The 287,744-nt window shown below is 42.1% G+C and overlaps 16 protein-coding genes and 1 long non-coding RNA gene across 35 annotated transcripts in view; 12 read left to right on the forward strand and 5 right to left on the reverse strand.

Moving 5' to 3' along the window:
- The window catches only part of LOC147253619 (F-actin-uncapping protein LRRC16A-like), a 63,481-nt gene extending 45,881 nt beyond the window's left edge, over positions 1–17,600 (reverse strand). For all 5 annotated transcript variants that reach the window (XM_086218877.1, XM_086218875.1, XM_086218876.1 and 2 more), the window contains exons 1-2: positions 17,217–17,600; positions 12,419–12,516 (exon numbers count right to left, since the gene is read on the reverse strand). In XM_086218877.1, the coding sequence (XP_086075003.1) occupies positions 12,419–12,516; positions 17,217–17,256 (138 nt within the window). In that variant the 5' untranslated portion in view covers positions 17,257–17,600. The remainder of the gene's footprint in view (positions 1–12,418; positions 12,517–17,216) is intronic.
- Positions 17,601–18,352: 752 nt separating this feature from the next.
- Positions 18,353–21,043, reverse strand: LOC147253620 (tumor necrosis factor receptor superfamily member 6B-like). 2 transcript variants are annotated; one of them, XM_086218884.1, is made up of 5 exons: positions 20,973–21,043; positions 19,525–19,915; positions 19,066–19,245; positions 18,895–18,976; positions 18,353–18,755 (listed from the first exon to the last, which is right to left on the reverse strand). In XM_086218884.1, exons 1-5 carry the CDS (start codon positions 20,979–20,981, stop codon positions 18,530–18,532), a joined length of 888 nt encoding a protein of 295 aa, XP_086075010.1. In that variant the 5' UTR covers positions 20,982–21,043; the 3' UTR covers positions 18,353–18,529. The 2 variants fall into 2 exon arrangements, with proteins under 2 accessions (XP_086075010.1, XP_086075011.1); XM_086218885.1 differs by lacking the exon at positions 20,973–21,043 and adding an exon at positions 20,116–20,223.
- On the forward strand, positions 19,172–26,699 carry LOC147253621 (uncharacterized). The gene is made up of 4 exons (XR_015118570.1): positions 19,172–19,254; positions 20,402–20,457; positions 24,314–24,537; positions 25,945–26,699. It is a non-coding gene; the product is annotated as an uncharacterized LOC147253621 (long non-coding RNA).
- On the reverse strand, positions 22,935–42,300 carry LOC147253622 (tumor necrosis factor receptor superfamily member 11B-like). Its single transcript, XM_086218883.1, has 6 exons — positions 42,174–42,300; positions 32,683–32,910; positions 31,704–31,848; positions 26,204–26,401; positions 24,264–24,488; positions 22,935–24,181 (listed from the first exon to the last, which is right to left on the reverse strand). Exons 1-6 carry the CDS (start codon positions 42,219–42,221, stop codon positions 23,787–23,789), a joined length of 1,239 nt encoding a protein of 412 aa, XP_086075009.1. The 5' UTR covers positions 42,222–42,300; the 3' UTR covers positions 22,935–23,786.
- A 43,077-nt stretch (positions 42,301–85,377) lies between these two features.
- On the forward strand, positions 85,378–98,013 carry colec10 (collectin sub-family member 10 (C-type lectin)). 2 transcript variants are annotated; one of them, XM_086217316.1, is made up of 7 exons: positions 85,378–85,625; positions 88,392–88,463; positions 93,432–93,503; positions 95,663–95,716; positions 96,398–96,493; positions 96,856–97,067; positions 97,219–98,013. In XM_086217316.1, the coding sequence occupies exons 1-7, from the start codon at positions 85,511–85,513 to the stop codon at positions 97,447–97,449; spliced, it is 852 nt and encodes a 283-aa protein (XP_086073442.1). In that variant the 5' UTR covers positions 85,378–85,510; the 3' UTR covers positions 97,450–98,013. The 2 variants fall into 2 exon arrangements, with proteins under 2 accessions (XP_086073442.1, XP_086073443.1); XM_086217317.1 differs by lacking the exon at positions 88,392–88,463.
- A 1,157-nt stretch (positions 98,014–99,170) lies between these two features.
- LOC147253624 (uncharacterized) lies at positions 99,171–101,459 on the forward strand. The gene is made up of 4 exons (XM_086217318.1): positions 99,171–99,361; positions 99,499–99,582; positions 99,722–100,036; positions 100,494–101,459. The coding sequence occupies exons 1-4, from the start codon at positions 99,256–99,258 to the stop codon at positions 100,871–100,873; spliced, it is 885 nt and encodes a 294-aa protein (XP_086073444.1). The 5' UTR covers positions 99,171–99,255; the 3' UTR covers positions 100,874–101,459.
- Positions 101,460–102,734: 1,275 nt separating this feature from the next.
- Positions 102,735–109,075, forward strand: mal2 (mal, T cell differentiation protein 2). Its single transcript, XM_086218886.1, has 4 exons — positions 102,735–102,945; positions 103,988–104,158; positions 106,532–106,732; positions 108,188–109,075. Exons 1-4 carry the CDS (start codon positions 102,829–102,831, stop codon positions 108,257–108,259), a joined length of 561 nt encoding a protein of 186 aa, XP_086075012.1. The 5' UTR covers positions 102,735–102,828; the 3' UTR covers positions 108,260–109,075.
- Positions 109,076–111,009: 1,934 nt separating this feature from the next.
- LOC147253626 (protein MTSS 1-like) lies at positions 111,010–157,617 on the forward strand. 5 transcript variants are annotated; one of them, XM_086218888.1, is made up of 16 exons: positions 111,010–111,629; positions 113,889–113,950; positions 119,634–119,707; positions 140,734–140,818; positions 141,994–142,085; positions 142,215–142,289; positions 148,154–148,311; positions 148,490–148,597; positions 148,721–148,818; positions 150,403–150,664; positions 151,678–151,791; positions 152,226–152,471; positions 152,698–152,925; positions 153,124–153,283; positions 153,397–153,672; positions 153,867–157,617. In XM_086218888.1, the coding sequence occupies exons 1-16, from the start codon at positions 111,558–111,560 to the stop codon at positions 154,394–154,396; spliced, it is 2,640 nt and encodes an 879-aa protein (XP_086075014.1). In that variant the 5' UTR covers positions 111,010–111,557; the 3' UTR covers positions 154,397–157,617. The 5 variants fall into 5 exon arrangements, with proteins under 5 accessions (XP_086075014.1, XP_086075013.1, XP_086075017.1 ...); XM_086218887.1 differs by having other exon boundaries at positions 150,400–150,664; positions 153,867–157,616; XM_086218890.1 differs by having other exon boundaries at positions 111,014–111,629; positions 150,535–150,664; positions 153,867–157,616.
- A 3,066-nt stretch (positions 157,618–160,683) lies between these two features.
- LOC147253627 (uncharacterized) lies at positions 160,684–165,798 on the forward strand. The gene is made up of 6 exons (XM_086218892.1): positions 160,684–160,799; positions 160,895–161,032; positions 161,140–161,220; positions 161,310–161,440; positions 161,532–161,781; positions 161,948–165,798. Exons 1-6 carry the CDS (start codon positions 160,710–160,712, stop codon positions 163,433–163,435), a joined length of 2,178 nt encoding a protein of 725 aa, XP_086075018.1. The 5' UTR covers positions 160,684–160,709; the 3' UTR covers positions 163,436–165,798.
- A 3,761-nt stretch (positions 165,799–169,559) lies between these two features.
- Positions 169,560–175,063, forward strand: LOC147253628 (uncharacterized). The gene is made up of 6 exons (XM_086218893.1): positions 169,560–169,699; positions 169,795–169,932; positions 170,040–170,120; positions 170,210–170,340; positions 170,432–170,681; positions 170,848–175,063. The coding sequence occupies exons 1-6, from the start codon at positions 169,610–169,612 to the stop codon at positions 172,333–172,335; spliced, it is 2,178 nt and encodes a 725-aa protein (XP_086075019.1). The 5' UTR covers positions 169,560–169,609; the 3' UTR covers positions 172,336–175,063.
- A 1,599-nt stretch (positions 175,064–176,662) lies between these two features.
- On the forward strand, positions 176,663–186,827 carry LOC147253629 (uncharacterized). 3 transcript variants are annotated; one of them, XM_086218896.1, is made up of 8 exons: positions 176,663–176,864; positions 177,116–177,420; positions 178,614–178,794; positions 184,001–184,138; positions 184,246–184,326; positions 184,416–184,546; positions 184,637–184,886; positions 185,053–186,827. In XM_086218896.1, the coding sequence occupies exons 5-8, from the start codon at positions 184,258–184,260 to the stop codon at positions 186,721–186,723; spliced, it is 2,121 nt and encodes a 706-aa protein (XP_086075022.1). In that variant the 5' UTR covers positions 176,663–176,864; positions 177,116–177,420; positions 178,614–178,794; positions 184,001–184,138; positions 184,246–184,257; the 3' UTR covers positions 186,724–186,827. The 3 variants fall into 3 exon arrangements, with proteins under 3 accessions (XP_086075022.1, XP_086075021.1, XP_086075020.1); XM_086218895.1 differs by lacking the exons at positions 176,663–176,864; positions 177,116–177,420; positions 178,614–178,794 and adding an exon at positions 183,792–183,907; XM_086218894.1 differs by lacking the exons at positions 176,663–176,864; positions 177,116–177,420; positions 178,614–178,794 and having other exon boundaries at positions 183,792–184,138.
- Positions 179,638–180,411, reverse strand: LOC147253630 (heterogeneous nuclear ribonucleoprotein H2-like). Its single transcript, XM_086218866.1, has one exon. The coding sequence runs from the start codon at positions 180,409–180,411 to the stop codon at positions 179,638–179,640; it is 774 nt and encodes a 257-aa protein (XP_086074992.1).
- A 49-nt stretch (positions 186,828–186,876) lies between the features above and the next one.
- Positions 186,877–191,986, forward strand: LOC147253631 (protein MTSS 1-like). Its single transcript, XM_086218897.1, has 2 exons — positions 186,877–189,112; positions 189,306–191,986. The coding sequence occupies exons 1-2, from the start codon at positions 188,848–188,850 to the stop codon at positions 189,767–189,769; spliced, it is 729 nt and encodes a 242-aa protein (XP_086075023.1). The 5' UTR covers positions 186,877–188,847; the 3' UTR covers positions 189,770–191,986.
- A 933-nt stretch (positions 191,987–192,919) lies between these two features.
- On the forward strand, positions 192,920–231,539 carry LOC147253632 (transmembrane protein 65-like). Of its 2 annotated transcripts, none has more exons than XM_086218899.1 (8): positions 192,920–193,161; positions 193,413–193,720; positions 209,398–209,442; positions 213,368–213,435; positions 214,446–214,500; positions 220,760–220,802; positions 227,839–227,944; positions 228,465–231,538. In XM_086218899.1, the coding sequence occupies exons 2-8, from the start codon at positions 193,447–193,449 to the stop codon at positions 228,606–228,608; spliced, it is 735 nt and encodes a 244-aa protein (XP_086075025.1). In that variant the 5' UTR covers positions 192,920–193,161; positions 193,413–193,446; the 3' UTR covers positions 228,609–231,538. The 2 variants fall into 2 exon arrangements, with proteins under 2 accessions (XP_086075025.1, XP_086075026.1); XM_086218900.1 differs by lacking the exon at positions 192,920–193,161 and adding an exon at positions 193,178–193,298 and having other exon boundaries at positions 228,465–231,539.
- A 402-nt stretch (positions 231,540–231,941) lies between these two features.
- Positions 231,942–243,523, reverse strand: mboat1 (membrane bound O-acyltransferase domain containing 1). 2 transcript variants are annotated; one of them, XR_015118571.1, is made up of 14 exons: positions 243,257–243,523; positions 242,017–242,162; positions 241,604–241,681; positions 239,724–239,819; positions 237,332–237,387; positions 237,121–237,175; positions 235,614–235,809; positions 235,130–235,322; positions 234,897–235,000; positions 234,750–234,814; positions 234,515–234,647; positions 233,987–234,138; positions 233,190–233,811; positions 231,942–233,071 (listed from the first exon to the last, which is right to left on the reverse strand). XR_015118571.1 is itself a non-coding variant. In XM_086218898.1 (13 exons), exons 1-13 carry the CDS (start codon positions 243,344–243,346, stop codon positions 233,610–233,612), a joined length of 1,566 nt encoding a protein of 521 aa, XP_086075024.1. In that variant the 5' UTR covers positions 243,347–243,523; the 3' UTR covers positions 231,942–233,609. The 2 variants fall into 2 exon arrangements, 1 of the variants encoding a protein (XP_086075024.1); XM_086218898.1 differs by having other exon boundaries at positions 231,942–233,811.
- Positions 243,524–247,259: 3,736 nt separating this feature from the next.
- On the forward strand, positions 247,260–255,809 carry LOC147253634 (transcription factor E2F3-like). 2 transcript variants are annotated; one of them, XM_086218901.1, is made up of 8 exons: positions 247,260–247,779; positions 249,859–249,979; positions 251,449–251,579; positions 251,689–251,777; positions 251,952–252,110; positions 253,602–253,716; positions 254,572–254,713; positions 255,389–255,809. In XM_086218901.1, the coding sequence occupies exons 1-8, from the start codon at positions 247,498–247,500 to the stop codon at positions 255,682–255,684; spliced, it is 1,335 nt and encodes a 444-aa protein (XP_086075027.1). In that variant the 5' UTR covers positions 247,260–247,497; the 3' UTR covers positions 255,685–255,809. The 2 variants fall into 2 exon arrangements, with proteins under 2 accessions (XP_086075027.1, XP_086075028.1); XM_086218902.1 differs by lacking the exon at positions 247,260–247,779 and adding an exon at positions 247,921–248,129.
- A 3,558-nt stretch (positions 255,810–259,367) lies between these two features.
- Positions 259,368–287,744, forward strand: part of cdkal1 (CDK5 regulatory subunit associated protein 1-like 1) — a 228,870-nt gene continuing 200,493 nt past the window's right edge. For 3 of the 4 annotated variants that reach the window (XR_015118417.1, XM_086217319.1, XM_086217321.1), the window contains exons 1-3: positions 259,368–259,509; positions 260,747–260,927; positions 262,531–262,643. Coding sequence is in view for 3 of the 4 variants with exons in the window: in XM_086217319.1 (XP_086073445.1) it covers positions 259,419–259,509; positions 260,747–260,927; positions 262,531–262,643 (385 nt within the window). In the remaining variant the exon portion in view is untranslated. The remainder of the gene's footprint in view (positions 259,510–260,746; positions 260,928–262,530; positions 262,644–287,744) is intronic. The other variant, XM_086217320.1, reaches the window with a different exon arrangement.

The raw sequence follows: 287,744 nt of genomic DNA on the forward strand, positions 1-287,744 counted from the left end.
TTCGCCATACATGCAGCAAAGCACAGACAAGGTCAGCGTCTCTAGGTTAAATCCATTTCACCTCTACCAGATTCACACATCACACATCGAATCTGTCAAAACATCCTGAGAGTGTTGAACATACAATCCTTGTGTGGTCCACCGTTTCAGCAGCAGAGGAAACGCGCTCATGTGCGTTTTCCTACTACACGCCTGGAAGGGGAATTGGCTCCGAAGATGAAGATAGTTATTAACCACTTTTCTTTACTCGGAGAAGGAATACTCAGAACTGAATGCGGTCTGAGAAAAACAAGATGCTGACAGTGCAGCTCAAGTCTAATCGAATAATGTCTGCAGCCTCACGCTGAGCCAAAAACCACAGCGCAATGTGAGTATCTAGTCTCTCATAGTCGTGCGTGGGTTCAGAGACGGAGCAGTTAACAACATCACAGTGGTGCTCTGCTGTCTACACAATAGAAAACATGTTGCAATAGAGGCACCCTACCTAGCCAGCTGCAGCATTATCATACAGCTCCGACTGTGAGAATATGGGATAGACTGATTAAAGGAATGACCAGAAATTTAAAAAAACAAACAGATATCCTTTAATCCTTTAGGTTGCGTAACATTCCAACAATTTATTTGCAGATATTTGCTTGGCAAGGCAACAGTCTAGCTCCAAATGATATATATGGCTCATTTCGGACTGCAACAGCTCTATCACCCCCCCCACCCACACACGCACGCGCACACACACACACGGAGAGCATTAAAAGAGAGACATCAATTTCATTTTATCACTGCTCTGTTCATCATTATGCATTTCACTGCTGAGGACATGAGCTTGGTGGAGGAACAAAGGAGGCTGACAGCGCTACTTCCTGAACACAAGTGATTGGCTGCTCTCATCAGACCACAGCTGCTGTAGAGCTACACGGCACTAATAAAAACGGGGTGTGGGATTATCTTACGTTTCATGCTCGAATGCTGATTTTTTTTTCAATGCTACTGTTACTGGTTTTGATTTTAGTCTTGATGCAAAATGTCAGAAAATTGAATGATGCATTTGAAACGTAAATGAGACACAAAAAAAATCTGAAATGATATTGCAGGCAATTAAACATCTTCTCGTTGAAAATGGACCTGAAGGCCAACATCAGTGTTAGCGCATGTATTATCTTTGTCGCCTGTGCAGCTGCTTTTCGATTAGTAAATTAGTCACTGCAACACTGGATATCATATGTTTTTAGGAACTGGATGCTGTCAGAGGAGATACGGGGATGGTTCCTCTAGGGCCCACCCCCATGTGTGTGTTAAGGATACATAGATAAGGAATAATCACAAGGTTTCATTCATTCATCGACATACAAGCCAGACAGAGGGGTGAGGAGGTTGTGTGATGGTGTGTGAGCAGCTATGTGACGCTGAGCCAAAGGTGTCTGGATAAATAGGATATCGCTACAGACCACAGGGATGCCAGAGAGAGAGAGAGAGAGGCAGAGAGAGAGAGAGAGAGAAAGAGAGAGAGAGAGGGAGAGAGGCAGAGAGAGAGAAAGAGAGAGAGAGAGAGGCAGAGAGAGAGAGGCAAAGAGAGAGAGGGAGAGAGGCAGAGAGAGAGAGAGGCAAAGAGAGAGAGGCAGAGAGCACAAACAAAAGAAAAGCAGAGGAGAGCCAGTCCAAATTGGAGTACAGTGCTTTGTGGAGGAGTGAGAGAGAGAGAGAGAGAGGGAGAGAGAGGGAGGTATGACGGTGAGAGAGAGCAAGAGAGAAGAAAGGAATGACAGAGACAAAGGCAGAGCGGGAAACAGGAGGAGAAGGGGGGATTTATCTTTGGGCTGGTGTTGGCATAACCCTCTGTTTCTCTGAGGAGAGGAGAGATAACATCAGTCGACACCGATACACAAACATGTTCTGCTATCTTTGTGAGGGCATAAGATACTAAATTTAACCAACAAAAATGCTGAAGCCAAACCTTTAATCTAAACTCAGAAGCTAAAACCAGCCTTCATAAAATGCCATATCTCAGAGGGCAAATTTTCCCTCTCCAGTGATTTAAAGCTCAAATTAGTTCTCGCAAGGATCCAGTCACATGCAAGAAACAAACAGATCTCTAACAGCTGCTTTAAATGACAAAACCGATTAGTAGGGATTCTATCAAGAGTGGTATTTGCCTCAAAATGAAGATTAAAAATCAGATTGACGTGGTAAAAGTCATCGAAATAAGATGAAGATGATGTAACACTGATAATGGTTTTGCTGAAAGAACAAGAAGATTATAAAACTAGAGCTGCTAAAAAAAAAAAAAAAGTCTCTAAAAATGCCTTAAAATGTGGGCTTGGTATCTACAGGGGGTTTAATTGGTCATTATTCAAATCACTCAAAAGGAAAATTACGAGAGTTGTAATTGAATTTTTTGTTTCATTACACTTCTGGCAAAAATCAGGCAATAATTAAATATAAATACCAAAAAACAACTTGAAAAATATAGAATAAAAGTTGCCTAAGCGCTGATTTCAACCAGACACGGCTGCCTCACATCATGGCTGCCTATTGTCCATCCACCACAAGGCTGCCGTTCTCATCAGACGGGCTGCACCGCCCCGTTCTCCTCGCCCAGCTTTGTTAACTTGCTCAGATTCTGCTGATTTGGTCGTAGTCTCTTGGTTTATGTGTTTCTATCACATGCGCTTAGAGCACCTGGCTATGTTTACGTGATCAGGAGTTTGCTCGTAGTGTTTTATTTTGAAAATAGACCGGATTCACTATGCAGTTTGTGTGGGGACTTCCTCCTTGGATTGATTGGCTTTGTTCAGATTAATGCGCCTTGTGTCAAAACTTGACTCGCCATGTGTTCTTTGGGGAGCAGAGCGCCGAGCCCCTTTTTGGAAATATCTGAAACATTGTAATGTGTCACAGCCGAGTCTGGAGGGGCTTAGCATCCACAGGAAGTTGTGCTGTACTTCCACTGGCAACTACTGTTTGAAGGCCTTGAAGCATTGATTGTGACATTAGTCAACCAAATTAGCAAAATATTAGAAATGTAGTACTGCAATTTAAAATCCAATAATCCGATAAAACAGAGACGGGTTGAAAAGAGAGGCCTGTCAAAATAGGTGATGCCACATGGTTCTACAGCGTTCAATCAAAAAAGCGGCTCAAACTATGGGCTCCACATTCACACTTCTGATCCTCAAACTAAGATGGGGGCACGGACACTTAAATGACCAGGATGGACAAAAGAGTGGAAACTTTGACTGTGTCCACTGAAGCTTTAGAGGAAAAAAGGCCTGATGGTCTGTGGACCTCATAAAATCCGTCCGTGCAGCGAAAGTAGCCGACTTAACAACAAATTGTCCAAGTTTGCTCACATTTGTGTAATTTAACACTTTAAAATGAAAAAAAAAAGACATAAGAATTTAAAAGAATGATTAAAAAATACAGGCTAAAGCAAATCCTGACGATTCCGGTAAATCTTCCTCCTAATTTTTCCACTTGGGTTTCAGTGTTTTGACAGAAAACGTCACACTAATAGGACATGAGAGCTTGGCTATGACATTGTGTTCAAATGTCATTATCACCCAATCAATGCTGACTGTTGCTGTGACCTACAAACCTCAATTCAATCACAGCCGATGACAGCGAACGGTCACTGTACCGACAGAGCCGCCGTTTCATCCTGATGCCCAAAAACACAAAATCTCGCACAGGGTTTTTTTTATATGAAACCAGTACAACAGAAGACAGATGAGTAAACGGGTAGACTTGTGAGACTAAACCAACCAAAACTGACCTGAGGCATTATGTCACCAAGAGTGTGTGAATGACAATGATCCTGACCTATGAGATAAGGAAGATGAATGAGTGTGGGCGGGGCTTGGATCAGGCCAGGCACTGTAGCTGCTTAATTTCCCTCCAGGGAGGTTTTATAAGGGCATTGTGGGCTTGGAACATGCTCCCGTGCAGTAAAAACGGCCCATATTCAGCTTAATACTACAACACGGAGGCTGATAGATAGTAAAATGTGACAGTGAGGGAACAGACTGTAAGACATAATGAGCATGTTGAAGCTTATTCTGGGAGCAGCCACGCTGGGAGTGCTTGCTTCTCCCACACTCAGACCAACCCAAGCTTAGAGAACTCCCAGTATATAAAATGTGCATATCGGATGGTTGCGTATATTCAATAGAAACAACACCATCACACACACACACCCACACCCACACGTCTCCCTAATTAACCGGTTCAGTCAGCTGAGACAGTGCCAGCTTTTTACAGAACCAGACTCTAAAAAGAACTACGTGCTAGAGTGGTGGTGGTGGTGAGGAGGAGGAGTAGGAGGATGCAGAGTGCTAAAATTAGGCCCCCTGACTAACTACTGCTAGCATCTGCAGTCAGCCAGTTCTTGAAGGCTGCACTGGTTGAATTGGTCACAGTCTGACACGGCAAATCATCTTCAACTTGAGTGGAATCATCCACTTCAGTTTCGTCCCCCCCCCCCCCCCCACGCAATTAAAACGTGGGAGGAGATAACACACTGCAGTGTTTAATGAGAAGCAAAGAAGTGTACCTAATGAGATTTTTCAGGCCCCGGACACTCGATGTGTACTACGTCCATATTTTGATCTGCGTGAGGGAGCAACCTGAACTATATTTGACACGGTCACCTCCCTGCAACACGGTCGCTGTCTGTGTTGCGTTTCCTGTTTCCTTACTGGAAACACTAAATCCTTCATAGAAGTCAGCGCATTCGAAAAGATAACTTTAGATTATTAAAAGAACTGGGAGAATTAGCCCATTCATCCACAACAATATGTCATTTTTCAGGGACAAATTCCTGCCTGTTCGATTTTACTGTCTATTCCATTCATTAACCCACTGGAAAACAATTCTTATGGTATGGACCGGTGGCTAAGGGATCTGCAAGGTGGCTGCTATAAGAGGGTAGTAGCTTCATAGCTGAAGGAATGAAGGACCTTTTTGTTGTTTGTGCAGATGCATGATAGCATCAGGTTGGCAGCCTTAACAAAGAATTCTCTTAATGGTACCATGTTGTGTTGACTCATTACTCCTTCTGCTTTCTGGACAACTCACTTCTTCCAAAGAGAGCAAAGGAGATCTCAGAGCAGACATCAATTATGTTCTTTAAAATGTCTTTATTTTTCCACAGACAAGCCACTGGACCAGGACACAAATAGAAAAGTTCAAATACTCTCCATACATAAATATTTGATATTATTTTAAGATTCCATCTTCTCCATTTTGCAGATTGACTTGTCCTCTTCTTCCTTTGATTTATCTCATTTTCAGCTCTATATCTTTGATTCTTGGCTGGACAAATCCCGACTTCAATTTTTGAGAAATCTTATTATCGTTTGACAAAAAGAAACCTAAGAATAATTCAAAGCTATGCTCATTAATATTGAGACATTTTGCACTGACATTCCTAAAAATTGGACCACAAAATATTAAACTATTTCCTTTCAAAGTATCAAATAAATACAAATACCATGTAATTTGAAGATACAGTCGACTAGTCTGTTTCCTTCTTTGGTTTTGGAACTTCTCTCACTAGTTTTAAAATATAATGCAGCACACTAGATCTGGTTGGTTTGATAAGAATACTATTTCTGTCCTATTCACTCTAACTCACACCACTAACTGAATTGGCCTGTTATTTCAAACCCTTAAAGACTAGAAGATAACACCTCAAGAGCAAAGACAGGTTGGGTTCTCATCAAAGAGAATTTCAAACGTTCAAAGGTTCTTCTCCTGCAGCCTTCAAGGAAAGGTTTTAGAGCCACTAACACGGGTTCCCAGGAGGGGACAGGTGATCATCTGGGCTTAAAGAATTGGGTCACTTCCATAATAACAGGCCTCCGGCTCAAAGAGAAGGAGAGAGGGATGATGGGAAAGACAAGTTGGACTAGACTGGAAGCTCTGGTCTTCACTCAGATATAGCATTTACCATTTTCTACCTTGGGGCTGAATGAAATAAGTCCTGCTGAGGCGACCAGGATTACATCATAATGGCCTCTATCTTTTCAGAGATAAAGATGAAACCAAACCATTCTTCAGTAAGATACGGTCTAGACCATCCGATGCTTTCGCTGACCGAAGACTGACAAATATGTGAAATTGTGAGTGACAAAAACCACCAGGAAGATGTATCTGTACCTTTATAGTGTATTCAAAAAGGAAAAATTGAACTATTAGTGAATCAAGTGTAAGTTGAGTGTGAGCTAAAAAGCCTGATTAGTTCCACTAAACCTGATTGGTTGGTGCATAAATTTGTGTTGTTTGTTTTTATGCAACCAACATGCTTTGATGCACCATTTCTTCAGTAATGAGTTAAGACGATTGATTATATATGAATGATTATAACTGAACCATGTTTCCTATATTTACGTGACCTGAGACAATAATTCTGCTGATTTTCTGTGTTGTGTTAACAATGTGATGTGGACAACCTGAACACACATCGGTTGCAGTTTATGTAAGACATCTGCGGCGCCAGGTTGTTGGCGAATGGCGCCTGTATCAGTGCGCCCTGTATTTGGGGCGTGTTCAGCCTCATTTTGGTATAAAGACCTGAATATTCCTAGGTATTTCAGGTGTGACATCAATCAAACCAATCAGAGCCTCCTGTCACTCCTTTTAAAGCCCAGGTTGCACCAGGACTTGGCGTGTTGCTATTTCAGTGGTGCACACGTGTCAACTGGGGAGAAATGAGCGTTTCTTGTGCGCCAGGTGAAGGTGGGTGAGCGGGTCTTTGTTTATATAGAGGAACAGAATGAATCCACCAAAGCTATCACAGATGAAGGAGGCCTGAGAGGAAGTGCTAGCCAATGTTTCCACATTTGCTTAAAATAGGGTCCTGTGTGTTTCAGCGGTGGGAAACACTCTACATTTACAACCCATATATTCCTGGAGTAAGATAATGGTGTGATTGACTGTGGGACAAGCTGCTACATCCTCTTAAAAGCTTTAAAGAAAGAGTAAATACATGGAGACGTCTCATCGGCGTGGATTGAGTGTACAGTAACATCACGGCTCAATGAGATTCACGTCTGTTGATTTTCTGCAGAGCAGCTTGGTTTTATCAGTTCTGAGTTACAGTAACTCCTACAAATCAATCACCGAGATGTAATAAAGCTGCTACATTATCAGTGACACCAACAAACATACACACACACACACACACACACACACACACACACATAATTTCATTTATTCAGAGCAGGAGACCAACAGGACTCCTACGATGCCACCAGCTGAAACGGTGGCTAAGGAATACCACACGTTTACCCAAACAGAAAAAATACCACTAAAAAGTCAGTGCATGTGCAGTTATTGAGTCATCTCATTGTGTCACAGAATTTGACAAACGAGATGAAACAATTCCAAACAACTGAAGAGTGCAATAAATCTAATCAAGCTAAATAATGACAGGGGGACCAGGACTGCTCAGGAACTGGCTGAGTGTGAACTACCATGTTGATTGATGTGTGACGTCGCTGCCAAGTACATTTTATATGAATATTGTAACACAAGACGAACTAGTACCATGATATATTATGGTATTTTGTTGAACCTCTACTGAGTAGTCAGCTACTAAAATGAAACACTGCATAGAACAAGCTAAAATATTATTTAAGAAAAGTCTCTGTATCAGTATCTATCGGCCAGCAGGGACACTGATACTTACATATTCAGTGTTGGACAAAGTACTCAACCCTTGTACTTGAGTCTAGATTCTCCATGTCAAGTTTTACTCCTCTACAAGTTAAAGTTTCACATACTTTTTACTTGAGTTAAGGCACTGGGTACTTGCTTTTAAAATTACTCAAAAATACATTCTATTTTTATTTCCAGAGCATTGCTCTACTGCATTTTTTAGGATAATACATTCTCAGAACCTCGTGGGTCAACATTTTTCCTCAGGTTGGAGTATTTGAAGGTAGACATAGAGTTTATTGTGTGGTAAACACAGTAAACATTCAGAAAAAAATCGGAATTGTTTCAATTCATTTTTTCTTTATTTGCTTTATTTTACTCAAACCCACTTCAAAGCGGGTACTGTGATTGTTTCTCCTTCTCTGACAGCTTGTGGCTAATCATATTTAAAAAAGAATAACACTCAAGTAAAGTACAGATACAGTACTTAAGTACTGTACTGAAGTAAATGTACATGTCACAGTCCGCCACTGGGGGATAATAAAACTGAGAGGGGGCTTTGTTCCGGGCTTATCACCAGACAAGAGGACCATATTGATTCTGTCTAACAATACCAGGGCATGACAGTAATATATGGTTAGAGGAAAACTGCTGACCTGGCTCTGTCCGCGCGTATGCTAAGCTAAGCTAAACACCTGCTAGCTGTCCTCCCCGGATTGGCCTTTTCAGCTTTACACCAGGAATTTCTGCTTGTCACAAAAATATTACAGTACGTAGCACTTTTTTCTTTGAGTCCTCTCCCCAGGTTTATGGACTGATGTTATTATCTCTCCCTCCTATATCCCTCCGTCTTCAAAGGAGGGAAACGACTAACTATCCAGCTTTAGTGTGCTGAAGAGACACCTCAGGCACTCTGTTACTCCACTCCCAGCTTAGCAGGGAAAAAGGAGGAAAGCCTCGGGTGTATTTGACAGATACGCAAATTGATAGTAGAAAATACCATATTCCTCCCGTCATTATCTGTGTACTCTGCAGAGACATCCGCGTTGTCTCAAGTAAATCATTCTTTGTGGCTGTATTAAGCGGGCAAAGAGAGTTCAATAAATGTGTGTCTCAGAGGAGGAGTGTTTAACATCTCGGCTGATTTATTCTTATCAGGCAGCTACGTGCATTATAATGGTAAACAGGCACTCACTGTAGATCAGAAAGTGATTTAAGATGTAGTTTTGTAGGCCAACCTGGAGTTTAGCATCGCTATGGGTAAAAGCCAGAGTGATTCTTATATAGGGTGTTAGATTACAGTCAAAATATGTTCTGCTTATGAAACTTGGGCTATTTATTTAATAATTTTCAAAAACGAGCACCACTTTTAGGATTTTTAATCGCAACTGACGCAAGTTCAAAGCCAACGCTACGAATGACCCTTCGTCTGTGTGCACATTCACAAGTGCGGCATTTATTGACGGGTATGTGGAATGAAATGTGAAAATATTTTCGGCTTGTTGTGAATCACGGACCTTTTGTAAACTCAGAGCCCATTAAAACACACACACACACACACTGACTGTTCTAAATCTCCTGTGTTCGTACTGTCTGAGGGTCACTGCTGTCAGACGGACCCTCCTCCTCAAGAGAACAGGGTCAGGTAGGAAGTCAACTACATTCGTCATGTTCTCAGTCCCACGGACACCACAAATTCAATCACTACCTGACTGCGTTTAACTCTACTCAAGTAACTAAAACTACAAAATCCTTGATGCATTTTTTTTTAATCTGACGGCTTCTTAAAGATCCGTTCCTGATCAGTAAACACCCATGTGATCCAAATCAATTGAGGTATATAGGTTTGATAAAAGAAAATCCAGGTTGAGATAACACCTTTGTCTGTATAAAAATCCCCAAAAGCCAGAGAAAATATTAAACAACTGCAAAAACATTATGAAATATGAAAATGGTTTAAATGGCCCTTTAACATTGTGCTGCATTCGGATCAGCAGTCTCTCAGAAATACTTGAGACTCTGGTTCGTTGGATAGCAACAGCTGACCCTGCAACATTCTGTTCAAATATTGTTCTTTCACCAACATCAGCGGACTCGCAGGCTACAACCTCATGACATGATTGTTTTCTCTCGCCGCCACTCTCTATGTTATCCGTTTCTCTAACTCTGTTTTCAGCAGCAGCAACTGACACAGGTTTATTTGCTCAGCGCTCAAGCAGAACCTTGATACCAACTCAGCGAGTCATTCTCAAGCTCTGTCTCTATAGAAAATACCAGAACCACTCCAATGGAATGCCTCACTTCCCAATACTCACTCCCACGTTTCTGCATTGTTTCGAGTGTGGTCATGTGATCTACAGCTCCCACACATGGAAAACTGTCATAAACACGCCAAAATATCCTTGATTGGATTTTCTGAGTGGTTTTCTGTGTAGTTGTGGAAAGAGGTGCTTCTTACCACTGAAATTTAACTCAATTTTCCCCCCATGATGGACAAGTTAGCTTAATCACAAGGTTCAGACTGCTGGACAACAAAGAGCCTGCTGATAATAAAACAGTAAGACTACCAAAGCTGCGGCTAACTGGGCTCACCGCTGCGTTACAGTGTTCAGCATCCAACGAGTACACACTGATTCAATACCTCGGCTGCTACCCTCACAGTTCACCACCCACTTAGTTGATCAAAGAAGCACGTAAAATGAGAAGAATATAAAATATGGTGTAATGTCAGTGTAATCGGCAATTGCTGGTATTGTGCGCTTACAAAGGAACAGTTAGTTCCCTCAACTGAAAACTGACGTCTTACTAATCAATTTTAAAATGTGAGAAACCTATAAAATGAATTTCACAGTCACGTTTAATACATATCCTTAGACTTGAGATCATATAAAACTAGAAAACCAGCTTTAACTCACAACTGGAAGATAAAAACCAGCAGTTTGTGGTCATGTTTCAAATCGAGCTTTCACATGGCCATGTTCAACGCTCATATTTCTCTCTGATGAAACACAGACTGACTCCATATTCCAACAGAAGCGGGTTTATAATTAATGAGTACATCTCTATCAACCGGCACGCGTGGTTTCCTGCTCGCTAACTTGTTTTGTCTCCTGCTGCTTCTCACCCCAGAGAAGTCCCCGATCATTTATCAAACACCAGAGAGGTGAGAGCCGAGCTCGTCACGTCCGTCTCTCACCTCTCTCCCTGCTTGTGTCCCTGGATGACTCCCATATGCCACTGTAGGTTCCAGCAGAGTACATGCAAGTATGGTAAGATACCAGAGTCCCAGAGAAGGCTGGATAATAGTTCTGTCAACGTCACACAGAATCACATCCAGCAGTGTGTGAACCTTTTCACAGCTTTTGAACCGTCGTCTTCATCTTCGTTCCTTTGTCTCTTCCAGTCGGCGCTCTATCATGAGAAGCCTTCCATTTCAGTCCGCGTTGCGGCTGGCGTTTCTACCAAGAGCCATTCATAGTAAGTGCTGTGCAGGTCTGATTCGGGACGTCAACATGTACGACGCCTGATTTAACTGATGTAACTTCACTATCTTCAGCTTTTCTTTTTTTTTTGGGCCACATCCTGTCGGAACGAACTGATATGCATCACAAATTATGCTAGAAGGTATGAATTATTTAAGCCAGTTGTACTGCTCTGTGGTCAATCATTCACAGTCCGAGCAGAGATTTCTATCAGACTACCAGACACAGGGATAGCAGATGTTGAGGGGGGAAAAAAAAACGCAGTAAAAGCTGTGAATAAATGGATAGATGGATGGATGATGACCTCAGGATTTGGGTCACTGGGCCACGTTCGCGGTTTGCAACACAATTATTCACAGTTCGCAAAATTATTGATTATGGAAATTTAAATACTTATGTTTTATTAGAGTTTCAATTCCAATAATGTTGAATAATTGTTTAGGATTGAATAAAATGTCATGATTCACCACCAACAATCGCGCGATGCAACGGCCAACATCTCTCATGTTTGCTCGCGACATGTGGCTTGACCCGCCACCGCCACCATGGATCGGGCACTCGATTAAGGTGTATAATTCACGATCCCTGATGCGAGCATTAGTAATGTTTACTTGAATTTTTGGGACTCACATTTCAACATAAACCCTTCTTTGTCCCGCTACCATTTGGGTGTTCCATGCATGTCGTTCCTGTTGTTGTTGTTTTTTTAAATCCACAACTGACGCTAGCAAACACAACATCTGGTCTGCTGTTTACTTCCTGCAGCTGTTTCTAAACTTCAGAGCTACTGAAGATTTTTCTTGTGAACTTCTGTGTGAGATTTCTGAGTCCAAAGAAACCTGGAACCAGACGAGGCCCTTTTTATGGGCGGGTAGCAGGATATTTACATGCTGATTAAGAATTAATCATGAAATGAATTGAGCTGACGCCATTATTGTTTTGAATGATTTTGGATGAAGATGAAAACTTCACTCCTGCAGTCAAAATACTCGCGATCACTATCTGAACAAGCTGCAGTGGTCTTTTATTCACCCAAACTGTAACAAATAAAAATAATTCCGCCTCAAATCAAAGCCTCAAAGGGAGAGCGACGGTGAAGTGCTCCGAAAGTTAGAGAGAACCTCTTTCAAGCACCGAAAACCAGGGAGAGAGAAGCAGTCAGGTTTTGATGTTCCTAATTGGCAAGTGTGCTTCTGGAGAGCCGGGGAAGACAGATGAAGATGTGATGTTAATGAACAAGTGGCTCAAAAGCAGCAGCAGCAGGAGCAGCAGATTTGACTCACCAAGACGCGGTTCTCCGTCTTGTCTCCTTTGATCTCCAGTTTGACTCTCTTCCTCAGAGACAGCTTCACCTTCCTCCCCACCGCATCCCTCACGCTCTCTACACAGGGACAAGAAGACGTTCCAAACTCAGGTTAGGAGGAATTTTACATTTCCGTGCATTCAAAAGTCTGAAGGCCATTATTCCAAATACAGAGATACGAGAGGAAAATGAATGATAGATTTTATCTCTGCTTTGTACTTTTTGTACTTTACTTTCAACATCTTGATTTCCTCAGCAGAGATCAGTTACAGCCCATTTTACTGATAAGAAAACTATGTGTTCGATAATAAAATGGATCAGGTCAAATTTTTCAAAACATCAAAAGCAGAAGGTGTTTTTTATTTCCCCCCAGTTTTGGTGTGATTTGCATGTCATGCGTCACGCTGAGTGTTAGATTGTCTGTGGTGGGATCTGCATGCTCGTCTACACGATACTGAGTCTGCTTTATAAAAGATTACGCCACTGTTTCAGCCCATCAGTCACTAAAAAGACGGAAAGGGGTAACATTTGTTAAATCAGTTCATCATCACAGTTGAAGATGAACTGTGATGATTTGCTTCCCTTCCATGTTCTCATTGTTTAATCATTTCATATGCCAGCATCAGCATTTTAACCATCGTCAGGAGACGTCGCCGGCCCATCTCTTTACTCTCAAATACCTCAAGTCACAATCGTAGAAATGTGGTACTTTGCCAGGTGTGTGAATCAACATTGTTGAAGGCAAGGTATTGTATCAGAAAGGGGCGTGTCTTCAGTGTCTACATCACAGCTGTTCAGTGATAGACAGAATGTCTCCTAAATCTTTCCAAAATTAACTCTCTCTCTCTCACTCACACACACACACACACACACACACACGGCCTTCATGCATGATAACTGTGTGTCATCACCCACAATTCCACAAGTGGACCTGCTGCTGCACCTGCACACTCCACGTGTTGATGTTGTTGTTGTCCAGCATCTTTTTGGTATTTTGTTGTCTTTATTTATTTATTTATTTTTTTAGGTACGAGGACTGCACAATCAATCCACACTAACAGCAAATCACAATATGACTTGCTGCATTTTCCAAATAGCAGGAAGATGCAATATCTGTCAAAGGTTAATCATGCGTCAAAATCTCTTTTTCATTCATTATAGTACTGCTCATGGATATCCTGTATTTCTGTGTGATACACATCAGTAAAAAAAAAAAATCCCACCATTATCGTGTGAATAGTTCTTTTCCAACAAGGTTACAATTTTTATTATAAATTTTTGCAATGGTGAAAAACGAACAGGGCTGTACGGTGGTGCAGTGGTCAGCACTGTTGCCTCACAGCAAGAAGGTTCCAGGTTCCAGTCCCGGCTCCAGCACAGAATCTTTCTGTGTGGAGTCTCCATGTTCTCCCTGTTCCTGTGTGGGTTCTCTCTGGTACTCCAGCTTCCTCCCACAGTCCAAAGACATCAAGAGGGGACGAGGCTGATTGATACTCTAAATTGACCGTAGGTGTGACTGTGAGTGTGAATGGTTGTCTGTCTCTATGTGTTGGTCCTGTGATGGACTATCAAGGAGCACAGATAACATTTAATTTTTACACATCTTTTTAGCTTCAATTTAGTAAAAAGGTCCTACAGAAATCAATAGACTCCAGTATAAAAAAGTCTATTTTTATGTGACTTTTCATCAAGTGCCAACAAGATATTTACATTTTTGTGATTTTTTCATAGACAGACAGACAGATAGACAGACAGACAGATAGATAGTTCAATTACAAGAATTATTGGATAAATGGTCATGAAGGTCAGTACAGAGGACCCAGAGGACTGTAGACCCTCTGATTTCTTCTCTCACACCACCAACAGGTCAAAGTCTCAACTTCAAACATCTCAACATCTCCTGCTCTATCGTCTAAAAACTGACAAAACAGCATCAGATTTTAAATCTTAGTTTCTGATATTTTATGAATTAAATTCAAAATAGTCACTTGATAAAGGAGCTGGTAGTTAGGTAAAGCTCCAATCTATAATACACGTGCTAAAATACCTGGTAAACACCCCTCCCCTCCCCTGCCCTCCACACACACACACACACACACACACACACACACACACACACGATGCAGTATGTTCCCCCGCTTATATTGATTGTTCACACCCAGTAGGAGCCTCCACAGCCAGAGAACTGGCTTAGAGAGCAGAAGTGGGTCAGCCGCCTCGTCGTACACCCACCGCACAGCCACTAATACAGTCTGTGTGCACATGTGTCTGAGACAGAGCCTCTGAGTGAGTGTGTGTGTGTACATCTTATGCTGGCATGCATATCCTTGCCTGCAGGCTTCCTAAAACCATCATCACATCAAAGGGAAACAAATAAGTTGGAAAAGTGCAGAAACAGTTCATCTGGTTAAATAAGTTCCTTTGAACACCAGCGCGATTTCCTACAGTAGCCTTCCAAAACTGTTCCGGCACCCAATAAGTCACAGAGATGTTTCAAGTGAGCAACATGAGACCGAGTGGGTAGATTTTAATGAGCTGGAGCAGAGTTGGTCCAGAGAACAAAGAAAGAGCTCCTGACATGTTTACACTTTTATACATCGTTTTCCTGCTTGTTCCAATTTTCCTTGCTAATTCGTCTACGACAGCGATGATCATTTCCCTGGCCAGCATCTCCGTGGGAGGCATTAAAGCATGTGCACCGCATCTCACTGGGATGAACATCAGCAGGGGGTAGGTGGGCTCTCTCCAACTGACTGGATCCTGAACAGATCCAGATCAATCTCAAGAGAATCAGCATAAACCTTCTGACTGTTGTCTAAAGACAACAAGAGCGTCTGTTTATCCAGACATCTTCCTCCTTTGCTCTCACACTTCCACAGGAAGTCACGTGACTGACGTTTGATTCTGAACACAGCACCCAGCTAGTCAAGCTCTCGGGCGCAGTCATGACATCAATAATGATCAGAATAACATCAAGAATATTCAAGACTATTTTTTTTAATGTTATAAAAGCGTGTAAAGAATATGCACCCCCAGATAATAAGCTCTAAATTGAATGGAACTGAGCCAATATTTGGTGACCTAAAGTTGCAATCAGTGAGTTTGGCTTGGCAAGGATCTATTTTTAGAAGTGGAGGAGAAAGTTTAATGGTCTGATTTTGATGATACGATGTTCACATTCTGTATCCATGTAGCCTCCTCAGGAATCTCCTGTGATTGTTTTCTTGTAACAAATTGATCTACCGCATCTATTTGCTCTGAATAAGGGATCCAGTTTTTCTCCCTTAAATTACTTTTTCTTTTTCAAATGCAATTGTGCAAACTGAAGCACCGGCAGGAAGGCAACTGAGACATAGTTATGGATCGACTTGTTACATCACACTCTTCAAAAAAAAAATGCGTTGGTCTCTAAATGTGCAGCCCCTATGCAGTAATCATCACCTAATCCTAATCTGGTTGTTACAAATTTCAGCAGATGAAAAGGCTAAATTATTCAATAACTTCTCCCATGAACCAGCCTTGACAAAGGATCTCACCTGGAACGGCTGGTTCATGTCCACAGTGTTATCCTGGCATTCCTTGTAAGTGCAGGATGTCAAAAGTGATCGTGCGTGACGCTGAATCACCGGCTCCAAAACAATAGCCGGTTATAAGATCATCCAGACATCACATGACTGGCGATCATGACAAACCTAATTCTTCACGGTCATCAGGAATGAGATCAGGTGCATATTTAGTTCACAATTTCATTATCTTCTGACACACTGGGGTTATCGAAGCTTTCTCCTTATCCAGGAGGTGTAGTATTTGCTGAAGGCAAACTGTGTCAAAATACACGTCCACACGAAATGTTCAAGTACTGCAGAGATGTTCCAGCCCGCTGATCCTATTTTACTGATTCGGGAGGATCTTGGCTCAATCACAGCTGACATCTCACCCTAGTTGTTGCTATTGACACAATAATTCTAAAACTGTAAATCGTATTGTCACTGCAGTCAAAATATCACAATGTGTACTTTTTGCACATTATTCAACCCTCATGTCATGGGACAGTGGATATACTATGCATTTAGAAAAACATCTTTGGTATGAATATTACACACACACACACACACACAATAAGCAATGATGATATTCATCACACAAACTTAAGGGGAAAGAAAAGGCTCATTATTGGACTGAAGAGGTAAAGGACCAATATAACCATAAGATCAAGATCATGGGATACTAAATGACTCATCTGTATTATGACTGTGTGTGTCTGTGTGTGTCTGACACATGAAGAGTGAGTTTGTGCTTACTAAACATTGCACCACAGTGTCACATACTGGCTAGTTTAGACAAACAACTAAACAAACTTCAAGGTTCGTCCAAAATTGGGACAAAGAAGTCATGAAAGGCGGAGGGGGGGGGGGGGGGGGGGGCAACTGGTGCATTAATAAAAACTCCAGACTCCAGATGCAGGAGTGGAAAATGGTCAGAGGAGAGGGACTCAGTCATGACAAGCTCCCCACTCACATCTAAACTATTTGGCTTTTCTTCCTAACACACTACATGCAGAGAGCAGAGCTCACCGAGTGTGAACAAGTTTATTCACCATACAGGGGATGTGATACTCTAATAGTTGCATGTAGAGGTTCTGAGACAATAAGACTATTGTCTGCTACCTCAGCACAATGAGTGCATCTGTGCTGAGTGGACAGAAAATAATATCTACGGCGACACAACATGTGCAGTCTGGACACATGGCTGATAAGAAAGAATCCGTCTTTTCTTACCCAGAAGCTCTTTGGGGACCTCTGACACCTCCTCGCTCATACTGAAGACTTGAATTATCCAAAACGACGAGGAGGGTTCAGTCAACACACAGAGACGAAGCTCTGAATGTGAGGATACGAAGAGCCAGAGAGACAAGTGTCAGGTGGTGCCGCCGCCGCCGGTTACATGCTCCCCTCGCCCCGCGAGCTCCGCACAATGTGTCGGCGTGTGCCTGCGAGCATCTCTCTGCGGTGTGAACTGGTCGAGCGCTGAACACTAGTCTCTTAATATCATGTTGAAACCAAACAGACTCTGAGCTTCACGGGCATGAGAAGATCTCCGCTGACGGACATCCTCAAGCGTAAAGCTGTCGGTGGAACAGTACCAGCCAATAGTGGGACCCGGGGCCCCTCCCCGCTCCGTGATGCGACAGCCAGAGAGCCGCTGCGATGCAGAAGCGGCGTGGCGTGGCAGGAGGGGGCGGTGGTGTTGGTGGTGTCAGCCAGATATTAATGAGCGAGCTGCACCAGCTGCCCCCCACGCCGGGAGCTGAGGGACTCTAGCGGTGGAAGCCCGCAGTAGCGCCCTTGTGTTGAAGCCGGATACAATAAAGGCACATGAGGTCACGATTTAAACGCAGTCATGTCATGGGAATAATATTGCACGGGGTGGATCCCCTTCACTATCATCTATTTTAAGAAAATAACAAAGAAAATGGAAAATAAAGCTGTAAAGAGTAGTTAGGATTTTCATAAAGAGGACCTTGGTCCACTCCATCTCTTTTATATATATTTGTTTGTCTGTTTGAAAAATTTGAACCGAGTCAATAAGGTCACAAACGGTAATTTGTAAAAATGATGTTGAAATTTAAAAAAAGAGGAAAGTGCGACACCTTGAGGATATTTAATTAAATTGCAGCCAAATATCCTCAAAGCTCCATGTATGTCGATTCACGTGCGGTAAAGCACGTCTTTCAATGACTTTCTGCACGTTCTCCAACTCTGATTAGATAAATAGCTAAACGGGAAGGACGTGATGAGTATGTCTGATTGTACGCCATTGAAACAGACTTGTGTGCAGCCTGTCACGTCCTCTCTGAAACCCAGCTCACGGTCAAGATTCAGATTCAGATTCAGAAAACTTTATTTATCCCCGTGGAGGGCAATTAAGGGGGCAGAGAGCGGTACAGTTGGTTACACAACAACAACACAACAACATAAATTAGGTGAATTGAAACACAATTAATAAACAAAATCACCTTTGCCTGAATGCTTCTAAGGATAGAAGTTGGGTACTGTATCTCTGGCAGGTTTGTAACAGTCCCCTTTGTACATTAAGAAGTTAAGGTACAATTCAAGCCTTTAACCTCCTCCAGTTTCTTCTCCAGCTTCACAGCCATGTTGGTGAGTTGTGCATCGTTCAGCATCTGTGGCACCTTCTGCAGCTGCTCCTCTGGGACCTCAGCCAGCCAGTTTCTAATGTGATGCAGGAGTGGATCTCTCTTTTTGGGCACAGTTATTCTTTTGGCCTGTCCTTCCTTGTTTGCTCTATGAATGTACCTGTTAGATTGAGATGGTGTTAATGTCTTGGGTGGCGTTAGGGAATTGGAAAAAGGAGGAATTATGAATGATAATGATTGAGAATGAATGTATACCAGCAAGGAAGCACTGGGCAATGAGGTTTAAATCATTGGCTCACCTGGAAACAAATCTCCTTAATTCACACACACCTATCCTGTGCATGCTGAAGAATCCTGAGAGGAAAGACCTGAGCCACCCATCTGGAGAGGAAAACCTTGTCAGTTTACCCTTGTGCTGATTGTGGATTTCACATTCTCTCAGAAATACTCTTGGAAAAAAAAAGACTTACCTCCATTTGCGAGATCCTCACAGGAGCCACACACTTTATCATAGTAAACTGAGCCATTGAGGAACGTCACCTGACCCGTGACGCATTCCTTGTGTTTTACGCACGAGTCAAGTGCGGAGGATGAACTAGAGAAGTAGCCAGGAGAGCACTTTTGACACACTGTGTTCGTTTGTGACGTACCTAGAGATGGTAAGAGGACATTCAGAGGTTTCATAAATTTGTTGTTGCTGCTGCTCGTGAAAACTCAGTATTGCTGCATCGGGTATTCAAGCTGGAACACGATTGTTATATTCGTTCAAACGTCGAGAAAATGTCTGAGGCTGACTTACACTTTAGCTGCATTTGTTGTTAAACCGATCTCAAATATGAATTTCGGGGATTATCTTTTGATATGTGCCACAGTGATGGGCGCAAATGTATGATCGAAACTTCAACAACAACGACAACAAAAAAAGTCACCTTTTGTTTGAACGCCGTAGCCGAGCGCGCAAACCGCGTGTATCATACAAAAGCCATCGGTCACGTAGAAGCCCTCTTTACACCGACAGACTCTGTTGCTGATCGGGGAACACTCTGATTCCACCTCCTGGTTTCTTCCGCAGAAATTATTGCAGTAAAGGCACTTGGGCAGGTAGTTCCACAGCTCGGTGAAATGGTCCGCGCCGCACGGCGTGCACGCAGTCGGCGCGCTGGCTGTGCAGTGCGTCGTCATGTGCGTCCCCGGCGGACATTTGGCGCAGGTGAGGGTTTCTCCTGTGAGCCTGTCCACATGCTTGTAAGTGGGAGGGGGCTCGTCCGCCGAGGCCCGGCAGAGCACACCGACGAACAGGAGTAGGGATGGGATGAGCAGCTGAGGAGAAGAAGAGTCATTTTAGTGCGAGACCATCTCTCCACCGATCCGTGGACCGAATGTTAAACATTATCACTGCTCCATCACACCTAAACAAGATGAACCAGGCATGTCATTTCACGTTCTGAAAATACAGTTGAATAAAATGAACCACAACAATATTATGATTGCAGCATTACAAGCTTGGTTACAAAACTTACCCAGCCTCTGCGATCCAGAAGAAAGAGGAGACAGGTTGTAAATACTAGTGGGGAAAACTACTTAAAATATTGTACAAGTAACCACTGCTAACTGGTGGCTGTAGTGCCTACAGTTGCAGGAGAGCAGGAGGTCTGACTTCAGTAAGAGGAGAGATGAGATGTCTGTATACAGAGGTGGAGGGAGCAAGGAGGAGGTTACATCAATAGAAAGGCGAGTGCAGGGCAGGAGTGTCCTGTTGCTCATCTGAGGGTTGCTGCTGTTTGATGGAATTGCTGTCATTGACAGGATGTGGACACCATGCAGCTGCGGTGGGATCCGGCTTTTGCTTTATGACACCAGTGGTGAGTGTTGTCTACCTTTTTGGTCAAAACGGTGTTCATTTTAACCCAGATCATTATCTTTTCCTCAACCTAGCCAAATGACTGACATTATTTGGCTTCATCACAAGGAGAGTAGGTGTCCAGTCAAAGGACAGCTTGTCACAGAGCCCTTGAGTAAAATACTGAACCCCTAATTGCTCCTGATGAGAGGGTTGGAGTGTTGAGGCAGCCTCCACCAACTGTAGCCACATCACATGATCAAATGAGACATTTTATTAATACTTCCATCTGTAAAAAGAACTGGTAAAAAAAAAAGGATCAATTGAAATAAAGTGCTGATAAAAGGAGCGTCTGCTTTGATTTCTGATTTCCTTAACTCTTTATATATATATATATATATATATATATGTATGTATATATATATATTCAAATATAGTCAACATATCATAATTGATGTGTATTTACTGCTATCCAACTCTGTCTAAAACATCATTATCGTCACATCGGTCTCTGCTCTTTGTAATCTCTGTACTCACCTCATGCATGTCGTCACCTCAGTTGAAGATGCTTTGGGCTGGATGACACGCAGCTTTATACTCTGACACGGAGGAACTACTACTAATTGGGTGGTGTCATTCAAGTGAAGTTGATTACAAGGTTAAAAAAATTCTGTACCATGAGTCAAGGTGCATTCTTTTGTGAAATCTGGGCAGTCATGTGGGAATATATGAGTGTGTAAAAAAAAGGATTTGAAATAAGTCACCATCTGTGCTGGGAATGAGTCTCTTTGTAACAAAAAAGCTTTTGCTTTTGCAGTTTGTTCAGGGTTCATGAAACTTACCTTTCAATTGTCCTCAAGCCTTAAATGAATAGTACACAGACCAGACACCAGACAGATAAGTGACTCCCAAATCATCAGCTCTGTTAAAGGTAAGTAATTATTTTATTCTCATCTAACCATGTGTTTTCTTTAGATTACACATCATAGCGTTCAGTGCAAGATTATTTTTCCAGGGATCTTTGAATCATCCATCCATCCATTTTCTACCTCTTATCCTGTTAAGGGTGCGGGGGGGGGGGGGGGCTGGAGCCTATCCCAGCAGCCTTCAGGTGAGAGGCAGGGTTCACCCTGGACAGGTCACCAGTCCATCACAGGACCAACACATAGAGACAGACAACCATTAACACTCACAGTCACACCTACGGTCAATTTAGAGTATCAATCAGCCTCATCCCCTCTTGATATCTTTGGACTGTGGGAGGAAGCTGGAGTACCAGAGAGAACCCACACAGGAACAGGGACAACATGCAGACTCCACACAGAAAGATCCTGTGCTGGAGCCGGGACTCGAACCCTGAACCTTCTTGCTGTGAGGCGACAGTGCTGACCACTGCACCACAGTGCTGCCCCTTTGTTTGACACAAAATCACAAGTCATAACCAGTCTCTTATCTTTCCTTTGTCTTATCTAATATGTAATTTATTATTATATTGATTGTAATAAACCTCTATTATGATTTAAGGCAACGGAAATTATCCGGTCACAAGCTTTTCTAAGTTTTTTCATTGATGCAGGTATAAGCTCAGAAAATTTAGCAGGTATTTTTGAGATACTTTTGCAGTACTTTATAGTCAGGATGAGTGAACCGTTCTTCATCTGATATTATAGAGGTAGTACTGGGAAGAGAAGAAGGTGGTCAAAATGTAATGTGATACCCAACCACACACCAGTTCAGCTGTTGTTTCAGAGTCAGACAGTCTTGTTCCTATAATCAGTCTTAACTGATTTTTGTGTCATCAAGGCAAATATTAGGAGTTCTGTACTCGATGACCTAACCTTCAGCTTCATCTTGTTAAGGTTTAACCGATGTTGAAATATCTGAAAAAACATCTTTGGTTGATGGTAGAAATGATCTCTTTGTCATCGCTCTTCATGATTTATACAGGTGTCGCTCTCAGGTTGCTGGGAAGTTTTTGCAAATCATAAATCCCGACTTTTTAATGGTTATATTGAATGTTTATAGGGTTACCTCTGGAAACCCTTTCTTGATCATTTGTCGGATGAGCGTGATGGAAACTCACAAGTACATAAAAACTACTAACGTATACTACAGGACATAATGTATACTATACATATATATTCTACATAATGTGAGTATATATATATATATATATATATATATATATATATATATATATATATGTATATATACACACACACACACACATTTGCGCAAGTGTTAACATGAAATACTGCCAGCCAACCTGGAATTATCTTCAGACGACTAACCAGATACTCCAAGTTCAATAAACCTGCACCAAAATGACTGAAGCACATTTTAAAATAACGATTACTTTCATCAGCAACTCCTGAAAATATCACACACAAATATGTTTTAATAAGTGGAAGCAGTGATGTCTGCTGACAGCTGGATGGAAAAATGGACAAAGTTAGTTAAGTCGTACAGTTTTTGATTTCCGTAATCACAGCAAAGGAGAAAAAAAAAAAGCCATTCATCTGTTTGGGGTTTTTTTTATGAAGAATTTTTACAAACTGATTTTAATCAGATCATTTGACATCAGTGTTACACAAGCTTAAAGAGGACCAGTCAGGCATATATATACAATAAAGGTCATACGTTTCATAATATAAAAGTGATACAACAAAATATAAAACACACATCACTTCATGAACTTGCAGCATTTGGAATCCAGTATTTCTGATAAAGTCATAAACACGAGCCTTTACATATTCAGAAAGTAACATTATTACTTTTTTTTTAAATAGAAAACAATTGCACTCCTTTGTACATTCATAAAGCTGACAAGTTTTGAAAAAAAAAAATGAAATGAGCTTCACTTGCCAGCAGTCCAGAACAATCCAACAAACAAAGGAAAACTAGAAAATACATGTATTTCATTGTGAAAACGAATCCTTCCTCTCAAACAGCGAGAAAGAAAAAAAAATCTGCCATCCCGTCTTCCATAAAATATTGTGCTATTTACATCTTAAATAGTTTCTTTATTTTTTCACAGACTCCGGTCAAAAAGTTCCCATGACGTGTTAGTTTAGGATTCCCTGGAATGCACAGATGTGTGATTTTTTTTCATCCGAGGCTTATTAGAGTCATTGCTGAAGACTGAGGGTAGGAAGTTATTATCGTCACTTATTACCTATAAAACGTCCTGATTGTAGCACTGTCACACCTATAGCTTGGTAACATCATCAATAAGTTATGGTGGGACCTGTGTCTCCTCCCTTTTCACATACACGTTTCCCCCCTGCTCACTTTGAGTTCACGATGTGACGATGCTGTCGTGTGTATTCCTATTAACGATGCTTCATTTTCTTATTCATTTAATGGTTTGTGGTTTTTAAAACACAACTCATCCTGAAGCATACTAACAAACATCTTTTCATACATCTTACGTGTTGAGGTGGTTTCTATGATGCGGCTGATCTTCTTCAGGCCTTTCAGAAGGTAGCGCGGCGCCCCTTTGCTGCGTAGAACCCTCAGGCTGTGAGACAGACCTTTGGCAAGATCCAGATCAGAGTTTGCTGTCTTCCAGAGGTGAAGGAGTTCTAGGATGTACTGTCTGGGCATGCAAGTAGAAACCACAGCCTGGATATCCTCCAGATGAACTTTAACCCCTGGCAAGCTGTTTGTGACCTTCAGGAGGTCATCCAGGGTCAGGTTCTTTAGGCCGTTGCAACGAGAGACCTTTCTCTCGCAGTGGTTCACACCTGGAGGGATGTGGTATCATATTAATACTGAAAAACTTAAAATATGAAAGCTCAATAGAACCAACAGGTCTCCTATCAGTACCTTGTATGATGCCGTACAGCTTGTCCTGGTCTTTGTTCTGCTCCCTCCAGAGCCGTAGCAGCTGGAGGACCTGCTGCTGTGGAGAACAAGCCCTCTTCAGCCTCTCCAGGCTCTTATGATCCACTCTCCGCCCCGGAAGACTCTCCAACAGCCTCTCCAGGGGGACAGAGGACAGGCGCAGTGAGGCTAGCGACTGGAAAACTGCCTCCTCGCACAGTGTCACATCTGGAATGAAGAAAGAAAAAAAAGATGGTTAAAGTTTTATTTTCCAGAGGTGCGAAGTCAGTCTTAATCACAACACTCACATGCCCACATGGACGACAGTGACTGACTACTAACTGTCTAAAATGTCAGCCTGTATAATCCATTTATATTTTGGTGTAGTTGAAAGGCAAAATACATTTTTTGGGATGATGCATTGCTTTTCTCAGCAGTTATTATCAATTCGGCGTACATACCGGCACGTCATAGTCAGACATGCACCATCTGAGGTACACATGAGACTGTGAATATAGTCGAGGCTATTGTCATACTGCGCTGAATGAACACTTGGACTCAATCAGCTGGATTACAGAGGCTTTATTCATGTTTGCCCTCTGATTGCTCTTTTCACTCCAGTAAGAATTGCATCAATCTGGATTTGTTTATATGTGTTTGTGTTAAAAGTGCTGGCTTATAATTGGACCGCAGGGGAAACAAAGGTTTCTTCTCCTTCTGTTCTCCCTTGACAGCACCATTCCAACTGACACCAGTTTAGCAGGCCAAGCCAAACCCAGCCCATGTGTGCTGCAGCCAGAACTGCACAGTCGGCTGAAGCGAATCGGTGAACTCTGCCCATATTATTTCATCATTGCATGCCATGGTTTTTTTGCAAGTTAAGTTCTACTGATGACCACGCAAAGCATTCCTTATAAGGAAAAAGTGTTTTTGTGAAGAAAATGTTTTTTTGTTCGACATCCAAGGACATTACAACATAACGAGCTATGATGTTAATGTGTCCTGAAATTAAATATTTCGATGTGAATGTGTGATTGACCTGCAGAGCGTCTGTCAGCGAGGCACACCAGGAAATCTAGGCTGGTGCAGTGTGAGTGAGAGTAATGTGAAGAGGATATTAGGCTCGTTTCTCTTATGTAGGCATAGTTCAAGTGATGCTCGGCCTGTAAAATTGACATCGACATCCTGTGATGGTTTCTCCGAATCATGTAACAACTCACATATTCCCAACAGCTATCAATTTCACATTTTTTCTTTAAAAAAAACTTCCTTGGATTTGCTACAGACAATCTGTGGTTTAGTGGTCTGCAAGAAGACAATTTGTGAATGAACATTTGCGGCAAGCATCACTCTCCCGGAGGGGGAATAGCTCTGTGTGTTTTCCTCTACGTGCGCATGAGTGTGTGTTCATCTGTATGTGTGTGTTCTTTGACTGTGGTTTCTCAGGCTCAGGGAATTCAGTGTCATATTTGAGGCTTCTCCTGCAGAATTAATTGACAGTATCTGTCGTAGTTTAAGTCTGAGTAACAAAGACCGTCCAGCTCGCTTTTGCTTGACTCAGTTTCCTCTGTTATTATAGTTTGAGGACGAGACGGTTAAAAGCGTAATGGAACCATTATGGGTCATTATGATAGCAGTACCATAAACCCAGCTCTTTGTCTTTTCCTTCTTGTTTGGTTTTCAGACATGTGAGAATCTGGTGAAAAATGAAATCCGGACAAGGAACATGACCAAGGAAATCCCCTGCCTTCAGGAATGAAAATGACCACATGCTTGAAATAATTCCGTCTTGACTGATTTTAACTTGTTGACAACTGAGGTTTGCTTGAAAATCATCATCACATGTGTGCTGTGTAAATACTTCTTCTGCGACTTCTAAAACCCTCCATATGCTTCCTATTAGTAATTAAGCTCCTCTGCTGTTGTGAGTTATATGGTCTCACCAGTGTGGCACAAAGTGTGATGCTGAGAACACTCCGTTATCACACACAGGCTGTCTGAGGTGGATGAACCCCATCGCAGCGTCTTCAGGCCCAAATCTGTGCAGTTTGTGTGAGGCTGGCACGGTTCTGTGGAGGAGCCACCGGTAGAGAAATGACCAGCAGGACAGCGCTCGCAAACGGTGTCGCTCACTGGTGTGCCTGGGGGAGGGGGAGAGAGAGAGTTGATGTGTGTGCTTTTCCTACTTGTGTGCAATTGCATTTTAACAATTTTTGCAAAACACATTTTAAAACATCTTTGTCAGCATGTGAGTGCACATCCTTCACTATCAACGCTCACGGCTCATCAGGAGATGTGATTCTAAGAACAGCGACCGCATGTGACAACCAATAAGGACGACAGATGACTGTTCAATTCTGAGAATGACTCATCTGTGGTGCTCACTCTTCTGTTTTTATGTCTATGTGGGGGTTTTCGCACACAAAAAAATACCGCCTGTCTCAGCTCAAATAAAACCAAAAATATAAGAACTAACAGTTTCTTTTCCATCATTACATTACGTCATTTTACCTTGTCTCCAAAATTGGTTTCATGTCCTAACTACGTATGTGGAGTCTAACACTGTTACCTATTTATTTTATACAGCTGATTATAACTCATTTAAAGCTGCATGTTCTATATTTGCCATAACATATTAGAGTTCACCATTGGAACTTTTGATGTTTGACTTCAAGCATGTAACTTTACAGCAGATGTTTCATTCACATCCTCATTCTAATTTTAATCTCTAGCGTTGAAATGAAAGCGTGTAGGAAGACAGGCGTATACTGCAACTCTGACCTGACCTTTAAACTTTGCATCGCCGTGAAGGGGGTTTCTTCTCTAGAAAATGTTAAATGTCTTACTGTTGAAACAAAACCATGGGACGGCATGACTCAGAGGTAGAGTGGCTGTCTCGGAAATGAAGGGTCACCGGTTCGATCCTCACTTCCCCTGGTGACCATGTCCAAGTACCCTTGAGCAAGATACTGAACCCCTAATTACTCCTGACGGCCCTGTGACGGACTGGTGACCCATCCAGGGTGAACCCCACCTCTCATTCAATGTCAGCTGCTTGGTATTGAATTACACAACACTGGAATTAACTTTATGTAATTTACTGCATATGAAATGAACACATTGGGGTTTTTTTTTGCAGAAAATTAGCTATTAAATCATATTATCTAGACATATTATTAAAAGAAGTAAACAACTGATTGATCAATGAAATAACCAAATTCAATGGTAACGGCTAGAGGTAGAGGTAAACATTATTATTATTCTCACTACAGTGCAGCCAGTGTCTCCAGAAATCACATTCACTCAGAGCAGTTAAGAATTACAAAAAGCAGAAAATAGAAATCTGGATACCAAAAGGAGAGAAATTGAGTCATAAAGGCCTGTGTCAAGAGACTGAACTGTGGGTTTTTCTGACATCCTGCAGTTTTAAGGTCTAAACCACAACTCGAAGAATTATATAATGAGTCCTTAGGCTTCAGGAAGGGGAATCCCTAGAATTGCTGTCTCATGTCTGTGAAACGTCAGTGGAGGATGGATCAATGTTGAGAAATGTAAGGAAAAGGTCTCATACGTCAGTGGAGTCAGTATTCGATGGGGGGATAATAAGCTTCTGTGTGCTAATGAATGCATGGAAATGGCGTGTCATGCTAGCTGCAGTTGGTTTTAGGTCTAAAAATATCCTGAAATTGCCGTTTACTGTCACTGCAGACGCACACGTACACTATTCATACGTTTCACTTTAAGTCTTTAAAGGACTTTCTAGACTCTAGAAAGTCCTTTAAAGACAAAGTGTCTATTTGAATTGTCTAGATTCTAGACAATTCAAATAGAATTCAGCGGAAGAGAAAAAAGTAGAAATGCCGCATCTCTCTGATGGTTTCGCATAACAAACGTCCTCCCGTCAAAGGGTTTAACAGGTGCATAATCCTAAATCCTTAAGGTCAACATGATGCAGCAGATTCTACGTGAGTCTGTCAGCATTCCAGTAAAGTCTGAGAGAAAATTGTAATTCTGGAAAGTAGGGGAAATGTCTCACCACTTTACCAGCTGACAACCCTGATCAAAGCTTCCTCTTCCTCAGGGTTGTCAGCCAGAATATGCTGATAGTTGATGACGTGTGAAGAGGAACAAGTGGTAATCCAGAAACCATAACATCGACTGACTGCAGATGAGTAAACATTAGACATTTTTGCTGTTCTTGAAATGTCAGTGGAACCAACAGCAGCTGATACGATCAGTAAATTGAGATCACATGTTGTGGACTGAGCTGGACTTTCAAGATTGCCATGAGAAAATGTTTGAAGGTCACATTTGCGGAGGCTTTTGTTTGGTTGTACGTCAGCAGGAATACACACACACACACACACACACACACACACACACACACACACACACACACACACACACAAAAAGAAAGGATTTTCCCAAAGTTAGTTGAGGGGTTGTAGTATGAGCCAAGAAAGAATCCATTAAATTTTGGGGCGGATTAGTTACAGAATCCTGCTCCCGCTAGCGGGTCAATCAGACCCATCTCAAATCCGAAATGCCATAAAATGTGGGTGGTGGGTGACAGAACAGGTAATCATTGGCATTGGTCTCCACACGGTCGGATCTGATGGTGATGCCTGCGCGTCACCGTGATAGTTCTGTCGCCTCCTCCTTAGCCTGCTCCATCGTTACTGCTGCAGTTTTTTGCTTTTTGCATCCCAGACAGTCTCTGATTCATGAATCATTTCACAATTTGATTCATTTTTGGACAGTTTTGCCACTGTTTGTAGTTGATGGCTATGGGGCAACGTTAGCTTTAAACTAAACGTATGTGTCTGGCTATTTTTGCATTCTGGAGTCACAAAGAAGTGATGCAGTGGTGAAAAATGTCCCGTGAGCTCAAGACACCTTCTTGTGAGTACTTGAAAGGCAAAAAAAAAAACAAAAAACATTTGACACATAGCCAGTGCAAACCTCTTTCAAGAGACATGTCATATTTTTTATGAAGATGAACGCTGTTTGAATGACATATCTACCACATTTATTCTTGTCTGTGTCACTACATACAGTATTTTTGAGGAACAGGTTGTATAATTTAGGGAAGTTCGGCCACGACAACTACCACGGTGAAAACTTGTCATTACACATTTTACGCAGACTGAATAAATGGTACTGACAGTAAACTATGACAACGCCATCACATTCATCACAGAAAAAAAACTGCACCATAATACACAGCATTTGTGCCACGCTCCAAAAACATGACCTAGATAAGACGCGCAAACGGATGTACCGGTATTTGTCGTTATTGAGCAGAAAGAAAACATGAAATGAGGCTTTAACACACTGAATCCTGAGTACATTCAGTAAATTACATTTTAGAACTTAAATTTAATTTCTATAGTTTGATTTAATTCTAACCCTGGAACTTTAATCAGGTTCTATGCCATGCAATATCACAAATAGAAGAAATGTCTATGCTCAGAAATGAAAGAGTTGAGAAACATATGTCAACTGTCCTAAGTTTTGATCCAACTGGAACCGGCAACTGTAAGAGTTTCATTGCCTTACTTCAACATTTCTCTGCCAGACTCGGGTACGATGTAGCCTCTTCCTGGTGATATTTTCCAAACATTCAAGATCAGGGAACTTGCAGAGAAGAGTTACGAAGGTTTTGTTGTTTTTTTGTTGTTTCTGTCAGTTCTACAAGAAGAGACATTTGTATCTGGAACAGATCTGATTCACAGATCCAGAGGAAGAACGTGGGAAAGATGGCTTCCAGTCACACAAGAGTGTAGACATGTTGATGTGTAAGTGTGTTTCTGCTTTGGCAGCGTCACAGTTTCTTTCTGACGTGCCATCAAAGGATATCTGGGATTGAATTGATTTCAGATTAGGTTAGACAGTGCAGAGCAAGGCACAGTATGTCAAGATGAAAGGAAAGTGTCGTGATGAGGTTGAAAAACTATGTGCACACAATCAATCGCACAACTGCACAAATTGCGCTCTCAGATTTACCAAATAACATTTGAGGAGAGATAATTTTACTCTAGAAAAGCCAAAACTGATCATTTTCTCACTGAAATCTCAAACAGTCCTTTGCGATTTTTGGAAGACTTTTGAAACCTGAGCTTGAACTCGAGTTTCCTCCAAGCATTGTTAAATTCTCTCGTTAGACCGGAACGCTCAGTTGATTTCATGGGCATTTCATTCCCTCTGGTTCCCTATTTGAATCTCTGAAAACTTTTCAGTTTGCTGTGATGGTCACAGTTCGAACGGTCAATTCTGATAATCCTGATCATCTGGAGTCGTACTGAAGCTGGCAGCTGGTTCGACTGCGTCAGATTTGATACATCTTTTAAATCTTGTTTTATTTTCATGCATTCTTCATGTTTCCTGTCTCGTGCTTTTATTTTGGTTCTCACCTGTTGTTGTCTCTCTTCCTGCCCTCACCTGGCCCCGCCCTCATGTGTTGCCCTGTGTCTGCTGGTTCTCTACTAGTGCCAGATGGATTATGTGTGTACTGACTGGACCGGTGTTGATTTACCTGTTATAAGGACGACTCCCAAAAAATCAGTAGATGGATTTTGATGAAATTTTATAGGATGGTAGAACTAAAGCTGAGGGACAATCAGATCTGATGATGTCGTATTGGGGGAGGTACTTCCTCCTGTGTTTAAGGAATGTCTAGTAGCGTATATTGTAGTTTTTACTGTAGTTGATTACAGTTTCTGTTATTTATTGCTCTGTACTTCTTATGCTACTACTTCTCTGTTTCTGCTGCTGTAACAGTGCCAGTTTCCCCACTGAGGAACGGATAAAGGTTCATCTTATCTTATCTTGTCTCTTCTGGTTAAACTACTCGGATCCATTGTGGGTGAACAACATCCAAATTTCAGTCGGATTTTGGGAAAAAGACAGCAAAACTACAGCGGCTTTAAAAATTGGAATTATCTTTAAACAACAACATTGTGCAGCTCTTATTGTTGAATGCAATTTGGAAACAAATACTTCAGAACGTTAGAATAGGATTCCCACTGTAACTCCACATGACTTGCAGGCTGCCAGATCTGGCTGCAGATACTTTGAGTGATTCCTTTTCCCCGTCTTGTATGGCTGTGACCCTGTCGTCAACCCTATTGTGCTTCTGTCTGTCTTGGCCAGGATGCTGTTTGTAAAGAAGAATTTTAAACTCTTTCCTGATGAAATAACAGTTTGAAAAATATTATGGAATTTTTTTTATCCTGACTGGATAGACAGAAAACCCACACAATAATTGAGCGTCTTGTTTATAAAATACTGAATGTAAAAGAAGGCAGTTCGCCAGTAAAATTTACCGGTATCACGCTGTTAGACCTAAATCCACACGCAGAGCCGAGTACATTTAACGTGTCACACATTTTAAGACATAAAGAGTTGCATATTTGATCAAATAACCAGCTCAATAATTCTTACCCAAAGCTGCCACTCCGTAGCCAGGTGGACAGGTACTGTGTGTGATGCAGAATTCAACCACTAGGTGGAAACCTGGAGCGCACTCACACAACTGGTCATGGGTGCTGTTGCACACCTGTTTCACTAATTGTCTCTCCTTGCACACCTAAACACAACAAACACAAAGAGGCAGAATTAAGGTGATGCTGATCCTTATGTGTGTGGGGACATAACATATCCCAGACCAACTGATCTGTATCTATGAACAGAAAACACAAATGTCATAGTGATTGTATACAGCTGTTGCTTATATATATATATATATATATATATATATATATATATGTATGTATGTATGTATGTATATGTATAAGTAAATATATATAATTACTATGTTAGCAGGATACCCTCCGCTCCACTCATATATGTCTTTGCAAGGTGCTGCAGAAGTCAGTGAGACCAAACTTGATGAAAAACATCTCCGCACACAAACATTTATGCAGATTCCACTTTATTTTCTGTGCTCTCTGTCTACCAAACCTTCATCAGAGCATACTTTTACAAATCATCATAAAAGAAAAGAGGAATATGGTGTCGACCAGAGCTGGCCAGAGGTCATATTACATAATTTATCCCGAGAAGCAAAGGGGAAACATCTAAACTGAGAGGGATGATTTTACCACAAAGCGCACATTCAAACTTTATTTGTAGTAACAATAACAAAAGTGGAAACACTGGGTTAAGATAATTACAGATGCTGTGCCAAAATCTAAACAAACAGTATGGTCACGCACGTAAGGAAAAGATGTGAGGCAAACCACAATAGAGTGACAAAAAGGACAAGCCGGTGGATCAAAACATTAAGGCAATATTGAACTGACACAAATGAACAGACTTTGTGTGTGTGTGTGTGTGTGTGTGTGTGTGTGTGTGTGTGTGTGTGTGTGTGTGTGTGTGTGTGTGTGTGTGTGCGTGTATGTGTGTTCAGTCTCCTACATACCGAAGTGCAGTACTGGCATGAATCCCCCCAGTGCCAATTCTCAGCAAAATGCCTCTCAGGACAAGGTTGACACTCCGTGGGTGTGTCAGCAGTGCAGTGTTGTTTCACGGCTGTGCCGGGAGGACACTGGTCGCACAGTAGGAGGTCAGATGTCACGGGGTCACGGTACTGGTACTTTGGTGGTACAGCCTGCTGCTGGAAGGCCCAGGAGAGAGAAGCTGTGAAGAGCTGTAGCAGAGTAGAAAGTAGCAAGTGAGTCAACAACAGTGACAAAATCTATAATGAAATCCATCTCTTGCACATCTCCTCTTTGGCTGAAGCTTCAAATATTTTTAGATGTTGGAGCTCTCGCCTGCCCAACCCTTCCAGGAAGAAAGAGTTGAAAGAAAGGTCAGAGCTCTAAAGTTGTAGCTCCTGGTGGATATACAGCCCTAAAGTGACTTCCTTTGCTTTATAGTGTACAGCTCTGGGAGCCTGAGGAGAAAATTCATCAGAATATCATTGTATGTTCTCACTCGTACAGGAGCCAATATCTTCCCCTTTGTAAACAAATCATGATGATTATTTTTGCAGAGAGCATATCATAACTATTGCTCTGGATTAAGTGATCATATTAATACATTGGCTTCTTTTCTTCACATGTTAACTGTTTTCCCAAACTGTAGATGTTTAAGTGGGTTCAGATGTTTTAGTCGAGCCAATATTCTGCAGATATTCATGGAAATATAAGTGTATGTCACAAGGGTTTTTAGTCATCCAAACGCCTCAGGCAAGGACCGAAGAGAAAAAAAAACCCTCTTTATGATGCTAACACAATCATAGCTCGTCAACAAAAACTATAAGGAGGCTGTTAACGTGAGCCTGCTCAGCTGCTTCAGTGCTAAAACAAGTTTTATCTTTAGCTACTTGCTGCTTCTCTGTTGGTCTATTAAATGTCATCATTTTCAACTTATTTTTCTTCTCAAAGCCACTTTTAAAATGCTTCATGCAAACAAAAGCAGGAACCATCTGTTTGTGATGGGAAATTCATTTGATTAGCTGCAAATGCTGCACGCAAAGATACAAGACGGTCAAAGCGCAATAAAATAGAACAAACTATAAGTAAACAGTACAGAGATAGACCCTCATTTATTTTATACAGATACATACACATATATTTGGATGGAGCTGTTATTATCTGCTTTAGATTTTTATTGATTTGGAAAGGCAACCAAAAAAACAAATGCTTAAAAAAAGAATCGCAAGAAGAGAAGCCCCAAAGATGCAGACCTTAGTTGTGCAACCCTGTATTCTCCAACTTCACCAACAATCCCAAGTCTGTTTTGCAGCTAAAAATCATAAAAACAATTCAAGGTTGATGTGCCACCCCGTACCAAGAGCAAACCACACCCATAGATGTCCCCGCTAAAAGCAACTCATCTACTGTAACGTGGGCGGCTGCTATTGTGAGCCTGTAACAGCTATCTGGCCCCCGCCTCAAAAGCGAGACTGTGTAGCGTTGCGTGAAAAGACACTGAAAAACTCTGGGCAGACCTTAAAATCTAAGATATCAGTTTGAGAGGCTGTTTGACCTGCAGCCATGCAGCTGCTCACAGCCACATGCAGACCAGATGTCACACAGCAGGCTCCTCAGCTACAGCACTGGCTCTGTGGACTTCCCCACTACTTCCTTTGCATTGTGTGATATTCGGCCCTGTGTGTATGTGTATTGTCAACTTCGAATGAATTCATACTGCAAAACATCCATATATGTGCATGCTGGAATATGTGTGTGTGTGTGTGTGTGTGTGTGTGTGTGTGTGTGTGTGTGTGTGTGTGTGTGTGTGTGTGTTACAGTGTGTGTACATGCTTGTTGGTGTTTATGGCAAATTACTGTCTTCCTCAGTGTTGGTCTGTGTGGTTGCCGCTCCTGGCTGCTGTTCATGAAGAGAACTGTTGGAGGTTACTGGGCTTTCCCCATTCACCACCAGAGTACAAAACACTCTGTCCTGTAGTTTACCCGCCACACACCACTGATCTCTGTCCTGCGTGTGTATTTGTTCTCAAGTATATACTGTAACTTGCAACCACATAACCAAATCTATGTATGTGTGTGTGAAACAAAAGGAAATGAGCATTACTTTTTGAGAATTCCTCATACACATAACAAATGTTTTGCCTATTTCATAACAAATGCATGCGTATTCATATCTATGTGTAGAATAGATCCGACATATGCTACCATACTGATTTGTTCATGTGTACCATACGTACACTTGCATTTGTGCAGTATCTCCTGTTTTATTGTAGTTGGAGATTTTCCATCTGGAAATGATGCACTAAAAATGAATATGTGTACATCACATTCCTCTATTTCTGTTCATTTTTGCAATGAGGGGCATTGAAAAAGATAGTAAAAATAGATGAATGGGTTTTACACACCAAAATACAAACCTAGGCTTCAAACAGCCTGGCTAGCATGGTGGTTTTCCCGGCAAAAACCTATCGACCTCCGAGTGCAACATTTGGTAGAAAGCTTTCATCCATAACGACTTTCTGAGCAATACCATGACTGCACGAGTTTGTTTGTAGCATGGGTGGCCCCACCGGGAATCAAACCCATAATCATAGTCCCGCTCCTCAAATTAAGAAGTGTATATACACACTATTAAGCCTCGAGACCACATCCAATCACTTTAGAAACATCGGGAGGGTGGAGTATGCCAAAGCACTGGCAGAAGGTCACCTGGGTTTTGCAAATGTGGGTACAGTTACACTTGTCGATTTGACTTTACTCGTCGTTTCAAGTCCTGATGAGTTCACTGGCAGGATAGGAGAATCCTGATGAGCCTGAACACATGTGGAAGTGGTCAGGAGCATTTTGTTTTTCATATCCTTCATACAGTGCAGTAGTTTGGCCCAACTCCAGCTGTAATAGAGGGATGAAGGCAGCACAGATTCATAGTAAGTTGCTTCATGGTAACAAATCTTGAGAGATGAGATCTGAGAAAATCTCGTTGAAACAATTACAAAACACATCACGGTTCAGCGCACCATCACAATGCTCAGCTTTTTTGCCTTTGTTATTCCTTCCTGTATTTTTTCCAATTTCATGCATCGTTTCGTCTGCGAAAGAAAGTAAATGAAGTGGACTTTTAAAGCAGAATATGAAGTACACAAGCACATAGAGTTATCATAGCCTGCATTCAATTAGCCACTATCATTGACACCACATCTAAAGATGAATCTTTAGACTGCTTCTTTTGGCCACCTGGGGGCAAGCACATTTAAATGTGGCAGTTAAATTACCATTCAGTGGGTACTGCGTTTCTCCCCACCTGGTAATGAGTCCAATATCCACTCCCCATTAGTTCTGTTGCGTGTCTCTATCAACTCTTGAGCAGCTAAGTGCTTCATTTAACCACATGAATATGTAATTTATGGCCGCTTTCCCACACATGGCTCTAAATTCCTGATATAAAAAAAAGACCAAAAATTACAAAGCTTCTTTTTTAGACTCCTGAAAGGGGCTTTTATTTGAATAATAGCTGATATGTTTGCTTTGTCCTTCCTAGAAAACCCTAATATGCTCAGATTATCATCATCGTGGTCATGAAACACATCATTCAGAGGCACACACACTAAGCAGCCAATACAGGAGCTCTCTTCTACAGCAGAAAATATAAACTCTCAAATTAAGTTATGGGGTAGATGCCATGTACTGGGTATGAGTGGATCTGTCTATCAGCAGCTAAAAGAGATATTGAACTCTTAACCCTCCTTGTCGCCTTAGAAGCTGCCATCTGATGACATCATGGCCGATCACTGGAAACCCAAATTATACAGCAGCTAGGGACCACTGACAGGCATAATTATAACTGTGAGTATCATCAGAGTGAAGCCCAGCAAGAGTCATATCCAGCATGGATCCCAGCCAGCTTGGAGGAAAGGATGGATGAGGATATAAAGCCTAACAGGGCAAGATACAAATAGAGGAAGTGAGTAAATAAAAAAATAAAAAAAAAAACTAGGGAAGGTGTGTTGATGTAATAATGTTGAAACAGTGAATTATTTCGAAAAAAGAACATAACAAAAGCAATTTCTATCATTTACACCAACAGACTTAGGCCACCCTGTCTTGAATTCATAAAACAAACAACACTTTCACCAATTAAATCAGCTTCATCTGATATAGTTTTCTTATGCAGTCTATGCCAGTAATCTCATTTGAATTTGGTTAGAGAGAAAGCCTCGTGTTTATGCAGGGTAAAGATGATTTTGTCCCATTCCCTAACAGGGAACATGTGGCATTTAACAGATGTTATCCTGCTGAATGAAATACACAACAGTGCAAGTGTATTTCACTCTAAAGGGTGTTGATACACAAGCCCTTGCTGGATGTAGGAGAAGGACCACAGTTCCCACAACAGGCAACATAACCAAGACGCTGAGAGAAATCCAGTCACGTATACAGGAGATGAAGTGATGTTGATTTGATCTCTGCTCTCCTTTTTTATTTGTTATTTTGACTGGTATTATAAGTATTACCTTTGATTTTGGTTTGGCTGGATGTGCTTTTGGGTTCCTACAAACTTAAAACCAAAAATGATGTGTAATGATGACGGACAACTTGGGACAGAACTTTGAGGCATTCAAACTGATGGCTTCTGCTGATACAAGCAGGTGTTTTTCCAACCTCCCTCAATGCTATGATGGTAAAATCAATATCCTGCAAGGACATGTTGATCATTCAGTCCTCAGCAATTTTTGACCAGTTTCTAGTCTTCATAAATGTTGTGAATCAGTGAAGACAGGATACAAATTACTGTAGTCTTGTTGCAATTGCAGTATTTTATGCAGTTGACCACAATTTTCTTATAAACAGAATACATCATGTGGGACTATGTGGCACAGTTCTTAATTCACAGTTCAAAAATGTTTGGTTGCCCTCCAATAGTCCTCCAAGAAATATAATAAACTGTGGCATACCACAAGGCTCAATCCTTGGTCCTCTCCTGTTTTCACATTTATGCTTCCCGTGTGCTGTCTCATTAGCTGATGTGGCATGACAGTTTTTACAGATGTGTCAACAATGCCAAACTTTACATGTCTCTTGATGGAACAAACCCTATCTATTATATTTAAGATAATATAATGCATACATTGTATTGTAGATCATCGAAAACAAAGGAGCAGATGCACAGTGACTGTGACTAAATTGCAGGCTGCAGGTGAAAATCTGTATCAAATCCCAACATCCTGCTTGTGCCCAAATCTGCCTTTTACCACTTGAAAAATATTACCAGAGTGCACCCTTTTGTCTTCCAGGCTAATATTGAAAAGCTGTCATCACGAGTTGGCTGGATTATCACAATGCGAAATCAGCACATCAGCTGAAACGCATTCAAAAAACAAGTGCTAATAATTTTTTGTTGTATAAATCAAGAAAACAGCCTTTCTGCTGACTACCAGTCTGACTCAGTTTTAAAATGTACACCTCCTCTGGACCACTAGTTATCTTTGTCAGGGCCTTGTCAATGACTTCAGAGCCAGGCTGCTTTCGCCACTATGGCCCCAGCCTGAGAGCTGCAGAGAGTGTTGGTATTTTGACAATCAATATTTTAATTTTATTTTTTGTTTTTACTACTTCATGCTGAAAAATGTTTTCTTTAGTTTTATTTCTTTCCTTTCCTCTAAATGCTCTTTTTAAAAAAAATGTGATTAATATTTTATCAAATATTTCTGAATAGATAGCACATTGTAAATATACAATTATCAGTTATATATATATATGTATATATATATATTAAGAATACAATTATTAATAATACAACATTCAGGTAAGAATGCAAAAAGTTAGTATTCTGCACAAAATGCACAATTTTTAAAGATACAAATATTCCAAAGACTTTTTATTTAAAAAGACAAATAGGATTCCAGAGCTATTTGACACCATATCCAAGGAAAAAATACTGAGTAAATCTGTTCATTGAAGAGTCAACTGATCCGACTACGCTAAACTGTTGCTGGTCATGTTAAGACTGCTTTTTTTGAGTCCACCACCTTTACGCAGCTGCACCATGTTTAGATAGGATTAGATAAGCGCTATATTGAAATAAAAGAATTACTTTGTTTGCCTTGCTGGCCTGGGGTCAGCTTTAAATTCATGGCATGTAGAAAAGAACCATGGCAAAAAGGATCCAAACCACACAGCACCAGCTTATCCACCAAGCACATGGCTTCAGTTAACAGCAGAGGGCAGGTGGGCTGGAGGGGGATTCCAGCTCTTGAATATGTACTGTATATGTGTGTGTGTGTGTGTGTGTGTGTGTGTGTGTTTTTCTGTTTGAATGTAAAATCAGCCTTTTATCAATCGTAAGAGGAATAGGGTACAGAGACACACAAAGAAACAAACACTTCCCTTTTGCAGTGAACGACATCCTTGACTGTTTTAGTAGTGCAAGTGACCATCATGCCATAGCTCACCAGAGGGACATGCTGATTAAAATCTTGGCATATGTGCCCAAAAAAGTGAGCACTTGTTGAACATGTCAAGAGGTAACCGAGTCCAGAAGGTGTACGGCTGTACTGACGAATCTGTTATACATTTTTTAATTCCAGCTGTCTTCATCAATCACAATCATTTACATAAATGTGGAAATGCCAAAACCTCAATGGTTTCAGTTAGACTGATTATGGTTTTCTAATATATTATACTAAACTTCATTCAGACAAAAAAAGATTTTATCTTGGACTTTGGAAAACTGTGATTTTTTTTTCTAATGGTTTCTGTATAGTCAGTGTGAGGAATCAAATTATTTTGTTGCACAAGATAAGAAGTTAAAGATGAAGAAGTAGGAAGATATGTTATCGTTACATATATTTATAGTAAAATAAACTTTGACAAAATTTGCATTGTATCAGTCCTGCTGCTTTTAATATAACTTGCACAGTAGCACAGGATGATGAACTGTGTGTGACCGTGACACAAATACAACAGCTGGATCTTTTTTGCATACTTCCTTGTAATCCTTTGTCTCTTAATCAAGTATAAACATACCCAGGATCAATATCTCCATCCCAACTGTGTCACTCTCTCTCTCTCTCTCTCACACACACACACACACACACACACACACACACACTTATGCTATCAGAGCTTAAAAGGGGAAGTTAGGTGTGCAGATGTAACTTTTACTGGTTGCTCTCTGAATAAACATCTGTACCTGTTTGTTTAAAACATGTTGATCCTGTACCTTCACACTCTGTTTCTATGACTCCCTCCCTGTCTGTCTGTCTGTCTGTCTCTCTCTCTCTCTCTCTCTCAAACACACACACACACACACACACACTCACTCTACTGTTTGCAACACTATGGTCACCCATGGTGACTCTGGCGAGGTTACCTCTTCATTTGTTCTCCTGTCTCTGCGTGTGACACTGCTGCTACATGTGTGGGTTTAGGGAAGTTTGTGTAGCTAACATCAACGGCCACCATAGCGACCAAAGGAGCCATGGTGTAAAGATAAAGAGGGTACAGATAATAGATAATACACATGGAGATACTGTATGTTCCTGCATGCCTGGATTAAAGGTGCGTGGATGGAAGCTGCAACAACTTGTTGACCCCAGAGACAAATATGTTTCTGCTAAAGCGTGTTGGCCCTCATTCTTCTACCAAATTTTCTCATAATATTCTCAGGACTGAATATATTAGCTCAGTTGTTTTATTACATCATTTTGGGCCAGGAACCAAACAAAAAATGTGTTTGAAGACAGAACACAACCACATGTGTAAGGAATACGAGTACACAGGTGGTTGTGGTGCATTTACAGCCTGAAACCTAAACAGTGTTTTTTGGATAAAATTACAGAGCATTTCTTTAAAAAAAGAATATATATACTGACAGACTAAGTGGTTGGCGGGTGCACATAAGCAGGCGGAGAGGTATGAGGGATCCAGACGGTGTAGATTGACTAATTGGCTTGATGTTGACAGTGGAAACTGACTGAGTGGTTGCACGACTGACTTGTTCGTTGGCTGAAATAGAAGCTTGTCTGGCTTCCCAAATGACTGACAGAATGATGCTTGAATACAAGAAAATGATGTCACGAAAAGGTATTTAGCTATTTTAGGTAAGAGTGCAGACATGAGTAAAAGGAACCACTAAGTGGCTGACAGAACAAAACGCGTTCATCTGTATTCACCTGCCTACGTTACACACAAAGAAACGGAACACGTTACAAATGACTGACCGCACGCTGCTCCAGATGAGACCTTTATCTTTAACTCAAACACACACACACACACACACACACACACACACACACACACACACACACACACACACACACACACAAGTGTACACAAGGATACAGGGTCCAGTGTTTTGTAGCTGCTTTCTGCCCTGATACACATCTGAACCTGAACATATGCAAAAACTGACAGCACAGCATGCAAATTACACCAAAGGAAGTAACGGCTCTCAGCCCCGGGCCTGGAGGCACACATCTATAAAACCTTTCAACTGTAGCAGGAGATCCGAGTCAAAATATCAGGGACTGGCAACATTCCACAGGATGTTCTCCAGTGCGTAAAATACCACTCGTGTCAAACATGCCATTGTAGCAGTGATGATATCTGACCTGATTTAACCTTTCATTCATTGACAAAAAAAAAAATTGCAAATATTGTGTCAGGGTAATGTTGTTGATAGCGAGTCCTGACAGAAATAATGTGAACAAGAGTTTCACCAAGGTTACTGATGGAAATTCCTACGCCTCTACTTTCAAAGATTAAAAAAGACTGCATTTTTAACGGGTCATTAAATTTGACATCCGCAAAATCTACAGACGTATCTTAATAAAATACCATCCAATACAACCTCTCACAGCCTCACTATCACCTGACAGACTCAAGAAAACACATTGCAACACAGCTGCACATGACGCCATCACATTATTAGCAGTTTGTCTTATTTCTATCCACATCTTGTGTTTGAAAAGTATTGATTTCTCTCTTTAAAGGATAATATTGTTTGTATTTCTCCTTCATTATGATGATGTTGCAGAAGAAAATCTACCGCACGGTGAAGATACCAGCAAATGTATTGCACGAATGTCGCACCCCGATATAACGGATGCTTTTTTTTTTTTTTTAAAGAGTTGCCAGGCTTAATATGACAAAGATAAATAAAGCATATCGATATGGTACCAAGATGAAGTGTAACACAGAATTTAGCAACAGGTCAAATCTGCCCCAAAGGGGCAGACGCGTCTGACATAGAAACCTTAAATCACAACACTGCCATAAATGTAGAGAGACAGACGCATCATTTATCCGTTATTTGGCCTGGAAATGATCTACGTCATAGTATTACCTGCGCAGACGCATTAACCAAGATTTCAAAAAATGTTAATCCTCGAGTTAAAAAAAAATAGAAGAAGAAAGTGTCTCTCCAAAATCAGTGAGCAACGTCGGCTACCAGACATTCAAGCTGCAGAAAACTCACCACTATTATTTTCATGGCCGGGTTGGATCTCGCTATCCGAGCGCTCATCTCCGCTGCGTAAATGAAAACTGCGGTATGAAGGGGTCTCCATCACGGTTCTGTACTTATACAGTACACAGGGAGAGGGAGCGAAAGAGAGGGGAGGAAGAGAAAGGGAGAGAGAGAGAGAGAGAGAGAGAGAGAGAGAGAGAGAGAGAGAGAGGTGCCCACCCACATCGCTATTTCCAGCGCTCTGCCCCCTCTGTCTGTGCGTCTTCCCCTCAATACCTAAAAATAAGTGTTGCGATTACTCGAAGTCGCGAGCGGTGTTGGCGACTTGAAGGGTCTCCAGGCGCAGAATCTAATGATGCGAGGGCAAGTTCATCAAACGCCAGGCCACCTCGGACTGCTGCAACTCCATCTTATTTTGGAGGGTGAGTGAGTTTTCCTGTGTGAAAGGAAGACGGTCGGAAGATGAAATAACTTGTAGTCATAGTGCAGTTTCAAACAGACTCCGTATTTGATGAATGAATGAACTCGTATTTTGCAGCTGTGTAAATGTTGTTTTTTTATGTCAAACTTTATTTGACAGTTTGCAAATATGATGATTTATAAGTGTTTGTTTGAAGCAGTCAAAAATGACTTAGTAAGCATAATTTGAATATGCATTGGAATTCTGGGAAGTGTTTTCACCTACAACGGTTTAGGGCGTCTGAGCCTGGAGCTGAACAGCTTTTAGTGAACCTAAAGATAGAAAATACTTTTAGGAAGCTACTTTTTTGTAGTAATTCTAGCTTTATTCACTCTTAAAATGTTTAGTCGATAGAAAATAGATTCATACAGACCAGAATCCAAAATCCGGATGGTCAAGTGTTGTAGCTCTATGAATTTAGCATCGCCCTCTAAGAGCTGCTGCTGCTGCTGGGTTCAATCAGAAAGACATTGGAATGCACCTGCAGCCAGTTACGACCCCTAATTTGGGAACAACTATAACCAAGAGTTCGATTACCGCCGCTGTTGACATTCACGGAGCCGCGTTCCCTGTTGGCATTGTTTTTTCCACTGTGAGCCCTCCACCGTAGGAAGGGGAGCCAGGGGCCAAGCTTCCATACTGGCTCCCAACGCAACCGTTGTCAGTCGGGGTGAAACCCTTGGAACCAGGTGTACTGCATCAGTGTGCAGCACAAATCAATGCTGCGCCACTGCACTCCTCCACGACCACAAGTTATATCGACTAACATTTTTTCTTAAAAATACAGTCTGTGAAAGTCTTCAGAAAGAAAGACAAAGGAGAAAACTGAATGTATGCGTTGTGACCCAAAATATTTTTGTTTCCTACTCGGTAATCGACGGGCCATTCCAGGGACATTTAGCAGCGAAGTTTGTGGGTTTGAAACTTATTCAAACGTCAGTCTTCTTTCTTACCACTCCTCTCTTTAATATCTTTAAGTGTTCCAAAAACATTGACACTAGTTTAGAATTAGTTGATCAAGTTTCAACCAAAAAGAAAACGCCCACATATAAGTAAAACTATATGACAAGCAATGGACAGCTAATCCACAAGAGCCTTTCCTCTCTGCAATCTGGACGCCGAGGCTCTGACGTCAAAGGTCCCCCTAAAAAAATCGACTTGTCCTTTTGTCTTCAAATAGACACACAAGACAAAATGTCAGTCTGCTGACGTAGAGGACCAGGGTCTCGATGTAATAAAAATACGCAAGCTCAACCACCTACGAGTCTCAGGGGCTTGTGAGTGAAATCTTAGTGGTGAGGTCACAGCTCACCACAGAATGACTGAAGCCACACACACAAACACACACACACACACACACACACACACACACATGCACACAGGAAGAACTACAAAAACACAAATTTCACAGAAATTTCACACACATCTTTCAGCATAGAGGTTAGGATACGCCTCAACAATGGTGTCGCAGAAGCTGGACACAAGTACACACACACACACACACACACACACACAGGTTAACATATAACCATAAAGAGCTTTCTTGACGTGTTCCCTAGTTGTGACCTCATTTGCTTACGAGCAGAGCAAATGTGAGGTGAACCAGACGATCCTACAGCACGGCTGTTAAATCAGAAACACACACGTACACACCAGTGTTTATGTCATGTTCTGACCTTGAGGCAAATACAATGCATCCTTTCCTATTCCGTCAAATTACAAAGTGCTCTTCCTGTCAACCATCCGTCTTCATCATACCAAGCAAAAAATATCTCTTGAAATGTTTTATTAAGCTTTGAGGATGTTAAAGTTAGTTCTTTAAAGAGCTCTTCCAGTCTTATATTTGCATGCAACAAGCAAATCGCTGTCGCCTCTCTCAATCCATCTGAGTCTCATTGATTTCCATAACAAATTTCGTCAACGAATACACGAAAAAGGGAAGTGACGTTTTTGTGATGATCTACAACAGTCAAAAACAAAGCGAGCATGTTTTCTCCTTTTGTAGCTCTCTTTAAAACATTCATGCAAATTAGCATACATACAGTTGAACGTCTGCGAGCGAGGAGGACGTGAGGTCATGGTCATGTCTTCTTAGACGCCGGAGGCGGCAAATCCTACAGTTATTACTGATAGGGATAATAAATGTAAGATCCAATTCAAAAATCCTGCATTTTAAAGACTCATTCTTGTCAGTTTGACTTTTTTGAACGGGAGTTTTGACTATTTTACAGCAGTTAAAAGTAGAAAACATCTTCCTTCATTCTATATTTCTACAGATGTAAAAAGCCTATTTTGTTTGTTACTTTGAGAAGTTCTTACGAATGCAAATTCAGGCCTTGATAAAATTGTAATTTTATAGTAGTGTAACTCAAAAATCATTCAAATCGAGAATGATGATTACTCTCGACTTGCTATAATCTCATGCAGCCGTACTTTCCATCAAGTGTATAGAAACTCAGAGAACATATCATACTGAAGCCACAATATCTTAGAACGTGTTTAGAACTTCACTGCAGCGTTAGAACTCTCTCTTTAAACCTACACTGTGTCTTTATATAGAGAACATTTTTGCATCTTTTTCGTCAAATGAGTATGCATATATTAACTGAGCTCCGTCCCAAAAGCCTGAATACCATCGAATCTTTTATTTTTTTTGTCTTAAATTCATACACACACACACACACACACACACACTCAAAACAAGTACTGCATACTGAAGTCATTCTTCCATTATGCACAGATAATGACCTCAACAGTGACTAGATTGAAAGTTTGTTTCAATAAGGTCTGTGGTGTTTTGACATACAACAGACATCATTTGGAATAAACCCTGCTCTCCATGTGCTCTTTACTTAAGGTTAGTTCACTTCTCTTGTAAGTCAAATGGTCAAGATGACCTTAATGTAAAAGGTTGGGTTATTTTTTTTCCGGAAACTCAGGCCACATCACTTCAAACTCTGTTGTTGTACAGACAAAGAAGAGGCATGTTACCCTGTTAAGGTTCTTGACCTTCTCATATTCTCCTCTCCGCCTTCCTGCGGTCCACCTCAGAGTTCTTGTTTCAGGATATTTTATACCTCTCAGTGCCCGGGCCCCTCCGATGGAAATCACAGTGGACAAGTCTTTATTTTACTAAGTGATGAAAAAGCCTTGACAGGATACAGAAATGATCAATAGGAGAAAATAAAGATGCAGACAGTAGGGAGTGGGGGGTGAATCAGAGTGAGTGTTCAGTTAAGGCCTGCGTGCAACACACAGAGAGACTGTGAGGATCGTGAAAGAGAAGCAGTAGCGGAGCGAAAGCTTGGAGCAACACAGAGACACAAGCATGAAAGAGAGATGAGCGTTCCAGCGGAGCTTGTGCCCGCCGTTGGAAGTCTTGCCAATCAAAGCAGTGAGTCACATGTGGCCTTGAGAGAAGAAACAACACCAGAGGGATCCCTGGACTTCCACGGCAGCTGATGTGGTCACCTTGTTTTCCTTCGTGAGGTTTTTAAAAAAATGATTTAGGGGAAACTCTTCTGAGCTTATAAAGAGAAGTCGTACCGGGAGTGACACATGCAGCCAGGCTCATTCTGCAGGCCTGTCTGATTGAGAAGTGTCACTTTAAACTAGTGAGAGGTATCGGGCGGTAATGCATTACTAGTTACGTAATCAGCAGTGTGTTGTGTGTGTTGTGATTTCCTGATACAGTTTCAGTGATATTATGGTCCATCCCCACAAAAAAAAAAAACAAAGTAATTTACTTTTGCTGTCAACTCTACTATTTAGAATCTAATTAAAACAATCAATTCATTCTCATACTGTAATTGTTGCACTTGTATGTCACCTAACATCTGGAGAACAAGACAAATATTCAGCAGCTGGAAATATTTCTAATACTTTGTAGAAAGGAAAAGTGATGGGAGCAAAGGAAATCATGTACATCTGGTAGTACTGTGACTCTTACTACTGAAGAAACACATGCTATGACGAATGGTGAGTTTACAACATAGGTCTATTGTATTTTCTAAAATTTGGTCTATATGAAGTAAATATTTCTTTTCTGCCGTATCAGCAGCTGGAGAGGTTGTGGGGTTTACAATTCTACAATTTCATTTTGTCCAAAGCGACAAACACCACAAGCAAGAATGTAGACACGGGGGGAAAAAACCTCAGTAAGTACGACAAAGTGCTTCAAGTTCGATTGGCCGCAGGTGCTGCCATCTAGTGGCAGAAGTGCCAGTTTTTGTTGCGGTTGCTTTTTTTTAATATAATTAAACCACAACTGACCACAACCCATAATTCAACGTCAGCAGTATCTTTCAACATTCAACACATTCAGGATTCAACATTGTCAGTTGCTAAGTATTCACTAAGAGCTGGATCTTAAACCTTTTGACTCATTTTACCCCTGAGGACAAAGAGGAGAAGGGTCAGATTTAAGTGCCTTGGTGTTCCCTAAACATTTGAGTCTTCAAATGTCTCTTAAAAGTAGAGAGGGACTGTGGATTGTATGGAGTTTGGGAGTTCATTCCACCATTTTGGAACAACAGAGGAGAAGAGTCCAGCTAGAGCTAAATGCTAATGTCAGCTTACAAAAATCCTCAGACTAACAAAACCAATATGTTCATACTTTTAATATAGCGAAGTTCTAATATTTCCTAATTAGAACCAAACAGCTACTGCTATGAGGAATTATTTCATCTTTAACCACTATTTGACAAACTAGAGCTCTGGCCTGTCATCAGGGACAGCCAGGGCATTTGCATTTGACTTATTTCTTAACTCTATTCCCCTTTTCTACGCTGAAGGCTGCCGCAAAACGTATCAAATCATCCTTTGTGTGTGTGTCAGGATTTGCTAGTGAAGTCTTGCTATCTTGTAGTCAATTCCACAACTATGACTCATCAAATCAAACATTAGCTCAGGGAAATGTGAGACAAAGTCACAACAGTCAGTGCTTTGATGTCGTCAGAGGTTCACGATTATTTACAATTATAATCATGAGTGTCATTGATGTAAAAGCGTAGGCAAGACATAAAATACTGAAAGAAATAGATGAGCTCAACACAACCGTTCACTACCTTTGATCGTTGATTTTGAGTGCGAAGACTAAGACACTTGCAGAAGCTTTTTACTGAAAGCTTCATGGGAATCGTACATTCAAGTGAGACAACTTCAGTGTTTCTCCAGTGAGCCGACCTTGACATTCCCTGGCTTGTTCTGGCTTCCTTAATTCAAAATAAGTAATAATTTTGTATTCCTGCCCCTGGCTGACAAGCAAATAATTGCTTTCTGGCAGTGGGATTTATTAAACAATTTCAGGGCCAAAAATCAAGAGATTGTATAATTAACAGTCACTGATATTGGCATTGCTTAAACAACACGTGTATTATTTTGAATGGAAAATGTCTCATTGCATCTCTTGGCCATGATAAACGCTGCTGTGAAGTAGACCATGGACTATGCACCGAGACAAATCTAAAACTCGAGTCCAAAGCTGCAGGAGTATTTATGAACTCTCTTCAATCAGGTGGACTGCAGCATCACAGGTCTCAGCTGATAGACACTTGATTCAGTTGAAAGAATGAATGAGCTTTTCTATGAGCAATTCTTTGCTGGGAATCTGGATCTCAAACGAGCTCACAGATGAACATTTTAATTATTTTGCCGCCAGCCGGGGAAGAAAAGTCAACAGACAAGGAAAAGCAGCCCACTTCCCAGTTTGTCTAATTCCTTTCATGAGACGAGGCTTGAATGTGTGTATTTGTGCCTGATGTTTACCATCTAAAAACGAGCGTGTGGCAAAGAAGGTCTTACTCACTGGCCACAAACTGCAGGGGCGCTGAACCAATGTAAAGATGGTCTCACTGTGCAGCTACTGTACTTACACTGTAAACTGGAGCCTCACCCCTAGCGACCTCAGCTACACCTCCATTAAATAACCAAAATAACACATATCGTAAAGAAAGAGGAAGTATGTTTTGGCTGCAGGCCTCTAACAGGAGAAATCATTTCTGGAATATTTCTGTATGGATCTAATACCACAGCCAAGCAGAAATTCATTAAATGGGAATGTTGTGATAAGCCCAGAGCTACTGGGGTCAGATAAGTCACACAGTCCAGCAATCACTTCGACGTTATTCCCAAAGCATCCTGAGAGGTATGTAGTCAGTTGCCTGCAGACACAATCCAACAAGGGCAACATGGTTGCCACAGGATGTGAGTATTTCAGATCCTACATTCCTGATATTATGAACCCCCCTCCTCTTCTTATCGAACAGTTGGCCAAAACATTGAGGCGATCCAAAATGAAGCACCCAAAAATGAAAGAAGTTCAGCTGTGTTGGTATCGAAAACGTGTCGATTTCCTGAGAATTCGTTTAAGCAGCAGGGGATGAGATGGCGGCTACAGAGGCCCAAACACCCTCTGCCAAATCAAACATTTTCTCAGTGGAGGGCAATTTATGAAATATGATGTCAAAGTGAACAGGATTGTAATGATAATAATATGATATGGCTACCGCAGAGGATTAGAACAGTGAAATTATTCTCCTGTTGCAGTAGAGACATGAACAGCAGTGGCAGTAAATTGGGTGGTGGCGGCGGTTACAAATCTTCGTATATTGATGTACCCTCAAATTGATGTAAAAAAAAAAACTGCCATTGTAAGCTAAAGATGCTGCATAATGTTGCTTTAATGTTCAGTATATTTATTCCAAAATGACATAATCAAGAGTAGACAACGGGGTTTCCACTTGAGTTGGGCATTTTTTGCTTTGTTTTCTTTTTCCATCATTATCTTTGTGAGTATTTTCCACTGGGCTAATCTCCTGCCGTCTCTGGTTACCTTGGAAAAGATGACAAACAGGCCAGCAGCCTCTGAAACAGCAGCATGTTTCCTGTTCTCTCACCAGGATGCCACTGGCATGCAGGCCACTAGGCTTTCCCAGCATAGGGCACTTAGCGCTTCTCAGAGGAATGGCTGGCCTGTCTATGTGAATGTGTGTGATGGAGAGTGTGTGGGTGGGCGTGTGTGTTTTTGCAGTCAGTGGGTAAGAGAGGATAAAGAGTATTGAGGGGGAGTGTGTGTGTGTACCTTAAAGTGTTTGTGGAGTGGAAATAAAATGTTAGAGCTAATTAGTAACATGACTTTTAACTTTGGGAAGCTAGCTTGATAACTAACAAGCTGGTTAAAGTACCATAACTGAAGTATTCCCATGCCAGACGAGGTCACCTTTACAAATATTGCAGTTCACAACCTTTATAGTCAAGTACTCCCAACTTGGGTCCAGAAGACGTTAGAGTTCGGTGTCATACCAGAGTTCTGTGTTCCCCAGACTTCTACTCTTCAAGGCATAAAGGGAGACTGACAATGGGCCTTATGTCACCAGGGCCTACATTTCTCCTCTGTAAAAGGAACATAGGTGTCTAGAAGGTCAGGGTTAAAACCTACAGGGCCCTGAGAATCAGAGATAGGAGTACCAAATGCTACGAGAAAATACCCAAAAGTGTTCTGTATGAGCGTCAGGGTTGTTGGGCAAACTGGACCCAAATGCAGACCAAAGCCAAGGGGAGTGTAGCAAAACTTATTTCAAAGGGCAAACACAACCCCGGGGGTTCAACGTCCAACAGAAGGAAAACACAGAGTTGCAGCTGAAGGGGTCAACAGGCCTGAATCCTGAACAAGTTCAAAGTACCAACAAACATGAGTTCAACACAAAACTGACTACCAAGGACTTACAGGAAATATGAAGAAGCAGGGAACACGACATGGAGGGTGACCATGACAAAGACAGGGATGGTGAACCGACAAGAGACATTGGGAAATACGGAGGTTAAACACAGCAGGAAACGAGACACAGGCGGTGCAATCTTACACAGGTGAGACATACAGTATGAGGGGAGCACAGCAGGGCGCAGACAGGAAAACAAGACCTGAACTTCCAAAATAAAACAGGAACAAAAGACAGACCAAGACAAAAGGAAGCACACAGGAAAACAGAACACTGACTCCAAAATAAAACAGGAAATCAAGACACTGACCATGACAAAGAGAGGATCTTGTGAGACTTACCTCATGTGTTTGTGCCAAAAGACATTTAACCAAAATCAGGGCCCACCTTACTGTACGCCTGGTGCTAAGATTAGATCACAAGTGAACAGCTGGAAGTACACGAGTTCACACTTGGGTTTGAAATGTGTCCGACAATATCAGTGCTACAGCTGATGATATACAAGAACAGCAATCCAGCAGCAAATGTCTGATTCATTCGTTACACTGGTAACAGCCTCCCAGCAAGTCACACACTTATTTTAGTGTTCATAAGAAATGAGTTTGACTTTTGTGACACGACACATTCCATGGAAATGTTTCACCCTATGTTGCATTAAGAATTTAAAACAAAAGCAAAAGAGGTGAATCATAGGGCAAAATTAAAACTTTGGGAAATTTTGTATGTATTTCAGCTATTCCAGCTGATGTCATTGGAATCATTTATTTTAAGCCCTGAGTTTACCAGAATGCATGACTGTATTTCATGATTACAAACACATTGTGTATTGATGACATGTCAACAACACCTAGAGATCCTGGATTTGGTGAATCATTCTCTTCTGCATGACAATGGGATGTTTCTGTGCAAAAAAAAAAAATGAAGACTCAATAACATATATGAAAACCTGTAAGCGTTGGTAAGAAAAGGTGGCTAATTTGTGTGTATCGTTTATTCAGGATAACGAACGAGACGACAGGCTAGTCTTCCTGGGGTCATCTTAAAGTAATAATGATATACATGAACAGTTACAATGATAAAATAGCAAATCTAAAAATTAAAAACAAAACAATAAAAGTAATAAAATAAATAAAAGCAACTGTCAAGACAGAAAAAGTGACTTTACGCGTCTTTGAAATGCTTCCTGTACCAATCTGGCTTGACGCAGGAGGAACTTAGGGAAAGAGGTGATCACACGTACATTTTTCTGGGACTGCACCAAAACAGAAATAATAACTAAAGACCCCCCATTGTTCATACCCAGAGAATGAGGTGATGCAGATCAGAGATACATTTTATGGATACTTATTTTAATTGCCAAAACAATAAGAAAAATGTACTGGAAAGATGGAAAACCACCGACAGTAATGGAATGTGTAACAGGAATTGTGGGTTCTTCAATGCAGAAAAAAATGGCTGGAGTCGCTAAAGCAGATTGAGGTGTTTTATTTTACAAAAAGTGTGTGGGAAAAAAAAACTAGGATAGCCAAAAATAAAGAAGCAGGTGAAAAAAACTAGATATAAGAAATAGAGCTGGGCATATGCCTTCTCGGGCCTGCAGCTACCCCAGACTGAACTACCTGAGCCTTTGTGGCCAGTGGCTTTTAAGCGCCAAGTCCCTCCCTCTGGACCAAACCATAATGACCTGGCAGATAACAAAAGTACATAATAAAGGGGAAACGACACATAATAGGCCATCTACAAAAGACCTTATAAACAAGAACAAACTCATACAAAACCCTACCAGTCGCACAAAAGAAATAAACTCCAAAATCATAACAAAAGACAACTAATTGCCTAATTACTTGGCTTCTCACATGGTATGCCCACCATTTGCACACCTGTGCAGAGGAAGTGCAGACGGCTACTTCCTGTTGCCTATATAACCCCGCCCCTTTGAGCAGCTCTGGTTCAGACCCAGTGACTGTGGAGGTGAGAGACAGCAGTTAATCTCAGCAAACAATTAAGGGATTGCGAGTGAATAAATAACCTGACTTTGCCTTAACAGTAGTGGTGTGTTTGCTTGACTCTATGACTGTAAGGGAAGGTGGAAATGGTCGATTGTGATTGTATTGTGGTGCGTGCACTCACCACAATGGCAGAGGGGAATATGGAAAGTGACCTGGTTTGTAACTGAGTGCCATGTGCTGCTGTCTCCTCAGTGACGGGCCGTCGTCACATTACCACCCTCCTCTCCTGCAGCAGCGACGTTTGGCAATCTTGACAGGAAGTCTGCTGTCACATTCTCCTTACCTGCTTTATGTCGCACACAGAACTTGAAGGGTTGAAGTGGCTTCAAGCCTCGAACAGGTTTATATAATGGAACCTGCTGGTCTAGAAACCTGCCAGTCTACAACTTCAAAGGGACACTGTCATGCAAAGGTGGTCTTGTCAGACTGTTTGTTCAATTTTAGTAAGCTGGCTGTGGTTTACTTTGATGGAGTAAAAATACTGCCATTTCTATATTAAAAATAATGTAAGCAGTAAAGAAAGCACTGTCAAGTTGAGCAGATTTACTGTCTTATTTTTGTTTGACCAAAGATTGATGCTTATTAAGTTATTATTGAGTTACTTTTTCTTTAACTTGAAAGGGTGAATGTGCACACACACACACACTTACATGTACATAAACTCATTTGCATAGATTTGTACTTTATTACCACTTTAACTTTGGTCATATGTCAGGGAATGTTTGTCTTTGTATGACAATAAAAAGTAAGTTTATAACAAAGGCCTCCTCGACTACACTTGTCCCATCCCCTGCAGGGCTCTTCATAGCATCAGTTCCAGGCGTGTTCCAAGTGCTTGAGTTGAGGTTCTGGTACTGTACTGATGAGTATCAGAACATATTTGACAATAGTATAGATAAGGTTTCTTATAAATGACATTGAACTGAGGGGGCGGCATGGCTCAGAGGTAGAGTGGCCGTCTAGCAACCGAAGGGTTACTGGTTCGATCCTCACTTCCCCCAGTTACCATGTCCAAGTGTCCTTGAGCAAGATACTGAACCCCTGATTGCTCCTGATGGCCCTGAGATGGACTGGTGACCCGTCCAGGGTGAACCCCGCCTCTCACCCAATGTCAGCTGGGATTGACTCCAGCCCCACACGACCCTGAACAGGAGAAGCAGTATAGAAAATGGATGGAATATTAAACTGATTAATAACCTCAGACATATGAATATCAAGTCTGGCTGTTCCATTTAGTGCAGTCGGTCATTTCCTAAATTCATTCTTAAGAATCCAAATAACAGAACATAATCTGAATTCCTAGAGATGAAATCCAAAGTTATCTGAATTGGTTCCAATATTTGTTGTTAAAGTCCTTGTTCAAATAACTACACGACATAAAACTACGATACATGAGGCCATTTGTTTTATTCATCACCTCATTGCCTGAAACCTTGCTGCTACATAGACATTAAAGACATGAAGAATTGTGCTTCGATCAAATCTGTGTTGGCTCTCGTTGTACGTCACTTCTCTTGCAAAAGAAGACAAGTTGTAGCTACTGCTGGAGCCGCTGGATGGGAGCCTCAGAGTCCTATCAGATCGGACTTTCCTGAAGAGAGTCTGGATTAGAGAAATGACATGAAAGATTAATGTTTGAAATCATCACAGGGGAAGTCCACAGGAGAACAGAGCTGATGCCTTCACGCTGAGATTTTCTGATGTGTTACTGATGTTTTTTATTACTGAAACTTCACTCAAAGCTCAGCTTAAAAAAAAAAAAAAAAGAAGAAGAAAAACACCCTTCAGAAATGTGATTCTTTAATGGACTCCAGACTGGAGTTCTGATCTGTCATGACAGCTGAAAAACAAACGTCATGTCCCACTTCAAGTGAAAGAATTGTAAACATTCCTTTTGAGAAGGTAATTGAGAACAGGTCACTACTTGCCCCCAAGGACAGCTCCCGCTGATTCATTTTGCGAGAGAAGCATCCACTGGGAAACTTCACCACTTGTACTAACTTGATCACTTTTTACTTTATCCCAAAACTCATACTGTTCCAAAGAAAAACTGCCCACGAAAAGAGAAACCATTTTGGCAGATTGTCTGCCTTAGTCACTCACCAATACATTAACATTAGGAAAACCATATTTATAAAGGGATATTTCATTACCCCCCCCCCTACTCATCCTTATTCTGTTTTTCCTGTCGTTCAAAATAATAATAACAACAATAATAGTGATAATAATAATAATTATCCAAGCCCAGGGTAACAACTTCAAAAAACTGTGTCCAGGCAGCAAGAACAGAAGGTCAAGAGGTTGCTCTGTAAAATCAAACAATAGGAAATTTGGACAATTGTGGGAAATTAATTTGGTTTTCTTTCCCTTCAACCGTCTGATTTTCTGTCCGCATGTGTTGCTTGACCCCCCTCCCCCCCCATCCCTGTCCCCCCCCCCCCCCCATATCTATACACAAACCTAATTTACAAACACTTTTCTTTGGCTCTCCTTTTGTATGGAGATAATGAGCTGGGGTCCCTATTTAGACCACTAGAAACACACAGCCTGACGAATAGACACACATATGCTTTCTTTGTATTTTCCCTTTTTTGTTGTTAAATGAGCAGCTAACAAGAAGTGTGAGCTAAATCCACTGATGGGTTCATTGCCAGTAAAAGGGCGTTGAAAACTATATTGGTCAGAGCCGGGGTCTGACTGACTGGAAACGGCACAGAGGAAACCGTTGAATCCTTCTGAAGACAGAAATTGATAGGTGTGCAGTGATGGAGAAATGCCACAGAAATGAGAGCAGGGCAAAAGAGAAAGGCAGGAGAGGAACATAAGGAAAATAAATAAAAGAAGCAAACGTAATCTACAGATCTTAACTTGAATCTGACAAATAAGGGAAATAAGATCAGCCGAGATAAATAAATATTACTGAAATCGTTCCTCCGGGCCTTTCAACACACTGCTCTCTATTTATTTAACAGACGTTGTCAAGGGGAGAATTTTGTTAATCATCACTTCATCTATCTATAGGTGGTTCTCTTTTCAGCAAGGTCTCCCTTCTGACCACAGTAGCGGTCTGATGACGGTTACGCCGCGGCCAAAACCTTCGGGATTCTCGACTTTCTTGACAGCGTCATCGCAACCACATGAGGAGAAAGGAGGGAATACCATACCGTTGTGTTTAAAAAGACCAGGACATGTAAGCGTGCGTGCAGCTGCAGGCTCACAGGAAACATTTACACACACTCAAAAAACCTGAACAGACAGATGAACAGGGATATTTACCAGAAAACCTCTCGTCCAGGAATTGTAGGACCAGAGTGAGAGTACACGTGAAAGAGAGATGCGATCTTGTCTGTCTATTGCAACTGTGTCTATTTTCATCATTTTGAGAGCTGTAGGTCGGTTCAGTGGATAATCAGTGACGGCAGCTGTGCACTCGTACTTGTTTTCATGTGGATCACTTGGACGGAGAACAAAGAAGTGATTCATATTAACCTTTGTGAATAAGACAGAGGACATAAACGGAAATAGGTTGATTGTCCAGACCAAAGTTGGGGAGTCATGACAGATGGAGTCAGAATGGGTTTTTTGGCAACAAGGTCCACATCGAGCCTCACTCACCCTCAGTGTGCTGTGTATGTTGAACACAACTTGCTCTGTTCGTGAAAGTAACTTCTACTGTTTTACTTTTTTCAAATGGCGTGTTTCTACGTCAGTGCAGTCATCCGTTTAATCCTGATACGGACACTCACCCTCACTTTCCCTTCCCAACCTTTAGGATCCTTATGGGAGGCATCACCTGAATACCTGCCTTCATCCAGGCTTCCGCCGCAGTACAATTAATTGAACCCTTCAACGAATTCCACCTCATTTACAAAAAATGTAGCACTCTAGCACTTCCTTCCTGTGTCATCATTTGTTTGACATTCTTGTCGTCTCATTTTTTTCAGTGACTCACCCGTGTCTCATCTGTCAATTAATCATCGTCAGTCACGGCCCTGCTCCTTGTGTCTCTTATCCATCCAGCTCCTTCTCTGCCCTCTTTTTTTTGTCTTATTTGTTTAGTTTTCCAGTCTAGTTTTTATTTCTTTTGTTAAAAACACGAAAGTTCCTCACCTCTCCCTGCCTCCCCCTTCCTCCTCACTCCTGACAGAACGTGTGTAGAGCGAAGCCTGGCCAGCGTCGTCCGATCCCACTGAAGGGCTACTGTGTTATCATAGTTACAAACTTCTGACAACAGTTACTTCTGGTTCTGAGCTTGCAGCTTTATATCACATCACATTGTAGAGGATATATTAACAGCATGTTCAGCTCAGTGTTAAAACGCCCTGAAGACTCCCATATTCCTACGTGTCAGCTTTCATTGGCTAAAGTCACATTTGAGACCTTTCAACCATTCCTTTCACCTTGCGTGAAACTGTGCTTGAACCTCTATGATATTTACTCCTGGAAATCTGCAACGAGTCCTGTGACCTGAAAAAAAGTTCTTTCAACTGCGTAACAATGTGTTAAACTACATTTGGAACTAGTTACCGGCATAATTAGACTGTTGTAAAAAAGAATGATGTGTTATTCGGTTGACGTTTCTGCATTGTTGATTTTCAAACCTCCAGACAGGCTACTTAAACCTATTTATTTGATTTAAGGACATGTGCTTTTGATTATTTGTCACAAAGTTCAAACTTGAAATAACGTGAAACACGTGTTTTTGGTGAATCAGGGCACCGTAATCTTAGAACGCTCAAGCTTTAAACTTTGGGACAAGAGTTCTTAGAGGACCGGTAGATTTCTGGGGGGACTTTTATGAGATGCAAGGTCTAAAATCTTGAAGCAACGTCCTCTGCTTTGGTGACTGTCAATAATCCCCTTGTTATAGGTTCATATTCATTCAACGTCAAGTTGAAACATAGAGACAGATTCGAGAGGAATTAAAGAAAAATTAGTTCAATGGGCATTTTAGTCTTAAGATGACACTATCAAATGTCCAGACTGGCTAAAATTCAATTGTCGAAATGAGCTAATGCTCCTTAGTGATCATCTTCAAAATGGAAACAGGGATTGAACACAGGTGTCCGTGGTTTTTTTCTTGCCATACTGTGTGTCTTTTTCTCACCATTTCTTAATTTCCTGTGGTCTTAAGTACTTCTACCCCTCGATGGAATCTGTCATTTCCAGTGAATGACTATTCACACTCAGAAACAGAGGCACAAGAGCAGGTTGGTCCATACAGCAGCACTAGGAATTTGTGTCTGCTGAAGACAGAATCAATTTGAATTTCATGAAGGAACTGCTTTTATTTTTCAGGTAATAAAAGAGTTGTCATTCCATAATCAACTTGATATTATACTTTAGCTCACAGTGCGGTGTTGAAAAGGTGATTTGATATGGTGGAAGTCATTTGTTGTCACTTCAGTTTAACTAACATTCCTCTCTTCAGGTTCGGGTTGTTATGAAGGCCTTGAATTACAGACAACTATTCAGCTACTTTGCCGCTCTGGTCTTAAACAAATAATTACCAATCTGAGCGAGACAGAGGCAGTGTCAACACCCTTGTGCATCAGAGCAATTGAGTTTTTCCAAGGAATTTCAGTTGTAGAAAAATCAGTGTGATCCTGTTGTTTAACAACCTATCCCGTCTTGTATGAAATATCCCTCTTTGCCTTTGTAGCCAAATTACCGTCTGAACTTGAGTTTATGACTGGATTAACCCTAATGCTACTTAAGCCGGCTCTTTGTTACCCAGAAGTGATGCTCAGACTGAAGTGATAACTGACTGAGAACATTCCCTTCAGGATTCATCATATTCAGACATCCTGTCAAAGAAAATAGTTGCGGTATAAACAGCTTTCTGTGAAAAAAAGCAGCCTTGGAGGCCGTAATCAGCAACGCTCTGCTGATGCCTCTAAAAACATTTAGTGAGTCCCTGGTAGGAAACTATTTATTTCCCCAATTCAGAGGCAATAGGAAACATAAATGGATGTTTCCCTGGTGGAATCACACAGTGGCTCGGTGCTGGGAAGACAGTGTGAGCCACTGGTGTGTGTGTGTGTGTGTGTGTGTGTGTGTGTGTGGGGCCAGCCAAGAGCTCTGCTGGTAATGCTACGCAATGGGTGGTGGAGTGTTGGTAGCATTTATAAGTCAGCGGTGAATAAACAATGAGCTCTTCTGTTGTAATGGTTTCACTTTTATTAACTCAGCTGCATCGTCAGTCTAGATCAGATTACTTTTGTCATCGGTGAAGAATGTGTTGTTAGCCCTCTGGTTAACTTGCGCTTCGTGACTCTCAATAACTACCAGCTGAAATATTGACCCCCTGAATTTTGTCCCTTACACCTGACCCAGATCTGCCATCAGATCGGCCCCAGCAGTCCCCATCTACCCAGCTGCCTCCTCCCAGTGCAATCCTATGGTCTTCCCACAATCTGAGTCACTGCACTTCTCTCCGCACTGGCCACATTTTGCCATGTTTGTGTGACTTTGTAGGGTTGGATTTAGGAAAACTAGAAGGAAAGACGCTTGTTGTTTTCTATTTCCACGAACAGGTCTCCATGCTGAGTTTATGATCCTAATTGCATACGAGGCTTTCTCTGTGAAGGCGCTGCCTGCTGCCATGCATGGATAGTCTACCAGAGTGAAGTGTAATCCACTGAAATTCCATTTTATTGTTTCAGTTCAGCCATTCAGTTGAAGATTCCTCAGGATTAAGATCAAGAATGTGCACATTTGAGAGAAAAGTTTGCTGCTCAGTGCGTGAGCAACACCTGTCCTGCTTTTCTGTTGAAGCCACTTGAGCTCATCTACTTTGCTACAATTAAACCAGATTGAAATAGAAAGTGGTTCTGGGCCTGTTTTCGCTGTGGTACGTCATTTCTAACATCAGCATTTGAAATCTCCAGAAAAAAACTAAGCTTAAATACATCCCGCCAAGCTCGAACCATTCCATCACTGCTGTGACAAATACGGGTCAGCAGTTAAATATTTAATGAAGGTGATGTGGTGACAGGGAGTGGTGTGTATCCCCGCTGTGACCAAAATGATCATATTATAGTTGAGAAAAGCCCAGAGCACTTGTGTAAGGGTGTAGTCCTCACAGGGTGTGAAAGCACAAATACAAGCTGACTAAAGCCACTGATGTGAAAGTGTCTACAACCCAGAGCAGCGGGACGTCCGGGGTGCATGACTGGACGGACAGGCCACATATTCATGAGGTGAATCACTGTGGTTGAGCATTTTCACACAGTGATGTTATGCTGTTCATTCTGTATTTCCCACATGTTGTTGTGTGAACAAGATTTGGGGTTTTAGCTTGATTTACTGATACTTTTTAGTATTCTTTTTACCGAATTTGACGTCAGGACTTTTTATTTCTGTTGTACCAAAAAAAAAAACAAGAAATATTTCAACCTTATTAGATTTGTTGCTGCAGATGATGTTCGCCCAATCAAAGAGGAGAGGTGAAAACGTCAATTTGTCCTCTAAATGTGAACTACATGAGGTTTTTCAACATTATATTTTTTACAAATTAATTTCGCTGCTTTTTTTAAATGCTAACATTTTTGATGTAATACATTGTAAAGGATCTACCAAACTTATTTCTCTGCTCAGTAGAACAAAAGCGGTTGCACTGAAAATATAACCTCTTCGGTGGAAGCGGCTGGACGGCCTCCTACGTTTCACCTACGTGTGCAAGAACTGGCAGATCATGTTAGGAGTGTTCGGCTAAAAGGGACAGGACATACAGTACATGTCATTGTTTACAGCTTCTAAAGGAGCATGTTTTGGTAAATGCCGACACAATAGTCAAGGTTTGGTGAAAGCATCACGGCTGGGTTGAAATTATATGGCCCTGCAACCCTCTGTGCATCCTGTCATGTAGTCTCGTGTGGGTTCCACCTCACCACCCAACCAAGATGACTCACTACACACAAACGTCATCTCATTTGCGCTGGTCATTATTACTTGTCTCTCAAATTTATCACTTCGGCCATACACACAACAGCTGACTAAACAGCAGCGTAGCTCCAGTTGCCTGGCGTCAGTTGAATTAGCTCGATGGGTAGCTTTTGTAGAATCCATCAAACTACAAACCAACAGAAATGGGTGAAAAGATGACCTCCCTGGCAGAGGTTATTGCGGAGGTTTTCACGCAAGGTGTTTTCTACCACCTATGATTTGGATCAGTCTTTATAAGAAAACACACATTCACCATTTCTGAAGCTTCAATTGTTTCCATTTTTAATGGGGTTGGGGATTTGAATCCAAGGAAGGGGCATTCCCTGCTTTTTCTACCACCGTTGCAACCTGCAGCACTATAAAGAGCTCGGCTCCAACCATCAGCCAGCTGCACGGGGCCTCTGAAGGCAACATCAGAGAGCAGAATGTGGCCACTGGTGGCTAACCAGTAACCATATTATGAGCTGAGCCCCTAAGTCTCTCTCTAAACCTACCAGAGGTTCAAAGCAGCGGTGAGGTTTGAGGAGAAGGCAACTCTGTCATGCTCCCATTCAGATGGCTGAGTATTGTGGTGCAGGGTGAGCAGATTGGCCAACCGGTTTATCAATGAACATCTGGGTCTGTGTATGTGGATGTAGGTTCAAATGGTCAACAATGGACACAAATCATCCATCAATCCCTGTGTACAATAAAAAAAAAACCTTTGATGTGAATTTATCAGAAGTTGGAATGACATAAAAAAGAATTGGACAACTTTGTTCTGCTGAGCAACATCATGTCAGTATATCACCTCACACCAATAACTAAAGCAAACTGTCCAGCTTTGGTAGGTATGGTGGATAAATCAGCTGAGACCCGAGAGCAAGGTGTTTGACACGTGTGGTACATGTTGAAGGTTGAGTTGAAGGTTCAATTTCCAGGCAGCACCAGCATTGTTTAGAAAAACTCCCCTCTGGGTTCCCTTCTCTTATCCTACAATCCGGTCAGTGACTCTACAATAAAACAGTGAAAAGACTGATTACTTAAAAATCTTCACAGGGAACGATTTAAACATAACAAATTATCCCTGTGTTATTGAGAAGAGATACTACTTTCAATTTCTGTGTGTGTGTGTGTGAGTGTGTGTGTGTGTGTGTGTGTGTGTGTGTGTGTGTGTGTGTGTGTGTGTAAAACTCCTTCATGGTCAGCGCTGTCTTTAAACATCACACAATCCTTGAACATTTAAAGGATACTTTCAAAGCATTTCAAGGTCAGCCAGAACTCCTCCCTGACTCTTTCATGTCATTTTTCTTCTTTTTAATTCTCAAGCCGAGACGGTAATAATCATATAATCATCCTGTTAGGAGTTCTTATTGACAATACAGTTTCTGGTAAATGTAGGACACACACTTCATAGAACATGAAATGCCTGTGTATGCGATCATGTGTATATTCTTCCCATGTGCAGGACATACGAGCACCATGTGTCTTTCTTTGGGGTTTTCTGCAAATGTTATGGTTTCTGTGTGTATGCAGGCTTGTGTGTCCATGTGTTTATCGGTGTATCTGCTAACAGAATACTCCTGTCCCTCCTAAACTGTGGTTTACATGTTCCTGATTCCTGCCACCGGGTAACGTCTTTCCAAGTTTCTGTTTTAGTGATTAACTCTTCTCCTCTGAGGCAACCTAGTCTGATTAAAATAGCTCAAGAGAGACTTAATTTAGACAGTATCTGTGTATATTCTCAGAAGTTAAGATGGTTGATGTGGGTTTGTGATCCGTCATGCTAGTTTCTTGTCATGACCGTGCCTGCTGACTTTAAAATATCATAAAAAAAGACTTGAATAGCTGTGTGATACATTGTGGAACTCCAGCAGTATGGCTACCTATCCTCTATCAGCTCGAACGATTTCTCTCCCGATGGTTACATGGATTCCAGTTAAATGACAGCTGCTCCACGTCTTACAATTTAACAGGATTTAGTGGTAAGAAAACTCTTGCCAATACTATTTCAAAAATGCGAGGATTTTCATTCTTCGAATTCTGGAGAGGAGCTCAGAATACCGGTGAAAGACAAACCGCGACAGAGAAAGTGAATAGAGACGAGACGAGCGGGAAATCACATTCCTCCATAACTCCTCCCTGAGTGGGACACACCCCAGCCACCCTGTGCCCTGCTGGAGCAGCTGGCCAGGTCGCTTGCGAAAGAAATACAGCCAAAACCCCCTTTTGTTTTTCTGGCTTTCCCCTTCTCTTTAGTGGGGCACATTAAAACCATCTATGGTCTTTCTGTGGTCACACGCTGTTCCAATCTCCCCTCCTCTCCCTTCCTCTCTTCTCCTCTCCTCTCCTCTCCTACTCGGTGCTCTTCTGTCACATAGAGGAGCCACCAAATACAAAGGCCTAAGCCTTTATCCAGTTTAAAAGCTAATCAGACATATTAATGCCTGGCGGAGAAGCCTTAATAAGCAGGACTGCCACATTTTTTGTCACCGTAAGGAAAGAAAGACTTTTTAGGAGGAGAACATCAGAACTCAGCTATTCTTGATGATGATAAAGATTCAGGGAGGATTCTGTTTGTTGATTTTCTAATTCTATTTCTTAGGTCACTGAATGAACCAGGAGATCGGCTTCTTCAAGCGATTTCTGATCGAAGATGTTGATGTTTTATTACCTTTCCCCAGGTAACGTGATCACTCACATGCATCTGATTGTCAGTACAATTTCGAAAGCAAAAGAATGGATTTTAATTTCGTTGCATCTGACCATACAATGACAATAAAGGCATTCTGTTCTATTTTAGTGGAAGGATAGGTAATGTTAAAATGAAGCAATCTGGAACAAATTGTTGCTCTTGGACCCTGAAGACTGTTCTCGGTCACTGGCGGGATATTAGATTAGTTGTATTTTTCTAGACGTGGAGATGAATTTCGATTAAATTCCTAAAGTTCATGTGAAATGGTTGATTGTGTCTGTTTCTTGAAATTATTTGATCATGTTATGGATTTGGGATCCAGAAGGGCCTATTTTTGATATAATGGTCAACGGCTCCACAGACAGTTGAGCAAAAATATTACGATGGAGTTCTTAAAGACAGATATTCACATCAAGATCATGACTTGGATACGTGACCCAAAAGATCTATTTTTAATGTTTTTGAGGAAGGATTTATGAACAAATTCATAATCTGTACAATCCACATAGCCTTTTTGGCAGACATATGCAGTCTGTGAGGGCTTCCTGTTTTATGTTATTATTTATGTCAATGACAGGGCAGAGTCAGTTCAAAAAAACTTCATAGGCGTGTAGAAGTATAGTTCAGTACACAGATCAGAGTTGGTGTCATCCTCCCAGCTTCCAAACACTAAAGTGTAGTGCTTTTTACATTTGAACGATGGTTTTTAACCAATGTAAGTAAACATTTCCTGGACCTATCCTACTGAGCACTAAATTTAAAGATATGTTTTTCTAAGAAAAGAAATGAAGACCTTCACTGACGGATGATTTACAGCCTCTTATTCATTTTAAATTGCAGTTAATATTCCCTTACAAAGTGTTTGCAAAGTGTAAAATCCCACCACACCCATAAAAATACAAAAACACACAACATGAGAGTTTGCCAAAGAAATGGCGGGCCTCTGATTTAGATGGCGTGAAAAACGACCCATATTATTAAATGAGGCTTTGAATGTCAGACAAGGAAAACTCAGCAGATTTAGTGAAGCTGCAAATTTCTTTAAGTATATAAAATCTGACAGAGCCTTTTAGCAGGCCAAAATTTTTCAGTGGTGTTTTGACTTATACAGTAGTGCCCATGTATGTCAGTGTGTGCGCATGACCATGAGTGTGTGTGTTTGGCTGTGACGGGGGAGTTTCCAGACTAACACAAACCCTGATGAATGGGTCACTGTATGTCCACAAATTCTCTCATCGATGCAACATATTCTCCACCTCAAAATTCTCATCTTTTCTCTCATTCACTTCACCATCCAACACACGCGCACACACACACACACACACACACACACACACACACACACACACACACACAGAGGAAAGTTCACTACTGGATGTTGCACTGCCTCCCCCGTGTGATTCACCCGGGCTTGTTATTTCACCTGCCAGATGCCTCTCTCCTCCTGTCATACCCTGGATCATTTCTTTAACCAGAGCATCCTCAAACACCGGCCTATTTGGTGACTCACAACCACCGTGGAGTGGCAATCTGCTCAGCCTCCAGACACGCGACTATGACTAAATGTCAACATGCTTCCAAGCTACTGTGGCTACCTGGATTAACAGGCTAAGAAACCCTAAAACACAGTCAAACATGATGCGTTGGGGTTGAATATTACCGCAGGGATTTCTCCCTAAAGCGGTATTCTAAATGAAGACCCCAAACAGACGACCAAAACCCGGTTCAGCTGCTGAGCCGCAGAGATCTATTTGTTCCACAAGTGTGGCCAGATTTCATTAATCTACTGTAGTTCAACATATGAAAGTGGTCAGTGAACCATCTCCCTTATATTTGAAGGCTTTGCTTTGTGGAATCACTTTATTCCCTGAATACTGGAAACAGCCGTGGATATGAGCTGCAGTCCTTCAACATCTTTAACTCTTCCAGTAAATGTTTGTTCTTTTTTAACAAATGCTACCAGGCGTACAGATGAGAGAGAGGGAAGGAAGAGAGAGTGACAGAGAATGAAAGCACAGGACATGATTCAATCATGAAGAAATCATCCGAATCAGACGGAGGAGCAGAACGAAAGAGGAACTGATCAGAGTTCAAAGAGAGTCAGTCGTCACTGATAACCTCTGAATCAGTCATTGCTTCATGTTCAATGTTACACAACAGAAGGTTTGTGTTGTTGAAACAAAGTCTGCGTCAGACAACACGTCAGCTCAGGTGCCAGCCCATGGACGTTCGAGCCCCAGTTGGAACAACATGATGCACATATGCACATTCACCTAATGATGCTTTTTCAACAGCAGGGTGGCACAGTGGTACACTGTTAGCAATTGTTAGCCCTGCTGCCTCACAGAGGGTTGCGGGTTTGAATCCGCGGGCTTATCAAGGCCTCTTTGTGTGCACGTCCTTTCTTGGTTCTCTGGCTTCCTTCCACACACCAAAAACATGCTTGTTTGGTCAAGATAGCCGAATATGAGTCCGTCTCTATATGTGAGCCCTCTGTTGGGTGTTCCTTGCCTCCGTCACGATGACAGCTGGGATAGGCTTCATCCCCCAGGACCCTGAACAAGATAAGCGGTTGAGAGATGAATGGCTTGAGAGTGGCAGACTCACAGGCTGAGACAAAATAGGAAGAGGCAACTGGGTGGTTCAAAAAGGGTTTTAATGAACGCAGACTTTATAGCAGACTGATGAGGGAGCAGAAGTCCAAGGGGAATGTAGACAGGAACAGACTAGATGACGACTGACAGGGTGTCTGAGTCAACAATCTGGCGAGAGCTGAACTGAGTTTAAGTAGAAACCATGCAATTGTGATGAGGTGCGGCTGCGCAGATCAGCTGGCGACACGGCCACCTGACTCCAGCTCTGCAATCACAGAGCACAACGAGGGCAGGAGGCAGAGGGCGTGACAGCGGCAGTGAATAACAACAACTTTTTCTTTTCTTAACATTTTTCATTTTAAAACAACATGCACCCAAAGCACTGCTCTGTTGAACTGTCACCCAATTATCTTAACTGGCTTCCTGCTAGCTTGTCATTTTAGCAGAAGTCATGCCACCACATAATTAATGTTAAGAAGTTCTTTCTACGAAAGCAGGTTGAAATACCGTACATCCTTACAGGTTTGTTTCGATCTTGGTTAAAACTTCAATAAGCAGACAGAGGTGCAGTCTGTTATTGTGGTTGGGTGTGAAAAATTAGTCCTAACTCACAGCTAATGGTGGTCATTTGATCTTTATTCAGTAAAATGGCTTCCATTTCAGAAGCCACTCAGGCAGTTGATCACGTTGAAGGCTGAAGTCGTTGGGTCTTGAGAGTCTTCCAAATGTTTTATTTCTGACCTGGTGAATTGCGACTCAGATCATGGAGCGACATGAAGAGCGCTGTGGTTACAGGACCAGAGTTACAAGAAGCTTTAGCATATCGTAGGACGAACACTGCATGGAGTCTACTGAAGCTACCCACCAATGCGCAGATTTTAACATAGCAAGACTTTAAGGGTTCACTCGTATGACAAAGCTGGAAACCAAACTCAGTCGTGTAATAAGTCTCGCATGTTAATTTCTGCAAAGGGAAAGACAGCTTGTTCTTGTGTTCTCCTCTGTAGAACTCCACAGCAGATGGCAGCTGGATCTCAGACGGTTACCACTTTCTCCAAGAAAAGAAAAAAAACCCATCCTGTTTGCAGAATTGGTGGCACAATTGTGGTTTATATTTCCTCGCAGTGACAGTTTTCAGTGTATCTTTAAAGGAACAGCGTGTAGGATTTATTGACATCTAGTGGCTGCAGACTGTAAATGTCAGATCAGATGTTAGATCCTACAATGGTCAGAATTTGGGTCCTAAAACTCACATCACAAACCAGTACCAGCAACTACTTACTCAGAATCGGGAAAAAAAAATGGAATTATTAAGCAGAGAGGGAAGTTGAACAGCGCCATTGTGACCAGTATGGCACCATCTGTTGTTAATAACAGGGCTAAACCCGTCACCTCTTTTCTTTCCACTCACAAATTTATTCCCGTCCACCCAAAATGCATGAGATCCGTCCCCACTAGTGATGGGGTGTATCTTCCTGTATCCATGTGTCTGTGAACACATAACATTGCACTCACAGATGTCCCTCAGATTCACATCCAGAAACCCAGAAGTCCAGAAATCTCACACTGCCCATAATAACAGAGCAAGACCCAGCTTAAATCTCCTTTTCAGCATCAGTCTCTGTTGTGTGGTTTCTTTGTCGCTTTGTCCCATATTTACATCCTTTCTCCGCTTCACAATACATGCGGGAATGTCCAGTGTTGTGGTCACCATGAAGGCCGGCCAGGTTCAGCATGATGGTCCGTTCTCTGGTGTACACAAAAAGACCGTTGCTGCTCAAAGGAAATGGGAGACAAACATGACAACCAGGGTGATAAAAGAGAGCAAAACTCTCACGTTTAGAAAGAGCACCATTGGGAAAAATGCTGACAAAGACACAAGTTAGTAGTTTCAGGTGATTATACACCAATGTCAACATTGTTCGGAATACTGTATACCATTTATAATCCGTTCTCAATTCTATGGACTGGATCTTTTTTTGAACAGCTTGTATTATTGATCACCTTGTTTCATCTTTGGTGAGAAACTTCCAAATCCCTCCTGTGTTTTTCCGTTTTTCCTGGAGCGAGTTTGTGTTTGTCCCCGAGCATCCCGGGTGCATTTTGACTGACCTTTCTACTCTGCTTTGACAACGTAATGTTTTCTTCCTCAAGTCCCAGTTCTCCCAGACAACCTCACTGTAGTGCTGCCAGAGCTCTGTCTGCTCCTCTCATCAGACCCAGTGAGACCAGAAAACAGTCACCCTCTGTCCTCCTGCTTTTACTTCGCTCTTCTGTTTATTTCTGTTGCAGGACAGTGACACATTTACACCATCAGACAAGGAGAGAGTGACTACAGCAGCGGAAACTAAAATAAGTGTCACAGAAAGAAGGTGGAAGGAGAATAAAACAATAAAGACTGAAAGAACAACTGAAAGGAGGGTTATTCTAACTCCTGCAACTCTAATTTGTCAACTTCCTGAGAGGCTTTAACAGTTTTTTTTGCCAGTTCAAATGGACTGACTAACCACTTTGTGTGTTTCTGGGACTCTGATGAGGATGATGTCAGTGGGTCCCAGTCAGTCAAAGCCAATTAACAAAAGCAGCGTCTCCACCACGAAAATGAGGAAATCTATCGGACATATGACATTAAAAATGTTAGAAAGGGAGCTGAATTATCATCCTTTGCGTATTAAAAAAAAAGTAGCCCGCAATGTTCACAGATCCTGTCCAAGCGAAGTCCTTCCTCTTTTTTTTTTCTTTCTCCCGTAATTTCCTGTCATTGCTCTTCTGTTGGATCTCTCTAATGAAACCGTAATAAATCAGAGAAACTAGCCTGAAGACTTGACGCGCGTAATAAAGCAAACTGGTAAGCTGCAGAGTGACGAGAGGAGAGTTAATAAAGGAGTAAACATGTCGACATAACGGAGAATTATCATTTTAATTTAGAATAGAAAAAAAGTCCATTAAAACTGTCTGGAGCATGTAGAGCATTTGAAGTCATTAGAAGGTCACGTTATTGTATCCAGTCGACTGCCTTTGGCCTACGTATTAATCAAAATGTCAACACGTCTGGGGTTTGAGCGGATGAAGGGAAACCTGTTGTGAAATACTCAAATGTAAACTAAAGATCAACCGTATGGAACATTTTTACAGATGCTGAGCCAGAGTCAGTGTTGGCTTCACATGTCCTAAGTTGGTGAGAACTTTCAGCACAGCAAAGATTTTTATAACACAGTCCCACATGCGATGAAAAGCATCTCAAGATGTTCAGGTTTTTGTGTAAAATATGACGTATGTTTGGTAACATGTTGCCGTTGGGACGTTTTTTTGTCACATTCTAGATTTATTCACAGTGTGTGTTCATATTTATTCCACTAAAAACTCTTTATTATAGTCAAAACTCACCACATCTCGGTGCAGTTGCTGCCAGACTTCTGATTTAGCCTTTCACAGTTGCCCAGGCAAATAAAGCAAGCTGGTTACCAGTAGACTGGTTTTAATCAGAGGAACAGTGAGTATTACAGAGGTGCAAACTGGTCCAGGATCCTAAACGACAGCAGTGGAATCCCAAACCCAGAGCTGACAGCATGAATGAGCATTTATGTGACGACTCCAATGTTCCACAAAATCAATCAGCCATCACAATCTGCTTTTCATCTAGCCTCTCCTCCCCCTCCCTTGCTGCCAGTTACCATATCATGTGTTCCACCATGGGCCCCGTGGGAGAGAGGATATACGCAAACTTTCATTTGTAAGTGACATTCTGTCATCACTGTTTGGGTGGAGGGAGAATGCAGAAGGACAGAAAGATGGAAAGAGTCAGAATTGAGTGAAATAGGTGTGTGTGGTGAGAAACATGCAGATGCTGAGCCAAATATGCCCAGAAAGATGAGAATGGAGCACTTACATGGAGGCTTACATGGGTGTGCATTCCTGTTATAATCCAAGTTTTTTTTATCATTATTAACTTTTATACAAACAGAGAAAACTTTTCTGAGAGCACTTTAGTGCATTGAGGTCACAATCTTGAACCCAAAGATTAGCACAAGCGGACGTTCCAGTGTGTTAATCGCAGTCAGCACGATGATGGAAAGAAGACGGCAAAGATCAGAAGAGTGAAAGACAATAATTATCCAAGTTGTCTGTGAGGACTCAAGCTCATCAGATCTGTGGAGAAAAGTTGATTCATCATCATGTCTCCAAGCCAGGAAAACAAAACACTGCAGTACCCTGAGCTGTAGCACTGAAGCCCCGCCGGGGCTGCATAGTGGCATGATGACCACTTGCCTCCTCTAGCATCAGAGGAAATTATTACTCTTTTATCAAATATTTTCAGCTTCAGGAGGAGAAGAACAGAGGCAGTAATTGTAACAAGGCTAATATCAACAGAAACTTCAGTCTGACACCAATTTCTATAAGGAAAGGGGTTTGATTGAAATAGTCACTAAAAACCATCGTGTCTGCCTCAGACTAGCGTCATATCAACTCAGCGCTAATGCATCACCATGACAACACGCTAGTTTTGAACCAATTTTAACAAGGAGGAAGAGCACAAAAAAATTGCTGTGGGGTTTGACAAGGCATGATGTTGGCTTGGAGTCGATTGATTTACCATTTGGTCTAAAGTTTTTCAGAAACAAACAAAGAAAAAAAAACATTGTCCCATATCAAGATCTTTCCAAAATACATGTGAATTTCATATGAACACACTTACAGCACATGCAGATATGTGAGAGATGTGCTTTCTCTCTCTCTCTCTCTCTCTCACACACACACACACACACACACAGATTTGGAATGTTTATCATGATGTGATGTGAGAAGTGTATGAAAATTTCAGTCCCATAGCAACAGCCGTCTGAAATGTGGGATTAAATCCAAATTTCACAGCGTATCCACTGAACAGGAAACAGAAACCGACCCAAACTCTCAATTCACAGGTACAGCTATGCTGTAGAAAGTCTTTCACTTCAGCATAACTGAAGTTTGCTCTCTCAAAGTTAGTTTACGTTATATTTTGATAAATCGTGTCAGATGAATGCATAACCTCCTTATGTTCTTTCATTAATCGACCTACTTTGTCTACTCCCTACAGCATCGGTCGTTAATCTTCTGTTTCCCTCACGTAATCCACGTAACCAACTTTTATATACAGAGACATTTGTTATGTATTTAGTTATAACATATGGTACCATTTTTCCTACATGTGATCACATGTGTTCACACACATTGACAAGGAGATGCATGTGGAATGTTGGTCTGGTTCCAGAAGTGAAGAAAAAGGACTTGTGTGTCAGGCCATGATGCAACAAAACCAGAACCAGCAGCTAGCTAACATGAGCTAGCAGCTGCTAGTTGGAGCAGCTAAAACACCTGCAGCTACAGAAAAAAAAGGTTTGACTTAGTTAACTTATTTAGACTTGTTTAAAGTGTGTGTGTTCAGCGCAGAAGTTCCAATGTAGCGTAGGTGTTCCAGTACTGCATATCAGCGAGTACCAACCTATTGCGAGCACAATTCGAGCAACAATTCTGAAAAGACGGTCATGATTTTACACAACAATTCCCCCAACAAAGTTTAAGGATGAATACAGCAAAAACTGTGAACTGGTTAAAGAGAGGTTTTAATCTTAATTAAACATTTATTCACAGTGGAAAAGAAACATATTAGCATGACTTTAACACTGAGCAACAGAACTGAAGTAAAAATTTCAAAGCACTCATATTCAAAACTTTCCACCTCACTATTTTGACTGTCGAACTGCAGCTGTGTCCTGTTGTGCCTTAAGTAGGGCTGGAAGGGTTTATTTTCTCACCTCACGTCAAAAACACTAATATTTTGATTTTTTTTTTTTTTTTGTCATGAGGCACATTTCATGAAATTTCAGGAGAGCAGTAACAGTCGGGAAAGAGGCATGGAAAAATAGGGAGGGAAAGAGACGGGGTAAAAAACATGATGAGTTAGTGCATGTTTGTGGATGGTTTTTGGCTTTAATTGGTTTTGTCAGGTTCTTAACACCCCTCTTCAATACAAGCAATGATATATTTTTTTTAAGTTTCAGCTGTCAAATGTGTATTTTGGAGAAAGGGCACACTTGAAGTCAACTGTACATGAATAGTCGTCTACACAGTTTGTTGAATTTGCTCTTTTGTATGTTTGTATGTGTCTTTGTATGAGGTTCTGTTTCTTTTCTGACACATGAGTTGTCTCTATTTCTGCCCTAGAATGTTTTCCCACCTGATCAGGGAGGGAAGCATGAGGGAGACCAGAGCAAAAACAAAAAAAAAGAAAAGGGAAGAAAGATTTATTAGTCAAAAGAAAAATTAAGTTTGGAGCAGTAGCAAAGGGGACAAAAAGGAAAACAGGATTAGTGTTATCTGACCGTAAAAAAAGATTATCCAAACAGTTCTTTGCTGTCAGGAATAGAAGCAGATACGAGCCAGTACTGAAATCACTGACCTGCAAACATAATGGACAGGAAATCTTCCAAACCAAAAGAAAACACCATAAGTGGTTCCTTTTTGACAGGTGAGTTTGAAACAAATTGTCCTCCCTGGGGAGACATGTACTTTTACTCAATGTTTCCCAAGGCTCCTTTTTTGAAAGACTTTATTGCTTCTCAAAATTGCAGCGGAAATATACTTGGAAATGTAAATGTGGTGTAGAAATCGATCTCACACACACACACACACACACACACACACACACACACACAAAGAGTTTTAATATTTCTACAAAATTTCTTCCCCAATACCCAAATATTAAAAAAAAAATTGTATTACCAAGCTAAAAAGCCTCTGCTAAAGCATTTAAATCGTGGTTATAAACATACACACACTGACATTCCATGCAAGCGAATTCTACAAATCTGTCTGTATTCCCATTTATTTTGACAGCACTGTTTAAAGAAAGAACTGACAAACAGAAGAGAGATGAGTCATGTGACATTCATGAATGATAAACATTAAATTATTTATTAAAGCAGCCACTATGAACTTTTAGTTTGTGTTGGCTTTGGCGGCCCCTCTGGCCAAAAACAGCACTGTTTACCAAAATGAGCAGGACCAACTCATCATGGCCAGCTAGAACACACACATCTGTTTTAGACTGGTAAGCTTTGACACTAGGTTGAACTGGAGTGATGTGTGTGTGTGTGTGTGTGTGTGTGTGTGTGTGTGTGTGTGTGTGTGTGTGGGCGGGGGGGGGGGAGCATTTTCTCATCAACTTAGTGTATTTCAGTATTTCAGTTGTTATCTTGCCACTGAATCACGTTGTGCTCCGGCATTTCCTGAGTGGTTAGCTGTAATATCACAACACTACATGAGAGGGCGTGCTTTTCTGTCATTACTTTCATTTAATTGATGCTGACTAAACTCTGCAAACACATTAACTGCTGCATTTTTTGTGACAATAATGACATGAAGCACCACCATGCCATGCAACACTGCTTAAGTAACAGCTCAGCTTCTGCTGCTCAGTAAATGTACATTCCAACTGATTTCATGGGGAAAGTGACAAAAGCCTTAAGAGGCGATCTGGTGAAATGTCAATTCCACTGGGGGATGGTCTCATTAACCCATGAAGGTCATTTAAAAGCATCACTATTGATTTGACGTGACTAAGCAGTGAAAAAAAAGCTCTAGTAGCTGCTTTTAATACAGAATTGGCCTTTGAATATGTAAGGTTTTTCAATGGTTTTAGGAAAGAAGTTGCTTTTACCAAGACTGTCATGTAAACTACCCATACACCCCTCTTACAATCTTCCAGACCATCTCTGTTATTTGCCAAAGACCGAGTGAAACCTGCAGGCACAAGGAAAAAGTTACAGATCTGTTTGGATGTTTTTCATCTTTTGTCCCTGCACTGTGTAAAACTGCTGGTTTGAATGCTTTTCTGTGGCTTGAATTTGCAGCATCAATTTGTTTTCCTCATTTCCTAATTGGAATCAATTAGTTCCAGCCACACAGCACCGACATTTGACCTCAGTGCCCTCTTTCTCGTTAGGAATCTACCAAATATGGAGATTTATTGGGTGAATTTGAGAGCATGGAGTAGGTCTCTCTCTGGAAAACTATCACCTATATAGACTCAGGTCTTAACCACACATTAGTTTTAACCCACACATCATGATCCTGGCCCACACATCACGCTACAAATGGGAATACCGTCTGCTCCTTGCCCTGCCAGCCTACAGCCAGCGCAGAGAAGCCTTCAGTACAGCAGAGGGGAACAAATCTGTAGCCATGAAAGAAAAGAACATGACAGCTATTGCACCTTTTGCCAGATTCCAAACAGAGAGTATAACATGCTTTTAAGCAACACACACACACACACATACATGCAGAACTAGCCATGCCTAAAGCAACATGAGTGGCTCGATCTTCAAACACCACTCCATTCTTTCTGTTGTCATTCCATAAGTCATCCACCACAAATTAAATTTTTGCTGTCAGTGATTTATGCCGTGGAGAAAAAGCCATAGAAGTAAAGATCTCAGTTTGACTTCATGGACTTTTTCATTTTCAGAAAGCAGAGAACAACATTAGTCACTGAGCATTCTGGGACATTTTCCTAATGTCATTTTAAAAACTTATATTATGGGAAAACAGGAAAAGTCTGTTTTTGCAACCTGGGTCTTGATGTTCCATCATTTTGTATTATTTTTTTTTATTGACGTTACGACGCTGGCTGAGTAAAATGAAGACAACAGAGTCATCAATCACATTAAAAGACAACATTAAAATTCACATTTTATTGCTGGGCAATATTGCAAGTTTACAAACTGAGGAATGTTAATATTATGGCATGTCATCACATTGGTAAACTTGAACATTTTGACAGGCTACTTGGTCACTTTATCAATGGATCTAAAAGGAAAAGCATCGAAATTTGCACATTCATCATCAGAAACTGGACATGAGAATTCCTGCAAAAAAAAATTGAGTATATATTTGCTCATTTTCAATGTTGTAAAAACAGCTCATACCTGAGTCTGTGTGTGTGTGTGTGTGTGTGTGTGTGTGTGTGTGTGTGTGTGTCATTGAGTCCCCCTCCAAAGACTCAGTGTGAGACAAACAGGCAGTTCTGCCAAGAGACTACCGGGAAGCTTTAAAACTGCAACCACTTTCATAACGTTTTCAAGCGAGCGAGGGGAATTCTCCACAAGACTAATTTGTCCACAGTGACATGAAAGCCCTCTTAAAGGGTTTCCATCATCTTATTTTCTGTTTATTCCATCAAGCTATTGTGGACTGTGTTTAACGGACTGTTAAAATGACCAAAATGACTACTTGGCTGAATCAAATAACCAAAAGAACCATTATGATGGATGCCGTAGTTGCTAAACAAAAAGTTGCATTCTTTTTTCTTTAATCGTTACAATATTCTTAAACGTGTTCTTTCACTAACTGCACCTAAAAAAGGATCAACACGTACATGCTCACACAGGAAGCAGGAAAGACGCAGTCTGTTCTTGTAATCACCTTTATCCACTTACTGACAAGATGATTGGCATCGAAATGCTGCTGTGTGTCTGGAAGCATGTTTAGTCTGGTATGCGTGCTCGTACTTAAGGTTTATTGTTTTAATAAAAGTGAGACTAAGGCCATAGGTATGTTACCTACGCTACTATTATGACAAAAGTATATGACGAATGTATAAATGATAATCACACAGATTTAAGCAAAGTCAATACAAATTGACTGAATATTTTTCATGTTAGAAACATACGTTGAAAAGATCGCAGTACTTAACGGTGTTGACGAGACGTGCCTCTGGATCTCCAGGAGACAATTAAGTGGCGATTAGATGACCACATGTACACATCATCACATGACCCAACTAAAGTCACAAGAGTGGAAGGAAACGGGTCACTCGTGCACAGAAGTGGATCGATCTGTCTTCAACGTCTAAGCCTAGAACTACTTTTGTCTCTCCAGCTCAGTCTGTTTCACTTTGCTTAGTTTTGTAACGTTATCTTGAGATCTCAAGCTAACAAATATGTTACCTTCAAATAGATAAGCTTGTATTGTCTTGATAACAGCTTGGTTATCCAGAGTTAACTTGAGAAAACGTAAGAGGATGGAAAAAGAAAAGCGGTTTACTCACAAGTAAGAATTGCTCGATTCATTATCACAGTAAAGACAGGTTAGTTTGTACAGTTACGTTGAGAGCAGAGATTAATTATGCGTAATCTGGATCAAAAAAACTGTCTTTTACCTACATCCACATTAGTTATCTCACTACGAATGCAATGGTGAACCCGTGATCTTAAATGATTGGTATTAAATAAGTAGTTTACAAGCGCGGCCGTTCTAAGACTCCATTTGTTTTAAACACCCAGACTTAAAAATAAATCATCAATTCAGTCATTTATGCTCAGAACGCTTTTGTAACGAATTAAAGCTGGCATGTCATGCAACTGTCACCAACTGCTTTAATCTGCATTTGCTGGATATTAAGGAATTATTACACTAGAATAATTTCAAAGTGTGATATTTGAACTGAGTCCCCTGCTGTAATGCAAAGCTTCTTTCCAAACTTTTAGGTGTAGTTCAGATCCACACTTGGAAGAATTCAGGCTTGAGCCAGGAAGGATTTTTAATATTAAAGTACAACCACACGTCTGGATGAAGTCTAATATCAAAACACAGGAGCATCCAAAGCTGGGAGGTGGAGGCGTGAGAAACGGTGAGGTGGTTTTTCACCCATCTGACTCACATTATTTAACATTACCAGCTTCATGTAGTCAACAATTTGCGGCTTATTGCTCCCTATACCTAATCCTGAGATCTTTACTCCAAATAGTGCTGTAAATCCTGAGAGTTTAGAGAGGTGTTTCATCTCACTTAGTTGAGTATTTGATTTCTACATAGGATAAGCGCAGTCTGTGTACGCTTGCTTATGGTCTTAGACATCGCTGTTTATCGTCAAGGAGGAGGAAATTATCAATGATATATTTGATTCATCGGGTTTTCGATTGCGTTGGTGCTCTCACCTCATAAATAATAAACTGTTTCGATCATATTTTTCTGACAATTCTCAATAAAGATACAACACTTTTAAGACTCTGTAATTCTGTTGATGTTGTTTGATGCGTGACGAGAAAGCTAATTCATGCACTGAGACCTCACTTGTTTATCAGTTTCTATGTACGTCCAACATATTTATTTGTCTACCTGAAGTTCTGTTTCCTTCCACTCCGACTGTCTCTCTACCATGAATGTGCAGCGTTATTCTGTCTCACAATCATTAAACTCTTGACAAATTCAAACTTCTGCCCACTCTCCTCTAAATACAGATGGTTACTCTAAATATATTCCCCTTCATTTGCTTATTTAGAGGATTCAGGGAAACTGCTGAGACATTCCCACTAGTCCAAAAGTCAAGTTCTCTGTCATAATGATTTGAACACCGCCCACTGATGCACAGGCTGACACAAACATCTTACTGCCTTCATATACTCTGAATTTCCCCTCACAGATGTATCAAATTTAAGATAAAACAGCCTAAAGGCATCAAATAAAAGTCAAAAGGCAGAAAAACAAAAATAAATCCATCCTCTTCAGTTGAAACTGTTTAGTCAAGAAATGAGCCCCATATGTATGGATTTACTTCCATCCATCCATCTATTTTCCTCCGCTTTTTCCTGTTAAGGGTCGCGGGTGGCTGGAGTCTACCCCAGCAGCCTTCAGGTGAGAGGCGGGGTTCACCCTGGACAGGTCACCAGTCCATCACAGGACCAACACATAGAGACAGACAACCATTCACACTCACAGTCACACCTACAGTCAATTTAGAGTATCAATCAGCCTCGTCCCCTCTTGATGTCTTTGGACTGTGGGAGGAAGCTGGAGTACCAGAGAGAACCCACACAGGAACAGGAGAACATGGAGACTCACAGAAAGATCCTGTGCCCGACACGGGGCTCGAACCCTGAACCTTCTAATGCTGATCACTGCACCTCGTGCCACCCTGGATTATCTAATGTATTTTTATTTTGCAACCAAACAGAAAAAGTTTCCTTAAGTTGCCTTAAAAACCAGGATTGTGGAACAAAAGTAATTCAGTGTGTGTGTGTGTGTGTGTGTGTGTGTGTGTGTGCGCGTTTGCATCTTTTTTTGTGGTCTGCGATCTTCAGCCCTCACTGGATCGGCTGCAGGTCAGACTGAGGACCTTGCAGCTTTCAGTCCCCAGGATATGTAGCAACCATAGCTGTGTTATGTAATGTGTAACATCTGTCATGCAGCTGGGGTCGTCCCAGGTGACACCAGATCTTCTTCTTTCCCCAAAGTGCTGACATGTGCCATCTGTGTGTTTTGTATATGTTACAAAAATAATGGATTTGTCAACAAATATTTCGATATGAATATTTGCATTCACATATTTTTTTTGTTCCGCGTATTCATTCATTTGCAGTTCTAATAACTGCGTTCAGTTTTACATCAAAAACCTACTGTTTGATTGAACAATAATGATAAGAAACAAACCCCAAACACATGCAATGAAACGTGTAATGAACACTCCACTTGTTTGTTTATTTGAGCAGCTTTTCAACATCTTACAGCCAACGTGATTATACACCGATGCACGTGTGTCGACCACAGTGGAGTCCAGATTGTGAGATGACAACTTAAGCATGTACCGAATACGGTGATGAATTTCACCTACTGTTGAAGGAGAGACAGGAGAAAACATCTGTCGTGAAGGCTGATGCTACAGCAACAGGCCAAGAATTAAAATTTAGCAACAAAGCAAAGTGTGTACACTTGAGGGAAGTCACCTTTATGGTCAAACAAGACCAACTTTTCCCTTTAAATGAAAACTTCCCTTAGTACAACACTTCCTGGAAGAGCTGGATCTTGAACCAAAGTCAGCAGAGTTGCAGGGAGATGTAAATACCCATCCATCACAGTGACCACAACACAATTACTTTGCGTCATACTGTTTCCATGTTGAACAAATAGCTGCTTTTGCTTACAAAAATATTGTCTATTAATGGGAAAGAAAGTAATGCTGTTGGGCAGATATTAATTTACGCGTAAGACGAGGCTTGTCTGTGGGGATGCTGACAGAGATGTCACAAAAGCAAATGTGCTGGAGGTCAGAATCTCAACTGAAGTGAAGTTGCAGTTGTAGAAAGTCACTACCTGTTTGACTTTGAGAAGTTTGATCTTTCTTGGACTCGGCCAATTGCCTGCAGACCTTCAGTTCTCTGCAGGAAAAAAAACCCAAAAGCCTTCCCTTACTGTACGTTGAGGATTTGTTAGAGCTGTTTGACTCTGAATACATAGCCTATTCTGGTATTTTCTTTGCTCCCTTACTCTTAACTCAAGCAGGATGAGGGACTCCCGGCAATGGAAACATAGTACGCCATCTAATTGAGAACAAGAAAAAGGATTTGTTGTGACCTAAGCATTACTTTCGCAAATAACATCAACAACAGCATCATTGTTGCATTTTGGACACATTTTCTTGTGCTTTACACGATACGTTTGGCCCCCGGCATCTAAGCAGTGGTTAACATTTTCCTTTAAGTCATTAATTGATAACAATGAAGATAAGACAAATACAGACTGAAACAATAACCAGCTATTTGACTCCATGCCAGGCTACTCTTTCCATGCAAACCTCTGATCGAAGGCTAACTCTGTTTACTGATGTTACAGATATGAAAATTGCTTTCTTGGTAGTTTCCAGAGTAACGTGCGTCTTCTCCTCTCAGGGAAGAACATCCAAATTTTCCCTCAGACTCGATAAGATTAAACCACTCCCTGTAAAATGTTGTCGTTTAACAGTTTTCCTCAACACGCTATTAACTGCCCATAACTGAGTCCTCAACACTGAGTCTCAGTTCCACCTTCCTTTCCTCGAACCATTCACGATCTAAAATGTTCTTGATCAAACAGAGAAGTGGTGGACAGTTGTGACGCGCCACCAACCAGTCTGACACACACAGGAGGCCTGTTCCTGGTGTGTGGATTCAGTGACTTGCTTGCTATATTGTCGCTGGTCAAGCTGTTTATACTGGACTGTTTATTGAGGGACAAAAAGACCCCCAGGCCACCAGGAAATGTCCCAGTGCTTGGATGGACAAGTCACTGGCTTTCTAAATTAAATAAGCTGATTGCGTTTGCATCATCGTCAACAATCCCTTTGGTCTTATTGTCTTAGTTGGCTTTAAAAATGGGTTCCTCATCAGCCTGATCTTAATTTGAGTGGTGTATGATGAGGTAAAAGCTTCCTCCTGAGGGTTTTTGGCGTTCACTCTTGATCCTCTTAAAGTTCATCGTGTCCTTGGATGGTCAAACAGAACATATTGACATCATTTTGGAAGAACTGTTAACCGTCATTCAAGGTTTCCACCTTTAGATCAGCCGCTCTGACGCGCAGTGCAAGAACTTGTTTCCTCTCAGCCATAAGTGGTCTTGATACATCATGATAAAGGACTAACCCCACAAATGATATATGATCTAAGGCGGACTTTTTGGTTTAAATATTTTGCAACCCTTTTTTTTTTGTTGTTGTTAAAGTGTGACTGGCCTGCTGGTTTAAGTTTCGTTTACAACCGTTTAACACCGACACGCAGAGATCGTGTGCTGCGACTCCGATTTCCCATATAATCATTGTGTTATCACTTTCTTCTTTTATTTTCATCCGTCTCTCTTTTTGTTGTTTTCTTTTTGTGGAAGAATGCAGTCTTAACACTTCAAGAGTTGTGAAACCCTCACAGTGTTAAATCACCAGCAGATTCACAAGAGTCTTTGTGGTGTGTCTTTGTACACCCACTTCTGTTCAATGAAGTGTATCTGCCAGTATTTGTGTGGATTTACCTTCCATTTCTCGTCATGTGTTCTTCCTAACAGTTGTATAGTCATCTGTTTGAGTCATTTTTATAGACTAAAAAGTTCCCGTCTACTGAAAAGGAATTATGATTTTGGTTTGGACATATGGGCCCAGTGATGCAGTTCACACTCTGGTCAGGCATAAAGTTGTTCCGGCAACTACCAAATATGAGAGTGAGTAAAAAGAGAAAATCAGTCTGTGGGAAGAAAAATATTTCACAGCATTTCATGGGAAAAGACAAAAGGATGAGTTTTGTGATGGGCGATGGGAAGAGATTGTGTTTTTGTGACCACACTAAGAGGGTCTTTCCATTGTTAGTTTGTAGAGGAGTCTGACGCGTCTGGTTGGCTCCAGGCCTGCAAACAGGAGGCGTACATATCCGTCAGTCTCTTTCTGCTGAGTCCCATCACATGAAGCGGTATTCATGCCTTTAAGAAGAGACTGAACAAACCCAAAAAGGCTCTCATAACACACACAAGTCAGTTTGGATTATATTTATTAAGCTAAAGCATCATTTCTAAAACGTGATGTATTCTGGGGCTTTTCTGCGTGCGTGGAGTTTGCTCGACTTCCTCCCTCATGCCCAAAACATGCAGGTCTCGTCCGAGGTCAGCTGGGACAGAATCCAGCTGGATAGATTTGATTTGACTCTGATGCCCAGAAGTGAAAGCTTTTTCATATTCTGCTTTCTAAAATATCACAATATAAACCCATTCACCTTGCATTTAAATTCATCTCAATCAATACGTTGTGAAGACTGACGCAATTGCAGCGTCCGTTTAGTTTTGGCCGTCCAAAATATCGAAAAACCTTTGAGGGTAAGAAACATAATAACAACCCATTTGCATGCTGCAGGTCCTCATTTGTAAGGAAATTCAGCCGAGCCAAGAAAAACCGAGTTGAAAAACTTCAGTTGAATTACCCAAATGATTTTTATCAATATTAGTTTTGGAGTTAACTTGCCAATAAGTTACCAATGTCACTATTTCCAAAGTTTGAAACAAATGTTACTTATGTAATTTTGCAATTAAAGACCTTATTTTAGACGTTTCATTATGACTACAGAGACCACCAGTGTTTGTGTGTGTGACTTGCTCGGGAAGTCAGCAGGAGATTGAAGAAGATTAAGTGCTGAACTCAAACACGACTTTAATTGATTCCCGGTGAAGATTGTTCAGTGTTGGTGAAAATCATCTGACTCATATCCTCAGAAAGTGAAATCATCAAAACAAACAGTTCATTCAGAGTGTGACTTTGGCTGTCGCTACACTCTATATTGCTCCTTTCCCGAGAAGAGTCTTTGTCAAAACCCAACATGAATACCAGGAAACTCGGGCCGTCGCGGTAATCACCGGGCTAATTACCACACTCAGCAGAAGTGAGGTAAACGTTTTATATGCTGAAGTTGCTGCTGAGCGATTTGTCACCGACACACGTTTGCTGTTTTAAAATATAAATGGTATACTTCCAGGGCTGTAAACGGCTTTTTGAGCGAGAGAGAGAGAACACGGCTGTTTTGTGGTGTTGTTACCACTGTAGAGTCACCCCTCCATCTAGGAGTGTGAATCACGTACTTAATTAGAGAATGCAATCGAAACCACATGTAAACAATTAGCCTTCAGGATAGCAGGGTTGTTGCTATGTGTGTGTTTGTATGTATCTGTGTGTGTGTGTGTGTGTGTGTATCACTCAGCCAACAGCGTAACGTAGTTCAGCCGTTGACATACAGGAATGGATGGTGTTTTCTCAAACATACGTCCACATTCGTTATAACCTCCGCCAAGAGGGTTTTTCTTTTTTCCTCTTTTTTTGTTAGGATTACGTAAATAACCGATTTTCACCAAACTTGGTAAAAGAGTGAAGGATGAGCTAAGGAACAACCCATTAAATTTTGGAGCAATCTATTTAACATTGCAACAAAATTGCCTTATTTGTTAGATCGGGTTTGGCTGAAGACTTCAATCTCCGAGCTCCTGTCTGTCAGCAAAAATACTTATGTGTCTCATGCTCTGTTCTTTATGTGATATTTCAGTTCAAAAAACAAACCACTCGTTACTGTTTTATATCTTTAGAGGTCAATCAAACATGAAACGTTTGGCCGTATTAATGACAACTATACTCACCAACTGTCGAGCATGACGTTAGCTCTGGTCGCGCCAGCTAGCCAGCTTTTTGTCAGCATTACATAAAAGTGCTCTTGAACCACAACACACAGCTTTGAAAATCTGCACATTCCTCCATTTAAAAAAAAAAAAACAAGACGATAAACTGTAGACTTTCAAATGTAGGGCAAACACTGATGATGCCAAAAAAAACTTCAAGTCAGACTCCATCATTGACATCAAGTGTCTGAAGCCTGACATGAGTTTTAACTAAAACCAAAAGAAATAAACTTTACAATCAGGAAGAAGAACTGATGAAGGATCTAACTTCTGCAGCAGTGTAAAAGGCCGACATCATTTCCTTTGAAGAGTTACAGAAGTTTGAAATAAGATGTTACTTCATTGCAAGCGCAAAAAAAAAAAAAGTGTTGTCATATCTCAGCCAAGATGGGTGTACTTGAAAGTTTTTGTCAGCAAAGGCAAATAACATTAATGAAAGCCAACCGCAACACAGGGAAGGAAACAGTGAACTCTCTTCCAAAATGCTGCTTTTCAAAGTCATCACTCGCCAACTAAGTTCCTGGAGGCACAACAGCCAAAGTCTGACTAAGATGGATCTGTCTGTTTTCTTCAATTAATAGTCTCTTGATAATATCAGCCCCTCCCTGTACCTCAAAGACCAGAGCACACAAACGCCCCTGATGACTTATCTTACTGATGGAGAGCTGAAGACATCCCAGGAAGCATAACTCTTGAATAAGGAAATCCCTCTTTGTGCCAAGACATGTGGCTCTGACCACACTGTCTCCTACGTTGTGATCCTCTTTGTTCCTCTCTCTCTCTCTCTCTCTCTCTTGTCTTTCTGCGTCTTCTTCTGTAATTATGTTTCATTCTTTCTCATTATCTGTGCATCTACTTTTTTTCTTCTGTCCCTCTGAGGCCTCCAAACCCTCTAATCTCTGCATGTTTGCGTCACATACTGACAAACCAGAGGATTGGAGAGTCTGCGTATGCATACTTTCCCTTGTGTGTGTGTGTGTGTGTGCGTGTGTGTGTTTCTACATTCAGGCGTAAACCTCTGTGCTTCAATGGCTTGTGGTGAGAAAGATGGTGGGAGGAGGAGTGAAAGATCAGAGGAGTGAAAACCTGGAGACATGGAGGTGTTACTCCCTTGTTGTTGATAAGAAATCAGCTCGGCCATGTGGTGGTTCGGGGTTGTTTAACACTCGGCCCATCCAAGCCCACTCTGATCCGATGTCTTATAAAAACGTGTTATGATTTGAAGCTGCAGAAGAGCAGCTATATTTTCTATATTAATGGCAATATTTAATGTCAGGCTTCAGTTGTAGTTTTGAACCCGAAGAGAACTACAACAGACAGTAGTATGTTGTCAGGAAGAACAGCTCTGATATCCCTCTGCTCTGCATTTAACAGCTGGCATCCAGCTGCTGAACACAGTGGGGCGTTCAGAAACTAAAGAGCATCACACACCCATAAATGACAAGAATGAATTCACCTGGTGCACGAATACACAGCTCCAGGTAAAGGATCGTGCTTCTCTGTAACTGCTGGATGTGCTCATGCGCAGTGTCATGGACGTTTCTGTCATCATAGATGAAGAAATAAATGTGAAAACATCTGTTGAAATATAACTCAGACAAAATTAAGAAAGAAAATTCAAAGGTATGTATTAAAACAAATTAAAGCTACTGCACAACAATGGCTCAGGACCAGACATTTTCATTTACACAAAAATGCAATTTGAAGGGGAAGAAAGAGGAAGAGGAGAAAAAGAATTGAAAAATAGAGGAGGGTCCATCAGCACAACTGCCCAAATCAAAACGATCATTGAACCTTGAAGTTGAATCACGTCTGCATCACCCATCACAAAGACTGGACTTGTGAATTGATGTCAATGTGGGGATTCATTCAAAAACCAACAATGATAAATAACTGGCAATGATCAAGAAAACTGACATCATTTAGGAAACGCACATCCTCAGAAGAATGAGTGCTGAAAGAATGAAAGCCGATTCATTGTGATCCCTGAGGAGGCCGACCCTCTCCGGGTCGACCAGGTGACATGAACCCTGGAGGAGCCGAGGTTCGAGCCAGGGACTTTCTGTTTACCAAACAGCAGCAGCTCTACCTCCTGTACAAAAACGTCATCCTCACTGAGTGTGAACATTCCATCTAATCAAGCAAATGCCTTTTGTGAACAGCTGGAAATGGAAAGAATGTTCAATTTGAGAGTGAATTTTCATTAAAAATCATATCTATTTAGTGAGTATTTCAAGTTACTGTTTACACTACAACATTTTGATTAACTGTGGGCTCAATTTCTGATATATCAAAGTCCGCCTGGATTTTTTTTTTGTGGAGGACAGTGTGAAGATGCGGTTGAGCAATATCAACGTAGGAAAAATGTGGGAGTGAGATAAGCTTCATAAATGGTACAGTTTTTTCAGAAAAAAAAGGTTAAAGCAATTCATTTTTCAAGTTGTAAACCTTAGCCGGTTGCTGTTGTGCCATCTTCAAGACCGTGAGCTCGTTCTGGACCACTGTGCAGAATTTCCTCTGTTTGCATGCCTGGAAACGCAGGAGCTCATTAAAAAAAGAATAAGAAGGATCAGGGAAAAAAGAGGGACCACATTACAGAGCATTCTACTATAAATTCACTGACACTACTATTCCTTAATTGGTCTAATGATTGAATTCCACATGTAATTAATCACAGTTACAAGTTCCTAACAAAGGAGACATTCAGAGGAATGCAGTACTCTGTTTAGTGTTAGTTGATGTTATGACACGGACCCGATAGGGCTTCTGTAAACAAACTCATAGCTGTGCTCTCCCTCTGAGAAGGTCTGCTCATTAGTGCTAAGGACCCTCTGTCCAGTCTGGCAGTACACACATCTTAGCGCAGGGGATGACTCATATGGTCAGTGCTTCGGCCTCAGCACCCATCTGTTAAAATACGACACCTTCCTCGGTGGTCAGTGGTGGTTGAGCGAGAGGATGGCGGGAGGAAGCAGCACAGGACTGTGGTTACTGTGTGGTGTTGCAGCTGTGCTCTATTACATCTCTGCCTCTTCTGAAGTCTGCACCAACTCCCTCATACCTGGACCTAAAGGTAACATGTAGCATCTGTCATGATATTTGTGTCGTGTGTGTGTGTGTGTGTGTGTGTGCGCGTGTGTGTGCGAGCGAGAATGTTAGTGCATTAACCTGACCGGGCAGCACTAAAACAGATGTAGCAAATTAGTAACAATATTCCAAAAATACTTGGAATCGTAAAAGTTGCATGGGAGAAGAAATACATTTTCAGAAATGATGGTGCCAGTTGGCCTCTTGGTGTGTACACTTTATCATTTTTGTGCTACTGTTGGAAATACAACCATTTAAGCTTAAAAATGATAAATGTGAATGTTAATTTACTGCCAATATATTGTCCAATAAAAGAGTCAGAGTGGAAAATTCTGAGGAAACACCCCCTTACGTGTTTCTGGTTTTCAGAGCTGATGATAAAGGTAGCAAGCATGTAAAGTCCTGTAGTTTAATAGCTAATGGTCTGCTTCCCCATAGTCTTTTAGAGGGAATGCCTCCCCTTCGTGTGTTTTCCATTTTACGACATCCAGTAGCTTATTCCCCTGCTGATACAGACAGACAGACCTCATAAAACAGTAAACGGAGCACCATTTCTTTCCCCCCCTGATTTTTGTTTTGGCCCAAAAGAAAAACTAATGAAATGCTCACTAAAGAGTTTGAATCTGGTGCTCTGTTCAAGAAGTTCATTGTGTGTGTGCGTGCGTGCGTGCGTGTGTGTGGCCCAACGCACATCATGTGCAGTAACTTTATATGATCCTCAGGAAAGAGCTGGTGTCCTAAGCAGCTACCCTAACATAAAGCAGCTCATCCCTAGGATTGTTGCCAGGTCTGGAATAAGAATCAAGTATAAGAGTTCAGTTGAGGGATTTCATGTTTGTAGTGAAGGAAGCTGAACACAGAGAACCAGAGGCAGCCAGGATCCAATAGATGAATAACTGTTTGTTTAATAATCCAAATAAAAACTCAAGCAGAACTGAACACCAAAAAAAAAAAAGGGAAGGTTAACAACAGGCACAATGAATGCAAGGACAAACACATCTGAACAGACATTCCAGCTACGACTGGCCAAAGACCCGAACAAAAATACAAACTGAACTAATTACACTATAAGAAACAGGTGTGAGAGCAACCCTAACCCTGATGGCAGGAAACAGTGGGAACAAGACTGGGCCTGGCAGGACGAATTACCAGACAAGATACAGGTGATTCACCAAAAATAGACAGGAAAACTGACAAAAACAGGAATTACAGCAAACCTGGTTACCAGAGGAAAGTGATTACAAAATTAAAAAGGTACTAGCGACAACATGCAAAATCCATCCATCCATTTTCTATACAGCCTATTTGTTCAGGGTCACAGGGGGTTGGAGCCTATCCCAACTGACATTGGGCGAGAGGTGGGGTTCACCAGTCCATCGCAGGGCCATCAGGGACAATAAGGGGTTCGGTGTCTTGCTCAAGGATGCTTAGACATGGTCACTAGGGGAAGCAAAGATCAAACAAGCAACCCCACGGTTGCAAGACAGCCACGCTACCTCCAAGCCATACCGCCCCAAAATGGAAAATAGGAAACTGAAAACAAAGTAATAGAAACTGAGTCCATGAAGATACACACTTAAAGAGTGTAAAACTAACAGGGTTAAGGGTCAGGATTAGGCAAGCTCTCAGGAAATGAATGACATAAAGACCCCAAATTAACTTAATTATATGTGTGTGTGTGTGTGTGTGTGTGTGTGCGCGCGCGTGTGTGTGTTAGTTTTCCACTGTGTTTTCTATGCATGTTAGAAAGTCCCTGTGTTACAGTGTGTATTTAGACAGCTGCCACTAAACTGAACTGATTATTTGAAAGACACTCAACGCAGATACGACTGACCACAAAGCCTGTGAGTACGCTCAGATCTGTGTACTCAACTGGCTGTCAGATGTGTATTTTCCTGTGTTTAAACCACTAAAAAATTCCAAACAACTGTCCTTTTCTATTTGAACTTCTTTCAACCGACATTCTTGAAATGAATTCACTGGCACTTTGACTTTAAAATAGACGTAGATGCAGCACTGATCAAAAGAGTCCTGATATCACTCACCTATGCCACACGTTTCTTATGCTACTTGACGAAACATCCTCATTCTTCTAAGGCTTCTCAATCCCAGCTGGCAGCTGTATCTAATGGAAATCGTAACACGATTTGATCTAAATCACACAAGTGAGTTATGTGAGTAATTTCGCTGTCTATGGTTTCACTTCAGGAATCTACAAAGAAAAAGAAAAGGAATTGAACACTAATAGAGTTGCGTTATTAGATAATGTCTACACAGCCTGCAGAAGTGACATATTAATTTCCCTAAGTACTTCTCCAGACTCCTAGAGGGGCTGGTTACAATCCCGTGCTCAAGGAGGTATAAAGTGCCGCTGGCAGCGGTAACACACACTCAGAAACCTCTCCCAGTTTCTTGGGAAAGGTTTCATCATCTGTGCTTTTAACTCCAAAAAGTACTTAAATATTTATATGGAACTGGTGATTATATTAGTTTGGCACATTTATTAAAATGAACACAGGGAGTCAAAAGTCACTTCTAAACATCCACATTTGATTAACCTCGCAGCAGAGCTCTCACACGAACAGGATTTTATTCACAAACGCTCAGTTTGGATAATGTATAATTTTCTTGTAATTGTATTGATGCTCCACCCATATATCAGCAAGGAGTGCATACACAAGCACTTTATATTCTAAACACTCTCTCCCACTGCTGTACTGATTGCACACATGTTAACTCTCTCTCTGTCAAGGAGACCAAGGTGAGATTGGAGAGGTGGGAGACCAGGGGAAACTGGGGAAGAATGGACCACCAGGGCCTCCAGGTAGAATATCTAGAACTTCTGTCTATATTTCATAAATCATTTACTCTGTCTTTCATTGTGGGAGCAAACAGGCATCTGGTTGAGCCAATCCCCAGTTTTAGATGTATTTCATTTTGATTATATGTTCATTTTACCCACTCATTTATCTTTGTGAGATGCAGGACTGAGAGTCCCACAGTTGGTAGATCTATTAGCATGTGTCACAAAGGCCAAAGACCACAGACATAATGACTGGGAGGGCTTTTATATTTAACAAAGAGGCTTAAGTTTGACTACATGAAGTTCACAGTGGGGGTGTAACACGGTTTCTGTGCTGGTGAGAGTCTCAATACCTGGTAGCATTCTTGACAAGTTAAAGACAGACAGACAGACAGACAGACCTCCCACCCTGCCTCACTGCAGGCAGACCTGCCAAACTAACTACAGACCTACCAAATAACTACAGACCTACCAAACTAACTACAGACCTACCAAATAACTACAGACCCAACAACCTGCCTAACTACACACAGACCTACCAAATAACTACAGACCCAACAACCTGCCTAACTGCTTACAGACCTACCAAACTAACTACAGACCTACCAAACTAACTACAGACCTACCAAATAACTACAGACCTAACAACCTGCCTAACTACTTACAGACCTACCAAACTAACTACAGACCTACCAAATAACTACAGACCTAACAACCTGCCTAACTACTTACACACCTACCAAACTAACTACAGACCTATCAACCTGCCTAACTACACACAGACCAACCAACCTAACTACAGAAAGAACAACTTAACTAATCAGACACTTAACAACCTACCTGTAGACAAACATACCTACATAACTACATACAGAACAACTTACCAACCTCCCTTACAACAACCAGACCTACCTACCTACCTACAGACACGCTTAACAATGACAGACAGTCCCACCTGCCTACCTACCTACCTTACAGCCAGCCAAACCTACCTACCTAACTACAGATAGACATATACACCCAACTAAATATCTATGGATATACATATGTACCTACCTTCAGAACTGCAGACAGACCTACCTACCAACAAACAGACAGAGTTGAAAGGAGGGTAGATCTGTCTGCTGGTTTATTTGTCTTTAAGCGCTATTTGGATATTCTTTCAAATGCATTAAAAACACTAAATATCTGATGCAGATAAAGAAAATATAATTGTGCATGCAGAGAAAACCAACACATTGTGTTTTATATTATCAAGCTACCTCTTAAATAACAAGGCTCAAGCATGGTCATATTATGGGTAAAAATTATAATTAGCAATTGAATTAGTGGATCTGAAATGTAAAATATATATCACGTAAAGGAGTGGCCTGAGCCATGAGGCACGCCACAATTTATAGCCTGCTCGCAAGTCAGTATAAACAGATTCTTGTAGATTGTTCTTTCAGATAAGTGGGATTGAACCCAGTAGCCAAGAGGGCAGTTTTTGCAACCCATAAGTAAACCACTTTTTCAGTAATATACCATGACATGACCTCAAACGCTGCACTAAAATCCAAATATAATACATCAACTGACTTTCCTGAATCAGCCATTGATCTGTCATTTTGATAAGAACGACCCCTGAAGACTGGTGCTTGCTGATCAACAGAGAGGAAATTCCAGGAAGTTTCCATGTATGACCAACCATAACAGTATCCTGTACACTAATTATACTTTGCAATATTTTGCCAGGGCAAAAAGCTCAACTGGTCTCCTGTGAGAAAAGTTCTTTTTCTATTTTTTTAAAATTTATTCATTTTTGTTGTTTTTTTACTTGAAACTAGCTTGCGGCCGTACGTTCGATAACTACCCCATTTCAATCAACCAATAATAGAAACACTACACGGGGGCAGCAAACTGAGGAGCAGCACCCTCAAAAAATGTTCTCCTTTAAATCCCAAATTGGAGCTTTTCCATCAGGAGGCGATTCTCCGAATTTCTTTAGCTCTTCTGCTCTTACTGAGGACGGGAAAATGAAAACAATTCATTTAGCATGACGTTGCTGTAAATCAGATTCTCTCTGAGTTGGATGAAACATTCATTTTGTGTCACTATGATCTGTATCATCAGGTTGTTTTGGTTGCTCGGGTCCTGTCACACTGGTGCAGCTGCATGGGCACACAGATATATGTGAACCCTATTCAACTTTGGGGTGCTTTTTTGACTGTAAAGCGAAGCCAGTTATTATGGTTTTTCTGAAGAACGGAGGCAGGTTCTTTCAGTGATTTACAACAGCAGCATTTCAGCAGCTCAACAGATGACGCATGTATTCCCTGTCCTAATTTAGGACATTTTTACAGGAAATAGCTGCTTTTAGTTTTGGAACGTTAAAAAGGGAATATATGACAGTTAATACCCTGGTAACAAAAACGATTTATTACTGTGAGCAGGATTGTGAAGGATTTTTCTTTCCGTTAATTGTTTGTCAAACTGATAACCAGTGGACAGGTGGCCAGGGTACTATTTATATTATTGAAGCAAAGAACAGAGTTTGCCGTTACATAATGTTGATGATTCTTGTAATGAACCTGTTGGCACAGCTAGCGGTGAAGTACATGTAGAACAAATGTAAAATCTGGCTCACTCCATTTGTTTCGTGTGATCGAGCTCTCTCTCCACTAAACTAAACAGCAGAAATTCTAGTTTTGATATTTGCTCGTTTTTGAGCAAACAATGTATGAATGAGCTGAGATTTGCTTAGGATTACATCCTGTCATTCCATATAGCACAGTACAAGTTTGGGTTTTTTTTTTTGTAAAAGTCTTGTGCTCCTTGATTGCAGAGACACTGTGGCCTTCACTCTCTTCCAGCAGCTGCATGGGGAGTCCAGACGTTAAACCGGTTAGAGGGGTTGGCCATTATAAAGAGCAACTGCAGTGATAGGAAGCACTGTTATCTGAAAGTTTAGCCAGACGGTTTAACTGGCAAGTGTGTGCACTGCAAAAACAACATTAATCAACTTTAAACGGAAGGAATAACAAGAGTCCCAATGATTAAATTTCTTCACAAAGTAGAAAACACCTAATCTCACAACTGATTCTCAGGTCAGTACTGTTAAAATATTTTCTTTGCAATAATGATTCTCAGGCATTCGTGCAGAAAATTACCACAAAACTGCACGCAAATTATAGTGAAATATTGAAGTTTCCCCAACAGCGGCTAGAGCCTCAGACATTACCAGACCTCACACCTATCGCCAACACGTCCCTCAAATCATCAAGTAGAAAATCAACTCAAGACAGGAGGAAATAGGAAATAGCAGTGGATAGCTGGCTGTCCGTGTGTGTGTGTGTGTGTGTGTGTGTGTGTGTGTGTGTGTTTGTTGAACTCTTCTAACACAGCAACAATCCGCTCCAGTGTGTCACTTAGAATTTCAAACACCATTAATATCCAATTGAATAGTTTCCTGAGGAAATACTCAGCACTGGCTTGAAGCCCTGATCTCTGCTCCCCAGCTTTTCCAAAAACACCCCCCCACACACACACACACACACTTTCTCGTTTTTTTACTACATTAGTGAGGGCCTAGGCGGCACGGTGGTGCAGCACTGTCGCATCACAGCAAGAAGGTTCTGGGTTCGAGTCCCAGCTCAGGAGTCTCCATGTTCTCCCTGTTCCTGTGTGGGTTCTCTCTGGTACTCCAGCTTCCTCCCACAGTCCAAAGACATCAAGAGAGGACGAGGCTGATTGATACTCTAAATTGACTGTAGGTGTGACTGTGAGTGTGAATGGTTGTCTGTCTCTATGTGTTGGTCCTGTGATGGACTGGTGACCTGTCCAGGGTGAACCCCGCCTCTCGCCCGAAAGCCCCCCCGTGACCCTTAATCAGGATAAGCGGAAGAAATGGGTGGATGGATGGATAGTGAGGGCCTTTCATTGATATATGGCATCCCATGGACCCTTTCCCTGACCATAACCAACAAGCTGAAAGCCTAAAACCAAACTGTAAACTTTACAGAGCCATTATAATGTTCTGGTCCTCACAAAGCATGTTTTAGCACTACAGTTGAAATGGCCTCAGCATTTTCAGACCCCCACTGTGAAACTAGACCACACACAATCTCTCTCTCTCTCTCTCTCTCTCTCTCTCTCTCTCTTTCTCTCTCTCACTCTCTCTCTCCTCATCAGAATGCTGCCTTCAACTGTCCAGTATCTCTCATTTCAGAAATTGTAGTAGAAAGTAATCCTGTCATTGTGATGATAACTATCAAGTTGTAGAAAACAAAAATCTTCTCTGCGGTGGATGTGATGATGTGATACACCAGCACTTTTAAGGTTACGGTAATCATCAAGATAAATGATGAAAAAATGAATTCCCAAGTTGCGCTTTGGGTATTACAACACTGTTGATAACACACTCAATCAAGAGGAACCCAAATAATAAGATTACATAGATAGATGTGTTGACTCTGAAATGCTTCCACTTGATGTAAACCCTAGCCTGCGGCTATGCACACTACAGCCTTCCACACACCGCAAACAGCCCCTCAACACAGACTGCTGTTGTTAGTGACTGAACTGGATCAGCAGTTCTGCCTCCAGCAAAATTACGAGTATAATAATAATAATAACAGTATCAATTTAGGAACCAAATTATGCAGCAGGGATTGTTGGAAACAACCTCAGGGTTCAGATAATCTAAAGGATGAGATGGCAGCATACAATTACAAAATGATGAATAGGTTTGGAAGCAACAAAATAATTAAAAAAATGGAAAACGATGACTGCCATGAGAAATAGTAATTATAAAAATATCCCAAATAAAAAAGCAGAAGCAGAGGATCTATATTGAACAATGAAGGATCTTTATAACAATCACTTCTTATTTCTAGATCTGTAAAGTATGGTTGACCCCACCTTTTCTAAATATTATCTGATCGATTAGAGCCATTGTGTCTTGACCGTGTCTCAAGTATCTCTTCCACCTTTCTTCCTCTTCTCCCTCAGGAGCGCCAGGAGAGGCGGGGCTTAAAGGAGAGGTTGGTCACATCGGAAAGATGGGGCCTAATGGAGACAAAGGTAGAACAAAAAGAAAATTTTGAAAACTTCATGTACAGTGTATATTATGTTGTTTTACTCGATGAATATCCGTTTTCATGAACATTACTAATTCACTTACTGTGTACAGCATGGGAGAAAGAAGAGCAGCTCTTATCTGTCGACTATGTAAATGTGTCCTTGTTCTGGTGCCATTCAACTTTTCAACCCTCAGAAAACAGACTTCATTTGTCAAAACCATGCTCCAAAAAATTGCAAACATGGAGCTGTGGGGGTTTCTGCAGGACCTTGATGGCTTTATAAAAGAAGAAATAATATTTCCTGAACCCCTCCTGCACCTGGACAGCTGCGCTATATTGACTGACACCAAATGGTGAAATAACCGGAACAGACATTTCTATAACATATAAAAACGCAACAGAAACAAATACACACACAAAATACTTGTTGGTGAGTGGTTTTGGGGGGAAATGCCAATTTTTTGTGAAATATGAGGACTGTCTGTCCTCCTCAGAGCCAGACAAGAAGCTAACAGACTCTTGTCTCCTCTATGCTGCATTAGAGAGCTGAGACCTACAGAGACCGACTGGGCACCAGTTAGCTTTGTGCAATGAATGAAAACAAATGGGCAGGTTAGCATAAATTTGTTTTGTCTGATCAGACTCCAAATCCTGGTGTTCCTTCTCTGTGTATTCTGGTTCAAATTGATCAGGTTCTTAATTTGTCCAGCTGTAATCCTGATAATAGCAGCAGTTACTCTTCTAGTCACGAACAAAAGTTTTGTTTTGTTGGCCAAAGTCCTGTGGCGCAATGCCAAACTGATCCCATCTCACAATTTTAAATAGTTATTTCATAGAGAATGATATATAAATTGCAGCTCTGTTACTAAAGGCATAAACCATTTTGTTGTTTGGTGACTTTAGACAGAGGTATGCTAACTCAACTATCCACTCTCGCTCATTGTGCTAAGCTAACAAGCAGCCAACAAGCACACGCAGGGTTGTTACACTGTTTTATGAGCATGTTTCCTTGCTTCTCTGAGCAATCACTTTCTCAGTATTTATTATGTTTAATATGCTTACAGGAAAGTGGCTTTGTATCACAGTCAAGCACTGAGGTCACACGTTCGGATTTTACTTGGTTCAGAACACTCATAAACCACCTGAAAAAAAATGCACATTTTCAGGATTTTGTTCGCCTCTTGGGAATAACAAATAAAACAAACCAAAATAACAAACTGAAATTCTGTAACACTTTTATAGAATTTTTTGTCGTGTCCAAGTTACACACAAGAAATGGTTCAATTTAGATGTCTGTGTCAGCAAAACTGGTCATTTATTAAACAGAAATCGAGATATACATGTATAGTATTCTAATATTGCCTTTCTGTAATGCCATACGACCGTCAGCTTGTTGTGTGCAACCTGGCAAATGAACAACACACACATAGCTCACCTAACAAAGAGCATTTATCTAAGGCTATGAAGAATATAATTATGTGTTATTCAAATGGAATCATTTTGAGAGGATTATATGAACCCGACTTTAACTTAACACTCTAATAATGACTTCTAGAAGCAGGGTACGACATGTGGATATTTGTTTTTGTTTGAGTGGCATACTGTCTGTGGTTCCGTGTACTCTGAATGTCCAAATCTGCTTTTGCTGCTTGTTCCTTTATAATCACAAAAAAAAAAAAACACAGACACACACACACACACACACACACACACACACACACACACACACACACACACACACTCAGGCAAGTGATTTTATCACATACAATGTTCCACTGTTTACTAGCTCTTCCTCAAATAAAACCTGCCTATCAGCATGTTTGTACTGCAGCCCACTTCCCCAAAAACGGCAACTGTCAGTGGAGTTAATTCACACATTAAAGCTGTAGATATCATGAGGAAAACATGTCAAATGGGTTCACTTAGTAAAGTGGCTTTTTAATGACATTCTGTAACATTAATTATGTCATTTTGGATTTAATTCAACTCTGTGGTGATGTAGCATTGTGTGACATTACCATCTAGTGGTTTCTGTGTGTAACTACAATGCAATATCACCCATTATCAGTTTCTATTTTCAGCTATTTGACATAAGGTAAATATCTAACCAGGATATCCAGTTAAAATTTTGCCTCAAATTTACTTTCTATTTGTCTGTAGGTGACAAAGGGGATAAAGGATTTGATGGACCCTCTGGCTTGAAAGGGAAACCAGGTGAGATTATAACACATGACAGCATGGTTCTGTATTTCACATTGAATGGATAGAAATGGACTGTTGTTACAACATGGACATGAAAAAAGTAACTATAAAGTCATAAACATTCTTGGAGATGATCTCTAGTCTTCTACTGTGATAATAGAGTTCACATAGTGATGTTTTCCGTTGTTTTGGCCCAATCAGCTCATACTACTAAAGTTGATTTGCTAACTTTAGAGTGTTTTGAGAGGGTTTAAAACCTAATTGGCTAAATAGTTTCATTGGACTTGTTACTGTTGTTCCCTAATTTTATGACAGGATAGCAGGGTGCTGGGCATCACTCACGAAACGTTGTTACGCAAACAGTTGTTCTATTACACACAAGAATTTGGCAATGACCAAGGCTAGCGAAGAATGGAGGCAAACAATAGATGTCAGAAGTAAGGCATTGCATATAGCCATCAGGCTCTGCTTCTTGCCGGTATGTCTAAAATGTCTTTTAGTATGTAAGAACAAATTTATGCATAAGAACATTTTATGACGAATAAATTATCCCTCAATGGTTGAACGGCCCAAGGCCATGCAACACCACGATACATGTCTGCTCACTGTCGGCGCGTACCAGGCTCTTCAAAGACAGTTTGAGATTTATGCCTGAACACTGTGAAATCTCATGTAACTCGTTCCATCTATCAGGCACAACGTGTGACTGCGGCAGGTACAGGAAGGTGGTTGAACAGTTGGATGTCAGTGTTGGAAAGCTAAGGAATGCTGTCAAGTTTGTGAAGCATGGTGAGTCAGGATGGTATTGTATACCATATATGGTACGAGGCAAATAATAACCCTCTAAAGATAAAAGGTGTCTGCTCATGTAAAATATTCACAAATTATAAAAGTGGTGTCTAAGTGCATTTTCCATCATGTGTCTTTCCTTTGATGTATGGAAAACATATTCTCTATTCTTTCTACATTCTACTGTTTCCCTCTAAAATATACATGTTTAGGTTGACACCAAACTGGGCAAGAAACAGTATAATGAACATTGATGATTTTTTTATTCATATTTACAGTGACTCTGCTCATTTTTCCTAAGAATGTGACTGTAGATGATAGTCATTCATCATGGGAAACACTTAAAATCTTTCCTTGTCCAGTCATCTTGGGGCTAACGGAAACAGAGGAGAGCTACTACCTCCTGGTGAAGGAGGCTAAGAGGTTCCGAGAGGCCTTGATGAACTGTAAGTTAAGAGGCGGCGCCCTCGCCATGCCAAAGACCACCAATACCAACCGCCTCATGGCTGATTATGTCAGTCAGGCAGGACTCAACAGAGTTTATATTGGTGTGCAGGCTCAAAACAGAGACACAGTAAGTGCATGTGCATGTACACACACATCTGTGCACACACACTCCCTCTGAGTATTAATGAGTATGCAGAGCAACAATAAAAACCTTCAGTGCCACATTGTCTCATCTATGTCCCGCAGTAAGAAAGACTGAAATACCTTTGTTTCATCAGAACGGAACAGCCGGATACCTTTATGCAGACGCCAGTCCTCTGCAGGGGTTTACTGGCTGGAGTCAAGAAGTGGAGCTCAGTCCACCCACCACAAACACAAGCTGCGTTGAGCTGCACAGCACTGGGACGTGGGGTCATGTGGAGTGTGAAGCCGCCATGTTTTTCATCTGTGAGTTCCAAAAAAGCAGGGGAAGAGGAGGAAGAGTGATGTCAAACATGGCGTCCTCGTGAGTCAGTTTTGTGGTTGTGTGCCTCTGCACCATGCACCAGCGACAGCCAGGCATTATGTTCTTGGGTTGCTCTCGGCCATCAAAAACAAGATTTCAGGAACACTTAAAGGGAATTTCCTCAACCATGGCACCGACATCCTCTTGAACTTTATATGAACTTGAACCTCACAAAACAGGCCATAATTGAGGCCATAATTCATGAAATCATCTGCTGATTTGGATGGAGAATGTCTAATAAGAAGAAAAGATGATGTGACGGTATATCCAAAAGGTCAAAGGTGAACCTCAGTGCGCTATCGTGACAAGCTTGAGGGTGAGTTCATACATGGTGCTTCATGATACCCGCAGGAGACTCATTATCAGCTGGAGCTGCTAAATTCCATGTAAAATTTCTGCTTTCTTAATCGTTATATTCTATTCCTATAAAGTCGTTTTAATTGTTGTATCATTTCTACGGATAAACTTTGCCAGTTCATGAGCAATATGGCGGAGCGGGCAGGGTTTTAACAGGCCATGTTGAGAGAACTGTGCCACTTCATGTACTGTGTTCATTACGAGGCAATAAACAGCAGAAATCAACACCCACCTCCTGTATTTCGTTCTTTTTAACCTTCAACACAAAGCGCAGTTTTACTTTGTTTGGATGTGATTGGTGACATCACATCTGTTATGGTTTATATATCAAACTGCAGCAGCATTGCGAGAGAAATTCTGATTTTGCTTAAGTTTACTGTTTTATATAAGGCAGTAATAATTTGACGCGTGTTTCACCATCATTTCTGAATGTTAAGCAGATTTTGGTCTTTCAGGTCATCTTAAAATCCCAAAATTCAGAGGGAAAGTTTACTGTTTCAAGTCTGCACAGTGTTCCGTTGAAGTAAGTGATGTGCGCTAAAAATTCAAAATATATCAGCCAGGTGATTGTAACTGAATTTTTACAATTACATATTAAGTTGTTAGCTAACGTGGTAGCCAAACTGCTTTTATATAAGTCATGTACATTTGTATCATAGTACATGTATGTCAGGCTGTCAGTCTTCTTGTTGTAGCAGTGTGCCCCCAAACGGCCAAAAGTTGAATTACATCATCAGAATCAGAAGTATTTTATTAATATGTCTGTCCAGGGGGAACCCAGGCCCTCAGTGATGTCGGCTCCCAACCATGACAACCACATTGTGAATGAATTTTCCACGTTTGCCTTTTAGCTGTACATTCACTGTCTGTATTTTCACATGATATTCTGTCTCTTATCAGAGAGAGGATTGTGCACTGGGCCTTTAAAGATGGCACCATTACAGGAGAGTCAGCAAAACTCTGTTCCCTGTGTGAAATAACAGGATGTCAGTGAGCGACTGTGTGGAACAAAATCGAATCAATCACTCAACTCATCGTGGCTGTAGTCGTACAAGAGCACTGGCCCAGATATCCGATGTCAAAGGTGCATATCACAACTTAAGACAGACAATCATTCACATTTTGATTTAGAACTTCTTGTTTACTAAACTTCCATGTTTTCAGATGAGGGCAGCAGGTTTGAAACTATATATTGTAATTTTAGTTTTAGTTTTTTTTTCTCCACAAAATGGAAAATGAATGTATTATACACTGTATCTACTGACGTAAGAGACTAAAAAATTTATGCAATCCAAGGAACTGTTTGTCTCAGGAAAAACTGATATCTGGTTTTGGTTTTGCTTTGTCAGCAGGTCCCTCAGGCTTAATAGGAACTGTTTGACACATCACTTGTTAAATCAGTGCCAGGTTGAGAAGCAACAGGGTGAATAAACACTGACTGCAGTTTTGACAGATGTCAGTGGTGTTCAACAGCAAGTTGGGGGCTATCAGAGGAGACGGTTGGAGCCTGATGGACACTGAGGATAGATCCAAATATGGCCAGAGATCAAAATGTTCAGGTTGGAATGAACACTTTATTCTTATAGCATGAGGTTCTTACAAATGTCTCCAGGTTGTTGTGTAACTGAACTAGTGCTCATCTGCATTCTTTTATTTGTGTTTGTCTTTTTCTTAATGCGTTAACTGTGTGACTCAGTACGGTGCATTGTAGCTGCTGCAGTGTGTTTGGGACTGCTGTATCTTCTTCTGCTGGCTGTGATTTTAGGCATAGTGGCCCAGAGTGAGTATACCACCTCAACAGTTACAATAAATTCAATGAAATTATGGGAGTGCAGACATCAGATTATTATGATTATTATGAGCTCTGTATCTGGAAGCCGTCCTCTGTGGTCACTTTCACGCTCTTGCTCTTGTTGCAGATACGAAGGCTGTCAATCCTAAGGAAATTGACCAAATGCATATTGTTGAGTCCAGATGTGAAAACCTGACTTCTCAGTGGATCCAGTTACAGATGAACTACAACACAATAGTGGAAAGCAGAAACCAGTTACAGACTTTGGCTAGTTCTCTGACTGAGGAGAGAGACGTCCTCAGATATGAGCGAGACTGGCTGAGAGTAGAAGCAAACAACATGACTAACGCTATGGAGCGGCTGCAAGCACGACTCAACGTGATGACAGCTTCTCGAGATGAGCTGCAGGTGGAGGTCGATAGGATGAATCTCAACAGAACAAGTAAGACCTGCACACAAGCGGCACGCTGAGGAGGAGACTTCATTTAATGGAGCAAGCTCCAGCGTGTAAAGTAACAATATCAAAGATCACAAAACGTGGGTCAGTGATAGATACGAGGCTCGCTCATTGATGAACCCTAGTGTACAATCAGTTAATGTTACACTGAGGTTGTAAAAATGATTTCTATCCAAAAGTGAAGATTTAATCTGAACTGTCATATTTTGATGATCTAAGGTATTCTGCATCGTTGTATGGGTATCATTCATGGAACATAAGGAAATGCTCTGATGTTGCTCAATAGTTTCAGTTCTGTCTGCTTCATGATACGCTGATATATTGTTAAGCACATCACAAAATCATGGAGCTCAGTTGCAAAACCTACATTTACTTTCCAGATATCTTCCATGATAACCCCTAACTCTGGTTTGTGGTAACTTTTGTATGTATTTTCCTCCAGAAAGATCTTGCAAAGCGAATTGGATCAACTTTAACAACAAATGTTACTATGTCTCTGAAAAGGGACAGACTAAAAGCTGGAGATCCAGCAAAAAAGACTGTGAGGACAAAGGAGCCACCCTGGTGATTATGAACACAAGAATCGAGCAAGATTTCATCTCCGGATTTTATGACCGAGTCTGGATCGGTCTGTCCGACACAGACAGAGAGGGCAAGTGGAAGTGGGTGAACGGGGAGGAATTGGTGGGCGACGGATTCTGGCAAGAGGGAGAGCCTAATAACGCTGATTATGGCGAAGACTGTGCAGAAGTGTCCCGCTCAGGAAGAGGATGGAATGACATAGAGTGTAGGACGACTTTATCGTGGATTTGTGAGATATGAGCCGGCAGCCATGTGTGTGTGCGTGTGTGTGTGTGTGTGTGTGTGTGTGTGCATGTGTGTGTATGTGTGTATATGTGTGTGTGCAAGGGAGCATGTTCAATAATAAATAAATATGTTAATGAACTTTTATTCTCTACAGAATCCCAGCCTGGCTATAAAGTTAAAGAAAAAATATTTGGAATTAAGATTTAACTTTGCATACAATTTGATTAATTAGTAATTAATTTCAAAATGGAAACAAAGTTATATCCTGTGGCCAAGAATCAATCATAGCATGGGAATAAGTTATATTATGTCTAATTAGAATTATATCTTGTGGCCACATAGTATGTCTCTCAATGATCGCTCTGGGACTTCGCGTTTCTATGATTTCTTTCATGAAATAAAAAAAAAATTGTAACTGTAGAGGAGTGAAAGGAAAGCCAATAATTAGTCATTCAGACAGTATGTTTACATGAGTATACATGATATGACAAATTATTATGGGAAGAGTTGCTATTTTTACGTTGAGTTTGAACTGCACTCATTTGTATGAAAGTTGCTGTACATGTTCCATTCTTCCACTACTAATAAAAATAGAAAATTAAAGTGCATTGACCTTTCTTTTTCTTTTTTTTTAATATTTCACAATTCCATGATTAGCACTGATAGTTGCTAAGCCATTTTTAATTTCTGATTGCTTGATGCTCTGTAAACAGAAGTGAGGTCACCCCTGTGCCAAAGGTCTTCTGATGGACAAATATATGCTTCTCACAACTTGTCCTTTACAACTCATTTCCTTTTCACTTGGAAAACATCAGGCATGACAAAGATTTGCAGCCCAGAACTGTTGGACTGATAAACAATGACCTTTTGCATGCAACAGGATGCACGGTCTTATCATCCTTTCATTGTGTCGAACTACCCGCCACCTTAAAGTGAGCTAAGAATGTCCTGTCAGAGGTTAAGTCAATATTGGTTTGCATAATCAAAATCCTGGCTAAACATTAACTGCAACTTCAACTGCTCTGACCAACCGATGGAAGCAACATTGAAGAGGAAAGAAAAAGTCTTCCAACAGGGATTTAAAGCGGAGTTGGTGTCACTGGTCTTTTTTTTAAAAAAAATTTTTCAAAATCCTCTCAGTTAAACTTCTTGGCTTCTTTCTCAGTGAATGTTAATCAGGACACACACAAGTGATTCTTAGCTTTCATTTCTTCTCAAACAAAAGCAGTGGACTTCCCTTCCCTCTGTGTCTGAGCTGCTGGTGGCTGTTCACACACTGGAATGTGAAGTGTATTGATAGACTGATAAAGTGAGAGTAAAATTGCTGCCTTCAGTGACTGGAAGAATAAAGAAAACCAGTCATGAAAATACTTGTTTAGTATGATTTGCGGAGTCATCGAGGAGTGAGGGTGTGGAGGGACAAAAAAACGAAACAAAAACTGGTTCTATTACTCAACCTGGGAAACACACAGAGCCAACTAATCATAATGTCATGAAGATGAATCGACATGCTCATGAGGATTGACATGAAGAAATTAAAGTGGTTTGTACTATGAACTGACATCTCTGTTGTATTTCTAATGGAGGACTAATACACGACTCCTAAGACTTGGCACGTATAATTTAGAATTGTGATTATGTAGTCACGTTGTATTTGTATCCACTCTTTGAACAGATCATTGAAACATGCTAGCCACTGAAGTTTATATCTTTTAATGGCAAGATATTTAGACGTGGTGTTCTTAACGTAAGGCCCGTGAATGCAGCATCGGTTGGTTACCAGGGAGTGGCCCCTGCACCTGTCCGACCTGTTGGGGGACACATGACTCCAGAGGAATTTTCCTTCTCTGCTCCCGTCCTTTGTTTCGTGGAGTACAACGCGTGAGAGTCAGAGGAGAGTGAAAGACAGACAGAGGAGAGAGAGAGAGAGAGAGAGAGAGAGAGAGAGAGAGAGAGAGAGAGAGAGAGAGATGTCGGAACCAGCCACTAACCCCGATGTCACCTCGTTCCCTGCTCCAAATATCTCTCTACCTTTGGGATTGGAAGTGTTGAGGACTTACTCTGGAGTTCTTGTCTGTATAGAGATAGTAAGTGTTGCTTCTGCGTGATTTACTCTCGATCAGCACCTGCATAATGTCAGATGTATCAGTGGCGTACGCTGTTTTCCCACACTCATGAGAGGCGTTTACTTATATGCATTCTAGTGACCCAGTCCTTGTCTTTTGGAGGTTTGTGGCTGAGAGAGCAAATTCGTATGCCGCCTCAAGTTGTTTCGGTTTGGATGGACCCCGAGGGTCAAAACACCTGCTCAGAAAAACAGATCAGATAAGAAGTCAATGTACCGCAGGTCTCTGCTTAGTAGCAGTTTACCTCTCGCTCTCTCAATGACCTTTAACCCTGCATGGGGATCTACACAGTTCCTACTCATAGTTTAAATAAAGTTGACAATTTATGTCCTAGTCTTTTCTCATGGATAGACCTTTTCTAACAGGTTAGAACTATCATATACTACAGTTTAAAGGATGTGTACCACAGTTAAAATTCCTTTTTCTGTTGAATGCTGCTGTCAAGGTTAAGATGCGCATGTTCGTCTGAAACAAACCGTAAAGATAGTCCAGCGCTTAGTCTGTAACCAAGCTAAGCAAAATTGGTATCAGAGTAGCACTGCTGCCGGAGAGGTGAGTGACACAGGTTTAAAACTCTGGCACATCTGGTATTTGTTTGTGGTAACAATATGATAATAGTACCATAAAACCCTATCTCTTTGGCTGCAGGATTCATAATCTAACCACAAGATGAACAAATTGTAGATGTTGTAAAAACTTCTGCATGTGTAAATAATGTTTGAATTGTGTAAATATACCTATGGGAGCATGATACTGATACTATGAAAAATCCATATCATGAGGATTTGTAACGCTAAGGACTGTATGATACGATACAACCTTACCCTGGTGCAACAGGCTGTCATTATCAGGAAACAAATGAATAAATCTACAACATTTTATAATGTTTAAAATATTCCAAATATATATATATATATATATATATATATATATATATATATATATATATATATATATATGACCAGTCAGTATTTGTCACCAATGTTTATGTATATGTACACAGCTCTTTGGTGGTTTAGTATGGATCCTGGTGGCTTCCTCCAATGTGCCTGTGCCTCTGCTGCAAGGCTGGGTGATGTTTGTCTCCGTCACTGCCTTCTTCCTCTCATCCGCCTATCTCCTGCTCCTCATCACCGGCCTGGCGGACCGCATACAATCTGACTGGAACTTCTTAGTGAGTTATACATTAATTAGTTGATAAGCTAGCCTTCTTTGCATTCATCGAGCTATCTACATGTTGCCCTCACGATCTCTTTGGCTATGCAGGATATTGTAATTCATTAATTTTCTGGAAATTCCAATCCGTCTTCCATCATTTATTGTGCACAAAATCCTCATGCGGGCTGTCAAAGATGAACACTCAGTTATGGTACTGCTAGATTTTAACCTAAGCATTTGACACCAGCGATCACTCCATGCTAATAGAAGAGTTAAAACAAGTGGATCAATATTTCTGGTCTGAACTCATTGATTCTAATCCTACCGAAACAAAAAAGCAAAGGTTTTAGGTCATCACTTATATCCTTGTTTCCTGAACTACTCTGGTAACACATGGAGTGCCACAGGGTTCAATCCTTGGTCCAATTCTTTTTTTCCATTTTTATATGTTACCACTGAGCAACTTGATTAACATTCAGCACTATTTATCAATCTAGCCCAAGACATAGATAATGCCGATACTCTCCATGCTTCTCTGGTTTAAATTAAGGTATGGATGTCACTTTATGTCCTCCAGCTACGCTCAAACAAAATTGAGGTTCTAAAATAAACTGGCATCTGATGTAAAATCTTGTATCTGTGTTCTTTCTGCCAATGTTAAGCCCTCTTCTTGACAGAATTTTGAACTGAAAATTTCATATAAAAGCAGTCATTTAAACTTGCTTTCTTGAAATAAGGAACCTTGCTACGCTGTCATCCGGAGTCCTGGCACTACTCATCCATACACTAATAATCTTGCATCTGGGCAACTGTAATGCACTTTACTCCACTTAGATCCAAGCAGCCCTGTCCTGCCTGCAACATGTAAAAAATGCTGCTGTAGAGCTCATATCTATTCTGTTGCTCCAAGAGTTCCGAATGGACAACAACATGCTACCGATCACCCACAGAGGTCTTATTAGTATTGTTTCACAATAAATCTCAGGAATCCTGCACCCCTACTTCACAGCTATCTCTCAGACCGACCAAACTTTGCCACCTACTTGTTCCCTGCAACTTCTGCAAATCTAAGGGTGGCTCGTTGTTTGGAGCAGTTGCTGGGCACTGTGTACTAAGACAACAGTGTCACGTGGAATCATGTCATCATAGAGGAAGATTAGTAGATTGGTTCAGTGCATCTGTGTGACCGCAAGCACTGTTACTCAACAATTTATGAAAGTTGACAAAATCAACATTTTCACTTCTAAAAAGGTTAAACCACAATTAGGCAGCTGAACCAAACCAGAGTGGCTCCTGTTCTGACTGATCGGATGGGAGTGTAGCGTGTCGACCGTCATCCATAGCTACATTTTCATCACTATGTTAAATGTATCTCAAATAGGGATTCAGAAAAAGATGCACTAAAAGATCAACACAGTTGTTGGGGTTTTTTTTGTCTTCATTAGTCATAAACCAGAGCGATAGTGGTCAGGATTAATTCCAGGAACTGAGAATTAATACTGCTACGAAATGTATAAAAGCAGAGGGAAATGTCATAGCTGATGTTAGAAAAGCAGCACAACAGTGCCTCCATTTCGGTGGGAAGAAGAAAGGGTGTTTTCTGAAGCTTTTTTTGTTATTGTACATACATTCAGAGAGAGATTTCTCTTGTAAATTAGATGTAATAAAAAAGCTTAAGAGCCAAACCTGCTTCACATTTTCTGTAGAGACAGTGCATGTAGTACAAGATCATATTCTTACGTATTGTAGTATGTTTTTTCAGCTCTGTTAGGACAAATAACAAGGACAAATATGTCCATGATTGAAGAAACATTAACCTGTGCTGTCCTGTGTCTGGGCTCCCTGACAGGGCCAGTCATGTCCTCAGGCTTCAAGCCTCTCTCCCAGGAGTAAGCCGATCGTGTGGTGTTGTTTGTTTTCGGCAGAACAATGAGTGGCATGGATGATGAGCTCACACCAAAATATAACAAAGGCTTGCCTGTTGTCCCACCAGGCTCACAGAAACAGCTTTGCCCACTGTCATGCCCTGGCTCTCGCTTCTCCGTGTTTTGAATTTCTTTGTCCGTATTTGAGCTTTTCTCTATAATGCTTTTACTTTCTAACCTCTCTTATTTTCACATGTTTGTGGTATACCATGTTATTCTTTGCAGTACATTCTTTTAAATAATTAATTATTAGCCCATGTGTGCAGCAGCCACATGGTATTCAGTAGTTTGACCATCAAACAACAGCAAGGAGGACAAAGTCTACTTTTTCCAGGAAGGTTTATAAAAAAAACAACAACAACAGTTTTCAAGGTTCTCTTTTCTCGAGGTATTTACACTTGAATCGTGAAACTCTCACACTTTTTCATTCCTAATGCACCGTCTCTTCTTCTTCGCCTTCACAGGATGTGTTTTACCATTTCTTAGCTTTGCTTTTCTACTTTGCTGCCTTTGTGTTGGAAGCGGCAACTACAGCAGCTAATGGAGGAGCCAACATCACGCTGCATCCGAACAGCTCCGATGTTGTCATGTGTATAACCTACCCCCGGGGCAACATATTCACAGTACTGAGCTACAACCAGTACAGTATTAATGTGGCAGCCACGGTGAGTGACAGCTCTTTAAACTGTAACATTGTGTACAGTGTCCTGTCATTCATCTCATCAGTTCACCCACAGTTTTATTTTAATGAACTCATTCTAATATATCAGGCCGTATTAAAAAAAACAAAACAATGTAGTTGACACAATTTCTGACTGATATTGTGACATTTTATTTATTTTTGATGTGATGTAATCAGAAACATTTACCAGCTTTTCTTTCTGATAGAAATATAGCAGGTTGTGCATGGAGCCCTGGAGTGGCCTTTTTTTGCATAGAGAGATAGAACTTCGGCTAATGTAAATAATTTGATGTGGAACTTGTTCCCCTAAATTTATTTATTGTATACTTTTGAGCAAGTTATGAAAAAGAATGAAGGGCTTCATAAATGTGGTTATTATGTGTCATTAAAAAGCGTACCTTAAATTCTGGGCCAGCTCAATCCCAGGAACTTGAGCAAATATCTTTATGTTAAAATAGATACAATGTTGTGTCAATTGAAACACGTTAAAAACAGTTGAAATGAGCTCCATAAATCGGAGGAATACGGGTACGCACCGCTGTGGGATTCACTGTACATCCGCTGGTGTTTACAAATGTTTTGGTTTGCCACAAGTAGTCTGTGTGAGAGAAAAGCTCTGATATGTGCCAGCCAGTTATTTGAATCAAATATTTGCTCAGCTTGTATCGCTCTCCTGCGTCATGTTCATTTTAACGATAAGCTTTGATGGACACACTTTAACGCTATTATATTGGTGTGATTGATTTGACCAAACAATAATAACCAAAATTTTTAAAAAAAAAAAAGAAGAAGTATATCCATCCATCGTCGTCTTCCGCTTATTCCTTACTAGTAAGGGTCGCGGGGGAGCTGGAGCCTATCCCAGCGTCTACGGGCGAGAGGCGGGGTTCACCCTGGACAGGTCACCAGTCCATCGCAGGGCCAACACACACTCACATTCATACCTACGGTCAATTTAGAGAATCCAATCAGCCTAGTCCCCAAATTGCATGTCTTTGGACTGTGGGAGGAAGCCGGAGTACCCGGAGAGAACCCACACAAGAACAGGGAGAACATGCAGACTCACACAGAAAGATCCCGCGCCCGAGCCGGGACTTGAACCCTCTTGCTGTGAGGCCACAGTGCTGACCACTGCACCACCGTACAGCCCCGAATAAGAATATGTGATGATTTATTTTGGGGTTTGAGCCCCAGGTGTCCCAGGTCTTAACTTTGTATCGTTTGCATGTTGTCACCACGTGTAAAAAGAAGTGGAGTTGATACCTTGAAGTCAGTCGAGTGACGACCACGATGTATATTCTTCTTTGTATTAGAAGATTGTTTAAAAAAATAACTCATCAAAATGCTCCCTGCCTCACCTGAGTAAATGGTGAGGTCTCCGAGCTACAGGACGCCGTTGATATTCTTACCATTTTCTCTGTTTTGTCCTTCATCCTAGATATTTTCCTTTATTGTGACGCTCTGCTACGCCTGCAGTTTGGTGATGGGCTTCAGGAGGTGGAGGATGTAACCTGCAACGCAAACTCGTTGAACAGCTTCTTCATAACATCATTAAACGACCAACTACAGTAAAACCCAGAGGACCGCTGTTCAGTTCAGGATAGGAAACTCGTATCAGCAAACAATCACATGCGCACCACACTGCTGCCTCAGTCCAAGTTTACGCTGAGGTTTTTGGTCAGTTATAACCAGACAGGGTGTTTCAGCTGAATTTAGCATCCATGAACTGAAAGGAGCAGTTTCAAGTGAGTCTGTGTTGTTGAAGAGATTTAACAAGACTCCAGTAGTTTTAGTCGCTGTGCAGTTAACACCGTCGGGATCAGATTCATTCCTGAGTAATCAACCATTTTCTAAATGTCATTGACCTCTTCAACACAAAAATATGTTGGAAGTGAGGGAAAGTGTTAAAGGCAGGGTGAGGCAACATTTTGCAATATGCTTGTAATGTTTGTGACAGTTATGATTTTGTTTTGCAACCGATCATGAATATAGTTCCTCATTTCTAGAGTCACATCCTCATTGAAGGGTGTATTTCTAATTTGCAGCACCACAAGATCCCACCTTTTTTTATGCTTCCTTAAGTCACGTAATTTTTGTTGCACAGTTTTGTGGAAAGCCCTCAAAACGCAGCGTGCTCATTCTCACTGTCCACCAGTCGGTGCTAAAACTCATTTTACATTCAACATGACTATTATAATATTTCAAATGGTCATTATTTGAAATGTGAGATGATGTGATATTTGAATTTCAAAGTTGTCTTGTGTTGAGCACTTTCAGTCAAATTTATCAGCATAGACAACATCCCCCCCCCAAAAAAAATGTTTTTCCACAATATTGTAACTGTTGTACGTGACTAGTTTAAGCACATCAGCGAGTAACTTACGAATAATATTTGATCAACTTCAGAAGAAAACTGTATCTGTAATTTTGTCGGATTCTACTACTAATAATAATAATTTGATTTAACCACTTGATTAAAAACCACTTGATTAAAAAATACTATTGTTAGCCACTACAACTGTTTCCTTCTGATCTGTATTTCTTAACAAATCATTTAATGTGTATTATTTTGGTATCACTCTTTGTGTCTGTGTTGATGTTTGATTAAATTTCCCAAACAAATAACTGTCTTCCTTACTACGTTATTTACTAGTGATAACAACTGTATATTTCTTTGTATTAGGATATTAAGTTATGTTATTATTAATTTAAAGTAGTTTTTTATGTTTGTGTCATGGATTTTTCGTATGTGCCGTTGTTGGAATTTTAGAACTAAACAAATAAATGTTTTCAAGAAAAAAAAAAACAAGCTTTCTGCTTTGCAACGGTTGTCCTCTTTGATGCTAAAAGATGCTGAAGTTCTGCATATTCAAATCTTTCTCACTGGGCTCTATGACAGCATCCTCTCTAGATGTGTAAAGGCACAACGTCTCTCAGGGCAGTTCATGCTCCCACATCAGGTTCTTTACAGCACATAACTGAATGTGAAGAGTTCCTTTGCATGCATGTGAAAGGGTAAATAAATAAATGGTCACAAATTAAATGTAAATGATGACATAAATCATTGCTGACTTCCATATATATTTGTCTTCTTCAGGATCTTCATGAATGTGGACTCACAATCACTATCATGGCTCAGTGGGACACTTAATTAGACCTGTGCAGTTCGCACAAGTATTACAAATGCATATAGTAACACTTTCATAGGAATATTGTGCAATTCTTTTCAAAGCAAAAGTTTTTATCAGCTGCAGGTCTGTTTACGAACTGAATTTCATACAAGTTGTGTCTGCATGTTCACTCTTTGTGCACCAGATTAATTAAAAAAAAAACACAACACCGTACATCATTATTCATTTGGCAAATTTCCATTCTGCTTAATGCTTTAATGAATTAAAAGTTCATTTAACACGTGGATGAATTGCTGCCCATTTGCTCCACACGAAACATTTCTAGAAATAGTAAAAAGGAGGAGACTTTTTTTCAGTAATTACATCAGCCTACCTCTTGACATAAACCATTGGAACTTGAATAGTCTGCCAATCCGTCATTATATCGATTTTAAACGCTTAAATAATTCAGCCACTAGATGTCGCTCGTTTTTAACAATTAATCAGCATTGTTTTGAGTTCCTATTCATCGTCTGATTCTATGTTTATAGGTAAATAAGCTAAATGTTTGGTATCAACAATAAAAAGAACAAAATGGAGGCCTTTAATAATATTGTGTTTGTTTCGTTGACTCCTTCTGACAAAGAAATAAAGAAGAAAAGCGTTGTTACCCCGTATTCTGTAATAATGTGACTGGATATTGCAATTTTTCTCGTGTTGTTTGCATCGTGAAACCACAGTGAATTAATAATATGCGCTCCTCTCCCTATGACTAATGTAATCCAGACTAACACCAGAAGCAGGTATTAATTATATACCTTCAAAATAAAAGCATCACATCTCTTCCAAAAATAAATCAAATGTTAAAACAGTTTCTTCGAAAGTAATCGTTGGAAAACGTGGTTTTGTGTGAATTAAATCATACCAAATCAGGAATATTTGAAAAACGCGTGCTTTCATTTCCTGACTTAAAATGGAGGTGAATGTAGCATATATGTGGATGTTTTGATCAAATTCGATAAATATGTTCCTTTTTTTTTTAATTGTAAACTAAATTCAGCCCTAAGCAGATTTATAGTGCATGTCCTCTGTCGGCTTCTAGAATGTCATATCACTAAATTGTTTTGTTTTTTTTTATTTTTTCGCGCACGTGTTTACCGGAAACGCTTCGCTGGTTCAAAGTCCTGGTTCAGGCGAGCTTGATGTATCCCTCCGGTCGTTGTCTTCTCCCTCTCAGTCGGTGTGTGAGAGCAGAGGACACCCTCCGTGTCGGTATTTCTGTTGTTGCCTGTCAAAATACGGGAAGACGTTACTTACCGAACGTCGTGGATTATCTTTAGTTTCGAAGACTAAACGAAAGATGATGTTGGAGCCACGGGTCTGCGCCGGGCGGCGTGGAGGGGACGGGGGGATTTAAATTTCACTTTTGTCCCGACAGCTTCTTTTGATTTGAAGTGAACGGTGCACCGGAGTAGAACCGAGCGCTCTCGTTAAACACTGAAGCGAAAGTTGTTGTGCGTCGAGTTCACAACGATATAGCTCGTTATATTCAGGTGTGTTTTAGTAATTTATTTTATTTTTTTTTTAAATTTTTTGACGAGTTTTTGTTTATTCTCTTGGAGAGCGGGGGGGTAGCGGAGGGAGAGGGAGAGCGGCTCCTCGCCGAGTCGGGACTGACCACTGGAGGTGGTCCTGAAAATGGAGGCTGTTATCGACAAGGAATGCAGCGCGCTTGGTGGACTCTTCCAAACTCTTATCGGAGACATGAAAGTAAGGCCAAATGAACTTTGCAACACATATTATACTACAGGGCAAATGAACGACACGAAGTCAGGCGTACGTGAACTTTCCGACACCAGCTCCGTGTATATTTGTTTACGTTTCCCAGACACATGCTAGTTTAACCGGACATTTCACGTTAGCATACCTTAATCATAGTACTTCTGAGTTTATCTCCTTGAACCGTCTTGAATGTTCACTAAGAAGTCTAAAACCATCATTCAGTTTTGAGCCTGGAGGAAACATGTTACCTTTCAGAGTCATAATCTTACTAGCTTCAGGTTCTTTAAAGTTAACAGCTTTATCCTTCTACAAATCTGACCTTTACGTTATTCTCCTCAACCCCATTGTTATTATTTTTTTAAATTTTTTTTTTTTTTTTACATCCATTTGCTCCAGTTTGTAGCTACCAAACTTGGAAGGAGGCTAAATAGGACACCCATCAGTGCCAGAACTGGGGCATCTTATTTTTGACGTTATTTTTGACAGAGCCTGGTGGTTGATGAGACAATTAGCAGATTTCCCAGCTGCTGTAGTTGCCCGGAGGAATGCAGGGAATGTAGCTGTCAGCCTGGAGAATTTTCCGCGGGGTCTGAAGGCTTTGACATGTGTAGGTCAAATGGGCAGCCATCGGGTCTGCTGGAGTCAAGGCAGTTTGTTATGAATACTGCTCAGACATTCAGCACCTACCAGCTTCCCATGTCTCACTCGACTTGCTAGTAATTCATGACCTCCCTGCCTCTGAACTGTCAAGTAACTATGCTGTCACACAACACTAGTGGAAAATATGCAAATGACTTCTTTAGTCTTTATATAGAACGCGTCCAATGATGTCATTTTATTCTATGGCGTGCTTTTAAAGCGGCAGCTCATCTTGACCCTCTATTTAAACCATCATCTATCAACAACACAGAGCCATGAGATGATGGGACCAAATCAGCAGGGGAACTGGACTTCTATTTATAGGGAGGCCAAGGCTACTTCAGGGGAGCCGCATCCTATTTCACCTTGGAACCCAGACGTTGTAACTGGGCAAGTAGCAGAAGTGGGGACATTTGAAAAAAAAAAGACAACACTTTGTTTACATCTCAGCAGTTTAAATTGTGACTTCCAAGTCCAACTGGAAGGCAGCATACTAACACCCAATTACTCCGTTCTGTCACTTCGGCCCAGTGCAATCAATGCACACATGCATAAAAAAACATAATAAAAAAACTGCCCAAGCTGGCAATTCTGGGGGTTTGAAAAAGATGCCAATTAATGAGACACTTGCCATTTAAAAAAGGACATTGGGGGACACTTGGAGTGGCCTTTCAGATGTAAGGGGTAACCAGTCTCACCCTGGACATCCATTTGTTACCGCTCATAGACAAAATGCAAACATGGCTGAAATATCGAAGTGTTTAAACTGACAAACACGAGGGGATGAATGGCTGAAATAGAAAAGCATGAACAAAAGGTGATGTAAGGGAACAAAGAAAGAGCCTAGAGAGAAGAGATTGTTGTTGGGTGTAATGTTTGACAGCATAACACGACATTCCTCAGGCCAGTGACAGTAGTAGCGCGTCACCGACAAACATTTGGTCACGCTAGGTTCATCACTTTGTCTCATCTCAGTCGCTGACCGGCTCTTCTCATTACCATTGTGCTCTGTGAGAGTTCCAATTAAAAGGCTCTTAAGTTATTTTAAGGCCAAGACCTGATTTAAGCAAATTCCCATCTGAAACCAGGCTCATTATAACACATTAGTGATTTTGTTGTAAGGGGATTTTTCTAAAAAAAAAAAGAAAGAAGAAGAAGAAGAAGAGCGAGAGAGAGAAAAAAGAAGTCAATGACCCATTTTGCTGCTTGATACAAAATCTGACATGATGTCTCATGCATGATGTAGAAACTGGAAATCAAAGTGAAAGCACAGCTGTTTGCAAATTTTGGAAAGTAACTTGTTATTACAACTTTCTGAATTCAGAGTCCGGTTATTCACTGGCATAAAACCCTGCTTAACTCTTCATCCTGTGGCCAGATTCCCTCAGGTCGACTGACAATAAGATGGCCAAGGTTTCTGTTTTTTTGACACGAGGTTCTATGTATGGGAAAGGCTTGTGAAGTTCGTTATAGCCCTGCAGGTGAGGTGAGGCTCAACTGTGCCCTCATGTTGATTTAGAAATTATGTAACTGTGTGAATCGTGAAATCTGTTTTGATGATGTGTTTTTCACGAGTGTGTTTCTATGTTGTTGTTGTTTTCCCCATAGAGCAGCTACCCAATTTGGGAGGACTTTATCACCAAGGCTGGCAAACTGCAGTCACAGCTCAGGTAGGAGTCCGCTTGTGCTGGAAATTGTTTAGTTCTTTGTATTGAGTAATTTACTGGATCTTGACATTTTTATTAACTTAATTGAAGCTGGTGTTCATTTAGAAGTACACACGTGCTGTCTTTATAAATTAGGCGACATTTGTAATTGTTGCATCATGCAAGTCATGCCAATGACCCTTGTACTGTCAGCTGATTTTTTGTTGCTGTTTTTTTGTACTTAAACTTGACTTTTTCAGCAGATGTCAGTGTCAATTCTCCTTCCAAAAAATTGACTTGGTAACATTTTCTCAGACTAACAAGCAATGACAGTTTACATAAAAGCCCCGTGGAACAAAACTGTTCAGTGGTTGTTGTTTTTGGCCATCCTGCCATTTTAGCCTTTTTTAAAGCCTGATTTAATTTGTCTGATGTTGTTAATTTACACACACCTCCTGCCAGTCTCCTGCTAACAATCAATGCCAGGACAAGCCACCTCTCCTAGTTGGCTTTAAGTGGCCACGTGTCAGGAGACAAACAACTTATGACAGCTAAAATAAAAGCTTATTCTCCTGCAAGTACTGTAACTATGGGTGTCCTGTGGTGTAAATTATTCTTTGATTAATAATGCATGGCAGGTTTCTTACCATTTAAATGTCCACGTGTTGTCAGACTGACTAATACTGACAGATGTATAAAGGCTTGGGGAGTTAACAATACTTTCTGGAGGCCACTCAGTGTCCCATTCTTGTATTTTCTCAGTATTAGGGCTGATTAATGGTGATATGTTATTCAAGCAGGCCCATCATTTAGGGGTTAAATATGTGACCTTGTCATGCTAAAGCTCAGGGGAGTATTTGTGGTTTGGTTGCTAATGACTGGCTGTTTGGCAGCAAGGTGTCTGTGGGTCTGGACACTGGGGCAATGATAAAAGAACATATCTACCACGTGCTGATCTGGTGAAAAGGTGATTTGAACCAATGTACCTGAGTCATTTTTATTATGCTGGACAAGCTAATGGGCTCATAAAAATGTGGATTATTTGTCTAAGCATATCTGCCCTGTGAACATTGAAAAGAGAAGACCTTGTAAATTGCACATATACCTGTTTTCCTGAATTATTACTTCCCTTTTATTTGGGGAAAATAGACACAAATAAACTCAGGAATCAGTTGATGTCTCACGTCATTGTGGTCAGCTTGTGTCACGTATTCAACAGGAAGCCAATCCTTCAACCACATGAGTCAGTTCTGAGCACCTGCTGTGGGAAGTATTCACACCCCTGATGTGGAGCCTGGATGAGTCAGTCATTTCACAGTTTGCACAATACCCTGATGAATATCTCAGCAAGGCCTTCTGGCAGTCTCAGTAGGTCTCTTCTAACTCACCTTCACCTGTCTTTGTGAAGGTGCATTGCAGACAAAATCCCCAGCAGTTGATTTTCACGGGCTGGTCACTTGTCTCATGGCAGGAGGGGAGGGTAATACGGCCAGATTCTTCTTTCACAGTAATACTATCATAATGCAGTTGTTCAACATATTCAATATTGGGGTTTAAAAGAACCAAATCAGTCTTCCTTTTGTTGGAATGTCCTTACATAATTAAAACAAGGTCTTCTCCATCATCCTGGGCTGGTTGTAACACCTCCTGCTCTGTATTTACAGTTCATTCTCTTTGTTTGTACCTGCCCAACTCATGTTACCTTGCAAGCTGGATTTGCAAGATTATGCCCCAATGTAGCGCCCACGGTAGAAACAGTGCTGACAGATCTCCATGCAGAGTCGTGTCATCCGATCCTACGTCACGAGGGCTTACTAAACCTGATTTTATCAATCCACATGATGCAATTGTGTACAGCAAGCATATGTGGTAAATTACAGTACTGCACTGTTTCACAGATGTTTTTCTTTTTTGCTTCTTGACATAGCTGGCTGCTGTGTAGCTTGTCATATGAGCGGACAAATATTTTTGTGTTTTATTTAGGCTAGCTATGACCGGATTGAACTGGGCCTACACCCTACTCTGGGCTGCTGTGGTTGTGGGATATGCCTGTAATGATGCCCTTTCTGCTGGAGTGCTAATAAGAGTGTACCATCTATCCTAATGGTGACCTACAAAGAAGGTCTTTTTGGTCTGCTCTGGAGCTTGTCTCTAGCCACTTCAAATTTGGCCTAAGTAGCTGTTTCCCCCCACCCAAGTAACTCTGTAATCTGTTTGGGACTGGGCTCCATAGTGGGGGACACAGAGTAAAACATGACACACCCAGCCCCCTGCCTTGGCCTGGATAAGTGACTAGCCAGCAGTGGTAGCAGCATACGTCTCTGTGTAATGGCGTCCCAAGGCTACTGCTCTGTAATTTAGCCCCTCTGCACCCCTCTTACAAAGCAACTAGGAAATCAGCCAATTACAGTGTTCGGTCTTCTGTCATTTTTTTGGTCCAAATATGGTGGGTTTTTTTTTCCCTGTATGTTATGGTTTAAGAAGCGTCACAGAAACACACACACACACACACACACACACACACACACACACACACACACCATATGTATATGTATATGAGTAAAACAGGCTGATTTCTAATCACAGTCTCCTTTTAACTCGTAAATGTTTGGTCTGTTTGCTGGGTCATGGTCAATGGAGCTGCGTTTTAGAGATAGGGTTACACAAGTGCCTCTCATTCTGGTTTTGGGTTATTTTATGAAGAAATGGACCGCCTCAAAAGATCAAAATGGTTACCATTGGTGTGGTTATAAGACTGAGTTCTTAAATATTTCAAAGGAACATGTAGACAGACACATATATATATATATATATATATATATATATATATATATATATATACACAGTACTCTCATATATGCACTGCTTATAGTACACTCACTCTCTCTTTCTCTCTCTCATAATCAATGGAGTTTTTTGTACTGAATAAGTGGGAGTAAGGGCAGGGCAGTGTCGCTCAGAGGTAACATGGCCGTCTCAACCGAAGAGTCGCTAGTTCAATCCTTGTCTCCCCCAGTGACCATGTCCAAGTATCCTTGAGCAAGATATTGAACCCCTATTGCTCCTGATGGCCCTGCAACAGACTGGCGATCCGTCCAGGGTGAACCCTGCCACTCACCCAATGTCAGATGGCATGGGCTCCAGCCCCCTTGCAACCCTTAACGGATAAGTGGAATAGAAAATGGATGGATAAGTGGAGGTAAACACAACCTCTCTCTGTGATTCAGATTTACTAGAGCCACATTCTAGTTCTGTTGAACTAATAATAGACGGTGGGCAGCACAACTAAATGTATCATTGTCAGAAAAAGTACTCCGTTGTGCAGAGCTGAGTCTATGGGGAGCTGAGATTGGTTTGGCCAAGGCTTTGTGAAATAGATTGGTAAAATCATTTATCTCGAGAACAAGACGGGACCGGGGCATTTGCAGATTTTAAGGCCAATGGCACCGTTTTTGCAGCAATGAGCAGAGCCAAGGACTTGAAGCTTACAGTCGCAGGAATCTTGTGGCATTTTAGCTGTCAGAAGTGAAATTAAATTAAAGTTGTTTATTCTGTCTTTGCAGTGTAGAAAGTTGCACAATTTTATAATTGACTGAGCAATAAAATGTTGAAACGATGAGAAAATTTAAATTTGTTTACTGCTGTCTTCAGCATTTCCCATTGGAGTTTAAAAAGTAGGATTCTCATTCTAATGGTGATAGTTCTGTGTCGGGAGAGAGTTTATAGTCATACTGTTTGACTTTATCTGGTAATATTACAGACAAGATTACATAGACGACCCTGAGTTGTAACTCTAAACCTCTACACATATTGCTTGAGTGTCCCTGTTACTAAAAACAGGCGCTATGTATCGGACAAGCCTGTTTAGGATTAATTAATTAAACTTGACTGAAAAGACTTTGTGAGTGCATGATGAGTCCTGTGTGTGTGGTATAAATCAGCAGGGCCAGCTATCAGTTGGAAGTTGCTCTTGTGCCCGCGTTGGGCTTTAAATAGAAAGGCATCTGTGTGTATGTTTCTTTTTCCATTTGCAGGACACACCCTTGGATCTTCTGGTCAGCTCTACCACAACACTGCAGTTATTAGCCAATATTACATTACTCGTTGGAGTAAGACAGAAAGTCTTTGTTCCATCTTTGACTGATAGATAAGACTAGCCAGATGTAGAAGAATATTTAGGTCTGTAACTCAGTTCTGGATCAGAGTTACATATCAGTTGATCTGTTGTGTTCTGTTTTCCCTCTCTCAGGCTTGCAGGAGGCCCCCTTTGAGATGTCGACAGTAATTTGATGAAATGACTAATAAACATTAGAGTCTTGAGACAGCAGTGATTAAAAAAAAAATCTAAACAGCACATGTCAGCATTGGGACTATACTGTGTACACGATAAACCTCAGTATATATTGAATATTTTTGCACGCGCAGTGGCTCTGGGATTTGCTCTGGCCTTCTGTCTTTTCCTGTGTAAGTTGAACCTTGGGTTGAATTTTTAAAAAAATCTGTGAAGAAACATTTTTAATAGATCGTTTGAATGATGAAAGATTAAAAACACAAGATAAACCAAAGCAGACCCCACTACTTCTTTACCCATTAGTGGAAGCTACCTGTCTGTAGTGTTTACGGAAATTTCCAGGTTGTTCTTTGAAGGTTTTCTGCTGGCCTGTGGAAGCTAACAAGTGTTTGCAAATTCAGGTACTCCAAGCTAGAACAAACAAGCTTTTGTAGCTGAAGGCACCTTGGAAAATTTCTGGACAATTGCATTTGTTTTTGTTGAGCGCATGACTGACAGTGATAAGTCACTCTCATGTCTCTGTTGAGGATCAGATATCTGATAGGCACACGTGTGCACACAAGGATCCTTTCATCTCCATACCTGTGATCTTAATCATCACAGCCTGTTGTGTCTGAGGGAGGCCAGCCATTGTTGGCTGGTTAACCAGTCAGTAGGCCCGCCTGTGTGGCAGCCTGCTGCCAGCCAGTCAGACAGCCAGGTGGGATACTAGCAAGTCACAAAGGGATTGAAGCCCTTTCCAAAATCTCCTTCAGGTTAACAGTATTATACAGTTTATAACAGAAGCAGGTATAAAATGTAATTTGGCCACAGACCCCCTTTTCTCTTCGATCTGGAACCTAGCACACCTAGCACAAGAACTGCTCTGCTGAGCTGGACAGATTCCAGTGGTCACTAAGTAATCACATAGACATTCCTCACACACCAGACCTATAAAGGTTGAAATGTACACACCAGCGCACAGTACACACAGACACTCACTATCATGCACACTTTCAATTTTCATGTTTTAAACTGGATGTTATTCCCATAAATGTACTACTAAAGCACGATTGCACATCTCTCCTAAAGAGGATCTTGCGTGGTTCTATGGTTCTGCATCAGCCATGGCCAAGGATGTTCTAATTTCAGGTTATCTGTCCTACATTGGTGAAAACAGTAGTTCCGGAAGGCCAGTGGGGAATTCCCTCAAATTTGACACAAACATTCATTTGTTCTCGAGGATGACCTGATTAAATTTTAGTGATCAAAGAGGTGAAGGTCAGCAAACATAATGCAAGAATTAACACGTTCAATTTGATAAAATTTCACACAAATGAAATGAAGAGATGGCTTTCGACATACAAAGGTGTGACAAGAACAGCCTCTGCTCTTGCTTCTGTTGATATTAAAACTTGTCGTCTTCTTTGCCTCTAGGGCGACAGTGGTTGCTGTGGCCGCCTTCTTGGATGCCTTTCAGAAAGTGGCTGACCTGGCCACCAACTCACGAGGTAGGAATATGTTCACAGACGTCAGCTTCAGTTGACTAATGTGGTCTTCACTCATCTGGTAAAGTCAGTGTGTTTGTCTCAGTGGATCTTGTGTCTAGGTCTTGTCCAGTCACCCTGCTGTGCAGAGAAGTTCTCCGGGTTGTTTGTTTTACCGAATGGGTTGTAAATTCACCAGTATGCTAGCTGAAGCCCCCCTGTTGGCTTTGTCTCCAAATTTTACCCTCTTTCCCCTGCTCTGTACCCCACCCCCACATATCTTCCACCTCTGCTGCATCTGGACTCTCTGACAGGGTCTACTTAAACTGTGTGTGTGTGTGTGTGTGTGTGTGTGTGTGTGTGTGTGTGTGTGTGTGTGTGCGTGTGTGTGTGAGAGAGAGAGACAGAGAGAGAGAGAGAGAGAGAGTTCAACCCTTCGTACTTCGAGGCTTTGACACCTCCAGGCTTGCTTCATACTATTAATAGGAGCTGAGACAGACACACACATTCATCACCTTACTCACTGCAGAGAGAGAGAGAGAGAGAGAGAGAGAATAACACAAGAGAGAGGTATGGGGGGAATACAGGGAGTCATTAGTCTTTCTCAGTGTCTCTACACGTACGGTGTAAATGTTTGCAAAGAGGGAGTCACTTTCAGTCAGCTGAAGGGTATTGCGTCACCCTTTGGCTCCTCGTCACTTTCTCTCCTCATTCTGTCCACATTTTCTATTGTCAGTATCACTGTCACATTTTGTTTGCGGCATTTCTTAGGCTCAATCGTACACCTGAGGTCTGCAGCATAGAAGCAAGCTTGGACAAGGGATTGTAATGTTTGGCATGGTGCTGTCTGCATCACAGGTAGCTCACCTGTCCGTATGATAATTACAGCAGGGTGTATATACTGAGTCTTGATTATGAGGATTACATATGTATTTCGCTATAGGAGCTGAGTCCCATGGGTTGTGTTGCTCCAAATGTATTACTGATATACTTGCAGTGGTGAAGCAGACAAATACGACTTTATTTCTGTCACTATGAAATAACAAAATCATGTTATTGTTTTACTTATTTAAAATTTTGAGGTATTGATCAAGTGTACGAAACATTTAACCCAATGTGATCAAAAGTTAAATAATGTAGACGTGAAATAATTTACCAGTCACTCATTTGTCACCAAGCCATCCAGCTCTGATGGCAACTACTGTATCTGTATCACATGTAACTCTAAAGTATGTACACCCGTAGAAGTGCTCGGGGTAATAGCTGTTCTAGGAGGTTTCAACTTACTGTATTGTTCATCTTCAAAGCTCAAGTGTGAAGTATAATTTCAAAAGAGATCACAGCTCTTGTGTGTGCGCGTGTGTGTGCATGCCTGCATGCATGCAGGTGTACGTGAGCTTGCTACTGTCTTTTAAATGTAAGAGCACACCTGCATGGGTTTTGCATCTGTACAATCAGGTTCATTACAGACACACGGTATTTTCCGTTTGGTCATCATTGTTGGCTAGAAACTGCAATGATCCCTCTGTATGCAATGCACCAATGATGGTCGCTTTACTTCTTTATATCTCACTCCTTCTTGTCCTTCGTTATGTCTCTCCATCTTATTCTCCTTCGATTTCAATGAAGTGGTGATGGACATGATAAAATGAAAAAAAGACTGAAATATGACTGTTGATTTCAAGTTCAATGTCTTTGTTCGCAATATGGCTGATTCCTGTATGAACGTCAGTAAATGCTCATTGCATGAACTCATCAGTGTGGTGATGTAAAAACAGTCAGAGTTTTGGGTATGTTCCAGGGAAAGACTGTAGAAGCTTGTGTTTATACATTTGTTTGCGTTTGTTTATTTAACATAAGGTTTATAATAACCAGATGTTCTATTACAGATGAACAAAAGGGCAAAGATTGCATCACACAGACCAGGTACACACTTAGAGGATAGAAGGAGTCAGAGGAGAAACGAGGATTAAGATATAACAATGATCACATATTACAAGAATTAACTCAAAAGGAGGGGCCTCCAGGTTTAGACAAGCTTATGAGTTTACAGTTAAGTGAAATTTAAACTGGAATGCTTAGTGCAGAAAGTTGTATAAGAGCAATTTAAACTTCCAGACAAAACCCGTCTTTCCTTCTATTGTGCTCTTTTATTGTAGTACAACTTGGGCTCTGTGTGCTTGAAATAGTAGGTCTGCTCTATTCTGTTGACAAAAAACACACTCCTGTATATATGTGCTTGCTGTTAAAGCAACTGCACATGATCTACAGCACAGATCTATACCCAGTATGCTAGCTGGTCAACGTTACGTTTTTAGCCTGTCTCTACAACTGCTGTTGTGCAGCAAAAATGTTAATGCCGACTGTAGCCAATGACAGAAAATACCAATTCCCCCTTCCTACTAACAAGCCAACGCGAAAGTAGCGTAAGTGGACTCTGACTCGTTCATAAAGCTTTTGTTTGTTTGTTTGTTTGTTTTTTTCACAATACAATTTGTGAAAGTGGAGGGAGGGAAGAAGTCACCACATTTGATGTGTTTAGTTTATGTGTGTGTATTTGTGGAGACATGGAACAGAATGGAGTAGCAATTTGTGTGATTTGGTTGAGAGAAAAATGCGTTTGTCTTTGAGCCCAGAGCTGCAATAGATAGAATGTCCAGACATGTGTGGATCTCAATGTAAAGGATCTCTGTGTAACAATGGAATCATCGATACATTCTTATTCTTAACAGTCAGTGTTAGAGATGCACCGATTGAATTCTTCTTGGCCGATTCTGATTTCAGATTTTTGGTTGTCGTGACTTGCCCTTGCTGAGTTTTGCAGATTCCGATTTTCTGCGTAAGAATTATGATTAACATGATATAAAAGAAACATCTGTTCCTGTTTTGCTTCTGACTCCAAATTTCAAACAAAGGCTTTTAGATGATGACCTTAATACACTGCTGCTGTCACGCCATGGTGCAGTGTCCCTACAGGAGTGGGGAGCCATTACAGTGGAAATAAATGATCTCAACATTTTCAAATCTATAGTGGACCGACAAGTAGCAATCCTGATTCAGCCTTCCACTCTCCGATGAGCTTGTCACTCAGCAAGATACTGAAACCCTTAATGGCACCTCAAGAGTAGGTGCACGTGAGTAGCCACCTGGAATGGCACCATCCACCATCCCTGCATGTGTTTGTATGTGCACCTCCACCCATTTACAAAGGAGCTATATGAATACTGAGGCCCCCCACCTTTGATTTTGATGGTTTATTTTTTTAAATATTTTTCTCTATTGCATGTGCCAGTAACTACCTCCTGTCATTCTTCCTCTCCAAACTTGCTATGAAAAACAACGAGCTGTGAGATGTACGTATTTCTTGTTTTGTTTTCTACTTCTCTCCACAGTTCCAAGTGTGTTCATTTAAAGACATCTGCATTCACATGCGAACTTGCGCGTGTGCGCGCGAGCACACACACACACACACACAGAGGATTAGCTGAAACCACCTGTTTTGTTATGCTCTGTTCGGATTTAGACTTTCTTTATGCACAAAGCGTTCTCCTTGCTTTGTTGTCTCTGTCTGATTAAGTGCAGTGAAGTGTGCTCTGGCATCTCTCCCTGCTCGTCCACACATTTTTCAGGTTCCTTTTTTTGTGTCTCCATAGTTTTGGTTCTCTGTATACAGTTTATAGTCAAAATGTTGAGCTTTAATGTAGCCTAATGAATTTCTCAGTCGGAATTCTGGATACAGGCACTCTTTTTGTGTTAGAGGCCTAATTTATTTTAGCAGTTGTTACTATGTCATTGCAATTCAGCAGATTGACGGCTTTTGCTATCAGTCTGGTTATTTATTGATTGTTTTAGTAATTCCTTATCAGTTTTCTGTGCAGATGGATTGGGCAATTGGGAAAAAATTCTCAAATAGCTCTGGTTTTCTGTCCCTATATTCCTTGGTGTAGATAGGCCAGGTTCAGGGCTGTGGAATTTTTCCCAGCATGGTCTAAAACATTGGCTGATTAGCCTTCATGAGATTGCCTTAGCTCTCTTTTGATGCTTCCAACCATTAAATAATGTTTGCACTGAATATCTGAAAATAGAAAACAGCGCCTGCTGATTAGTCATGCTAAGTGTGTCATATCACTGTGTGATTTAATTAAGAAAGATGATGATTTCATTCAGTCTTGGCTGGTAAAATCCTGTTGATGGAGGTATCCTTAAATTAGAAGGCAAGAGGCTAGATCTCCGTCAACAAGCTGTAAATGCATCAACCCCAAAATGTAATGGGGTTGTTCTTTGGCCCGTGCTAAATCCCTCTCCCAAGTTTTGTGAAAATAGGTCCTGCAGTGTTAGCATAATCTTGCTGACAGACTGACAAAATTACACGGATGGGGCTGGAAACAAAACCTGCTCAGGACAAGTAATTATGTCTGTTTGCTGTCTCCACACAAATCCACTAACTGATGAACTGATGAGCTAAATTTAAAAGGTGCAAACATCACATGCAGGTACATGGGTGTACTCATATGCTTTGGCACAGAAATCCATCAGGTCATCACACACATCATGTACCAACAGACTTGTTTCTGCCATTAAACAGTGTGGCGATGTTTACTTCAATGGGTCCAAGGGTTCTATTTGATTTAAACAGGTTTAATGAAGGTCAGGAGGCTGACAAACAAACTGTTGACAGACGTTTTCTGTGAATTAAATCCTGTAATGAACAGTGGCTGAAAAGAGAACTGTGACATACAGTACAAGGCAGTAGGGCTTTTTTTTATGTGTGGCTTATTGAAATCGTTCTTTTGAATTTCAGTGTCATTTCATTGACGTGTCATGTTTTACATGCAACATATCCATTGCTACAATTTTCTCTAGGTTGCACACAGAAAAAACTTTGGTCAGAATTGGTTACATTTACTTACTGAAACAGCTAAATGACAATTCCTTGAACTCATTATCAGTGTTGAGCTGTCAGAGAGCCTATTTTAAATGTTCCGTGAATCCACCTGGCTCAATTTTTTTGCATGTTTGAAAACACATTGTCGCTTCCTCTCTCTCTCTCTCTCTCACACACACACACACACACGCACGCACACACCCCATACATGTTAATTTTCTCACCATAATCATTGCATACTAGTTTATTAGCAGTGATACGGCTGCCAGTTGTCAATACACTGCCTTTGAATGTGAAATGAGTATTTGTAATCGTCCATAAATTTATGCATGTGTGTTAGCCTTTGTGAAATTTCCTCGCACTGGCCTTGTCAACAGCTCAACTGCTGTATGTGTTTGGACACGTCCGACTCTGTAGATGAATTAGACACCTGCCGCCAAGCTAGCGTGTCAAGGCCTGTCTGAGCTGTTTGGCCACAAAAGAAAATTATATAGTTCTTCGGATATGTTTTAAGAGCTGATAATTACCCTCCAGTCACTTCCCCCCTTCTTCACGCTCTGACTGAGAATAATTAATCATTAACAGAACATTAAATCTGACTCAAAAGTATAAAAGACTTAAATGTCTGACTCACAGTCACATGGTGTTGTTTTTTTTTTATTATTATTATATCCATCAAGGAGGTAATATTTTACTAGAAACATTGAAAATGACCCGAAAACTATGGGGCAGATTTTCATCATCCGTGGTGTAGGGGTGTAGAATGGACCAAGGAAGAGCCTATTAGATTTTTAACTAAATAGACCAGAGGGGAAAACCAAATGCAGGCTTGGATAGGCAGGGGATGAGGCTTATGAAACCTGAGGTGTATTGAAGTAATGTTTGCAATCATGAATTTGATTCAAATCTAGAGACTGAGGGAAGTTGTACTTTCTTCCCAGTCATTTATGATGTATTAGTGTATAATAAGAATGTTGTCAGTACCAAAATGGGGAGTATCTTATTGAAAAGTCTAAGTGTATTTAATAATATTTTGTCTCACTGGTATAGATTCCCTTTGGAAGTACTCCCATTGTTCAGTTTTTGGGTTTTTTTTTTACAAAGTGGCTGTGCTACATCTTTCTGACCTCGTTACAGTGCCTAGCGTCAGACCTATGTATAACCTCTCCCATTAACATCAACACAGCAGCCCCTCCTTATGGAATAACTATTCCACTGAGACCCTGCTGTACCTACAATGAGTTCAGCATCTGAAAATAATTCCCAACCTAGAAGTTTACCTGTTCTTACTTTCAAAATATGTATCATGTATTTGTTACACATTTTAGAACAATACATCTCGGTCATTTCTTCACTGTCCTTTGAGTGTTAAATGCGCTTTTCCAAACTCACTTTTCACATTTGAACAAGAAAACCCTTTGTCCATGGATGGACTCTGAAAACAATTCAACAATTCATACGATACTGCCATTACAGGTTACTTTGTTGTGGTGGATGACTGCGTATACTGGGCCTGGGAAACAAGCACAGGCAAATTGAGTTAATGTACCCATAACACTAAGACTTAATTAGATGTGTATGGAAACAGTCAGATCATCATGTCTAAAGGGGAGATGGTGAGCTTAGTGAGTGAGTGTGTGTGTGTGTGTGTGTGTGTGTGTGTGTGTGTGTGTGTGTGTGTGTGTGTGTGTGTGTGTATGTTAGATACTGTCTTCTGATTCTGAAGAAGTGAGACAAGCCAAAGAACACAGGAGTGTAAATGTTCCCAACAGTGTGTAAGTGAGTGACCAAGGGCGTCGGTTCTCATGTGGGTGTACATATTTGTTCTTGTTTGCATGATTGTGTGCATATGCATTGCTTGGTTGTCTTTCAGTCAGGCCTCTGCCTCATCCTTCACTCATTGGCGCTCAGTGCTACAGTATATACTCTCTGGCCTCTTTACACCTGGCATTAAAATGTATTTTTGTTAATCTGATTCCTATCTGATTTTACTGGACCACATACATTTACACCTGGTATTAACATGCATTATGTCTCTGGTGACCATCGTGGCATCTGTTTGCAGTCCAGTCCTCTTCTGCTGCTCAATGTCTGCAGAGCCTTTCTGGCAACAGGCTTCCCCACCACATTGTGTACATGCAGGTAAAACAAAATAATAATAATAATAATAAAAAAAAACAACTTTACACAATCTGTGAAGTTATATGGACTTTGTGCTCACTTTTACAAGTCAAGGAAGCAGAGAGTCTTCAACAACAGGAATACTGACATAAGCATAGGAGAACATGGGGTTATACAGCTGCTTTTATTTCCAAAGTTCAAGTTGCAGCGCTTTATATCGCACAGCATCTGTCTGTAACTGCTTTTGGAGGTTTTGTTGGACTTAAAAGTCACTGCAGAACCACGACATTAGTTTTCCAGGTGGAAACGGACTCCTGGAATATTATAACACTGGAAAAGAACGTGTTCTTTCATTGAAAACTGTTGTTTCATCATTGCTCCCTACAGTAAATAACCCCTCTCCCGCCACCTCCTCCGCCAGTAGATTCCACTCATCAATGACATATTTCAGCCCAGACTAGCAGTATGCACATTGGAGACACATTTGCATTTACATCCGTGTTGAATGTGGTCACAATGCTTCCCCAACCACCTGTGAATGGGTTTGGCTGATCGGTTCACAATCTGTCCTCAGTGAATCGTTGGTGCATGCTTTCAAGCGCAATCAGATTACATAAAACACATTTGGACGCTAGTTGTAAAGGGGGTCTCTGAGCATGCAAACATTGAGCATATTTTGATTCAAGTTAAAAAAAGTGATCCAGGTGCAGAGTTTGAAATGCTAAGACACTCAGGTTTTGCCCTTTTCCTCTCAAGCCGCTGGCAGTAACTCCACATAATCCTGTAAGCTCTCCCTGAATACACATGTACTTTTAACTTAACAAGCTCTTGAACAAAAGTGACATTTTCTGTGAAATGATTATGGACAATAAACCCAGTTTGGCATGCACTTAACTTCAGACCTTCTTGGAACAGACTATGTGCTCTGTGCTCTCTGCTATTGACAGACCCCCATACAGCTTTGTGAAAAAAAAAAAATCTGGCTCTTTCTTTTGGCCCCTCTCAATTCATGGCTTGGCCTCTGTTACAGAGCAGCCTTAGATCCTGAACCAGCCCACTGTCTCACTGCCCTCTCTGAAAGGGCTCTGTCCTCTTTTCCAGTTTGAGTTCAACACCAGCCCGGCCATGTACATTTCCTGTCTCCAATCCAGACCAGACTTAGAATCTTGCTCTCTGGACAAGCTCTATGCCTCTCAATCCAACCTCTGTTCTCTTCTATCTGCACCAACCCCATCTTGGGGAACTTACCAATCACTGGAACCAATGCTTGAGCAGTTAGTGGGTCAAATTCACAGACAAATGCAAAGAATTGCTGTGTCTTTCTCTAATTTAGTCTTACCCTTGTGATTGAAGTACTGTACCTGTCAGACCCAAGTTTATTCTGGGGTAGTCCTGTAACAAACTCCCCGTCGCTAACCATAATACATTTAGACTTTTATTTGGCAGTTTAACACAAAACAACAACAGTGATAAAATGAACTGGTTTGAAGCTGCAGCTATCCTTTTTAATATGAACATCTGCCCAGTCACATCACAAAGTTACAGATGGTTGAAGTTTTCAAAACGATCCTCATGTGCATGTAGAGATGTTTTCTGGTAGACTTGCATGTCAGCCCTCAGAGACGAGTGTATGAGCACGAGTGAAAGTCAAACACTTTTTTGCAAACCTGTTCTCCATCTCTTTTCCATGGATCTGACATCACACATCTCAGCTCTGGATGATGAGCTGACTGAACAACAAAATGCTCTTGTTGAGGAGTTAAGGGACGCCGAAGTCTGAATGTCCAGAACAAAGTGAATTAGATACAGGACAGATATGAGTATTTTTCCAGACACAGAGGAGACTAGCCATTCACCTCATTCACCAACCCAGTGTGTTTGAGCAATAGAGGCAAAGAATCTTTGGTGTTTTACGACAGTTCATTCATGTGTATTCCTGCACAAGTTTGTGTGTGTTGTTTGTTGCTCTGTTTTTGTTTTATCATGAACCTGGTTGTATCCCTAAGTCTTAGATTGACAAGCAAAGGCAAATTTTGAATTTTAAAATTAAAAAATACATTCCATCATGTTGGACGCCATAGTTGTAATTGCATGGTTTGGCTATAATGTAAATTTGGCCTCAGTGCCTGGTGCATTTCCTGTACTCAGGTCTTATCATTATACATCTGTGATACAGACTGGCTCTAGATTTCTAAGAGATTCTCAAGCTTAGTTTCAGAGTGCTGTCCTCCAAGGCCTTGGTGAGAACCCAAATACCACAGAAGAAGAATCTGGCCCCATTAGAAATAAATGGATATTTTACTTTGATAAAAGTTTCAGCTCAATTACATGGTGCATCTACATGCTTTTTAGGTACAGAATCATTAGGTAATGGTTTCAGCTCAATCACAATGAGCAATACCATATGTACCGCGCAACACAACAGTCTGAAGCAATATATTCAGTACAACAATTAATATACTGTAGCACAACAGCAATATAGGGACAGTAAGTATTATAGATTCATTTAATGCTTCTTGACGTTTTTAAACATTCCTGATTGATAACGTAGTTATTAAAGGTCGTCTGTCTCTGTTCCTCCTTCCTTTCTTTGTGGATTTAGTTTCTCGCCTCATTACCTTCATTCTGTCTTAATTTCTGCTTTGTTTCTTTTCTCCCTTCATGGTGTCTCCACCGTGTGTCAACACCCTCACCTTGTGTCTACCTCCAGGTTGTATAACAGCTGGTCTGCAGCAACACCTCCAAAACATTATTTTGTGAATCACCACAACTTTATGCTTGGTTAAAACCTTCCTCAAGGACACAGAGAGCGACAGAAAGGCTTAGAGGGAAGATAATGTTGTTATAGTGAGTGTGTGTGTTTGTGTGTGTGTGTGTGTTTGTGTGTGTGTGTGTGTGGACTTGAAGGACTTAATATGTACTTGAGAATGGAGCAGCATAACACTGACTCTGGCATAAACATAGGCAGATAAAAACAGTAGGATACCATCAGCTTGTTGCTGTGTAACTAGACAGAGGAGCCATCTGCTGTAGAGAGCAGCACGGACGTTAGAGGTGAAACTGAGTAAATGTAGTCACACACAGTCCTCTACAGCCTCAGGAAGACCAGTTTATACACACCAGTGCTAAAAGGTATAATTTGTATTTTATGTCATATGTCCACATGGTATAATTTCAACCATTTTTTTAAAAGAAAAAAATATTTTGTGAATGTTTTGCAAACTGCTGAACAAGCATGTCATGTTTGCCAGTATTTAGATAGATTTATTTTGTATGACTGAATGATATATTATATGTATGCAATAAATGCATCCATTGTGTGGGTTGATAGATACATAAGCAATGGTTGAGTTCAAATCCATTTGGCCTTCAGTTAGCAAGTGGACGCTTTCAGTGTCCTGATTGTTCCCTATCGTCTCAAAGTCACTTCATAAACCACTCTCAATGAATGATGTACTTGTGTGAAGAGTTTGAGTGTATATGTGTGTGGCTGTGTGGGCGTGAGGATGGATATGGGTTGACACTTAGGGTGGATCATGTCCTCACTCTAACTCTTAAAGAGCATTTGGGGCTCTTTTACATACACTCAAACACATGCGCACACATGTTAGCATGGAAAGGCTCCGACACACGCAGTGGGTGTAATCTGGTGGTCATTATTGCAAACAAGGCAGGGTTGTGTTGCACTGACAAACAGCTCAGTCTCTCTGTCGTTTATCTGGCTTTAATTATCACCAGTATCTCCCAGATCAGAGGCCTCTCTCTCTCTCTCTCTCTCTCTCTCTCTCTCTCTCTCTCTCTCTCTCTCTCTCTCTCTCTCTCTCTCTCTGCATGACATGGAAAGTAAAGGCCATTGGTGTTCAGTTACCAAACACAGTAGGTTTAATGCAAACATTAGGGATTAAAGACATATTTGACATCCTGTTTGATTTTAAGTTAAACCAAATTTACTCTTTACAGGACTTTCAAAGTTGTTAGATCACTGCAGTTCACGTTTGCTACAATTCTACAATTTCTTTTAGCAGATGCTTTCTTCCAAAGTGACATACAACACAAGCAAGAATTTAGACTGTTGGGGGAAAAAACCTTAATAAGTACGACCAAGTGCTTCAAGTTTGATTGGTCGCAGGTGCTGCCATGTAGTGGCAGAAGTGCCAGTTTCTTTGTTTTTGTTTTTGTTTTCTTCTTTCTTAATGTAATTAAACCACAACTGACCACAACCCATAATTCAACGTCAGCAGTATCTTTCAACATTCAACACATTCAGGATTCAACATTGTCAGTTGCTAAGTATTCACTAAGAGCTGGATCTTAAACCTTCTGACTCATTTTACCCCTGAGGACAAAGAGGAGAAGGGTCAGATTTAAGTGCCTTGGTGTTCCCTAAACATTTGAGTCTTCAAATGTCTCTTAAAAGTAGAGAGGGACTGTGGATTGTATGGAGTTTGGGAGTTCATTCCACCATTTTGGAACAACAGAGGAGAAGAGTCCAGCTAGAGATTTAGAGCCGTGCTGGGCTGAGAGCACCAGCCATCTCTCACAGGCAGACCGTAGCGGGCGAGAAATTTGGGGAAATTTTAATTGGTTGTAGTTTGTCGACTACATGTCTGAGCAGCACCAGGGGTCGTTCAATTTTCCAAATGTGTTCACTATTTACAGCTGATGTCCTTTAGGTATAACAAATGTGTTGCATGAATGCATGAACAGAAAGAACAGTTCCTATTGTTATAGACCCCTCCTGAGGGTTTCCCCTGATGCCATGACCTGCGCTCTCATTGGCTCACATGGCTGAAGCTTGTAACAGACTGATCCAGATATTTAGCAAGCATGATATCCAGTAAGTGTCAGCAAACAGTTTGAACAGTTCCCACAGTGTTCCAGCACCGGCTTGTGAATGCCAATTTGCCTCTGATGTGGGACTTTTGTCGGCAAGCTGAAAAATCTGCCAGGGAGGGGGAAAGCAGTGTTGAGTGATGTCATTGATCATGTAAGAGTTTGGACTGTTGCTTTCATTTATTTATTGTGTATATTCTTATTGTCTTATTTCAAATGTTAAATGATTACATTATGTTTCAGGTATATTTCCCCTCAACCAAATTGTTATCCTTTTTTCACAATTTAAACGTATGATTATATTTTGATTACTGAGGACAAATGTGGCATTTTGGTGGAATTTGAATAATTTGATCATTTGGATGCAAATGTAGATACAATATGTCTGTCTAAAGGTTGTCAAGTTCACCAAACTGGAATAATCATTTTCATTAACTTTTGTATAAAGGCTTGAATAAAATATGGTGTCACTCAAAGGCAGCAGGGTGAAACAAATATCTGGGCAGAGAGTTGGTGCAACAGAAGCTTCCTGTTACTGACATGGCAACGTTACAGCGGCTTGGGAGTGGCTTTGGAAGACATCGAGGCCAGTGCATTCTAGTTGCTAAATGGAATACCACAGCTGTTTTTCTCTGTTTTCTCCTATTTGCATCCCTTTAACACATGAACAAGCTTTTATGAAATATCCTCAGCACAAAATACTAAAAATTTGGCATCAGACTTTCATGTGTTCTGATCATGCACTGGTGTGACAGTGGTCTGCAGTTGACACTTTTTCTTTTTTTTTTCACCAGTTTATAAGAATTTATCAATACTGAGCATCGGATCTGTCATCATCATGTAGCAAATAAGAATGGTAATGAATGTAGTTGAACAAGAGCGTTAATCCTTTATGTCTATCTGCCTATGGAATGTGTGTCAGACCAAAAAAGAAGATTAGAGTTAAAAGTGGGGCACCAGAGCCTGGAAAAGCGCAAGACTGGGCTCTGGGGTTCTCTCTCTCTCTCTCTCTCTCTCTCTCTCTCTCTCTCTCTCTCTCTCTCTCTCTCTCTCTCTCTCTCTCTCTCTTAAAATGAGATATGTTTCAGTTGAATGTGTACAGCTGATGTTGTTGTAGTCATTTCTTTTGGGACAATAGTACGAAGCATTTCTTCATGTAGTCGATGGGAGCGTTTCCATCATGTTCTTTCCCTTGAGACATTCACTACCTCTCTTTGAACCTTTATTTTGATCTTGACATGACCCCTTCTTGAACTGGTCAGTTGTTCACTGACTGGATTAGCTCAGGCACCATGTTAATATCATGGAACAACATTGACTGCAACCAGACATCAGAGACCGGGAGAGAACTTCGCCAGTACGTAAATAAATGAGAAAGATTAAACTGAACACATGAAGATTGGAGTGTGTGATTGAGAAATAGGTCAGAGATGGTAGCATACGAGATGGAATCAGAAAGATGAATATGTTAAAGTAACTAAAGGGGGGGGGGGGGGGTGAAGTTCTTCCATGACCTACATCTGCATTGCAGTCTGATGCCAGCATGTACAGTTAATACAGTAAGCCAGTTACCATAAATTAGCATATCAGTTCTGCCTGGAGACTGTTTGCTGGCAGATGATTTCTATCTTGGAAACACACTCATGTGTGACTCTTGTACTCCATTTGTACAGCATGTGAATTTTAGAGGTCTCACTACATTGCTGTACTCTGCTTGACAGGCAGTAATGGCTTGCAGTGTAATGTATGGTCTAGCCCTTTGTGTTCTATTCACTTGTATAGTTTAAAATGATCTGATGGCCTTGCGGTTAAAAACATAAACTGGTAATTAGTTGAAAAAAACATTACAGTAAGAAATTATTGAATGTGACAGTATTTGACAGTGTTGTTTGTTTTCTTAACTCCAGCATTGGATTTGAAACCAAATGTTAACTATCACTTTGAATAAAAGGGACGCTGCTTGCTCTGGAGCGTTTCTGCCTTCTGTGTCATCTTCAGCAAGTGTAACAGCTGCTTTGTTGGTCAGGTGACCAGCATGGCCAGTCAAACACAATTCACACTCCTTGTTTGCTTCAGATGTATGTTTAGGAATCTGTCATGCTTTGTGAATCTGACATGACCACACTTACACCCTCAAATGGACTCGTATTACATTTTCTCATTAAACAGCCATGAACAAACCTGCGTAGGATGTGTACAACATCGTAACGCTACAGTATTAAAGGAATTTTAGAATTTAAGTGATGGATGTGCTGATATAATAAAGGATGGCATTTTGTAGAACGAAGGAATGCATAGGTCTTATCTTAAATGGTTGGGATGGAAACAGTGTTGTGAGAGAGAAATGAAAAATGAAGGAGAGAATAACTGTTCAGGATTCACATGTGAAAGAGACGCAGAGTAATGACTGCATCATCTATCATTTCTTGTTTATGTGGTCTCAAGTCCTCGTTAGCATTCATGCTGCAGAACCACACAGAGGTGAAAAACTGCCCTTCTCAAAATACTCCCCGTTCTCATCCGCACTAAATTTCTCCCATTTACGTCCTTTACGTTGTGAACTGATCTCAATGTATCCCCTCTGCTGTTTCACAGATTAATTAGTGCACACACTTTGATTTTTCTGTTACTTTTTTTTTTTAACTTGCTTAATGTTTTTACCAAATTTATAAGGGCTGTGAATGCTGATTATTAATTAGGTCATGATTAAATCTCAACTCATTACACAGGTGCAAAATTCAGGATAGGCTTCTGACCCCTGTGCTCAAGAAAGCCATCGTGGTAAATTAAGGCATGAAAGCAGAGTAAGTTTAAGTGTATGTATTCAGAGGTTTTATCTCTTAAAAAGATTTTTTCAATTATTAATTTTTATTGTATTATTTCAAAAATAAAGTTTGCGTCACCTAAATCTAGCAAGGGGTTTTTAAGGTAAATGTCAGTTTTCACCTTGATTTTATTCACCAAGGGGCTGATTCGAGTTGTTTGTCGTCTACATTTTTGTGTTGCTTAGCTGGTTTTGTGATAACTTTAGAGAGTCCTTGAGTAGCAAAATAAAAAATCCAGAAAAGATTTTGTTTCTGACAGTAAGTCTTTGCTAAGAAGTATATGAGAGGAAAGACAGAGAAAAGGCTTGTGCTTTGCTTCACATCTCCGTTTACAGAACTGATGGTAAATTTGGCTAAAATGTTCAACACATTTGGATAGACACATGACCACTGATACCAGTCTCAACTGTGTTTAGTCAAAACCTCTTCAGGTTTCTTTGAAAGCACTGCATCTCCGTCTCATCTTATCTTCCAATTCCACCTTTCATTCCTAACCTGTAATGAGTCTTTTACACTGTTTATACGTTCTACAGTATTGATGAAAAGAATGAAGAGTTGAGGAATGCAAAAAGGTAGCATTAAGATGGAGAAAAAAAGATGATAGGTGAATTGGAGTGTGGAGAAAGTAATGCATTAAATGGGAAGAGAAATTTGAAGAGCATGTTAGAGGAAAATAAAGAAACAGGATCAGGGCAAAAAGTGAGGAAAAAATAGAATGAGATGGAGAAGACGCAGCCTTCAGGAGTGGGGAGTAGTGGAAAGGAGAGAAGGGCAATGGGAGGCTTCTACATTACTATTCAAAACACATTTCACTGCATTGCAGTGGCACACTGACACACATTCACAACTACAGTTTACAGCCTCTTGGTATCAGTGACTTTTAAAGATATCTTTGTAGAATTACACTATTGTTGGCCCATTGCCGTGTTCATAAATAGTTTGTCACCAGGCTACACGTCCAGCTGTCTTTCCCCATCTACATGTAGACACACAGGTTCAGTGCGTCATTTAACTATGATGCAAATCATTCTCACTGTACCTTAGTCAGATTACTGATGGATGCTGTCATCGCCCTTATCTCTCCTTTCAGTGTTCAGGGTCATGAAAAGATGGAGTGGATAAGATTTGATTGATACCAGTTCAGTTATTGATATAATTTTATTCTGGTTCCCGATCAATTTTCTGTGTGGTCGGCATGCATGATTTTTCAGTGTCAAAAAAACACAGCCATAATAATAATAATGCTCATGCCAAGGACAGGCTGTGTGTATAAAAGCAGTATGTGTTCCCGCTGAAAGAAGGGATGTATGCCCAAAAACCACAACGTTGAGTTGCCCGAAGGCTGAGAGTTAGCTGTAGCAACCATGAAATGTAGAGAAGCACCTGAAGTCAGTGACTCGGTGACCCCTGTAAAGTATTTGGAGGTTTGTGACGGCGCTCGTTGCAACATCGCTGACACAATAAATAAGACAGCCCAGTAAAATGTTGATGAATTGTTTGCCTAACAGCTGTGTGTAATTTAAAAGCTAAATTAATCCCACACACAGCTGCCAGTCAATAGTACTAATGTTACTGTAAGTAAAGCAGTATTGGTGTTTTGCAGTACAGTACAGGGCAGACGTTTTCCAGTTTCTGCCCATGTTCTGAAAAGATTATTGTCTGGATATTACCTCCCATCTTGTTAATGTCTTAAAAAATTGTCCGCTTTACTCTCTGCCTTCTTCCTTCTTCCTAGTCTTTGGACGTCAGCTGTCTGGAGATGTAGTCAGTCAGATTTTTGTGTGTCAGCACTGGTCACACTACAGCAGGTGTTGGTGTGTGTGTTCCATCGCCCCGAAGTTTTGCATGTGTTGTTGTCCACTGAGGCTAGACGTGCTGACTGTCGAGTGTGAATTGGATGTGTGTGTGGGTGGATGGGTTAGGACAGACGAGATGACGTTCTGTCATCAGCTATTAATGGGTTAAGAGATGAGCTTGGATCCAGAGTAGGCTGAGACGATTCAGAGTGTGAACTATTATAAGCTGCTGACCTTCTTGCAGATGTCCACCCGTACACCACTCTTGACTTAACCGGTTAAACTCATTCAGTTTGCATGTCAGTTGAGCAATCACCCATGATTCATGAAACTATTAAAAATCTGAGACCTAGTTTTCTCTTTTTTGAAAAATACAGTTGTAGACTAGACTGGACATTGCCCATACAGAGACAAATATAATCGTGGACTTTATGGTAAAAACCTAATATAATGCTGAATTCAGTGCTTGGCTCTATCTGTACTATGTGGGTGGCTCCATCTGGGCATGCCAACTGTTCAACTAGGTGTGTGTGTGTGTGTGTGTGTGTGTGTGTGTGTGTGTGTGTGTGTGTATACGCGCGCGCGTGTGTGTATGTGTGCCCATATGTGGTGCACCCTACTAATGGACCGACATATTTCCTGCTTGTGTTCATAAAACAAGGTTACTGTTCAGGCTGCATGAAGGATGTGACATGGTTTGATGTAATGTGAAGCTTTCATGATTCCAGCAATCTATTCGACATGATCCTCTTAATTCTATTTGTCTGTTTATTATTTTAATAGAAGCTCTCAACTCTTTAGCGTGAGTTAAAGAGTTTTTTATAAAATAATGACATAAAATCCATACAAGTTGGCATTTGCAGTACAGTACAGGGCATTTGATTGGCATTAGCATGCTATTATCATTTCAACAAATTAACCACAAAGACCTTTTTTTTGTAAACTTACCTAAGAAATCTTGTGGTACCTTCTACCATCCTAAGATAAGTGAAAAGAATGATGGGGGGTTGGATGATAAATAATGGGGGAAAGGGCGTCCAAATTAGTAACATAAAGAAAGAAGAGGAATGAAGAGATAAGAGACATTTTAGAGAAAATGGAACCAGAGAAAGAGTTGACCAGTAACTCATAAAGACTGGTTAGCTAAATACAACTGTGTGTATGGGCACCAGATGGTGGCTGCTAACTAAGGGCCAGTGGTTACACTGATAAGAGACTGGAGACCATACAGCTGGATACAGACACATGCACATACACTCGACCAGCTGGACAGAGGTAAGGAGGGTCTCCTTACTAGCTAATTAGAGAGCTGGAGAACACACTAAGACTATGTCTACACACACAGGCTAAATTTAAAAATTAATCTTTTCCCCTTCGCCATGGCCTCCAACTGAACAGAACTGGTGGTTTTCTGCACTAAAAAAGCAATTGCAGTTTTTCAGAATCATGTACATCTGCACAGCTGAGTAGTATGTAGTAACAATGCTGAGAGGGCAATGTTTTGTTGCTCCTGATGAAGATGATAGCAGAAGCTAATCTTCTCTATTTATTGTGAAAATCTGCCTCTCTGCATTCATGCATACTCTTGGTACATTCCAGTGTTGTATTTAAAAACATCTCTCCACAACACACACACACACACACACACACACACACACACACACACACACACACAAACACACACACTGGCTGCATCAGCACAGCGTGACATTCCAAGGAACAGTCTAGAGAGTGGATGAACACAGGGACAGACCTGGCAACTCCTCATCAAAAGGCTGTGAAACCATCAACAAAATTTCAAGCACAACGTGAATCACCTGGGTAAAAACGTATGAGATGACAAAGCTGCCAGTTTGCATCATTTGTGTTTGTCTGACAGACGTTTTTGCCAAAGATAACTTTACACGAATGCCAACAAAGCATATAAGCAATCTTGGTTAATGATTAACATGCTAACAGCCCAACATGTATGCCTGTCTGGTTGTGAACTGCAGAGCTAAAGGGTGGAAAAAGGCAATGAAAATCTGATTGTAACTTTAAAATCAGAAGTCATGGGTGGGAAGTAAAGGTTTGGCATCTTTTGAAGCACGAACCAAATCATACAAGAAATAAAATGGTTGGTGCAGGTACATGTACAAGTTTTATAACACCTTGTCTTAGTGTTGCTGGTTCGACTGACAGAGAGCTCTGCCCTATAGCAGCAGCAGACAACCAGACCAGCTATTTCTATCCAGAGGTCACTTGGTGCTCGACAAAATTGACAATGTGTTGTATATTTGCAGCCACTTTGTCCTGAGCTTGAATTTTTTCTGTCAGAGCAGATAAAGTCTCTTATTTTTCACAATTTTTATTTTTTATTAATGCTAACACATCTGCAGATATATGTAAAACAATCTCAGAAAAAGGAAATATTTCTATATATTATTTGTCCCTCCCCTTTTGCTACTAGAAGCCGCTGTGTTGTCCTTACCACTGGACTGTGTGCTTGTGTGTCAGCTATGTCAACAAATAGCAACACCATTGGAGCTCAAGTGAGATTGTAGCAGGCACACACAACACAAACACACACTTGGACAACAGTTTCCGCGGTAACTGGCAGTCATTGCAGAGACCACCCTGACTAGCTACCTGCTGTGAGCATGGGATTAGTTTTATTATCGTGCCTTCATTTCATTCACATCTGCATTCGACAGATTTGTGTTTTAACTCCACTGTATATCAGCGAGTCTCACTAAGATATGACCCCTTTAAAGGAAATGTTCCATGCAGTCCAGTCCATGCAGTATTGGAGTTATACGATCAAATTTGACACAAGGAATCTCTAAAACACACCCATATATAACATACTGCCTAAAGCAGATTCTGGTTCTCCTACATGCCTCATATCAAATCCAGATGTGTGTGTGGAGTAGTAATTGAATAATCCACTGAGACCAAACTCTTCCCCTGACAGCATCGGCAAGAGCTGTTGGCTTGATGTGTAAGGCAATGCCTCCACCAGTACTAGCCCATGCTTTTTTTAGTATCGTGGCCTCTCTGTGGCACTATCAGCCACACCCTCAAGAGCAACAAGCTTCATAGTAAGAGAGAGACGGGCGGATAGATGGATAAGATGACTTAACAAGTTGAAGCAGGAATGAATGTGCGCTATGGTGTTTTGTAACAGAAAAGTCTTTTACAGTACGCTGTAGCCAGTAGCCACACCTTTTGCAATAACACTACATGAAGAAAAATTGTGGTCAACTGGACTGACATTAAATTATATGTTGTTGACAGTGATTGCCATCTAGACTAACCTAATTTACTGTCACCTTGTTTGTGTCCCTGACCACAGTACTACTCAACAGTTACCAGATATATTGGTCAAATTTTGATCCAGACATTTATTATTTCAGTTTGGAAGTTTTACTCGTTTAACTTTGCTCTTGTGAATATTTCTTTTATCCGTTTTCTTGTTTCATTTCTCCGTGATCATTATTGTTACATAAGGTTTTAGGCCCCTGGAGAACATTGGTGACCAAGGACAAGTCAGCAGCTTCTTGCATTTGTGTCCTCTGGAATCTGACAAAATAAAAGACAATTCTGTGTGTGTGTGTGTGTGTGTGTGTGTGTGTGTGTGTGTGTGTGTGTGTGTTTGTGTGTGTGTGTGTGTGTTTGTGTGTGTGTGCGTGTGCGTACGTGCACGCTTGCATGCGAGTGTGCATGTGGGTGCTAGGATCCTTGTGTGTGAGTGAGTGACAGCTCTGTGTGTGTGTCTTGGCATGCAGCATGGACAGTGCTGACAGCAGAATAGCTTGCTCTGCTGGAGGGGATTCACACATCATATTGTATCACTCTCTCTCTCTCTCTCTCTGTCTCTCTCTCACACACACACACACACACACACACAGAATCTCTGTTTCTGATACACTCAACAGAATGTCACAGTCTCTTACAAGATCTTGATGCCCCCGCTCTTTCTGTCTTATGCACGCACAAAAACATGCAGATGCAGACACACAGAGAAGTGCTTTGGTCCTGCTGAGAAACTGGCTAGCCACACTGAGCAGTCAGACAAAAGTTCTGTCAATCACCGTCAAGTCCTGACGTAGTGGTCCAGCCTAAGGCCTTCCAGAGAACAGCTCATTAGCCTGGGTGAAAATAACTGACATGGGCCTCATGGATATTTTACATGTTCCAATGTCCCATCATCTCTCCTGAGTTGAATATGTGTGCAGGTCATGTTTACCACTGATTGCCACAGGTCACTGAGGTAGTGTAGAGTGGGGTCAGTGGGTGTGTGCTGCTGTAGAGTCATTCAGACATTCTAGCGAATCAGTTTCCACCAGTAAAGTCACTCTAAACTTGGTATGAAGATAATCCATTTGAAATGTTATCTGACTGGCATTAGTCCTGGGAACAGTGACTGTCTGGACACATTGAAATGGGTATCAGGCCTGTACATGACCTCTGCCCTTGAACTAGGAGGGATTCAACATTGTTTTACACACTAGAAATTTTGCTCCAACGAATTGAGGTTTAGCTGCATGAATAAATGAATGATTCAAGCAATCCTGATAGTAAGAGCTGACTTTGTTTGTTGTCTTTCAGGTGGGACCAGAGACATCGGATCAGCATTGACCAGGATGTGCATGAGGCATCGCAGCATAGAGGGAAAAGTCAAACAGTTCTCCTTGTAAGTAACTCGCTGAAGCTAAAGACGGTTTTTGTATGTCCCTCCTCCTCCTCCTCCTCCTCCACCTGCCTATAAACACAGCCCCTGGCATTTCTAAGTGACCTAGCTTTTTCACATAACACGATTTGAATTGTGATAAAACTTTATCATCATTATTGAGCTTTTCAAACGTAATGAATGGTTAGTTCATTCCAGTTTGCGTTGTTCCTATATTCTTAACGCACCGTTTGTATACTTTGACCTCAGCAGTGCTGCTCTCATAAAATAGTCTGAAGTTAATTTGTTATCCCAGCATATCCTCTCCATCTTGAAATTGTGTGTGAGAGTGCCCCTCGTCCTGGAGTACTGGGAAAGAGACGATTTGTCTGGCAACACAGGCATCTATAATATTTCAGTGTCGTCTCACACATACACACACACACACACACACACACACACACACATACACACATAGCACATTTCTGTCTCTCTTTCTAACACACACTACTCAGACAAGGGGCTCTCTAATTCCAGATGGCATTTCAGCAGAGATTCCATTTGGATCTCCATAGCAGGGACTGCACACAGGGGGGCTGCAGTCACCACCCACCCACTGACACACACTTTGGAGAAATGGCTATAAGAGGGGGAAGTCTAATTTTAGTTTTATGCTCTTAAGCTCGCAGCTGCACAGGACTCACAGCTTCTTAAACACACTCATAAATACATGCTGGAGGACGGCCACAGTTGGGTAATGATTGACAGACATGACTGCACAAGCGTCTGACATCCTCCTGGGACACACAGTCGGACATCAGCAGCATGATTTCCCTCTCTGTGCCTGTTAATAATTGACAGACTAGACCATACACTATACAGACAGAAAGGCAAACGCACCTGATGGTTTTAATGTCTGACTGCTCCTGTCATTAAGCTGACATATAGTGATAAGTCAGTTTGTATATGGCTTTTTGTTTATTTGGCTATACTGAGTAATATTAGGTCATTAAATGGAATGATCACTTCATATGAACACATTTTTGATAGAATCATGTTTTAAATGAATTCCAATTTGGTTAGACTTAGTTTAGAATTAGTTCAGTCTTGAATATCTGTTGTTAAACGTTTGCATCAATCACTCTGTCCTCATAGTGTGATGTAAGAGATGAGACGCAAGTAACCTGTTGTTTTCACAGGACCTTCTTGGAGGTTCTGATCAACCCTCTACAAGAACAGATGGAGGAATGGAAAAGAGGGGTCAGCACTTTGGACAAGGACCATGCTAAAGGTAGGCCATGTAAATGACAAATTGTGAACAAAGCAAATGAAAGACAGTTCACTTCTTTAAGCTTTGTCATTTAATTCTTTTCACCTTTTGGAATATTTAAAAGTTTTTCCCTTTATTCTCCTGAACCAGAATATAAAAGAGCTCGGCAAGAGATCAAGAAGAAATCATCAGACACGCTGAAACTTCAGAAGAAAGCAAAAAAAGGTACAGAATCATGCATTCAGACCCATCTGGTAATTACAAAGGATATATTCCTTCGGGGTACTTCAATTAAGTTTTGAAGCTGACCAAATAGATCCGACCCTCCCTCGACCCTGAGTTGCAAAAAAGCACCATCAACATTTATGTTGACCAGGCCATAAAGTACAGGTTTTATTTCAGTTGCTTTTTTGGTGTATGCAAATGATTGTGCTAGATTTGAAACCTGTAAACACAGTATGAACACCCAAAGCAGTAAATGGAACACTACCTGATACACCCCATCATTGTTATTTTGTTTATAACCAACCCTTGGACACCAAACAAGTCAACAATTAAGGGTTGAGTCCATCACTAAGGAGATGGTGGTTGGTGAGGTGTGATATTTATGGGGAATCCTGTGTGTTTGCATCATGTGGACCTGTAGTTCTGGGAAACATCGACTCACTTGTGGATGAATCAGTGGTGCTTTCCTTTGGTTTACTTGAGCAGTCGGCACCTGGGCTTCAAGAGTCGAACTGAGTTAAACATGTTCAATTTTACTGTACTTGAGCCTCTTTTCTACAAGAAGTCAGCTTTCATGGCTGATTGTCCTTTCAACTATTAAAATTAGCAACCCTCAAAAAAGTTTAGTTGAAAAACAACCTTTGGCAAAAAAAAAAAAATTACTTCACGTAGGAAAATGGGAAAATATCTAAATTAGATATAAAAGAATTTCTTTAGACAGAGCAGTGATGTCCTCACTGATTAAGACTGGTGCAGACGTGGTACAGCTAAACATTACCTTACTTGGTCAACACTTGGAGAGGGCAGGAGCTTTTTCCCTTGGCTGTTCTCTTGGCTCAGGTTTGACAAACACGCACCTACACAGAGACAAAATATCACACGCAAAAAAGGAAAGAGATGAATATGCTTGCAGGGATGTTGATAGTTTCAGGTTTGAAAAAGTGCATGTCTCTTATCCCTAAAGTCAACAGAAGTTCAAGGATAGGTGCAATAAACACAGTTGATTGGATGAAATATTATCGTACTCCTCCAGTAAAAGCGTGTTTTTGCTTCTTGTTGCCACAGATGAATGTTCGAGCTTCACTGTACACAGTGATATATGTGCAGAGTCACACTCATTCCCGAAAGTATACATTTATTTTTAAAAATCTGACTTTGAGACGATCCTATGAGCATGAATTGTGACATCACAAATATTTTGGAAGCTGATTGTGATATAACATCAAAAAGTACCATGTGGAACTTTGGTGCCTCCAGTGCACAAAGAGTGAGACCAGTCAAGGGAAATGAAAAATATGTCTTTACTCATACGATCTACAGAAATTCAATTAGAGAGAAGAGCATTAATTAAGATATTTTTATGTACTGACAAAGCAAAAGAGGCTGCCCGAGTACACGGATCACCTATACATTGCTTTTAATCAAGTGCAATGATTGACATTGACTGACATGGTGTTAATATAAAAATATATGGGTGATGCGTGTGCTCAAGCAGCCCCTCTTGGTTTGTCAGTGTTCCAAGTCCCAACCTGAGAAGCAGCAAAGATACGCCTGATTTTCAAAAGTGCGTCCTCCTTCTCTACAGTATTTTTGTAAACCTTAATGTGTGGAAGGGATATTCAGAGTCTCTTTTGGGGACCTGGTGGGAGGTTAACCATTCGAATGATCTTCAGTTGTCTTCTTTGGTTCAGTTGTTTTATGCCATAGCAAATCTCTGTATATTTTGGTTGAAAATATGCATGAAGACTCACATGGCTGCTCCTTTAGAACATAGTTTAGCATTGGCACGCTTTCCCTTGACTTGGATCTTTTTCCTCTCCCTGTTCCCATGTGGTTCTGATGCTGTTCTTCTCCCTTTGCTGCACTGCAGCTGATACTCTAGGTAAGTCCGTCTGGGAAATGGACTGACAGTCCAGCTTGTTGCTCAGAATGCCTAACCAAGAAAATTGGTTGCATTGTGAAGAAGCCTCAAAATACAGACTTAAATGCAAACAATGAGTTCTGGAGATGTTGTATTCCATGTGTGTGGATGCCACTTCAGATTTGGCCTCTATCATTTAGGCTCAGAACATATTGGTATAGTCAGATTCATAGTGCTGTGCTTATGAATTTAAAGGTATTACTTCAAGACTAGCTGAGATCCAGGTTCAACCTCTGCTGTGGCTTCCTCTGCCTCTGGTCCTTTGTTCTGGCGTCTCTCATTCCCTCTGTATAGCTCCACAGCAGACTGGCCTAATGATCAGATAGTCCAGATGCCTTTGGTTCCAGGCACCATGTTGGTAACCACAATAAGGAAGGTGGAGTTGGTATGAATCGTCTGCGTGTTTTGTTTGTTGTCTTAGCTGGCAATTTTATGTTAATTTGCTCTGCTTACACACACACACACACACACACACACACAAAACCCCAGTGTCTTTCCTTCCTGTGAGTTGACAAGAGCTGATACAACACAGTTTTAGAATAACTGTCTTTCAACTTTCTACGACAACCTTAACACAGTACAAGCTCTAAAGAACTGATGTTTGTCTTTAATTACATTCATAGTAATTTATTAAAATGATTGCAGACAGGGTATTGTTGCATGTTGTAGTATGACTAAAGCAACAAGCAGTGCAAAAAGGTTTTATGGGTACCCATGACCTGAAAGTATACTCCCCAAAACAAGATCAGTCTGTCGGCAGATTGAAATAACAGCTGCTTGAGAGGGTCCGTCTCATGTTCGATACGTGTCTTGTGAGGGTATTTTTTTTTCTGACCCAAGACCTCAGCTTCTCTAAGAAACAGCCTATTACTGCAACTTAATGTAATCATTGGTCATGTGAGGGCTGGAGCAGCTAATCGTGTGTGTGTGTGTGTGTGTGTGTGTGTGTGTGTGTGTGTGTGTGTGTGTGTGTGTGTGTGTGTGTGTGTGTGTGTGTGTGTGTCTGGAGAGGGAGTGAGAGCACGTGTACATACGTGTGTAGCTTCCCACCGTGTCCATCCTGGACCAGTCTCTTTTCAGGCAAGTTGAGTTACGTAAAAGTAACTGGATGAGTATGAATGAGTGAAAGTCCTCTAAACGTGGATCCATGTTGTGCTTCCCATCCAAATATTTTAATAAAAAACAAATTCCACAACATAGCAAAATATGACAACTCAAAAGCTGTTTAAATCTGTTTAACTTTGCTCCCTCAGTTTTAATTCTCAATAGTCGATGAACGAATGGTTAAGTTGTCTCGTTTAATGAAAAGGTCCAACTTTGTGTTTCGTATATCTCTTCCCACAAGATTTAGCACGTAAAGTAGGAAAGTGTACAGACGATCAAGCAAGACTAGAGACGTACTGTAGTTTTGACATTAAAGCCAACCTCTCTGCTACGCACTCTCATGCCAGGACGTACCCGAAATGTCTGTCACGAGTGCATTTCAGAGGTCAACTCAAGCCGTTCTGTTGGAGCTGTATTATTTTATGTAGTCATAATAATATATTTTGAATGGTAATCTCGTGATTCACTTTGAAAGGGCAGAACTCAAATATCACACCGTAAGCCTGAAGGTTTCCTGGAGATTTGCTGAAGAGATTAAGTGCAGCTGAATGAGTCCAGGGTTTGGTTCTTGATGGTTCAACCAGTAGACGCTGATGTGGAAATAAATTGAGGCTGATTGATGGTCATGGGCACTATTGAAAAAAAGCATTAAAGAAAATATCCGACTTTCCCTATGTCTCAGACAAAAGTACCTCAACTTATAGTATCGTCTTTTCAAAACCACTTTGGTTATGTTGAGAATCAGTTTGCCAAGATTTGAACTCGTGGGAGAAAAAACAGCTTCCTATTTTTACTGCATGTCAGAGACACACCACAGAATTTTTGGCTTTGGGACTTGGAAAGTGACCTTTTGAGAGAGAGGCCAACTGAGACCTAATGTTTGAAGTAATTTCTTTATTTATGTGTTGAAATTCGAAAACAAGTCTACAGTGCGGAAAATATGTCTTTCTACAACAGCGTCATTTGCTCTCTACTGAGTGTTTTAAAATTAAGAGAGAGAAATCTGCAGTTTGGATGTTTCAAAATTTTTCTTCATGAATACACTGAATCATTGACCAGCTATGAACAACTCATCATTTGGCCGTGATTTATGTGGACCCATTTTATTAAAAATTTCACGGCATCGAGATGGAAAAAAGACACATTTTTGTCACATTTCTGTCTGAGGGGAGAGCTCACCAAGTTCAGGCTAGCTTCTGATTAAAATTCAGAAAGCTAATAAAACCTGTTCAGAAACAAGCCAGTTAAGCCAAGCCAGTTTGGGATTGATCCTAAACCAGATCTGAAGTTATGTGGGCGGAGGTATGTACTCTCCATGGATCTCTAGTTTTAGTTTGTGGTGTATACACAGAGGGGCAGACATGCTGCGGTTTATTTTTTTAACTTTATCATGTCATGAATATATTTGACAAAAAGTAAGTAGGATTTTTGGTGAAAACACTAAGGCCAGAAAAAAACTTCCTGAAAAAGCTGTTCATAGTTACTTACTGTATGTTTGACAACTTCACTCCATATCTGATTTGCACAGCACTGTAGAGATCGAATCAGGCAGTTACTCTGCTTTACTGTCGGCTCTGAAACGTGCTGGTACGTGACGACCAGTCTGTGTTTGGTGATCACCTCCGGTCAGTGTGTGCCTCCGTGTGTTAGCTGCTGTTGGGCATCATTTTGAGTGTGTGAATGTACCATGTGCTTGGAGTATTGACAGGTGAGAGAGGAAGGAGCTGATAGGTTCTAGTCAACATCAGACATCCATCTTTGTGTTTAACATTTGAGGTGAGATGATTTGCCTTTGTAATTCTATCTGTGTTCCTTCAATACAAATTTTCATGATATAGGGCCTCATGTCAGATGTCAACCAAAGACGCCATTTCATTTTCTTTCCTCTTGAAACAAGAGCAGACAGACCACAAAGTCGTTGAGTTGGGGTTTAACCTTGATGTATCAATGGCTGTGTGTGCAAATGTTTGTGTGTGAATGGGTGGTTTGATAATGCCTTGAAGCCTCATTGTATGTCGTCTTGGGCAGTCGCCAGCCTTCCTGTCTCCATCCAGATCTCAAGAGGCCTTGATTGGCTTCAGGGTATATTCTATTAACATCACACATAGAGATGTTCATACAGCCACACACACACACACACACACACACACACACACACACAGCAAGATACACATTCACACATAGTTCCAAATAACTGAATAACCTTCCGACTGGCATCAACCATCAGGCTCTCTGTATTTACTTGTGCATAAACACACACATACACAGGTCTGGACCAGGTGGTCTTGGACATACATTACACTTGTGTTATCCTTGAAAACACACAGAAAGCCTCCAGGTTTTGACAGTCCACAAAAATAGTTAAACAACATCGCACACACAATCCCACCTAAATACATGTCAGCATAACAGATTGTTTTCCAAAACAAGCAAGAGATGAATGTGTGGTACTGTCCTTCTTACCACCCTTGATACACTTCAGAAAACAAGAGTGGCCCTTCATGCAGAGTCAATAGCTTAAAGTGAGTTTGCACATGCAACTGTTACCCAACTTGTACACAATAAGGAGAATGTAAAGTAGAAGCAGTCCAAGCTGGGCTATACCTCCATCTTTGCACAGTTACTGAGTTTTTGATGATCCATGCACGTCACTGCTGTAGAACTTAATTCTATCATTTATGCTGTAAAAGAAGATCAGTCCCACCTCACCTGATTGTTCTCCTGACTCTAGCGATTTTAGTTTCTTAAATCTTGTGTTTTTCTTTGATTCAGAGGTTTTTATCATGACTCAATATGACATATATTCCTCATTTATGTGTGCGTGTGTATCATGCACCAGGTCGTGGTGATATCCAACCCCAGCTGGACAGCGCCATGCAGGATGTCAGTGATAAATACATTCTTCTGGAGGAGACGGAGAAACAGGCCCTGAGGAAGGCTCTTCTAGAGGAGAGACAGAGATTCTGCTGTTTTGTTGCCATGCTGCGACCTGTGGTGGTGAGTAGACTGAACTCCCATGAAACAAGAGCAAGCAAACGCACAACGAATACTTGTAGTTTTATTCCAGGACAAGTTTTATTAAACCTTCAGTCATACTACTGCTGTCGAAATAATATTTTATCATCCTATGATATTGAAAAATGATGGCTCATTATACCTCCCATGCTTCTTTCAGGATGAGGAGATTTCTTTGTTGGGAGAGGTCACCCACCTCCAGGCCATCTCTGATGACCTTAAAGCTCTGACCTCTGACCCACACAAGCTACCCCCTGCCAGTGAACAGGTGACAGAGACAAAGATGAAACAGTCTTCGGAAAATTAACTTTAGACTGGTCTTCTTGACAATTTTCATTGGGGTTTTATTATCAATAACTGATATAACTGATATTTTCCTTGTTGCTCTCAGGTGATCTTGGACCTAAAGGGGTCAGACTATGGTTGGTCCTATCAAACACCACCCTCTTCCCCCAGCACTACCATGTCCAGGAAGTCTAGCATGTGCAGGTATGTCCCAGAATGTACCTGCTGTACCCATAAAACCTGTTAGTGATCCAGTGGGCTTCAACATGCTGTTGATTGGTACATTAAATTATTCTGGTTAGTTTTCTCCCGTCCAAGAATTCCAGAAGCAGCTGCATTCACTGTCTATATTTGCTCAAGCTAACAGTGTTATATCACGACCTGAGCACACAAAGGAACAAGTGATCCCTTCAAATCTGTCCTTCAGACTTCATCAATTTTCCTGCGAGAACATCTCTCTGGTGTATCCAAGGATGAGCTTCATTGTGTTGCTCAGTTGAAGTCTGCCACCTAGTGGTGGTCTGAGCTTCTACTGAGCTCTGATCTGTCTCCCATCTGTTCACCCCACTGAGAGATGACGTTAAATTGACACTGTTAAAGGAAAGACACAGAGACATACATCTTTTTATTAAAATAACAACTTAAAAACAACATCAGGAAAGAAAATGCACTTCAGGTGTTCAGACTATTTCTTGTCCACAATGTTTTCCTTCAAGTGTCTCAAGCTTTATCCCGATGAGGTCTGATTTAAGAAAACACGCTTGACTTCTGGGTAGTTGTTTGTACGCAGGACAATTTGGGGATCTTTTTCTATAGTTCATGTGTTTATTTTATTAGCAGTATTATGAGTAGGCCTGTAAAACCTTATAAAAAAGAAACATGTAAAGAGGCATGTTTAAAGACTTAAATATTAAAATGCGTGTACCAGTATAAATGCCTTTCCTGCTTCTCTCTTGTTAGCTCCAAGAATGAATATAAAACGATCTGCGAGTGTGAAATTTACACAGTTTGCACAGTGAATCCAACAGAAGGAAAAAAGACATGTTGCTGACTGCATGGAGACGTGGAAGAGCTTCAGTCCAAATTAGATCTTTTTCCATCTTATTTCTTACATGGCTAATTTTAAACATTGTCATCTGACAGGACAACCTTTGCTGATTATTCATTCACACCTGAAAATCACAAATCTTTGCAAAATAGATGCTTATATAAGATGATTTTTTCTGACTTGCACAAACACTGTTTCTGTGTTTGCATGGTAGGGGAGTACTGGGTAGCTCTGGGTTGTTTAAACGTGATTTAGACTATGTCGTTTGCATTTTACAATGTACAGATTTTGCAGGATAACATCTCTTTATCTGCTTCAAATGTTTAAATTTGAAGCAGATGTCAGCAGACATTTGCGGGTTACTTTGTTTTGACGTTTTTGTACAAGTACTCTCAAACAGCTGTCTGACAGCCATGAAACCCTGCAATTTCCCGCGTGGGATGTTTGTCATGATGATTTCACACCTCTTATGCTGGTTGAGATGTTGGTTTTACTGGACCAGCCTCAGTCACTGCCTGCTGCATCTTGGTGTGCTGTGTTAATTGTTTCCCACCCTGTCTCCTCCACGCTCCTCCCCAATCCTCTGCCTTTACCCCTTCCTCATTACTCCTTTTTTACCACAAATTTCACTCTTCTATCCATGTCTTTGGATTCACTTCGTTCTCTTTGCCCTACTTGTCAATGCCTCCCCTTTCCTCTGGCGCCCCGCTCATCCTCCACTCCTTCCCCTTCCACAGTAGTCTGAACAGCATTAACAGTAGTGACTCCAGGGGATCCAGCGGCTCTCACTCTCATTCTCCTTCCTCCTCTTCTTCCTCCTCTTCCTCACACCATCTCTTCCACCACCATCAACCCCGCCACCGGTACCGTAGCTCCACACTATCCCAGCAGGCCCCGGCTCGCCTTTCTAGCATCTCCTCCCACGACTCTGGCTTCATTTCCTCATCACAGGACCAACACAACTCGTCCAAAACATCTTCACCAATGCTGGCTGAAACAAAGGTAAGAACAACTCCTCAGGTACCCACTTTACTTGTGTGACAGTGGTTGGTCCAGAACCAATTTTGCTCTCTTAGAGAAGGGAGAAAAGCCCACGCAATTTTTCTCTCACAACCACCAAGCAATGAGAGGCAGTTAGTTGGCATCAGTAAGCCACTCTGGCCATCCTGAAGTTATGTCATAGCTACTATTATCACATCAATGCCCTAGAAATGAGCTGTTACTGACAGTGGTTTGGCTACACTGGGAAAGAAATTTACGCACTAAATATATGAAAGTATAATGAAGTGTGACACACTCAAGATTTCTCACTCTGTCTCTCTATCGAAACCATCTGACACGTGGTCCAAAAATAAAGATCAATGAGGTGATTACCTGTGTGGGAACCATGTTGAAAGCAGGCCAGCAGCCAAAGATCACCAGAACACCAAACACTGGTGAAACCCCAGTTTTGATGATGCAGTGAAGGTGGGTTTGCTAGTCAGTAGCTGACCCATTTACTGCATCGACCCTGGAATCAGACTCCTCATGGCCTCATTCTTGGAGTAGTTACAGTTGTAGATGCCAGAACAAGAACAATCTCTTAGCTTAAACTGGGCTAACCACCTAACCTGGTGATACTATGGTCAGGTCATGGCTCACACTGACTGTGGATCTCTAATGTCCATTTTTTCCAGTTTCTTAGCAGGGTACTGTTGTATGGCAGAGGAAAATAATTCTCCACAAGCGTAAAAATATCATTAATGTTAACAGGACAGAGCTTTTCCTTCCCCCAATGCCACTAACATTCCAGTGTTAATGTCTTTGCAATTAATTCTGTTATGGTTCCCAGTACACCTTCTCTACAGCCTTAACAATCTCATGACTATACTCCTGACTAATTGTGGAAAAGTTGCCCCTAACAAACTGCTTCTTCCTGCTTCTCGCTGTGTCCATGCTGACATGTCTGTGTTTGCATTTCTCTGTCTGTCCGTCTCTCTCTGACTTGCTGCTTGCTGCTGTGCTCGCTGTCTCAGCCTTGTCCCAGTTCCAGCTCCTCTGAGATGTCAGAGACTGGGCAGCTTCTCAGTGACTGCAGCAGTGACCCCCCTTCTCTGGCTGCTGCTGCACCTCAGAACAATAATGACAAGGTGAAACACACTCTCTGGTCCACCATAAAGCCTCTCCCTCTAACACATAAACCGTTGTATTGCAGCAGCATCAGAGGCACTGCAGCTTCCTCCTACTAAACTTCATACTTGGCTGAACACGGCAGCGACTTCACTTTTCCTTTACACCAATAAAACAGTGACGAGGCAATAGAACGGCCGCCTGTCACGGTCCGGGACGCCTCTGACCTCCATCAGTTTTTCATTTTCATTCAGTTCAATCGTTTGGTTTGTGTTTTTTTCTTCCTTCAATATGGATTCCTCATGTCTGGTTCATTTGCATGATTTCTCCCCATGAATCTTGTGTTTACTTTTATTTTGTACCATTCATCATTTCTGTAATTTATCCCATTGTCTGTTTCTACGTTGTGTCTTTCTTTTACCATCCCTCCACCGACCACCACACACACGTCCAGTTATCCAATGGTTTGGAACACTACAGCCCAGCCAGTGCCCCTTACCTGCACAGCAACGGGGGGAGTATGGGCTCAGGGTCCAGCACTGCCTTCCCCTTCTTCCCCCCGCCCTCCTCATCCTCCACTTCCACCTCCTGCCCCTCTCGGTCATGGTCACGTCCTGCCTCAGCACTGCTGCCAGACTTCACTCACTACTGCACAATGGGCTCTCCCATGGTGCCTTCATCCCGAGTCCCCAGCTGGAAGGTTGGTTCATTGTCTTTATCCTGATGATCACGTTATTCCACTCTTCCTTTTCCATGGTTTGTTCATATAAACTGTGTTCAATTTTTTTACTCACTTTCAATGTGTAAGATACACTTTCAGGATACTGCAGTAACATTAAGAGTCCAAATAACCTCGACACGAGGTGCAGCACACCACAGAGAAATGTTACATCTCGACAAAATCACGAACATGCGTTTCTTTCCAGGACTGGGCAAAGCCAGGGCCCTACGACCAGCCCATGGTCAACACACTGCGGAAGAAGAAAGACAAGGAGACTCCAGCTGTAGTGGACAGTAATGGTAGCATGAGCAGTGACAGCATTGCTCCTCCTGGCTCGCTGTCAACCACAGCACCCACACCAGCTGTGCTGCACTCACCAAGCCAAATGACGTCAGTGGAAGAGAGGAGCAGGTCCGTGACTGCACCAGTTAAGGTCAGTCCTCTCCTCCTGTTCCAGTAGATTTTCTATTGATGTTCACTATAAGCAAGCACAGATTCCACTAATTCACTCCAATATGATCAACTCAGCGTGCCTCTATTTAGAGGATCAGACTTTAAGAATCTTGGGCAAAGTGTCATTTGTTGTTGTTGTTTTTTGTTTTTTTTCACTTTTGTTGTCTGGTTGCTCAAGGCCTGTGATATTGAGGTCCATGAGGAACTGGCTCTGGCCTTATCCAGAGGTCTGGAGCTGGACACCCAGAGGTCCAGCCGAGATTCCATCCAGTGCTCCAGTGGCTACAGCACTCAGACCAACACACCCTGCTGCTCTGAAGACACGATACCATCACAAGGTAGCAAACTCTGTTGATTAAACACTGAAAACATCCTTCTCTTTCCTCATAGAGGGTTATACTCAATCTTATTCTGCCTGGGCATTGATGACACTTTTTTTTATCCCCTCTAGTATCAGACTATGACTATTTCTCAATGGCGGGGGACCAGGAGACTGAGCAGCAGCAGTCTGACTTTGATAAGTCATCCACCATCCCCCGAAACAGTGACATCGGCCAGTCATACCGACGTATGTTCCAGACCAAACGACCTGCCTCCACAGCCGGCCTGCCCAGCACCCAAACTCCCTACCCTGGACAGGGGGCCTACCCGATCGCAGCCTACCCCTCCACACCCATCCACACAGGAGTCTATCCATCCACCCCCACAGGTCCTTATCCTGCCACAGGTACGACTTGTACTGACATTCACAAATCTTATACATCTGCTCTTGAACCTCCCTGCCATCTAACATCAAACACCTATCATGAGAACCAGAGTTGTTCTGTAGATGTTTGCTTGTTGCTAATTTGTCTTAGTGGTTTGTTACTTTGTTCTTATTATGGCAGAAATATTAATAATCATAATTGTTCATATTTTCAGGCTCATCCTCTTCAGGACAGGGATTTTATTCTGCCTCTGGCTCCTATTCTACAGGCCACGGTCCAGTTATTGTCACCCCTGGGGTTGCCACAATCCGCCGCACCCCCTCTTCTAAGCCGTCTGCTCGCCGTTCAGGATCAGTTACGGGCACAGGCCCCATCCCTATCCGTACACCTGTTGTCCCAGTAAAGATCCCCACAGTTCCTGACACGTCGGGAGCCGTAAACGGCAGCAGGAGTGCAGAGGAGATGCGAGGAAGAGAAGGAGGGAGCCCAGATTCTCCAACATTTGCTGGAGGCGAAGATGCCGGCACGCTGCCTGTGGTGTCTTGGAGTGGTCAGGCTACAACCAATCCTCCCACCATCCCGCTGGCCAACCAGCTGACCCAGCAGCAGCAGCAGCCTCAGAGTGAGACAGGAGGGGACGAGGCGGGAGAAGGGGCGGATGGCAACATGCTGCTGGCCATCCGCAAGGGAGTCAAGCTCAAGAGAACCCTCACTAATGACCGCTCGGCACCGCGCATCGCCTGATAACAGCACAATACACAGGCCGGGTCACAAAGAGGCCCCCCCACCTCATTTTATATATAAATGAGGTCAAAGGCACCAGAATTCACTGGTAGAGGAGGCATTTGCAGACTGTGTGCTTTCTCCTCTAATAAGAGTCCCTTTGACCTGTTTTACATGAAGCATTTCTCTTTTTGCCGTGTCAACAAATCTCACACCAATCAGAAAGCATCCATCCAACCAGGCATGTTGGCCTGAGATCACATGGCCTCAAACTTTGGCTCATGATGCTTCTAAATTAATGTAGAAATAGGACGACTGTTTGTTTTGGACCTGAAGTGAATGTTAGGCCCAATACTGCTTTATTCTAGATAAAACCGGATTTCTTCCAAAGGTCTTTAAATTAAGACTCAGTTGTTTTTTGCTAACCCAGTTCATAGTTGTTTTAATGTGTAAATCATATAGTTTTGATGTTATAAGATGGAGAATGAAAGAGACAGTATCACAGTATTTCCCAAGTATCCAGTATTTTCCCTGATGTGTGTGTGCACCTCCTTTCAGTGTCGAATAACCAGTGTGTACTTGTAGAAACACTCGATATTGAAGGAGTGCAGTTCCCACTGCATCCACAGTGCATCAAGAGAGCTGTAACCAGGTTGAAGAGGAGCGGACTGACCAGCCCCTGATTTCTGTCTCCTGCTCGCTTGAAGGAACATTAAAGCAGCTGCCGATGGGCGTTGTGATGTCACAGCTGTCTTTTACCCAGAATTATTAAACACACAGTACTTAATTGTCCACCAAACTACAAGAGAGCCGCTGTGGAAACAAAAAGAAACTGACATCAAGTTTCAGTCTGAAGCTCAAGTGGAAGGGACGAGAGCCTGACGCAGTTGACGCCACAACACGGAGACACTTGTTGTGTTGTTGTTGTTTTAGTATTTACATGACTTGTAAATAACGCTGCATGTTGCAAAGAAGTGTGCTGCTGCTTCTTGCGCTCTGTGTCTGTGCTGTATTTGCTCCTGCTCCTCCTCAGTGCCACAATCATTCAAGGCAGCCCTAGAAACAGTCCGTGTATCGCTTTCATTGACTCTCTCAAGACAAACCACTGACTTTGGGTATGAATTGTTTTTCTTCTCCCTTCATTTAGTTCAACTATGAATCTCATGTAATCCCTTTAGTTGTGGAGAGCTCCTCCCTACTTGAGCCCTTCCTTCTTTACTTCTTAGCATCTTACTCGTAGCATTTTGGCCTCACTGCATCCCGCTGCACATTGATCCCCCATGACTCTTCCAGTAAATGTCAAAGTATTCATGCGCCATGTCAATTTCAATCGCTATTGAAAAATCTGTATTTAAGATACTAAGGCAACATATTTTTGATGTTTTCTAAAAGTCATTATTCTGAGCTGTAATTAATTGCAATTTCCATCCTTTTTTTTATTCGTCTGGTCGCTGTGATATTGAACTTTACTCATCTTTGAACAGCATGAACCATCAATAGAGTTTCTTTCATCTGAAGTCATTCTGGCTGTAATATTTAACAACAAAGGTGATATAAGTTCAATGCATACGGATGTTGTTGTGTTTTTGGTTTTTTTTTTTTACTTGGAAATGACTTTAAAGTCCTTTGTATTATTTAAGAAATATGTCATAGGTACATACTTGTTTTCTTTTTACAGGCTAATCAGATGTTTTGAAAATTATGAAGCTTTTCCTCAGGCTGCAGCATCTAGCGGCGAATAGTGAGTCGGCGTCCCTCATGGAAAACACATTTCAGTTCAAGCACTGTGAGATCATGGCGACTACAAGATGTATGAAACTGTAAATAGTATTTAGCTGCTCAAGTTAGTCCAGGAATTCTCTCTTTTTAATTTATATTCATTCTCAGTCTTCTCATGTTCTGTCTCTGCCTATCTTTGTTTTTATACTTATATCGGAGTACTACTCCTTTATCCATCCATGCATGTACAATCTGTTAGAAATCAGATTTTACTGGTGACTGCGGTTCACATAAACAGGCTTCCCACTAAAGTACATTTTGACGGATCAGATAAAGAAGCGCACGTATTTGCATCATCATGGAGAGTTTCAGTATTATGAGTTCAGATGAAGACATCACATTTTTGTCCTGCAGGGTTTCAGTAAAGAAAGTGTGGAATACCAAAAACACAAACAGAACTGTTTTTTTTCCCCTTTTGCAACTATTAAGAGTTGAACAAATGCCCCCCTGCCCATGATATTGAGTATTTGTTTGGATTATGGTTTCCCAAAGATGTCCTAGCGAGCGAGTCCTTTTGTTTAGATATTTTGATGGATTCATTTGTACTTACTTCAGTAGAAATAAAAACCAGGAAAGGATGGGCTGTAAAAAAAGTAAAAGTTATAGATTCTCTGTGCCAATCTGATAGTGTGAAGGGGGGGGTGGTCATTTTCATACTGCCTGGACGTTTTGGGGAAACTCAACATTTTGATCTCTTTGGATTTTTTTTGGGCCGTCCACTTGTCTCAAACTTGTGTTATCAACCTGTAATATTCATATTTAAACTGCTAGCATAGTAAATATATACAATATCAAAGTTGCTACATGTCAGTTTATTGTATGGATAGGAAGGGTATAGTTAGTGAGGGTTTTTTAGTGTCCAGCTTCTGTCTCCACCCTGAGGAGAGTTGACCTCTCTGTCTGTCTCTGTACAGGTCAACAGGCTACGATGCTGTTTGTCCCAGAAAGGACAAGCTTGTTATTTTGTGGAATGACAGCTTTAGCAACACAATAAAAACATTTGCTTGAACTCATTTATCTTTTGTGTGTGTGTGTGTGTGTGTTTGTGTGTGTGTGTGTGTGTGTGTGTGTGTGTTTGCACTCTTCAAGTTGATGATCAGTGTATTAATTCAAAAGTCAGTTTGTTTCCCAGTCATTCCAGAGGCTTTCATTCATGTATTCAGCTCAGTATAATTGACCTCTTGATGACCATCAAAACATTTACTGGCCATCTAATTTACTGACTTCACGATTCAACTGTTATTTCGAAGACTTTTGAGACAAAAGGAAAAGTAGAAGAGGAATTGTGAGGCGAGACCTATATTTTACTGAGCAGATGGAGTCGAATCGACTTCCTCATTGTCCTGGGTGTTCGTTCGTGCGTGACGTCATCACAATTACGCACTACGGTTACGCGCGGAGAAACGCTGCTCTGCCATTGGTCAATATCTCCGAGGCTTCTGGACGCTCAGGCTCCCTCCCCCCCGCCCTCTCACACGCCATCCTGTCAGCCAGAGGTTACACCAGCAGGGAGTTCGGACGTAAAAATGTGATTGTGCTCAAACGCTAGCAGCTACAGTGTTTACGGGTTTTGTCGTCAAACATCACGTTACATCGGAAAATATCAGTGCAATGTTAGTCAGCCTCGATGCTTAAAAAAGGCATTTGACTCGGTGGGTCGGAATATTTATACAGGGTACTTGCAAGATTCGGCTTCAAAGATGGTTTTATTGAATCGATTTGAGCATTATACTTTTCCCCGCCAGCCAGGATCGGGGTTAATGGATACCTGTCGCAAACTATTCAATTGGAAAGAGGGACACGCCAAGGCTGTCCCCTGAGTCGGACCTTATTCGCATTATTTATTGAACCCCTCGGTCAAGCAATTAGGGAGAACTCTGAGATAAAGGGGACTGTGATTAGAGGAGAAGAACACAAGATTTGTATGTTTGCGGATGAGATTTTGCTTTTAGTACAAGCCCAGACTCAAGCATCCCTAAATTGATGTCTCTACTAAAGAAATATGATTCATACTCTGGATATCAGCTCAATATCCAAAAAACCCAAACCCTCTCATTTAACTATGTTCCCCACCCGGATAGTAAAGGGAAATACAACTTGAAATGGGACTCGCCCAAAATAAAATATTTAGGAATAAACCTTCGTAAAGATTTGTCCAAACTTTTTGAAAATAACTACGGCCCCATTAACAAAGAGATCAAATCTGATGTTTCTAGATGGACCCTCCTCCCACTGGACATGAGTCATAGAATAGAAAGCAATAAATGAAGGTGTTGCCACGGCTTCTTTATCTCTTCCAGTCTTTGCCTCTAGAAGTACCCCAAAAACAATTTGACGAGTGGAATGCCTGGATCTCAAGGTTCATTTGGAACAGCAGAAGATTGAGGGTTCAGTTCAAGACTGCTGCTGAAAAAGAGAAGAGAGGGAGAGCCTTGCCATGTTTACAGGGTTGTTATGATGCTGCACAGTTGAAACCCTTAGTAGACTGGTGCTCTCCAAATTATGAATCTAAATGGAAAAGCTTGGAAACTGCACAGTTAAAAATTCCCCAAAAGTGGTTTGACCTGTCATAGGCTTCCATTTCTTATGCAGCATTTCCACATGCTTTTCCACAGATGTAAACGCAACAGATACACAGAATCAGCCATTTAAATAAACCAATATGTTCAATAGAAATTGATCCGTCAGCCATGCCGCCGATGTGCAGCACACCTGCCGTCTCTCGCGCCAGCCCGTCCGCAGGCTCAGTAATCTGCCAGGACCAGCGGCATTCGGGCCAGCCCGTCCTCACACAGGCGGTCCTGCAGTCGCAGGAGGACATAACGGGGATCAATGAGCCTGAATCTTTTGATAAATGTTGTAGAACTTTCGTGGACAAAATAAATTAATCTGGCTTCATGTATTGTGTGATCGCTTCTTCCCCGTTCACATTGTGCAAGTGAAATTCATGCGTGCGAGGACGGCTGCCCGGCCGGGATCGGCGTCCATCCCTCCAGCCTCTACGCATCAATGATCTCCACATTGATGGAGTGAAAACCCTTACGATGAACGTAAGCGTGTTCCTCATGGGACGGCGCTTTTATGGCAACATGAGTGCTGTCAGTGGCACTGATTACATTTGAGAATCCGGCTATTGCTGCAGATCAGTATTGGCCTGTTCAATGATCAGTTCCGCCACCCAGGGTATGGCCCGGCTGAGGGTCGACTGACTCACCCCGGAACGGTCCGCCATCTCCCGCTGGAAGGCTTTTTTGTGCCAGATGTATGTGCGGTTATCAAATAATGTCAGTTACCAAACACCGCCACAGGGTGTCGCCAACGGACCAAAGTGCAGTTAACGCGAGAATCGGCTTTCCGCCAACTTCAAGGGCACCTCCGGGGTTGGCGTGAAACAGCGCAAGAATCGACGAACTTTTCGTGGGTGTCGATCCTAGCGTACGCAAGTTTTTCTTGCGTAAACCGCGTTGATACATGAGACCCCTGAACGTAGGCAACCACTGCAAATTCAAGATCTTTAAGAGAGTTTGGCTGGAAGAATGGAGTGAGATTTTTCATAACCCCTAAATTAACAGCACTACGAACAAGCACACAGAGCCGAGGCTCTTGTTGGAGACAATGTGGGACCCCGATGGCCAACCACTTTCATGTTTTCTGGGCCTGTCAGAAAATCCAGTTATTTTGGAGGGAGGTGTCAGTCGAGTTAAATAAAATAACAGGGGTTGATTTCGATTTTTCGTTGGTGGATTTATATCTCGGTAAAATTCCGGAAACTGTTTTGCATAAGGACAGATATTTGTTGAAGATTCTTCTGGCCAGTGCTAGGAAAGCCATAACCAGAAGGTGGTTGCAACTAGATCCTCCAACATTGAACCAGTGGCACGGGATCATTCACGAAATTTACTGTATCGAGAGACTTACTTTTGTTTTAAGACTTCAGTTGGAGAAATGTATGGAACGCTGGACTGAATATGCATCTGGAATAGTGTGATGTTTGGCTATGATGTAAGTGTATACGATATATGTATGTGCAATAGAATATTTTTATTTGAACTGTACCACCCATGATGATCTCATGTTCTTTGTACATGTTGATAAATAAAAAGTAAAAAAAAGAACCCTGAGATGAGAGTCAGCGCCGAGATGAGAGTCAGAGCTCTGAGAAGAGAGTCAGAGCCCCGAGATGAGAGTCAGAGCCCTGAGATGAGAGTCAGAACCCTGAGATGAGAGTCAGAGCCCTGAGATGAGAGTCAGAGCTCTGAGAAGAGAGTCAGAGCCCTGAGATGAGAGTCAGAACCCTGAGATGAGAGTCAGAGCCCTGAGATGAGAGTCAGAGCTCTGTGATGTGAGCTGAGATCACAGCTGCGTGGTTGTGTTCAGTGAAGTCAGACAAGTCAGTGAAGTCAGTTGTCAGTCACCCCCTCCCGGCTCTGCCAGTGATCCCACTGACGCCCATCTTGACTGACCAAAGGAGCTTGACACGTAGTATAAGGAAGCTCTGACCACAGCGTAACCAACAAAGTACTGCTTTGGTACGGCTCACCTGCATCCACCCACCATGAGCATGACTACGTACAGCAGAATAAAGAAGTTAGGAGAGGGTACATTCGGCCAAGTGTTTCAAGCTAAAGAGAGAGAAACTGGGAGGGTAAGCGCCTTTTTTTTTTTTTTTTGAATGTGGTTCGAAAGACTGTTACTGGTTCAGCTTCAGCATACCAACATCTATTGTTATGTGTCCCTCAGATTGTGGCCTTAAAGTACCTCAAGAAGGACTGCCCTGCCTGGCAGGTCAACAACCAGCAGAGGGAAATCGCCATCTTGAGTCAACTGAGTCATCCCAATATCGTTGAATATTACAGCAGCTTTGAAACGCGTGATCACGTAAGGCCACAATTAATATTCTTTCTAGACGCTTTTCACGCGGGTCCCTCGACCCACTGCACCATCACGTGACTGAACTGACCGCATCTGTCTGTCCCTGTCGATAGGTGGTCCTTGTCATGGAATACGCTGGGGGGTCGAACTTGCAGCAGCTCCTCGATGCCAAGAGGAAATTTTCAGAAGACAAGGTACGGATTGTAGCTGGCAGTTGCGCAAGATATTAGAGTTATTGTGGTTTAACAGCATTCAGATTGATGGTTTCTGCCCCTCTTTCAAGGTTCGGGACATTGCCAGGCAGCTGGTGTCAGCAATGCAGTACCTGCATTCCAAAGCCATCGTCCACAGGGATTTGAAGACAGCTAATGTGGTGTTGAGAGGAGACGGCTTGGTAAAGCTGTGTGACTTTGGGTAGGTAGAATTTTTTTAATTTAAAAGGAAAACAAAGCAGTGTGAGTCGTTGTCTACAAGTATCATTAAATGGGATTCAATTCTGTTTTAGGTTTGCCAAGGTCATCACCACTGACACAAGGATGCTTACATCTGGAAAGGGAACTCCTCTGTACTTGTCCCCGGAGAGAGTGATGGGGAAGCCGTACGACCATGCGGCCGATCTATGGGCTCTTGGCTGCCTCGTGTATGAGATCCACACGGGGAGGCCACCGTTCACGTCCACCTCCCACTTCCAACTTCAGCAACGCATCCTGAAAGGCTCAGTGGCGTGGCCCTACAACATGGCCTTGAACTGCAAAGTAAGCATCAGCTACCTTCTCATGTCTCTCCATCAGCAGCTAGTTGCATAGTACTTTTAGAGTGGAGTGAAATACAAGTTTCTTATTGCGACATGAAGACATCAGTCTAACATACAAAAATATATATTTTCCTGCTCAAAATGACTTTATGATGTCTCCCTCACAGGATTTCCTCAAGGGTCTTCTGACCAAAGACCCTGAAAAACGGCTAACCTGGCCTCTTCTTGAGATCCATCCGTTTTTGGCAAACAGCCTCCATGGAAAGAGTGAACTCAGCTACGAGACACAGTACAAGTTCAGGGATGAAGGCACTGTGCTCCGCTGCGCCAGGCCAAAGACACCACAAAAGGAGGTCCCCATCAAAAAAGACCAAGAACAGCCGGGGACGGCCCCTCCCAGGCGTGAGGACAAACACGTGATTCCGACCTTCAAAACTGAGACGGATACCGTCCACGGCCACATGGGTGAGAAGGTCGTAGAAAGGAGAGACGATGCCCCCCGTGCTCCTCAGATGGAGGTGAGTGAGATCAGAGGTGCGCGCAAAACTGACCGCAGGGAACTGGCAGTTGAGCTCGTACCCGAGAGGAAGACAAACACCCGCCTAAACAGCAAACCCAAAAGAATGCAGGGTTCCCATCAGGAGCGCATCAATCTTCAAGCAGCTCAGCAAGAGGCTGAGAGCCTCCAGCTCAGGCTCCGCAAAGAAACACAGGCCCATCAGGACAGCAAAGTAAAATTCACGTCTTTGATCAGAACACTGAGGGCCGAGAAGGAAGATCTCCAAAAAGCGGTTACAGCACAAAAAAAAGATGCGATTAAGAAGGAGCGAGATCTCATGTCGCAGATGGAAGCAATTAAGAAAGTAAACAAAGTACAAAATGATAAACTGGCAGCCGAGCTCCAAACGGAGAGACGGAAGACGGCTGCGCTTGCCGAGAAGCTCTTGAGGATTCAGGCGTCAAACCAAGAGCGGACAAGGACAGGGCAAGCTACACAACTGGAGGGCCTTAAGTTGAAGCTTCACGAGGCAACACAGGCTCACGAGGAGAGCAAGAAGAGACTTAACGATGTGGTTTACATGCTGCAGACCAGAATGGAAGAACTTCACAAGGAAAAGAGAGCGCTGGAAGAAAACGCTGCTGTGATAGAGCGGGATCTTCGGAAGGAGATTGAAGCCCTGCAGAAAACGGCAGCCGAGTGCCAGGTGGAAAAAAGTGAGAAAGATGCCCTGAATAAAAAATTGTTGGAGAAGGCCATGGCATCCCAAGAAGAAATCACCATGAAATGGAAAGCTGCTCTCCAGGAGGCCGAGACTCTTCGGATTAAACATCTTGAAGACTTGAGGTCTCAGGCTGAGAGAATAAGGGAGGACACCTTTCAAGAGATGAAAGATGGAGGCTACATCCCAAAAAGGGAAGTACTTAAGAAACAGGACCACAAGAAAAGCCGGAAGAAGTACGCGTCCTTGGTTGAGTCGCTTCAGAGTAAGAAGAAAGTCCACCACCAGGAGGAGGCTAGAGCCCTGCAAAAGGTCGGCGCTTTCTCACAGCGCCGTCCTCAGAGAGAGACGAAGACATCACAGTGGAATACAAAATCCACCTGTAAAAATTTACCAGCGACCTCCAAGCCGAAAGAAAGAAGATGGTTGCCCTAAATCATGATGTTCTCAAGTTGGGACCTGAAGGAGTTTCAGGGTCCTCACCCCGGCGTTGTGATGAGCCCGTGCGCTCAGGTCAGATGTGAAAAGTGATATGAGTGAATTTCGACTTTCCTTTCGTAACGACATGAAGAAGGAGTTGAACGAGTTTAGAGGAGAAATCAACCGAAAACTCAAGGAAGCTACAGGTGAGCTTCAAGCTACCATAGTAAGAGTGGGCGAGGCTTAGCAGCGCATATCCGACATCGAAGACTGGGACACGGCAGCGAAGGAGGCTCTCACCCAGGCGATAGAGAACCAAGGGGCCCTGCAGGCTAAGCTAACCGAGCTAGAAGCACGCTCGTGCCGCAACAATCTCCGTATATACGGAGTACCAGAGGAATCAGAGGGGTCCAATCTGTCGGAGTTTGTGACATAGCTAATAAAAGAAGAAGTCGGCCCGCCAGTCGCGGACTTGAACCTCGGCATACAGCTTCCACCTGGCTCTTGCCCCAAAGCCACCCCCAAGACGCTTCCTCGAATACAGAGTGAAAGAACTGGTACTGCGTTCAGCGTGGAGAAAGAAAGATGTTTGTTACGAGGGCAAAAGGATCTACTTTGATCAAGATCACTCCCCTGAAATACTGAAGAAAAGAAAGGCGTATGTGGGGATACTGAGAGAGCTTAAAGCCAAAGGAATCTTCTTCCAAACGCCACATCCGGCCAAGTTGACGGTGTTTCTTGACAGCGGCACTCGGATCTACGAGAGCGCGGCAGAGGCGGCTAAAGACCAGGGGCCTCATGTATCAATATTTGCGTGGATCTCATACTAAAAAATTGCTGAGGCTGGGATTGCCTCCCCAAAGTCAATAAGTTTGTGAAATATAAAATTGTTCATTTATTAAAGAGGTATTCACTTGTATCTTTGGATTTTAACAAGATTATACAATAAAACTGGTTAAGGGATCAAGTGTGTGCCAAGGAAGAACTCATTACATTTCCCAAGGATGAAACACAAACATTTTTCTCTTGGTAACGTTGTGAGACATTTAACCATCTGAATGTTTCGATACTAAAATAATGTCTGTTTAACTGGTCACAGCAACAAATATCAGTTTTCATGGACATGGTTTCAGTAGTTGCCTTCTACCACATGTTAATGCTCTAAACTACAGACATTTTGCTCCATGAACATCAGAATCAATTGTGAGACAAGGATTTTAAGGAGAACACAAACAAATACTGAGAAATACAGTGTTCAACAATTAGCCTTTCTCTTTCTGACAGTAGTAATGATCTGTGAGAAATAAAGCTGGTTCTCTCATCTGGATTCCCATGTCAAATGTAAACAGTTGTTGTCACCATGGCAACCTGCAATTGAAGCGAACCTACTAGCTGGTCAAACTGCCATGGTGTTGAGTTAAAAGCTTGACAAACTCAAACAAATTATTAGAACTAGAGTGTTCAGAGGTTTCCTCTCTCAGGATATAAAAAAGAGGTACTTGCAGTTACGATCTGTGAGTCATAAACATGATTCTCTCATCTGAATTCATATTTCAGACAAGCAATTGTCATCACCATGGCAACCTGCAGTTGAAGCTAACCTAGCTGATGACGGTTATGGTGTTTAACTAGAAATTTCATTGACTTCTCTTTCCATCTAATTTCAACTTTGGACCATTGTCATTTATAAAACACATTGTTTTATTGTGTCTTAATTGGAAAAATGAGTTAAGGTCAATAAAATTTTCACAAAAATATCACAAATGTCATCAATCTTGTCTGAACATTCACATGAAATATTACAAGTACATTGATGGAGGTCTGAGTTCTGAGAGTGCCCTTACACGATGATTCTATTCTTGGAAAAAGGACAACATAAATCAGAAGTAACACAGACAGGATGAAATAACCAACTAAAGCCTTCAAGTATAAAGCATTGGAAATTAATTCTGAGCACCACTTTTCATTGTCCAGTTACCGGTATTTAGCTGCTCAAGTTAGTCCAGGAATTCTCTCTTTTTTAAAAAATTTATATTCATTCTCAGTTGCACGTATTTGCATCATCATGGAGAGTTTCAGTATTATGAGTTCAGATGAAGACATCACATTTTTGTCCTGCAGGGTTTCAGTAAAGAAAGTGTGGAATACCAAAAACACAAACAGAACTGTTTTTTTTCCCCTTTTGCAACTATTAAGAGTTGAACAAATGCCCCCCTGCCCATGATATTGAGTATTTGTTTGGATTATGGTTTCCCAAAGATGTCCTAGCGAGCGAGTCCTTTTGTTTAGATATTTTGATGGATTCATTTGTACTTACTTCAGTAGAAATAAAAACCAGGAAAGGATGGGCTGTAAAAAAAGTAAAGGTTATAGATTCTCTGTGCCAATCTGATAGTGTGTGGGGGGGGGGGTGGTCATTTTCATACTGCCTGGACGTTTTGGGGAAACTCAACATTTTGATCTCTTTGGATTTTTTTTGGGCCGTCCACTTGTCTCAAACTTGTGTTATCAACCTGTAATATTCATATTTAAACTGCTAGCATAGTAAATATATACAATATCAAAGTTGCTACATGTCAGTTTATTGTATGGATAGGAAGGGTATAGTTAGTGAGGGTTTTTTAGTGTCCAGCTTCTGTCTCCACCCTGAGGAGAGTTGACCTCTCTGTCTGTCTCTGTACAGGTCAACAGGCTACGATGCTGTTTGTCCCAGAAAGGACAAGCTTGTTATTTTGTGGAATGACAGCTTTAGCAACACAATAAAAACATTTGCTTGAACTCATTTATCTTTTGTGTGTGTGTGTGTGTGTGTGTGTTTGTGTGTGTGTGTGTGTTTGCACTCTTCAAGTTGACGATCAGTGTATTAATTCAAAAGTCAGTTTGTTTCCCAGTCATTCCAGAGGCTTTCATTCATGTATTCAGCTCAGTATAATTGACCTCTTGATGACCATCAAAACATTTACTGGCCATCTAATTTACTGACTTCACGATTCAACTGTTATTTCGAAGACTTTTGAGACAAAAGGAAAAGTAGAAGAGGAATTGTGAGGCGAGACCTATATTTTACTGAGCAGATGGAGTCGAATCGACTTCCTCATTGTTCTGGGTGTTCGTTCGTGCGTGACGTCATCACAATTACGCACTACGGTTACGCGCGGTGAAACGCTGCTCTGCCATTGGTCAATATCTCAGAGGCTTCTGGACGCTCAGGCGCCCTCCCCCCCGCCCTCTCACACACCATCCTGTCAGCCAGAGGTTACACCAGCAGGGAGTTCGGACGTAAAAATGTGATTGTGCTCAAACGCTAGCAGCTACAGTGTTTACGGGTTTTGTCGTCAAACATCACGTTACATCGGAAAATATCAGTGCAATGTTAGTCAGCCTCGATGCTTAAAAAAGGCATTTGACTCGGTGGGTCGGAATATTTATACAGGGTACTTGCAAGATTCGGCTTCAAAGATGGTTTTATTGAATCGATTTGAGCATTATACTTTTCCCTGCCAGCCAGGATCGGGGTTAATGGATACCTGTCGCAAACTATTCAATTGGAAAGAGGGACACGCCAAGGCTGTCCCCTGAGTCGGACCTTATTTGCATTATTTATTGAACCCCTCGGTCAAGCAATTAGGGAGAACTCTGAGATAAAGGGGACTGTGATTAGAAGAGAAGAACACAAGATTTGTATGTTTGCGGATGAGATTTTGCTTTTAGTACAAGCCCAGACTCAAGCATCCCTAAATTGATGTCTCTACTAAAGAAATATGATTCATACTCTGGATATCAGCTCAATATCCAAAAAACCCAAACCCTCTCATTTAACTATGTTCCCCACCCGGATAGTAAAGGGAAATACAACTTGAAATGGGACTCGCCCAAAATAAAATATTTAGGAATAAACCTTCGTAAAGATTTGTCCAAACTTTTTGAAAATAACTACGGCCCCATTAACAAAGAGATCAAATCTGATGTTTCTAGATGGACCCTCCTCCCACTGGACATGAGTCATAGAATAGAAAGCAATAAATGAAGGTGTTGCCACGGCTTCTTTATCTCTTCCAGTCTTTGCCTCTAGAAGTACCCCAAAAACAATTTGACGAGTGGAATGCCTGGATCTCAAGGTTCATTTGGAACGGCAGAAGATTGAGGGTTCAGTTCAAGACTGCTGCTGAAAAAGAGAAGAGAGGGAGAGCCTTGCCATGTTTACAGGGTTGTTATGATGCTGCACAGTTGAAACCCTTAGTAGACTGGTGCTCTCCAAATTATGAATCTAAATGGAAAAGCTTGGAAACTGCACAGTTAAAAATTCCCAAAAAGTGGTTTGACCTGTCATAGGCTTCCATTTCTTATGCAGCATTTCCACATGCTTTTCCACAGATGTAAACGCAACAGATACACAGAATCAGCCATTTAAATAAACCAATATGTTCAATTGAAATTGATCCGTCAGCCATGCCGCCGATGTGCAGCACACCTGCCGTCTCTCGCGCCAGCCCGTCCACAGGCTCAGTAATCTGCCAGGACCAGCGGCATTCGGGCCAGCCCGTCCTCACACAGGCGGTCCTGCAGTCGCAGGAGGACATAACGGGGATCAATGAGCCTGAATCTTTTGATAAATGTTGTAGAACTTTCGTGGACAAAATAAATTAATCTGGCTTCATGTATTGTGTGATCGCTTCTTCCCCGTTCACATTGTGCAAGTGAAATTCATGCGTGCGAGGACGGCTGCCCGGCCGGGATCGGCGTCCATCCCTCCAGCCTCTACGCATGGATGATCTCCACATTGATGGAGTGAAAACCCTTACGACGAACGTAAGCGTGTTCCTCATGGGACGGCGCTTTTATGGCAACATGAGTGCTGTCAGTGGCACTGATTACATTTGAGAATCCGGCTATTGCTGCAGATCAATATTGGCCTGTTCAATGATCAGTTCCACCACCCAGGGTATGGCCCGGCTGAGGGTCGACTGACTCACCCCGGAACGGTCCGCCATCTCCCGCTGGAAGGCTTTTTTGTGCCAGATGTATGTGCAGTTATCAAATAATGTCAGTTACCAAACACCGCCACAGGGTGTCGCCAACGGACCAAAGTGCAGTTAACGCGAGAATCGGCTTTCCGCCAACTTCAAGGGCACCTCCGGGGTTGGCGTGAAACAGCGCAAGAATCGACGAACTTTTCGTGGTTTCTTGCGTAAACCGCGTTGATACATGAGACCCCTGAACGTAGGCAACCACTGCAAATTCAAGATCTTTAAGAGAGTTTGGCTGGAAGAATGGAGTGAGATTTTTCATAACCCCTAAATTAACAGCACTACGAACAAGCACACAGAGCCGAGGCTCTTGTTGGAGACAATGTGGGACCCCGATGGCCAACCACTTTCATGTTTTCTGGGCCTGTCAGAAAATCCAGTTATTTTGGAGGGAGGTGTCAGTCGAGTTAAATAAAATAACAGGGGTTGATTTCGATTTTTCGTTGGTGGATTTATATCTCGGTAAAATTCCGGAAACTGTTTTGCATAAGGACAGATACTTGTTGAAGATTCTTCAGGCCAGTGCTAGGAAAGCCATAACCAGAAGGTGGTTGCAACTAGATCCTCCAACATTGAACCAGTGGCACGGGATCATTCACGAAATTTACTGTATCGAGAGACTTACTTTTGTTTTAAGACTTCAGTTGGAGAAATGTATGGAACGCTGGACTGAATATGCATCTGGAATAGTGTGATGTTTGGCTATGATGTAAGTGTATACGATATATGTATGTGCAATAGAATATTTTTATTTGAACTGTACCACCCATGATGATCTCATGTTCTTTGTACATGTTGATAAATAAAAAGTAAAAAAAAGAACCCTGAGATGAGAGTCAGCGCCGAGATGAGAGTCAGAGCTCTGAGAAGAGAGTCAGAGCCCCGAGATGAGAGTCAGAGCCCTGAGATGAGACTCAGAACCCTGAGATGAGAGTCAGAGCCCTGTGATGTGAGCTGAGATCACAGCTGCGTGGTTGTGTTCAGTGAAGTCAGACAAGTCAGTCAAGTCAGTTGTCAGTCACCCCCTCCCGGCTTTGCCAGTGATCCCACTGACGCCCATCTTGACTGACCAAAGGAGCTTGACACGTAGTATAAGGAAGCTCTGACCACAGCGTAACCAACAAAGTACTGCTTTGGTACGGCTCACCTGCATCCACCCACCATGAGCATGACTACGTACAGCAGAATAAAGAAGTTAGGAGAGGGTACATTCGGCCAAGTGTTTCAAGCTAAAGAGAGAGAAACTGGGAGGGTAAGCGCCTTTTTTTTTTTTTTTTGAATGTGGTTCGAAAGACTGTTACTGGTTCAGCTTCAGCATACCAACATCTATTGTTATGTGTCCCTCAGATTGTGGCCTTAAAGTACCTCAAGAAGGACTGCCCTGCCTGGCAGGTCAACAACCAGCAGAGGGAAATCGCCATCTTGAGTCAACTGAGTCATCCCAATATCGTTGAATATTACAGCAGCTTTGAAACGCGTGATCACGTAAGGCCACAATTAATATTCTTTCTAGACGCTTTTCACGCGGGTCCCTCGACCCACTGCACCATCACGTGACTGAACTGACCGCATCTGTCTGTCCCTGTCGATAGGTGGTCCTTGTCATGGAATACGCTGGGGGGTCGAACTTGCAGCAGCTCCTCGATGCCAAGAGGAAATTTTCAGAAGACAAGGTACGGATTGTAGCTGGCAGTTGCGCAAGATATTAGAGTTATTGTGGTTTAACAGCATTCAGATTGATGGTTTCTGCCCCTCTTTCAAGGTTCGGGACATTGCCAGGCAGCTGGTGTCAGCAATGCAGTACCTGCATTCCAAAGCCATCGTCCACAGGGATTTGAAGACAGCTAATGTGGTGTTGAGAGGAGACGGCTTGGTAAAGCTGTGTGACTTTGGGTAGGTAGAATTTTTTTAATTTAAAAGGAAAACAAAGCAGTGTGAGTCGTTGTCTACAAGTATCATTAAATGGGATTCAATTCTGTTTTAGGTTTGCCAAGGTCATCACCACTGACACAAGGATGCTTACATCTGGAAAGGGAACTCCTCTGTACTTGTCCCCGGAGAGAGTGATGGGGAAGCCGTACGACCATGCGGCCGATCTATGGGCTCTTGGCTGCCTCGTGTATGAGATCCACACGGGGAGGCCACCGTTCACGTCCACCTCCCACTTCCAACTTCAGCAACGCATCCTGAAAGGCTCAGTGGCGTGGCCCTACAACATGGCCTTGAACTGCAAAGTAAGCATCAGCTACCTTCTCATGTCTCTCCATCAGCAGCTAGTTGCATAGTACTTTTAGAGTGGAGTGAAATACAAGTTTCTTATTGCGACATGAAGACATCAGTCTAACATACAAAAATATATATTTTCCTGCTCAAAATGACTTTATGATGTCTCCCTCACAGGATTTCCTCAAGGGTCTTCTGACCAAAGACCCTGAAAAACGGCTAACCTGGCCTCTTCTTGAGATCCATCCGTTTTTGGCAAACAGCCTCCATGGAAAGAGTGAACTCAGCTACGAGACACAGTACAAGTTCAGGGATGAAGGCACTGTGCTCCGCTGCGCCAGGCCAAAGACACCACAAAAGGAGGTCCCCATCAAAAAAGACCAAGAACAGCCGGGGACGGCCCCTCCCAGGCGTGAGGACAAACACGTGATTCCGACCTTCAAAACTGAGACGGATACCGTCCACGGCCACATGGGTGAGAAGGTCGTAGAAAGGAGAGACGATGCCCCCCGTGCTCCTCAGATGGAGGTGAGTGAGATCAGAGGTGCGCGCAAAACTGACCGCAGGGAACTGGCAGTTGAGCTCGTACCCGAGAGGAAGACAAACACCCGCCTAAACAGCAAACCCAAAAGAATGCAGGGTTCCCATCAGGAGCGCATCAATCTTCAAGCAGCTCAGCAAGAGGCTGAGAGCCTCCAGCTCAGGCTCCGCAAAGAAACACAGGCCCATCAGGACAGCAAAGTAAAATTCACGTCTTTGATCAGAACACTGAGGGCCGAGAAGGAAGATCTCCAAAAAGCGGTTACAGCACAAAAAAAAGATGCGATTAAGAAGGAGCGAGATCTCATGTCGCAGATGGAAGCAATTAAGAAAGTAAACAAAGTACAAAATGATAAACTGGCAGCCGAGCTCCAAACGGAGAGACGGAAGACGGCTGCGCTTGCCGAGAAGCTCTTGAGGATTCAGGCGTCAAACCAAGAGCGGACAAGGACAGGGCAAGCTACACAACTGGAGGGCCTTAAGTTGAAGCTTCACGAGGCAACACAGGCTCACGAGGAGAGCAAGAAGAGACTTAACAATGTGGTTTACATGCTGCAGACCAGAATGGAAGAACTTCACAAGGAAAAGAGAGCGCTGGAAGAAAACGCTGCTGTGATAGAGCGGGATCTTCGGAAGGAGATTGAAGCCCTGCAGAAAACGGCAGCCGAGTGCCAGGTGGAAAAAAGTGAGAAAGATGCCCTGAATAAAAAATTGTTGGAGAAGGCCATGGCATCCCAAGAAGAAATCACCATGAAATGGAAAGCTGCTCTCCAGGAGGCCGAGACTCTTCGGATTAAACATCTTGAAGACTTGAGGTCTCAGGCTGAGAGAATAAGGGAGGACACCTTTCAAGAGATGAAAGATGGAGGCTACATCCCAAAAAGGGAAGTACTTAAGAAACAGGACCACAAGAAAAGCCGGAAGAAGTACGCGTCCTTGGTTGAGTCGCTTCAGAGTAAGAAGAAAGTCCACCACCAGGAGGAGGCTAGAGCCCTGCAAAAGGTCGGCGCTTTCTCACAGCGCCGTCCTCAGAGAGAGACGAAGACATCACAGTGGAATACAAAATCCACCTGTAAAAATTTACCAGCGACCTCCAAGCCGAAAGAAAGAAGATGGTTGCCCTAAATCATGATGTTCTCAAGTTGGGACCTGAAGGAGTTTCAGGGTCCTCACCCCGGCGTTGTGATGAGCCCGTGCGCTCAGGTCAGATGTGAAAAGTGATATGAGTGAATTTCGACTTTCCTTTCGTAACGACATGAAGAAGGAGTTGAACGAGTTTAGAGGAGAAATCAACCGAAAACTCAAGGAAGCTACAGGTGAGCTTCAAGCTACCATAGTAAGAGTGGGCGAGGCTTAGCAGCGCATATCCGACATCGAAGACTGGGACACGGCAGCGAAGGAGGCTCTCACCCAGGCGATAGAGAACCAAGGGGCCCTGCAGGCTAAGCTAACCGAGCTAGAAGCACGCTCGTGCCGCAACAATCTCCGTATATACGGAGTACCAGAGGAATCAGAGGGGTCCAATCTGTCGGAGTTTGTGACATAGCTAATAAAAGAAGAAGTCGGCCCGCCAGTCGCGGACTTGAACCTCGGCATACAGCTTCCACCTGGCTCTTGCCCCAAAGCCACCCCCAAGACGCTTCCTCGAATACAGAGTGAAAGAACTGGTACTGCGTTCAGCGTGGAGAAAGAAAGATGTTTGTTACGAGGGCAAAAGGATCTACTTTGATCAAGATCACTCCCCTGAAATACTGAAGAAAAGAAAGGCGTATGTGGGGATACTGAGAGAGCTTAAAGCCAAAGGAATCTTCTTCCAAACGCCACATCCGGCCAAGTTGACGGTGTTTCTTGACAGCGGCACTCGGATCTACGAGAGCGCGGCAGAGGCGGCTAAAGACCAGGGGCCTCATGTATCAATATTTGCGTGGATCTCATACTAAAAAATTGCTGAGGCTGGGATTGCCTCCCCAAAGTCAATAAGTTTGTGAAATATAAAATTGTTCATTTATTAAAGAGGTATTCACTTGTATCTTTGGATTTTAACAAGATTATACAATAAAACTGGTTAAGGGATCAAGTGTGTGCCAAGGAAGAACTCATTACATTTCCCAAGGATGAAACACAAACATTTTTCTCTTGGTAACGTTGTGAGACATTTAACCATCTGAATGTTTCGATACTAAAATAATGTCTGTTTAACTGGTCACAGCAACAAATATCAGTTTTCATGGACATGGTTTCAGTAGTTGCCTTCTACCACATGTTAATGCTCTAAACTACAGACATTTTGCTCCATGAACATCAGAATCAATTGTGAGACAAGGATTTTAAGGAGAACACAAACAAATACTGAGAAATACAGTGTTCAACAATTAGCCTTTCTCTTTCTGACAGTAGTAATGATCCGTGAGAAATAAAGCTGGTTCTCTCATCTGGATTCCCATGTCAAATGTAAACAGTTGTTGTCACCATGGCAACCTGCAATTGAAGCGAACCTACTAGCTGGTCAAACTGCCATGGTGTTGAGTTAAAAGCTTGACAAACTAAACAAATTATTAGAACTAGAGTGTTCAGAGGTTTCCTCTCAGGATATAAAAAAGAGGTACTTGCAGTTACGATCTGTGAGTCATAAACATGATTCTCTCATCTGAATTCATATTTCAGACAAGCAATTGTCATCACCATGGCAACCTGCAGTTGAAGCTAACCTAGCTGATGACGGTTATGGTGTTTAACTAGAAATTTCATTGACTTCTCTGTCCATCTAATTTCAACTTTGGACCATTGTCATTTATAAAACACATTGTTTTATTGTGTCTTAATTGGAAAAATGAGTTAAGGTCAATAAAATTTTCACAAAAATATCACAAATGTCATCAATCTTGTCTGAACATTCACATGAAATATTACAAGTACATTGATGGAGGTCTGAGTTCTGAGAGTGCCCTTACATGATGATTCTATTCTTGGAAAAGGACAACATAAATCAGAAGTAACACAGACAGGATGAAATAACCAACTAAAGCCTTCAAGTATCAAGCATTGGAAATTAATTCTGAGCACCACTTTTCATTGTCCAGTTACCGGTATTTAGCTGCTCAAGTTAGTCCAGGAATTCTCTCTTTTTTAAAAAATTTATATTCATTCTCAGTTGCACGTATTTGCATCATCATGGAGAGTTTCAGTATTATGAGTTCAGATGAAGACATCACATTTTTGTCCTGCAGGGTTTCAGTAAAGAAAGTGTGGAATACCAAAAACACAAACAGAACTGTTTTTTTTCCCCTTTTGCAACTATTAAGAGTTGAACAAATGCCCCCCTGCCCATGATATTGAGTATTTGTTTGGATTATGGTTTCCCAAAGATGTCCTAGCGAGCGAGTCCTTTTGTTTAGATATTTTGATGGATTCATTTGTACTTACTTCAGTAGAAATAAAAACCAGGGAAGGATGGGCTGTAAAAAAAGTAAAGGTTATAGATTCTCTGTGCCAATCTGATAGTGTGAAGGGGGGGGGTGGTCATTTTCATACTGCCTGGACGTTTTGGGGAAACTCAACATTTTGATCTCTTTGGATTTTTTTTGGGCCGTCCACTTGTCTCAAACTTGTGTTATCAACCTGTAATATTCATATTTAAACTGCTAGCATAGTAAATATATACAATATCAAAGTTGCTACATGTCAGTTTATTGTATGGATAGGAAGGGTATAGTTAGTGAGGGTTTTTTAGTGTCCAGCTTCTGTCTCCACCCTGAGGAGAGTTGACCTCTCTGTCTGTCTCTGTACAGGTCAACAGGCTACGATGCTGTTTGTCCCAGAAAGGACAAGCTTGTTATTTTGTGGAATGACAGCTTTAGCAACATAATAAAAACATTTGCTTGAACTCATTTATCTCAGTACAGATTATGAGGTATGGGCAAATAGAGGCCTGAATATATTAGATACAGTAATTGAAAAAAGAGAAATCAAAAGCTTTCCTAAATTAAGAAGGGAATATGGATTAGAGCATCAAGACTTTTACATGTCTTTACAAGTCAGAGACTATTTTAACGTAGAAATAAACCCAGACCTCCCAGGTGAACCAAATAAAGTGATTGTGACTCTATGTAATTCGCACAAGAACAAATTTGGAAGAGAAATATCAGAATTGTACCAAGGTATGGTAGCAAATAGAACACTTCAACTTTGTACAGAAGAGATAAGTGGGAGAAAGAATTAAAGGAAGTATTATCGGACGAGATGTGGTATGATACATTTAAAACACAGCAAACAACTACTTATTCCAGAATATGGAAAGAATTTTGCTGGAAAAACATTGTGAGATTTTTCATCACACCGAAAATGAAAAAGGGACGATCACCTGTTCAACAACTCTGCTGGAGACTGTGTGGGGAACAGAATGTGGGTCACACACATGTTTTTTGGTATTGTACCAAAATTACAAGATACTGGAATGATGTGTGGAAAGAGATGAAAAAGATATTCGCCTATGAGCTGCCTAAAACATGCATTGCACTATACTTGGGAAATGTAACTCAGAAAGCATCCAAGACAGAGACTGGTATCTGATTAAGATTTTACTAGCGGCTTCCAAGAAAGCCATCACAAGGAAATGGTACAAAGAAGACCCCCCTACTTGGAGGAACTAGATGGAGATCATTGATGAGACACACCTTATGGAGAGACTCACACATTATAAAAACTGCAACAATCATTATGCGAAAGCAGATGGGAAAAATGGACTGTCAACAAAAAAACAGCATAAAGACTGAAAGTAATTTCACCGACACTACGATCTATATGTATTGTGTTGTTGAAATGAGAAAATCAACAAAAGAAGTGAGTTAAAAAAACAGTTTTAAATATTAACATTTGAGTGGCTCTATCAGAATGCTAATATGTTCATAAATATGACGATCTTCAGCAAGTTCTGTGTCTACTTTTACCACCTTAGAGATATGCATGTATGTAATCAATTAATTTGTCAATAAAACCAAAAAAGTTCTCTCAAAAAAAGAACTCATTTATCTTTTGTGTGTGTGTGTTTGCACTCTTCAAGTTGATGATCAGTGCATTAATTCAGAAGTCAGTTTGTTTCCCAGTCATTCCAGAAGCTTTCATTCATGTATTCAGCTCAGTATAATTGACCTCTTGATGACCATCAAAACATTTACTGGCCATCTAATTTACTGACTTCACGATTCAACTGTTATTTCGAAGACTTTTGAGACAAAAGGAAAAGTAGAAGAGGAATTGTGAGGCGAGACCTATATTTTACTGAGCAGATGGAGTTGAATCGACTTCCTCATTGTCCTGGGTGTTCGTTCGTGCGTGACGTCATCACAATTACGCACTACGGTTACGCACGGAGAAACGCTGCTCTGCCATTGGTCAATATCTCCGAGGCTTCTGGACGCTCAGGCTCCCTCCCCCCCGCCCTCTCACACGCCATCCTGTCAGCCAGAGGTTACACCAGCAGGGAGTTCGGACGTAAAAATGTGATTGTGCTCAAACGCTAGCAGCTACAGTGTTTACGGGTTTTGTCGTCAAACATCCCGGAGCAGGCGAATACGACACGAATGTGACGAGGCAGCGTCGGTTGGTCAAGGTTTCTGCAGGAGGTTGCTGGACGGGACAGCGGACCATCGACTGAGGTGCGTCCGAGGAGACAAGTTCCCGTCTGCTGTTGGACAACCGCCGCATCATTTCCTACTTAGTCCGTCGTAAATAAGGTGTCGCGGTGCTGCCGTGCTCGCTCTTTGCCCTCGAATAACCCCGGTTGTCTCCCGGTGTAAGAACATGTGGTGGTGTTTCCATGTCAGACTGAATTCTAAGATATGTTTAGGTGGAAGCAGGCTGAAATAACCGGGCCTGTTGACGACCCTCCTCCGCTCTTCTCCTCCAGGTTCCCGGCGTCAGTACTTCCCGTCATCTCAGAGATGCCCAGCCCGCGGAGAGTCTTGCGGCCCGCTCTCTCTTTGAGAGCCGGGACTGGGCTGCTCCGAGCCGGACCACGGGGCCAGCAAACACCGCCGCCTCTCTCCATGCTGGGACAGCGGTGTAACCTGGGCACTCACCCGCTGAAGGAGCCCGTGTAGCCGCTCAACTCGCCCCGCGGAGCCAAGGAGTTTATTTATAGCCTCCACCCGTCCGAACGCACCTGTCTGCTGCGGGAGCTGCACAGGTTCGAGTCCATAGCCATAGCTCAAGGTAGGCGGTGTGTGCAGTGACAGCGATGACCTCGACTCTCCCATAATGATCCGCCAGTCATATAGTCTGTAAATATGAATACACTGGAAAACACGCCCCTCTCGTGTTTGTCATTTGTACTACGTGTTCTGCTTTCCACGCCAAGTGAGTGAAGCATTAGACGGTGCTTTGGTGGTGAGTAACAGTGGTTACAATTACTGGAGTGGAAATTGTGGACTTTCATGTAAACGCCAAACAGTCAGCTGAACACTGTAGGGAATCGAACCCCATCCCAGTACACCAGGAGTACCATTACCAGCATCTTTGGCGTTTTGACTCTACATGGAAGGTGAAGCAAAACCTGCAGTAGAAACAGAATATGAGTGGCAGGGTGTTATGTTGTGGTATAACTTTAACTAATTTAGGCCAGTATGAGTCATGATACAGTTTACAGCTACATGTTTGATTTAAAATGCTTTTTATTGCAAAAGTGTAACCCAAATATTATCAGGGCAGTGAGCTGAGCCACTTTGGTCCTTAGCAGGAAGCAGTGGCGGCCAGTTCATTTCCAAGTCATCCCCCACCTCATTACTGACAGGAGACAACAGGTGTGTGCTCATAAAACAGGAAACACTTCCAGAAGAAGATTCCACCCTGGATGCTGCACAGGCTCAATCCAACTTGTCCTTTCAGTTTGTCACCCAGCAACCACGGCTGTTATGGAGCTCGCTGCCTTACGCCTAAAGCCAGTGATGATGATGATAATGGGATTAGGTTTTCAAACACACTTCTGTTTTATGAATGAAAATATATTTTAGGTTTGTGAGGTTAAATAATTTTAGAAGTCATATACCTGAGTCAGGTCAAGCGGCACCCATAGTGTGAAAATTAATCAAAGTGTTCTAAATCGTCTGTGGAATTACTCTGGTTCACTAGATTATCATCTTCCTTGGCACAGCTAGTCATCAGAGATTAGTCTACTGGTCTGTAGATTACTCAACTATCTACCCATTTTTTTGTTCAATTGTTTCCAAGCTTGCTTTTCCTGACTTGTGGTTACTTCGAAGGCCTACTTTTTTTTAACTTTTTGGGTGAAGTACTGGTTTAACATCAGTAACGTAGAGCAAGGCTAACAAATATTAAGTGGAGTTTGAATTCAGCCCGTGGTGAGGTTTGACTCATTTCAAGGTGATATGTTTGTCATCTCTGCCCAGTTGCCATGCTTCATGACAGTGACACCGTTGTGGAAGAAGAGCCCATCCCTGGTACGTGAACAGCACTCCTGAGCTTCACAGTGGGACAAGAAAGACTCGGCGGGTGTCTTGAATATGACACTGCTAGAGCGCTGGATGTCAGTGATCCCATCAACAAACCTGGGAATGAGATGTTTTCAAGGTAAGAACTGGACATTAATACTTGTGGGTGTGTGCGTGTGCACGTGTGTACCTTTTCATGATGCAATTTCTGTTACTTGACTTCCATCCATCGTCGTCTACCGCTTATTCCTTACTGGTAAGGGTCGCAGGGGGGCTGGAGCCTATCCCAGCATCTACGGGCATGAGGCGGGGTTCACCCTGGACAGGTCACCAGTCCATCACAAGGCCAACATACAGAGACAGACAACCATTCATACTCACAGTCACACCTACAGTCAATTTAGAGTATCAATCAGCCTCGTCCTCTCTTGATGTCTTTGGACTGTGGGAGGAAGCTGGAGTACCAGAGAGAACCCACACAGGAACAGGAGAACATGCAGACTCCACACAGACAGATCCCGCACCCGAGCCGGGACTCGAACCCGGAACCTTCGTGCTGTGAGGCCACAGTGCTGACCACTGCACCACCGTGCAGCCTGTTACTTGACTAATTTTTTGTAAATTTGATGCAGCAACAGTCCTAAAATTTAACTGCACTCATAAGTATTTGTTGATGCAATATTGTCGGCAAATTTCACATGGCTGATGGATGGTTGGTGGTGTGTGTGTGTGTGTGTGTGTGTGTGTGTGTGTGTGTGTGTGTGTGTGTGTGTGTGTGTGTGTGTGTGTGTGTGTGTGTGTGTGTGTGAAGGGGCCCTTGAAAAAGCAGTAGCGCTGCAGGTTCCTGGGTTCATATTCAAAGAAATCATAAACTGTACCTCTCAAAGACATCAAACTGCATAAACAGAGCTTTATATTTTATTGTGGATTATTTAGGGAACAACAATTAACAACAAGGGTGTAACTGCTGGTAATTCTTTACTCAGCACCTGCAGTTGTAACAGATGGTGCAACCTCTTTCGTAGCCTGCTCCACTCTTCACAGCCTCCACCGAGGCCCAGTATCCAGGGAAATCAAGCCTCCGCGTACGGACCCACTTGGTTTGTCCACTGTGGGGCCGTGGTGTTTGACCCACAGCCTGTCGCCAGTGCACCCCGAAGTGTGCTTTGATCCCCCAACGATTGGTCCGGAAGATCTCTATAAACCTGTGCCTTATTAGCTCCATATGTTTCTCCAGGGCCTGTTCTGCGATCTCCACTGTGGCAAACTGCACGAAAGCATTCCCTGTGCATCTCCCTTGACGGTCCACAGGCAGAATAATTCCACTTGGCACAATTGTCAGTCCTGCAAAGAACTGAGCAATGTCTTCCTTGATGCAGTCAAAGGGCAGGCCTCGGAGTCTCAGCAGGCAGCCACTGTAGTGATCATACCCGAAGCGAGTCAAAGCCTTCTCCATCTCAAGGAGGTCTGACTTGAGCACCCGTATGTGTTGATGCCACAGGTGCTTGCGGTCTAGAGCGAGGGCTTTCTTGAGATCCTCTGCTGTTGCCAGCTCAACAAAGGCCTGTCCAGTGAGACGGCCTTGTTTCGTGTAGGTGAAATGCACTCCGTTTTCCTTCCCCTGGATGTCACAGTCAGAGAGGAAATGGACCAGGTGTTTACGTGTGCAGGTCCAGGGAAGTCCTCTGAGCCTAACCACAAAACTGTTGTAAGTCAAAGACCCCGGGTTCTTGGTGCTGTCGACCTGATGGGTCATCTGTTCAGATGCAGTCAGAAGCGTTTCAGATGCACCAGAGATTCAGTAAGAATGGCAGAGTAAGTATGGGGAGGTGAAAGTCTTAATGTTGTCTTTGTGATCATGCAAAAACAAGGCTGAGCGTGTTCTCATATACATGTCGTGTGTGTCATTCTGATACGTGTCAGTATTTGTCATGATTATTACAGTCTGACCTGTGAGCCCTTCGTGACGGTGTTCCGTCTTCAAAGCTATCCAGGAAAAATTGTCTGCCATCTAAGTTCTTTCATCTCAGAACTGAGCCAGCTGTGACCATCAAAGACATCCACATGTCGCTCAGTGACACTTAAATATTGTTTTGCTACGTTTGAACAGAGTTCATCCTCAGCAGAACCGTCAGCTTAGAGACTGACATGATCAGTTAAATGCTGCTTCTACCAAGACAAGCTTTGTTAACCCTTTGGTTGTACTTCTGCTGACTGACTGACTGACTGACTGACTGACCCACGAACCCGCCCTCATCCACTTGTCTGTCACGCTGTATGAAGTCACGTCTCCAACCACCAGAGGGCGCTCCTTATCAAGGGGAGAGGTTAAAAACCTTTAGAATATGATGGCTGTTCTCTCCTGGAAACAGGAAGAAGTGGTCACCATGGTAACATCAAGCTGGTTTGGCCCCTGCACCTTTTGGCTGAACATGTTTTCAAACCTGGTCGTGAGCCAGATGAGGCCGTCGGTCTTTTCAACAAACCCTGAACAACCACTGAACAATGAGCGCAGAGCTGTTTGTGTTGGTGGTGACTGCTTTCCATATTTGAATCATTCTATGACAAAAGCACTGTGAGATGAAGAAAAGTTGTTTCCACGTGCATGACTGCAATTGTATAAATCAGACTGGCGCAGAGTCAGGGATCGCAAAATAGGGATTAGAGCCCAGACTCAAGCATCCCTAAATTGATGTCTCTACTAAAGAAATATGATTCATACTCTGGATATCAGCTCAATATCCAAAAAACCCAAACCCTCTCATTTAACTATGTTCCCCACCCGGATAGTAAAGGGAAATACAACTTGAAATGGGACTCGCCCAAAATAAAATATTTAGGAATAAACCTTCGTAAAGATTTGTCCAAACTTTTTGAAAATAACTACGGCCCCATTAACAAAGAGATCAAATCTGATGTTTCTAGATGGACCCTCCTCCCACTGGACATGAGTCATAGAATAGAAAGCAATAAATGAAGGTGTTGCCACGGCTTCTTTATCTCTTCCAGTCTTTGCCTCTAGAAGTACCCCAAAAACAATTTGACGAGTGGAATGCCTGGATCTCAAGTTTCATTTGGAACAGCAGAAGATTGAGGGTTCAGTTCAAGACTGCTGCTGAAAAAGAGAAGAGAGGGAGAGCCTTGCCATGTTTACAGGGTTGTTATGATGCTGCACAGTTGAAACCCTTAGTAGACTGGTGCTCTCCAAATTATGAATCTAAATGGAAAAGCTTGGAAACTGCACAGTTAAAAATTCCCCAAAAGTGGTTTGACCTGTCATAGGCTTCCATTTCTTACGCAGCATTTCCACATGCTTTTCCACAGATGTAAACGCAACAGATACACAGAATCAGCCATTTAAATAAACCAATATGTTCAATAGAAATTGATCCGTCAGCCATGCCGCCGATGTGCAGCACACCTGCCGTCTCTCGCGCCAGCCCGTCCGCAGGCTCAGTAATCCGCCAGGACCAGCGGCATTCGGGCCAGCCCGTCCTCACACAGGCGGTCCTGCAGTCGCAGGAGGACATAACGGGGATCAATGAGCCTGAATCTTTTGATAAATGTTGTAGAACTTTCGTGGACAAAATAAATTAATCTGGCTTCATGTATTGTGTGATCGCTTCTTCCCCGTTCACATTGTGGAAGTGAAATTCATGCGTGCGAGGACGGCTGCCCGGCCGGGATCGGCGTCCATCCCTCCAGCCTCTACGCATCGATGATCTCCACATTGATGGAGTGAAAACCCTTACGATGAACGTAAGCGTGTTCCTCATGGGACGGCGCTTTTATGGCAACATGAGTGCTGTCAGTGGCACTGATTACATTTGAGAATCCGGCTATTGCTGCAGATCAGTATTGGCCTGTTCAATGATCAGTTCCACCACCCAGGGTATGGCCCGGCTGAGGGTCGACTGACTCACCCCGGAACGGTCCGCCATCTCCCGCTGGAAGGCTTTTTTGTGCCAGATGTATGTGCAGTTATCAAATAATGTCAGTTACCAAACACCGCCACAGGGTGTCGCCAACGGACCAAAGTGCAGTTAACGCGAGAATCGGCTTTCCGCCAACTTCAAGGGCACCTCCGCGGTTGGCGTGAAACAGCGCAAGAATCGACGAACTTTTCGCGTTGATACATCTGAACGTGAGTGTCGATCCTAGCGTACGCAAGTTTTTCTTGCGTAAACCGCGTTGATACATGAGACCCCTGAACGTAGGCAACCACTGCAAATTCAAGATCTTTAAGAGAGTTTGGCTGGAAGAATGGAGTGAGATTTTTCATAACCCCTAAATTAACAGCACTACGAACAAGCACACAGAGCCGAGGCTCTTGTTGGAGACAATGTGGGACCCCGATGGCCAACCACTTTCATGTTTTCTGGGCCTGTCAGAAAATCCAGTTATTTTGGAGGGAGGTGTCAGTCGAGTTAAATAAAATAACAGGGGTTGATTTAGATTTTTCGTTGGTGGATTTATATCTCGGTAAAATTCCGGAAACTGTTTTGCATAAGGACAGATACTTGTTGAAGATTCTTCTGGCCAGTGCTAGGAAAGCCATAACCAGAAGGTGGTTGCATCTAGATCCTCCAACATTGAATCAGTGGCACGGGATCATTCACAAAATTTACTGTATCGAGAGACTTACTTTTGTTTTAAGACTTCAGTTGGAGAAATGTATGGAACGCTGGGAAAAATGGACTGAATATGCACCTGGAATAGTGTGATGTTTGGCTATGATGTAAGTGTATACGATATATGTATGTGCAATAGAATATTTTTATTTGAACTGTACCACCCATGATGATCTCATGTTCTTTGTACATGTTGATAAATAAAAAGTAAAAAAAAGAACCCTGTGATGAGAGTCAGCGCCGAGATGAGAGTCAGAGCCCTGAGATGAGAGTCAGAGCCCTGAGATGAGAGTCAGAGCCCTGAGATGAGAGTCAGAGCTCTGTGACGTGAGCTGAGATCACAGCTGCGTGGTTGTGCTCAGTCAAGTCAGTCAAGTCAGTTGTCAGTCACCCCCTCCCGGCTCTGCCAGTGATCCCACTGACGCCCATCTTGACTGACCAAAGGAGCTTGACACGTAGTATAAGGAAGCTCTGACCACAGCGTAACCAACAAAGTACTGCTTTGGTACGGCTCACCTGCATCCACCCACCATGAGCATGACTACGTACAGCAGAATAAAGAAGTTAGGAGAGGGTACATACGGCCAAGTGTTTCAAGCTAAAGAGAGAGAAACTGGGAGAGTAAGCGCCTTTTTTTTTTTTTTGAATGTGGTTCGAAAGATTGTTACTGGTTCAGCTTCAGCATACCAACATCTATTGTTATGTGTCCCTCAGATTGTGGCCTTAAAGTACCTCAAGAAGGACTGCCCTGCCTGGCAGGTCAACAACCAGCAGAGGGAAATCGCCATCTTGAGTCAACTGAGTCATCCCAATATCGTTGAATATTACAGCAGCTTTGAAACGCATGATCATGTAAGGCCACAATTAATATTCTTTCTAGACGCTTTTCACGCGGGTCCCTCGACCCACTGCACCATCACGTGACTGAACTGACCGCATCTGTCTGTCCCTGTCGATAGGTGGTCCTTGTCATGGAATACGCTGGGGGGTCGAACTTGCAGCAGCTCCTTGATGCCAAGAGGAAATTTTCAGAAGACAAGGTACGGATTGTAGCTGGCAGTTGCGCAAGATATTAGAGTTATTGTGGTTTAACAGCATTCAGATTGATGGTTTCTGCCCCTCTTTCAAGGTTCGGGACATTGCCAGGCAGCTGGTGTCAGCAATGCAGTACCTGCATTCCAAAGCCATCGTCCACAGGGATTTGAAGACAGCTAATGTGGTGTTGAGAGGAGACGGCTTGGTAAAGCTGTGTGACTTTGGGTAGGTAGAATTTTTTAATTTAAAAGGAAAACAAAGCAGTGTGAGTCGTTGTCTACAAGTATCATTAAATGGGATTCAATTCTGTTTTAGGTTTGCCAAGGTCATCACCGCTGACACAAGGATGCTTACATCTGGAAAGGGAACTCCTCTGTACTTGTCCCCGGAGAGAGTGATGGGGAAGCCGTACGACCATGCGGCCGATCTATGGGCTCTTGGCTGCCTCGTGTATGAGATCCACACGGGGAGGCCACCGTTCACGTCCACCTCCCACTTCCAACTTCAGCAACGCATCCTGAAAGGCTCAGTGGAGTGGCCCTACAACATGGCCTTGAACTGCAAAGTAAGCATCAGCTACCTTCTCATGTCTCTCCATCAGCAGCTAGTTGCATAGTACTTTTAGAGTGGAGTGAAATACAAGTTTCTTATTGCGACATGAAGACATCAGTCTAACATACAAAAATATATATTTTCCTGCTCAAAATGACTTTATGATGTCTCCCTCACAGGATTTCCTCAAGGGTCTTCTGACCAAAGACCCTGAAAAACGGCTAACCTGGCCTCTTCTTGAGATCCATCCGTTTTTGGCAAACAGCCTCCATGGAAAGACTGAACTCAGCTACGAGACACAGTACAAGTTCAGGGATGAAGGCACTGTGCTCCGCTGCGCCAGGCCAAAGACACCACAAAAGGAGGTCCCCATCAAAAAAGACCAAGAACAGCCGGGGACCGCCCCTCCCAGGCGTGAGGACAAACACGTGATTCCGACCTTCAGGACTGAGACGGATACCGTCCACGGCCACATGGGTGAGAAGGTCGTAGAAAGGAGAGACGATGCCCCCCGTGCTCCTCAGATGGAGGTGAGTGAGATCAGAGGTGCGCGCAAAACTGACCGCAGGGAACTGGCAGTTGAGCTCGTACCCGAGAGGAAGACAAACACCCGCCTAAACAGCAAACCCAAAAGAATGCAGGGTTCCCATCAGGAGCGCATCAATCTTCAAGCAGCTCAGCAAGAGGCTGAGAGCCTCCAGCTCAGGCTCCGCAAAGAAACACAGGCCCATCAGGACAGCAAAGTAAAATTCACGTCTTTGATCAGAACACTGAGGGCCGAGAAGGAAGATCTCCAAAAAGCGGTTACAGCACAAAAAAAAGATGCGATTAAGAAGGAGCGAGATCTCATGTCGCAGATGGAAGCAATTAAGAAAGTAAACAAAGTACAAAATGATAAACTGGCAGCCGAGCTCCAAACGGAGAGACGGAAGACGGCTGCGCTTGCCGAGAAGCTCTTGAGGATTCAGGCGTCAAACCAAGAGCGGACAAGGACAGGGCAAGCTACACAACTGGAGGGCCTTAAGCTGAAGCTTCACGAGGCAACACAGGCTCACGAGGAGAGCAAGAAGAGACTTAACAATGTGGTTTACATGCTGCAGACCAGAATGGAAGAACTTCACAAGGAAAAGAGAGCGCTGGAAGAAAACGCTGCTGTGATAGAGCGGGATCTTCGGAAGGAGATTGAAGCCCTGCAGAAAACGGCAGCCGAGTGCCAGGTGGAAAAACGTGAGAAAGATGCCCTGAATAAAAAATTGTTGGAGAAGGCCATGGCATCCCGAGAAGAAATCACCATGAAATGGAAAGCTGCTCTCCAGGAGGCCGAGACTCTTCGGATTAAACATCTTGAAGACTTGAGGTCTCAGGCTGAGAGAATAAGGGAGGACACCTTTCAAAAGATGAAAGATGGAGGCTACATCCCAAAAAGGGAAGTACTTCAGAAAGAGACATCCCTTCTGAGGGAGATGTTGGCAATCAGAAATTGTCTCAAGGAGGAGGTAGAAAGAAACGTCTGCCTAGAGGACAAATTACAGAAGATGCAGACCTCTCATGTGATTGCCTCAAAGACCCATAACATCAGTCAGGAGACAATCAACAAACTTCAGCTCATGCTTCAGAAAGAAAAGGAGGACCACGAGCAAAGCCGGAAGAAGTACGCGTCATTGGTTGAGTCGCTTCAGAGTAAGAAGAAAGTCCACCACCAGGAGGAGGCTAGAGCCCTGCAAAAGGTCGGCACTTTCTCACAGCGCCGTCCTCAGAGAGACACGAAGACATCACAATGGAATCCAAAATCCACCTGTAAAAATTTACCAGCGACCTCCAAGCCGAAAGAAAGAAGATGGTTGCCCTAAATCATGATGTTCTCAAGTTGGGACCTGAAGGAGTTTCAGGGTCCTCACCCCGGCGTTGTGATGAGCCCGACTCAAGCAACCTTTCGCGTCAGATCGTTGGGAATGGGGGCGGGGGCGGGGGCGGGGGGGGGGGGGGGGGGGTTGGGGGTCGGGTTGGTGGTGGTGGTGGTTGTCCCACTCGTTCAGGCGCCTCAAGACAAAATTAGCTTCTCACCCTGATGGAGGACAGACATTTCTATCACCATCTAAGCGGGCACCTGATGTACGCACAAAAATGACAGATACCTGACATCTGTATGTGGAAAGAAAAATACTTCAAACTCACAACACACGCACACACAGTCTCCATAGGACATATTATTCATTTGAACCTCGGCATACAACGCTGCCCCACCGGGCTCTTGCCCCAAAGCCACCCCCAAGACCCTTCCTTGAATATAGTTTGAAAGAACTGGTACTGCGTTCGGCGTGGAGAAAGAAAGAATGTTCGTTTCGAGGGGAAAAGGATCTCATACTAAAAAACATCTGTCGCAAGAATTGCGAAAGTCACGTATACACAAGTGTATACACTCCATCACTCAGTAGGCGGTCCTTGGGCTGGCCCAGCACCTCAATCAGGCATCTCATTGACTGGTAGCTGCAGTTCTCAGGAAAAAGATTGTCTCCCAGGAAGAGGAAGGCCAGGAAGCAGCCAACCACTATTCACGTTGATGATCAGTGCATTAATTCAGAAGTCAGTTTGTTTCCCAGTCATTCCAGAAGCTTTCATTCATGTATTCAGCTCAGTATAATTGACCTCTTGATGACCATCAAAACATTTACTGGCCATCTAATTTACTGACTTCACCATTCAACTGTTATTTCGAAGACTTTTGAGACAAAAGGAAAAGTAGAAGAGGAATTGTGAGGCGAGACCTATATTTTACTGAGCAGATGGAGTCGAATCGACTGCCTCACTGTCCTGGGTGTTCGTACGTGCGTGACCTCATCACAGTTACGCACTACGGTTACGCACGGAGAAACGCTGCTCTGCCATTGGTCAATATCTCCGAGGCTTCTGGAGGCTCAGGCTCCCTCCCCCCCGCCCTCTTACACACCATCCTGTCAGCCAGAGGTTACACCAGCAGGGAGTTCGGATGTAAAAATGTGATTGTGCTCAAACGCTAGCAGCTACAGTGTTTACGGGTTTTGTCGTATACGTTGGCTGTTCTCTCCTGGAAACAGGAAGAAGTGGTCACCATGGTAACATCAAGCTGGTTTGGCCCCTGGACCTTTTGGCTGAACATGTTTTCAAACCTGGTTGTTAGCCAGATGAGGCCGTCGGTCTTTTCAACAAACCCTGAAACAGCAGAACAACCACTGAACAATGAGCGCAGAGCTGTTTGTGTTGGTGGTGACTGCTTTCCATATTTTAATCATTCTATGATAAAAGCACTGTGAGATGAATAAAAGTTGTTTCCATGTGCATGACTGCAATTACAATGAACAAAGTAGCAACACAGAACTTAAAATTTATGATGTTTTCTTTGTGCTTAATTAAACGTTGTGCTGAGGGCACCTACAAGTGATACTATGGTCAGGTTGGGTCATGGCTGTCACTGACTGACTAACGTCCATTTTGTTCCAGTTTCAGAGCAGGATACTTTTGTACAGCAGAGGAAAATAATTCTCTGCAAGTGTGAAAGTATGCACACTCTCTGGTCCACCATAAAGCCTCTCCCTCTAACACATAAACCGTTGTATTGCAGCAGCATCAGAGGCACTGCAGCTTCCTCCTTCTAAACTTCATACTTGGCTGAACACGGCAGCGACTTCACTTTTCCTTTACACCAATAAAACAGTGACGAGGCAATAGAACGGCCGCCTGTCACGGTCCGGGACGCCTCTGACCTCCAGCAGTTTTTCATTTTCATTCAGTTCAATCGTTTGGTTTGTGTTTTTTTCTTCCTTCAATATGGATTCCTCATGTCTGGTTCATTTGGATGATTTCTCCCCATGAATCTTGTGTTTGCTTTTATTTTGTACCATTCATCATTTCTGTAATTTATCCCATTGTCTGTTTCTACGTTGTGTCTTTCTTTTACCATCCCTCCACCGACCACCACACACACGTCCAGTTATCCAATGGTTTGGAACACGACAGCCCAGCCAGTGCCCCTTACCTGCACAGCAACGGGGGGAGTATGGGCTCAGGGTCCAGCACTGCCTTCCCCTTCTTCACCCTGCCCTTCTTTGCCTCCATTTCCTCCTCTTGCCTCCACAGCCGGCCTGCCTAGCACCCAAACTCCTTACCCTGGACAGGGGGCCTACCCGATCGCAGCCTACCCCTCCACACGCATCCACACAGGAGTCTATCCATCCACCCCCACAGGTCCTTATACTGCCACAGGTACGACTTGTACTGACATTCACAAATCTTATACATCTGCTCTTGAACCTCCCTGCCATCTAACATCAAACACCTATCATGAGAACCAGAGTTGTTCTGTAGATTTTTTCTTGTTGCTAATTTGTCTTAGTGGTTTGTTACTTTGTTCTTATTATGGCAGAAATATTAATAATCATAATTGTTCACGGTCCAGTTATTGTCACCCCTGGGGTTGCCACAATCCGCCGCACCCCCTCTTCTAAGCCGTCTGCTCGCCGTTCAGGATCAGTTACGGGCACAGGCCCCATCCCTATCCGTACACCTGTTGTCCCAGTAAAGATCCCCACGGTTCCTGACACGTCGGGAGCCGTAAACGGCAGCAGGAGTGCAGAGGAGATGCGAGGAAGAGAAGGAGGGAGCCCAGATTCTCCAACATTTGCTGGAGGCGAAGATGCCGGCACGCTGCCTGTGGTGTCTTGGAGTGGTCAGGCTACAACCAATCCTCCCACCATCCCGCTGGCCAACCAGCTGACCCAGCAGCAGCAGCAGCCTCAGAGTGAGACAGGAGGGGACGAGGCGGGAGAAGGGGCGGATGGTAACATGCTGCTGGCCATCCGCAAGGGAGTCAAGCTCAAGAGAACCCTCACTAATGACCGCTCGGCACCGCGCATCGCCTGATAACAGCACAATACACAGGCCGGGTCACAAAGAGGCCCCCCCACCTCATTTTATATATAAATGAGGTCAAAGGCACCAGAATTCACTGGTAGAGGAGGCATTTGCAGACTGTGTGCTTTCTCCTCTAATAAGAGTCCCTTTGACCTGTTTTACATGAAGCATTTCTCTTTTTGCCGTGTCAACAAATCTCACACCAATCAGAAAGCATCCATCCAACCAGGCATGTTGGCCTGAGATCACATGGCCTCAAACTTTAGCTCATGATGCTTCTAAATTAATGTAGAAATAGGACGACTGTTTGTTTTGGACCTGAAGTGAATGTTAGGCCCAATACTGCTTTATTCTAGATAAAACCGGATAAACAAGGCAACATGTTTATGATGTTTTCTGAAAGTCATTACTTATCAACTTGAATGAATTACAATTGCCACACTTTTCTACTCATCCCGTTATATTAAACTTTACCCTGATCAACTCTGAAAAGCATGGATCATTAATAAAGCTTTTATCATCTGAAGTCATTCTGACTCTTAGCATCGAAGGTGATTCAAGTTCAATACGGACAGATTTTGTTTTAGGTTTTTTTTGCATTTCTTACTAAGAAATTGCCAACCTTTTCTGGACTGGTTCCATTTTCAGTTGTGGACTTTTGGTTTTGCTTCGTATCCATTTCTTCTCGGTTTTCCTTGTGTTTTCAGTTTTGTAAGTTGCTGTTTCCCAAGTTTTGAGTCGTTCTCCTGTGTCTCGTCTCTTCATCGGTCACCATCCTGCTCCTCGTGTTTCTCACCCTATCAGCTCTTTCCCTGCCCTCCTCTGCTCCCACCTGCTTCTTCTTGTGTCATTCGTGGAGTCTGAGTTCAAGTTCAGTTTCTAATGTCAATCTTTGTGTGGTTCTCTGCTCTGCTCAACCTGAGTTCTGATTTTGGCCTGAAATTATTGGGGTTTCTTTTGGGTTTTTTTTCACATGCGGAGTTCAATAAAGAAATTATGTCTTCTTCAATGAGTTAAACTAATCCCACAGTGCCTCAGATATTTAGTAGTAAAACTTCTTATGCTACTAGATAGCAGCACCCGTGGCTACCAAACTTGAAGCACTTTGTCGTATTTCTTAAAGTTTTTCCCCTCCAGTCTAAATTCTTGCTTGTGTTGTACTTCGCTTTGGACAAAAGTGTCTGCAAATTGAAATTGTTTAATTGTAGAATTGTATTTCTGGTCAAATGTGAGTTTCCTCAAGACATCTCAGTATTTGACTCCATTTTGTACACTTGGATATTTTGATGTATTTACTAACAGGAAAGGAAAACACTAAAAAAGTTATAGATTCTCTGTGCCAATCTGATAGTGTGAACAGGGGGAAATGGTCATTTTCGTACTGCCTGGTTGTTTTGGGGAAACAACATTTAGTTCTTTTTCTGGCTATTTGCTTGTGTAAAACTTGTGTTATCAACCTGTAATATTCATATTTAAACTGCTAGTACAGTAAATATATATAATATCGAAGTTGCTACATGTCAGTTTATTGTATGAATAGGAAGGGTATAATGTTTCAGTATTTTGAGTTCAGATGAAGACATCACATTTTTGTCCTGCAGGGTTTCAGTAAAGAAAGTGTGGAATACCAAAAACACAAACAGAACTGTTTTTTTTCCCCTTTTGCAACTATTAAGAGTTGAACAAATGCCCCCCTGCCCATGATATTTAGTATTTGTTTGGATTATGGTTTCCCAAAGATGTCCTAGCGAGCGAGTCCTTTTGTTTAGATATTTTGATGGATTCATTTGTACTTACTTCAGTAGAAATAAAAACCAGGAAAGGATGGGCTGTAAAAAAGTAAAGGTTATAGATTCTCTGTGCCAATCTAATAGTGTGAAGGGGGGGGGTGGTCATTTTCATACTGCCTGGACGTTTTGGGGAAACTCAACATTTTGATCTCTTTGGATTTTTTTTGGGCCGTCCACTTGTCTCAAACTTGTGTTATCAACCTGTAATATTCATATTTAAACTGCTAGCATAGTAAATATATACAATATCAAAGTTGCTACATGTCAGTTTATTGTATGGATAGGAAGGGTATAGTTAGTGAGGGTTTTTTAGTGTCCAGCTTCTGTCTCCACCCTGAGGAGAGTTGACCTCTCTGTCTGTCTCTGTACAGGTCAACAGGCTACGATGCTGTTTGTCCCAGAAAGGACAAGCTTGTTATTTTGTGGAATGACAGCTTTAGCAATATAATAAAAACATTTGCTTTAATCATTTCTTTTGTCTGTATCAGTGTTTACCTGTAGGCTGCACCTTGACAATAATGGACATGTTGAAAATGCGTTTTTTATTCTATTCATTGTTGGACTGTTATTCATTTATTTGTCTATTTATTAATTGACCTTTACTATCCTGATGTATTGCAGTCACTTTTTCAGGTACAAACACCCCTGAATATTCCAGATTTCCTAAAAAAAAACTGCCTGAGGCTGAACAGAGGAAACCCCGGGGATGGGAAAATGATTTTCTTAGTTTTATCCACCAGGGGTCGCTGTAGTCTCAACTTTTCTGCTATTGCGTACACCTGGGTAGCGAATCCCTCTCCCGTCTTCGGAGGCCTGAAAATACTCGTCTAATCAATAAAAGTACGTCCCAAACAATTAATCTCCTACTCTCAGGCACGCAACCAGAAAGTAAAAGCCTTGAATCAAACATTAAATCAGGAGCAAAGCAACCACAGATGCCCTTAGAAGCAGAAATTCCTTATGGTGTCATATTTACTTGGGGTGTGGACCCCAGTCAGCAGGGTGAATAGCTGTGCATTGCTGAGGAGGGAGGGATGTGCAAACACGCTGCTTTTGTTTTGGGTAACACTTTCCCAACAATTTTAAAGTTTCATAATGGGTCAAACGTCACTGTTTTTGAAAAAAAAAAACCACCTCAATTATATTAAATGTAATACTAAATGGGTAATATACGTATGCTCAATCTCTCCATCGTTCAAGAAGGTTTCTAAATGTAAAACCAAAAATGAAATGGGAATAGGTTTTTACTGAGCAGATGTAGTAAAATCGACTGCCTCATTGTCCTGGGTGTGCGTACGTATGTGACGTCATCACAGTTACGCGCGGAGAAACGCTGCTCTGCCATTGGTCAATATCTCCGAGGCTTCTGGACGCTCAGGCTCCCTCCCCCACGCCCTCTCACACACCATCCTGTCAGCCAGAGGTTACACCAGCAGGGAGTTCGGACGTAAAAATGTGATTGTGCTCAAACGCTAGCAGCTACAGTGTTTACGGGTTTTGTCGTCAAACATCCCGGAGCAGGCGAATACGACACGAATGTGACGAGGCAGCGTCGGTTGGTCAAGGTTTCTGCAGGAGGTTGCTGGACGGGACAGCGGACCATCGACTGAGGTGCGTCCGAGGAGACAAGTTTCCGTCTGGTGTTGGACAACCGCCGCATCATTTCCTACTTAGTCCGTCGTAAATAAGGTGTCGCGGTACTGCCGTCCTCGCTCTTTGCCCTCGAATAACCCCGGTTGTCTCTCGGTGTAAGAACATGTGGTGGTGTTTCCATGTCAGACTGAATTCTAAGATGTGTTTAGGTGGAAGCAGGCTGAAATAACCGGGCCTGTTGACGACCCTCCTCCGCTCTTCTCCTCCAGGTTCCCGGCGTCAGTACTTCCCGTCATCTCAGAGATGCTGCCCAGCCTGCGGAGAGTCTTGCGGCCCGCCCTCTCTTTGAGAGCCGGGACTGGGCTGCTCCGAGCCGGACCACGGGGGCAGCAAACACCGCCGCCTCTCTCCATGCTGGGACAGCGGTGTAACCTGGGCACTCACCCGCTGAAGGAGCCCGTGGAGCCGCTCAACTCGCCCCGCGGAGCCAAGGAGTTTATTTATAGCCTCCACCCGTCCGAGCGCACCTGTCTGCTGCGGGAGCTGCACAGGTTCGAGTCCATAGCCATAGCTCAAGGTAGGCGGTGTGTGCAGTGACAGCGATGACCTCGACTCTCCCTTAATGATCCGCCAGTCATTTAGTCTGTAAATATAAATACACTGGAAATGCTTTACTGATATAGTTTTGATAAACGTTTGATGTCGGTAACATCAAGACTGGTTTTCATCTAAAGAGGAAAGACATTTTAAAGATTGCAGATTTCCAATAAATATAAATTATAGTTAAAGTATAGTAAGGAGCTAATCTCCACATGCAGCTGGGCCTGATGACCTCTGACCTCTGAGTTTTAGAAAAAAGAAACTATTGAGCCAGACCATGAGTTTTCTTGAAACCTTCACTGTGACAGCACATCTGTCTGACCTTTTAACAAGGACTCTTACTCAGTCAATAATCCCATCCTGTGTAGCAGAATTGGTTTGAAAGTGAAGTGGAAGCCTCTGCTGTTGAAGAATCTCAATCTCGTGAGATGCTGACCGAGCTGGTGAAGAAAAGAATTTGGAAAGAATCCAAGATTTTCTTTTTCTGAAATCCAGGACAGCCAGTGAATAAAATTATTAGAATAGGCACTGATACACTCTGTTACCCCATTTTGTAAAGAAGAAATGAAAATGACTAAACATAATATATACAAGAGTTTCTTGTCAATATTTCAATGAAGGACAAGTGATGACATTAATGTTGAACCATTTCCAGCGCGACTTATGGATCAAATCAGCCACAGTGTCCTGGGCAGAGTTCACACACGCGTGTGAACTGAGAGGTAGCAACAGATTTTACCTTGATTTGATGTATTTCCATTAAGATAAGAATTGATGTCCTGTTTGTGTTGTTAGCCTGAGACAACTGAGCTAACGGGGAAGAAGCAGGGTCCCGTTTCAGGACTACGGGCTGTGTGGTAGCGATGCAAAGACTTGCATACTCGCTGGTACTGATCCTACATTTTCACAGTGTCAGAGGTATTTCTGGTACTGGTATTAGAATCACAATAAGCTGTTTGTTATGAATCACTTTTTCAAGACCAGACAGACCTTTTTGTTTGTTCTCTCTAAATAAAGAACAAACTACTTTTGTTATCCTTGGCTGAAGGTACCTTTTAATTATTTTTTTTCTTTGCCAAGGGTAAATGAATTAAAACATGATAAAGGTAATTCTATGAATACAATTACAAAATGATTTTAGTTGGAATATGAAAATAAAGGTATAAATATGTTGATTTGGTGTCTGGAGTTAACAAGCAAACTCCCTTTTGTAGTTCAGATCATCTCTGATTTGGAGCAGTATGTTGGAACATATTTTACTCAGCCCAAAAACCTGCAGCTTCTGTTATTTGCATATTGCAGCTTGGCCGTATTGCAGTCTTTATCATTTTTTGATTCATTAAGCAGCCTTATTACTCAGTGCGTCACACTGCAGCCCATAATGATAATGATAATAATATATAGGTACCTGTAAGTTGGCGAAGACCTACCTTCAGACTTCACCCCCCATCTCCGTCACCCGATACCTCATTCCCCTCTACCCTCATGTATGTGTCGGTGCTTCACTGCTGCACCAAAATACTGCCTTGAATATGTGGTATAATTGTGTCAGCTGGATTCTAGAGGGTTTTCCAAACGAAAGAGTGTGCTAGATGTCTCTCATGTGGGGCGACAGAGCAAGAAATGCACTGATCAATACTGCGACAGAAGCGAGCGCGATGAAAGGGAGTAAAGATGAGGAACAGGCTTCACCAGGCGAAGCTGCTGTGTCGCCCTCTTTGTTCCCCCGTAGCTTTCAAGAGCAAAGATTAAGTCTATACTTAGACACAGAATCATGATTATATTAAATAATAATAGCAACAACTGATACCAAGTGCTTCACAGCAGCAGACAAATACAAGGGAACTGGAAAGCAATGAATTACAATTCAGCACTTGTATATAGAAAGAAGAAAGCACCCCGGGTCATCAGTCTTGACTTGGGAATAGCCAGCAGGCTCTTATCAGTTGATGTCAACCTGCAGGCTGGTCAGTAATAATTTAGAAGCTCCCTCAGATTGCTCGGTGCCATGATGTACAGGGCTTTAAAAGTCCAGAGTAAATTTGAGGATCGAGTCTTATAACGGACAGACAGCGAGTGAGGAGAAGCTAAAATGGAAGTGATACGAGCTTGTGTTTCATATCAGCTTTGCAACATGGAAAAATTCCTAGTTTCTTCATTGTACATGAAGTTTGAACTGCTGGTTCTTGATCAAAATATGTGCTGGACTTGACATTGTCAATGCTGGAGACATTTAAGGGCATAGTTGCAGCCTCCCTGATCTGAACCCGACTGGTGTTTCGTATGTAACAAGCACCATGTTCAAGTATAAGGATGCTTCTAAGTGGTTACGCGTACTGGAGCACCCTCTTCCGAAGGTCAGTAATTGATTTTGTTATCATCCAAATTGAGGCTGCGTGTCACAGCCACTCGGGTGAGGAGAGGCGCAGAGCTGTCAACTTGATCACCATCTGGTGGTGAGTTGGGTCAGATGGCCAGGGGAAGTCTCTGGACTGACCTGGCAAGCCTGAATGTGTTGTGTGAGTGAGCTGGGAATGTTTGTGGTTGAGGTCCCTGTTCCGATGGACAAAGAGGGCCATTGGCCCTGTTGGTAAACATGTTTCAGGTGATGAACGAGAGCTTTACAGCCAGTCACAAACCTCTGTACGCTACATGATTGACGGTGTCCTAAACACACCTCCCCTAGTTGGACATGTACTCGGTGTCAACCTCGTTTCTTCAATAACATTGGCGTTATTATTGACAGATCCATGACGTCATTGCAATGGTCCGGCTTCATATTCCTCTTTACCTTCGAGGTTTATGCCTTTATATGTCATGGATCTCTGTCATTGTTCCGCAGGCTGCTGAACTCCTTATTGCACCGTGCTACTGATTGTTGCTCTGAATAATGTCGGGTCTTCACTGTGTACGACACTCATAGCAAGTCTGCGATCATGCTCAGCTTACTCCTGGCACTGCAAACTGGCCTTGTATTTTTTGTTTTTGTCTTTCTTGTTTGGAAGCGATGCTTTGCTGTGGCAGTTTTCTATCTGTCATCTTGTCAAAGGAGGTTTTCATGTGAAAAAAAGGGTGAAATACCTCATCTTGCTCTTGTTTCCTCACCCTCTAGAAGATGCTGCCCTGTAAATACAGGGAGGTGTGTGTGGGATTGATTTTTTTTTTTTTTTTTTTTTTTTACTGTATTGATTTTAGTCAGTTACCTCTCTAATGTACGGCGGTTATTTTTATGCTTTGATTGTTCTCCAGTAGTTGCAATAGTATGTAGTAATGGTATTGTGATGGGAGGGAGGACGATGATGGCGTTGTCTAAATTATATTGTTAAACATGCAGAAACAGAAGTATGTCTGAATGCCTGATTGGACTTTCCGCTGTGGAATTATCTCAGATACGGACTTCATGATCAGCATCACTAAAAGGATCTTTCATGCTCATTGATCCTACTAGGACATCATTGTTGTTCTGCCGGATGTGGCTGATTGCAGCCTGACCACAGACTGCGAGTGTTTCATTGAGCACACAGCAATAAATCCCTTGTTTCTTTATGTGGCGCCCTGTGGCTGCAAGAAGCTAAAATATCCCTCTCCTCCTAATCGGTGTTGTAGTTGCATGCAGCAGCTCCAAATAATGGAGTATTTAAACGACAAAAAGACTCAAAGGCAATATTGTATTTCTTGGTGGGTTGTCATTTGTCAGAGAATATCTGCCTTCATTTAAGCTCAACATCTCAAATTCAAAGCCACTACAAAGTAGAATAACATTTTGTACGTGTCACCTATGGGGCCCGCCAGGCTGGGGCTGCTGTCATCATCACCTTCATGCTATAAAAACCCACAGGGATTCTCTTACCTGCCGTATGTATATGCAGGCTGCAGACCAGCTGAATCAGTGATTGTCGTCCTCACTCTCTCACAGACTGGCAGGCTGACACATTGATTTGGTTGACAGCCTTATCTTCATCTAGCACCCTGCAGGACTCCTGGATTACAGCCCTTATTTTGGATCTTTATATGCACTTAGCTGAATGGTGACACTCCTGTCTACAGTGTGGAAGCTCAGTGACACGCAACAGTGATGGTGTTGCTGCTGGTGTGACCCCTGGTCTTGTCTCCTAAACACAGTCCCTTTGTCTTAGATTGTGCTCTCCACTTCATCTCTTTACATTCAGTTGGCTTGCTTCATGTTTGATTGTCCTGTATATGACTGGCTTAGAGAAGAGACACACTAGCTTTTGTGTATCACCATGGCAACACGTGAGTGACGCTGACCATTAGCTTTCAGTCAGAAAGTCCTTCCAGAAGTCACATCTCCTGCCCAGCCCATAGATATTTGAAGTCAATTTCTTCCTCAGCTCTTAATTAAGTGTTTTTAAGCTACAGTACATGGAGGCAGCACAGGAAGCTACACACACACCACCCTGACACATTATCAGCCCACTTTCTAAAGCTGACAATTTAACACAGAGCTGAAGCAGCTTGCAAGCAGAAGCAGCCACATTTAAGTGCTGTGGAGGAACATATTTAGGTATGATTGAGTAACTTTATAGTTTTTATTTTGCGGAAAAATAAGTTGCAATTAATTTTATTTTAAAATTTACATTTCACTCCACAGTTTGAACTTTTTTGATGATAAAGAATACCAGTACCAGTTGCATCATCAGTCTTTTGCTAAATGCTGAATGTACTCTATCCCTGAAGCCGTGTTTCTGGCCCCTTGTTGAATATAAAACCCAGCGTTCACTCAACTTAATACTGGTTTGAAAAAGTCAAGCAATGATTCCCCAAAATCGGTCAATAAATAGTCGATGAAGTCCCAGCAATACGCAACATGTGGTAAATCAATGGCTAGTTTGCGAGTTAAGAAATTGGTTTTGAAGGATTTGTTTGCAAAGAGGAGAAAATAGAAATCTTTTTTTTTCCTCGTTGAAAAGTTGTTCAACTCTGCCGCACATGGAGAGCCAACAGCCTGGTTCTGTGGTGCTGAGGAAAGAACAAGTTAGGAAGCAGCAACTTCTAGTGAAGGTCATCAGCTCATTGTTTATGTAGCCCGCCAGTGCTCTCAGTATGGAGAGTGCATGATGTACCGTGTGTGTGTGTGTGTGTGTGTGTGTGTGTGTGTGTGTGTGTGTGTGTGTGTGTGTGTGTGTGTGTACTATTTAAAAGCTGAGATGACACTGCAGGGCAATCTCTCATCTCCCTCTCCGCTGTAGGGGTCAGCTGCCGAGTCTTTTCACCTTGTCTTCCCCTGCTTGCTGTAGACTGGGAGGTGAGCTCCTGTAATTTGGTTTGTCAGTTTTGGTTTATCTCATTAACGTTTATTACTTCAGTCTTTACCCCCACTGAAGCGATATCTAACTCATTAGAGGTCTAAAACACATTGTAAATGAAAACCCAACAGTTTGTTTGTATGGCTTCTTTGGACCTCAGGAATCATGCTGTGTCTCTGCCACCGACAGACGGGAAGCAACAGTCCCACAAGTGGTCGAGGATACCAGCACACCGTTAGGTAGAAGCATGCAGCTTAGTTAGAATCATTGTCATCTTTGAATTGATGGCCCCATTAGAGAGAAGAGAGAAGCTTCAGATTACCATATCATCCTAGAAATGTCTGACTGAGGCAAAAGATACACATTTGAAGTTAGTAACCACATTACTTGTCCTGTAGATGAGAGAGGATAAATATTTAATTTGGGCGAGACGATGATCGTCTGCTGCGGTGGCTTAACACTAAGAGAGAGAGAGAGAGAGAGTGGACTTGATGCTAAAGATGTTATCTTCCAATCAAGTGAATTATGGTTTCAGGCTAGATTATTGTGAAAACTGCAGTATCCACCATCATGACATTATTTTCCCTACAAACTTGTGTTTCTCTAAGCAAGCTAATTCCCAACTGGAGGATACATTGCCTTGCAGATGGGTATCATGGAAAACCTCTTTCTGTAAGACAGGAAGCCTGTCTTTGCATATAAAGCGCTTCAATTCACTTATCCAGAAAATCAGGACTCGAATTCATTTAAAAGCACTGCGAGGGACGGAGGAGAATGAGAGGAGAGATGGAACAGAGGATGTTTCCGTTCCATCTGGACTTCTGTGATCATCAGTCTTCAGATACTCAGTGACATCCGCTATTATGACGCGTCTTTCCCGCAGGCCTGCTGGGAGGTAGGAAAACTGGAGATGGAGGCAGTTTCTCCTCAAAGCTCAGAGGACGATGGAGTGCTTGAGAGGTTGAGCTTAAATTGGAAATGTAAATTAAGTCAGAGAGAGAGGGATAGTGAGACAGAGGGACACATCAATCAACTGAGTGGCACTTCCTCTTCCCATCTTCCTTTTGTTTAAGTTGAAAACATCTTTTAAATCTGAATCTATCATTAATGCTGACTGATGCAGATATTCTTGCCCCTGGTCAGTTTATCAAAGGCAGGCTTGTATATTTCAAATCCTCTGCACTCAGTATATATTAGTTATTAGGTTTTTGATGTTTTATTCCCCTTTGTCTGTTGGGGGGGAAGCATCTTTTATTTCCTGCCTTAGCGTTAATGCCGACCCAAACTGGGTTTGGACCAGAGTAGCACAACCACAGACAGGACACCGGCGAAGAAGGATAATGCCCGAAGGCTATTTATTAAATGATATAGGAAAAAAAACTACTCTGGACTAGGGAGGCTAGAATGGGGGGGGGGGGTGCTTAAACTTTATATGAATAGGATGTGTGTGTGTGTGTGTGTGTGTGTGTGTGTGTGTGTGTGTGTGTGTGTGTGTGTGTGTGTGTGTGTGCTGAGTGAAGTGCGGCAGATTAGCAGCACCTGTGCTGCTGGTCCTCCCACCTGGAGGAGGAGGGCCATAGAGAGCACTGGGAGGACTGGGAGAACACTCAGCACATGTCTGACACACAGTGCTGCATAATGGCGGGCCATGGTTATATGTAACCTAAGCAGTAACAAGTGACTCCCCTCAATATCTGTTTAGTGCTGTTTTAATATTGCAAGTCACAGTTGTGATGCTGATACTTGACGGTCTGGGAAGCGGCCATGACTCTCACTGAATTACTTGAAGTAATTACATACCAGACTGTCCATTCTGTTACTTTCTATTGGAGATTGTTGTGACATTTCCTTTGGTTATTTGTGTAGAGAAAATTCTTCATTCATCACTGAGACTGTGATTGCACCAAGAGTTGCAGCCATCATCGCATAAATATTCTGCTGAAACTCAAGTCGACCCCCCCCAAGCCGTACATCAAAGGCTGCTTCTTTTCTATTGTTGCGGCAACAATAGTGCGCATAACCTGCATTTCATCATCAGCCTCACATTTCAGCATTTTAATCATCATTCTTTTCATATATCAAATGCTTGGAAAATGCATTTTTAGATTTATAGACAAAATGTTGTGTCTGTGACACTTCAAAGGGTGCTCTGCTGCTCTTGCACAACTGTGTAAAAGCAGCAGAGAAGAAGGCAGGGAGGGACGGGGACAGGAGGGCATTAGTGCAGACAGAGCATTTGGTTACCAGGGTAACCCCAATTCTTTGAAAATTGAGTGGTTTATCTCATCAGGGAAAGCACCTCCATTGTGTATTACCTCCATATCTGTCAGGAGGCAGAACTATCATCTGTAGATGTTCGCCCCCCACAACCCCACCCACCTTCATAAATGAAAGTGTGTTTCTTCCATGTCGCTACACACACAACTGGGGCAGTATTGCTGGTAAACGAAAGTCCAGGGCTAACTAGCCTAGCAAAGGTTCTCTTCCAAAGCTCACTCAGTATCTCAGTATGGGAGGTGTGGCCCACTCCTGAATGGCCCATAACACCTTGATCCAGAAGGGTTCACCCCCACCCCCCCATACTCTGAGTATACACGGAATAACTGACACCAGACAGATGTTCAGCTTGCTACAACACAGATGGCACCCTCAGAAATCCCCCTGATGTCCACCAAGTCTGCTTAACAGCGGCCATGAGAGGCTGCGCAGGAGCCTCAACAGCTCTGCCAGCCACGGTCTGCTGAGCCAGCGAGGTTACTGCTCTCCCTCTGAGTGGTGAGGCTGAGCGGGGAGATTGTGTACAGCAGCACGTTCAGCCATGGATCAGCCAATGCGTCAGCTCAAGGTGATGCGCATCTGAGTCGTTATGTTCACTTTAATGATGGGACCAATCTACAATCTCATTTATAAAGTAGGACATTTAAACATCAGGAAAAAAGTGTCTCATGCTGTGTACAAATCCGTGACTCCTGTGTGTGGACTTTTTAAGAGTTGTGGGAAAAAATGAAACTTGACAACAGGAAAGTTACTTTTCCAAATTTTTTTTTAATTTTTAGGAGTGAACAAATGAAGGCCAAGTTTGATAAAAACAAACTAAAAATGGTTTGTTTGTGTGTGTGTGTGTGTGTGTGTGTGTGTGTATGTGTGTGTGTGCGCCAACTGACAATCTGGCATTAATAATACATAATTTAGATGATATGAGAGTGAAGAACAAAAGTACTGCATATGGCTCATCTTTCGAGTGAATCTCAGACAGATGGAGTGTGTCATGAATCAAATTATACAGGCACCACAGACGCTCAGGTTATCTGCGTGACAGGATGTGTTTGATTTTCAAGGTGGTGTTTGTTTTTGTCATTGTGTCAGTTTATCAGGAGGTCATGAGTTTCAGAATGTAACGAACAGAGACGGATCTTTTTGTTTGTTTGATTAGTTTTTCAGGAGACAATGTGACCTCCGGGGAAAAAAACCAAAACGCTTTTTGTCACCGTCATCCATTTTTTTCCGTCCGCTGTTCCTTCGGTTCCGTGGATCCCTCTGAGACAACATGCTCCACATCATACCTGCCTGCTCTCTCCTGGGTGTGTACCAGGCCCTCAGTAACTGACCTTGATCTGTGTTTATTGCCTTGTGCTGTATTAATTCTATGATTAGGTCAGAGTCGTCATTACTGTGGGGCTGCACTGGGGCCAAGGTTAACCAGGCTGATTTACACTTATAATATCCAGCTTACATTATTATGTGATGCTAAGTATTCTATGAGCAATCTCACTGAGCTCGGTTGATGAAATATGACAGCAGTAGCATTAGCATAGCAATGTCATTTCAGCTAACTATCATAGCATGTGAATCATACTTTTTTCCATCCATCCATCCATTGTCTTCCACTTATTCCTACATAAAGGGTTGCGGGGGTGGGGGGGGGTGGGGGGGCTGGAGCCTATCCCAGCAGCCTTCAGGTGAGAGGCAGGGTTCACCCTGGACAGGTCACCAGTCCATCACAGGGCCAACACATAGAGACAGACAACCATTCACACTCACAGTCACACCTACAGTCAATTTAGAGTATCAATCAGCCTCGTTCCCTCTTGATGTCTTTGGACTGTGGGAGGAAGCTGGAGTACCAGAGAGAACCCACACAGGAACAGGGAGAACATGGAGACTCACACAGAAAGATTCTGTGCTGGAGCCGGGACTTGATCCCGGAACCTTCTTGCTGTGAGGCCACAGTGCTGACCACTGCACCACTGTGCAGCCCTCATACTTTTTTCCTTTCTTTTTTTTACTTGTGGTTCCTTACTGTTCTGAAAACTGTGAATTTCAAGTGATAATCTGTCAGCAGGGTGGCTTATATGTGTCATGCTAGAGAAGTGTAGAACCTCCAGGTGTAGAACCTCCAGGACGAGCAAAGAGTTGTAGAAAAGGTGTCAGCTGCAGCCCAGCAGCCTGTATACCCTACATTAGGAGAAAGAAAAAGAATAAGAAGATAAGAATACCAAGACTGAAAACTGAATACCTTACATCTGAAAAGAAAAAAAAATGCAATTATCCGGGTCCGGGCCTTGTACTTAAGGTGCTTTGGGACTGAACACACATTTTCATATTTCCAGTTACTGCCAGAGAACATAGTTCCTTTTGGGCATGTGTGGACTGCCGGATGTGGTTATCATTTTGTTCTGGGAAATCAGTTCGAGGAACCGCTTTAGTTCCTACCTCAGGTCAGAGCTCAGGTACTTTAAAAGTAGGAGCCACGAGAGCGGCAAGTGTTCATTGATTGGTCAAAGACAAGGCAACACAGCACCGGTAACTGCTATTTTGATTGAAGCCATGGCAACAGCTCACTCATAAACAGCAGTGTTGTGAAGAGAAGATAGCTTATACCCGGCGTTAGCTGGCTTACATCACTTAACCTTAGCTGTGCTGTTAGCATTGTAACCATAGCAACTTGTGAACAAGTTCTCATCTACAAATATGTAGAAGTTGTGCGTCGATGCTGCTAGCCCTGGTACAATTCACCCTTAAGAAGCAGCTTTGGTTCTTCTTGGCTCCCATCATTCAACCTGCTGCTGTTTATCCGCTGAGATTCGTGGTGATTTGTGATACCTTGGAACTGTAAAAGCAATTTTCCCTGCCCTTGCTGTTATGCATAGATAGAAGCAGCATGCCAGCAAGGTCAAAGAGAGCTCGGCCAATCACAGAAGTGTAGTTGGTCCCTTACTAACAGCAACAAGACCGAGCCAGGACCATAAAGCATGGCCTGGACACACCCACGCAGCCCCTCAGGTCAGCATTTACTTGCCAAAATAAGTGACAGCATAAGATTTAGGAGTCCAGGTTTGTCCCTTAACAACAACTCTGCTGTGAACAGAATTCACTAGGGTCCCTAGGGTCCCATGACTCCCTCACCACAACTAGCTTTACTTTTCTTGTGTTTTGGCATGATTTTCAATGCAACACTCCTGAAGTCTTGTGTAGCCACTGGATGATAACTGCTGTTTCTAGGGTGTTTACTGATGTTTTTATGCTGTCCAACAACATTGACACAAGAAAGTGGTGTACATTGTTGGTTAGCAATGCAAATTTTCTTCCAGTTTTTCTGTACTCATTTCTGCACTTCTCTATTGTACTCCTCTTTGGTGAAAAAAAATTGAACCCAGAAAAACAGATTTGTATTTTATCTGTTTCACCACCGATTTTTATCGACATATCGTCAGAAGATTTATTTTGGACATTTCCAGCACAAAACTATCACCAATATACTGAAAAACATCTTCTTGTAATCTTTCACTGCAAACGAGGATGAAAAAAATGTGATTTCATTGACAAGTGGAAGTGTCTGTTGTGAAAAACATTTTGCTGTAAATTAGACAACAGCTTCAAGATTCAAATTCGCTGGCAACAAAAATGTGGAGAGCATGGGATGCTGTTACTGTCATAATGGTGTTATCAGCTGGTCTGTTTCCCTGCTGTGATGGAGTGTGATACATTTCCACACATTGGCGAAAAGTGTTGACATAAACCAAGGCCAATGGTCTCTCCGTGTAATTGCATGTGAAGTTTTCTTCTCTGTTTCTAGTGTGAATTTTTCTCGGTAGCCCAATTAAAAATGCCCTTTCCTGGATTGTTCCAGCTTGGAGAGTTTGGTGCTGTAACACACACGGGAAACCTGGATATGTCCCTCTTCACCCTCTCTTGAGATGCTCCGTCAGTCAGGAGGAAATTTCAAGAATTTGTGGTTGTTATTCTCTGTTTCTGTTCCTGCACAGGATGCCTAATTGCTGCTTGGGCTGTAGAACGTTGTGTTTATTTGTTTACCTGCCACATACGGCTCACTGAAAGAACGCAGTCTGAAGAAACTTAACTATACTGTTAGGCTTCGGTTTGTCTGGTGGCGTGCCCCGGCGCTTTTGTTGTATTTTCACAGGTGTATTCTGACTGGCACCAACTCATTATTTTTCCCTCCGTCTTGCTTCTAGATATACAGGTAGAAGGAGCTTTTATGTTCATTTCACAAACATGGCATTTGTGTCCCTTTAATACCAGATTTAAAATTTTTATTGCAAACACAAATTTCTGTCTTTCCTCCCGCTGACCAACCCTGTCAAGGTGGCCCACATTCTTGTGCTGTGTCATTTCTTTTGTCTCATAAATCATAATAAAATAGCAACGCGAACTTGATGAATGGTTCAATCTGACTGGTGTTCCTGTTCTCCTGAACTCTATTGATCTCTTGCACGCACACAGACACACACACACACACACACACACACACACACACACACACACACACACACACACACACAAATGAGGTGAAATCAATTCATGCAGATAAATAGAACCATGGACTCTCTCTCAGCATGGCCCCTCACACCAGTGTGTTGTATCACACTCAGATAATGAGAACACCCCCCGATTTAGGAGGCGTGCAACTCCTAAATCAATAAAAGCCTAAGGGAAAACAGGGATGTTTCTTGGTGTACATTTGCTAGATAAAGGCTGAGACACGCACACGCACACACACACACACACACACACACACACACACACACACACACACACACACGTGCACACTCTGCAGATGAAAAATGCCTCTGTCTTCTTGTTTCTGCCACATCTCTAGAATTTAAAGAAAATCTTATTGCCTCCATTTGTTATTTTTATCCATGCACATAAAACTCAGACTGGAACAGATGATCTTTATTCATCTTCACCGGCTTTTTGGTTGCTTTGCAGATTAATCAGATTTCACTCTTTACACTTGAACTTTGCGCTGAACCGTACCAGCACCAAGAGAAAAAAAACAAGCTGAATGTCAATGCAGAACAAAGACGCGTAATTGTGAAAAATCCCAGTAACTTTCATGTTGGTTGGATGTCAGCCACATCATTTAGATCTACAGCTTCTGATTCAGAGAAGCTTAAAATTAATTGTAGCTTGAGGTCTTAGAGGGAGATTAGAAGAGAAATCCATCCTGAGCCTTTTACAGTAAATGAATATTTTTATCAGGTTACTCCAACAGCGTAACATAACTGACACAGAGGTGACATAGTAGAGTCTTAACTAGAGTTTTAAGCTAGTGCATACATTCTGTTTTATATGCTACAGCTCTTCTTATAAGGAAAAGATGGATAAGGATTTGGAGTACAAGTGTTTGAGAGCATTATTCTACCTGAAGTGGTAATTAGCAGTTAAGATCTGTGCTTAAAACAGTGAAAGGTGTTGTCTGTAAACAGCTTTTATCAGGTGCCAGATGCCATCTGTTTATAGGTGTCTGTCTGTTGTCTGTAGAGGAGACCAGATAAGGCAGTACTTCAGAGCAGTAATAAATTACCGCTTTGCTATTTATTCAGGCTCATGGTTGCTTATCACATGTTTTCACCGCTCCCCTCAGTTGAGACTAAATTCTAGAGAGAGAGAGAGAGAGAGAGCGAGCAGCTCTGTGGGATCACGGATGCCATGCAATCAATACTTGATACCAAGATTTCTGGGGCCAGTACACCACCATGTCAGCCATCGCAGTCTTAATAAACGGCTGGATGACGTTCAACAGATAAGGAGAGAAAAATCCTCAACGGATTCCATTTCTGGTTAATGGGGCTCTTTGTGACTCCAGTGATGAGACAGTGACTCAGCTGCATTTTCATTTGACCTCATTCTTTTTTCTTTTTTTTTCAGACAATTGTGCAGGCGTCTGGGTTTTTTGGGACCTGGAATGATGCACTGCAGCGGGTCTTTTGTACCATGCTGGGCAAGATCAGAGCTGTTTATCAAGTTGATCACAGGCTTGTTGTTAGGCATCACTCAACAGCAGCGAAACAAAACAAATGTTACGCTTCACTTCTCTAAAAATATTGTAATTATGACATTTTTCCAGGCGTCTATATTGCTCTTTCCTTTGTCACATGAAAATGCAGAAAACTAACAGGATTGAGCGTTCCTCACCCTTCTGCCATGCCTGTCCTACTCGATGTACTCGCACAACAGCGCTGGCATCGAGACTGAGCTGTTCTGGTCTGGATTACAGACCGTGACTACCTCTGCTGCTAGCTTAGTGTGGAATATTCTGTGTCTCCATTCTGTCCCTGTGCATTTTTATAAAGACAGCAAGTCACATCAGCACCACAGTATTTTACATTTTGAACAGCCTCTGTTAAAGTGCTGCTGGTTCTTCCCATGTTGCTAAGGCCAACCATCCTATGTTGTTGAAGGGTTCTGCCAGGTCATCCTGTCTTGTAGCTTGACGCTATAACAAATGTCTGTTAACCCTGATGATGAACACACTGGGTGTTGTTTATGTGTGTGTGTGTGTGTGTGTGTGTGTGTGTGTGTGTGTGTGTGTGTGTGTGTGTGTGAGAGAGAGAATGAATGTGTCAGTGGCAGTTTGACTGTAGCGATGAGTCTTTAAGGTTGACAGTTGTCTCTTGTTAGCAACATGAGACTGAAGACACATCTAGGAATATGATACTGAGTCCTGAAATGAAAAGTGAGGGTTGAAGGAAAGCTAGAAATGGGGTCAGTCTGATGTCTGAGTTGGGTTAAAAATTGTAGTTTTGTCTGGATCGGAGTGCCAGCACTATCAGTGGAATTGTGACAGACAGCAGGGACCATCAAGGGAACACTCTTCTCCAGAGCAGCACATGAACTGTTGGAGTAAAGGAAGCTGGGCAGCTTGTGTCCATGGCGGGCCGGTGACTGCCGGTGTTACACTTAGATCTGCCTGCTGGGAACTATATGAGGGCGAAAGAATGTAAGATGTTGAATCCACTCAAACACAATGTCAAACCAAACTGACTAAAGTGTTTGCTGATGAAAATGTTTGATTCATAGATGTCCAGGAATCATTTTCTAGTGGATGTGTTTATTCAGTGGCGCTGTCTTTGGAGGTAAATCCAGTGAACAAGATGATCGTAAGATGAATTGCAGCTGGTGTAGTAGTTATGTGTTGTGCAGTGACGATTCCTGTGATATTACACATTTGAACAACAAATATTAGTGGCACCACGACATAAAATAGCATCATTTCATAATTCAGGAATTCATATTATGGACATAATTAACTACTGCTATGACAAACAGACCACACTGTGTAACCCTGACCCACACGGTCCAGAGTCCGTGTTCGGTAGCAGCAGCTTTCCTTTGAGAGAAAACATGTCGATTTCAGCAGGTGCTCTCATTTGAACTAAACTCGGTGTGTCTCCGTTGACATTTCATTGAACAGATGAAGCAGAACTCATTATATTCTTTTGCATTTCCACTGATCTCAGTGAAACGAATCCAATTTCGCACAACCTGCAAAGTAATTGATCTCATGGTCGGCAGGCTTAAAACCAACATGATTATCTGTGTTTTACTTCACAGTTTAGTGGGTTAGCATAACGCACAGTCCCTTTCCTTTTATTCTCCCACCTGTAATACAAGATGGATGTTACACAGTTTCAGTACAACGGCTTCCTTTGGCGTGGCAATGTGGAAATAATAGTGTTTAGTTTAATTTTCATGCTTGTTTCATCCAATAATGACATCACTTCTCTCCTCTTCCTCCTTTCCTCTGTGTTTGTCACCTCACATGCGCACTAATTACACTCAGCATCCGATTGACAGCTGATTTATCATTCAGCGAGGTGACGACAGAGGAGAAACTCTTCGCTCTTTTCCCTCATTCCTCTCCGACTCCCTTTTATTTCCTCTGACACGTTAATTGGATTTTCTTCTCTCCCTCTCTCTCTCTCTCTCTCTCTCCCTCCCTCCCTCCTTGCTGCGTCTCAAAGGTCCAAACTCGCAGGCCTTGGCATTTAAGAACCGCCTGACATTTGCTGTGACTTTCCCCCCTCCACAGGGAAGCAGCCAGATGATTTACCATATTTATTCTTTTCTGTGTTTTCAGGGCAGCTGGACATTGCACCACCAACTGCAGCACAGTTACGATATGGTAGGAAGTCTTCTTTTGTTACCCTTTGTGGGTTATTTCATGATGTGATGTGTGTTGTAGTACTTTTGCTAAAGAAGATGGGTGGTTTAAATGATGAATCATTTCATATCAAACATTCTAAATAACGCCGAAAAGTATTTATGTTTCAAATCATTTTGCAGCAATTTAGGCCAACCCAAAACCCTCAAATACTAGATGCAAGAAGGAAGGAGGCTTAAACTGACAGTACAAGAGACAACGACACAGGAAGTTCAACGTAGACTGTACAATTCTGAGTATGTAGGACACAAAGCACACTTCATCTTCTTCTTCCAGGCTGGAGGATATATTCCTGAGAGAGTCCACATCAGATGATCCAAGTAACGTGAGAGAAAATACTGTTGAGACTGCTCAAACTTCCCCCATGACAGGGGACACAATTCTGTGTGTCAGCCAATATAAAACTGTCCATGTGATGATGGGTAAATGAAAGTTAGGGCTGGACGATATTCAGATAAATTTGATGCCAATTGACACTGTTACATGGCTTCTTACATTTGTGGTTTGAGAAATATTTCCACTTTAGTTTAACTGAACCCCCCCCCCCCCCAAAAAAAAAAAATTTAACTAATATTTACTCGTTCTCTTACACCAGGGCAATATGATTTATATTTTGGGGCTCTGCATCACAGTGCTTTGTTTTTATTGGAATGTTACGGAGCCCCAGAGTGGCCAAAGAGAGAGAAATATGTCTTTAGTGGCCATACAACAAAACTTGTTCCCTCACTTGAGTTATTTTAAGGCAGCGCGAGACAACTTTCCTGCTTAACTTTATTAATCTGTTGCTACAAGATTTGTTTTCCCATTAATTTAGTTGTGTTAAAACCTCAAGTTATAACCTATTCCTTAAATTTAAATGATTTTTGGCACGAGATATAGATCGCTCTCTTATTTAGGTACTTGCAGAAATTGACATCGAGGTGATTGAGATTTACTGTAACTTACTTTTAATACAATTAATTCCTGGCCCTTAGGTACAATACTTTCATATAATAAAGCTATTTAGTTAATTAAATCTTTAGTAATTATTGTTAATTTAGTTATTTAACTGAATATATTTAATTTGTTGCCATGAAATATGATTTGTTTTGGTGATTTACTTTTGTGTCTCTGGCCACTCCAGGGCTTGATAATATTTGGTTTTATTAAAAAAAAAAAAAAAATGTGAGTGGCACGGTGGTGCAGTGGTCAGCACTGTTGCCTCGCAGCAAGAAGGTTCCAGGTTTGAGTCCCGGCTCCAGCACAGGATCTTTCTGTGTGAGTCTCCATGTTCTCCCTGTTCCTGTGTGGGTTCTCTCTGGTACTCCAGCTTCCTCCCACAGTCCAAAGACATCAAGAGAGGACGAGGCTGATTGATACTCTAAATTGACTGTAGGTGTGACTGTGAGTGTGAATGGTTGTCTGTCTATATGTGTTGGTCCTGTGATGGACTGGTGACCTGTCCAGGGTGAACCACGCCTCTCGCCCGTAGCCGCTGGGATAGGCTCCAGCCCCTCAGCGACCCTTAACAGGATAAGTGGTAGAAAATGGATGGGTGGATGGATGGACAAAAAAAAAATGTAGCTCCTGTGGTTTGGATGTTGTGCTCAGCCATAATGTAGTTTTGATAATATTGTGATGAATTGTTTGGCCTCAGTGCAGTTAAGAGATTTGATTAGTTTGAAAGAGGACCAGAATAGTTCCCTCCCAGAAGAAATGAAAGGCAGCTCTGATAACAGCTGCAGCTCTCTGAGTAAGTGATGTGTTACTGTGAGCAATGAGGCTCTTTGTCGATCAGGGTCACTAAAATGGAAGGTCATACACACCTGCACACATCAACTCACAACCACACAAACACACACACACGCACGCGTGCATTTATACTGACTTCCCTCCTCAGTGTTACTATGACCTCTGACCTCCTGCTTCCTCCTGGTTAACCTGTCATAGTTCTGGTCTACTTGTGAATTCCTCTTTGAATGTTTCAACAGGGTCTTGACTAAAACAGAGAGGTAGAGTAGGAAATGTGTCCTCTAACACTTCGTCTTTCTCCAATGATGAAACCCTGTTTTTGGCTCGACAGTAGAAGCACAACAGAGTGAAACTTCAGATGAAACATTTCCTCAGCCAGCTGACGCTGGAGTTGAACTCAGGATTTTCCTCACAGCAAGTCTTTGTCTTTTCATGACTGCAATGGGGGAAAAAAGTCATGCACTGTTCAAATGTAGCTTTTTACTCATAATCCTGTGACCCAAATCATTGAGATATCCATTTTGCTGACTGAATATTACAAATTTACATACCAATGCTTCTAAATGGCAGTTCATCAATGTACTGTATACTGTATATATAGTTGTCATCTGTAGTTCTATGAATGTGTCTTTGCCATGGCATTAGAAATAAGAGATGCGTGGCTGCAAAATTAACAAGAAAGTGTATAGATGTTAGCTGCTTCTACTCAACTATCATGTGGTTAAAGACAGAAAGAGAGAGATGTTGGACCCTAAGGTGGCACGACGGGAAAGTTCCTCTGGTAAAAAAGGAAAATTAATGCTTGAACTCTTTCATAGAAAATACAAATCAATTGGATATGTTTGAAATTTTTTAATTAAAATTGGCCCGCTCACACAGCAGAAGCATCCTCTGAGAGCTTTTGAAACTGTCATGATAAACTTCTACTTTTGACCCACGGCATTTTTGTTTAAAACAGTGAGACATTACTATTACAAGCAGTTGAATGCAGCCGAGACTGTCGGGTCCAGAGGAGACCAAGAAGCAGTTTGCAGGGAAATACATCTTGAATAAAAGCTATATTTATGTTCATCATGTTCTAACTCTGCTGCTGTGTTTGGTTCACCGTGATTTAGTGGTTCCAAAGCCACCAGCCCCATTGTTCATCCCTCTAACTGCGAGAGAGTCAGAGGCTTTATTGATTCCTAATCAGCTGTGTTATCTGAACCTAGTGTAGAAAGCCAGTAGAGAAAATTCTGGCTGTGGCTCCTCTGTCTGCAGGCTGCAGCCTGCAGCAAGCAGTTCCACTGAGAGAAGAGAAGTCGGCCCAATAACATTTGAGCATGTTAAACTAAAGGTTTCTTTTCTTAAAAGGATGTGGAGGTGAAGGAGGGGGGAAGCTGTGGCTGTGAGAGAGGAAGACAGAGAGAGAGGGAGGGAGGGAGGGAGATAGAGGCATGGATGAAATGAGAATCTACAAAACCTGCCTGGCTAATAATGTTATCTTCGCCAAGGAGGTCTGGTTCTCAGTGGCGTTTGTCTGTCCGCAGGATTGTTCAAAAACTTGGAACTTCACCAAACTTATTGAAGGGATGCAGAATGGGGCCAAAGAGGAAAACATTACATTTTGGGCCAGATTAGTCATAGTGCCCCCTGGTTGCATAGAGAAACGGTCTTCATCTTTTCCACTGGGATGTTCTCCTCCTATTGGGTCGACCAGACCCACCTTATATTTGGTCAACACCTTAAGAACTTGATGATGTGTTCCTGTGAAGACTATATGTTTTCATTAAATTAGGTTGCCACGGTAACTGACCAAATATTGTATTCCACCATAGAACAGGATAAGAATGTAGCTGAACTCCATATTGTCAGATTTTTACGGAAGTCATTTGATTTACATGACAGTGTCATGTGTTGTCCTCACTGGATGGGAACAACACTGTGCTCTCTTGAGTGCTTTCTAGTTTCTTGTATTATCAGGTTCATCATGTATAAATGTTGTTTTTCTTCTCCCACAGCCTCATCACCACATTCCCTCACTCTCAGCACAGACCTGCTGCTTGTTCTCCTTCTGTTACACTTCTGCTCTGCAAGTCTAACTTGTGTCAAACTGCCAATATGGAAAACTGTACACAATCTGTCACCGTTCAGTGTCCTGTGTCCTGTTTTTCAGTTCTACTGCACAACGCACTCCCTTTTGTTGGATTTGGATTCCTGGACAACTGTATCATGATTGTTGCTGTAAGTGTCCGATCCGTGAAGCGTGATGCCCTGCAGACACAGATGAAGGCAAAGGCTGAAGATTGATTTCCACTATATATTAAGTAGATCTTGTGCATTGTATGCGTTCGGTATTTTGAAGGATGATTAATATAAAAGTCAGTGAATGAGAAAATGGATTTGGTCTCTCTCTATAGTGTGGTTTCCTCTAAGTCATTCTGCTGCAACGTGTCTCTCGTCCCCGTTTCTCCTCGTCTTGTATCATTCTACATCAGACCATAATAGGCCGTTCAATGAAATCCCGTCACATCATCAATAATGACGTCTACAACCAGGTAACAAAATGAGGCTGCTGAGAGAGAGCAGGAGTAATATTGTTTTTCAGTAGCAATCAAAGCTTCCTTGTGCTGCGGGTTATTTGATCTAATAATGCGATGATGAATTCCTTTGGGGTCTTTATAGGAAGGTTGGGAATCTAGATTAATGCTACAACAATTCAAAAGAATCGCACTGCATAGCTCTTACTGAAAGAGAAATGTAAGAATATTAAAAAAATATTTAAACTGTATATGTTCAAGTTTGCGAAAGGATGCTCTTCAGTCATATTGTCAAAATTAATTCCAAGCTCCAGTGAATCAGATTTCTCAACAGTTTCAGTCCAGACAGTGAGAGATTAAACAACGGCTGAATATCTCGGACTGCTTTCCACTTCGGTTTGGAAACGAGGTCTGCACTTAAGGCAGGAGACTATAAACGGAAAGATTGAATTGTCTCTGTCTGTAGGCTACACTTCCATGTTAGCTGTTTGATGTTAAAATCTTTTCTATTCGGAGGAGAGTAAAGATGGTAAGTTTAGCGTCACTGCCGTCTCTGTCTCATGTATACTCGAGAAAGAAGACAAAGCACTAAATACGTGGTTGTAGAACAGCTCATTTATTATACTCGTACACATTGTCATTTGTCTGAATAAAAATACTCCTGATTTATATCAGATGATCTAGGTTCTGACCCGAGTCTTTGTTACTCTCCAGGGAACGCAGATTGAGTTGTCCATCGGAGTGATACTTGGCATTTCAACAATGGCTGGTAAGAGAATCACATGATTTTCAGTATGTTCCAGAAAAATGTATATTTCAAGTAAAAATCAGCAAGTTAAATATGCATAAAAGCTCTCCAAAATATCTCTCTACACATCCCTCATTGTAATTTATAGTCAGGAAACCATCAATAACCACAATCTGAATTTGCACAAGTAAGTCACTTATCATTTTTGAAATATTGTCTTGATTTTGCTAAGTATTTAAAAATGTATGTTGTACATATTTACACACAATGTGTGCCCTGACAAACTCAATAATTCATTTAGTTCCAGGCATTGGAAACAGCTCTAACAAAATAATTGAATGCAGAAATACATAATGCTGGCCCAGTCTGCAAGTCACTGGCGCACTAACACACACACACACACACACACACACACACACACACACACACACACACACACATGTAGACTGAATCACAGTGGGCTTCCTTTTCATTTAAAAAGAAAATCCCATTTCCTTTTCCACAAAATAATATTATGTAACAAAGTTGTAAGGATCAACTCAGTGCTGTGACGCTAACCAAGAATATCAAATGAACAGAAGGAAAAGTAGAGACAGAGTGTGTGTTTTCACTGATAAAATACCAACAGATGAAAAGGATGTCGAAACATCCATTTCCCTTAAAGCGGCACATTTGCATTTTAATGTTATTACTTGTTTTGTGAGCTTGATAGAGACATTAATGTATAATAGAATATAGACATTTCACGCACCACAGGGGAAATACAGACATTACAGTCAGTCGATATAGGAGATGGGCTATGCTCAGCTGATGACCTCTTCAATTTTAGCAGAATCTCAATGTATTGCAAGCTGACTCTCTTCACTTTGCTGTCCTAAGCACATCACTTATTCTCTTCTGCTCTGACATTTTGTGGTGTGTAAAAGATCAAAAGAAAAAAAAAAGAAAGATGTCAGGTTTTTGGACAGCCGGAATTCCCAACTACAGAAGTCTGCAGGTCTTTCTCGTTCTGCTTGGTTGGTCTTAACTGGAGCAAGTTTGTTTAACAGTCTTTAAACCGACACATTCAGCTGAGCTGTTCAAATGGATTTGAGGAGTCAAATGGACGTTGTTTTGAGACTCAACCTTTTTATTGCACCTCAGGGGAGATGAGAGTAGAAAGGATGGAGGGATGAATGAAGTGGAACAGAGGCATTGAGGTACTTATGTAAAACATGCTTTTCATTTGATCAAAGTAAATCACGCATTCAAATAAGATAAATTGGCCTTTATACATATTCATGTGGAGCTGATTGGGATCAGGGGGACGAGAGGGTTATTGAGCTGTAACCTCACAGACGCAGTAGATATTTCAGTCTTGTTCAGACAAGCCTCTGAAGGTTTGACACGCGGAGTCTGTTATCTCCAAGTGGTGGGGTTGTCCAATCTAGGTCTTACAGTGAGCCTCATCTGCAGAAATCCCTCTTAAATAAGTGAGTTGAGCCTCTGTTACACTAAAAGCACAAAGAGCTTCTGTTCTTTCCTCGATCTCAAGCTTCCACCGCTGGGACTCCTCAGATGTACTCCTCCTCAGTCCTGCTGCACTGCTGACATGCAGGTCTCTGCAGTCATCGAACCCAGGTTTTGTACTACGATCAAGTCCATCAATCACACATTTTCGGGGGCAGAAGTGTCTGGTTGGAGATGGAGGCTGCGCTGGCTGAGTCGGCCTAATTACATAATTAAAACAAAGGTAATGATGTGGAAAACTCCAAATAGGATTCAGAATTATAACTGAGGTGAATAACTCTCAAACCTGCCTGCTCCATCAGAGGTCGCCGCCCCTGCATCTCATATCTTATGATTACTAGTACAGTGGCTGTTGTGGATGTGTGACTGCTGGCTCCCAGTATTGCTGGTTGTTGATGTGACAGGCTCCAGTAACCTGTGGAGGCAGGCAGGGAGGGAGGGAGGGAGGCTTACCTAGTTGTTCCTGTTGTTACTTTCAGGGGTTACTCCTTGGTATCACACATGGCCTTGTACTTCAGGTCCATCTGCCAGTGTTGCTGGGTTCTGGTACACTGGGTGGTAGGAAGGACCCCACTAAAGGCAGTTTGGGTGAGCAGTGCTGGGGTTGGAAATGAGGTTCTGAGGGACTACACAGAAGGAGAGGGTGAGACTCATTTACCCAGCTCATAATTGGAGCTGATGCTAGCAGGACATAGCAGAACAAAAAATAAATTAATTAATTAAAAATATAGAGAGAGAGAGAGAGACAGAGAGAGAGACAGAGAGAGAGAGAGACAGAGTGTGTTATGCATTAATTGAATTATTTTGTTGGCACAAGCCGGAAGTGGAAGGGCCAGAATCATTCCCCGCAGTGCCATTTGCAGGTGTGCTTAGTGGTTTTTGAACTTGGTGCAAATCTGAGTCCTCTTCCTTCTTTTTGTATTTTGGGCCCTGCAGTCCTGACACACTTCAAAAGAGGAAAAACTGTGTCAAAGGCTTCCTGGAGATCCACCTCTTTTGCTCCAGAAATGTAGAACTTCTAGAACTTCCATAAGGACTACCACATATAAACGGAGAAAATAGCTGATTAAAAGCCCCCAAGAAGCTACAAAATAGACCTTATGGGGACTTACTGGATTAGTTTATGTGGGACGGCCTGTTGCTGCTCTGCCCTCTGGGGTCCCAGCTGCCACCTGTGGCAGGAACGGCACACCTGGGAGAGCTGGATTCATTTAAATATGGAAGTCTGGAGGCTTATTCATTTTTGAAATGTCCTCTTCACCAGGGACACATTGGACAACACAAAACTACCATCTCCCAACAACTCCAAACATTTGAATAGCCCTTATTAATCACATGTATAAACATCATGTGTTTAAAGGTAGTCTTGTCCAACCTGCATGGTCCTGGCTCTACAGGTCCCAAAGGAAAATCTCCATCTCCTCATCTCCAAGGAGGCTGAGCTCCTCCTCGTCGTGCCCCCTGGTGTTGCTGGTGGCCATTCCTGCTCCGTACGGGAGCCCTGCAGGAAAATACTGCAGAGCTTAAAGACTGATTTGATTTTCTCCACTTTCATTCTGATATGATCACTACCAAGTACATTAATAATAGATGCAGCCTCTTCTTCCATTGACAGACAAGTTTGGGTCCAACCTCAGTTTGTCCCCACAGACTGACTGCTGAAAGAGAGTTTGTCAATTCATGTGTGTTGTTTTCAAGTTACTGATAAATACCCTCTGTGCTACCAAAGTAAATAGAGCATGCAGTGAATATTATTCAACACACTGCAGTATTTCCACATGCAAAAATGTGGCAAATGTGTCAAAACACAGTAAATGAGATATTCCGCAAGTGCTGTGTTTACTTAGTAAGTTTCCAGTATATTCTTTCTAAATCCATCGTTTTAGTTAAACTGTCAAATAGATAAGCTGCACCTATACCAGCTTCAAAGCAAAATGCACTATACATGTAATTTTATCATTAATCGTACTCTGAAGTGTGGTGCACCGCCTCACGTCACCTGTCTCACGGCAGGAAGTGGATGTAAAAGTGGAGAGTGGCACAGGTTCTGGATACATTTTGAAGGCAGCTAAAAAGTTAAGAGCAGAGGGACGAACAAGTCTAAGCGTCAAATTTTCAGGGTGAACGCAGTCAACACTGATTCTTTAATGAGAAATGGTGGGTGAGTTTTCATGCTTTTCAATGGTAAGAGCAGCTCCTACCAAGCTAATATTAGCCTAAGCTAACAGCAAGAAGTTCCGGGTTCAAGTTCCGGCTCCAGCACAGGATCTTTCTGTGTGGAGTCTCCATGTTCTCCCTGTTCCTGTGTGGGTTCTCTCTGGTTCTCCAGCTTCCTCCCACAGTCCAAAGACATCAAGAGGGGACGAGGCTGATTGATACTCTAAATTGACCGTAGGTGTGACTGTGAGTCATACCTACAGTCTCTCGCCCAAAGGCTGCTGGGATAGGCTCCAGCCCCCCGTGACCCTTAACGGGATAAGTGGAAGAAGATGCATGGATGGATGGATGGATGGATCATCATTCCTTTTTATTTATTCACAAATACAGGGTTGTTGCAAGTTCAGGTCTTCAGAGCTGTGACTGAATGTTTGTGTTCTGAGGTCAACTTCTAAACCTACCATAGGTACATTCTTTAATCTCTTTGATGTTCGTTACATTTGGAAACTAATTTAACCTATCTTTGAAACTCCTACCCTGATAACTTCCACTGAAAATATCTCTAACCACTTCCCATCAGTCCCACAGTTTCCAGCCTTCCTAATAAAATTACGTTTACAAGCCCAGGGAAATGGCTCTTCTTTACATAAGTAGATAAAAGAGTACAGTGATTGCTGTAAACCTCATTGTCCCTCAGCCTGTGACATGTTGATATGTATTAGGCCCCAAACGACGCCCTGTCTCCCTCTCCTCGTAGCAGTTTTAATTTTTAGAGGTCATTTAGCTCTTTTACATCTCTTGAGTTGAATTTGTCAAAATATCCTTTCCTTATTTTGGTCCTTGTCTTCGATCGTAGGACAAGGTGCATGTCTGATATTGAGGTGCTTGGTCTAAAATACTGTGATATTTAACTTTATCCATGTCGCCCATTCCTAACCTCCACATTTTCATTCAGCACAACTGCGTTTTTTTCTACCTTACTTAGCCTTGCTTTGCTAATCTTATTTAAATGATGCCCTTTTTTATACTTAGTATAATGCAAACCTTTCCGATATTAAAATGCTCACCTCTAAAAAAAGTTACCCTTTTAAAAAAAAATTCCAGCTTTCGTGATTGTCTTGTGCATTTGTGCTTCAGGTTTTAAGTTGTGTTTTTACATTTTTCAGCCATTTTCAATTTTGTGGGAGGATTCCTGACAGAGAGGGGACTCTGGCTTCTCTCGCTAAATACAGTAATGTAGATAAACTACACAGAAAATGTAGTTCAGTGTTACGGTGTGTGTGTGACAGCCAGAAGAGATTGTTGTTTATTGATGGATCAGTGACTGTTAGAATTGGATGCTATTCTAATGGAAAATGGATTTGGGTCTTTAACAGTTTGTTGTTTGGGGTGGCATGGCTCAGAGGTAGAGTGGCCGTCTAGCAACCACAGGGTTGCTGGTTCCATCATCACTTCCCCTGGAGACCACGTCCAAGTATCCTTGAGCAAGACACTGAACCCCAGGGTGAAACCCGCCTCTGGCCCAATGTCAGCTGGGATAGAATCCAGCCCCCCCACACACACACACAACCCTTAATCGATAAGTGGTATGGAAAACAGATAAATGGACAGTTTGTTGTTCTTCTTTCATTCTCAACTAGTAAAACTGGAGCTCCTCGGAGAGCCAGCATCCCTGATGGAGCCAAATACTTGTAAAGCTGTGGTCTTACTATGCTGCCGAGTTTCTCTTCAGTGGAGTCTGGATCAGACCAGCTGAGAGATGCCCTCTTAACAAGCGTTTCCTAGATCTCAACACCCACTACCTCGACTGTGACTCTTTCAAGTCTTATCTGAATCCCTCTGTGCAGACAAATGTGAGGGCAGGTCAACTGAGTTGAAGCTCCCAGCACCACCCTGTGCCCCATGTCCCTCCCTCTTGCACTGCTCCACCTAGTGACAAGGAGCAGGAAATGTCCAGAGAGACAGAAGGACTGGGGTCTGCTGCCCGGCCAGAATTCATTAGTCAGCTCAGCATGTCTCGCCTCCTTAGACCCTTTTAGAAGAGCTGCTCGGAGGGGATTAATTCAGTAGTGAAGTGGGCTTCGGCTGAGCGTCGGCCGCCTTAATGAGCCCCGAGTGCTCTGAGGCTGTCCATCATTTCCTTCAACATTGCACCTAGAATATTCTGTCCGAAAAATTTAACCAAACTAATGAGCTATTGCTGTTTAAAAGTCATAACAGAATATGAAGTAGTACAGTATTTATAGATTGTACTTGTTCTGCTCATGGCTTCTCACACCAAATTGTCCATTAAGTGAAATTGTGAGTGTATCCTATTAGTTACTAAGGGCGCGTTTCCACTGGCTCACTTCGGCTCGGGTCGGGTCGGTGCAGCATTTCCATCAGCAGGTATATCTGACAAACCACAGAGTCATGAGCAGAGCCCCCCTGTGTCATCCATGGATGGTACTGTTATTATCCCTCTCAACACACTCTGCTGGTAAATCCTAGAGACAGAAGCCATATTTTTGTGTACGATAAGACACACAAGCTGTGTTTCCTGCTACTTTGCTTTCCTCATCAATAATTTCAGTTTTTGAAACTCATATTTTAATCAGGTCTGTTTCTTTCTCAGCTGCTGCTCTCGGCAACTTGGTCTCTGATCTGGCAGGACTGGGGTAAGAATCTCACTTCAACACATTGAGCGCACACGCACACACACACACACACACACACACACACACACACACACACACACTGGCTATGCACTGCTTTTGTTATTGTCAAACTAGTAGGCGTTCCCTCTCTCTCTCTCTCTCTCTCTCTCTCTCACTAGTCAATCAACACTTCAGTCACTCAATCATTCCGACCATTTTTTGTCATTTTTTTTGTGCAAATACAAAGCATCACAAAAATGCTTTACACACAAAAAAAACCCAGAAACATATTTTAAAATTGGAGTGAGACAGGCTCAAAATATATATTTAGTGCATGAATAAACAAAAGAAATATAATTAATCTACAAATTAGAAAAAAAGTGTGAGTCTTAAGTTTGTTTTTTTGTAAAAATATCAAAATATCTCCCAAAATGTCTCCAAGAAAATATCACGTAGTTCCTGAATGTACCTACTTTTGGGTTGGAGCTAAGAAGGTTCCTCAAAACCAGGTTCCTAGAAATAAAATCCTTACCATTTCCAGACACACCAAACAAACGGGGCTGTTTACTGTAAGAACTACAGTAAAGTTCCTTCACTCCTACAGTGTCTCATTACGGGAATATTTAAATGTCATTTTCTCATTGAACCCAGTGGAAATTTACCACATGAGGCTAATGAGAACATTAAATCCAGCCACCAGGGGGCGCCGTCCTAGAGGAGAAGAGGACTGTCATAAAACAATAGAAAGAAGAATCAGGACAGTCCTAAAGTTTGGATTTGATTTTGTTTTGTGGTTCTTGTTGCCTTTAGTCTGTAGAGAGGTGACGCAACAGAATGGATTGAGAACTGTGAGCAGTTGTCTGCAGTGTGATTGTGTTTGTAAAGGACTGCAGACTTCACTGGAACAGGAACTCTAAAGATATGCTGCATATATGTACAAAGAATCCAACCTCAGGAAAATTCCTGTTTTAATTATTTATAAGTGGGTTGTTTTGATCTTGGTTTGTCTCCTTCAGCAGTCCTTCGTTTTTGCTTTGTTTCCACCGAGTGAAACAAAGCAAAACAAGCGTCTAGAGACTCGTTTCTCTAAAATAAGGCAGCATAAATGAACTGACCCAGATGCCTGGTAAGGTTGTGAATAATGAGGCAGGAGAACTTGATGCTGAGCCTTTTCTGAGGCGCTAAAGACTACGTACGACATGTCCTGCAGGATTAATGGCCTCTAAGCTAGACTGGTTTCAACTTCAGAGCATCCCGGTGGTCACAGAATCACTTAAACCCAATCAGCTGCTTCCTAGGAGAGTCCTGCAGACTGTTACGTTTCATCAGAGCGATCATTTGTCATACAGGTCATTATTGTTTCTCCTTTATTGACACAGACAACTAGATAATAAAAAGACTGACTGAGCCATCGCCAGCTGGGATCACACAGACGTGCAGAGACACACTGAGAGAGCTGAACGATGCTGTTGCCTCCGTGCCTTCTAGGTGTGATGGATTAGTCGAGTCGTTCTCTGAACACTCGCGGTGCAGTGTTTTGCATCTCCCTGTGCGTCTGTGTTTGTTCCTTCATCATAGTTTGAAACAAGAGCCCTTGTTGCCAGTTTGTCAAGGTGAGACTAGATTAGGGCAGACATCTGATGGATAGATAGAGGCGAGTATAAAGGCTGTTGGTTATCAGGGATGCTGCTACTAATGTCCTACAGTGGTGTTTGTTCAGTTAAGAGGAAAGCGCTCAGATACTATATAAATTCGTATTAGATAACGTTGTCTCGCCTCTGTCTTGTGTGATTCAACAGCTGAGGAGGCTCAGTGGACTTGTCGCTGAGGTTGTGGGTAATTTGTGGCTCAGTAGCTGACAAATGAAGAGACCCCAGATGGCTCTTCACCGCAGACTTGTTGCTACTTTGTGTCTTGGTTTGCTCGAGTCCAAAGAGCTGAATTACAAGTCAGCTGCGTCACAGGTCTTGTGCCTGTAGGATTTATTATCTTGCCTCACTAGCAGCGATCACCTAAATATTGAGGCTGCACTTGTATTTGTTCATATTCATGTTGATTAATGTGCTGTTCATGTAGCAGTTTTGAATGTGTCCTTGATTCAGTTTGAATTTCTCTAAAAAACACTCGTGAATAACGACAAGTCAAAGATGTCGGCTGGGCTCGGGCACTGAACATCAAAGATCCTCTCCTCACCCTGAAGGTCTAATTCTCTCAGTCACATAATCGAATCGTACAAATGGATGGAACTGCCGTCTGAGCGTGTTCCTCCCGAGAGTCTGTGATCAATATGGTCATGAGTGTTAGTAAACTCTCACACGCCTGCTCTCCTGAACCGAGACACTGCCGCTGAGCTCTGCTGCTGTCACACAGAAATGCTGGGCAAGTGTGTGTGTGTGTGTGTGTGTGTGTGTGTTTTGACATATATAGGAAACCAGCTGACTCTATAATTAAACTTGTGAGTCCTCGTTGCTGTTCGTTCAGCAAGCTGTTGGTAATCCTGCTGCTGTTTGCACTACACCAGACTGCGGGGAACCAAAACTTTTACTCTTGGTGGGCCAAAACCAAACTATAATTGTGAGCTGGGTCCAAGAGGAAAACACTCCATGGGCCCCATTATAAGCACCACACAAGCTGGTGCCCAGCCAAGTGCAGGCATCATTATTTGTTTCAAGCTGCTGCAAATGATGTCTTCACACCAAGCAGCTTAGCCCTTTAACTAGTGAATGAACTCGTGCTGCGTCTGCACCAGCAGGTGCTTAAGCATGTAATGGGATGTGGTCCGGTCAAACCACCGTGCATCGCTATTTTGGACAACTCAAACACGTTCATGCCACAGACCAAGAAGAGGCTGCTCTTTGGTCAACAAATTGGAAACATTGGCCGCCACCTCCTCTCAGGCCTGCCTCACCTCTAATGGCATTGATGGATTCCTTCTGTTCACCCACCTTCACCTGGCGCATGAGGAGGTCTGTTTCTCTGGATGAGAAGTGCTCACGTCTCCTGAGTAGACGTGTGCACCACTGAAATAGCAACACGCCAAGTCCTGTTGCAACATGGGCTTTAAAGAGAATGACAGGTGGCTCTGACTGGTTCGATTGATGTCACACCTGAAATACCTAGGAATAGTTAGGTGTCTGATGACTGCGTCTTTGTACTGTGTGCCGTGGTTTGCGCTCTAATTACACGCCCACTTAATACCAACGTGAGGCTGAAAACGCCATCCTCAACCACATGACGCCATAGAGTTTTGGTTGGTCAGTTTTGGCCCTTTCAATGATGTTGTTTTAACGACAATGAAAGATATTTCTATAAGGTCCTTCCCTTACATTTCAATCAGAACCAGACAAACACAAATTCACCCCAGCACAAGACAGTGTTTAGCATCAACCATCCAGCACAGGAACAGCAGTCAGACTGATGTCCTGCACGTGTTACTCTGCTACCTCATCAATTTATGAAAAACATCATCATAGCTCTTACATCGTAAATTAGCATTTTTACCCCCAAAAATAAGAAATTAAGTAATTTAGTAACCAATTTAGTAACTGTTAATTGTATAGGAACAATAATGCACTCGAAATTAACACAAGTCATCATGCCCTTGTTTCTGTGACTCCACGTGTGGATGCAGCTTGTATGTGGAGAGCTGAATATAACCAGCGGAGGGCAGTAATACGCCTTGGCTGCGTGAGACCGCCAGCATCAAAAAGAGGACCCCATGCACTCAGAGCAGTGACGGAAGCGGATGAAAAAGAGCTCCGCCTCTATCTATTCATTTATTCATGCTTGGACCACAATTTATTTTTTTCTTGCTATGAACTCTATTACAAGTCCTCAATATAATGATATATAAATATTGAATATTTAAACACGTAGTATATGGAATTATACAGAACATAAATGTTCACATTTAAAAGTCGTCAGAGCAAATAAATTAATGGGATTTACAGGAGGCCTTCCTCCCTCATCTTCGATGGCTGTCGGTTGGCAAAATGAAAGGTTTTAACAGAATGGGGGAAAAAAATCAGAAAATTAAGACGAGGGCCTCACATCAGTGAGCTGGATCCTGAGAGCTACGTGGTAACAGTATCAACATATCCTCTGAACCCAGCGCCTGAGTCGCATTTCTTAGCCTCTCAGAAAAGGGCCTGTATTTCAGGGGTCCTTTGTAGCCAGCTGACATCAGCTCTAAGACTTCCTTCTTCCATCCGCCATTTATTTATTACAGTCTGTATAGCATTTGCATGTATATGAAGAGTCTGTTTGTAGGGATGAGCACTAAAATGAACTGTAGTACCTGAACAGAATGACTACAATTGGTAAAATATTTAGTTGTTGTTTGTTTTGGTTCCTTGGTTCAATGCCGGAGTGTTTCAACAATCGTCCACGGCCCTGTTGAGGTCAGAGTTAATAACTGGATAGCTCGGTGGTAGAAACCTCTCCAGCCTCTCAGTCCTAGAGGCTTTGAGGGAGCGGACCGAGGTCAGGATGTTAACAGTCCTTGATGATCTGGAGCTCCAGCACCTGGTACAGACTTGGTCCAGAGAGGACAGAGTAGTTCCAGGGTTGCACTCTGCACACCTTGTCACACCTCATCATCCTGAGGAACTCTGTCTTGTCCTGGGAAGGGCTGCTACCACCCCAGGCTGTGATGCAACCTGGCAGTAATTGTGAAGAAGTTCCTTGTGAGGAGATTGGACAAAGTCTCAGCCATCCCAGCGTAATCAGCAAACGTCACTATGATGAAGGAGCTGTTGGTGGCTTCCTCTGACTGGCTTCAGCTGTCTGTTTGGCTTCTGTTCAGCTTCAGGTTCTGGTTTCATCTCTCTGTAGTCTAAAACTATTCAAGTGAGTGACTGTCACTTTGCAACAGGTGTGAGATTAGTGAACAAGCCTCTTCTTGGCTGCATGACCTGCTCAGAGTCCCTGACACCAGGCCAGGAGAATCCCACAGCTGGGACAAAGGGTTTCCTGTGTCGAATTGTGCTCCAACCATCTCTGTCTATGCACTATAGACATTAAGTTGATGCTCATTGTATCAGAATAACATAGAAAACCTGCTCTGAATTCCTCTACAACACCAGACAGCCTCAGAGTAGTTCAGGAGAGCTATTAGTGAAATATGCAGTTATTTAATGCAAACATTCCATTCTGTAATAATACAAATAGGGAGAAAAGTTTGCTCTCCGGCTCCACAGTGTTGAAGGGATGCACACACACACACACACACACACACACACACACACACACACACACACACACACACACACACACACACACACACACACACACACAAAACTCTCACCAGAGGTGCTATTTGGGTCTTATCAGCCCTCCCTGAATCAGCAGGTCCTTCTGCAGCTTATTTGTGTGTGCAGTCAAGTGAGGATCCATTAGTGTCTGGGTCAGAGCTGCTGCACTTGATTGACACACACACACTCCTGCACTTCAGTAGCTTTGATGAGACCCACCTCACCGAAATACCGCTCCAGCATCGTTATCACTCCAGCAGCGCGTTTGTAATTGCTATTATATCAATGAGACTATTAGCAAAGCTGCATCACTAACCAGCCTCTTAACTGCACTTCACACCTTGAATATTTCCATCTGTGAGGGAAACCTCATTGTTTTCAGTCATCAGTGTCCTTCGGTGCTCCACATCAGATGAAACCTTCACTGCACAGCTGAAGTGAGCAACGACACGCGTTACTAATGTTACAGCTCTGTTATTGACTGCTTGCCTCAATCCATCTTTTTTCTGTCATCCGTGTAAACAGTAATGGGAATGAGTCACTGAATGTATGCTCTCTCTCTCTCTCTCTCTCTCTCTCTTAATGTGTGACATCCTGCTGGTTTCTATCAGTGCCAGCAGCAGCAGGAAGCAGACTGTACCGTTGCTCTGCTGATGTACATTGTTATCATTGATTACTTTGGTTGTTTATTTTGTCCCGCTGTTCAGCAAGATGTCCTCCTGTGTGATGTTTAATGAGCCCCCATATGTGATGTAGACAAACGTCAACAAATATCAGACGACAGAGCCCTGAGAAGCACTAGTTAAATATGCGTACAGCACATTGTGTGCTATGGACAGTTTGTTGTTTTATCATCATATCTGGAGTCTGTGAGAGAGCAGGCCGGGTGTACACACTCCAGCCTTTACTGCCTATACCCGCCTGGCCCATCTATTTCAGACCTTTGTCTTTCAGTCTCTGCTCCGCTGGAACAGGAAATGTCAAACAGGATATATTGGTTCGCTTGATAAAATGAATGGATGCTTCATCAAGTGTCTGCTGCTGCAGCCGCTTCACCCCGGAGGGAATTCTTCATTCTTGTTACCTGCTCCACCACACAGGTGCTGTCTGTTTGTCTGTCAGCAGCAGGACCCAACAACTGTGAGGCAGATTTTCACCAACCTTGGTGGAGAAATGTTCAACAGACCAGGAATGTCAAATGTGGGGCAGATTAGTCAGGCATTAGTTTTACACTTTGATGCTCTCCTCCTAGTGGGTCGACCAGATCCATCTCAAATTTGATCAGAAACCCCTCAGAACTTGGCGATGAGTTACTGTGACAACTGCGATGCTTTTGTTCAGCTGTGTCACCATGGTGAGGTGGCAGATTTCGATACAGAACATGAAAGCTGTGTACCTGGACTCCACAGGATCAGATCCTTCCTAAATTTCACAGGATTGCAAGTCCCAGCCTGAACATATCTGCAAGCCTGATTTCACGACTATCAGAATTACACTGTGCTGCTGTCAGGTGATGCAGGGCAAGCCAGAGTGGAGAAGTGTTTGTTCTCTAGCACCATCTAGTGGAGGCAGTGTGTGATATTTGCTCCACAATGCACAAGTAAGCTCAGTCATGGTGGGGGGGGGGGGGGGTACAGCTCTATTAAGGAGCCATGCATGGAAGGACCGGGGGCCAGAAGCTTGTCCTCACTGAGCTACATGTTATTTGAGCACTTTCTGTTTGTCTGATTTTGGTGTGTGTGTGTGTGTGTGTGTGTGTGTGTGTGTGTGTGTGTGTGTGTGTGTGTGTGTGTGTGTGTTTGCAGGCTTGCAGGTTACGTGGAGGCATTGGCGTCTCGGCTGGGGATGCAGATTCCTGACCTGAGTCCAAAACAGGCCGACATGTGGCAGACCAGAGTCAGCTCTCACACGGTTCGTACCATCACACCATGAGGGGGGGTTCTATGACGGTTGGCCCTAAACAGCCACACAGATCAGTGCGACATAAACGCATGTGCCCATGTGCCCTTTACTTGACTCAGTCCAGACCATCGAGCTGAATGATTTGTCCCATCTTGTGGAGGGTGAAATGTAATTAGCTGTTGTTAGGTTTGTCAGGCGCTGAAAGGCTGCGAGCCGATGACACGTCCGGTGTTGGGGAATTCCTGCTGCCTTTCCTTAGGAAGACACTTGTGATGGGAAGTCAATGATTTTAGGCATTTCAAATACTCAGGCGACTTAGAAATTTTGATTCCACAGATTCATGGCAAGCTGACCATGAAAGGATGATGGACAGTAAAGTGCTGATAAATCTTTATTGGTTTCTTTTGATCAAACAGGTTGAAGTGCTTCAGAATAACAAAGTGCCTCATCAGACTCAAATGTCACTTCATGTCAAATGTAAACTTGTAAGAAGGTGTTTGTGTGTGGACTATTTCTTCTGCGGTTGCAGGGTAAAGCTATCGGCGTGGGGATCGGCTGCATCCTCGGCATGTTTCCTCTCCTCTTCTTCAAGGACGAGGAGAAGAAAGACGGGCAGACGGAGGTGAAGGAGAACAAACAGCCGACCGCTACAGCAGAGAGCAGCAAAAACTGAAGCCGGCCGGAGACTTATGAACTGACCGGCCTGGTTCTGGCTGAAACTTTGATGAACCTTAATCTTACAACTGTGGGGAGGATTTTAGATATTGCTAGATTATGAACTGAAGCACAGGAAAGCGGTCGTCTGCTGAAGAGGCTGCTGAGTCATCGGCCTTCCGCTACTTCAACTGATGCACCATAACATCACCTTTGTTTGACTGAGCGACACTCATTCTTCTAAACACTCCAGTATTTCAGCCAGTGGGGTGAGCGAGGGTTGGAGTAACACACATCCTGGTACTGAGACCTTGAAGGTGCCTGAGTCTTCACCAGGAAGCTTGAACGATGACATCAGACATGTTGTAGTGTGAAAACCGGCTGCTCTCAGCTGGCAGGAGCGAGACTAGAAGGAGACCACATTTGCATTCCGAGATGCCACATGATATTTTTGGTTTAACAAGCATGTGCTGCTTTGATTTTTGTCAGAGTCTTAAATCATCCTACTGTAACCAATCTCCATGACAACCAGTCAGCTATTATAATTGAGAATACAGGCGGCTAGATACCCGACACCTGCTAGATGCTTCTTTGCAATTTTACAAGCTGCTTGTATTGTGTGCGTGTGTGTGTGTGTGTGTGTTGAGATCCAAATGAATGCCAGGTTTGAAAGTGGGCGTCGCTCATGCAAGGGTGCCTGAAAGAGGGGGTGGAGTGGGACGTAGGGAAGAAAGAGTGTTATAACAATCAAAGTGAAGTCGGAGACACAAGGCGACTGTTGTTCTATCAGGAGGAGGTGCTCAAGCCTTCATATGTTCAAGGAAACCTGGGAAAGGATTTAGAAAACTACTACAAAATGTCTGGAAACGAAGAGTCCAGAAGATGTTGGAAACGCGCCTGACAAACGCCTGAATATGAGAGGACACTGTGTTTGAGTTCATGAGGATCAGCAGAAATATCTCATGGTTAATGTTGGTGTTTTTGTTCACGTTGTATGTTTGTGAGATGGTTCCTGGAAGGCCACCGTCATGGCAATGTTTGACCCTCGGTTGTTAGGTGCTACACTGCTGTGTGACGTTCATCCGCATCAGTAACACTCGGAACACATGAACCGCAGGTTGGACCGAGCAGGTCGATGTTCCTTAGAGGAACTGAACTCCGGGACACAAGAGTACGTGGTCCCTGTCTGCTCTGTCTGTACTGCCCTCCGCTGGTTGACGGTCGGAAGGCTTGTCAGTGTCTACAGATTCATTCCACGTTTGTCTTTTCTTTTCTAGTCTTTAAAGCCCAAGATTATCAAGCAGCTGAACCTCTCTAGCTCTGATTTCCTCCTTCTAGGATTATCTTCCTTCTTCCAGTGTCTTCCAGCTGTGGGACAGGAGGAACACACCACCGTTCTGTCACTGATGTTCTCAGTTGAGTGTGTCTGTTGTCACTGAAGAGATTTAGAAAATGTATTTATTTTTATTATAATAATACTTCAGACTTGTATCCATCCACGTAATCTCCTCTTATCTCACAGGAAAAACTGAAAGAATAGAGCATATTTGTTAAGTTGTGCGTCACGCAAAGAAGACTGATCTTGTATAAGACTGTTCTAGTAATTTATTCTGTAGGTTCTATAAAAGGTGATAAAAATGAAGAAAATGTACAAAAAATTTATCATATTTATGTAGTTTGACTTTTGAATGATTGCTTGATCTCCACTTTGCATGCACTACTAATAAAAGACACACCATTGTACATGTTGACTTTGTCACCAGACGTCAGAAAATGGAAACTATGAGGGACTCGTCCACCTGCGAGAGTTCTGATGATTCTGATGAAAGATGATGAAAGATTCTGATGATAATCTGATGATTAAAAGAAAATATGTCACAAATAAGTCTCCCCCCACAGACTAATGAGACGCCAACGGGGTTCTCCAGTGGGGCGTGGCGGTCTGCCTCGAGCTGAGCGATATTAAAGCTGACAGCTTGATGAGAATCGTCGTCTCCTCGCGTTGCATCACTAAAGCTTCTCAGCCGTTCAAGAACATCTCGTCTCAGTGTTAAACTCACGGCTTCACGCGCTGCTCGCGGAACTTTGCACTGCAACACTTTAACGCTGTGTGGCTGTTTTTAAAAAAACAAGTGGAGTGTCAGGGTTTTTTTGTCATCAATATTCAGTGCGTAGTAGTTCTACCTTTCTTTATGTGGTCATGTGTTCGCTTGCTCTGGTGACGGGAGGTTTTCCTCCGGCGTGACTGAGGCAGGTGAACACATCTGATTCAACAGTTTGGTTTGGATTTTTGTTGTCCTGTATCTGACAGTGGCTCTGTGTTATTGGTTATTATCGCTTTGTGCCTGTGCTTTTTTTTTTCTTTCCCTTTTCTCTTTTTTTAAGCATCCTTTCTAAAATATCTATTCAAGCATGAGCTCTTAATTTGTTTAAAAAGAAGGGAGACGTTTAAATGATTTACTAAGTGAATAAATTAACAAGTGAGGAAAACTGCAGAGCAAAATGTTTTTGTGATTTTTTTTTTATGTGATGAAACGATCGCCTGAGAAACTTTGACATATAAGGTCGGGTTTTTTTTTTAAATTTCCTACTACTATTTATTGTTAATCTGATTACTGAATTACACCCACTTTTGATTCCAGGTGAAAGAACTTCAGGAAATATTAGACGTAATAGAGGCGAGATGTGAGTGTGTCTCTGATGCACCAGCTCACATTGTTCAGTCTCAAAGCTCCTCTGTGTTTATGGCTCTGTCAGGTGGATCTTGCGCTCCTCTCGTTCATCATTTTAGTCGTTTTAAATTGCATCCATGGATCTTTGGAGGGTTTTTGTCGTGGTTTTATACCGTAGTTCATGAGAGCATCTGGTGGTGCTGCTTTTTATGCACTGAACTACACGAGTAGTTCTACCTATATTGCATAACTAGTCCTATAATTAACCCCCATGAACCCCACCACCCCTCGTCTGGGTTCTTTCACTAAGATTAATAGTGACTTTGGCATACAGAGCAGTTCTGAGGCATGTTGATCGCAGCTGTTGAATTTTCATAACGTGTGTAATGTTACATTTCCTTCCATAAATACAGAGCAAAGACACTCCTCTGTATACTGAGAGGAGTGATTTGTGTTCCTTGGTGCCTCCTCTTCTTTCCCCCCGGTTGTCATTAGTTGGCGCTTAGCTGTGGTTTGATCAAAACACACACACACACACACACACTCACACACCAGTGTCAGAAGGGAACACAAAGGTGGCACATCGGGGAAAAGCAGCAGCTACTAAAAGAGTATCAGGGATTTTACAGCTGGGGAAGCATGTGGCAGAGCAGGGCCCCTTCACGAGCCAGCAAATAGGACATTGGTCTTCACGACAGTTTAGCATTCTTCAGTTTTATTAAATACATACAAAGCTAAAAATATTTTTTCCAACATTCAAACTTTAAGAAAAATACAATAGTTGTTTCAGTGAAGCTTTATTTGTTATCTAGTTTTATCTCACTCTTTCTTCCTTAAAAACAATACTAAAATGGGCCAACAGTAGCCGATATCACACTCTCACACTTCCTCACTCTCTCACACACACACACAGAGTCAGTAGCCTATCTGATCACATAAAAAGGTGCAGAAACATACAAAAAACAAAACTATACATCCAAAAATCAGTGTCAAGTTATTTAAATAGCTGCTGGATCTGACAGCCCATTCATGCCTCCTGCTCCTTAGAAACACACACACAGACACACACTCACACACACATACAAACATGTTATTGCTAACGAGTGGAGGTTAGCTCTGTATCAGTTCCTCAGAGTGCAGTCAAGGAGATTCTCTGCATCACTACTTTGTAACACCACCATGTTTTTAATGCAGTTAGAGGTTTTGCCCCCCATCATCTATGAATCACATTAATATGAGGGGAGGGTCTCTTCACTCAGGTGTGTGTGTGTGTCCAACATGGTTCTAACATGGCTGTGACTAACCCAATGAGACGGAATTTCTTCATTAGCATTTGCAGCTAATTAGCATTGTTAGCACATGTCATTGTAGGTGCTAGCCTGCCGCAGCTAGCGTTAACGTCACCATTAAGTTCCCAGTGCACCCCACAGGTGAGAGTGAGAACACACAATAAACAACATTCATCAACTCCTACTGTGTTTCAATAAGATCTAATAAAAGAAAAAAAAGTGATATAAGGTGAAAAGTGTCATATTGGTGGATTGACAGTTTCAGTCGGTGTACCTTCATGACTTCCCTCAGCAGACATACGAGCAACCAGCAGATGTCTCAGCGAGCTCCGGTACATGTCATAAAACAACCCCGAGCTCCACGTGTGAACACTCACGATTCTACAGTGAGTTAAGTTCGCCTCCATCATGTGTCAGGCGTCCGGCACCGTTCACACGACAAGCTGCTTCAGCAGGATTCAAATGAGAATCAGGCCCCCTCACCTGGAGGAGCTGCTGGCTTCTGATAGAGTGTTTAAAAGCTGCATGCAGCCAGTAAACGGAGGGAAAAATACAGAGTTTTACTACACAATTATATGTGTATATATATATATATGTGTGTGTGTGTGTGTGTGTGTGTGTTCATGTTTGAGTATGTACCATTGTCCCAGAGGGTGCAGCGGGTGCACTGACTCCCTCCATCCCTCTCCTTTCGTTATGCTCTTTTGTTGTGGCCACACAAGGGCGGCCTTTGTGGGACGAAATACGAGTGTGTCTAAGAAGAGAGCATGTGCACGTTTGTCTCTTTATGCATGAATTTGTGTGTGTTGGTGTTGTGGTATTTATACCCCGTGTGTGTCCCTCCGCTCTCCCGCTGCGCTGGCTTCCATCCCACTGGCTGTTTAGAAGCGGGACAGCAGATTGGGGGGGGGGGGGGGGGGGGGGCGCAAAGAGGAAGCAGCAGTGAAGATCCCATGTGCATCCAGTGCCACAGGTTCAACCATTATGTCCTCTCTCTTTTTCACATCCTAAAAAAATAAATAAAACACTGATCCTCCTTTGAATGGATTTAGGGGTTTTTCACTCGTCTCTGAGAGAGAGTTTCAAGTCCACTTTGTCATTGTTGTTGGAGTGAACAGGCTGGCACTGGGCTGAGCACGGAGGCGAGCAGCAGGAGGAGGAGAGCGTTTTAGTGTTGGCAGAGGGATCCTTGGTTTTGTGTTTGTGATGCAGGACGATCGCGGCTAGAATGCTGATGATGTGCACGTGGAAGTACATGGACCTGCGAGAGAGGACAACAGGAGGAGAACTGTCACACCAGATATCACATTAGAAGGAAAAAAAAAGAATCCATCAGAACCCATCAGCTAGAAAGCGACCGTGTGGTGCTATTTTCAACCAGTCAGGTCAGAACTTAGCAGAAGGTTGTGGAACCCTCACTAACAGTCTCCTGCTACCTGTAATAAACCAGAGTGGGTTCTACTGCCAGCAGGAGAAAGGGCATGACGGTGTAGCAGATGGCCAGCTGGGTGGCGGCCCACGTCATGATGTCATAACCCAGCTTCAAGCCTCTGGAGCCCAGGAAGTAGTGACGGACAGACCTGCGGATCTGTTGGATAAAAACAGGTACAGAAACGTTTCTGCCCTGAAAAGAATGACGTCTCATACAGGGAGTATATGAAGATTTGCTTTATTGTTATTCAGCCACATCGGCCGGTGGAAGTGATATTCACCGTTGGAAAAATAAGGTTTTCTGAGTCACTAAAATTACAATTCTGTTTAGAAACAACAACAGCTTGAGTCCGTATGGTGGATCTGACCCCCCCACCAACAGGCCACACCCATCATGTGACTGTGAACCAGGATGTGAAGTGATGACGAGTGTCCGTGTATACAAATCAGTCCAGTAAATATTGTGACTAACTGCAGTGATTAAAAATGTTCTTTCAGTTGTAAGAGTTCATTTGTGTTTCCGGGGTACTCACGGCTCGTGCTGCCATGGTGATGGGGATGGCAGTGATGAAGGTGAAATAGTAGCCCGGATAAACGCCATGCCACAGCGCGGACAGGATGAAGGTCAAGGCCAGGCGGTGCCGCGGGGCTCGGTCATAACAAACTCTGAGGAACCGGAAGTGACCGTTCATTCAAAATCATCTCTGAAATGTTTGTAATGTCATTTATTTTATGTGTGTGTGTGTGTGTGTGCTCAAGTTGACTCACGTTTTGAGCCAGATTCCCGTTCTTATATTCCAGTTGTCGATGAAGGTCTTGAAACTGGTGGCAGTCTGAAAGAGACAAAGACTCTACAATGACTCGGACCGTCCACCTGCTCCAGTTCTTTAATCCCTCAGATGGTCTTAATCTCACCTCAATCCCCAGGATGTTCAGGTTGCTGATGAGGTCCCATGATGGTTTCCCGTTTTCATCCATCCCCAAGAAACCAAAACCTGCTGCGTTGTTGACAGCGTCAGCTGACAGGATGGAAGGAGAGAAGACGCACAAGAGTTACATGGTGATAGAACTGTAACACATCAAACTGGAATGAATGAACAAACTCTCTCTCTCTCTCTCTCACACACACACACACACACACTCCTCACCTAGAGTCCAGGCAAAGTAGAATTTGGGCCTGGCAGCTTGTATGGAGAAGAAAGCATAGGTGAGTCTAGTGAGGAAGGGGGCGTGGCCAACAAAGTAGGGGTTGATGTTGTACGTTATGGGCAACGCCCGCGTCACGATGAGGAAGAAGAGCATGCAGCCGCAGCAAACCAACAGCTTCTGACAGACGGCATTCTGCAGAGATGATGATGTGACACGCGTGACGACCAGACTGCAGCCAAGAGCAGGGTTCTATTCTACTGGCGCCATTGGAGGCAGGACGTGTTATTATGACTATTTTTAATATAAATCAAGATTCTTCAACTAAAGAAGAAGCAAAAATACAGAAACCAAAGATGAGTTCAATCTTCCTGCTCCCAAGCGGTGCAGTCATCTGCGTTTTGAGCCAAAGTTCAGTTTAAACTTTTTATCGTTCTACTGTTGGACTCGAAGGCTTGTGATCAGACGAGCAGCAGAGGTTCTCACCAGAGGAGACGGGTTCAGGATCTTATCGTAGCCATTCTTGCCGTTACACAGCGTCCCCGAGTGTCTCCTGAGCCTGCTGCTGATGTGTCGGCCCTCCATGAACTCTATGTAGTCCTTATAGTTGCTACAGGGTCCCACCAAGACACTCAGGAAGTTGAGATTGTAGCTCAGGTACTCCACCAGAGACGGTTTCACACTGCAGGAAAAACAAGAGAAGAAGAGAGCGAAGGATCAGCTTGTCCCCGCTGACTTCACCGTGTCCTATTCTGACCTGAGTTGTGACATCAGAGAAGGAGCATCACTGCGGGAGGAGGAGAAGCTCGAGGAACATGAGAGTGAAGATGATGAGAACGTGTCAACACAGGACTGCTGTGGTTTGGAGAACATTTGCTGTGTTGTATATCAAGGACTAATGGGCACATGCAGGAAAACAAGAGGTCTTTTTTAAACTAATATTAAGTTTTCACACGCACAAAAAAAAAAAATTAAAAAATCCACAGGCTACATTTTTTATGAATGAACAAGATGTAGTTTTTAGAGCTGCTTTTCTAAATGAACGAAGTACTGCTCTGATGAATAAAAGACCTATCTTCTTGAATTGACAGGATACATTTCTAATGAAGAAAGTTTATTTATGTAAATTAGCAGAACTTTTTCATCCGCAAAACAAAACCAGAGCAGTTTTTCTAAATTAATGAGGCACATTGATTCTTGAATTAACAACAAAATACATTTTTCATGAATGAGCAGCAACTGCATTTCCCTCTGAAGAATCACAGTCACGAATGCCAAGTCAACGCACAGATACCGTTTGTTTTTTTTTATCTCTGTGTGACATCAAGACCTGAGCATCTCCCAGTGTTTCCAACCGCCAGCAAAATCGACCTGGATGAAAGTAAACAGGCGGGAGGGTTCGCCTCCTCGAGCTCTCAACTAGGAATGACAGCCTTCTCTTGGGATTTGGACTTCTCTCATTAATTCTGAATAACAGAGCCAAAATAGTTTTTGTCAGGAAAACTCCTCATTAATTCAGGACTTTTTCTCTCAGGTGAATATGTGTCTGTAAGCACCCGTTACAATATGAGCCATGTCTTGATTTATTTTGGTATTTAAGAAGCAGCTTCACAGCTGAATCCGGTTCAGGGAAACTCTGGTCACTATCATTCTATTGGCCGCTGCAGGATTCATCGAACCTACTGAGTCAGTGTCAAATAGCATGCATGGCACACTGGTGGATGTGTGGTTTGGATCTATTCTCATGCAGACAACAGGAATATTTTCCATGCGAGATGATGCTCGGTACATGAGGGAGCTATTCACCGTGGCTGCATCTCCCTCACGCTGGCCGGGGCAGCTACAGACAGAGAGACAGTGATGAGACGCTTCCCTGCATCAGCCTCGCTGGGTCCACGTACACATGCACCCAAGTCCAGCCTACATCAAGGTTTAATACATCTGTACAAAACAACCAGTCTTAACACACACGGCGAACAAGGTCAAAACCTACTTTATAGCCAGATGCCTCTGGTCTGGCGTCAGTTCATCCGCCTTCTTACACATACCTGGAAAAAAAAAGAAAAAGGAGAGATGATTTATCTGTGAATGTGTTTGGAAACTTGCAGTCATCCACTTCTCACCATCCTGCAATCTATGTGCGTGTGTGTGTGTGTGTGTGTGTGTGTGTGTGCGTGCGTGCGCGTGTGTGTCTTCCCTCTCACCGTCATGCAGCTGGAAGGCCAGTGTTGTAATCTTCTGGGTCACTATCATCAACGGCCTGCACAGAAAAGACCTGACTGTTAAACAGAAGTGAGGACACACTGCTGATCATTAAATAAACTGTTTCACAGAAATTAGAAGAACATCCTGGTGTGTTTTCAGGGTTGTGGCTCCTCCTCGCTGTTTGCCTGATCAGCAGGAACATGTTTCTGTGACACCACCACACTCATTTTCTTCCCTCTGTGAGTTTGCAGAATGAAGTCACGGGTCTCCACTGCCTCCGCCATGAGGCCATGTGATCACCGGCGTTTGTTAGCAGGACATCTCTCAAACTCAAACAGGTTTCCATTCGATTTTGTTGGAAATATAAGAAAAACAATTACAATAAACTAGTGATTAACTTTTGGCAGGATTTATGAGCAGTGTTTTTCTCTACATATCATAGAAGAATATCCATCAAGCTCCTCGAGTCCATCAAAAACAGCTGAAGCGAGAATGTTCCGGCATTCACACATCTTGTTCTTATCTGGATCCTGTGATTAAGGGATTTATATTCTAAAAATGTGAACATATTTGGATGGAATTTGTTGATGCCAAGTATTTTAATTAGAGAGATAAATCCCATTAAGCTCCAGGAGATGATATGGATCACGATCCAGTCACTGGTCTGGAAGACCTATTTTTTGCGCGGGAACAAAATGTTCAGATGTATGTATGTTCAGATTCTCTGAGTATTCCAAGGCTGTGAATTAGAGTTTGTGTTGTGAATTCTTGCACCAAATGAAGCCTTCTGAGGACGATTTCCTGAGCTCCATTTGTCTCCTGGTTAGATGGTCTGGGAGCGCCGGCCCTCATCTCCAGATCTGGTTTAGCACATTTGATTTTTAAACTCTCTCGAAATAGAAGTACAGCCACTAAAAATTGAAGTAATTTCAAAATTATGAGCAATTCAATTAACAGTAATTTGTATTAATTACTTGTAGATTTCACCAAAACAACAATGTACAGCCTTACAGTGTAAGCACCACACAATGGGCCTCATTAATTACATGATCTGACACACTACAGTGTTTTTTGAGCTCTCAATTTAGTCTTACAGGCTGGAAACAAACCCCGATGTCTACTAAGCACCTCAGGCAATTTTAAAGCTAAAGCATTACACAAAAACTGTCAGGAGCAGAGATTAACACACACACACACACACACACACACACACACACACACACACACACACACACAGAGTGCACGGGAGGTGACGACAGAAGACTTTGACAGTAATTCTGAGCAAACCAGTTTCACACCGCCTCCTCTCGTCTCATTCACAGATAGAGACCTCTCTGTCCCAAGAATGTGAGTGTGTGTGCAAAAAAGGCACACAGAAACTCCAACTCACCCTCTCTCTCTCACATACACACACACACACACACACACACACACACACACACACACACACACACACACACACACACTCTCACACACACTGGTTCCTGTGTGTGAGGAGGGTGCATTGTGTGTGCTGCATGGAAAGTGAAGGCAGAGAGAGTCCAGCCGGCAGTGGGGCTGGCAGTGCCAGCACAACCAGCGTTGGCTGTAGGGAAACATTTCCAGGGTGGCGGCTAGTATGCGAAACCCTCCACCGCTGCAGCCGACACTCATGGAGAACTGTCTGTTTGACCCAGTTCAAGATCAGGGCTGAGAAAAGATCAGCTAACAAGTAGTCACAGACACGAGCGATGATCAAGAACTTCCGTGTTAAACTGGCTGACCATCACCTAATCAGTTCATTCCACTGAGGCTCAGCAGGGTCTTTCATCAGTCCCGTGTGGACACTCAGAAAACTGCCCCTCTAGTTCAGTATGAGGCTAGCAAAGGCTGAGTCACAGGCCTGGCTGCTCATCACTAGAGTCACGCGCAGTCAAGGGGAGGCTGCCAGCAAATTCATCCCCACCAGAACTTTGCAAAGAAGTTGCTGACTGGCAGGCACAACTGCATTCAGAAAACACTATTTCCCAATTTAACCTGTGACGCTACTTCCAATCAAACCACTGGTACCACCTCTGGCACAGAGAGCCACTGCTTATCTTCCCTTTCCTGTTCTGCAATCACCAGTGAGCCCAAATTGAAATTGTCATGAAAGAAACCGGCCAAATAAAGACTGAAGAGTAAACATCCTGCAGCCTCGTTTCTAACACAATAAAGTCACAGTTGCCAGGAGACACCTTCAGTCAACCTGGCTGTCAACAGTTGGACGTGGTAGTTTTCTAATCAGACGTGTATTTACCCAAGGTCATGGCACCGCGCCGTGCTGAAACTGATAACATTAGTAGGCCTCTACAGCTGCAATGACTCATGTCCTGTCACCCTGAAGGTGTGGTCAACAGATGAACACCTCACCCAGAGAAGTCAGTCGACAGGATCCCGTAGTTGAAGATGAAGACTCGGCTGACTTGGCACACTGTCAGGTAGCCCATCGCCGTCACCAAGGAGTACCTGGAGGAGAGGGGGCAAACACAGCACGGTGGAGGCTACTTAGAAGTCCCGCCACCTTTAGACATCACATCAACATCCTGCTCTTTTAGCTTTTCCTCTCCTTATGATCATAATCTCTGGCATCTTTTCTATCTATGCATTTATTTGCCATCTATCGCAGCACAAAAGCCTTGCTTTGCCCTCGAGAGGCACGCTGCTTTGAAAGATCGCCAAGGATCAAGACTTGTATCTGGGTTGTCTTCAGGAATGTCTGCGTCTCATCACTCTGTCAGCCTCATCAGTGTGCACCCGATTGCAGTCCTTCTCTGTGTTCATAGTGAATAGCAGTGTCAATGTAGTGAGCTCACACTTCATGGTAAGGAGCTCACACTTGACAAATGATTTCACACATCTGGTTCAAGCTAAAATGAACAAATGTTCATGTAGCAACTCGGGAAAAAAAGAAGAAGAAGATATTCATCTTCAAGATAAAAACCTAGACGTCACACAGGTGAAGACTTTTCCAGACCCAACCGAAGGTATTTTGTTGCTGTGGAGAGCGTGAACCGAACGGAGATCAAGAGTTGGGAGATGTGCAAAGTTGAAACCAGGACAGTTACTGCTGCGTATGAGCAGTGACACCTGCTTCAACCGCAGCAGGCGAGTCACCGCGACACCTGCGTTCCAGTCATAATGCTCCATTCACAAAGTTAAAGAATCAAAACAGTCTCAAGACTCGGGCAGGTTTGGTTACTCTCCTGTCATTCTTCATCGTATGAACGAAGTGGCTTTAACAACAGCCACAGCTGGTTGCAAGTGTCAGCGGTGATGTCACGAACTGGTCTGGCTGGCGCGTGTTTTTCATGAGTTACATTCTTTCAACAGTAGCATTTTCGTTCAGGCTCCATTTCAACAGAGAGATAAAGGAGCGGATGCATTCCACTCAGGGATGAGGGACAATTTTGAGGATGGAGTGAGAATGTACGCAAAAAAAAAAAAAAAAAAAGTTAAGAAATTGATGTATGAATGCCATTTTTGGACAACTTCACCAGACACACACCTGTGAGGTAACGAAGGCGGAGCTCTTTGACTAATTTGACTTGGAGGCAGCAGCAGCAGCAGCAGCCTCACTATCATGAGATCGTCCTCCTGAGTAGACAGGTCACTCTGGTCCGTCTCCCCTCACCGTTACTGTCATACCCGCATATTCATCATTCTCCTTCCCTTTGTTACCTTTGTGGTGACGCTGCTATAAAATACACTGAGTTACCAGTCATATTGAGTTGGAGTAGAGCGTTGACCCACTTCAGTGCAACAGCATTCTAGAAAATGTGATCTATCATCCAAGACCAGGTCTCCACACCAGAGCTGGGGCTGGGCATCACCCACACATTTCCCTCACTTCACTCATGCTTTGACTTTACTCCTGGTATCTTTATCATTATCTTGACGCTGATGTTTGTGTTGTATTTTCTATGCCGTTTCAAATCCATGAAGAAAAGAAGAACGTTAGATAACATATCAGGCTACAAATGTTTGGTTGTAGTTTTAAGCTTCTTGACATTTTCACATTCACTCCACACAGTTTCATAACACAAAACCCAATTTAACTAAACGCGGTTTCGTGTTGTCTTCAGTTTCAGTATGTTGGCATTTTTCCACTCAAAGCAGAGATGCAACATAAAAATCAAAACTCAATATGGAGATTTCCTCCTCAAGTATTGGAATTTAGCACTGAATGACATGGCACCTCCTGATATTTGATAGCGATTCAGTTGGTGCCGTCAGCGCTGAACGTAGCCTACCTGTGCACATTGTTGATGTCAGCTTGGAGGATGATCAAGTAGTTTGCAACCACCACTGTCAGGATGTGAGCTGAGTACCTGCAGAGGACACACACGCACGCACACACACACACACACACACACACACAATTAGAAACTACTAGTACGTGAGTAACCCAGAATTCTTTTATATGAGGAAACTGAATCACGTCTTTTCTATCTGACGTGATTCCTGAGCCTCCCGTCACCAGGACCTGCAGCTCTGAGAATCAGCTGGAATGGAATGACATCAAACACTTGACAGCTACATGATCGACAAAACGTGTGTACACTTTGGCAGTCAATGCCTGTCTGATTGGCTGTGAGCAGCAAACATAAAGGGGCGTGGCCTCTTCTGCAAACTAATGAAGTGAGCAGTGAGCATCATACCGTACCATCCAAAGCAAAAGATGAGGAAGGCAATGCCCAGGAGGGCGGCCACAGCGTGTCTGACCAGGGGGTTGGCTTGGCTGGGGTTGAGGTAGAGACGGAACCAGAAGGCAGCAGCCAGGGCAAACAGCTGACACGCCAAAAAATTCACCTGTGTGGTACACAAAGACTTCACAATGGTGGCTCAAAGTAGTCAACAAACATCCTGCATTTTCTTCTATGGCAAACAATTGCTGTCCTCACTTTGTCAGTACCTAATCAGTTCTTTGAGACGGTGTAATCTTGCTGTTATGGCTGACATGTGAGTGTCACATCTTAAGTTTTTCACACCCAGAGCAGTAATGGCATCATAATCAGGGTAAAACTGAAAGCTTTTAAGGCCATGTTGAATACAAAGTATGACATGCATCAAAAGATGAGAGGAGGTTGTTCACTGGGCGTTTTCAGACGGTTTAACTGATGCTGAGACGTTTGTGCATGATGGTTTCATGTTTATTTCCATATGAATTGTTCGGTGGAACTTACAAACACACACACACACACACACACACACACACACACACACACACACGATCACACACACACACACTCTTCCATTGCAGCTTGGACATTTCCCTAATTCCATACATTTTTAAAACCAGATAATATATTTTAAATCAAATGTAAGTCTCGCAGCTTTGGTTTTTTTAATTGCCCTGTCTGTCTCCTCTCTCCTCATTGTTCCTTTCACCAAACGTTACAAATCATTTGAGGCGACGGCGAATAAGCAATTAAAACAAACGGAAACCATCCACATTCTTCGCTTTTTATTCAACCTTAGGTGCGCATTTGTCCATCCCTCGTCCCACTCAACGGATCCCCCCGTAGCCTTGCTAGCCGCTGCACCGGGTGTTCGTTTGATTTGGACACCGGCCTAACACCGGCGGGTGGATGTCTAACAGTCCTTCCCATGAAGACTCATGCTGGGGGTCCTCCAGCTGCAACACCGTCTACCCGAAGTAGAAAGCGAGCGTGTCGAGTAACTCCACCCGCGTTCGAGGAACCCGTCTGGACTGGCAGCAGGTGTGAATTTTGGCAAAAACGCAAATCCCATTTTATTGAAGAAAACATACCAACAGCGTCTTTTCTGTACGCCTTCGGGGGTAAGCTGCTGTCGAGGAACTCTTACAAGTATGTTCTTCTGTTTAGGAGAACACAGAGTTAAAAAAGTATGCTCTCTAAAGAACTCCGAGCAGACGTTCTTACCTGGTCAAGGGGGAATCCCAGGTATTCACTGACGGGCTGCAGCCACTTACACCCTGTGGTTTTAAACGAATTGTCCGCCCGCTCGCCCATCCTGACCCCAAATTCTTGTTCGTCTTTCTCCTTCTTTTGTTACTATTTTCTCTGATTAAACTTCATTTCTTATCCCCCCAAAAAGGTCCAACAAGTCAAACCAGTTCACAGTTCGGTAAGGACGAGGCAAAGCATTCCAGGTCTCCCTCCTCCTCCTCCTCCTCCTCCTCCTCTTTCCCTCAACAGTGCCGAGAAAGAAAGTCTGGCTGAAGCTCAATCAGACTAAACAGCACTTCCGGTCAAATCTACAAAAATAAAAGTAAGCACGTGCAACTGAGTTTTATATTTTAGAACAAAGATTTTTTTTTAATTAAAAAAAAACCTTAACTCCGTTTTGTCATCTCCTACAATGTCTTAGCATGTTTTAATTTTTGAAATTCGCCCGAAACCTGGTGATGATATGTCAATATGTGTTTCTGGTAGAATATCTTATATTTTTACTTTAAAGAAAAAAAATCGATTTAATATCGTAAAACCCTGTATATTTGATTCAGAAGTTACTATACATACATACATACAGTATATACATATATACAATATATATATATATATATATATATATATATGTGTGTGTGTGTGTGTGTGTGTGTGTATGTGTGTGTATGTATGAAGGCCATCTCATGCACTTCCTTTATTATTTGGCCTATATTTTTTAATTCAAGTTTGATGATAGGGAGGAAACTGAAAGTTGGCGAGCACATCAGGCAACAGCTTCGATGAAAACCTCCCCTTAACAGACAGGAAGGTCGAGCAGATCCAGGATCAATGGGGACGGCCTTCTGCTTTGACCCTTTGGGGGGAAAGAGAGCAGGAGAGCAGGGCAGAGACAGGGATAGATAATGGAGGAAGACAGGTATACAGAAGGAAAGAAAGAGGGACAGAGACAAAGAGAGAGAGAAAGGGAAGAGACTGATGGACAGACGGGGAGGTGAGCAGGTGGAGCTACGGGTGGAAGCTTGAGCCTCTTCAGGTGTGTAGCCTCCTCCAGCAGCAGCATCAGTCAGGGATTTGGGAGGTGAGGAAGCACAAAGGCTCCAGAGAAGAAGACAAGTTAGTAACACATATGAGTACAGGAGGAGGAGAGAGAAGCCCAGTGCACCATGGGAGATCCCCCAGCAGACTAAGCCTATAGCAGCATATCTAAGGGCCAGCCTAAGCTGCCCAACTATAACCTTTATCAAAAAGGAAGGTCTTAAGTCTGCTCTTAAATATAGAGAGGGTGTCTGCATCCCGGACTGAAACTGTGAAATGGTTCCACGCCAGCCTGCTCGCTGAAGGCTCTGGCTCCCATTCTACTTTTAGAAACTCTAGGAACCACCAGTAACCCCGCATCCTGTGAGCGAAGGGTTCTAGCTGGATAATAGGGGACTATGAGCTCTGTCAGGTATGAAGCTGCCTGACTGTTAAGGACTTTGTATGTTAGAAGAAGAATTTTAAATTCTATTCTGAATTTGACAGGGAGCCAATGCAGAGAGGCCAGTACAGGAGAGACATGGTCTCTTCTACTAGTTCTCGTCAACACGCGGGCAGCAGCATTTTGGACCAGCTGGAGAGTCTTTAGGGACCTTCTGGTGCAGCCTGATAGGAGGGAAGTGCAGTAATACAGCCTGGAAGTGACAAAGGCATGGAATAGTTTTCTGCATGTTTTTTAGACAGGATGTGTCTGATCTTAGCAATGTTACATAAATGATTGAAGGCAAACCTGGAGATTTGCTTAATTTGGGAGTTTATGGGTCCTCATCAAAGAGAACTCCTAGGTTCCTTACGGTAGTGCTGGGGGCCAAGGTGATGCCATCCAGGGTACCTATCTCATCAGATATGGTGTTTCAAAGGTGTTTTGGGTCCAGCACAGTTTCATCAGAGTTTAATAAAAGAAAATTGTGGATCATCCATGTTTTTATTTCCTGTAGACAGGCCTCCAGTTAATTTTCACTGTTAGAGACGATACACAGCTGTACGTATCGCATCCACGTGAAACAAATCAGCTGACTAAACAGTGAAAATTATTTGAGTGTTTCCTTATCATGAGACCTAGTGGAAGCAGGTATAGAGTGAAGAGGATTGGTCCAAGCACAGAGCCTTGTGGAACACCATAGGTGACTGCAGTGGTTTCCGAGAGTTTATCATTAGTTAGTACGACCTGAGATGACCTAGTAAATATGACCTGAACCAGTTTAGTGCAGTTCCTTTAATGCCAATGACATGTTCCAGTCTCTGTAGAGGGATATGGTGGTCAATGGTATCAAAAGCTGCACTAAGATCTAATAAGACCAGCACAGAGACCAGTCCCTCATCTGATGCTAGTAGGAGGTCATTGGTAACTCTGACTAGTGCTGTTTCTGTGCTATGATGAATCCTGAGCCCTGACTGGAAATCCTCAAAAAAGCTGTTGCTGCGGAGAAGTCACAGAGCTGTTTAGCAACCGCTTTCTCCAGAATTTTGGAGAGAAAATGAAGATTTGATATTTGGTGTGTAGTTTGCCAATACTTCCGGATCCAGGGTTGCGAGAGTCTTTAGGCAGCTTAGTTGGGATGGGGTCTAGAAGACAGGTAGACGGTCTAGAGGAGGAAATGATTGTACCAAGCTCATGATGGTTAATGGAAGAAAAGCTATTTTGATTCTTCAGCATAATTAATATAAATTTACACTTTACTTTTCCTTGAGTAGGGTTTTAAATGGAGACTTTTACTTTAACTAGTGCTACTTCATCTGGGTAGATCTGGGTATTTCTTCTTTTACCTAAGAACAGGAACTGTGTACTTCTTTCACCTCTCCCTATAAAATACATGCAACTATTTCCAAGTACAAAATAAGATCAACAACTCGTTGAAAAGAAATGATCCGCAAGTGTCTGAGTATCTTCAATGCAATAATATCCCCGATACTGTGAAAAGCTTTGATTATTTTGACAGTCAGTGACAAACCTAACAGATATTGTAGATACAGTATGTTTAAGTCTTATTTTACAGCATGAATTTATATGATACAAGTGCATGTCAAGGGTAGTGGGTCGAGAAGGCTGTTTCTTGTCGCAGGTCAGCTGTGGAGACACTGAAACACTCTTCCTCAAAAGACTCCAGAGGGACATAAGGCACTTGATAGTGATTGAGCAGTTGTCTGTTCCCATAAGATAGAGGTCATAGGTCAGCAACATCCTTGTGGAGATTCTTTTAGCATTTTACTTATCATCATTTAGATTGTTAGATCATCAGCATCCTAAGATACCAATATTATTCCCAGGTAAGTAATAAAAGCATATACAGTGCATATTAACATGTAGGTAGCAAGAAACACTTTACGGGTCTAAATAAACGAACGTATTTTAACATATTTTATGTCATTGGTAGGTTTAAAGATTTTACGTATAACATGTCAGTTACATTCTGAATAAGCTGCCAATACATTCTGCCTGTTTAACTTAATCTTGTCAGCTGCAATCATAAAACACATTTGGTGAATGTTAATTTTCTATCCCCAAAAATAAGCTTGATATCACAGGGCCAACAAAATTCAGAGTTCTTCTTTCGTTTTAATATAAGAAACAGATGCGCGTTGCAATATGAAATCACGAGTTGATCATTTATTGTAGAACACAATGTGATTTGTGTATTTATAGCAGAAGGTTTCCTGATCCACGGCTTCCCTCGTCTTTTCATACAACTGGGCACTAGCGCCCTCTCGCGTCGTGTCAGGAAAGACACAAGGCGTGACTGGTGACGTAACCTGTTTACAACTGCCAATGAACACGTGGCGCACTGAATCCTGAGCGCTCACTGGATGATACGGTTCAAATTTGGGCGGGGACTCTTATCTGGACAGCCAATAGCGTATTGTATGTAAATTTTGTTTGAAAATTTCCCGGGAAATCTGAGTTTCGCGGGAGGGCTCTTGAGCGCGTAAACCGTATCCCTTCATTCATCAGGCCGTTTCCTGAAGCCATTTCTAGACGGGGGAGAAGAGAGTTGCGCTACTTTTTAATCCGTTGCATCTGCCTAAATGCACCACCATAAGGATAAATACTTTAAGAAAGTCGATGACTCAGACTCTCATCTTTACTTCGGTCTGATTATTTTTGTTACTATTGCGGTGGATTAGCAGCCAGACCAGCTTGAAAGTACAGAGACAAGGAAGGGGTTACCCTAAAACGCAAGATGAGAAGAGGGATCTCCTCGGCTCCGGACAAAGTGATTTTAGCGGGGGTCGGGGGCTCTCCTTTGGACAATAATATAATTTTGACTACTCTCTCGGATCGTTTAAACCCCGGTCAATCCAATGCTACGTATATCCAAATAATAACCACCCCACCGCCTTGCAACGTTACACAGACATCAAATGTATGTTTACCGGAGCCTCCGATAAACAACATTTACACAACTCCACAACAAGCTTCAGCAAACGGAGCAGGACAACGACCCACGTTAGGAAGACCGCCGGTAATCTTTTACACAGCTCGTTTGAACACATTTGCCTTGCTACAACTAGCTACACACACGACAAAATATTAGCCTGCTAGGTTAGCCGAGCTTGTTGTTCGGGCAGCTAACGTTAGCTGCTTAGCCAGGGCATTCCCACGACTGAGCTTAGCGAGGTGGCTAACTAACTACCGCTAGCTAAGTTACCCAAGTGGGTCGGTTAAGTGGTCCAGTGAGTGTTGGGAAGCGGACGGGGCATTTTATTAAGTTTGGCGTCCACAGAGCCGTGGGCATGTCCTCTTATAGCTTGCTATGCTAACTTGACGGTTCTTTTGATTTCGCTTCACCCTTGCAGGCAGATGGAAATATTGGTAAGAGATGAGTAACGTTAGCGGTGGCCTAGTGGCTGCTGTTGGTGTCTCAATTTGGGGGTTGGGGTATATTTGGGCTACTTTGCTATTAGTTAGCTCAGTTTTAGCTTTGTAAGAAGAAATGAGTCGCTAAACTTGCAATATAAACGACTAAAGCTTCACTTGAGTTATTAAAGTACACGACAGAGTCAAGTCGTGTCTTTAAGATGTAAACAACTTGGTTTTAAGCTTGAAAATGTTAGCTTTCATGGCTAGCAGCAATGTTAATGATCAAAGAACAACATTACTGGTTTTTCGGCCTTGACCTTAATTTTTTAATAAGTGTATTTGTCCTTTTATGGTGTTAATAAAGTGTACAGTTCTAATACATTTCATGCCTAAGTGACACACAAGTTTGTTGCTTTAGTGCTGATCTGCACATTTCCTGTATCCTCAAACTGCATAAACCACACCAGATAGTTGTAGCTGTGTTCTGGGTGTTGGTTTCTTCTTGGCTATTCATCTTTCATGAACTCAACCAGTCTCTGTATGTGAGGCTGTAGCCATGAGCAGGCAGGCAGGCTGGGGGTGAGGGGAGCTGCTTGCTGATATAAAATGGCTGACATTTTGACTGTCAACAGAGGGCATATTACTACTTAGACTAGATTAAATAAGACATGTATGATGGATGAGTTTATATATATGTGTGTGTGTATAAAACTGACAGGATCCAGGTCAGTGTCACTCAGTTACTAACATAAGGTGGAAGTTAAGGATTCCATGGCTTGATCACCCTGCCATTTGACAGTGATGGTGGAAAGGAATATTTAATCTCATATATTTCTGTTCTACGTTCATATAAATTGCAGATCTTGAACACATCCTGAATGGATTCAAGAATGACACAATAAGTGCATCATGTCCTTTTAGTCTGTCTACACTCTGTACTACATTTCATCATCTTCCTGGAAATTGTGTCATAAGATATATAAGCAACCTTTATCTTAGTTGAAAAAAAATGAAGATAAACGTGGCAGTTTAAAAGTGTAATCCCCTACTCTTGCTAATTTTTTAACCGCTTTGTGTCAGTTACGTTTATTGAACATGAAGAAATGCAACTGAAAGTGTTGGCTGGCTAGCTAGTGACTGAGACTGACACAGAATCTCCTGGTCATCCCTTTTTGTGACCCTTCGATGTACCCGTAGTTAAAGTGCTAGCTAACAGCTAGCTCAATAACTTCTGCATGGATCATGTTTTAATTGGATTAACGGGAGAATAGAGTTTGAACATTTTTGGACCATGCGGTCATTCGAAGTAATACTTGTATCGGTATCTTCCGCATTACTGAACCGCTGTGGGACGTGACTCACTCATAAGCTATGTTTGTTTATTTGAAGAATAATAGCTGGTGCTTTTGTTCATCAGTTGGATGAGCAACAATTTCTCCATGATGAACTGCAAGTAATGAAAACCTTCCGGCTCTCCAGTCGATAGATTATATCACCATGTCCTCGCCGTATCAGAAATAATATGTTGTTTGTTAAAAGCGGGATCTAAGATTGCAGATGAAGAATTGGGTCTTCAAGTATTCAGAGATGAAGAAGATTTACTGTCAAAGCACATTTCCCATAATTTATTAAAACTATCTTTTGATACCTCTGTAGTATTAATGCTTCATTACTTGTGATGACGAATGTGAAGAGTCAGTCCAAAACTCATGTTCTCTTTGTGGTTTTGCTTCCCTCGCAGGCTAAAAGGCGGTTAGCACTCGATGACTCAGATCACCAGTACCAGTCAGAACCAACCAGGACTCCAAAAGCCAGAGGAGGGTCCGCAGTGGCCAATGGAGCTCAGATAAAGACACCCAAAAGTAAGAAGCAGAATTTGTAACACCCTGGCGGTACATGCTGACCGAGAACGATCCAGAATCTTGTGTAGGATGTGGTCCGCACCAAGTGTAGTTCACATACAAACGGATTTTCACTGAACCCAACGTGTTTGACAGTGTGATTCAGACTCAAAAGTTTTAAGGGTTAAATGTGTGAGCCATTTTCCATATTTGTAGTTATTTCTTTTTGTCTTCAAGCGACATCCTAATTTAATTTAGAAGTTCGGACCACAGGTCCCTCGATAGTTGTATCAGCATTTTTTAGGGGGAATAGTATGCAGTATTGTATGATAGTGCCGTAGATTTAAAATTATATTTTCATTAAGTTTTGCCTTCAAGTAAGTTAGCCGTGGTGTCTAGTTGACCTGTTATATCCCAAATTTAAGAGAAATTTTTGAGTGGAGTGGAATTCAGAATACACTCGTAGTGAAATGAAGACATTTGAGGAGTTTATTCTTGCTGGTGACCTGCAAACATGGAGGTTCCCTACATTAAAAAAAAACAAAAACAAAAAACCTGGCTGCTAAATTCAAATCATATTGGATTCATCACTGAAATGAAAATGTTCTGCATTTGGGTCCTTCATAGTTGATGGGACTGCACTTGAATTAATCCCCTTTTATTCAGCATGTGTAAATGCCATGGTTCTCTGCCCTGGTGGCTGTGTAACAATGCACGCATATGAACATGTGTCTGTGGATCAGGTAGAGTCATCTGTGTAAAAGGCAAAGAAGGTAGATAAATCACACCACCATTTTGTTTTTTCCCCGTGTGAACAAGCAGAGCATCGTAATGACAGGGTAATGTCACTGCAAAATTGCAAAAGCGCTGTAAAGACGTTGGTTAAGGGTCAAACTCCCTGTCTCCTCCCATGGTGTTGTTTGTTTGTCCAGGTTTGAATCAAAAAATATACCTTGTTTAAGAGGTGGTCTCAGTCTGGCTCCGAACGAAGCATTGGTTTGTGATCCGGCCCAACTACCACAGGAACCCTGCAAGTTTGAGCTGAATGGCTCCTGTAGGCAGGCGTGCTTCGCACCTTTTAGATGCTGCAGAAATATGAACTGGTCCAGAACAGAGGATTTCCTGTATTTATGGTCTTGTTACAGCCTCAAACATATCTGACCAATAAGTCAGTGTTCTGACAAGGTTTGTAGTGACGAATTTTGTTTCCATGAATATTTTTCTGACCAGAATACGTAAGTAATTGCTATGAGAACCCCCTCGGATATAACTTGGGTCAGATTTACTCTAGACTTCTGGAGTCTTGATATTATTTTCTTCTGCTCTGAGCTATGTCAAGAGCTATGGAGTTTGAGCGACTGTTCCAGTCGGCTGTTGGATAAACACTGGTTTCCTATCATTGAAAATGTTGCTTCATTCTCCCAAATATAACTGTTGTTTTGGGTTTATTGTATATGTCTCACATATGTTGTGTCCCCGCTCTACATCAGCGCCCAAGTCTCCGCCGGAGAAGACGCGCTATGACACGTCTCTGGGACTGTTAACAAAGAAGTTTGTGGACCTTCTTGCTCAGTCACCCGATGGAGTTTTGGACCTCAATCTTGCTGCAGAAACATTACAGGTAATTTCTTCTGGGATCTAATTCATTTGTTAAAGTTTCTGCTGTTAGGTTGAGCAAGAAATCCTCCATTAATTGTAGAACTAATACAACTTGTGTCCTTAAACTGCAGGTACAGAAAAGAAGGCTGTATGATATCACTAATGTACTGGAGGGCATTCACCTCATCAAGAAGAAATCAAAGAACAACATTCAGTGGATGTAAGTGTCTCAGACTCATCTGGGCTTTGTCTTCCTTCATGTTGCCCCCCCCCCCCCCCCCCCCCCCCCGTTTTCGTCACTCTGCTGTGGTGTGTGTGTGTGTGTGTAACATATATCTCTAGTAAATGTACTTGCCGGTACTAGAAGCGTTTGAACATATTATGTGTCTGCTAGGGGCTGCAGTCTGCTCGAGGTCGAGGGAGCACTGAACCAGAGACAGAGGCTGACAGCAGAAGTTGCTGCGCTGGCAGAAGAAGAACAGAGACTTGAACAACTCATCCAGAGATGCAGCTTGGACACAAGACACATGAGCGAGTTGCCAAGCAACCAGAAATATCCTTTTTTCCCCCTAAGTTGGTTCAGTGACCCCAAAAGTTAGAATGACTTTTCTTGATGAAATTTCTAGTCTGCTCTCTGCCTTTCTCGTCGTTGTTGTCGTCAACTCCTGGCAATCAATTCTAATATATAATCAATTATATCCAGCTGAAACGAGGCAGCACTGCTGTTGACAGGCTTTACTGAATGAACTCTCTCTATGACAGGAGTTGTTCTTTGATAGGAAATGAAACGTAGGTCATCCTGAAAAAAAGGAACAACCAAATGTGAGTGAATGATGTCAGGGCACTGGGTCACTCAGTTTAAGAAGCCTCGAACTGGAATATTCTGGTTTTTGGTTGGTACACCAGTATAAATATTATCTAATCTGAATATAAAAGGAGGCTATTGAATAACACATTGATTATGAATCATTCTTTGAATGTTTGCACCCAGAGACAGTGCGTTATCACTCGTCATTCCTGCACCACCCACAGTGTAGAACATTGACTTGCGTCCTGAGTGATCCATCCCATGTGGACCCTTGTGAATGTACTCAGGATGCATAGATCTCTGAGCATCTCAGACTGCATTCAGAGTTGGAACGCACAGTCTTCATTGTTTCTCTGACAAAAACATAGCTTCATCCTGACTGTCAGGCGTGGCGGCACATGTCAAGCCAGTTTCAGCTCCTGTGCTGTACTTCTTAAACGGGAGCCCAACCCAGCTGCACTGTGCTCAGGGTGATTCCTGAGGCAGCGGTCACACCTCAGTGATTTCCAGACTCCTGATCCTCCACCGGGTCTGGAGCTGATCAGGCTTCATCTTCCATCTCTGGGAACAGAAAGCACTGGTCATGTCTTTCCAGAGTGCACACCAGACCAGACCGCGTTGCCTTTTACGATATTGAAGCACGATTGTCCCGCCCTCCTCCTGCACTCACGTTGCTCTTTGCGTGAGCCTGCCTATGTCATCACTGAGGTGTTCCAGCCAGGCAGGGAATCTCATGGACGTGATCTTATATTTCATCACAGTAGTGTGACAGAAGTGAGCGTATGTCAGATTGTGTACGCTACACATTGTCACATGTACACGCGCACTGTACCAGGAGAGTTGACGAGGCTGGACTCTGAACTGTAGGTTCGCTGCTTGGTTCAATACACAGAGAGTGGCAGATGAGAGAGATGAGCGGTACATATAATATACTTAAGCTCTCTGTCTGCTGGATATTTCCCGCCCGCTGTGCTGACGCCCACCTCTTCCAACCATGCTGGGTCCAGGGAAGACCAGTCACACTTGTCAAATGAACCAGACTCTAGGCTGCTTGGACATGATCTCAATAGGCTCTTAGACCCATTTTCTATTGTCTTCTTGGAATATTAAGCAACTTGGCGCTCTACAATGATGTGACAATCATTCAGCAGCTTGGTGCTACAGGCAGCACTTTTAGTTGTATGTGAGCTTTTTGTTAAAATATTTGTACTTTTTCTTTAACCTGTTTGTCTCCACGTATGCCTACGTAACATACGACGACATCAAACATCTGGGGAACCTCCAAGACCAGACTATTATTGTTGTCAAGGCTCCCACAGACACCAAGCTGGAAGTGCCAGATCCTGACGAGGTATATTTGTTTGGGGAGAGACCAGAGAGGATGAATTTGGGGCAGGCCCGTCTGTTGTATGTAACGTGTCTATTGCACAGATAGATTTTGAAAGATTTGTAACTTAGGGTGTGATGTAAAAACAAACAACAACTTTGCTGCTCTCCGAAAGTACAGAGATATACTATACAGCAACCTGCTTGATGTGGCATGAGTGAACAGAAACTACAGCGATTTTAATGCTAGATTTATTTCATTTATTGTAAGCTCTTTTGCCAAGAACAGTTATATACTATGAAGACATGTACAGACTCACACGGAGTCAAATATTTTAATTGGTTCTCCAGCCAGTTTGGCCAGTGACCAACTTTTCATGGAAGGCAGTAATGCCACGCTTGACCTCATTTTTAATAATACAATACTTCAATTCTGCTGTGTACATGAATTTTATGGAATATTCCTTTATCTTCCTGTGAATAGGTTGCAGAGCACACACGCCAACATTATGACAATGTGACCATGATATATATTTTTTGTATTTTCTGGCCAATAATGCAGAAAACTCTGCTTAGAGACACATTTGTAACGCACACTAGAAGCTGGATAGGCGTTGTGAAGCAATTTGACTGCTTTATGTGTTGCCAAAAGGTTGCAAAAACATCAGTAGGACCTCATAAATGTATGTGTACAACACTGATAATACTACCGAGACCAAATATTATTCCACACGTCTTAGTATCGCTATAACCTTATCCAGGTGAAAGATTTTATACAAAATGAATTTAGAAAATGCTGTTGAAATGGCAGTGTGTTGGTGTTAGTCTTGTCTTGTTAGGGAAACATCCTAATAGCGCCATCCATGTTTTCTGTCTGCAGAGTTTGTCCATCCATTTGACCAGCACCAGGGGTCCGATAGAAGTCCTCCTGTGCTCAGATGAGGAGAGTGACCCCAGTAGTCCGGTGAAACACAGCAGCATGGACATCAACGGGAACTCACCTTTCCTCAAAGTCGTTCAAGGTTTGTTTTAGATAAGAGCCGAGTACAGCACTCAGCTGGTAGCCAAGAGACTTGAGATAAAGCTTGAGAAACGTGTGGAAGTAATACCCGGCTCTCCCTGCACTTTTTTTTTTTTTTTTTTTGGTGTGTGAATTTGATCTCTCCCTGTCATCTTATATGACCTGCATCAGGGTCGCTAAGCCCTGATTTTGTTGCGTTTGGCGTGAAATTAAAAGATGCTGTCACCTAACATCTATTGGTTTCTTTATTTTTTTTAAACTGACACACATCGAAAACTTCATGTCAACTAGCAAAAACCTGATTGATAAAGCCTAACATAGTAGATCATAGTACTTTCTACAGCAGTTGAGTCAATATTCATACTTAATTTGGGATGGTTGAGTTGATAGTTCATGCTGAGTGAAGCCCCCTTCATGAGCCAGCACATACAACCTACACATCAGTCAAGTCAGTGCAGCCACAGGCAGTGTTTAGCTAAAATGTGACTTCTACTGGGATCAGGGTTCTTTGCAACCATCCACCCTCCCAGTCTGATCTCAACTCCTGCAGCTGCCCCCTCAGCTAAGATTAAATAACAAAAACACTCTGTGATGGGACCCCGGGGAATGTTTTCAGTCAGATTTGATGATTTGATGTACTCTGCAGCTAACCAGTCAACTCTCCTCTCTGTCACAGATTCCAGCTGCAAGACCACTTCCCTCAGCGCCGCCCTGACCCCACCCTCCTCTTCCTCGGCTGTCTCCGTCACCACTCTCTCCCCTATCTCTTCCCAGTACACCAGTCTTCTCCAGCAAACAGAAGACCTGATCCCTTCATCTCTGGGGCCTTTCCTCAACTTGGGGCCTCCTCTTCTGGACCAAGATGATTACCTTTTAGGTTTGGGAGACGACCAGGGAATCAGCGACTTGTTTGATGCCTGTGACTTTGATAAGATGCCCTCGCTCGCCCTGGATGATCTCCTGTGCAGCTAGCGGTAGCTGATAGAATTTCAGATTACTTGCATGGGAGTGAGTTGAAGTATCAGTGAGTGTTGTTGCCTGTGACTTTGTAGTTAGGTTAAACCAATTCTAAATACACACACACACACAAAATAAAACATTAAAGGCTTTTTCAGTCCCATACAGACAAAACACCACATGCTTTCCTGGTGTTGGAGATAAACAACCAACTGCTCAGTATGAAGACATATCCATTACTCAGTGCTCAGGCTCTGGAAAAAGCCTCCAGTGTAGCTGACGGTTGGGGGTTATGGTACTTGCCGATATCGGTCTTTCTACATGAAGCGAGGTCATTGTATACACAGAATAGCAAAGACAGCCCTAGCATGTTGGATGGGGGGAAAAAAAAATCATGTGAGACATGCATATGTTATGATCACCCAAATTTGTTAATGTCATGAGGGATGCTGCAGGATTTGACAGGCTTGTAAACCCACAAACTTCATGTCAGGTGTGCACGCTCATCCAGGTGACCCGTCTTTAGATGTACTCTTGGAGGGGAGGGGAGTAGTTGCTGAACAAGTCTTACTGATTGAAGGTATATACTGCTGATATGTTAAGTAGCTATACTTGTGTGTGTGCAAATGTTCAACGTTTTGGAGATTAAAAGGAATTTAAGGAAAGGAAAAGGCCAATGTTGGGGCACAGAATTTCTTGGCTGAGGCTTGGGTCACCTGTCGTTACCCGCTCCAACACACGTCAGCTTGCCCATCATGGATCTGGGCTTAGATTAACAAAACTGCTCAAATTTGAATATTTGAAGCACGATGTAAGTGTGTTGACAGCTGCATGGAAGATGACAGTTTTACATGATCCAAGTATATACAGTATACACGAGAACAACTGAAAAAGTAGACCGGCACACTCTAGTTTTCTAACTGCAAAATATTCACACCGTGTTAGATAGTTCAATCGTCTTAAACGCAATTGGAATGTCATGCGCTTTATTCCCATATTTAACATGGAATTTGACAGTTCGGTTTGTACGTTTAGTACATGTTTACAGTGCAATGATAAAGATAAAAGCTAAACATGGGTGCAGGAATACCTGATATTGAACAGAAATTATGTTGTCCAAGCCCACGTAGTCTAATTTGTGAATTCAGGACCTATACTTGTATTTTTTTTGGCTGCTTATCCCCTCCAATCTCATTCGTTGAAGCTGTTGTAACCAAACTACCCCCAAAGTCCCATGATTTCAGCTTGTGACCACTTCCCACCGCACATTAGTGTTTCCTGAAAAGCAGCATAGGAAACATGTTAGGAAAGTATTACTTTATTTTAGGTTTAATAAGTGATGACTTTTAATGGATTTTAATACTGTAGAGATGACTAATAACATCATGGTCTCTTGAGGAGCAAGGGGCAAGATAGCCACTAATTGAAGGGCTTTTTTTCTGCCATTAAAAAAACAAAAACAAACCTGTTTTGTAGAAAATTCGGTGCAGCCCAGTTTTGTTTCACGCTCGGCCTGGAAGCTGAATATTCTCTGGCTCAAGAAAACAAACTGTGGTTCGTCAAGAAAAGCGAACAAGCCAGAGGACCGTGTTAACTTCAGTTTCCCTTTTCTGTTCACTCCTCGTGGCTGCTTGGGTTTGACTCCACCTCTGATGGTGAAATGCAAACGCCTTGTCTTAATCCGTGGCTTTTAAACTAGGGAGAACCTGCGGCCGCAGGTGCTATTGCTGCTGTTAGTGTTAAGTGTTCCCCATCTTGAGTGAGGTGTGCTTGAGTAATTGCGTGAGTGTGCAGCATGTGTGAATTATGTGGAAGATCAAGCTTACTGTAGAGGGAGCTTGCCATGTGTAAATTGATGTACAGTTTTCTAGAATTTTCAGTGCACAAGGTACTGTGGGGCTACCTCTCACTTCATGTTTGACTATAGAAATGCATAGAGGTAAATGCCATAGTGCGTGTGAATTTCCTTTGTCATAGAAGTTACCTTTGTGTTGTTTAGCAGTGATGGATATCACATCGCACTTTTGTCCCTTGGTGTGTGTGTGTGTGTGTGTTGTGTGTGTGTGTGTGTTTGAGAGTGAGATTCCACTCCTCCACCCTGATGTAAGAATACCTTTGCTCTTAAACGGATGCTGCCACATCTTTAAAGTTGAATTCTGGGGCGCACATGTGATGGGTGGGAAAGTGGACAAATACATTGCAATATCTGTTTTGATTTGCTTGTGGATGTTTTCCACAACCTGTTTAGTTCTTTTGTCTTTTTTTTGTTGTTGTGTGAAGAGCATCTCTTTGATCCAAACACGAGGATCGTACAACATTGAGGCATGCAGCCATTCATTCACAGTGAGCCTATCACCCTGTACTGGTCACTAGGAGACATGACTGTGTCCATAATCACCACTAGACCAGGATCAGTGACTTATGTCCACCGCTGTGACACTGTGTGTCCATTTTACTTTTGGAACAATATGAAAGAGGGATTTTTTTTCCTTCTCAATTTCTGCCATTTTCTGATTTCATGGAGTGTCGTATTGAGGCCTAAATGCATTCTGTTTCAAACACCCGCTTGTAATGCTCACCCATTCACTTTAGCAGATTCTGCCAGCTTAACATAATCACTTCCCAAAACAAATGAACATAAACTTGAACGAATGGAAAAATTCTCTTCCCCTATAGGTTTATTTATATCTCTATTTTATATATATGGATGTAAACCTAAAACTCAACCTTTCCCCATTTTTTTTTGGTTCACTAACATTTGTTCTGTTTTCTAGCAGCATTTTTTTTCCTCCATCTATTTCAATTAAGCGATCAGAATCTGGTCACAATATTTTATCCACTCTTGTGTGATGGAAACCTGATTTTTTTTTGTTTTTTTTGTAAAGATTGTACCTTTCCGTGGGTTTCCAAAGGAATGTCGATGTTTTAAATGCACCGCTAAAACGAGGGTCATTGCCAGTGAGGTTGATGATGTGTTTCTGGATAACTTCTATTTACAGCTCCTTCAATTCTAATGTGTATTTCTATCCTATTTGTGATTAGATCTTACAGACGATGGGCTAATTGTGGCGTTTGTGATGGTGGAGACTGAAACGGCATTGTTTTACTTGCTGTTTTTCTGTGGTGGTTCTTAAGCTGTCACCAAATACAATGAAATGATATATTCTGTACAACAAGACGCAACTATCAGGTAGGAAATATTTGACTGTAAAATTGCTGCCTGTTTTCACTGATTACTGAGAGAAAAAAAAAAAACCTGAGCTGTAACATGTCGACTTTTCTTTTTTTGCATTTTGAACACATAAGTAATGGTGTGCTGTTGAATGTTCAAGGTAAACTAATTTGATGTGTGTGTTTATAAGTTGTTCCTTTAACATCTATTAAATGAGGAATTTGACTTGTATATGTTTCGGGGAGGGATGAATAGAATTTTTCTTTTGTACTCTGGGAATTTGTAATTGAAAATTTGAATAAAGGCAATATAAGTGAACTTGAAATTGCAAAGTTTTTTTGGGCATAAAATCAAATTAGCGTGTTTTATGCTGTGATATATTAGTGTTGAAAAACTGATGAACCCTTTTATTTATATTCTTAGTATTTATTAGTATGAAATATAACTTGGGCATCTGTAGACAGCCCTTTGATTTTACGATTTCCTGCTGACATACGCGGAATGTCGTTTGTCCCTCTTCCCCTACCGTACCTACGCACCAGCAGTATGGCGGTGTAAGAGTTGGAACTATGTTTTGATGAAGAAAATTCTCGTTTTTTCCCCCCCTTTTAAAAAGTTCTCCTTCCTAATTCGTATTCAGCTCATATTGTATTCATACCTCGATACCGGTAAGTCATCAATTCAGCGTTTTATGGGGTTTTGTCTGTCCAAAATACAGTACACGTGCGTAGTTACTAGCTGTAATGAGGCTAACCAGATAGCTAACACCGCTGTTAGCTGACAAAACAAATAGAGGTATCTTGTTCAAGTTCAGTATTTTATCTGTAGGATTTTAGCTGTGTATTGGTTGTTATAGTGATGGTTTATACCTTTAGCAAACGCTTTTAGTTTGGTGGCACGTCATAGCGGTTCTGTGTAATGTAAAAGAATAAATAGCTGCAGCTGGGTTGGCGATTATTAATATTTCTCATTCTGCCGTTCAGTTTTAGTTAATGTAGAGAGGGGAAGTTTTTTAAGACAACTTAAGTACTGTGTTGAAATAGTGGCGTTTATGTACTGTAAGTATAAAAAAGACACTGGACATTCAGGGTAGGTGTTTCACAATTAAATAGGCTTTAAATTTAGCATGCAACTCATTGGACCCACCATCATGAACAGCGTCGTTGGAATTAACTATCAATTACTGATTGCTCCAACATTTATAAATCAAATGTTGACTTCAGCTTCCCAGAGGTTTGACAAACAAAATGCAACATTTGCAAAGTAAATGTACAGGTATGTCCGCAGTGCTGTGTCTTTTTTTGTCATGTGAACCATAGACAGAAAAAGCTTAGCTGTAAGAGAGGATTCAAAGTTGAACCCAAGAAGAAAAACAATACTTCAGTACATTTTGGAAGGCTTGGAAGTACAAGAGACTCAAACTGAAAATTAGACTCAGCTATTGAATGTTGTCCAAGTAGAACTTAGAGTAGGAAATTGTGGAACACCCTAAGTGCACGCATTGAGTTCCTAGTTCCTTCTCAAAGTTGAGTTGTCCACAAGTTGAGATGAAGGTGTAGGTATCAAGAGATCAAGACTAGGTGTCCTTGGTATTAGCAGTTCTTTGATCGGTAAGAGATTTGGACTCTCTGACTGTAGTCACTGGAATCCTAGACCATAGTCACCAGAGTTCTGGTACACAACTGGGAGCAGCTGCCATCAGGAAGTCAGATCAACCCAAAGGGAATGCCCCTTCTACGATTACCAGAGTTCTGACTGGACTCCACATCAGTTAGAGCTGCCCAGAATTTCCCACTTTTCAAAAACTGTGTAAAAAGTCATTTTCAGCAATAGTTTTTTCTGAATCAAGTCTTGAGCGCTCCCATTTTTGAACTGTGAGAGTGATAGTCCATGCTGTTATTCCAGAGACTGTTTGCCTGTTCCAGATCATGCCATCAACTTGTGACTCTCTGATTGATGACATCGAGGACATGGTGTCTTCTAATGACCCCACTCCTCATGAGAGGCAGTCTGCTAGAAAGAGTATCATACCCAGGTCCCGGAGGAAAAAAGAGATTCTGAGCAATGAGGAGCTCCATGCTGACAGGTATGTCAAGTGATTGATGTAGTGGTACAACAGTTAGCTGTGCTATTGCCTGACAATGCAGATTGATTCATATACATCTCGACTGATTAATTTACACTTTAAAACAATCTGAACCTGGATGATTCAGCAAAAGATCTGTAAAAATACAGATGAATGTATCATGATCACTCATGCACATAGTGGTCCTGGGCTGGATGCAAAATGAATGTCTGTATTCACAATTTTTTTGTTTGTATTAATTGCTGTTTCTGTTCAAGAAGTCTTTGCAAGTAAATTTAAATGTACAAATAAAAGGGAAAGTGCTGGAAAGATGCAGCAATTGTGTTTTAACATTGTTTTGCTTATGAGTTACTGATCTGAAATTCAAATGGGAGAATACAGCTTGTTTGCAACTTCGGCAAATTTGCCTGCTCCTCGATGCAAACCCTGAGTGGGTCCTCCTCCTGCTGTGAGCTCCCTTGGTGGAAGAGACTACAGAATCTAATGTAGCAATTACTTCTCAATTATGTGGAGTAAATGAAAAGATTAGCAAGTGAAATAAAGTCCCATTTCGCTATCAAAGTGGACATTTTTATCTTTTGGCCAGCATGATGATATAGCTTGAAGCACAGATCTGTCAATTATCCTCTTAGTGTTTCCATCACGCTACTGCTTGCCCTAATAACATATTATTAGTACATCTTTTAAAAGGTTTGTACTTTGAATGCTTAAGAAAGAAGGAGTCGTGGGAGAGAACAGGAGAAACAGAAATCATTCCTTCTGATTACTACTCCAAAATTTCAAACAGATCTGTGATCAGAAAGTGACAGCTTTTTTTTATTGCATGGTAATCAATTAGTGAGTTTCCATCAAGCTTATTAATGTCAAATTTTCAATTTGCATATTCAAAAATGGAATTGAAAATTTCTTGAGATATCACAAAAATCTTTAAAGTTGAGAAGTGGAAGTCATGAATGGAAACACTCATGATTCACTCTCTGACTCTTCAGTGAGAAATGGTGGGTGAGTTTTCATGCTTTTTAATGGTAACAGCAGCTACTAGTTAGCTAATATTAGCCTAAGCTAACAGCAAGAAAGTTCCAGGTTCGAGCCCCGGGTCGGGCTCGGTATCTTTCTGTGTGAGTCTGCATGTTCTCCCTGTTCCTGTGTGGGTTCTCTCTGGTACTCCAGCTTCCTCCCACAGTCCAAAGACATCAAGAGGGGACGAGGCTGATTGATACTCTAAATTGACTGTAGGTGTGACTGTGAGTGTGAATGGTTGTCTGTCTCTATGTGTTGGTCCTGTGACGGACTGGTGACCTGTCCAGGGTGAACCCCGCCTCTCACCCGAAGGCTGCTGGGATAGGCCTGTTTTTCTGAAAATGTATCCACTGAATGCCACACACGACGGTTGGTTGGTTCACTCGTGATGCACAGGGGCCAGAAGCTCAGTTATCAAGGTGTTAAACTTAGGTAACTGGTACACATTTCTTATAATGAAACCTTTTGAAATTATGACCTTAAGGTGTTATGGCGTTTGTATGAAATAACACCATTTTTTAATATTATTTTACATAGTTACACACACGAGATAACTAAAAACTGGATGGTCTTATATTTCTAGTCTGATTCCTGGCACCCAGAAGATCTGGATGAAAACGTGGGGCTGCAGTCATAACAACTCGGATGGAGAGTACATGGCTGGACAGCTTGCCGCCAGTGGATACAAAATGACTGGTAAGAGACATTGATATTATTGTGTGGAGGCCGGTGAACAACATTATACAAACAATCCTAATAGAATCCTCACAATAAAACACACTAATACAAACATACAAAAATGGACCAAAGGGTAAAGCTAGATATATACAAGAAAGATAGAATAATGTTATTTGATTGCTTGTCGAGTTTTGGTTGAACACATTTCACGTGAATAAACACAAGGGGGCAGTCTTGCTCTGTCAGCAGTGTGTGTTTTATTCCAGCGGAGACCTTTGCTTTGGCCTGAAATGTGCTTGACTTCCTATGCACAGCCCTAAAAAATTTTACCTGTTAAATTCTAATTTTAAGTAAAAAAAAAAAAAAAAAAAAATCGATATGGTTGTAGTGCACCAACCTATATAGGGGAGGTGGCATTCACTCCCTTTCTGAAAGGAAGTTCTGAAGTTTCAACTCAGGTTCAAAGATGTCCCAGGAGAACCGGCTCAACCTTTTCCAGACGGTACGGGGAGTTTTGGGGGGGGGGGGGGGGGTGATAGGGTGTCAGTTGAGAAACGACCCTCCCCTGACCATTTAGTAGTTAGGCTGAGGTTTTAATAGTTTTTATTTTAATTTTAATCGTTGGTGCATCAGTAAAGAAGAAAATGCTGCCCGCACCACAGTAGCTTTCTGGCTCAGATGGAGATGTAAATTCTACGCGGTTTTCTGACCCCGCACTTTGATTTTGATCAAAATGCTTTTAATTTAAAAATATATATTTTGGGGAGGATGCAACAAAATGCATATGACTTGAACATCGTACAAACATAAGATTTGTGTGCAATGATGAGAAGACCCCCCCCCCCCCCAAAAAGACAATTGCCGTATATCAAACATGTATAAACTTAGACGAGCCCTCCTGTAATTGTGTCCTATGAATACACCCCCTTGTTCAGTGGCTTAATGGTGCTCAACCAGAGAATTACAACAGAGGTGTCGAATTACCTTCTGTTAATTATGTTCTGTCCAAGTTCTCACATTCACATTACAATTGTGGAATGTGCATTCATTAATTGGAATTGTCCAGATCACAGGGGTCCAACCATGTTGACACTGATTACCTTTACGGGGCAGATATTCAGGGTTTTTATGTTGCTTAATGAAAAAACTTGATCCATACTCACTACAAGGATCACTGTAGTAGAAAAATCAGTTTATCTACTGTATGTATATTTGATGAAATACGCCAAGGAGTTAATATTTTCTCCCACGTTTATTTTTCTGACTGTCAGTAGGATTATACTTCTTTCATGATACTATCACCCTTGAATGTGTGATCCCATCACGCAGGTCCAAAGAAGAGGGATTTCTTGTCCTAGGTGTGACTACTTGTCAACTTCTCTAGCATAAACATGTGGGTGCGAGTGTTGCACTGTGTCTCTCCTGATGCAGTCGCTCAGTAATACGAACCCCTGAGGTGTTTCTTTCACCATGGGGTGTCCACAGCCATGGAAGGACATTAATCACACACTTCAAAGATGCAGATGTACTCACACACTCACTTAGACACACTCACAGGGCGCCGTTCCTTTATGAACACAGGCTGCGTGTGTGCCTCCTCCATGTGTAGTTTAGAACCTTCGTCCCTCAATCATTTTTTAACTATTATGTATTTTTTTGGAATTCATGATTTTCATAGTTCTCTGTACCCCTCCAACTCCTCTCGGATGGCACCTGTCTGACTCTCCCTCTCAGGTCTTCTGTAAAATTGTTTATTAAGACTAAATGTCCTACTTCACCCCTTTTTCAACTCTAGTTGAATCAGTAGTTTGATAAGTTATTAATTTTGAAGTTGCTGTGGTAAAAAGCTGTTGTTGATGGTGATGGAGCTATTTTTTACTCCCATTTTGAGGTATGTATATACGGGAAATATCTGCCTGTCTCATAATCTGATTACAGTACATAGCCTCTCTGTTTGTGTGACAGTCCCCGGCAGATATCGGCACAATCCAAGATGGTGTAATGCAATACACTCTCAAGTAATTTGGTTAAAACTTACTGTTATGGAGTTATTTTCTCATCTACAGATTGGCTTTGTCTCCCTTCTCTGTCCCAAAAGACCGAGTGACCACACAGGGGTCCTGCTTCTTGGAAAATGTTGCTTATATTTTAACACATACTACTACTTTTCTATTTCATTAGAATTATGGTTAACAAAAAGTCCTCTCAGATTATGAAATGAATGTAGGCGCTCACTGATGGAAATGTTGGATGTCGAATCAAACACAGTGTTATTGAAATTTTCCATTGAGGCGGTTGCTAACCAATCTGGAAGACTGGAACTGTGAGATGTTTTATGTGTTGATTGAGGGTTGGCATAAGCGTGTTTCTTACTGGACAAAGACCTCTGCTATTCCTTGCTAGCGTCTCTCAACCATCAGACGTTCCGTATGGTTTTGTGTCTGTCTTGATCTAATTCTGCCTGTAAGGGTGGCGCAGTCACAAACGCATTACCAAAAGAAATGTCCTCCTTTGATTTTTATTACTAGTGTGTGCACAACAAACAGCTTAGCAAAACTGTCTATTGATATGGTTATAAGTAGATTGAAGGTTCCTTCATCCTTCATGGACAAAGATAGAGAATACTGCGTCTGTCCCTCTTCTCTCCCTGCTGCCTCTGTCTCTGACTACTTTCTGCCCAGTACTTAAAAGGTCACTGTCTCACTGCTGAAGCTAAAGGATTAGTTTGATTCCAGTTTCACTCTCCTCTGCTTTATTCTTCTCTGCTTGTTTACTTCCTTTTCCCTTCTTCTTTCTTTTTGTCTTACATCACGTTTTTGCCCCCACCTCTCTCCTCCTCCGCCTCCTCGTCACCCCTTTCTTCTGTTAGGTGTGAGAATCTTCGCTTATTGGTTTTCACTCTGAGATTGTTGGAAGGAGAAATTGCCTGTCATGGCTAGAATCAGGAAAGATTACAGAAGGTCCAGGCTGGGATTGTTTTGAATGGTGTAGTATGGAATGCACCAGGGTTGAATGGCATGAAATTGTTGGGAGTGTATGGGAGAGAGTGGAATAGTTTGGAATGACAAGGACTGAGAACAGTTTATGGAGGATGTGGTGTCTGGAGCAAGAGGAATTTTTCATATTTGAATCCGATTGTTATGTCCTATTCAACAGAAGGGCTTCAAATATTTATCCTCCATCACATCATTACCTCTGTGTCTGTTCAGACCTGCTGCAGCGTTTTAAATAAATTAAATTAAACAAAGACTGAGCTTCAGTATGCTGGGAAAACATGACATCACCTTCTCTCCCTCCCTCATCTTTACTGCCTATTTCCTCTCTTTCACACCCATTGCCCCCCCCCCCCCCCCACACACACCTCCTTCTCTAACTCTTTCTTTCTTTCTCAGTCTATGACATCACCTGGTGTGATTCATAGTAGCAGCTCTTGTGCAAGCCTCTAGGTGGCAGCTTTGGCTTGGAAGAGCTTTTAGTTGCGAGACTGAATCCCGTGGATGAGGTCATGCTTCTGAAAAATATATTTGTTTTTCTCATTCATAGTTTAAAAAGTCGTATTTTTCTGTCCTTGAAAGCTACGCATGCTTGAAGCCAGCTTTTTGTTCCCACTTTTAAAAAAAAAAACAACCTGAAATCAATATATTGGAATAGAATTAGACATCATAATCAGTTTAAACAGATGGTCTTGCTATTTCACTCATTTCTGATCTCAAATGACATCACTGTTTGGCCAGATGAAGTGATAAATAACAAGGCAGTTGACTTTAACAAGAAATATTGTGTATAAAAAAGGTCTTTAATATTTAACCATTGTGAACACTTTGAAAACGAAAGCAACTCCCTTGTCTTGTGACAGTTTTTGCCTATCTTCAACAAATCACCAGCCTGTCACACTTGGTCACGCTGCTTGTTTTACTGCCTGTACTTGTTCAACCTGGCGCCTGTCCTGAGTCTCTATTGCACTGTGCAACCAAAGAGGGCACTGTTTATCCATGATAGCACACTGATAGCAGATGAACCACGTTAGAGCAGCAAAACAGACAGACACACACACACACACACACCCTTCATGGAAAGTTACACTGGGATGTTTTGATTGTTTTTGGCTGCTCTCCTCCCCTCCCATTCTCCTCTCTGCCAGCCAGCCCCACACATAGCACTTCAGTTATGATTTTACATACCGGTTAGGCAAAATGACTCCCTAGTACACAATGTCAGCCAAATGAGGCACTCTCAGTTCCTGTTTTGGATGCGGACGGTTGGAGGGTATGGGTTTCAGAGAGGGGATGTGACTTAATTGAGCAGCAGACATTACAGGTGTTTATGAGAAAACCAGGGTTTTCGTGTAATTTTTTTTTGGTGTTAGGACTGATTTGAAAGTGATGTGTAATGCATCGCTGGACATGAAGGATTACTACCTTGATCCAAATACATTTTATGACCACTTGAGCTGAAATATTTCATGGTGTAGTAAGACTTCGTATGGCATTTGGAGAAAAACACATATTTTGGCTATTTACGTTTCTGGCTATACATTTATATTTTAGGCTGCAAAACTGTTGCAAGCACCCTGATTCAGCTCATGCATTTGTGTTATGAGCGCTTCTGCTGCTCTGTATGATTGTATTACATCACTGTAGAGTATTCTCACTCTGAGTGTGTGTGAGTGTGTACCTCACATACATGGCGTCTCATTCATAAAACGGGAGTGTGTGAGGATTTTCTCATTGGCTGACTGTGTGCTACGCAACATTACACGCCGCAGCATTTAGAGCCAATGAAAACTTCAAATGTTCTTTTTGACTCCACCCCTCACATATACACATGCACCCGTCAGCACACACAATCAGCTCACACACACACGTTTGGTCAACTCACACACAGTTGCAGAGGTGGTGAGAACTGATATTACAGGGCAAATCTGTTCGACAGTTTTTGACAGCTGTCATTCGGTGACATTAGACATAATGTTTTGTCTTCGTGTGGTAAAAACCCCTCCTGCGCTCTCTTTCTCTTTGCACCATCTAACAGATATGCGTGTCACAGTCCCATTTTGCTGATTTTCAAGGGAAAAGGAGTGAAAACGATGAAGGGGAGTGTGATGTAAGGGAAAAGGAAAAGTCAGCTGGGAAGAGAGGAGGGCGATGTGACGAAGGCTACAACCGACACAGACAGATGCACTTGAAGCCAAAATGAGCTAAAGCGACAGTCTGAGACAAAGAGATGAACAGGCAAGGCAATACGCTGCCAGGGAGCGTGCACTAGACTCCAGCAGATCTGCAGAGCCAGGGAGTAGTGAGATGAAGAAACCGCAATGTGGAAAAGGCACTGGAAGGTAAAGAGACAGTGGGGAGTGGTTTAAACAATGTGAGGAGAGAATCAATGTGCTGTAAAAGGAGGTTAAGCAGATGGTAAATGTCAGTCGGCAAGAATAAATGTAACGCGTACTGGTTGCTATGTCAGGTGACAGTTGCGAGAAAATAATTAAAATCAGTGGAAACAAAATTACCTTGAACATTATGAGTATCAGTTTGAATATCGATACATTACATTTCTACATCTGCACTTGCTTTTTTGATCTGTATTTTTTATGTCCATGGTTGTATAGTTAGACCTGATACAGGAAGTACACAGAGCCTGTGTGCTGTAATTACAGCTGTGGTGTTTATGTGATGCACTGAGCATCAAAAAGATGTTTTCCCAGAGACCCACAGTTCCCAAACTGGGATACATGTACCCCCAGGGTTAGGAACAATCATGTCAGGTTACACCTGAAAAATCTGTACTATTCTCTAAAAAGCCACTATAAAAAGTAAACCAGTATTTTTTATTTCCCCTACCGGTATTCTGTGACGACCTGCTTCCAATTTTCCTTTGATTCGATCTCACTCCACAAACCCAAGCTTGGCAATCAGAGGCAAAGTAGGGCTGTGGGAGGGGTTTCTTGGGATGCACCCCCAGTATATCTGTCAATAGCTGAAGAATAAGTCACGACTAGTTTTTGACAAAAGCCGTTTCTCGTCTCGAGTGCACCTGCTCTTCTCCTGTGCGTGGCCCAGCATGTGCATTTGTGTTTCCTTCATACCTAAAAGCTTTTGTCTTCCTGTGCCACTGAGAAATTTCCCACTTTTCCTCTTTCTACATCCATAGTGCCTCAGAGCAGACATACGACTGCTGGGATGGCTGTTAATGTTATGTAAAACCATTAAACCATTTTAAATAAAAAAAATACAAATAAAATGGAGCTACTATTTTGCTATACTTTGTCAGAAATTGTCAAGCACTTGATTCACTAATTTAACAAAAATTGTATAGTTTTAGTATGTCCCTTTATGAAAGCAAACAAATGAATGCCCTGTCCCATCTGTTCTGTAAAATATGATACATACGCAAACATTTTCCAAAGCCTGGAATTCATCTAAAGTCTACAAATAGACCATAAGTCCAAGCAGTCAAGTGTAACCATTTAGAGGCCTGGAAATTGGAGTGAACCCAAGCCCTGTGTGTGTGTGTGTGTGTGTGTGTGTGTGTATGTATCGTGGTGATCCTACAAGGTGACCCTCATGTAGGCAGCACCCAGTTAACGTTTAGATGCAATGGGATTAGGGACCCCAGCCAGTCCTGCTTGAAAAAATTCCCCTGAGAGAAATATGGATGTAGAAGAAGGAAGGCAGGATAGCCTGAGGAAAGGAGGGATCACCACTCAATCTCACCTATTGATTACTCTGAAGAAAAACATTTTGACCAAGGTGGTGAAAACAGCTATTACAGCAAAAAAAGAAAATTGTCAGGGGAGTTCAAAACCCAAATCAGTCTGATTCACTCGTATCACCCCTGATTCCTTTTGCATTTTAAGTAGACTTCATAAATGTAAGAGTACTGTAATTAATTTGTTTTTGAACCTCTTGATGTATTTCAGATGTCTATTGATAGAAAGCTACTCAGGGAAAGAAACAAGGAGTACTTTTCCAGTGGACTAAATTACACTGAAAATTCTTGTTCTTCTGAGAAATATAAAACGGAACAAATTCACTCTCAAAAGGTTGCTTTGCTTTTCAAACCAGAAAGAAAAAAAAGAAAAAAGAAGGCAAAGAATTTAATGAAGAATACCTGTCCAGGTTTTTTTCCCCCTAACTGTTTTTTTTATGGCAAGTGGGTTCCTTTTCCTCCTGTGGAAGGATGTGTATTCCTTATTCCCAGCTGAGGCCGGCCAGCCAGTCTCAGGAATATCGCCGACATTCCTCAGGGATTGGGAATACCCTGAAGGTACATAATGGGAATATTATGGAGGTTATATGAGCAATGGGATAAGGCGGGAGCTGAGGGTAAAGGCATGAAGGGTTGGGGGGTAGTAATGTGAAATAATAATGAACCACCTTTGTGTCAATGCTGGGTATGAAAAAGGAGTCACGCTTTTCCTTTCTTTCAACAAGTTGCATCAGGTTGCATTTAATGAGGCATTTGACCCCCAGTGCCCGACCTGGATGTGCCCAGTGGGGAACGCCTCGTGCCTGTGGAGATGTTGGGTAGCTCCCAGTTGAGAAAGTGGTTATGTGTATGTAACCCCCCTTTCACAGCTCCAGCCAGTTCATACTTATTAATATCAACATAAATAACTTCTCCCTTCTTTATATAATGCTGTGTAAGTTTGTTCATCAAGTGAGTGTTGACCTTTGAGGAGACCCAGAGTTCAAAATAGAGAACGCTAGCACAGCTCATTAGCTGTTCTGCGCAACCCTTTCAAAAAGCCTTCTCTACCAAAGTAAATCCTGCTCTGCAGAGCTTATGTATAAACTTTTTTGCACAGAACCATTATGTAGTTTGTTGGCTCTGAAACATGCAAGTTTTTGAAACCCGCCAAAAAAGCGAATTGATCCCTTTTTTATTATGATAAGACAAAGTTGCCTTCTGGTTTCTGGCGTCTCACGGTTTACAACTTAAGCAAACTTGAAAACAGGGTAAACAAACCGTTTAGTAGGAAGCAGCATGGAAGGCAGCGAATGTGTCGTAATGGCGTTAGTTTTATATACTTAGCTCCAGGAATTGATCAAACTCAACATAGACCGGATGATGTTGCGTTGCTGCTTGAATAAGATGCATTGAATTTGTGCTACAAAGCTACTCGCTACAGTTTTGTTTCTCATGATGATTAAATTTAAATATTAAAGTGTTGTATTTTATCAAATGGGAAAAAAACCCCCAAAACAGTGGGATATTGGCATTTCGTATCTGTCATCGACTGACTTGCGGTCTAAATATTGGCATTAGCCGTTGAAAAACTCATATTTGTCCACCGCTAATTCTTCTCTTCAACACAGCAACAAAGTTGGTATGACATTGATATGCAGAAGAGCCCACAAGTGTTAATCAGGGTCAGTCAGGGGAAAATTGAGTTTTATTTGCATAATTTGACAGGAGAAACTGGCCTGAGTTTAATATGTCAGGGTTGTGTTCAGCCAAGCAAACTTTCTTCTGTTGGAGGACAAACAGTGACACATTGTGTCTGAGTTCTTAATAGTGGTGCTAAAAGGACCAAAGAAAGATTATCAATATTCTTTGACATATTCATTGCTGCTTTCTCTGTTTTTGAATAATTAGCTTGTCTGTAACTTTACAAGCTGAGACGGTTTTGTCTTCCTTACTTCTAATTTGTCCTCTTGTCTTTGTTTCCCCTGTCATCTCGACTCAACAAGGCAAACAAATGTAATTTCCCTCATGAAGAGGAAATGAATGCTTGAAAGACATTTGTAATTAATGTGACATGCAAGGCTGTTGGTGCGGAGGGGAGAAAGTGTTTGGTTGACATGGATAGATACAAAACAAAGAAAATAGAGTGTTAGGCCTTCAAGGATGTGTCATGAATGACTTTTCAAGGCCGACTTTGAGCTTTTCCCTCTCGCCTCTCTTTCCTTTGGCCCCTTTTGTGTTGTTTTGGAAGATGACCCCTGCTTTCTGTCTGAGCGTCCAATACTCTGCCATCAGCGCCATTATTTGCTGACCACCTGCTGAAAGTGAAAGCAGGGGTGACCTGTATCAGTATGTGGGGATGTTCATGAGAGGCTACCTGCTGACGTGAAAGCTCTGGCTACCTTTGACTGAATAGAGAAACAGTATGGGCATATGGTGGTTTGTGTGTTGTATGAATTAATCAGTTTTGTGAGGGCCAGTCAGATATCGAAGAGGATGAATATGAGAGTAGTGGGAAAGGTGAAAGAATTCTGTGGGCCTCATAAGTATTTTTAATATATCTGAGTGTGTGACTGACTGCTTGGGGGTGTGTGTGTGTGTGTGTGTGTGTGTGTGTGTGTGTGTGTGTGTGTGTGTGTGTGCGTGTGCGCACGCGCGCACTTGAGTCCTTTTGTAATAAATTAATTCTACATGTGTCTCTGTCTAATCTCTCCTTCATACATATAAATGAATCAGCAATGTGCTAGATTTCCATGTGAGAGCACAGATATTAGATAAAGTGGATTTAAAAGCTGCCGATGATTTGAGCAGCGGGTTTAATTTGAACCATCATCACACAAAGTAACCTTGATTGCCAAGCAGAAAAAAATGACTTGACTGGAAGCATCGACGGGACCTCGCTTGACCAGACAAAACCTGAATGAATATGAGGAGCAAAGTGTGAGGTCATCCACGGTTGACAGGACGAATAACTTGACGGCTGTCTGCTCTGCAAGGCACCCCGTTGACAAGTCATAATAATAATAATAGAGGTTGATTATGTTTCTTCGGACACACACATGGAACTTCTGTCCTTCTACTACCTTCCACCACTTCTACTTCACCTGAGGCCAGTTGCACATTGCTGATTTCAAATTGAGTATTGGATCAAAATAATTTATCCATTCATCCATCCATTTTCTGCTGCTTATCCTGTTAAGGTTCGCCCAACAGCTTTCGACAAAAGGCGGGGTTCACCCTGGATGGGTCGCAAAATTGATCCCATATTGAATTGAATTAGGATCACTTGTTCCCCTTTGTTGCAGCATCTCTACAGTTCGTAGTGAAAGCCTGATCAGTGTCCACCTGTACCTACTCGGGATTGACACAAGCAATGTTTACCCAGATCTCGTACTCACATTGATTCCCTCTGTGGGAAGTCCATTCCTTAAAATGCCTGGCTGCAGATACCTGGAATGTAACTGATATATGGGAACAAACCATTGTAATAAAAAGGCATGATATATGGTACATTTGATTAAGCCTTTACCGTGTCATCTGTCAGATGTAGCGCGTGATGTTCTCTGTAACGAGGGATGTGAACAACAGGTTTTGGTCGACATGTCGGAGGCATTTATTGATACGATGGCCGGCTTAAAAAACATTTGTACTGTATTCAAACGTCATCAAGCAAATCTGAAAACCAATTAGGTCTGAGGGAGAAAAGGGTATTCCATGTGATAGTCAGACAACGTAAAATATAATGTAAAAAGAGGAGAGTGGAGAGTGAGTCGTGCAAATACACAGAATACAGAGCACGAATGAGACACGAGTCGAATGAGACAACAAGCTAGCAAATGAGTCGCTTAACCTCTGGTCAGAACTGATCAGATTACAGTCCTCAAAGCCAGCTCTTACAACACTACAGCAATTGTATCAATTCTTATAATTGGAGTTAACAGTGAGTCAATTCATGTGCTGGGGAGTTTATTTGGTCGTCGTTGTCCTCCGCTTATCCGGTTGGTCCGGGTTGCGGGGGCAGCAGCCTCAGCAAGGAAGCCCAGACTGTCTTCTCCCCAACCACGCCCACCGGCTCTTCCGGGGGAATCCCAAGGCCTTCCCTGGCCAGCCGAGAGATATAATCCCTCCAGCAAGGTCGTTGATTTGGTGTTAGGGTTATTCGTAGGTAGCCACATCCTTAGTAGTTGTTGGGAGTTTGTAGGGTTTAAAATATTTTATATATCAGACATCAGATTTGTGGTGGTGATAAAGGAGACCTGGTGCAGAGAACAAGATAGATGTCAGTGGTTTGGAAATGCTTGGGTTTCTCTCAGTCACACTGCAGACTTATTTGACCCTCTCAAAAGAAAACATCCCAGAGAAAATGGCAGAAGGTTTGTCTTTGAAGACGGCAGCTACTGTACACATTAAGCAATCGGCAACAGATGTCAGCAAGTTTAAGTTCAGAAGATGAGAGATTACGATAGAAACACTGAAATGTACCATAACCTATGTATATGTTCTTCTTTGGAATAAGGTTGGGATTTTCCAGCCCAAAAAGCATATCTTAGACTATCAACACAATGTTTTATTTCATATTGTTAGGATTAGTTATGTACTCTCTAAGTCTGCTCTGTGTAATCTGTGTGCTATAGAAGCTGGATCAAACACACTAATACAGAGACACGTGCATATACAGAAGTGTGTGAAGTTTATTGATAATCTGTGGCTTTATACTTGGCGGACAGATGGCTTTTCTAATCTTCCAGACAGACACTACCTTTTGATATCGGATCTGATGATTACTAAGTGTGCGTGTGTTTGTGTGTGTGTGTGTGTTTTCAAAGTATGAGCCTCTGCTGACAGTGCGTGTGGTTATTTAACCTTTAAACTAATTTCATGATTGTGGTCTGAATGTGTCTTTGTTCTTATGGTTGAACGATTTGGAAAAAATCGTAACTCTGCCACCTGCAGCCGAATTGCAATTTCAATTACATTTTTATTAATTACCCCTCTGTAACTCTTTTCATTTGACAGCGGTTCTTATCTGATCAGCAGTTTACAGCAGCCATTAAGACAAGTCTCTTTTTCTGAACCCAAATGCGGCACATTCCCTGATTAGTTATTTTGAGTTAATCATAAAAGAAATATGTGAATATTTTATATAATACATTTGAAAAGGAAGAGAGGAGAAGAGAACTTGATTTTCCTTTTCAGAAGTTCATCTTCAGGGGGCATGAATGTGAAATTCTGCATGAACACTTTTAACAAAGGCGGTGTTGAAGTAAACACACTCCAGGTAGTGTATCACTACCTTCACTTTGAAGTGAGCAAGTGGTGAACTTTCATCAACAGTGGCTGTAGGCACCAGTATGAGCTTAGAGCAGAAAATGGAACTGAGCACAACAGAAGACAACGGGACTCCTACTGTGCTGCTGAATGACAGAATGAGTGCTTGCAACAAAAAAAAAGACGAATATTATGCCAAGAAAACATGTCACGGTGATATAAATTTCAGGTGTGCTGCCCCTTTATTAGTGAATTAATGTAAGAGAAGCCCTTGATCCAGTTTACTAGCTCCTTAAAATACTGTAAACCTCTCCCTTCTGCTCCTCAGCCTGCCACAATGTCAGGGCATTACTTGCATTGATGCATTGCTCTCTGACTACCTGTCTGTCTCAGTGTATCGCCATACGCTAGCAGCATGATTGTCTCTGCTTGATTTAGCTTCTCTGACCTAATATCTGATTAAAGAGACTCAGATGTGTGTAGGAGCTGGATTAGCATATAAAAAGACAGTGACAGGACATCAGATAATTCTGATGCCATCTGGTTTCAGTTGAATCTGTTAGAAGAACAGTGTGTGTGTGTGTGTGTGTGTGCGTACGTGTGTGCGTCCACATCCCCTGCTCTTTGTTTTTTTTCCCACTTTTTGGCCTTTTCTTTTTTTTAAAAGGAATTGAAAGATTTCGCTACCTAGTTTTGTCCTATTGGTTCCTGTTTTTATTTTTATCTCCTGTGGAAAAACAGATGTGTTTAATGAACAGACTATGAACAGAGACATCAATTATTTACAATGAAAAACACTCTAAAGGGTTCAATTTTGTAATGGTTTATTAATAAGGAGGCAAATTCTCTGGGATTTGGCTTCATGTCTGCCCCACCTAGCTGATGTATTCAGGCACAAATGCATGTCGACACACAAGCAAACGGGCATGTACACACACACACACACACACACACACACACATGCACACCGCATAGGCAGCTCAGTGGTAAGAAAACACTCTCAGCAGTTCCTTAGAATCATTCATTGAGATGTCAGATTTCAGTAAATGTTTCATGTTTCAACGAAAAATGGCTTGGAAAAAGACAAGATTGAGACCACATCACCACCAGCCCACTATTATATATAAAAAAAAGTTGGCATAAAATAACCTGAAATGCTCGAGTCTCCTCCACCAAGTTTCACGACAATTACATCAGTCTCTATAAGATAATCTCACGGTGACAGTGAGACAGACAATGACAAAATGTAATCTTTGCAATATTTTAATTATATGTATTCATACTCAGGGCTTTTGGTCGATTCAGTTTTGCTTGCAGCCATGGTAACTGTACTTTTTGCTTCATTTATCCATCAGATCCATCCGTGAGACCCTTGAAGTCTTTTTTCCTTACTTATAGTAACCCTGTGCTCTCTATCATATCAACGTCTCTCTGTCAAAGAGTGCTCTGCATGAACAGCTTTTAAATTCATGTTGTTATAATGAGAGGTTATGATAACAAAGTGCAGGATGCTTAAAATGCAAAAGCTTAGAAACAGAGCAGCCTGTTTGATTGTTTGGGAATGTACAGAAACTTTGAACTGGTAAAATGGCTGAGTAGAACAGACTCTCCAATCATCCGTTTACTTGCCAACGTCCACATTCCTTCTACCATTCAGCACATCACCAAGAGGCGTGTGTGTGTGTGTGTGTGTGGGGGGGGGGGGGGGCGGCGGCACAGTAGTAGTTGTGATTAAGAGCTTTGCAGTGTTCATTTCGAATGCTGTGGCATTGCAGGTAGGAAGATCAGGTAATGTGTTCAGGGCAACACAGGGTTTCAATTAAGAGCATTATAGCGATTATTTGTAATGTGGTGGAACTGCAGGTGCAGACATAGCTGTGTGTGTGTGTGTGTGTGTGTGTGTGTGTGTGTGTGTGTGTGTGATGCGTGTAATTTGAGGAGACATTTCCAGTTGAACAAGGTAGTCCACTAAGCTTATTATTTGTGATGCTGTGGTGCAAAATGTGTTTTCTTCAGATTAATTTAATATACCTAACCTTTCCCCATTTTTTTTTTAATGAAACAGGCGAGCTCAGCTGACTGCTTGTGTGGAGGAATTCCCAATATTTGTTTTGCTAATGTTAGTAACAAGAAGCTAATTACCTGTAATCTGATAACGTGACATGGTGAGGTTGATGCCATGTCATGGACATGTTTGAGGTCATCCTCATCTTTGACACAGGCCACAGACAACGTGCTGCCGTTCATGCTAGTTGCAGGCACACTAATGTTACTGCAGGAGCTTTTAGGACAACTGTTCCACGGTTGTCTTTTAAGTATATCTGATGTTTCACCAGGTGTTGCCGAGTGCCATGTGACACCCTGGCCGATTTTCGCTCTACATGACAAATGTAACAGCCAGCATCCTCTCCATCAGGCTTTGCACCACTTTTGACTTGCCATCACTGCTCTTTGTTGAAAAAGCATGGCGTAATCACACCCTCATATCCTGCCGCATTTAAGACAAATCAAAAAATGTCACTTCATCTGTTTCTCCTCATTCCCTGCATCCACTGACAATTCAGTCATTGAAATTTGATACTGTTTAATTTGACCTGTATTGTCATTCAGTGGTTCAGGTGCTATTTGCCTGGAACGGCTGAGTTCAGTGCCTTTTTTGTATGTTGATCTTGCATTTGGCACAAACCAATTTTTAAGTAAACATGGTTTCTCTTTTTTTTTTTTTTCGTCACTTAAGTAGTTTTGCCTCTGATCACCCCTGTAAAACATTAGTTTGCTTGCCAGTTTCAAATCTCTCCATCTCATTCCCCTTGGTATCTTTTACGGGTCAACTGATTATTGACAAAACTATTTGTCATTTTTTTCACAATACATCAATTGGCATATTTTTTATTGGCTGGCTTGTTTAATGAAAAAAACTTTTAATTTCCAGTAAAGGCTCAATAAATCAATTAAAAACAATGTATTTTGCACACAGCACACAGTTGGACACAGTGTTTGAAAGAAACTTTCCAGTGATGGATTTTATTCCAATTAATGCAACCTAATAACATCCCAGTGAATATGTTTAATTAAAATAACGATGTTGCTCTTGGTTATCCTGTCTGACATGAACTTGAAAATAGGTTGTCAATTCAAGAAGAGAACATGATTTCCATTGCTGTGCTGCAGCTTCAGATGTAGGCTAAACAGGGAAATCTGATGTGTTGATATATATTGACCTATACATTGTATTATTTTTCATAAATCTTTTTTTTCCTTTGCTGCTTCACAATATCTGCAACAGATATCTGCTTTATTGTGCAGTCTTTCATACTTTCTTGTTGAGAGAAAGTGTCATATACGAATATTTTATCTATTTATTTAAAACAGTATTCACCAAGATTAAAAAATAAATAAACATGAAAAGAACAGAAGGGAAAACTGATGACACTGGTATTCCTGAAAATATATTCTGTCGTTCAGATCGGTCAAAGCCTGCAGGGAGCACTTCGTGATTGGAGTCATTTTATGAACACATTATTTCTTTGTATTTTCAGGTTGCTGCATGCTGTCCATGTAGATGATTTCATCTTTCCTTTTTTTTTTATTTTTTTTTTAGGTTTGGCGGTTTTTTGTTTTTTTTTAACATATATTAAAAAGAAAAAGAAAAAAAGCTGGCCTCAAACCCATAACATCATCAGGGCATGTTATCAGTCCCTGCCCTCTGAGCCAGCAGGATACCCCCTCATGTTCTCTGTATCAGGAAAAATAAAAGCGCGATGCATTGAGGCTATTTGCATATCATTTGCATATGAACCCCAACTGGCTGTTTTTGGAATGCCAAGAGGCTAAATTCAGTATTTATTACTCGGGCCCATAACTAGTTTTCACATTTTCGTGGCATTTGCATCTGATTTGCATGTCCCTCAGCTTGGATCTGGGAATACGGGGCCAGATGACCTAAATTGTTTCAATTCCACCCTGAAATAAAAAAAAAGTGGAGGAAGGTCTAATTATTACTATTAATCGAATTAGGACGCTTTACATGTGGAGCGTAAATATAGGAAAGGGTTATTAGCTGCAATAGCAAGCTGAGGAAAGCTGCTTTTAATGCAAACTGCTTTTGCATGGAGATAATTAAGTGTGTGTGTGTGTGTGTGTGTGTGTGTGTGTGTGTGTGGAGGGGTTGGGTGGGTGTCTTGAGGTTGAGCAGTTGGTTTGATTTCCCACATCACATCATCACCTCCCTCTCCCAGTAGTATTGATTAAAAAGCTCCTTTTGCTTTTTAGGTTCCTTATATAGGACAAAACTTTTCCGCACTGAACTCTTCTCACACTCTTCATTTACACCCTGTGGACATAATTTGATATATTGGATATGGATCGATTAGCTTTTGCTCTGTAAACTTCCGGCACATTTATGAGTAGCATAGGAATTAGAATTATGGAGGAAACCCATTTCATCCACGGAAAACTTGTTCTTTCAGTCGCTATCAGTTTTTGAATGTAAATTGAGCAGCAGCCTCAGCGCAAGCTCAAAAAGTTAGCTTTTGCTTGTTCTTACAGTAGAATCTGCTAGTTTGTTGAGGTCTGACCCAAATTGTACCTTCAGAGAAGTGTGACAGTTACACAAAGCGACTGAAGTAGTTGTGGTAAGTTTATTTATTTGATCCAAAGTCCGTGTTCAAACAGTCTCTTGTTAATTACTCTTAAGAATCATCATACCTGCAGCGTCATGACAACTCAATAGGGTGAACAGAATTGGTTGAAGTCAGTGAGAGCTTTCAGTGACCACAGACCAAAGCCCCTCTTAAATATCCCACACCACTCATATTAAGGTCAAACCTTAACTTCACCTGCTGCAGTTCCTTTGTCTGTTCAGTTTTTTTTTCCTCCTGGGACAGGTGAGCTTTTGCATACAGGTGGCTCCTACTTTCTTCCCTTTCTCTTTACTTTTCTCTCTTTCTTTTTCTTTGTCTTCTTTGACAAACAGGAGAGCAAGAATATTCTCTCTCTCTCTCTCGCTCTCTCTCTCTCTCTCTCTCTCTCTGACTGCCTGACCCCAACCTAGACCTTAAACCTAACCTGAACCTGATTCTAGCCTCGACCCTAAAACCAAGTCTTGACCCTCAAACGGCCCTTTGAAGATGTGATGACCTGCTAAAATGTCCTCACTTTCCAAAAATGTCCCCACTCTGTTGGTTAAATACGTATTCTAGTCCTCAATATGTAGCAAGTACAAGAACACACACACACACACTTGCATGTTTCTGGATCCCTCGTACACTGCTCACACATTTGTGTACACTGCAAATTGGCTTAGGTTCCTCCCATGGACTTTTTTTTTTTTTTTGCTTAAAATTTAACATGTATGTACACAGCACACACCTCATTGAGAATAAACTGCCATCTCCGAAGGCAAACAGAAAATATAATCACATTTGTAATGTCAGTGATGTCGTGCGTCAATATTTACCCACTGTGTTATTGTTGTGAAATGGGGAACCGACTGTGGTTGCCATGGTCTGTGTGGTTTTGACAGTTGTCTTTGAGGCATAGAGAGACACGCACGCATGCACACCCACACCCACACACACACCCACACACACACACACACACACACACACAAAATTATGTTGTATTTCTTAGAGGTGAGATACAAAATGAGTCGATTAACTGTCCCAAAATGTGTTTCAAGGTACATTGTGTTTCTGCTGTTTTTCTCTCCCTGTATTGCCTTTCTTTTTTTTTTTTTTTTTTTTTTTGGTCATGCATCAGGGTTAAATTCCAAATCTATATTTTTCATATCATAATGTTTTAGATTGTTTCCCTGGGAAGAACATAACCTTTAAAATGGCCAGTTTACACGTGAAAAATGACAAAACCCCCTTTAAATATTTCCCTGCGCTGAATACAATATGAACTGTCATGTTGTGTTCGAACGCTCATGGACTTGGTATTCTTAAAGCTATTTGAGATGTTCTGATTGATTGATTTCGGTCATTTTGCGGGCTGTAATGTATGGCGCTCTTTCACTGTGTGGGATAATACTGAAATGAATATTACTGTGAATATTTTGTAAATCCTAATTTGTGCGTCACTCTGGATTATTATCCTAAAGAGGTGCGGGATGTACTTCTAGTTTCTCTACTAATGTCTGCTAGCCTGTTCTGCTCATTCCCAAGCACAGCAGCTTGAACCAGCTTGAAACACTCTTTTGTACTTCTGCTGCTAAACAAAGTATTACCGGAAGGTTGTTTCTCTGACAGTGTCACTTTGAGTTTGTCAGGTCTGACTTTCCTCTTGGCCCAGCTAGGCGAAATATATCTTCATAAGTCGATAGTCAAATGGTGTTAATAATGAGAAGACACTTAGCCTTGCCTCCATTGAGATAGTGAAAGAGTGCACCATGTTTCACTTGGAGTTGTGTGGCAAGAGAAATCATTGGTATATTACCATGTCAGTCAGTCACCTTCCAGGCTCTTCTTTTTCCCAGACACACTGACTTTTGTGCCCTTGACTCTAATAATCCCTCTCTCGCCATGTGAAATATCTTTTCATGCCTGCACTGATGATCATAATGGTTTTCTGTCTGGGCTGCAGACTAGTGATTGGCCCCAATTACTGCATGAACCTGAGGCTTCAAATCATCCTCTATATGCAAGGTGAGACATGTAATGGAAAAAATCTATTTAGGCCCAGTCTCCATCCCGTCTGTATGCAGCTCAATAAATCACGCTTAATAAAGAATTAAATCATCAGGAGTCCATGGCCAGATGTTTAACATTACTGTCCTCTGAAGTACATTTTTTTGCCATACATGACACATCAGTGCCCTACAAGCCCTTTTATTCCTTATTTTTTTTGTAGAGTAGCAAAATATCCCCTAAACATACAAAATTTCAAAATCACAATATGCCTCATCTCAAAATGAAATATTGCAGAAATATCCGGTCCTAAAAATCGAGAGATGAAAGAAAACATCCTTGTCTGGCACATATCTTTATAAAAATAACACCTCGATCACTGTTTTTTCAATGAAAATTAGAATCATGATGTAAAAAATATAATTCCTTCTGATGTCACAAATCAGATTGCAATTACAATACCAGTCAAAATAATCATAATTAGATCTAAATTGTTCAGCCCAAACTCACACAGACAGCTCACATCTCCTACTTAATTACTAAACTGCCAGGGCTCACTGATGGCATGAAGTGATTGGATGAATATATTGCAGATCGGTTAAGTCCATCGGCAGTTGTTTTTTGATCATGTAAATTGCAATTTATAATGTGCATAAACAGGAACTGGCAGGTAGAGTTGAGCCATGTGGTTTGCACACTCTTGTTGCACTGATTTCTGCGTGTCAGATTGCAAAGCTTCATCAGAAATGTCATCGGTTCTAGAGTTGGTTGTAGAACACTTCCGGTTCTGGAGTTCTATCGTCATAGCAAATTTAATCAAATTCCATCCACAGCCTTTTGGGTTTCCTGCTAACAGACGGACTGCTAAACAGTAGTGGAGGACGTGTGCAATCTGCAATCAAGGGGATTCAACAATCCAATCAAATTGAATTCATAGTTTATAATCGTTGCATGCGCATGTTGTTCAAGTACGCCTGGGAGTTATTGCTTCTTATGCTGATTGTTGGGGAGCTCAAAAAGAGCAACTGTTTTTTTTTAATTCTACAGCACGAACATCAGTTGCTTGACCCAGTTCAGCACCCCCTATTTTTATAGAACAAATAGCCTCTCCTGATATTTTTGATATGATGTCGAACTACCATGACTGAAGGTTTCCTACTGTTCAGCCTGGCCTTACAATTTATTGCTAAGCAGCGAGGTAGGAAACGGTGAAGGAGAATTTTTTACACACACACACACACACACACACACACACACACACACACACACACACACACACACACACACACACACACACACACACACACACACACACACACACACACACACACACACCCCTGAGCAAGTACATCAACAATCATGAGTTGTTGAGCTGATGCTGGCTGGTCAGCTCTTTAATAACTGTCCACTGTCACTTGTGCAGTATTTTTAGTTCTACAGGGAGTCTTTTCTGGACCCAGGTGCTCCAACTGTGTCACTCTGATCAGATGTAGAGACAGATTAACCTCAGCCTTTTGCCCTTTAAAGAAACTTCTATCATCCAAATTAGTGGTTAGTTTCTCTCCCAGCATTCATCATTCCTGCCCTGCTTTCAGCTGAGCTCGCCTGCTATTTTTCACTGAGGTACCCCCTCTTAATCTTCTAATGCTGGGTCTCTCCTATGTGCTCCCTGTCTGTTTCTCTACATTTTTATCATGCTCCTCCTTTTCCTTCCTTTCCTCTCACTCAACCTCGGCTTCCAAAACCTCCCTTTCCCATTCTCCTTTCACAAAGCTTTTTTGACACTCCATCAGTTTTTCTCAACTAATTTCTCTTGATTCCTTCCCTCTCCCTCAACCCACCACCCTTTTCCTTCCTGTCTCTCTTTCTGTCTCTGTCTGTCAGACTGCCTCACTCTTTTCAGCAGTAATGGACTCATAGTTGTTAAGGACAGGAGAAAAATCCCAAGTGAATAGATTGTTCTAAGATGTTGTCAAACTGCTGGCACGAGTGCTTTGGCGGGCCCCTGCTGTGCCTAACTTGGCATATACTCCCGGCTTCCTATTACACACCAACACACAGAAACAGTCAGACACACACTACATCTCTCTCTGAGACGGTAGTTTATGTGCATGCCTCAAGAATCATTTCTGTGAATGTCTGCCAGTTAACAAAGGTGATATACAGGAGCGATGCCGTCAAGACTCCCAGTGGGTCTTCACGGACTGCATGGTAAAAGGAATCAGAGTATCTGAAATGACATTTTACAACATGTGCGCACTGATATGTAGTTATTTAAAAAAAAAAAAAGAAATTCTCATTATTTCGGACTTTTATTGACAATAATGAATAGGCATTTGCCACACCTGACAACTTGAAGGCATTGCAATGTATGTATATATAAATGTAGGCATTGATTCCCAGTGCAGCACAATTGAAGGTAGTGCACTGGAATGCATGTCACACATTTGAAACTTAGGCATGCAAGGCACTAGAGCCACCAATTTCTCTTTCAAGGATTTGTAATGGTTGAAATGTGGCCTCAAGCAGAGATGATGAGAGGCTAAATGTGTCACCCACGTTATTCATAATCAAACTTTCAGTCTTCCGCTCCAACAGGTTCTCTCAAAAGACACTTTGTGCAACGTGGTATGGAGAGGCATTCAAGGCCTGATTTCTGGATTAGTTTTTTTATGCTAGCAGTACCCACAGTCTTATTTTAGGAGCGTGACTTGTAAGTGCTTTTTGTTGTTAGGTTACAAAAAACGTGTTCTAGCACATGTGAAACTCTTTACATTGCCGTATATATGGACAGAAATTACATGTCGTCTTTGGCATCGCCTCTTAAAAAGGGCATTGATAAACTGATTAAATAAATAAGACATCTTCCCTCCTCTCAATTCTAAGTGGTTGGTTACGCTGATGAGCGCAGTAGTGTTCTTGAAGTTGAGCTTTTGTGTTTTGATCCAGGCTGATTCCGCTCTGAGGGCATTGAATACTATCAACTCTGAACTTCCAGGGATACAAATATAGATATATAACAAAGATAAACCCATAGGCCCACATGCAACTTTTCCACGTGCAGTATAATGATACCCTTCTTCTGAGATCTGAGTGGGATGTGTAAAATTCTTGGGAGTTTCTCTTTAAAAATCCATTATGTGCCAGGCTGTAGTTGTCATCCTGTATCTTTGATGATGCTCTTACATGACTGCATGAGTATAAATTGCATCAGAAGCATCTGACAGAATAGCAAGAATGTAAACAGTCACAGTGAACTAGCGCTCCCTCTGTCCTGGAGTTGCTCTGGTGTTTCATCAGATGACTAATTGCTGGCGAAGATGAAACATGCGGTTGTGCTCAGGTGGAGTTTTGTATTTGTATACTGATGTTACTATTGGTATACATGTTAATATCTCCTCTCCTGTATGAGCAATATGATGGTTTTCATGTAGCTAGTGGAGTGGAGAAAACTGTATTAATAATTAAATGGCATGTGGGATTTTTCACTTGTGACTGACAGCTGTAAGAGCCTGGGTAACTGCAGTGTGTGTAGCCTGCATCTCTCTCTAATGACAGTTGATTGCATTATCATCCATGGCTGAGTGGTTGCTCACCCTGCTAGACAGATAGACCAACCGCCAAACCCCCAGGCCCCTGCATGTGTGTGTTTGTGTACATGTGTGTGTTTGACAGAGAGCACGTTTGTATTCATGTGACTGTTATTATTTGCCTGTAAAATTTAATCTGAGATGAAAAGTCCTCTAAGGCCCATTCACAATTTGCCACGTCAGAGAGGTTAACACACACTACATAGTACACATAGATTCATACTGACACATAGCTTCACTTACACACACAGGCACGCACACACCATCTTATTTTAACACAAACACACTCACCCTCTGAGTAGGGGGACCATTTTAGACTAAAGGATGTGAGCTGAGAGTCTGTTTAGATATTCCAAACTTGTCACTACTCACACACACGTTATCACATGTGATTCAGTATATCAGTTGCCTCTTAGACCTGTTCACGAACGATACGTTGTGTGTATTAATTTCCCAAATTGCAGAGTCACGGCCTCATGTATTGATCCCTTTGGTCAGATTCACACTGATGCAGTGACCAAATGAATGTCCCGAATGATATCAGTCATGCTAATACTGGTATAAATGTGAATGTGATTTTAAAACTGTTATGTTACAATATTTATAGTTCTGTTGAAACATCTGTGTTTTTACAGATGCTATACTCATGACTGAACACTAAAGACCATCTTTAGTTTATTGGTATTTCAAAAACTTAAAGGAAAAAAGCTGTTACAACTTCTCAAAACATGCTCTGTTTTCCATACTGTAACGACAGTGATTTCCTAATCAACTCTCAGAGGTACATGATACTGTTCAGGTGAAGTTGGTTTAAACATCTCCGTCCGGAAGTGTGTCCCTGCCAGGCTGTCCTCCCCAGAAGAGTAGGCAGATATTCTATAAATAAAAGTGGCAAAAACAGACCGTATTCATGTACAATTCAACTGAACGATGCCACCTAGTGGCAGCAGTAGTTATTACCATAAGAAATGATGACGTTGCATGATGTTAATAAAAAAGAGGAATCTATAGAAAGAGGTGGAGGGAGCAGTAGGTGAATGGATGGATGGATAAGATATACTGTAGAGCATGTTTGTGGCTGCTGAGTGGAAAAGATGATTTTGTCACATTGCCCTCCAAACAGTGCTCGTTTGAACCAACACCGTGATCCACTCCTCCACCCGAACCAAGCCTGTGCACTGAGTTGAAACTTGTTTCAAGACTTGGAGCATTCGTCAGCCGGATTCAGCTGAGTAACATCATTACAACGGGTTCTTGGTGTTGATGGCTGATATTTCATAGAGAGAAATGGCTGACAGTCATCAGCACAGAGTTTTCTACCATGGTCACGTCATGAGGTAAAAGCCCTCTGTATTTGAGGTGTTGTCCCCACAACTTAGAAAGGGCATTGCATTAAAATTTATTAAAGTTATGTTTTACATGCCAGTCATTGTGATTGTGTGTATTTAAATCGCTTGTTTCTGGGCTGACAGAGACAGCTGTTGCTGTCAGAGGGAGCGGGAAGTGGCTATGACTACGCTGACGACCAAGTTGGCTTTTTAACCCCCCTATCCACCCCCCCAAAACAAACAAACAAACAAACAAACAAAAAACAACAGCAACCCCAAACGTTGTCATCCATTGGTGATTATTAACTATGGATCATCCAGCTGGGGATCTTAGCATCTTACTTGATTGTGACTTTGGGAGTCACTACCCCACCCTGCCTCCAGTCCACCTGTCCTCCCAGCCAGCCTGGTATCCAGCTGTCTGGTCTGCCAATAAGTCCAGACAGGCCTCGTTAGCTCAGTCAAGTGTATCTATTCACCCCAAAGCCACCCCAAAGCCCCAGCATGCCTCCTCCTTTAAACCACTACTGCACTGTATCCCAAGGTCAGCATGTCCTGTGTGTGTGTGTGTGTGTGTGTGTGTTTGTGTGAGAGAGAGAGAGAGAGAGAGAGAGAGAGAGAAAGGGCAGAGGCATGGAGAAAGATGTGTTAGAGATAGAGGGTGTAAAGGATGGAGGGTAAAAAACAGAGATGACAACAGAAGTGTGTTCGTGTGTACATGTGTATGAAGCTGTGCACACGTACGTGTGTGTGTGTGTGGGGGGGGGGGGGGTGGAAAGTGGGTCATGATATGGTCTGTGTGTGAAGGACCAGAAGCATCGTATTGACCCCTAGGGCTGCTGTCTGCCTCTTCCATCTCACACACACATCCCAATACTCCCAGGCACTGCTGCCTTTCCTCACATATATCATCTACCAGGGCTGAAGACCAGAGGGGAATTGGAGGCCCTGCTTCTCCGGTCGGTAGAATCTACACGTCTCTGTCGCTCAGATACTCTCAGTGTTCATAATACATTATATAGGGAAATAAGTGAGTGGAATCTGAGAAAGCTGGATAACCAGTGTGCTGAGAAGGCAACAAGTAAATCCAAACATTTGCATTCCATCCTTTAGTACAGTTATGTGGCTTTTATATGACTCTACCTGCAAATCCCCACTAGGGACACTTGCACAATGCATGTATAGCACTGCTGGTTAGTTCAGAAACTTTGTAAAGTGGATCTGCATGTCTGAGATGGAAAATCTGATACTGCAGCCACAGCGATAGCAGAGAAAGTGGGGGTTATATATGATATATATCCATAATTGAGAGAGCGCATTAAAGGAGTCTCTATGAAAGGTTTATGGTGCTTTGAGAGAAGGGAGTCTCCAGAGCTCTTTTCCTTACATAAATATACAAGATCCGACTGCAGTGAATTTCCCTGAACTGCCTGAAACCCAAGCAGAAAAGAATCAGAGGGAACCTTAAGATGCTAAGTACTCTCGTGGAAGGTAGAAAAAACAAATCTGTATGCAGAGTAATCCCTACTGCAGTTCCATAATTCTGGAAAGCCACATTGCAGTTTAGTTTCAGATTGTTGCCAAGTCGACACCAAAAGTCTAAATAAATCTCTTGAA

The sequence above is a fragment of the Aulostomus chinensis genome, chromosome 11 (genome assembly GCF_037954235.1).
Source record: "Aulostomus chinensis isolate RoL2024-O1b breed Wild chromosome 11, RoL_Achi_v1.0, whole genome shotgun sequence".
Taxonomy (NCBI): Eukaryota; Metazoa; Chordata; class Actinopteri; order Syngnathiformes; family Aulostomidae; genus Aulostomus; species Aulostomus chinensis.

Coding starts and splice junctions, on each gene's coding strand:
- LOC147253620 (XM_086218884.1), bottom strand. Junction 19,246..19,524: donor CTACGGCGTTCAAACAAAAG/GTGACTTTTTTT, acceptor TACCATCTCTAG/GTACGTCACAAACGAACACA. Junction 18,756..18,894: donor TTAAGGAGATTTGTTTCCAG/GTGAGCCAATGA, acceptor TCAATCTAACAG/GTACATTCATAGAGCAAACA.
- LOC147253622 (XM_086218883.1), bottom strand. CDS start 42,221: ATGAGCGCTCGGATAGCGAGATCCAACCCGGCCATGAAAATAATAGTG. Junction 26,402..31,703: donor CTACGGAGTGGCAGCTTTGG/GTAAGAATTATT, acceptor CCCCTCCCCCAG/GCACACCAGTGAGCGACACC. Junction 24,489..26,203: donor TCACACTTTGTGCCACACTG/GTGAGACCATAT, acceptor TCTTCATTCCAG/ATGTGACACTGTGCGAGGAG.
- colec10 (XM_086217316.1), top strand. CDS start 85,511: ATGGCGGGAGGAAGCAGCACAGGACTGTGGTTACTGTGTGGTGTTGCA. Junction 93,504..95,662: donor GGGGCCTAATGGAGACAAAG/GTAGAACAAAAA, acceptor ATTTGTCTGTAG/GTGACAAAGGGGATAAAGGA. Junction 96,494..96,855: donor TGTCAAGTTTGTGAAGCATG/GTGAGTCAGGAT, acceptor TTCCTTGTCCAG/TCATCTTGGGGCTAACGGAA.
- LOC147253624 (XM_086217318.1), top strand. CDS start 99,256: ATGTCAGTGGTGTTCAACAGCAAGTTGGGGGCTATCAGAGGAGACGGT. Junction 99,362..99,498: donor CCAGAGATCAAAATGTTCAG/GTTGGAATGAAC, acceptor TGTGTGACTCAG/TACGGTGCATTGTAGCTGCT. Junction 99,583..99,721: donor TTTAGGCATAGTGGCCCAGA/GTGAGTATACCA, acceptor CTCTTGTTGCAG/ATACGAAGGCTGTCAATCCT.
- mal2 (XM_086218886.1), top strand. CDS start 102,829: ATGTCGGAACCAGCCACTAACCCCGATGTCACCTCGTTCCCTGCTCCA. Junction 104,159..106,531: donor AATCTGACTGGAACTTCTTA/GTGAGTTATACA, acceptor TCGCCTTCACAG/GATGTGTTTTACCATTTCTT. Junction 106,733..108,187: donor GTATTAATGTGGCAGCCACG/GTGAGTGACAGC, acceptor CCTTCATCCTAG/ATATTTTCCTTTATTGTGAC.
- LOC147253626 (XM_086218887.1), top strand. CDS start 111,558: ATGGAGGCTGTTATCGACAAGGAATGCAGCGCGCTTGGTGGACTCTTC. Junction 148,312..148,489: donor CCATGCTGCGACCTGTGGTG/GTGAGTAGACTG, acceptor TGCTTCTTTCAG/GATGAGGAGATTTCTTTGTT. Junction 148,598..148,720: donor TACCCCCTGCCAGTGAACAG/GTGACAGAGACA, acceptor TGTTGCTCTCAG/GTGATCTTGGACCTAAAGGG.
- LOC147253627 (XM_086218892.1), top strand. CDS start 160,710: ATGAGCATGACTACGTACAGCAGAATAAAGAAGTTAGGAGAGGGTACA. Junction 160,800..160,894: donor AAGAGAGAGAAACTGGGAGG/GTAAGCGCCTTT, acceptor TGTGTCCCTCAG/ATTGTGGCCTTAAAGTACCT. Junction 161,033..161,139: donor GCTTTGAAACGCGTGATCAC/GTAAGGCCACAA, acceptor CCCTGTCGATAG/GTGGTCCTTGTCATGGAATA.
- LOC147253628 (XM_086218893.1), top strand. CDS start 169,610: ATGAGCATGACTACGTACAGCAGAATAAAGAAGTTAGGAGAGGGTACA. Junction 169,700..169,794: donor AAGAGAGAGAAACTGGGAGG/GTAAGCGCCTTT, acceptor TGTGTCCCTCAG/ATTGTGGCCTTAAAGTACCT. Junction 169,933..170,039: donor GCTTTGAAACGCGTGATCAC/GTAAGGCCACAA, acceptor CCCTGTCGATAG/GTGGTCCTTGTCATGGAATA.
- LOC147253630 (XM_086218866.1), bottom strand. CDS start 180,411: ATGACCCATCAGGTCGACAGCACCAAGAACCCGGGGTCTTTGACTTAC.
- LOC147253629 (XM_086218894.1), top strand. CDS start 183,818: ATGAGCATGACTACGTACAGCAGAATAAAGAAGTTAGGAGAGGGTACA. Junction 184,327..184,415: donor GGAAATTTTCAGAAGACAAG/GTACGGATTGTA, acceptor CCCTCTTTCAAG/GTTCGGGACATTGCCAGGCA. Junction 184,887..185,052: donor ACATGGCCTTGAACTGCAAA/GTAAGCATCAGC, acceptor TCTCCCTCACAG/GATTTCCTCAAGGGTCTTCT.
- LOC147253631 (XM_086218897.1), top strand. CDS start 188,848: ATGGTTTGGAACACGACAGCCCAGCCAGTGCCCCTTACCTGCACAGCA. Junction 189,113..189,305: donor AGGTCCTTATACTGCCACAG/GTACGACTTGTA, acceptor TTCACGGTCCAG/TTATTGTCACCCCTGGGGTT.
- LOC147253632 (XM_086218899.1), top strand. CDS start 193,447: ATGCTGCCCAGCCTGCGGAGAGTCTTGCGGCCCGCCCTCTCTTTGAGA. Junction 213,436..214,445: donor ACTGTATCATGATTGTTGCT/GTAAGTGTCCGA, acceptor GTTACTCTCCAG/GGAACGCAGATTGAGTTGTC. Junction 214,501..220,759: donor TGGCATTTCAACAATGGCTG/GTAAGAGAATCA, acceptor TTTCTTTCTCAG/CTGCTGCTCTCGGCAACTTG.
- mboat1 (XM_086218898.1), bottom strand. CDS start 243,346: ATGGGCGAGCGGGCGGACAATTCGTTTAAAACCACAGGGTGTAAGTGG. Junction 237,176..237,331: donor GGCCTTCCAGCTGCATGACG/GTGAGAGGGAAG, acceptor TTTTTTTTCCAG/GTATGTGTAAGAAGGCGGAT. Junction 234,139..234,514: donor TCACCATGGCAGCACGAGCC/GTGAGTACCCCG, acceptor TTTATCCAACAG/ATCCGCAGGTCTGTCCGTCA.
- LOC147253634 (XM_086218901.1), top strand. CDS start 247,498: ATGAGAAGAGGGATCTCCTCGGCTCCGGACAAAGTGATTTTAGCGGGG. Junction 249,980..251,448: donor TCAGATAAAGACACCCAAAA/GTAAGAAGCAGA, acceptor GCTCTACATCAG/CGCCCAAGTCTCCGCCGGAG. Junction 251,580..251,688: donor TTGCTGCAGAAACATTACAG/GTAATTTCTTCT, acceptor CTTAAACTGCAG/GTACAGAAAAGAAGGCTGTA.